Source organism: Lynx canadensis, chromosome B2, assembly GCF_007474595.2.
Source record: "Lynx canadensis isolate LIC74 chromosome B2, mLynCan4.pri.v2, whole genome shotgun sequence".
Classification (NCBI taxonomy): Eukaryota; Metazoa; Chordata; class Mammalia; order Carnivora; family Felidae; genus Lynx; species Lynx canadensis.
Window position 1 is genome coordinate 151089353 of NC_044307.1, and position 277519 is coordinate 151366871.

General features: G+C 55.9%; 1 protein-coding gene and 1 long non-coding RNA gene across 4 annotated transcripts; both read left to right on the plus strand.

The window, feature by feature from the left end:
• The first annotated feature begins 15594 nt into the window (after positions 1-15594).
• LOC115513464 lies at positions 15595-18475 on the plus strand. The gene is made up of 3 exons (XR_003968703.1): positions 15595-15764; positions 17930-18046; positions 18358-18475. It is a non-coding gene; the product is annotated as an uncharacterized LOC115513464 (long non-coding RNA).
• Positions 18476-53132: 34657 nt separating this feature from the next.
• On the plus strand, positions 53133-221779 carry SMOC2 (SPARC related modular calcium binding 2). 3 transcript variants are annotated; one of them, XM_030316795.1, is made up of 13 exons: positions 53133-53216; positions 103111-103282; positions 113825-113931; positions 114992-115091; positions 129685-129732; positions 132906-132989; positions 134231-134305; positions 172564-172750; positions 178512-178594; positions 209235-209331; positions 211011-211285; positions 218670-218707; positions 221422-221779. In XM_030316795.1, the coding sequence occupies exons 1-13, from the start codon at positions 53133-53135 to the stop codon at positions 221437-221439; spliced, it is 1368 nt and encodes a 455-aa protein (XP_030172655.1). In that variant the 3' UTR covers positions 221440-221779. The 3 variants fall into 3 exon arrangements, with proteins under 3 accessions (XP_030172655.1, XP_030172656.1, XP_030172658.1); XM_030316796.1 differs by having other exon boundaries at positions 132939-132989; XM_030316798.1 differs by having other exon boundaries at positions 132939-132989; positions 211011-211258.
• The last annotated feature ends 55740 nt before the right edge of the window (positions 221780-277519 follow it).

A 277519-nucleotide genomic window follows, 5' to 3' on the forward strand; every position in this document is an offset into this window, starting at 1 on the left:
ACACGCCAGAACCAGCAAAGAGATGCCCTTCTTTCTTCTTCCGGGACAAGAGAGTTGACTGGCTTTTTTCCAGAACAGAAGGCAGATGCATTCAGGAATCCCAGCTTTTTGGAGAAAGAACAAAGTGGTTTTTTTAAAATGACATTTAATTTTAGGGGCACCTGGGTGGCTCGGTCGGCTAAGCGTCTGACTTCAGCTCAGGTCATGATCTCACAGCTCATAAGTTCGAGCCCCACATCCGGCTCTGGGCTAACAGCTCAGAGTCTGGAACCTGCTTGGGATTCTGTGTCTCCCTCTTTCTCTCTGCCCCTCCCCTGCTCACGCACTGTCTCTCTCAAAAATAAATAAACATTAAAAAACCCGAAATTCTTTATTTTTCAAATAATGACACAGTTACAGGAACGTTTTACCATGCAAAGAACCGTTCATTCCTGAAAACAAAGTTGCCAGCCTGAGCCCCTCCTCTCACCCCCCATACGCTCATCAAATGTTCACGTGTTTCCCACCAGCCTGGATGAGCCCCCGAGTAGCCATGATCCCCGTAGCACCAGTCAGGAGACGGGCACCCACCCGCCCCTGAGCCACGGACCCAAATGGAGCTCTGTCTGCTGCTCGACTGCGTGTTTTCCAGCAGGGGATCCAGGCTGAACAACCTCGGGGTGGCTCGTCATTTTCCCGGAGCCTCTCCTTCGGTCCAGAGAAGTTCTGAATCTGTCTTCGGTTTGTGACTTGGGCACCTGTGAGGATCTGAACGCCGTCACCTTGGGGGACGCCCCGCGGTGCAGGTTGGGCTCAGGCCCCAGGTCACAGGCAGTGACGCTGTGCTCCTGCCACACCTCAGGGACACACCATTTCCCTGTCTCACTGCTCGTGCTGCTCATTTCACACTTGCTGAAGGTGCTGGCGGCCGGGCTTCCCCTCCGTGAGGTTTTTTCTTTCCTATTTGTAACTAATTAGTAAATCAGATCTTAATGAAGTAAAAATCTTCATTGCTTTGTACATTTGTATTCTTGTGCAGAACATACTGGTTTCTGCACAACATGGTCATGTACCATGGTCAGCACACGCCAGAACCAGCAAAGAGATGCCCTTTGTTAATAGGATTACGTTTTGTTTTATCTTACAATGTATCTATATTTGTTTCAAAATTATATTACCAATAATTTTCTAACAATACGATGACTGAGTGAGTTTAAACAAAACCCTTAGGGATACGTGTGACAAGCCATGTGAAAAACCTGTACAACTAAAACTGTAACACGTTGCTGAGGGAAAGCAAAGATGATGTGAATGGACGGAGAGATAGATCTTGTTCCTGGGTCGGAAGACTCACTATCGGTAAGATGCCAACTCTCTCCAAGTTGAGCTACGTCTTTAACGCAATTCCAGTCAAAAATCTCTGGATTTTTTCGGGAGAAACGGACAAGCTGGAAATACAAAGGATCTAGAACAACAAAACAGATTGGAGAGAGGAGAACAAAACGCAGAAACTCACACGCCCTCATTTCCGCACTTACTACAAAGCTACAGTCATGGACGCAACGTGCTGTCGCTAGAGAGGCGGGCAGACGGGTCGATGGGACACAGTCAAGACTCTAGATGTGGACCCACGGATATGTGGACATTTGCTTTTTGAAAAGCGTTTAAAGACCGTTCAGTGAAGTAAGGAAAATCTTCTCAATCAACAGCGCTGGAAAAATTGTACATCACGTGCCCCAAACAAGAAAACTTTGACCCATGCCTTTGCACCGTATACAAAAACTAACTCAAAATGGATCAGAGACTTCGATGTAAACACTGAGACTACAAAACTCCCAGATGAGAACAAGAAAATCTGTACGACCTTCGGGGAAGCAAAGATTTCTCAGATGTGGTACAAAAGTGTGATCTCAAACAGAACAAAGTAAAATCTACCCACACGTGCACACACACACACACACACGCACAGGTTGATAGACTGCGGGAGGAAGGAGGTCGCTTCCGGCCCCGGCCGCCTGGACGCCAGGGGCCGCGGAAGCTGTGTTGGAGGAAAGCAAAGGCCCAGGGTTTCTCTGTTCAGACGGAGCCGTGGGCACGAGCCTGGCAGGGCTGACCCTTCCCAGGGTCTATCCAGGGCTCCCGTGGGGGGCAGGGGAGGGGGCAGAGGGGCTCCCTGGAGGTTGCTCGGAGACACAGACTATAACCGACTCCCTTTTTGTGCACCCACTTGGATTTCTGGGTCAGAGTCCAAACCCAGGGCAAAGGTACGAGCAGCGACGAGAGACAGGAATAAGGCCGCCGGGCAGACGCGGTCCTGCTTCCAGGTCTATTCTGTGTCATGGTCTTCGTCCCCGGAGAGCCGACTGGCACAAGGCCAACGCAGTCGCACTGCGCCGCCTGCCTGGAGAGACCGCCGTCTTCTGCCCCCACTTCTGTCCCCACGGGGGCTGTGGGGGGAGGGACCCGGGGACTGTCGGTCTCCCTGCGGCCAGAGCTGGCTTCCGTGGCTGCCTTCCCTGGCCACACACTGAAGCCCACCCTGGCTAACCCTGCACCTCACTCCTGCCCCCGGCTGGGCACCACGTCCTGCCGCTTGTGACGCCGGCCCCTTCTGGCCCGCGGGTCCCTCCGCCCCAGCGGGGCGCTTCTCCTGCCCGTCCACCGCAGGCCGCCTGCCCGCCCTGCCCGGACCCGCACACTGTCCCTTGCAGCCTTCCTGCTCTGCCCGGACCCCAGAAGCATCCCCTGCAGACTGCCGGCCATACCCGGACCCCCGCAGCGTCCCCTGCAGCCTGCCCGCGGCCGCACTCCCGCCCCACACTGTGCAGGAGACGCCCTGCTGTCTGCCTCTCACTGTCCCCCTGTGTCTGGAGCAGCTAGGCCGTGGGGGCCTTGGGCTCTTCCCTAGGTGGCCACAGGAGCCACAGCCTCCTTCAGTGCCGTGCCCTGGAGCTCCTCCGAGGCCCCGTGGGACTTAGGTTAGGACACGTGTTCACTGTGCTACTTGCTTGCACTTTCCAGGGCCCGGAAAAAGCACCCATGCTTCCGTGGCTATTGACTCCCGGGCTCCTCGGCTGAAAGGAGGAAGGGGTTTGCAGGACGGATAAGCCCCCCGTCTGCTGAGACACTGAAAGCTGGTGGGTGGGCCCCAGGTTCCTCTAGTGAGCTCGGTGCGCACTAAACACAGACTGTGTGTTTCCTTATCACATCACGTGCATCAGAGTTGGTACAAAGACGTTTACACTCTGTGTTGCGGCCGAGTCTGTCCCCACAATATGAAATTAGACACAGCATAGGCTCTAAATCATTTATGTAAGTGAACCATCAGTACGATGCTGTATCTGATTGCTGGCAATTTACGTGTTTCTAGGGTAAATATATTTTCAGTGCAACGGGAAATGAACAGAAGCATGAGCAATACCTATAAACCTGTTTAATGCTTGGCATTATTTTAACTTCTTGATAATATGAAATACCTCTTTTTTTTAAATGTCTCAGGGAAGGGTACGTGAGAATTTTCTGCTGCAGGCCTCGTGAATTGACATCAGCCCCTGAGGAGCTGCGGTCGCTTCGTTAGAAATTCATCAAATTGTTTGCGTGCGGGTGGTGGGATCCAGAAACCTCCGTCAGATGCATGATCACACGGGATCGTTACTTTTAACTTTCTGAGGACCCTCCACGCTGTTCTCCAGAGCGGCCGCAGCAGTTTGCATTCCCACCAGCAGCGCACGGGGGTCCCCCTCTCTCCGCATCCCCGCCAACACCTGTTTCTTGTGCTGTTGACGTTGGCCAGTCTGACGGGCGTGAGGCGCTAGCTCAGTGTGGTTTTGGTCTGTATCTCCCCGATGGGGAGTGACGGTGAGCGTCTTTTCACGTGTCTGTTGGCCATTTGTGGGTCTTCTCTGAACAAGCGTCTTTTCAGGTCCTCTGCCCACTTTTTCATGGGATTTTCTTGCTGTGGAATTGTTTCTGAAAAGATACAAGCACCCCCATGTTTATCGCAGCATTCTACACGACAGCCGAACTGTGGCAACAACCTAAGTGTCCCCTGATGGACGGACAAGGTGTGGCACAGATACAGTGGAATATGAAGCACCACAAAAAGGGAGGCGACTGTGCCATTTATAACCACATGGAGAGACCAGAGCGTATCACATAAGTCAGACAGAGAAAGACAAACACCGTGTCACTCACGGGTGGAACCTTTAAAACAAAACAGATGAACAGACGAACAAAAAGCAGAATCAGACCTGCAAACACGGAGAGCAAACGGATGGCTGCCAGGGGCTGGGGGAGGGGGAGGGGCAGGGGGGGACACAGGCCTCCAGTTACGGGGTGGGTGGGTCACGGGATGAAAGGCACAGCACGGGGAATAGAGTGAGTGACACTGTGACAGCGTGTGCAGTGACAGGGGGCGGCTCCCCTTGGTGAGCACGGCGTAACCCATACAGTTGCCCAGTCACGACCTGTGCACCTGAAACCAATGTCACGTGTCTGGAGGCTTGATTAAAAAGTTCAAAAACAGCAGGAGTCCCCGCCCCGGACGGTGCAGTGCCGCCGCCTGCCACCAGGGGGCAGCCCCGGACCGAGGGCCTGACCCGTGGGCAGCGGCCCAAGACGCCCCTACTCCGCAGCGTATTCGGGTTGCCATTTCTTCCTGGCACGGAAGCGCGGCACTGGTTCGTTCCTCAATTCACGTGGGGCCGCTGGCGGGCGGGGGGAAGCCAGTCCTCCTGATTCTGGGTCCACGCAGCCCGCCCCCGTGTCGCTCATCACGGAGTTGCGCCTTCGTCCTGAGTCCTCGACGCGCCGTGCCGAATGTCCCTTGTCCCGACGGCTGTCTTCTGGGCCCCGCGCTCCTCAGCCCGGTCCCTGCCCCGCGTGGGGCTGTGTGGCCCCACAGCCGGTTCCTGCTTTGGCAGGACGGAGGGGAGCACAGCGGCGGCGTCCCCTGGCAGCCGCCTTCCGAGGCCAGGAAACACCCGCAGAGAGAGCGGACTTGCCCGAGACGTTGGAAAGCTCTGTGCCGACGGCGGCGCTGCTCCGTCCGTGGCTGTGGGTCGGTCACGCTCCGTGTCAGGGGTGCTGCCTGGGTCCTTCCCCGCCTGGTGCGCCCACGCGGTCCCCGGCGGTGTTCCTTGTCCCTGCGCACCCCGGCCGGCCCTCCCTTCTCCGCACACCGGCTCCCCGCCGCCGCCCCGTCTCCCCCAGGGGCCCGCGCCCACCGTGCGGGTCAAGCTCCCTGCCCGGGAGGGCAGACACGCAGGCTCCGGGGCCCAGCTCGCAGGTGGGCAGGGCCGTGCTCCCTCCGAGGCTCCAGGGAGGGTCCGCCCCGCTGCCTCCGGCCCCGCGGGGCCCCGGGTCCCGGCTTGTCGCTCACGGTGCCTCTCCCAGGTGCGCCTGTCTCTGCCCTTCCCGGAGGGACGCCGGGCGCTGGATTCGGGCCCACCTCCTCCAGGGTGGCCCCGTCTTCACCCGGCAGCGTCTGCGCACATAGAGTCGCACTCACAGGCACCGTGCTGGGACCTGGGCACCCCTCTCTGGGGACACCGTTCGCGCCATGACAAGAGAGAGGCTGCGTGCACCCGGGGCGTGTGTGTCCCTCCCTCGGACTTGGTTTCAGGGTCAGAACCTGGGGAGGCCCTGCAGGAGGAGTCGCCACCTGATGGCGCTGTTGTCCAGGGCTGTGTGGCCGCTCTGGGCCCGTTCCTGCCCCGCGGTCCCTGGGACACTGGTCCGGGGGAGGAACGGCCCCGCCCACCTCCGGCTGTGCTCAGCTTCCAGCCGCTGGCCTTGGCCGAAAGGCCCGCTTTCCTCCATCTGCTCGGAGCGGCCGGTGCTGCAGACCGTGGCCTCGGTGGGGGCCTGGTGCCCACGTGTCTCCGTGCCGTGGGTGCTGGAGGAGTGACCCGGGGCGGCCCCTCTGCCAGCTCACTGGACACGTGGGCCGGCCAGGGTGCAGGGAGGCTTCAGGTCCCCAGGAACAGCCTGGGTCAGCAGCCTGGGTCACGGACGGGGCTGCAGAAGATGACCGTGTCTGAGGGCACAGCAGCGAGCCGGTCAGAGGCACGCAGGTGCGACCGTGCACACACCTGTGCTCACACACCTGTATCCACGTGCGTGCACCCATTTACAACGTCCACGCACGTGCACACACGTGCGCGTGCGTCAGGAGCAGACCCCCGCCTGGGGCACACTACAGTGTGGACTATCTTGGTGGCCTGAGGCACACCACAGTGCAGCTGTTTCCCCGGGCCATGGTCTTTAGGCGATGGAGGGAGAGGAGGCCGGGCCCTGGTTCCTGTCCCCATGGCCTGACATGTGTGTCTGGGGTCCTGAGTCCATGGCAAGCATTCTGGAACTCTCCACCGGCCCCCTGGGGCATCCTGAGTCCATGGTGAGGGTTCTGGAACGTTCCCCCGGCCCCCTGGCACACTTGCGCCCCTTTCTCGGAGCAGCTGGGTGAACGTCCACGGCCGACGCAGGGCTGCCTGTCGAGGTAACAAAGCCTCATTCACCCCTCGCATTCACTTTTATGGCCGTCGTCGGGTTTCCTGGAGGACGCCGCGGCTTTGATGTGAACGTTTGCTCCCTGAGAGCAGACGCCGTTGATCTGGAGCCACGGCCCGGCGGCTGAGCTCCCGGGGCGTGTGCGGTGGCCGTCCCAGCAGCCTTTATTGCTTTACAGGTGCCTGCAGCTGGATACGCCGGGCACAGCAGGCAGTTACTGATAAGGAGGTTTAATGCCTCCCGAGCTTCCTTCCCGATCCGGGCGGGCCGGGCCCAGATGTGCGCCAAGCGGCGGGAGGCCTGGCTCGAAGGGAAGCACCCCCAGCTGCCTCCCGCCCTGAGGGAGCGCCTGTGTGGACTTGTTCCCCGGGAGTGCCCATCTCTCCAGCGGCGGGACGTTGTATTTACCCAGAAAGACCAGTATCTGCGGCTCCCCTTTTCATCAGAAAACTAACAGCGTCAGAGAAGATGACTGTTTTCATTCCCAAGTTAGGCCCGTGGTTGAAGGTGTCCCTTCAAGGGAGGCGACTTTCGTTGTGGCTTTAGCTCAGCCCTCGTCACTCAGGCTGAGACGGACACTGAGGGCTCCCGATGGGGCCCCGAGCCGAGCTCTGGGTCGCTCGTCCCCGGGAGAAAGGGGTGGGGGCAGCAGGTGCTTTCCTGTCCGCCTCCGTCTGGAGACCCGCTCTGGGGGCAGCGGCTCCCGAGGGCCACTTCCGGGGGGCCCCGTCCCCTGCGGCTCCAGCCGCCTCTTTCTTCGCCTCCGTGTGCCCGAGCGTTTCCCGCCTGTGACGACCCAGGACTAGTTTGCGAAGCAACTATTTCCCCTTATTTTTGTCATACACTCTGGGACTAGATTAAACACATGTTAGAATGGCAACGACAGAAATCCTATGCTTCGAAACCCACTCTGACAGTAAATTAGGGGAATTTTTTCATGTGAGAAGTGGTTTAAGTTGTTCCTTCTCGCACAGTTGTTCAAGTCTAGGACGCGGCACGGATTTCCAGGGGGCGATGCGGGCGGTCTGCGGGGGGAGGACTGAGCCACCGTGCCGAGTCACAGACGCGGACGTGGGCTGGGAGCCGGGCTGTGGGCCAGCTGTGGGAGGCACCGGGAGCCAGGAAGGCCCACCTGCTCTGGGCCTGTGTCCCCACCTGTGTCCCCACCTGTCCCGGATTGGTGGGCACCGGATGTGGACGGTTATGGGCTCTTTCTCTCTCCTGTGGCTCCAGCCCCGGGACACACGCTCCGTGTTTCCGGAGGTAGCTTCGTGGCCGCTTCCCCCAGAAACTGCTCAGCCTGACGGGAAGGCATAAAGCGACCAGCGGCCTGACGGGGAGGGGAACCAAACGCAGACCTTCCTAGCAGGGCGCGCTCCAGAGAAGTGGAATTCGGAAGAAACTCGACTCCTTCCCACGACTGCCCGTCCTTCCAGCTGCATGGGCTGCCGGCATCCCACTTCCTGTGGCCTCTGGGACAGCGGCTCAGTCCAGCACAGCTGGGCGGACACGTGATGAGCTGGGTGTGGCACGCGGAGCCGGGGACAGAGCCGCCAAGGGGGACTCCAGGCCCTGGAACGCCCCAGGGAGTGGGCGTCTCCTCCCTCTTCTCCCAGAGGCCGAAGTGGAGAGGGATTTTGTTGCAAGGGGATCCCTGCTGTCTGCGGAAGGTCCCCCCTGCCCCCAGCGCCTCCGCGCCGGCTGGAGAACCACCCCCACACTGGGGCGGCTTCGCTCTGATTCGGGGGACTTGGGGCGCGTCTTTCCTCAGGCCGTTTGTGAGGACAGAAGCCTGGGCATGTCACTCCTATGTCCTCGGTACGACGTGCCAAACCCGTGCCCTCCCAGGCGGCTGCCGAGATCCCAGAGCATGCGGGGCTCCGAGGTCCTCTGAACTCCCGCACTTCCCCAAGTGTCTCAGGTGGGGCCCTCGGAAGAGGTCCGCCCATGCCCCCAGCCGGAGCGGCTCGCCCCAACTAGATCTCTCTGCCCCTGCATGTTTATTTTTGGGGTTTCAAAGAATAATGTTTGCACAAAAGACTCTGATGCCAGGACCCTGTGAGTCACTGGCCGAAGGGCTCTTGCATCAGAGGAAAGCCTGGGTTGCCCATTCACAGAACCACAGGGCAGGAAGGAACCCCAGACTGACCCTCCGGCCAGCCAAGCAAAGCCACCAGCTTCCCTGGGAGAGCAGACAGGGCCGCACACTCTCCCCTGGCCCAGGCTACCGGTCAAAGCCGCGGTCCCGCCCGGGGGCTGGCTCAGGCCGTGGCGCTCAGGGGCGGGGTCAAGCCAGGTGGATCCGAACGTCGTCGGTGCTGTTGCTTTGTAGTTTTGGGAACTTGGACAATCACCTGACCTCTGGCGGGTTCAGTCTCCTTATCTGGGGAACGAACGTCATAGCCGGTCCTTCACAGCACCGTGCCTCGCAGGTGCGGGGGTGGTAAGGGTGACACCTGCCAGCTGGTAGCAACCCCGGGAGGCCCCGAGCAGGAGACCGCAAGCCTGCTTCCTTTCTCCGGTCTCCTGACGCAGACAGCCCCCGGGGGGAGCCACTTTCCGGAGGCTTCCCCCCCGCCCCCCAGGCTCATGCTGCCTTCTCCTGCGTCGTGGGCTCAGGGCACCTGTGCTTACCCCGAGGCCCATGTGCACCGGGGAGTCTGGGGGACAGGGGTCTCCAGCCTCTGTCTTTCTGTAAGGGAAGTATGTTTTAAGACGGCATTATTATCTGACGTCTATGTGAGCTTGTGTGCAGAGCAGCAATACAGAAGCCGTGGGGAATTCTCCGCCGAGACTTTCTGCCTCAGGGTCAGAACGAGGGTGACGTTCTGTGGGTGGTTCGAGATAAGATTCAGTTGTGAATCCGGTGTTGCCTTCAGAGCCAGGCTAAACACGGTTCATTTTGAGCTGCCTTTTAAATTTGTAAAGGATGAGCTGTCCTGGGGTGACGTGACTCAGGCGAGCCCCCCGCGTGACCTGCCTGCCTCACCCGGCCTCCGTCCGTGGCTGGCTCCCTCTACCAGGTGGCATCACTCCCAACAAAGCGACTCTGTGCGAGAGCTTATCACCCTGACGATGAAGAACCAGAATAAGTGATCTTCCCTGCTTTTCAAACCCTGCTGTCCGTGTGTCCATCTGTAAAGTCTTTTTAAAACTGTTTTCATGTTTACTTCTTTTTGAGAGACTGAGAGAAACAGAGCATGTGGAGGGGAGGGGCAGAGGGAAAGGGAGACACAGAATCGGGAAGCAGGCTCCAGGCTCCGAGCCCGACACGGGGCTCGAACTCACGAACCGTGAGATCGTGACCTGAGCCGAAGTCGGGCGCTCCGCCGACTGAGCCGCCCAGGCGCCCCATCCCCGTGTGTCTATTTGTAAACATACGTTCGTCAAGTAATGGTGCGCTCACACCGATGATTTACGATATCTAAGCTAATACAGCTTTTTCCTAGGGCCTCATAAAGCCTGACATTTATAATCTCTCTGCAGTTACAATTTCAAAATGAAAGGCTGGTGCCATCACGGTGGTCCTAGCACATGTGCACATGGTTAAATGCATTATTTATGTTTTTTAATAAAGGCATCTCTCGGGGTTTTTTGTTGTTGTTGGTTTTGTGTTTTCATACCGCAAGATGCTAAGTACTCTGTTGAATTTAGTAAAGTACCCATTTAATCCCCAAAGAAAACTCTAAAAGCGTTTGTGTAAAAAGCGGCAAAGGCGTGGGACTGAATGGAGGAACAACTGCCCCGGGCCCCCTGCCTTTCCCTTAGAAGTGTGGAGAGTGCGGAGTCCCTGGTGCGTTTCCTGGAGACCTAGAGACGATGTGTGGCTTCACGCAGGTGGCTTTCCCCACCGGCTTCCTCAATCCTGGACGGCCGGGAGGCCCCGTGTTCCAGGAGGGCCGGGGGCAGACCAGTCAAGGTCCCTCAGAACACGTGGGGTTTATGACTCTATGTTCCTGGTGTTCTCTGTTCTTCCCGCCAAACTTCCGTGCAAACTTTAGAGGAAGAAATCACTGAATTCTTAAATACGATGGGCGCTTAACAACGCCTTGTTGTGCCCCGGGATCCCACCACGGAGATACTCACGTGCCCGCCCCGGGCTGCCGTCCAGACACTTCTGACCTCCGGGCCGTCTCACCCGCACGCGCTCGCGGAAACTCAGCATCTGCCTGGCTTTGCCCCTGACGACGCCTCCCCCAGGCTGGGACGATGTCGCGTTGGGGGATGGGGTCCCTGCAGCACTCGGGGGCCGTCCCCTACAGGCCAGGTAGCGGGCTTGCCCTTCCTGGATGGAGGCGTGAGCCCCTCTGTCCCGAAGTCCAGTCTGACGCGCAGGTCGTTGAAACTTCCTCCTGCCCTCGAAGTGACACTTCCTCCTGGTGCAACCGGCCAGATCCTGCCAGGACTCGGGGGTCGAGCACCTCCACTCCATCTCTGACCCCTGGCCATCTGTGGACCCCGGTGCCTCCGTCCCCCTGAGGGCGAGGGCCCCTCCAGAGCCACGAGAGCTCGCGGTGCACGTCCTCTCAGGCAAGCCCATCGCCCTGTCACCGTCCCCCCGCCAGGCGGACCGGCGGCGGAACCGGAGGCAACCGTGAGGTGCTCTGCCGCCGCACACCCTCCACGTCTCCGTCCCGACAGGATGTGATTTGCTCCGACGCCCCTGGAGTGCGGGCGTGTCGCTCAGAAGAGGCGGACGCGGCTCAGCACAGCCCAGGCGGCCCCGGCGTGTGCGCAGGAACCCTCGGCGTAAGGCGGCCGCCGGTCTGTAGCTCGTCCGGCAGCACCGTGGCCCCTCCGCCCTCTGGTGCCAGGACCAGCCCGCCCCCCACCTGCACCCCCTGCAGAGCCGCTGGGGACAGAACTGAGCCCTGCTGAGAGCCCCGGTCCCCGCCGACCGTGACAAGCCAAGCCTCCTTTCAGAGATCTTTCTGAATGTGCCCGTGACCCACGCCGGGCGATGATAGGCAAAGACAGCTTGCTGGGGGTGATGTACCAGAAGAGGTCCCCACTGTCCCCTGAATGTTGTCTAATTCTGTGCGATGCGGTGCCCAGGAGAGCCGTCTTGCTGCTGGCCCGATAGACACGGGAACGGGGGCAAAGCCAGTGAATCGAGGGGAGCGGAGTCTGAGTGGCCAGGGCCCCTCCTACCCGTGGGCGTCCTGGTACCTGGGCCACCGGAGTCTCTGGCTTCTGCTGGAACAGACCCGAGGGCTGAGAACAGCACAGGCGAGCTCCGTACAGTCCTGGGGGCCGGACCTCTGGGACCCGCCTCGCCGGGTGGCCGGCAGTTCCCCCTGGAGGGCCCAGGGGACAGCGTGCGCCCTCCCACCTTTGGAAAGGGGCCGTGGCCCTTCCCCGTCGGCAAAGCCCAACCCTTCCTTCACCGCCTGGCCAGCACCTTGCCGGCTGTCTCCCGTGATCACGTCTTGTACGGACTCCTGACGTCACAGTCACAGACTGCAGGGCCGTCCAAGATGAAGTCCCCGCCTCGGGACCCCTAGCCCGGTCGCAGCTGCAAAGCCCCACACCTTCACGGTTTCAGGGATCGGGGTGTGGGCACCCTTGGGGTCCTGACTCAGCCTACCGCCCGGGGTCAACTCCTTCCTCAGTGTCTACACGGAGGCTGTGCGTGGCTGATGATGGGTCACCGCAGACCTTCCGTGTTGATGCTGTGCGCCCGGAAAATTCCAGCGGCGCCTTCCCAGCCATTCGCCCAGGATGCGCAAGGCAGGCTCTCCGAACCTGGCCTCGTGCCGCTGGCGCCTCGAGTCCAGGCTGAGCGTGCCCATTTCGCGTTAATTTTTATTTTCACTTGAGTGTAGTCGACACATGATGTTACCTTCGTTACAGGGGCACAGACTGTGACCCGGCAAGTCATATGTCACGCTGCGCTCACCACACTGCGGCTGCCCCCGTCACCGCACGACACTGTCACAGTACCATAGCTCCGTTCCCCGTGCTGTGCCTTTCATCCCGTGACCCACCCACCCCATAACCGGAGGCCTGTGTCTGTCTCTGCCCTTCCCCCATTTTGCCCTCCCCCACCCCTCCCCTCTGGCAGCCATCCGTTTGTTCTCCGAATTTACTGGTCTGATTCTGCTTTTTGTTCATTTATTTATTTGTTTTTAAAACTTTTTTTAATTTTTGTTTATTATTTTGAGAGAGAGAGAGAGAGACAGAGCACGAGTGGGGGGAGGGGCAGAGAGAGGGAGACACAGAGTCCGAAGCAGGCTCCAGGCTCTGAGCTGTCAGCACAGAGCCCGACTCGGGACTCGAACCCACGAACTGCGAGACCATGACCTGAGCCGAAGTCGGACGCTTAACCGACTGAGCCACCCAGGTGCCCCAAGTTTATTTAAATTTAAAGAGAGAGAGAGAGAGAGAGAGAGAGCACAAGTTGGGCAGGGGCAGAGAGAGAAGGAGACACAGAATCCAAAGCAGGCTCCGGGCTCCGAGCTGTCAGCACAGAGCCTGTCGTGGGGCTTGAGCTCACAAACCGCAAGATCACGCCCTGAGCCAAGGTTGGACGCTTAACCAACGGAGCCACCCAGGCGCCCCTATTCATTTGTTTTATTGCAGCATTATCTACAACAGCCAACATATGGAAGCGATCTAAGTGTGCACAGACAGACGAATGGACAAGGAACATATGCTACACACACACACACACACACACACGCGCGCGCGCGTGCGCGTGCACACACTGGAATATTACTCAGCCATAGAAAGAATGAGGCCTGCCATCTGTGACGGCAGGGATGGTCCTGGAGCGTATTATGCTCGGCGAAATAAGCCAGATCAAGGATTCTCACCTAGAAAGTTACCTGCCTCCGGGGTGTAGACTGGGGGCACTTACGTGACACTGAGTGATATTCACTGGAGGGAGTTTAAAGGGTCAAATAAAGGGGCCACGAATCACTTGCTGTTGTCACACGTGCACCGGACATCCTTGGGTGAACAGGCGGCCTACTGAGCAGGAACTGTGCTCGTAAGTAACAACGCCAGTAAGCGCCCCGACTGGTTTCTTCTGGAGTCTCCACGGGCACCCAGCCTGATGACCACCGAGGGTGATTGTGTGGACTGATCATGCCTACGTGGATTGTGCCTTCACGGGACACTGATGGGTCTTCAGATTTTTCTTATTAAGTTTGGAGACGGACCAAGAACCACCTTTGCCGCAAGGCTGGGTTGAGGCCCCAGGGAAGAAGACAAAGTGAGGACGCCCCCCGTCTCTTCCCCCTCTTTGTGTCTGTCCTCCAGGCTGCGTGCGCTTGCTCTGTGTCGTTACTGATTTCCGACACTTTGTCAGGTAACGTCTCCGGGTTGTGGACGTTTGCAAGTACCGTCCGGAGATCTGACTCAAACCCGCGGGCCCGTGCCGGGACCTGGCCGTGTCCGGCCACCGAGCTCTCCGCGGAGAGTCTGCTGCCCAGTTATTTTTGATGTCGCCGTTCCCTCCTCCCAGAATTGTGACTGGGTCTGTCCGTTCTCCGAGGAGCCTCCGCTCCTCCACCAAAGGCTCTTGACGGCTCCCTCCCGTCAGCAGGAAGGCACCGGCAGCGCCACTCAGGGCTGTCAGTGGTCGACCAGCACTCCGGTCCTCGGGGCGGTTCTCGGGTCCATGTCTCCACCTTCGCCTGGACGATGTCTGACCGTGCCCCAGGCTCCAGGAAAGTCTCACCTCCTTCTTCTCGTGTCTCTGAGCCCCGCGACCACTCACCATGTCCCTCCACGGACGGTGAGCTCCGTGAGTACGGGTGTCTTTCACCTTTGCTGCCCCGGGGCCGGTGCCCAGCTCCCAAGGGGGCGTTCGGTGATGGTGCGAGATCGAACAAATGGGTAAGTGAGGGGAGACGGCCCACGTGCAGCCTTCTCCCTGGGCCGTTTTCTCCTCTCCTTGCCCGGCACTCATCCCCCTGACGTGACCGCTCCCTCCCGTGAGAACTCAGGACGCTTCACCTGTTTCTCACCCCTCAGGCAGCACATTCTCGGGTACATGTCCTCGGGCACCTGGGCCCCACTGGGAGCCCTTTGAAGGGGAGCTATGTCTTAGCTGTCTTGTAACCGCTGGAGCCACAGCAGTTCTTGGCCACGGTGGACATTTGGTTAGTGGTTCCGGAACAGACGGGCAAGAGATGAATGCAAAAGTACCAGGTGCTTTGATCAGAGGCTAAGTGAAGTTCACCTGACGCTCAGCCCACATTCTCCACGTGCGTGTGCACTGGGCACGTGTGTGCATACACTCGTGGATGCCGTGAGCTCTCGGAGTAAGATTCCTGTTAACCCGCTAAATGTGACGGAAGAGAGATCTGGCATTATTGTAGAATGGCACAACTTTCTGTCCTAAGTTCTTGGCTCCTGGGGACGTGTGGGAGGAGGGAGGCAGGCTGACTGTGGCTCACCACCCACCTTTTGGGTTCCACAGTCCTCTGCCTCCAAGATTAAACCCGCAAACGTCATCCTCGAAGCCGTGTATGAAAGTCAAAGCCCTCAAGCCTGGTGAGTGGATGCGTGATGTAAACTGTGGGACAAAATTCTAGAAGGGACTTCACCTGAGGTCCGTGAACTCACCCATCTGGGAATTAAATCTGTCAGATGGACCATGACGGCCCCAAGTCATATGCTGTGTGCGGGTGACTGTGGGAGGCCACGCTGCAGGTGCCACAGGTCTGGACAGGCCCGACCTCTCCTTGAGTGTGCCCCGTGGGGATTCTGTTAGCCAGGCATGCAGGGCACTGAAGGCAGGCGGAGGCAGATTTTAGGAGACAGAGGCCATGACCGACATAGAGTGGGCCCACCCCTTGGAAAACGCCAGAGAGGCCTACCCTGAACAATGTATTTTGCAGCATCCCTGCCCATCCCCCTCACTGCCAACCCGTGATGATGGCCGTCACCTGGCAGTTACGTAAGGTGACCTTCCCCTCAAGGGACACACCCCTCAAGTGTGTTAGAGGACAGAGGGTCCCAGCCCCGAGCACCAGAGCCGAGCTCTCCGGGAAAGGCATCTGGTGGGTTTCCCAGGGATCGAGCCAAATATTTGCTTTCACGCCCGGGAAGTAACCCAGCAGGTGGAGTTTGGACACCGAAATACTGGCACCCGTGGGGCATTCAGGTGATTTTTGCATGGGCGCGATAGCACAGGATGGTGAAAATATCAAACGCACGACCAACAGGAAACATGGCCGTCAGTTTTGGCAACGTGCACAAGTTCAAGTAACCGGCAACCTCTGGTTCTACGGAAGAACGGGTGGACGACACCCACTGAAAGTCTGGTCAGTGTTGAGGTGGCCCCGGGGGAAGGCTGTCTGAGCACCAGGCCCCGCAGGATGAGGCTGCCTCGAGTGTGGACGTGGGGGGGGGGCATTGGCACGGGGCCCCTTGGACGGCCTGGACGCCGACTCAGCCCCTTCACTCTGTGTGGATTCCCTGGCCCCGAACCTCCCCTCGAAGGAGAGCCAGCCGCAAGGGACAGGGTGAGGAGGACCCATCGCTGGGGACGCCCCCAGCCCCCCTGCGGCGGCCACAGCCCTTCCCCGGCCTTGCCTGGCCTCAAGGGAGAGGACTCGCGTCTCCCTTGTCTGCTCTCCCTCCCGCAGCACAAGACCCTAACCCTCACCTGCAGCAGGAGGAGGGGGCCGGCGCGTGGGGTGCGGGGCACACACGTCCCTCCCAGCCTCTGTCCGACCTGAGCTTTCTGTCCGTCAGGGAGGGGAAAATGTGCTTTTCCAAGTCAGAAACCGCTCGAAAATCATGGGTTCTAAGTTACAACAACAACAGTTCAATGCCGCTCAGATCTGGGAGGCATGTTCACCCTGAACATATTATGGATGTTACAGACTCTCTGCAGGGTCAGTATGTCCCTGGGCAGGACTGCTTCCCGCGTGTCCCCACCAGGGCCCCGGGGCGGGGCGGCGGGGTCACTCTGGAGGAGCCGGGGCCAGCCCTGGGCACCCGAAGAAACCCCCCAGCCCCCGGCAGCCAGTGTGGACGAACAATGAGTGAATCAGAAATGCATGGCTTAGATTTCCCTTAAAATAAATATATGCTAAAAAATTAGAGGGAAATGCAGTTGGCCAAATGCATTTGGGGTTTTAATCAAACCGAAGTTATGTGAAAAACATGCCGAAACGCTCGAGTAACAGGGGCCACAGAGGAGCCACGGACGGTCTGCATCGACGTGGGTGCCTGTGTGCGCAGAGGACGCCCGGCTCGGGTCTGAGCTGCCCCCCCCCCCCGACCCCGGCGCCTCGCCCGGAAGCACGGGAGACAAGTTCACAATTCTACACCGGAAATAAACACACCCACGATAAATGTGGTTGTGTTTTCCCCCAGCTTTCCCTTTCGGGGAGGCCCAGACGATCCCTTGGCAACACGGCGATGGTGGGCACGGCTGGCCGTCAGGAGGAGGTGGGAGCCGAGTGGCCCACAGACCCGTCGCCGTGGACCTGGGTGAGCGTGGACCCGGCACCACAGATGGGCCAGCCGTAGAATGGGCAGACGTGGCCCCGCAGAACGGACGCCTCGGAGAACATCTCGGGGCCCGCCCCGCGTTTGCCCTCGGATGTGCGGCCGGGCTGTGGGGAACTCCGAGGCCGCGGCCGGCCCCCGGCGCTGCGGGGAGGGCTGGGATTCGGTGCCCCGGCGGCTCTTGGAGCACAGCCCACGCCAGCCCCAGCCGGGCCTCCGCTGGCCACTTCGGGGGTCCGGGTGTCTGCAGGCCAGGCTCAAGCGGGGAAGCCAGGCCAGTCTCTGGATTCAGGTTTGGGGAGACGAGGACCGTTCTTGTGGGGAAGTTGTCTAAACCCACCCTCCCGGCAAGCAGGAAACAGCTGGCCACAGCTTCAGACCTGAGAGGCGGGCGGGGAGGGCACCGTCCAAGCTGCTGGCGAGGCCCCGAGGCCCGGCCGAGGCGGCGAGGTGGGTGGGCCGGCCCGGCGCGCGGCGCGTCTGGCACGGCCCTCGGGCTTGCTCTCCCCCGTCCTGCCCCCTCTGGAAACCCACAGGGACAAAGGGCCCTGGACCTGGGGGCTCGCCCGTCTGTGAGCGGAGCGCCGCGGTTCTGGGGAGACACCGAGCCCGCGCCCGTGTGCCGGGCAGGGACAGCAGCCCTCTCAGAAGCCAGCAGTGTCCTTAGTCCCGGGTCATAAAAGACCCCAAACCCGGCTGCGGCTCGCGGGGCTGCCTGCCAGCCGTTGGCCCGGGTTTCCCGGCGGATTCCTGAGCCTGGATCCTGCGTCCTCGGAGGCTGGCCCGCTGTGGCCTGGCAGCGCCGGGGAGGCTGGTGGGGCCGGGAGCGCACCTGGGCTGATTTACAGCCCCGACTGGGAGCCACGCCGGAGCCACGGCTTTCCTCTCTCTCTCAGGGAGGGTGAGGCCGGGAGAAAAGACGGCTTTGGTTTAAAACCAGGTGAACTTTCCGCATTTCTTGTGTCCCCAGGATCCAGAGGTGGTTCCACGGAGGCGGACACATGGTTAAGCCAAACCCAGAGAACGGGGGGCACAGACACGGGCCCTGCGCCTTCCCGCCCCGTGGAGAACGGCTTCATGATTGAGCGTTTTCTGTCTGACTTCTCAGGCTTCCCGGAGCAGCACGGCCTCCGGCATTCTTCTGTCTAGTTTTAACTTGTCGTATGTACTTTCCTAAACGACACAACCGCGGGCACATTTCGGCCTCCCACTGACTGTAACGCTGTGCACGTCCGAGGTCAGGGCTGGGCATGAGCCGTGCGGATGCCCGGGGCCCGGGGCCCCGTCCCCCCACACCGTCCCGTCTCCGGCACCAGCACATTCCGGGAAGGTGCCCGTGCACCGCAGCCTGAATGCCAACGCGGCCAGGTCCCTGAGCGTTCCTTGTCTAATGCACAGGTTGCTGGTGAGTGCCCCCTGCGTGGCCCCCTGCGTGATGCGGCCTGGCCGCCAGCTGTTGACCGAAGCCTGGGAAGGACATCGGCACCACCCTGCCCTCCCAGAGCTGCCGGGGACAGCGAGGCGAGCAGGCCAGGATCGGGCACCTTCCCGTCGCTCTTGTCTGCTGCTCACAGGGCAGTGGGACCGACAGACCGCCCCCTGACGGGCCCGGTGGGCAGGACGCCCCGGGAGGAGGCGGCCTGGCCACTCGGTCCCGCGGGCTTCTGGTCTGGTTGGTGCCGGCCGTGCGGCTGTCTCCGCAGAGGCTCTCAGAGCCTGTGTCCACATCCCTGCGTCCCCTCAGAGCCTTGAGGTCCCCGGCGAAGGCATACGGCGGCCAGGCTCCTATGCCATCACGGGGGACAGTCCTACACTCTCTGCTCCTTGTGTCTGCCTTTCTGGGCGAGATTTCTTTTGAAGAAAGGAATCTGAATCTGAGGCTAAAGAGATGTCTGGAAACCCCTACTTTAGTTTCAGATGGCTGCTGTATACTTACTGGGCTAAAATAAACGCTGTTTGCTCCATTGTGTTTCGGCTGCACATACATCAACTGACCGCTCGGTCCCCCTGACAGTTGCTGGCCTCGCGGGAGGCTGGGTTTGTGCAGCGGCCGCCAGGCCTGGCCACCCCAGGGGCCTGTGTGGCCTCGGGACACTGCCCAGGAAGTGAGTTGTGAGTGGAGAAACCCAAGCCTGAAAGCCAATCTAAAATATTACAGACAGAACATGCTGGAACCATGTCCAGGGATAAATAAAAACCTGGGCACATCCGACTAACCTACTTTTTAGAACACATCCATCACATTCAACCCTTGCTGGCAACACAAATCGAAAACAGGTTTGGTCCCTGCCCTCAAAGTAAGACAGATGGAGATACTATTCTGTTCTTGCCAGTATTTTAATCCCCGATCCTGGTGCGTCTGAAAAGGAAGTTATTGCCGACAGTTGCTACACAGTGACATTCTCTCTGGGGAGGCCTCTTCCCTGCTGGCCTGTGCGCACTGACGGACGTAGCCGGCTTCCCGGGCTACCCCACAGATGCCGTGTCTGCCTGGGGCCGCCCGTCTGCGGGGGCCGCTGTCCCGGCTGGAGCCCCAGGCCCTGGCCCGGGAGCGCCAGAGAGGCGGGTGGCGGTCCGTGACCCACCCCCCCCAGTCCGCTTGCCCGGGGCTGGGAGCTCGTGGGACACCTTGCGTCCTGCTCCCGGAGGCCCCGGCGGCACGGGGCTGGCGACCGGAGACACCCCTTCCTTCCTCCCGCTTGCGCTCACCCCACACCCTGCGCGTGTCTCCTGGCGTCACCTCCCAAGGTAACCACTCGCCCCCCCCCCTTGTTTCTGGGTCACCCCCGGCAAAGCCAACTAAGACACACGGGCTCAGCCAGCCAGGCGAACGTGCGCAGTCCGCGGCTCGTGCGGGTGAGCCAGCAGCGTTCCTCGCGGAAGTGCAGGCACCAGGCCCAGCCCCTGCCCGTGGGTGGCGGGCGCGCAGCTCCCCGCGGAGGCCGTCGCCAGCACCGCTCATGGGGCTGGACGCCGTGTCCCGCCTCAGAGCGGACTCCGGAGCGACACGGAGTGGCAGAGGGCAGCGGCCCCGGGCGCCCCCTCCAGCACTGCTCGGTGGAGTCACATGCTGGCCACTGTCCAGCCTGGAGGGTTTCAGGGCGTGCCGCAGCCCCTCGCCTGGCCTGGGGGGGCGTCCCGCTCCTGCTCCCGGAAGCCTTCCTCCCCTGCGTCTAGGGAGAGCGCTCCCAGCATCAGCTAGAGGGCCCAGGTCTCTGTGCCATCACGCCCACGGAGGTCTCCAGGACAAGATCTGGGCTGATACCCCCGATGCAGGAAACCGACCAGAGACCACCCCGTCCCGGCCCAACCAGGCCCCTCACTGTGGGGCCAGAAATTAAAGATGATCGTCACCTTCCCTTTGACGAGCAACCTGCTGTCTGATGACAAAACAATGCAGTCCTTTCCTGTAAGAAAAGGAGAAGTTAATACAGGGCGGGAAGGATAGAAGGAAGAAAAGGAGGAGGGGGTAGAAGAGGGAGGAGGGAGGAGAGGGAGGAGGGAGAAGAGGGAGGAGAAGAAGGGGCAGGGAGGAGGGAGAAGATGAAGGAGGGAAAAGAAAGGGGGAGAAGAGGGAGGAGGGAGAAGAGGGAGGAGGGAGGAGGGAGGAGGGAGAAGAGGGAGGAAGGGGGGAGAAGAGGGAGGACGGAGAAGAGGGAGGAGGGAGGAGGGAGAAGAGGGAGGACGGAGAAGAGGGAGGAGGGAGGAGGGAGAAGAGGGAGGAGGGAGAAGAAGGGGCAGGGAGAAGAGGGGGCAGGGAGGAGGGAGAAGATGGAGGAGGGAAAAGAAAGGGGGAGAAGAGGGAGGAGGGAGAAGAGGGAGGAGGGAGAAGAGGGAGGAAGGAGAAGAAGCGGCAGGGAGGAGGGAGAAGATGGAGGAGGGAAAAGAAAGGGGGAGAAGAGGGAGGAGGGAGAAGAGGGAGGAGGGAGGAAGGAGAAGAGGAAGGAGGGAGAAGAGGGGGAAGGGAGGAGGGAGGCCCTTCCATAATATGATACATGAGACTTGAAGTTTATCCCTTTTGCTACAACTCACACGTGCACACATGCACACACTTGCACACACATGCAAACACACACTCCCACATGCATGCACACAACACACACAAGAACACAGGTGCATGCACACACTAACACATGCACACACGCAGCACACATGCACACACATGCTCACACAGCACAAATGCACACATGCATACGCGCATGTGCACACGTGTTCACATGCACGCGTGCAGAACAAGGCACACACATTCACACGTGCACGTGCAGGCTCACACGTGCACACACATACACACACACACGTGCAGGTGCAGCACGCTGGAGAGGCACTGCACTCACGTGTCATGGTCCCCTGGGCTGAACTGAGGGGTCAGAGTAAAGAGCACTTTGGGCTCCGGGGCTCGTTCTGAAGCTGGGCTGGAATTAAGTGAATAGTGAGAACCTGAAGTGTCGAGAGATGAGAAACGTGAGGAAAGCACGCAGGGTTGCACGGGGCCCGTGCTCGCGGTGAGCTGTGGGCGCGGACACGTGGGTGTGCAGTGTAAACACGCCTAACACAATGGCACGGAGAACACCCTTTTTCTCATCGCGGTTTGAACATTTCTCTGCGCTGCGTGCGGGGGGATTTGTGGAGCCAGTCCCCTGTCGCCCAGGGCAGCAGCAGTTTTCTCTGGTAAGCAGAGCTCTGAGCTTCCGTGAGGGCCTTCCCAGTGAACCACTGTGCATTCTCTGGCTGTGTCCTCGGCCGCTCGTTCACAGCCTTCCTGTGTGGCGGCGTCGTGGCACGGGCCCGGGAGGTGCATTTCAGGCCCGCGTGGTCCGGAGACGCATTGGGAAGCGGCGATGTCCCGGCATCTCCTGCCGACCGCACACCTTCTCCGCTGCCGTCCTGTCCCCCTGCCGGCGGTCCCCTGGGCTCCTGCGATGACGGGGACCAGCGTGCACAGGGGCTTCAGAACGGAGCAGGGTGTCCCTTGGTCCAGGGAGCACCACGCGGAACTGAAGGCAAAGGGCTCGATGAGGCAGCTTCCCCGAGCTGAGCTTCTGGACGGGCGGGGGCAGAACCGAGAGAGCAGCAACCCAGCATAGCTTCTAGACGGACCTTAGTGTGTTTTTCTGTGTGCGTGTGCCTGTGTGTGCATGTGTGTGAGTGTGTACACGTGCACACGTGTGAGGGTGTGCACGAGTATGATTGAGTGTGGCCGTATGCCTGGGTATGGGAGCATTGTGTGCATGAGTGTGTGCATGTGTGTGCACCTGTGTGAAGATGTGAGTGTGTGTGAGCCTGTGTGTGCATGTGTGTGTGCATGTGTGAGGATATGCATGAGTGTGAGTATGTGCATGAGTATGTGTGAGTGTGCACGTGTGCCTAGTGCATGTGTGTGCACGAGTGTGAGCATGTGTGTGCACCTGTGTGAAGATGTGAGTGTGTGAGCCTGTGTGTGCGTGTGTGCGTGTGTGCATGTGTGAGGATATGCATGAACATATTGCATGTGTGTGTGTGTGTACACATGTACATTTGTGAGGGTGTGCACGAGCATGAGTGAGGGTGCACGTGTGCTTGGGGCATGGGAGCATGTGCGTGCACGAGTGTGAAGATGTGAGTGTGTGCACGAGTGTGAGCATGTGTGTGCACGAGTGTGAAGATGTGAGTGTCCGTGTGTGTGTGTGGGGGGGTGAGCTCTGCACCTCGGGAACGTCCAGGCGGCTCTCGGCAAGGTGCGTAGTCAAGACTTCCGTGGGGAAGTTGGAACCGGGAACACATTTGCCACATTTATAATCTCCCTCGCTCATTGCAGACTTCTGGTTTAGGGCCAAAAATGGACTTTTTTGATGTTTTGTGTTTGTTCACACTGGGCAAATCACAAGCTCCTGCTTTCAAGAGAAAAGGATTAAAAGGCCATGAAAGGGCTCCTTGACATTAAAGAGCTTTCGTATTTCGAGGAGGTAAATGCAGATAAATCGGAATCAGACGCGAGGCTTCGGTCAGATCCGCCACACTAGACGCGCAAGGGCCGAGCGCCCGGAGGGGGCAAGATGCCTGCTGAGGCCTCAAGCCCCCCAGTGAGATCAGAATTCAGAGCTCGGGACGTGCTTGTTCTCTGAGCGTCCACGCGGCGCTCTCACGCGGCTCCGGGACAGACGCGGTCACCGCGCCTGCCAGCGGCCCTCCCGGGGCCCCAGTGCGGCCACGTGGAGCCGGGCCCGTGCCAACGGCTCTTCGCCCCGCGGTGTGAGGCCACGTCTGTCCCCACGGAAGTTAGGAGCAGATGAGCTTTCTCTGTGAGTGTTCCTCGTTCATAAAAACATTGCGAAGTTTAGGCAGAAAGGAGCCAACCTCAGACAGGAAGGCAGGCGGCTATCGGATCCGGGCTCCTTGGCCGTGCGGTCCCCGTCCCGGCTCCTCAGACGGTGGCCCACGCGCCACCGCCCTGATCTCGGCCGCCCTGATGGTGTCCACAGGAGTCTGAATGAATGAAGGAGAGAATCAGTGATCATTCTCATGTTCCTGGTGGCCCACTGAGCCCCCGCCCCTCACCTGCCCCTGGCTCACTCTCACCTTCTCCTCACCCTGCCCGGACTCACCCCTGCTCAGGTCCCGTCATCTAAGCTGAGCTGTTCAGATGCTTTAGCAACTGGGATGGCGGGGCCACACCCCATCTAACCCCTGGCAGTCGCCTGTGCCCAGGGTCAGCGGTGGGGACCACCCGGTCCTGCAGGCGGTTCTGTGCGGTTGCTGGGGGTGGACGGCAGCGCTGGCTCGTCCGGAGCCTCTGCTCCCCCCCTCCAGAGGGGCCACACGCCCCCGACCCCCTTGCTCCCCACTGGTGCCCGTGCTCCTGTCTTTTCCCCATGAACCCAGGGTGCCTCCCTCTTCACCATGGCGAAGCTCCAGGCTGGCAGTCTGTGGGACCCGGGAAAGACCACAGAGACCCTGGGCGACCACGGGGACCCAGGACAGACCAGGGAGACCCCAGGCAGACCACAGAGACCTGGGGAAGACCATGGAGACCCCGGGCAGACCAGGGAGACCCTGGAGACCTGGGTGACCACAGAGACCCAGGACAGACCACAGAGACCCTGGGCAGACCATGGAGACCCTGGGTGACCACGGGGACCCAGGACAGACCAGGGATACCTCGGGCAGACCGCAGAGACCCGGGGCAGACCATGGAGGCCCTGGGCGACCATGGGGACCCAGGACAGACCAGGGAGACCCCGGGCAGACAAGCCAGTGGTGTTGGGCCTGTGTTAAGAGCACCCAGCTATGGCTTTGTCCAAACTCTCCACTGTCCCCATTACCAGAAGTATCTAGGGGGCCACTGCTGGACATACTGTTGTGGGATACTGTGGGCGGGTCCTACTTAAGCAGCAGGGACACTAGGCAGGTTCTGAGATCCTTTTAAGTCTAAGACCCTACAGTTATAGGAACCCAACCTAGAAAGGCTCTTTTACATCTTTGGTTAGGCTTATTCCTAGGTATTTTATGATTTGTGGTGCAATTGTGAATGGGATCCGTTTCTTTATTTGTCTTTCTGTTGCTTCATTGTTAGTGTATAAGAACGCAACTGATTTCTGTACATTGATTTTGTATCCTGCAACTTGCTGAATTCATGTATCAGTTCTAGCAGACTTTTGGTGGAGTCTATCGGATTTTCCATGTGTAGTATCATGTCATTTGCAAAAAGCGAAAGCTTGACTTCATCTTTGCCAATTTGGATGCCTTTGATTTCCCTTTGTTGTCTGATTGCTGATGCTAGAACTTCCAGCACTATGTTAAACAACAGCGGTGAGAGTGGGCATCCCTGTCGTGTTCCTGATCTCAGGGAAAAAGCTCTCAGTTTTTCCCCATTGAGGATGATGTTAGCTGTGGGCTTTTCATAAATGGCTTTGATGATGTTTAAGTATGTTCCTTCTATCCCGACTTTCTCAAGGGTTTTTATTAAGAAAGGATGCTGAATTTTGTCAAATGCTTTTTCTGCATTGATTTACAGGATCATATGGTTCTTATCTTTTCTTTTATTAATGTGATGTATCACGTTGATTGATTTGCGAATGTTGAGCCAGCCCTGCAGCCCAGGAATGAATCCCACTTGATCGTGGTGAATAATTCTTTTCATATGGTGCTGAATTCGATTTGCTAGTATCTTCTTGAGAATTTTTGCAGGAGTGCTGATGCATAGGGGCGCTTGTACCCCAATGTTTATAGCGGCCAAGTTATGGAAAGAGCCTAAATGTCCATCAACTGATGAATGGATAAAGAAGATGTGGTTTATATATACAATGGAATACTACTTGGCAATGAGAGAGAAAGAATGAAATCTTTCCTTTTGCAGCAACGTGGATGGAAGTGGAGGGTATTAGGCTCAGTGAAATAAGTGAGGCAGAGAAGGACAGATACCACATGTTTTCACTCCTATGTGGATCCTGAGAAACTTAACAGAAGACCGTGGGGGAGGGGAAGGGGAAAAATAGATACAAACAGAGAGGGAGGGAGGCAAACCATAGGAGACTCTTAAGCAACTGAGGGTGGATGGGGGGGAGGGGCAAATGGGGGATGGGCAGGGAGGAGGGCACCTCTTGGGATGAGCACTGGGTGCTGTGTGGAAGCCAATTGGACAGTAAATTATATTTAATAAAAAAAAAAAAGAACGGCCCTGTTGCTCTGACCCACGGCGCCGGTGGCTCATCCCCTCGCCCCTGCCTCGTCTTCTGCAGGAACAGAGCTTCTGGAAGTACGTCCACGTCCATCATAGCCTTGCTCCGTGCCCCCTGCCGCCAGTCCAGTCGCGTGACTGCGCTCCAGTGAGTCAGGTGTGAGCAAGGTGCTGTGTGGGCTGTCGGGGTGCTTTCCTAAAAGGCAAGGGTAGGGTCCCTTGTCCTTGGCTTCAAACCTCAAGCCTTCCAGGGTGCCGCGTAGCCGCCCCACTGAGCACAAAATCCAACCGCTTCGGCCAGAAGTAGCCGCCCCCCAAAATTCGTGTGTTGCAGTCGCAGCCCCCAGCCCCGCAGATCCTGGCCTGACTTGGAAAAAGGGTCAGTTCAGATGCAATTCAACGAGAAGAGGTCACGATCGGGTGGAGTGTCCTTACGGGATGAAGACTCAGCTGCCGGGAAGGCACCGTGTGAACATGGAGGCAGAAGGGCGACGCCCCACCCGCCGAGGAAGCCAGGAAGCCAGCAGACCCGCGCACAGAAGGGACCGCGTCTGCCGCACCCCCGTCCCGCACCTCGGCCTCCAGACTAGGAGGGAGGGGAGTCCTGCTGTTCAAGGAGCTTTGTCACACGGCCCTGGGTGCCCCACCTGCTGTTTCCCCACCAGCTCCGTGAGCACACGTTGAATTTCCCACGACCTTCCGGACGCAGTCGGAGATTTGCCCTCTTGCTGAGCTCTAGATTTTCCTCTTCTATTTCTCCACCCGTCAGCCTCCGGTATCCTCAGATACCGTATCCGCTTATCTGCGAAGTCGGACCCAAAGTCTCCGGGCAGGTGTGGTCCGTGGGTTCCTGCCACGACTTTTCATCACATGCGGGCTGAAGCCTCATTTTGTCAACCCCTTCCCCCTGCCTCCTCATCACGCGGTTCAACAGACACGCTCTGGCCACAAGGACAATGGGGGTGGCCCTGTCCTGCGGCGTAGACAGAAGGAGACCATCCAGGCAGCTTCAGACCAGGATGACCGAGCCAGGCTCAGGAGGCGACCCCTCCAGCTCCCTGTCCACAGACCCTGAGGGTCCTCTCCTCGCCCCCAGCTGGACGGCCCCCTCTGGTCCCGCTCTGGAGAAGCAGACGTACTAGCACGTGTGCTGGGGACCTCCGGAGCCAGGCTGAAGCCCGGGAGCGTCTAGACCGCCAGCCAGACGGCCGGGTGTGGGCCTGGACGGCGAGACCCCCTGGACCCGCAGTGTCCCGGTCGGGGGACTTCACCCCGAGCGGTGCCGGTGACCATGTCGCACGAGGCGTGGGCATGGGGACGAGGCAGAAAGCCAGCTGCCCAACGTCATCATCTCAGGAAGGTGGCCTGGCGGAGTGATCACGCTCAGACCACTGTGTCTAATCCCACACTGCCTCTGGACCGTGTGGTCTTGGGCAGGCGACCTCGTGTACGAGTTTCCTCTGGCTGACGTAACAAAATACTTCAGAGTGAAGAGCAAATCGGACCACATAAGCGTATCCCCTCACTGTTCTGGAGGCTCTGAGCGCGAGATGTAGCTGTGGGCAGGGCCGCACTCCCCGCAGGCTCAGGGAGGGGTGCTCCGGGCCCACGGCCTTGGTCCGGATTCGGCATAGGGGAGCACTCCTCTCCCTCCCCGTGTGGCTGTCCCCAGTTCCCCTTCACACGAGGCCACCAGCCCTGTAGGGCCCCGAGTAGCCTCATTTTGACTTGATCGCCTTTTTCAAGGCCCTATTTCCAAATAAGGTCGCCTTCAGAGGAATGTACGAGGGTCAGGGCTCCAATGAGCCTTATTTGGGGGGGTCACATTCAGCTCACAGCACCCTCTAATATCCAGCGACTCCCCCCCAGAAAGTGTAAGTGACGATCTGTAACTCACACGATTCTTAGAAACATTTAATTAGATAATGGGTATAAGGTACTTAATTCTGTTCTGAACACAAGGAATCTTAGCCGTTTTCTTAGAGACGCTCACATGGGGCGTGGGCTTGTCAGCACAGGCCACTCAGGCTCTAGCACCCACTTTCTACCACGAAGACCCAAACTCTGAGCCCCGATGCCTGACCAAGCTGAGGGGAGAGATGAACGCCAAGAAGCTCCTATAATTTAATGTCCAGAAGCTGGACCCTGGGCGTCCTCCTCGGGGGATTTCTGCTCAAGAAGTTCTTGACGATGTAACTATTTGCAGGCGGGACAGTCATGGACGTGAAAATCTGATCGTGGCTAGGACTCCCGGATAAAGGTAGACAGATTGGGGGGAACGTGTGTCGTTACACCAAAGCGGGGGGACTGAACAATAGAGACGTGCGACGAGCCAGACAAGGCAAACAGACGTTCTTCTGTAAACGGCGCATCTAAAGGTCTTGCAGATAGAGCCTGTGGAGTGTCGGCGTGGGAAAACTTCCAAGTGATTTTTTTATCCAGTGCTGTTGAGGTCAGGCACTGGCTATTTCCTGTTAAATAAAAACCCTGAGATGTGCAACCGATTTAGAGCAAACCAAAGAAGTTATTGAAGCTGATAGCTAATTCTCTGAAGGCCAGGTGTCTGCGTAGATGGGATTCCGGCCTCAGTAAGGTCAAGGGCAGCCAGGCGGCCAGGGCGCTCGGCTTTGGTGCCAGAGGCGCGTAGACACCACTGGGGACGATGCTGTCCTTGTATTTCTCCACACGCACCTCCCGGCAGAGCCTTTGGAGGGCGTTTGTCTGATGTCAGCTGCCTGGACAACAGGATATATTTTGGCACAAAAATACCCTAACTTTACCTGCCGACACAGGCGACCAAGCCGCAAACAAATGTGCCCTCGATACGCTGACGCAGATTCATCTTCAAGCTGGCATGGGCGTCACGGGTCTTTCCAACAGCAGAAATGCATAAATCAATCTCTCTTCATTTTCTCAACTTATGATCAGTAACGTGCACTTTGCAGGTGACTGCCTGGGGTCAGGAGAGTCAGCTGGGAGCAGAGGGAATCCATCCACCCTCCTACAATGCATTCAAGATGTTGCAGGAAATGAGCAAACGCGGATTCGCCTACTCAAAACGACGAGTACTCAGTTCTATACTTTAACCAAGGAACAGACTGACAATCCTTCTGTGGAATGCCGTCATACGCATTTCCAGAAAGAAGGGAAAACACTCGCGCCTCCAGGCTTTGAATCCCTTTCTCTAGATTAAACCAAGGTGAAGCATCTCTAATTCGCTCGCTCTGGGCCACCTTTCGGCATGTTTTAGCCAACTAGCCAATCAAACTGTTAGAGTCCTTTCCAACTCCCCGAGCCATAGCATTAATCTCTGCTCCGTGAGCTCACGTCCGTGAATTGGACCTGATCCAACTTTATGTTCTTTCCACCCTATCCCACGTGTTCCCTGGATTCCTGTCTGTGTAATTAGAAGACTCAAGGAGGGAGGAAGGAAGGGGGAGAAAGACACACACACACACACACACACACACACACACAGAACGATAGAGACCGGGAGAAAGACAGAGACTGAGACGACAGAGAGTACACAGAATCAGCTCCTGTGATGGAGGCTGAGAAGTCCCATGGCCTGCAGCCCGAGGAGAGCTGATGTTTCCATCTGAGTCTGCAGGGAAAATATTGCTGTCCCAGCTCAAGGCAGTCAGGCGGGGGGGGGGGGGCGGGGAGGGGAAGGGGTCTCCCTTACTTGAAGGAGTATCCACCTTTTTGTTTTATTCAGTCCTTCAACTGATTAGCTGCAGCCCACCCACAGTAGGAGGGCAGTCTGTGTTTCTCAGTGTACCGATTTAGAGGTTGCTGTCACCCCAGAACGTCCTCATAGACACGCTCAGCGTATCTAGGCTTCCTGTGACCCGGTCAAGTTTATTCATAAAATCAACCGTCATAGTGACCTTATTTGGCCTCTTGGCTTTAAATACCACTGGATGTGACAACTTCCAAATTCATAGTTCTAGCCCAGACCTCACTCAGCTCTGAATTACGAATTCATGTATTCAACTGATGGCTCAACATCTCTCCTCACGTGTCTAATAGGCCCAACCCACGATCTCCGTCACCCCACATGCTGCTGCCCCCAGGGCTAACCTACATCATCAGTGGACAGTCCCATCATGCATCGGCAGCTCCATCGACCACGGACAGATACGTCATCCATGGACGGCGCCACTCTTTGAGTTCTATAGGTCGAAGATCTCTCATCCGTGACTCCTTGTTTGTCTTGTGTTCCACATTCCATCAGTTTCGATGTGCACTTGGCTCTTTCTTTAAAATGTATCCAGGCTCCAACCGACCTTCATGCCTTCACCGCCACATGGGCTGGAGTCACCATCAACTTTTCTGGAACACCGTGGCTCCTCTTACTTCTACCCTCACTTGCTCCATGCCCAGGCCACTTGTCTTCCATTCACCCGGCTTTGTTATCTACACAAAAAACAGGATGATATTTTGAAAACAGAAGTCGCATGATGTCAGTGCCCCGGTCGAAGCACTTCAGTGAGTCTCAGTACTGTAAGAATTAAACGCGAAAACCTTAACGTGGCCTCTAGAAGCCTGAGTGGGCTGTGTTCTGGCCACCGGTCACCACCTGTCCCGTCACTGCCCCTCTGCAGGGTCCATTCCAGCCACAGTGGCCACCTTGCGCTGTTAGCAGGCAGGAAGACTCCTGCCTCAGCACCTTTGCCATTAAAAAAAATTTTTTTTGATGTTTTTATTTATTTTTGAGACAGAGAGAGACAGAGCATGAGCAGGGGAGGGGCAGAGAGAGAGGGAGACACAGAATCCGAAGCAGCTCCAGGGTCCGAGCCGTCAGCACAGAGCCCAACACGGGGCTCGAACTCACAGACTATGAGATCATGACCTGTGCCGAAGTCGGTCGCCCAACCGACCGAGCCACCCAGGTGCCCCAACGCCTTTGCCCTTTCTGACCCAGGGGCTGGAAAGCCCTCTGCCTGACGTCCGAATGGCTCTTTCCTTCGCCGTCATCGTCGGGTCTTGGCTCAGATGCCACCTTCCAGGTGAGACCTTCTTGGCTGCCTACTCAACAAGCAATACTCTTGCCTGTGGCGCTTTCTTACTCCTTTGCCAGCTTTCCCCCCGCCTGACTGCTCTGTGTGGTCTGTGTACCCCGTCCGAAGTCAAGTCCCAAGGTGGTGAAGCTGTGGCCTCCAGCACGTCCAGCTCTGGCTCATCAAAAACGCACCATTAATATTTGTTGAACATATAAGTGAATGCGTGTCAAGCCAGCTACCGTTCAACGTGGTCTGTGCAGCAGTAAGAGAACACGGAGCAATGTCTGTCTCGCCTCGACGGTGGACCCGTGTACCTGTGATCAGCCTCGCTGCTTCCCTCAAGCTGCCCGGCCCAGCAGCGAATATGTTGTATAAAATGGCAAAATACGGAGGACCTACATTTTCTAAAATTCAGAATCACGATGGCAGGGAAAGGGGTGTAATGGGTACAATGCGACCACACGGAAGGGGCGAGAGTAGTGCCAGGTGCCGGCAGGCGGGAGAGGAGGAAAGGCGGGGCGTCCGGATGGGCTCGTTCCCTCAGGTTTAAAGGGGGGGACGCGACAGGCTCTACATTCGCGGCACCAAACACAGAAATTATCGAACGTTGGTAAGTGACGGCTGAGAGGGAGTGGGGGACATGTGTTAAACTCCTTCGCCTCTGTAAGCCGTTAGACCGCTGGGTAAAGTTGGTATGTGGATAAGTAGGTGCGCTCACTCCCTTTAGCGGCCTTTAGAGCCCCGTCTGTCACAGCACAGAGGCGTGCCGACAGCCTCGACCCGATAATTCCGATAATCCGTGGAACTTACCCTGGGTCCTTCCACACGTGCTACGATGCGTGATCGGCGGGCTCTCCGTGGGGCTCGGGACGGGGGGCCGTGCCAGTGCACGCGGGCCCCAGGGGGGCAGCCCAGGATCCCGGATGCCAAGGCCTTCCCCGAGCTGCCGTGGGTCCTTCAGAGGGCGACGCGCCCTCACTCACTCCCTCAGAGGCGAGGCCGGCGCGGGGAGGTAGGTCTGCTCACACAGTGACTCAGACTCGAATTAAGGGGTGGACTTTCAGATTTATACAAGAGAGAAATTGTCTCTTATTTTCTTCCAAGAACCCCAGTTGGTGGCTGACCGCTTAGCAGAACCCGCCCCACATCACCCCGGAGTGAGGCCGCGTCCGTGCGGGGGAAGGGGGTGGCCTTGCTTTCCCGCCCCACAGGTGTCTGTGCGAGCCACACGGCCACGCACGTGTTTCCTCGGACATGGGGCTCAGACCCCTCGGGAGCGAGTGTTTATGGAGCCCGGACAGGCATGTGGACGCTCGGCGAAAGCGGGGGCTCCTTCAGGCCCTAGAGGACAGCCAGCCTGGCGCCCACGCCTCTGCGGCCAGGCCATTAGCTCCTCACCGAAGTGTCCCCTCTGCGCGCGGCGACCGTTCCGGCTTCAGGCGGTTCGCGCTGGAGTGCTCCTCCCGGCATCGGGCTCCTCCCTCCCTCCACGCTGTCCAGTCCTCCCTTACGGAAGCGGCTCCGACGGCCAGCGTGGCCCTTGCTCTCGTCGCGGTGACCCCAGGCAGGGCGTTGCTGAGGTGGCCCAGCCTGGGACGCGTGGGGCCGGAGGGCCCGGGCTCAAACCCCTCTGTGAGTCGGGCAAGCACGCTGTCCTCCGCGGAATGATAACCAGGCCCTTCGCTTCCCGTACTTTCTTTCCTGACGGTGAGATGGCTCACCTGAAGGGCTCAGGACAGCTGCCGGCGAGGCTCGCGCTCAGCGACGACAGCGACACAGCCGTGGTGGGTGCCGGAGGCCACGCACGTGGGGCGTGGGGTCCGGGCGTGTGCGCCCACCTGCTGCCCACCTCACACGGGGGCGCGAAGAGAGGCCCGGCCGCAGAACGCACACAGGGGGAGACGGCTGTGGGTCAGCAGGCCACGGGGCCGCCTTCCTGGCCCGGGAGCAGGGGAAGGGGTGGCCGTGGGCAGAGAGCGGCACCAGCTTCTGCCCCCTCAGGGGACAGTGGGTTCCTTGCATTGAGGACCGAGGCCATGCCTGCTCTCACTGAAGTGTGTACCCTCCCAAGGCCCGTGTGCCCCGAGTCGGCTCGTCTGAAATGAGGTGTCTGGGGACCAAACTTAGAAACTGGAGAAATGCACACGATGCCCCTAACTTTTTTTTTTTAGTTTTTGTAGTAAAAGGTGGTATCCAGGGGAGGACAGCAGAGGGGGGGACAGTGGTAACCAGGGGAGGACAGCAGAAGGGGGACAGTGGTAACTGGGGGAGGACAACAGAGGGGGGACAGTGGTAACCGGGGGAGGACAGCAGAAGGGGGACAGTGGTAACCGGGGGAGGACAGCAGAGGGAGGACACTTGTACCCATGGGAAGACAGCAGAGGGGGACAGTGGTACCTGTGGGAGGACAGCAGAGGGGGACAGTGGTAACCGGGGGAGGGCAGCAGAAGGAGGACAGTGGTAACTGGGGGAGGGCAGCAGGGGGGGGACAGTGGTAACTGGGGGAGGATGGCAGAGAGAGGACGGTGGTACATGAGGGAGGACAGCAGAGGGAGGATAATTGTTCACTATGGAGGACAGCAGAGGGAGGACAGTGGTAACCGGGGGAGGACAGCAGAGGGGGACAGTGGTAACCGGGGGAGGACGGCAGAGGGAGGACAGTGATACCCGTGGGAAGACAGCAGAGGGGGACAGTGGTACCTGTGGGAGGACAGCAGAGGGAGGACAGTGGTACCCCAGGGAGCACAGTGGACAGGGGTGGAGGGCATGCTCTGGGTGGGGCCCTTTCCCCCAGGAGGCCTTCCCTTGTGCTTCCTTGCCTTCCCTTCCCTGCCCTGCCCTTCCCTCCCCTCCCTGCCCCCCTTCCCTCTCCTCCCCTCACCCATCGCTGCCCTCCCCTGCCTTCGCCTCCTCTCCTTGTCCCCTCTCCTCCCTTCCCCTCCCTTCCTTTCCCCACCCTGCCCTCCCCACTCCCTCCCTGCCCTTCCCTGCCCTCCCCTGCCCTTCTCTATTCCTCCCCGCCCTCACCTCCCCTCTCTGCTCCCCTCCCCTCCCCTCCACTCCCCCGCCCTCCCCTCCCTAGTCTGGGTAGAGGGTCACCTGAGACATCGCACACGAAAAGTCAGTACCCTCACACTGGACGCACACTTGTCTGCGACAGCGTCCAGGCGGGAAGTTGCTGTCCGCCAGATATCCGAAGCATTTCCCCGTTTCCTTTCCCTGACTGTAGGGACGCTGTGACTCTTCTGAGTCCCGTGTTTCCTAGGGGGCTGCTTCCTTTCTCCGCTCTAAGGTCGGGCCTCTTATTTCTAACCCGAGTGCACGTAAGCCTCACGTGGAGTGTCCTGACGCACTGCCCCCCCCCCCCAACTCTGGAGGTGTCTGTAGCTGCGCCGAGTGCTCTGTCCCTGTTGGTTCCCGGGGGACCCAGCGCCGGGGTCTTGGGGTCTCTGCCCGGCCGGCCAGTGTCCAGGGAAGTGTCGGCCGCCAGACTCCGCAAGCCAGACGGGGGGAGACGCGGGGGCGGTGTGAGGCATGCCGTGTCGTCGAGCCTCCCGTCCGCGGCATGACCCCAGCCCAGGGACCTCTGATGCCCCAGCCGCGCCCGGGGCCCGGGGCGGGCCCCAGACGGCCTCTGATGGGCGCTGTGCCGTCCAGCCTTCCTCTGCCCCCAGGTCCAGAGGTGCCCGGCGCCCCCCGATATCCACCTGCCCGGGACTCCACCGTGAGAGCCGGGGCGGCCTCCGGCCTCCGCCTCAGCTTGCGGACGGTGTCCGCCTGCTGTCTGGGAAATTGCTGCGGCTGTTTCCCCCTTTGTGGACAAACACGGTTCGGAGGTCCTGCTGGCCGAGCGGGGCGTTTGCACCGAGGCTCAATCCATGATCTCCGTGCCCAGGTTCCTAGGACATCTTCACGTTCACGTCAGGGTCACGTTACCAAGGAGCAGATTATTAGGGCAACGCAGCGACTTGCCGAACGTCTCAGTAAGAGCTGAACGTATCTTCAGGTAAAGGCTGTGGGTCCGTGTGGAACTCACGGCCCCTCACTGATGACGACGGAGCTCTCGGGCCCCGGCTTCCCCCGCATGGCGCTCGGTGCCGGGGCGCCCCTCCCATGTGCGCAGGGGTGGGGCCGTGCGGGAGAGGAGAGGCAGGCGTCTGCCTGAGGGAGCCCCGCTTCGTGGGGAAGACGGCCTGGACCTGCAAGAGGACCCCCGCCCCCGCCCCAGGGACGTCGCACCAGACACGCCTGTAACGCGGCCTGTCGCGGGGAGGCGGGTTCCCGGGGGAGGGGGCTCCCGAGGCCCAGCGGGGCGAGCCTTGTGTGGGCCTGGGCACCTTTCCTCTCCCGGTTTCCCCCCGTTTTTCCTTTTTTATTTTTAGTTATGGTAAAAAAAAAACCCAAAAAACACAAAACCACCACGACATAAAACTCACCGGCCCAAGCATTTTTAAGAGTGCACTTCAGCGGTGCTAAGTACAGGCACCTTGTTATGCGACATGTCCCTTTTCGAAACGCCCCCAGAGGGGCGTCAGGAGGGGCCGCTGCGGCAACCGTGCTCTGCGCTCCCGTCCGGGCCCCGGGGTGAGGAGCCGGGACCTGGGTTCTGCAGTCCAACAGCCGCAGCGGCCCCTCTCCTCGCGGCGTCCTCGTCCAGGGGGTCCCGCCTCCGCTCGCCTCCTCTGCGGACCCCGGGGGTGCAGGTGTCTCTCAGGTACGTGCTCGGGACTCTGTCCGGGCTGCTGTCTCTTCACGGTGTCGCACTCACCTGGCTCCCACCATGCTTGCGGGGACGTGGGTGGGGGGTGCCAGGTCACACCAGCCTGTTCCCAGGACGCCTTCATTCGTGGGCACGGCCCCAGAGACAGGTGCCATCGGGGGGGGGGGATTTGCAAACCAGACCCTTCGACGTCCAGCTCATCTCGGACCTTCCCCATCACAAGGCATCTTCCCCTTGTTCCCCTTGGAAACTAAAGAGGTGTGGACGCTTGAACATCCGTGCTTGGGGGCCCAGCACGCCGAGCCTCCCCCCTCCCCCCTGCTCAGAAATCACACTGGAGAGCAAAGAAGACGTCGCTAAAATTCTCTCATGACTCAAAAATAAAACAATTTTGTTCTGCCTTAAACATCCATACAAAATCGCCTCTTTGGGGGAAAAAGAAACCGAGACTAAATAGTTTCAGCCGGAAAGCTTTCAGAGAGTTACAGGTCACTGGGTGTCGGATTATAAGGAGGGTCTGTGGGCACCCCGAGTAAAGCCCAGTGTTGCGTGGGGTGTGGGGTGTGGGGGACTCACACACGAGCAGGGAGGGGGTACCGTGCACCCGCCGGACGGGGTTATGCTGATCTTGGCGCGTCCCGCGTTCTACTCCTGGCTTTGCCGGCTCGTGTCTGTTACTGGAAGACCCAGCTCGAAACCCAGCTCCTTCAGAAGCCTCCCCAGACCGGCCAGCCCCCCGATCTCTTCACGCCCCCCACACCCCAAGCAGCACGTTGGGGTTTTTGCCGTGACATTTTGCAGCTGCCGACACACGGTCACGAGAGCACTTTCTCCCGTGGCCACAGGGGCTTTGTGCCTCATCACCTTATCGCTCAGATTTATCTTTGCTGTCTTTGTGTCCCTGCCCCCCACCACAGTGCCGGGTTCACTGTCCCGCTGGGTAGGCACTTGGGGCAGGCCGGCTGCAGGTGGCATTCTCAGCGGGCACAGAGCGCCCTCTCTCTTGCCCTGGGCCCTCTGGCACATGCTGGAGCTGCCGCACCGCGCAGGGGGGCGGGTACCCGCAGCTCCCGGCCACCCGAGAGCCACAGCGTCTGCGACCAAAGAGGGAAAACGTGTGTCCCCGCGCTGTTCCCCTGGGGAGCTCGGAGGACCGCATGCCGGACCCCGGCTTGCTCCTCCCCGGACCGCGGGCGACCCCTGGGCTGGGTCAGGGCTCCAAGGGTGACGCCCAGGGAGGGGACTCGTGCTCCAGGCAAAGACGGGAATTCCTAGCCCTGGGCAGCGCTCTGTTTGCGTGAGGCGGGGGGGTCCACAGGCCCACTGGAGAGCTGTGACCAGAAGCAGCTTCCCGCCTCGGCCGCGCTCCCTGTCCCCTCCTGGGGTTCACCCATCAGCGTGGGGGGCAGAGACCGCGTGTCGTCCGGTTCTCTCGCTGGTGGCCCCGGCTGTTCCCGGAGGACAGGGCTGCAAGGGGGCAGCAGAGAAGAGGGTGTGGAGCCTGAGGCGGACTCCCCACGGGCCCACTGCTCCAACCTGACCCTCGGAGCCGAGGTGCGTCCCGGGTGCAGAGGTGGAGGCCGGGGGACGGCCCTCTGGCAGGCGGCTCCTTGCACATGCTGCCCGCCCCGCCTCCCCCCTCCGCCCCTTCCTTCCTCCCCGCGCTGGCTGAGCATCTGTCCCCCACCCCCTGGCTGCACTTGGACCGGTCCCGGCCCCGGAGCTGCCCACGTCAGAAGCGTTGGTTCGGAATCGGGCTGCAAGGTCCTAGCGAAGCAGAAATGCGTCTATGTGATGAAGCCACTGATGTTTCTTGGGCACCTGACGTCTTCATTAGGTATTTATCAGATACTTTCAAAACCGGCTTGGAGCGATGCCTGATTTCCCAGGAGGTGTCCTCAGTGCCTCTGAGAAAGGACCGTAGAGGCCGTCTGAGGTTCCCCACACGCGGCCTCCCCGGAGGCCGCCTCCTCGGCTTCTGACAGACGCCGGGCTCCGCAGGAGGCCTTGGGGACACGGGCGTCCCAGGGCCACCTCGGGTGCATGGGGAAGCACGCCGGGCTGTGTCCCCACGTGTGTGGGGGGCCCTCCCTAGCAGCAAGGACCCCTCCAGGGTCATCATGCCGAGAAACTCAGCAAAGATAACGATGAAGTGTGGACGTGAATGGGACATATTAAAACACAGTTCTACCATTTGAATGGATTTCCCCATTTCGTCTTTCTCTCTCTTTCACACACGGGCAGACACAGCTGATCTGTCTTTACAGGAAGAGAGGTGTTACCCAACGCTGAGGGATAATTCAGCGTTTATTTTTGAAAGGCACTCTAAAAACAGGGAGACTGGGGGTTGCCAAAGACGCTGAACAAAGTTCCCTGAGGCGTCCCTTAGAGGCTCAGGCCACCAGGGGCACCGTGGATGTGTCTTCACATGCTGCAGAATCAAACGGTGGTGTTGGAACGTTGTGGAACCCGGGTGCCCACGTAGAGGCTGCTACGGTGTGGACGGCAGGCCCGGCGTGGCGGAGGGCCCGTGCTCTGTGGCTCCAGCCTTCTGCGTTCAGCTGTTTGGACGGACACGGGAGCTCCGGGCGTACAACAAACCGTCCTGAATCCCGTGTTTCTCCTCCTCAGTTCCCATCAGTTTTGCAAAGCAAACTTCCCCTAAGACATGTCAAAAGCTGTAGGTAGGCATCCCAGGTGGGCCAGAGAAGAGGCAGAATTGGTGTGAAACGAGCCAAGAATTTTCATTTGTTGATGAAAGGTAAAATCAGGCACCTGGTGCTCGCGGCACGGCCGAGCCGGCAGGGAGGCGGCTTTCTCTGGCCTTTCTCTAACCGTGTCGGTTTTGCTGGGCTGAAACAGAAATGCTATTCACATCTGGCGGTGCAGACCTTATTTCCACTTTCCCTGGACGGGCTCCAAGCCTGGGCTGAAGGCGCTTGTCCCGCGGGCCCGTGCTCCGATTCCGAGGAGATCGCTAATATTTTAGGAGGGAGTAAACATCTTCTGAAGTCTTTTGTGGTCTATGGCCAAGAAGTGCACTTGAGTGTCCTGAGAGCACAGGCCGCGGGCAAGGGAGGCCCCGACTGACACCAAAGTCCGGGGTCGGCGGGGCGGGGAGGCTGCGGAAACAGCCTGGCTCTCCCAGGAGCCCCGTCCGGGGTGAGAGTTGCCTCCCTGAGTTACTGTGGGCTCTGCCGTGGCCGTGTTAGAGGTGACGGTTCCTTGGGGCCCGAGGGCTAGTGGAAGCGTCCCTGATTTGCCTTTAACGAGGAGCTCCGGAAAATTCCTGAAAGTGTGGCCCTCGGCTGTGTGAGCCAGCAGCTCCTCCGGCATCCGAGCCACCGAACGGCCGCGCTCGAGGACGAGGACGCAGTGGACGCGGACGTCGGCGCTGGCCGGTAGTTGGGGTGTTTGCTCTGCCTCGAGTACGAGATGGGCGGTTAGGGAGAGAAGAGAAGGAGAGCAGGCCAGGCTGCTAACAGCCCCTGCGTTTGTCCCTCAACAGCAAATCCCCAGGGTCCAGGGACAGCACAGGGGTGGAACCAGCAACGGGAAGAGGCCAGCGTCCCGCCGTGTGACTAGGCAGGACTCTTACTGGGCAGAAAACGGGGCTGCCTCCATCCGTCCTGGCCGCTAACGTGGAAACACCTCGGATCAGGTGGCTTCAACAACAGACATGCGTTTCTCCCGCGTTTCCCATGGTTCTGAGGCCAAGGCACCCACACAGTCCGTGTCTGGTGAGAACGTGCTTCTGGGTTCAGAGACACGGTCTTCTCCTTGCCCTCACGTGGCGGAAGGGGCCCAGGGGCTCTCCGGGTTCTCCCAAGGGGGCTCCACCCCACGACCTCATCACCCCCCAGGCCCCACCTCCTAACATCCTCACATCACATTGGGGGTCAGGGCTTCAGTATAGGGATTTTAGGGACGTGTGTCCTTAACAGGGGACAGTGTGGTAACAAAAGCAGCAGGTGGCTTTTGGGGAAATGACAGTCCTCTATTTCAAAATTTACAATGAAGCTGCCAGCAGACTGGGGACCTGTCGCCTTCCCGCAGCCCGCAGCGCCCCGCCCACACCGTGGGTCCACCTGAACCTGAGGCTTTCTAAACACGGACACGGACAGGACTGGGTCTCGGTGGTTGTCTGGGCAGCTGGGGCTTTTGCCTTTGGGGTTGTAATTGCACAGGGCTGGGGGGAGAAGGGGGCACGCAGGCTCCTCGGAGGGCCCGGTGACACAAGTGTGACCCCTGGCCCCAGGCCCTGCCTCCCATGCAATTGGAAGCTCGTTCCTCCGGGGCTGACCCCCGAGCTCCCTTCCTCCGCACCCTGGCCCCCAACGCGGCCTTGTGCCAACCCTGTGAACACCTTTGTCGGGACAAGGCCTCGAGGGGCCTGGCGAGTCAGCGTGTGCTCTGCCCAGAGGGGCCTGACGTGGGCATCCCACACCAGGCTCTCCCCGTGGCCGCGGGCACGTGGGGGCCCTGGATCTGGGCCTCGGCGACGGGACTCAGAAGACGGGGAACTGGCAGAGGGCACAGCGTGGACGCTGGTGCGGGCCGAGACACTGACGTGTGGGACGATGTGGGGCACAGCAGGTGACCTGGGGCCGCCGAGCGGGCTACGAGTAGCGACCCCAGACAGGAGAGGTCAGAGGGCACGGGAAGGGGGAAGGGAGCGTGGTTTTCACGTGCTGGCCCGTGGGAGCCACAGACGTGGCGATGACTCGAACCCGATGAAGAGAACATTCAAGATGCTCAGGAGAGAGTCCGGGGGGAGATGAGCAGGCCACGGCTGCACTGGCCAAACGTGGGCCCGGGGACCTGCCTGCACTGTTCCCGCCTGGGCCGAGAGGGCCTTCTTCCTCCAGCCTTGCTGCTGGCCGCCGTGGGCTCCTCACCCACTCCGACGGTGCCTGCTGGTGGTCCTGGGGGCTGATGATGCGGGACGTCTTCCCGTGTGCTTATTCGCATAGGCGTATCTTCTTTGCTGAAATATCTACTCACGTATTTTGCCCATTGTTAGTTGGAATTTTGTTTTCACTGCTGGGTTTTGCAAGTTCTTTGTGTATTCTGGTTACAGCCCTTTCCTTTGTCAGATATGGGGTTCGTAGGTATTTGGGGGGCAACTTAATTGTACTACGCTCCATGATGAATCGTCACCAGCGCAACATCCCCGAAGAAAAACGTTCAGATACTAGACAAAATTTCAGTTGGTAAATGGAGACGAATGATTGAGAGGCTCCACGATTGTCATACGATGCGGGGCTCTCCGGAACGGCCGACCCCATAGCGCTCACGTGTAAACAGCCTCGTGCCAGCCGTGAATGGCCCCCGTATGTACTCGAGGCCTCCAGACAACGCTGGGTACTGACTGGGACAGGAGCCCCACGCCTGCAGGGACGTTTCAGTGTGAGGCCGTGCTCCGTGGCGAGCAGGTACGTGCGGCTGGAAGTATGATGAAAGGAGCGTGTACGTAAGCGGTTTCCGGATGAAGAAACGCAGCATCCCGGTCCTGAGAGCCACTCCCGTCCTGCTCCGTCCTCTCGCTGGGAGCGGACGTGGCTCTGACGTCTCTGGTTAACATCGCCTTGTTTTGCTCTGGGCGGGTCCTTCCACGACGCTGCCTCTTTGCGCGCTGAAAACAGCGTGCTGGATTCACTGCTTCTGCTACCGCGGCCAAACTTGCCTACGTGTCCCAAAGAGGCGCGGGCGTGACGGAGCGCAGGTGCTGAAAGTTACAGTGACCTAGTCTAGGCTCTGTCTGTCTCATCGTGTCAGGCTCATCACTGGACGTCAGGAGAGGCCCCGCAGGGCTGCTGCCCTCCTGAAGCCCTTTGACTGTCCGTCCTCCCTCCTCCAAGCTCGTGAGGAGCAGGGAACGTCAGAACAGCACAAGGCAAAGGGCGCAGAACGTTCTCGAAGCGAGCTGTCCTCTGCAACACCGACCGTATCTTCTCTGCTTTGTCGTGCCTTGGAAGGCAGGGTCCCCGTGCAGCAAGGACCTCGTGCGGCTCCAGAGGCCTCCCGCTGAAGAGCCCCCGCTGCCGTGCTCCGTGTGCTGGGACGTCCTTTCCACCCCAGGAGCACGCACTGACTGACGTGGCTGGCCGTAGCAGCCGCGCGCCTGGGTGTTCCGTCAACCCCCCATCTAGATGCCGCCGTGAAGCTATTTCTAGATGAGATTGAAGTTAGTCAAGTCTGAAGAGAGCTGCTGACCTTCCACACGGTGGTGGGCCTCGTCTGATTGTCTGAAGGCCTGAAGAGAAGAGCGTGAGGTTCCCCGAGAAGGAAGGGGCTCTCCCGCAGACGGCCTAGCTCCCACGGCAGCATCTACGGATCTTGGACGTGTGGGGCCCGCGGGAGCCCAGCCCCTACCATCGGCCTCTCTAGACGGAGGGATCGACCTGTCCTCTGGGGAACCCTGACAAGCATAGCCGCTCTCTACCGCTTGCCACAAAACCAGAATTTTTCTGACCCGACGCTCGACTACATCAACCGCCACCTCTGCACGAGCGTGTCCGTTCGGGCTGCGCGCGTCTTCTCAGGGCTCGGCTCGCGCCTCCGGGAGCCGCCTTCCTGCAGATGGAGGGCTTCTGGTTCACTTTTCCTTTCTAAACTCCCCGGTCCTCCAAGAGTCATCTGAAGCCCCACGTCCTCTGCGATTGCATCTGAGTCAGTCCACGGACACATTGACCCCCCCCCCCCCCCAGTGCCCCAGTCACGCCTCAGTTGCCCCTCGCAGAGAGCGTGCGCGCCGGGCACCGGGGACGCGGGGACCCAGCGCGTGCCGCGGGGCTCAGGGCACGGGAGGAGGCCGGGAGGCAGAGTCGTGCTGGTTCACGAGGCCTGGCGTGGCAGCAGGCAGGGGTGGGTGAGACGTGCACCCCGGAGGGCCGGGGCTCCCTAGATTCACGGGCCCAGCTCAAGGAGCCAGATAGCAGACGTGTTAGTCAGAGGTGTTTGGGAGCCAAACTCTGGGGAAACCCAGCCAGGTCTCGAGTTCGATGAGTGCCCAGACAACTCAACAGCAGACAGTGTGGTCTTTGGCCTGGGGGGGCAAGAGACCCTTTCCCCAGAGACAGAGTCTCTGTCTCTGCGGAGACTGCGGGGTGGAGGCGGGGCCGGCAGCCAGAACAGGGAAGACGGGCAAGAAGGCCCGTCCTTGCAGTTGGGGTGCGGACGAGAAACCGAGGGCCAGAGGCCCGAACCCTGGAGGGAAATGTCAATTCTAGACGCGCGCCCAGCTGCCAGGGAGATTTTTCGGGGCCTTATCTCGGCCGCACATCTCTCGCCCCTGCAGCTGCTCATGCTGGGCGGGTATTTGAGTTCCAGACGCCTGTGTGCTGAGCGCGGCAAGCAGGGACCCGGCGTGGCTCCAGCACTGCATGGCGACATCACAGGGCAGACTTCTGGGGTGCTCCCCTCTGTGGCCCTCGAGGGGGGGCCGGGAGAGCTACGCGTGCAGGCAGGAGGGAGTACTCGCACAAACGAGCAGTCCCTTGAGGACGCCAGCGGTGCCAACGGGCGACAGGCGTAGGAAGGGAGAGACGGGCGTCCCTGCGGGGAATGCGGGCCACGGAAGGAGGAAGCGCCCGCGGTGTGGCTTCCCGAGGGCCCCGGAGCCGGGCCCCAGCTGGATGCGCGGCACACGGTCTCACGTCAACCCTGCCCGGCCGCCCCCAGTGTCGGGACCCCTGTTTTCCTCTCCTCCCCTCTCCCTGGCAGGGGCCCTGCTGACTGGAAGTGTCATTCTGGGCGAGGGCTCAGCCCGTCTCTATTTTTACGCAGGTGGTCTCTACTGGGTCCCTGATTCTGTGGGAAATTATTTAAAATGCTGTTTTCTTCCCTGAAACTCACAGCCCGCAAGACGGATCCCTCTTCGGTGTCCTTTCCTTGGCATCTGTGACAGGGGAGCCCCCGGTGGGGGCAGCCTCTGGCCGACGCAGAGGGACCGCTCCAGGATGGGGCCTGGCTTGCCGGCCACGGGGCTTTCTCAGGTGATTGAGCTGAAAGGAATTGGGAGGGTATGTGAGTGTTTGTGTGCACGTGCGTATGTGTATATTTGTGCATGTGTTTGTGCACACGTGTGCAATGCATTGTGCACACACGTGTTTGCGTGCACGTGCACTCGTGTGCACACGTGTGTAATGAGTGTGCACATGCGTGCTGTGAATGTGTACACACGTGTGCTATGGATGTGCACACATGTACTATGTGTGTGCATGTGTGTGCACGTGTGCATGGTTTTGTGTACACGTGTGTGCTGTGAATGTGCATGTGCGTGTTTGTGTGTGCATGTGTACTCATGTGTACGTGTGTGCTGTGAATGTGTACACATATGTGTTGTGAATGTGCATGCGTGTACCATGTGTGCATGTGTTTGTGTGCATGTGTGCACACGTGGATGGTACGTGTACGTGTGTATGCTACGTGTTCGCATGCATGTTTGTGTGTGCATGTGTGCTCATATGTGTGCACGCATGTGTGCTGTGAATGTGCATGTGTGTACTCTGTGTCCCTGTGCATTCATGTGTGTACATGTGTGTACTGTGTGTGCACTCGTGCTGTGAATGTGTGCTCGTGCGCTGCATGTGTACATGTGTGTGCTGTGGATGTGCACGTGTGTTTGTGCGTGCACACTCGTATGTGTGCACACGTGTGCTGTGTGTGCACGGGTGACTCCCCTGTCCCCACCTGCACTGCACTGCTGACGAGGCTGAGGCATCCCTGACTCGGGCTGCTGTGAAAATATGTCTCCTTCCCTGTGGGCGTTTGATTTGTGGCCCCTGAGGACGTGCCTGGATTCAGACTATTTTCCTTCATTTTTCTGAGCACTGGAGGCCCCTTCAATCTGGAAAAATGTTGTCCCTGTTTGGGAACGTCCTGGAGCTGTTTCTTTGGGGGCGTTCTCTGTGCTGGGTGGGTGGCCTCCACGAGAATCGCCCGCGATGCCCGTGTTTCAGGGTCGTGGCTGGGAGCCCCCTCCCTTTCAGGGCGGCTGGACCTACGGACCGGCTCAGGACGGGTGGGGCGCCCCGGAAAGGACAGCTTTCACCGTGAGATCAAGCTGCGCGAGGGCCCCCTTGCCCTCTGGAGGTCGCGAGGGGCCCTGGCGGCTGCCAGCTGCGCGTCCTGGGCAAAGCTGGAGGCCCCCAGGCAGTGCCTCCTGGACAGGGGACTTTGAGCGGCTGGCCGCAGGCGGTGGCCGGCCCGCGGGGAGGCCAGCAGAGTGTGCTACAGCTGCAGAGCAGGGCCTGGCGGGGAGTGGTGGATGGCACCCACCGTGTTAATGGTCTGGAGCGCGTTTCCTTCCTGGAGCCTCTGTGTCCCGGGAACAGGGTGTTCAGCCCGTGCACTGGGAAAGGGGAGCAGGCACGTGGCTCTCTGGCTCGGGTGTCTGGATTGGCTTCCGTTTGCTCAGAAGCCCGGGACAGAGAGCCGCTGCTCTCCCTGGGCCCTGCTGCTGCGGGTGCTTACCCCGGAGGGGTCCTCAGAGCCCCCAAGCCCCCAGCCCCACCCCTCTATGCCCGTCACAGTGCTGCCCTGGGACAGCGCCCTCCCCTCTGTGCCCCGAGCGCCCCTGCACGGGTCTGGGGACAGTGAGGCTGCAGGAGGGGCAGACCCCCTTCAGTTACTTCACAAAAGCGTGTTTAATGGTGACGGCCTGCTTGTCCCCATCAGTGTCAGGGGCCTGATTTTGTGTCTATAAATACATCAGCAAGCAAGCCAGACTCGGGGGTGTGAGTTCTCGTTGAAGGTCTCAATACCAGTAAGTCCCCTAGGTGTGCAGAAGGGGCTTGTGGGAGAGGATGGGCACTCGGGGGGGGGGTCCCCGATTCTTTGCCTTGGTTTAGGGGTTGAGGGAACAGGAGTCTCCCTCAGCTCTTGGCCTCGGAGCTCCCGTCTTTCTCCCAGTCTTGGTGGGGGGGGGGTGTCCCAGGAAGCCTCCTTCCCAGAGGCTGGCCTGTCCTTGGGAGCCGTCCCTCAGAAAGGCTGTGACAGAAGACAAAGCTCGCTCTCCACCGCGGTCACACCGCCTCCCCTCCCAGCCGCAGACGGGGAGCAGGCTTCCCAGCACCTGGCCCACCGGTTGGACCTCAGGATGGAGGGACAGACGGACCGGTCAGGGAGTCTGGGCCAGACCCGCGGGCCTGTCCCAAGTGGTTCTGGCCACGGTTTCTTTGGGCCACGTTCCTCAAGACCAGGCTGGGCTTCTGCACGGATTTGGGGGGGGGGGCAGTTGGACTCCCCTCCCAGCCCCGGAGGGGTCAGCGAGGCGGGGGTGGTCTCCCCAGACCTGCTTCCTCTCCCCTTCTCAAAGGCCTGTTCCCAGGGGAGCAGGTGACGGGGGCTGGAGGAGGCTGTGTTCTCTCGGCCCGGGGCCTCCGATCACCCCCGGTTTTCTCTCCCGTTTTCCAAGTCGGTGCATTTTCGCCTGGCTTTCTTCAACCACTGTACTACATTTTCCATTTCTGCTAAGAGAGTACGTATTGCCTTTTCCTATTTGAAGTTGCTTTGAGAAAAACCCCAAGCATCTAGTTCCTGCCTGTTGGATGTGTAGACTGCTCGGAGGCGTGTGTCAGAATACGGCCTGGGGCCCTGCTCTGCTCTCTCTCCTGCAGGGGCGCCTCCTTCGGTCGGCTGTGGGCTCGGCCTCTCGGAGGAGAGGCTCCCCGCCACTGCCCCGCGGTTCTTGTTGACTGTCCCCTCGTACTGCGGACGAGACATTCGTAGCGGTCTGTGGCTCTGAATGTGTGTGTGAGGCCCGCCGGCCGTGGTTCTGAGGGTGGGCTCCCTGTTTCCACCACTGTCGGTATCTTCACGCTTCCCTTTGTGCCACAGGCCACCCTGGAGAACGTTCTTCCAGACCCCTCACCGGAGGGCACAGGCCTGCCTGTGATCCCTCAGGGAGTGAGTCGGGGACAAACAGCTTTTCCAGCATCTGTTACACAGACTTGCGCTCCATTGCACGCGCATCCTGGGGCCCTGCCCCGGACAGTCCCAGGTGTCCAGCGATCCGGGCGCCCGACACTCGCTGCCCCCTCTGCTCGGTGGGACAGGGACAGGGGCTGTCTCTGGGCTCCTCCGTCCTTTCTCAGCCGCCTGACGATTCCGTGATGGGGCCGGGCTTCCTCTTTGAGTCGTTTTCCACTTGTGTGTCTGCTTTCCAGCTTCCGCGATTTTCCTGCACCTCCCCACCTCTTCTGCTCTCCTTCTCCTTGTAGATTTATGGCTTTAAAAGCTCCGCCAGCCTCGCTTTGGAGGTGTTTCTGTAGAAAGAGGGAGAAAATGTATGCATCCCAACCACAGTCACTAATTGGAGAACTCTGGGTGTTGTTTGAATTCTTCTTTTCTTTCTTTCTTTCTTTCTTTCTTTCTTTCTTTCTTTCTTTCTGCTCTAGTGGATATGCATTTATCTTACTTTGAACAAAAATAATAAACCTAAGTACAAACCAAGCCCATTGTCAGCAATCACCATTGTTCCTACAGCAGAGAGTGGACTCTGAGTCCGCTGAGTACACTGAGTGTATACATGAACGTGTGCCCTTTCTCCACATTGTGGCGTCTCCCAGCAGCACAGACACGTAAGACCGGGTCATGACTTTCTCAGAAGGTTGTTTCCTTTCATGGCGGCTGATAAAATAGTGGCATGTTTCCAATGATGGCCTTTTCTGTGTTCCGATATGTTACAGGTGGAAATAAATTACAAATGTAAAGAAATGCCAAAGAGTCATAAAATAATCTGACAAATTCTTAAAATGGCACCGAAATCCTAAAAATAAAAGGCTGGCAAATACCTCTGATGATCCTGGTCACTAAATAATAAACAAATAATGAAATTCAAGGCCTTTTTTTGGCTAAAAATTTCAAGTACACTTTCATGCTGACCAGCGTTTCAAATTACTGTATATTGATTTTGTGTCCTGCAACTTTCCTGAGTTCATTTATTAAACACTTGTTTGATAGAATTTTTAGGGTTTCCTATAGATAATACCATGTAATCTGCAAACAGTGACACTTTATTTCTACCTTTCCAATTTGGATGCCTCTTATTTTTTTTCTTGCCTAATTGCTCTGTCTAGTACTTCCAATACTATGTTAAATTAAAGTGGTGAGAGTGGGCATCCTTGTCTCGTTCCCGATCTTAGAGGACAAGCTTTCAGCTCTTCACCATCACTGAGTGTGCTGTTAGCTGTGGTCATGTCAGGTATGGCCTTTATTATGTACCTCCCCTCTATACCCATGTCGTTGGGAGGTTTTATCACAAATGGATGTTACATTTTGTCAACTGCTTTTTCTGCATCTGTTGAGCTGGTCATATGATTTTATCCTTTATTTTGTTACTATGGTATATCACATTGGCTGATTTACAGGCATTAAACCGTCCTTGCATCCCTGGAATAAATCCCACTTGATCATGGTGTGTGCCCCTTTTAATATACTGTTGAGTTCAGTTTGCTAGCATTCTTCTGAGGATTTTTGCATCTGTGTTCATCAGGGATGTTGGCCTGTAATTTTCTTTTCTTGTAGTGTCCTTATCTGGTATCCGGATAATGCTGGTCTTGTGAAATAAGTTTGGAAAAGGTCCCTCCTCTTCTATTTTTTGGAAAAGTTTGTGAAGGATTGGCACGAATTCCTCTTTAGATATTTGGTGGAAATCACCAGGAAAGCCATCTGGTCCTGGACTTTTGTTTGGAAGGGTTCTGATTAATGATTCAATCTCCTTACTAGTAATTGGTCTGCTCAGAGTTTCTTTTTCATCATGATTCAGTCTTGGTAGTTTGTATGTTTCTAGCAACTCATCCATTTCTTTGAGGTTGTCCAATTTGTTGGCGTATAATTGTTCACAGTAACCTCTTAAGGTCCTTTGTATGTCTGTGGCAGAGATGTAGTATCTCCTCTTTCATGATGCTATTAATTTGAGCTCTCTTTCTGTTTTCTCAGTGAGTCTGGCCAAAGATGTGCCCATTTTGTTTATCTTTTTAAAGAGCCAGCTCTTACTTCATTGACCATTTCTGTTCTTTTTAGTACCCAGTTCGTTTATTTCCGCTCCGATCTTTGTTATTTCCGTCCTTCTACTAAGTTTGGGCAGATACATCTCAATATTATGCTTAGAGCTGGGCGATGCACAGGGTTTGGTAGAGTGTTGTGCTGGTGTGTGTGCTGGGCCAGGGAAGGGGGGGGCTGCTGAAGGCAATCGGAAGCTTTCTTTATTGGGGTGTCTTTTTACACTGCTTTCTGCTGGTGTTAACTCCCATCCGCGTGGGCCACAAACGGCAGAGTATTCCTGGCAAGCCGTGTTCCTGTTGCCATTTAAAACCTTTTCCCCTCCTCAAGGCAGTTCTCATGTGAAGAGAGGAGGAAGGGCCCCCTGGACTGTGGTTAATAGGAAGGAGAATCCAAAGGCAGTTTTGAGCTGAGTTAGGAGCCATTGACTGGCTCGAGGCCTCTCCACGCTCGCACCTTACGCCTCCATCGGTCTTGGCAGTGACGGGCTTTCCAAACGATCATTGTTTTCAGCTCTATAACTGATACATTCTGTTAAGTTTTGTATAGTAATAAACGCAGTTTCCCAGATGGCAAAAACAGCTTCTGGATATTATGGAAACAGATTTCAGTAAGCCTGTGCTATGTCTGTGGTGGTAGCGGGGTAATGGCATGTTGGGACCTGAAGTTAGATGAGTTGTTGGATTGAGTGGATCTCTGGCAGCAGAAACACATCCTTGTGGAGTGGCCCAGGCATCTCCTGTCTTACAGGGAATGTTCTCACTGGAAAAGTAGCAATTTTGCATTTGGCTTTATAGCAAGCTTGTATTTCTTTGGAAACATTACATCTTACCGTTGGAAAGCGCTCTAGTTGGGTTGAAGTATTACTGATAAATCAAGGACAACTATAAAGTGCTTTTTTTACTTGTTAGGTAATGGATCTTAATGTGCAAACCAGTGCACGCCAGGGGCGCCCAGGTGGCTCAGTCGGTTAAGCGGCCGACTTCAGCTCAGGTCATGATCTCACGGTTTGTGGGTTCGAGCCCCGCATCGGGCTCTCTGCTGTCAGCGCAGAGGCTGCTTTGGATCCTTTGCTTCCCTTTCTCTCTGCCCCCCCCCAACTCACGTTCTCTCTCCCTCTCTCAAAAAAACAAAACAAAACAGTGCCAGCCATGGACGGTTCACCTGTGCACGCGCTCAGCAATGTCGGCTGATGTGGAAGAGAGGTGTGGGGGAGGCTGGGTTCTGCTCCTACCTGTCGTCTCCCAGGTCCTTATTATTACCATCTGGAAAATAATCACATTGCAGAATTTCTGCAAGAACTAATTAGATAATATGTATAAAACACTCAGTGTATTTCAATTTATTCAGAATTTCCATAATGTGCCCTTAAAGTGTTGTCATAAAACTTGTTATAAGGCATCTTGGGAAGGAAGGACAAACTTGTCTACATGATTTTATTGAGAACAAAGACAAGTTCAAATGATCTGTTACTTTCATGTGTAAAAATAAGGAGACAACCTCCGAGTTGGGCAAAGGGTTCACGCAGTTGGACCCTGACCGCTCTCCAGCGCGACCTGGCTGTGCTCACCTCGTCTCACGGTCATGGCAAAGGCCAGCTTCCCCAGCGCTGTCCATCTGCCTGACCGCTCAGCTCAGTCTCTCTGTGACTCTTTTTTGGCACACAGGTCTCTGGAGTCGAGGCTTGGGCGAAAAGCCCAGAACTGAGGTGAGAGCACATCACCCACAGTCTCCCGAAGGGAGGGAAACAGTGCGCTGGGGAGACCTTCTTGCCAGGATTAAGTAGAAGCTGGGAGAAGCATCGGTAAAGTCAGTGAGCGGAGGGGGCCGGCGACGTGGGGTCTGCGCCCGACCAGCACTTGCCCAGTCCGGAGCAGCTGACCGTCAGCGCGGGGACTCTGCGGTGAGCTTGGGAAGACACGATCGCAGACCTTTGGTCAATCGCCCTACATTGGCACGTCGAGGTGGAAAAGAGGGCTGACAAGAGCGTTTGGCCAAACACAAATTAGCCAGACATAATAATTAAATTCTATCGTGTCTCCAGCAAGAATAAAATCCCGTCGCAGTGTTAGCATAGCAAAAGAAAGAAACAAAGAAAGCCGGTGCGCCTGATAAGGCGTTTTGCTAATGGTCTAAGTGGGTTGGAAATCCGAGCATGGCTGGCATCCTGGGCCCTGACTTTCTCCTGCTCTTCCGCATTGTGACTTCCGTAATGTTTTAGAATGACCTCTTAACACTTACTACTTTAAAAATCCCCACATTTCCAAGAGAAAGGAACTTCTGCGGACTGCTCTGTCCTCCAGGAACTGTTTGGAAAATATTGAGTTATTTCCTGTCTTAATTGTGAAACACTTACATGTATACGTGTCTTTCCTAATGGGATGTTTACCTGGTATTCATGCCAGTAATAACTTTCTGGAGATTTGAGAGTGACAGACAGACATAACCATGACCTAGTGCTTTAAATAAATGTGTTGTTTTTTGCCCCCCTCCCGCCCCCGCCACCAAAGAAAAGTGGAGACTTACTGTGTCTCCAGACTCTATCACCAGCGTCTGTAAGAAAGCGACACTTGGGTCTTGGGTCCCGTGCTCTCTTCCCGTTGTTAGGGGGGCTTTGAAGGGCCCAGCCCTGCCTCACCCGTCAGAAACGTAGACAAACCCACTGCACGTGTCTTTCTGGGATCCCCAGAGGGTCTGCAGGTGATGTGTGACAGACATGTTGACACATCTTTCTTGAGTAAAAGGCTTTGAGAGTCACGTTGTCTTCTGTTCCCCGTCGCGCCCGGTGCCTCCAAAGGAAGGGAGGGAGAATTCCCAGGACCACAGGTGTGGGCACCTCGGGTCCGGTCCCGATTTTGTTGCTTGTGAGATTGGGCTCGGGCATTTGACCTCCTTGCCTTTACCTCTCCTCCGTAAAATGGGAATAATTCAGGTTTCTCCCCGTAGGCAGCGAGGGTGACAGCACGGGCATGTTTTCAGTCTTCCGAGTTCGGTAGAAAAGTGCACGCGTCAAACAGTCCAGCTATTAGCTCGCGGTCCCCGAAATCGAGTAGGAAGTAAAAACAGAATTTTTAGTAGGAAGTGCTTTTCAAAGGATTTATGTCACATCCGAATGCAAATTTTCTCTGGATGATCTCACAGGTAGTGGTATATGCAGTGTTTCCTTCTTTATTTCTGCCCTAATTTCCATTAATGTTTCCTAATTGCATTCCTTATTTACGTAATCATTTGCAGCTGCTTTGCTCACCTGTTTCTCAGGCCCCAAGAGTTTTATTATAATTTCCTCCGAGCCCTCCAGCCAGGAGGAATGCATCTCAGTACTCAGCAGATTCTCAGGGCTCTGGAATCTGAAGGGGACTTCCTAGTGGATTTCAGGAAGACCCATTTCTTCCCCATCTTCCCCGGCCTTGTGTCCATCACTCCCCGGACAGAAATGAGACGCCCTCTCCCCCCGCAGTGTGGGACCCTGTGCTTGGAATACCAAGCTTTTGTCTCAGTAACCCGTCGCAGAATTTGCTGAGACAGCCCCTCTTCTGGCCAAAGCTTCAGATTAAACATCCGATTAAAAATCAGATTTGGATTTTCTGTTTTGTTCTTTTTCCCCGTGCCCCTGACAAGTCAATTGAGGCATTGTTCTTGAAAATCCTCACTCTGGTTTTCTGTGCGCGCCAGAATTAGCTTTTTTTTTTTTTTTTCCCTCCTGTAAAGTTGTAAGCCAAGGCTAAACTATTTCAGCAATGTCGTCTGCAATGGATACTATGCAGAGTCTGGGTGTGCACAGTTCGCTGCGTTTCCAACCGGTCCTCGCTGCGGACCCTGCAACTTGTGCCACCCCCGTGCTCGCTGCGTAAACACCTGAGCCGCCTTCACAGAGCCGCTTTACAAGCAGCCGCATTCCTGCCACACTTGCCTCGCTGTCAGCCCCCCAAGTTCGACTCCGAAATTCGCCCCCAAGTGCATTAATCTGCTAAAAATGCCAAAGGCGCACCGCCCTCCGTGAATTTTCTGGACCCTGTGGTGTTGATGGTGCCTCTTGCCCGAGAGCCAGCTAATCCATCAGCAGATTTGAGAGGCGACCTTCAGGACTGGATGCGGTAGCATCAGAATCCACAGGTCTAGGACAACCGCGGGGGCTGGGGACTGCCCTGGGCTCCTCAAGTGGTGGGCATCGCGGGGCCCGTAGTGAGTGGAGCGGGTCGCTGCTCCCGGACACGGGGAGGGGAGGAGGCACAGCGCGTCTCGCGGTTGTGCCGGGCACTCTCCTAGGGCGCGCGCGCGCGTGTGCACGTGTGTGCGCGCCTGTGCGTGTGTGTGCGCGTATGTGCCCGTGTGTACGCGCGTATGCATGTATGCGCACGTGTGTACGCGCGCGCGCATGTGTGCACGCGTGTGCCTGTGTGTGCACGTGTGTGCCTGTGCGTGCACGCACGTGCGCGCGCAGGGAAGCCGGCACGCTCGCGGCACTGACCGGCGGCGCAGCCCCGGGGGCCCGTCTCCACCTCCCGCTCCCGCAGACCCGCGCCCGGGGCGGCCCCCGGCCCGAGCGCGCAGCCGAGCGGAGCCGAGCGGGGCGCGGCGGCGGCGGCGCGGGGGTGGGGCTGGAGGAGGGAGGGAGGGAGGGAGGGACGGAGCGAGCGAGCGGGAGGAGGATCCGGGAAGTTCGGGAGTTATTTGACAGCCGCCGGCGGAGCCGCTCGGGACGCGGAGGGCCGCCGGGTGCGGAGGGCGGCGGGTGGAGTCGGGCGCCCGCAGCGCGGGGACAGGACCGCGTGCCGCGCGCGTCACCATGCTGCTCCCGCAGCTCTGCTGGCTGCCCCTGCTCGCCGGGCTGCTCCCGCCCGCGCCCGCGCAGAAGTTCTCGGCGCTCACGGTGAGTCGTCCCGCGGGGACGCGGCCCCCCGCCTCCCCTTCCCGCGCGAGCGCCCGGGGCGCGGGAAGCAGGTGACCCCCGGGAGCGTGGCGCCGCCTCCCGCCGGCGGGGTGCGAGCAGGTGGGGCCCGGGCGGGTGCCGGTGCCCGGGCGGCGGCGTGGGGCTTCTGGGCTCTTCCCGCCGCGTGGGGGTGCCCTCGGGGTCCCGCGCTTCCGGCTGGCGGGTGGGCAGGGCCCCGCGCGGACCCCGGATTGCCCCGAGGGCCGCTCACCCCCCCCCCCCCCCACCGGCATTTGGCGGGTCGCGCACTCGCCGGCCCGCCGGCCCCGGAGCGCGCTCGGCCCCGCGCCCCTCCATCACCGGGGCTCCCCTGCGGGGGGTGGGGGGGGCGAGCTGCTGTCCTGGGCTCAACTCCTGAGCCCCCCGTGCTTCGCCCGCCGGCCGCAGAGACCCTCCCTGAGGGAGACTAGGAGGAGGCACGTGACATTAAAAAGAAACCCTATTTTCGCCCGTCTCCGCGGGCACGAGTCGCGTCCCGCGGCCCCTCCTTCCGGGCCCTCTCCGGGTCCGGGTGCTGCGCGCAGGCAGGCGCGCTCCCGAGCGCGTGGGTCACCGCGGTTGACCGCCGTGTGTTTTTCTTTCTTAGCCGAGACTTCTCTGCAGCGGTCTTGGCCGGCGGCGCGCGGGGCCGAGCCCGGAGCTATGTGCGGGGCCCGAGCCAAGCCACCGGCCGCCGGCCCAGGCCGGGTGTCTGCAGCCCCCAGCTCGGGCGGACCTCGTGGGCTCCGCAGTGTTTGCAAACCCGTAATTAATGCAATCTGCAGAAACGAAAACATTCCACTTAAATGTGTTTTTGAACAAGTGCTTGAGAAAACACGAAGGTGGAGAGAACACCTCTGGTGGAGAGATGCCTTTTAAGTGGCGGGACTTGTCCTCAAGGCGTTTATTGTATCGAAAATACCGGAGGTTTGAAAGGAGCTGTGCTCCGGTTCTGCTTTTCAGCAAAAATTTGAAGCAGTCCTATGAGCCCTTTTTCCCCCCTCAGAGTAGTGTGAGGGGGAAAAGACGTTACTGAGTTAGTTCACTGTTCATACCTAAAATTCTTCTGGAACCGTCCTTGGGTCCCTGCCTTGTGTCTTGCAAATGACTTGTAGATTAGAAACTGCTCCCTGGAAGCTGTAAGGAGGTTTTCGCAGGCTCAGCCTTCCTGCACAACGTTTATCTCCGGGAGAGGCCATCAGACACTGTTTCCTGTGCTTATCCCGGTGTCTACCTCCGTGGCCCGAACACGCTTAGGGCACAAGCTCCTCACAGCCGACTCCTCCCCGCCCCCCCCCCCCCCCAGGAGCTCGCTGAAGGCCACAGAGAAACAGACCGGTTCTCAAAAGAAGACACTGGCATTTCCTTCTAGAGCTGTGGCCGCGGCTTACCTACCCTTGCCGCGATTTTCTGAGAGTGTAAAGGGTGGAGTCCCATGTGCCCGCTCCCCGGGGGGCACCGTGGTCCGTTGGTACCTCCCGGGAAGAGCAGAAGAGGGCGGTTAGCTGTTGGAACCGTTGACATCCCTGTAAGTTCTCTTCTCTCCCTGCCGCCCTTCTGTGTGACATTTACTCAGGGTTTTCTGGCGGCAGGAAAAGCTGCCTGGGGACTCCAGGGCGGGCGATGGCCCTTCACTGCACTCTCCTCCCAGGAGACCTTCTGCCTGAAAGCTACGTGTGCAAACACAGTGCCCTGGCGGGAGAAGATTTTAAAGCCCTCAAATATTTTGGCATATTCCTCCCCATCCCGCCCCACCATCTGGGAATTCAAGAGGTTGGCCGAAGGGTCACGGGGAAGTGTCGGGAGCCCTGGATCTGGTGTAGGGACCATCTCTTTTCACATCCCTGCCTAGTATTCGGGGAGCTTTTGGTTCCTCTGCAAGATTTACATCTGATCTTCACTAAATCCGAGAGACCGTCCGGGAGCCCGGGAGTGGCGTCTTCTGGATGGGTGACGACCCTAGACACGTTACCGAGGCTTCTTAATCCCCAGGTTGCTTATCGGTGTCGTGTGGACAAAGTGCTGTCTGATTAGCTTGCCGTGAGGATTAAAGATAAGGCTTTTCACATGCGGGGGGATCTCTTCTCCCATTCACCTTGCTTTGGATGGCGCCCATGCCTTTGGTCCACAGGAGGTAGTTTGAGAGACCTTAACTATCGGCTGTGGTGCTGTGTCCTTCGGGTGTGAGGGCACTGGCCTTTCGTGGTTTCCCCGCCCGTCACAGGGTGCTTAGGACGCACCGCTTTGCTCCTGGCAGCTACCTGCGTTTAGTTGAGGTAAATTGTGCAGTTGTGCAGGGCTGGACAATGTACCGTCTCTCCCACCTTCTCTTCTCACCTAGAGACAGGGATACTCCCCCACCTCTGTGGGTCAGAAGCCCGTCGCGCTTGGCTTCCCAGGACCGTGCACCTGCCTGCCTTCCTCCCGACACCGCCTGGTCTGTGTCTGGGTGCCGTGCGGTCAGAGTGTCCCTGGGTTCGATCACCTCCACTGCTCTGTGTCCAAGGCGAAGGGAATCTGCTTTGCTTGACCATTAACTTTTTTTTTTTTTTCCTTCAAAGTTGTTCTTTAGAAATGGCACCATAAAGCCCTTTCTGATGGCTTTTATGATCTCCTGGTCCTCAGTGAGACTTTCCAGTATTATTGCCGATCAGCAGGTGGTGTTAAGTGATTAATCTGCCCTAATTGGGGCCACTTGTCTGCCTTCCTTTAAAAGGTGGGTGCATTCTAAGGCCAGACGGTGTCCCTTTCTCGTGGGAATGGTTGACTTGTCTCGAGCTATTTCTGTGAAGGGCTGAGACTGTGGCACAGCGTGGGCATGTGCGATCCCTCTTCTTTCACTTTGTCACAAGTGTCGTCGTGTGGGTTTGGACAGACGGACGGCCAGCCCGTCCCTGCAGGTTTCCTTCGGGGCGGCGAGGAGGCGCGTTACGCGACCCCCTTCCCACGGAATTTGAGCTGGGCCAGCGGGCTCGCTGTGGAGCAGACCAAGTGCCCACGCTTAGGGGGCAGGCGTCTTGCCACGTCTTGTTGCCAGCGGGTGCCATCTCCTGGGCTCTGTCCGGAGGCACTGGTGGTGGCACTGAGCGCCTCTGTGCACCACACACCCCGTCAAGGGCATCTTGTGTGTGCGCCTCCTGTGTGCCCTCAACAACCTGCCCACAAAGGTTCTGCCGCGCCCACGCTGGAGAGTCAGGGAAGCTGCCCCTGCCACTAAGCTGATCTAGCTGTTTCCAGAGTCAACCCGGAATTATTTTCCTTCCCTTGGGGGACGGGCATTCCCTGCTCTAATTTCGGTGACACCTTCAGGGACTTTATAACTCCGCACTCTTTTCCCTCCCACCTTCCCCCTGGGGAGGGGACGTGCTCCGGACTCATTGGTCTGGGGGACGTGGAAGGACAGGGTCGAGATGGCTGTTTTGTGCCCCATGTGTATTTCTTTGCTTTGAAAGAGAAGAGGGGGGAAAGGAATGACAGTGTTTGCTCATATATAAATTTTAAAAAGTTTCGTCATTAGCATGTCCCCGAGAGGGTCTGACAGCAGCGTTTCTGAGCCATGGCGGCGGGGGTGTGTGTGTGGGATGTGCATCGTCCCAGCATGAGATGTGCCCAGCAGGCAGTGATTCTGCGTGTTTTCTCCCACTGCACATGCTCTGAGTGCACGGTGCTCCGGGAAGGCCGGGTTTCATTCATCAGCAGAGCGGCCACGGAGGCGGCGAGGGAGGAGAGAAGTCACCACAAGCGACAGTCTCCAACCTAGAAGCCCCAACATCAAGACCATAAATAAACACATAAGCAGCCTCAGGCCCTATGAGGATCGGGTGGTAAATGGGCATCGATGTAACGATGACTCAGAACAGATTTCCAGGCAATTCTATATCAAAAGAAGCCTTCCCGACCCCCTAGGATGTTAGGACAGAGGCTGTTATTAAGATGGGCAGAACAGTGGGACAGAGCGAGGTAACACCTCTATTTCTGAATGACAATTGCACTTTTCTCCACATACCAGACAAAGGCTGAGGATGATGAATCTCCAGTGGGATTTGGCATTAGGGAAGAAAAATTACGACTTAGAATTAGAAAATTAGAATTGCCCCCTCTCTGTGTCCCCGCTTGATGGGGTTGGTAACGGGGTAGGATCCCGCTATTAACATCCGTACGTGCTTGGGGTCTGAGTAACGCTCGATACGTTAAGTATTTAACCAAAGCCCACAAGAGGAAAGAATTCAGAGAATAAAATCCTAAGTTCACATGGGCTGAGAAGAAATTATTCTCAAAGTATTACTAACAGACATTTTTATGTGGTTTCGCAGTCCCAGGCTGAAAATCAAAGAGCAAAGATTCCTAATAAAACGCAAAAACTTGGAGCCAAGTAAAACGTTAACGCATTTATATCGTCAGAATTAAAAAAAAAAAAAAGAAATAATAAGTGGAAACTTGTGGACTATCTGGCTAAATTTAACGAGAACTTTTGACAGGAGGGCAGTCTTAGAGTGACGACTAAAACCACGATTCTGCCCAAACTTCGCCGCGTATGACATACTGTGGCAGGTGACGGACGGGGCTGGTGCAGAGGAGGTGAAGTGTCCCTACGGTGAGTGCTTCCTTCCTCCGGGAGGGACCTTCCCTCATCTACTCGCTTTTCCCTGGTGGTCTTTCTCGTCCTCCTTCTGCCCGAATCACTGCGGGCCCTCTTGGCGTCTGTCACCAGGACGCCCGCCATCCGTTCGGCCGTGGCTGCGGTAGCTGGCCCTGAAATCCAGAAGAACCTTCTGATTGCTGTCCCCCACAGTCCCTCCTTGCCAGCGCTGGTGCGTCCCCTCCTCCCGGCTCTGCCCCGGTGGTCAGCTTGCTGGGGGGGGGGGCCCGGCTGCCATCCTGTCCCCCCGCATCATGTTACGACCCGTCCGTTAGCAAGCCCCACGCCTTTGGGGGGGGGGGTGGTAAGCCAGCGCTTAAGGGTTGAGGTTGCTGGCACGGTCTCTCCCGATAATAATGAAGTTTCAGAAAGCATGAAGAGTTTGAGGTCAACACAATAACGTGCGGTGTGTTTGATCACCGCTTGAGAACACTTCAGTGCGGCCTGGGCCGTCAGCCCCGCTGCATTCTGGATGTTCGCAAACTTGTTGGATTCTGGTCACTTCTTAGAGAGCAAGTTCGTCGGCTTGTTGGTGAAACTGTGCCCAGCCCAGCCCACGACAGGCAGACGGGATGATGGACGTGTCCCGGGCCAGGCAGAGGTGCTCTGCGCCGTGGGCGAGGGTTGGCGCTCGGGAGGCCATGCTGAGGCCTCGCCGTGAGGGAGGCCGTCTTGGGCCCTGTCCCGTGAGGACTGCGTTGGGGAGCCCTCGCGGCGGGGTCCCCACCTCCCTCAGGGCGGCAGGGGAGGGCACAGGTCACCCGGAGCCTCGGGGAGACTTTCTGGCCGTCCCATCTGCCCCCACGGCGAGGGTCCTCTGACCAGCGAGCAGATCTGCCTCTTTGCAAGGGCGCCACACTTTTGTGTCTGGGCGGGAGGTGGGCGAGAAGTGTTCGCATGCGCTCCGAGGCAGGACGGACGGTGCGTCGCTGAGCGGGCCGAGTGATGATCTTAATTTCTGAGGGAACCTGGTGTTCGTGAAGGACCCGATTTGCCTCTGGGGTTTGGCAGGCGCCCTTCCCCAAGACTTTCCAGCCGCCTGGGAGCTCTGGGCGCTGGGGTCCGGCGGCCCCCCTGTGGCCCAGAACCTGACCCCAGCACGGGGGCTTTCTCATTGTCCTCCCCTTCTTCGCTCGTCGAAGGACTGGACGTCGACGTGCCCTTTCTCCACGCAGCTGGTCTGTTTCCGGTTGACTCTGCACGGGGCAGCTTCCCTCTGCGACCCTGCCCTAAGGACTCCTAGAGCCCTGAGAAGTATTACGGGTGAACACAACTATCACAGAGCCACCCTCACGGCTCCCCGGCCGCAGGGACCCTTCCTTGCATTCCAACTCAAAGTGACATAAAGGCTTCATGACATGCAGTCGCCCCGTGGAGGAGAGCCAATCACGCTGAACTACGAAAGGGAAATTACAAGATAATAAATTCCACAAACACTGGTAATTTTGAAGACAATGCTCCAGATTCGAAGGAAGGTTTTAGAGCAGAATTTAGTGCATTGTTCTCAGCTGTGTACTGATTCATTCCACATGGGGCTGGGGAGTGTGTGACCGAGATTTTAAATATATGTAAAATTAATGGAGAAAACAGATCTTTGGGAGAGAGAAGCGAGTGTCCCGCCAGTCTGTGGCGGGCAGGCTCGAGGCCGCCTCGCGCATGGGAGCGTGGGGGTTCCTGGCGGGTTGGGGGTCGGTGATGCTGACGGTGTGTCACCTGTGTGGGGCACAGGTGTCCCTGACACGCTTTGGTGGTGTGCAGTCCCCTTCGGCGCAGTGAAAAATGACGTTGTGCTTTCCCATCACGCTTTCTTCCCCAGAGATCAGGCATGTTAGGTGCGTTATTAAACTGTAGCGTCTTCATTGGAAACGGAGCCGAGACGGGCCCGCGGGCCCGCGGCCCAGTGTGGGCTCTGCACGGGGCTCGGCTCCCCCCGCCTCTGCCCTGCCCACGGGCCAGGCGTGGGAGGAAGGGGGAAGGGACGGGGAGGCCCCCGTCTCCCGTGGAACTGGCCGAGTGCCGGGGCGTCACGGCCCAGAGTCCCTCATCTTTGGGAAACAGACACATGCAAAGTTTTACACGTTGAAAAGAGAGAATAGAAACGTCTTGTGTCCTGCTCCGATGGCGTCCACTACGGAACACGATTTGTCATCAGCAGGATTCCCTCTGGAAGGGCTTTGGTTTTAACATGGGCTGAGGATCACGCAGTCTTTAACAATTCGTCTGGGGACGCCTGGGCGGCTCAGTCGGTTGGGCGTCCGACTTCAGCCCAGGTCGCGATCTCGCGGTCCGTGGGTTCGAGCCCCGCGTCGGGCTCTGTGCCGACGGCTCGGAGCCTGGAGCCTGCTTCCGATTCTGTGTCTCCCTCTCTCTCTCTCTCTGCCCCTCCCCTGCCCGTGCTGTGTCTCCCTCTGTCTCAAAAATAGATAAAAACATTAAAAAAATTGAAATTCATCTGTATCCAGATTCACAAGAATTTACGTCATCGGTTCGCATGGGCCATTCGTGGAGGTGGTTAGAGAAGATCACTGGGTCTTCTGGAGGCCAGACCCCTTGCTTCTCAGGCCTGGGCTGTCTCTCCAGGGTTTAGAGAGCTCTGAAGACAAAGGAACTTGTCCACGTGCCCGGGGCGCTGGCTGAGCACTGCCCCGAGTCTGCTGTCGGCCCTTCTACGGGGATCCGCGGGCCTGAGGCTCCCGGCTTCCTTTCTGGACGGGCTCCATTCTGGGCTCCGGCTGACCCATATCCTGTTAGGAATGTGGCCCTCAGTCTAGATGCAAGATCTCAAAAGCAGTCGGCCACTAAGCCGCCAAGCACGACCTTGTCTGAGGCGGTAGTGGGGTGCATCTGGGCTCTCCATGTGGTGACTCTCCCTGTCGTTGTTGTAAGTGGTCTTTTCTGTGTTTTTCCCGTTACACCTAGATTTGCATCCTGGTCCCATCATCTCAGATGGGGACTGTCCCCTCTGGCTTATGCAGATTTGTTGAGCACTCGCTCCTCTGTCTTCCTGTAAGAGGGTTGGCCTCCATGCACCCGAGGGACAGGCTAGGATTTAGTCCCGGGGGATGAGACACGGGCACATGTCCATTTGCCGCGTGGGTTCGCTGTGCCAAGGAAGAAGTCCCAGGAGCTCTGGCTATGTCTGTCCCCTCCTCCCCCCGCCCTGAGAATCAGTGCCTCAGAAATCAGCGAAGCCCTACATCAGACGCCCAAGTACACGTTCCTGTGAACCTTGCTCCAAAAAACCCCGATAACTGACAGTTTGTGAATAAGGTCATTCAACCAGCTACGGATACTCCTAAGTGTTCTGCTTCTGGCTCCTTGTACACAGGATATCTCCCGGAGACGTGGACGTGGTCTTCTAAGCGTCAGGATGATTGTATCTGGTTCGTGGGACTGGGAGTTCCGTGCGATATAATAACTTGTTTTCACACTCTCTTTCTCTCTTCCAATAGACAGCCAGCTTCCTGTGCTCCTGCGATGTTATCTCGCGTGTCCTCATACTGGCCCTGCCAAGACGCTATATATATTTCGTGGGCGTGTATATTTTAGATTTTTGTAAGCGCCTCAGGATAAGGAAAGTGAGTAACAGCTCTGACCTGAACATACACGTTTGCTAAGGTGTAGCTTTGCCGAATCTGCAGATATGTGTTCCTGATAATCAGGTCTTCATTCTCCGAAGATTGGTCTTTTGGAGGGAGTGGTCGCAGACGGATCATTCTTTGCATTCGGAGCCGCAATCCAGGTGGCGTCCCGGAGCCCTTCCTAGGCACTCTGGCCACCGGGGCCACCTTGACACCTCGACACCCGGCTCAGAGAGCACAGGTGTGGTCGCTCCGCTGGGTTTTATGCTCAGGTGCTAACGTTCCGGCATCGGCCACGGGGGGGAGCCCGAGAGCAGCCGGGCTGTGGCTCCAGGAGGGGCTCCTGGGTGGGCTTTGGGGTTTGACCGCCAGCCGAGCCCCCGCCACCTTGACATCGAGAAGACCCCATGGGCCGCTGCCACTTAGTGTGAGTGCAGGCCCCACATTCAACTCCCCAGTTTTAAAGATTTGACTCAACCTGAGGAGATGCTAAATCAGGGAAGGGAGAAACAGGGACACTTTTAGCTGATGTTTCTGGAAGCTGTGTTTGGAAGTCTGGGATCAGCCTGTTGAATTCGGGCTGTTGCTCAGCTGTGGGACAGGCGCGCCGTGTTACTGGGGTAGAACGGTGGCTCTGAGCAGCCAGTCGGGGGCGGCCCCCGCCGCCCCTGGGACGCTGCGAGATGGGCTCACTCAGCGCGTCCGATTGTTATTGGAAGCAGTGGCTTCGCTTACTTTGTCCTAAATTGTTATTTGCTGTCCTCGTGCTCCAAGGACAGAAGCTCTCAAACAGACTACTCTATGATGGATCTTCCCCGGAAAACGATCGTGCCCCTTCCCCAGCTCCGCGGGCTCTTTGCACACGCTCCTGTGGACCGCTCACCTGCACGGGCTTGGGGGCCGTTTACATTTCTTTGTGGCCCAAAATCGGAAGGACATTTAGAAAAGTCCTTGTTGGCCCCATTCTCATTCGTTTCTCCGTCCCTCCCCTTCCTTCGTGTCCAGACCTCTTCTCTCTGCGCCTTCTGCCGTCGCTGGGTGGCCCGCAGACTGGGCTCTGGAGGCTGTCAGGAGGCCATGCCCACTGTTCTGGGGTTTTCCAGACCTCCCCAGCGCCCGGTGTTTATTCCCAGCTTCCTGGAGGCTGTCAGGGTCCCTGTGTGGTGCGGGGTAGCCCTGCGGGTTGCTGCTGGGACGCGGGGGGTCTGTCCCCGGGCTCTGGCAGTCCTGGAGTGCGGCCTGGGCCGCGAGGGGCCCTGGCCTCTGGTCTGCGTCCCTCACAGGGCTGTGCACCCACGCCCCGGGCTCGAGCAGGCCCTGGACGCTCAGGTGGGGCAGCCTGTGTCCTGTAGAATCCGGGCTGAGCAGCTCTGAATCCAGCGCTTCCCTGGGGGCGGGCACGTCCGGGCCGATGCTTCCGGGGTGCGATCGGACAGGAGGCCGGCCAGCAGCCTCCCAGAGCTCGGGCCCAGCCCCGGGTCAGTGCTCCCTGAGCACCCTTCCTTCCCCGGCGGCTTGGCACCTCAGCCCTTTCCCCCCATCCTTGTTCTTCGTACCTAGACCCCAAATTAAGCAAAACATGACGAAATAATTGGCAAAGCAGAGTTAGGGGTTAATCTCTCTCTCTCTCTCTCCCTCTCTCCCTCCCTCCCTCCCTCCCTCGGTCTCTTTCTTTATAGCTGTCTCTCTGTGTCTCTTATGCATTTCTATCTCTGTCTCTGCCCTTGGGTCTCTTGACGTCTGCAGTGTGCGTGGGGTCACTGCCCGCCAGCCTCACCCTTGCAGCGCCCCCCCCCCCAACCCCGTCCTGGCCTCGGGCCTCGGCTGCCTCTTTGCATCAGCAGGGAGGCCCCACAGGGAGGATGGAGAGGCCCCTAGGTCGTCGGGCTCCGTCAGCTGAAATGTCTGAGAACACATGAACGAACCCAGAACTCGACTCGGCCAAATCCTAACCGGGTTTTGTTTTAAAACATCGCAACTTTTTAAATTACCTCTCTCTCCCGTACTTTCTGGGCTTCCCACTTTCTTTGAGGGCTCAGGATAGCCCTGCGTGCGTCTGCGGCTGTGAGGTCCAGCTCCGGGGGCTCCCAGGGGCGAGCGCGGCAGGGCGGGTGGGGGAGCGGCCCCCAGCTGTGCTCGAGGTGCCCGTGACCCACGTGCCTGCAGCCCAGCGCCCCGTCCACGTGGCGGGGGGCCTCTCGGCGCGCGTCCCTTGGAGCAGAGGACGCCCCGGGGGACTGGCCCGCGCAGTGTGTAACTAAAGTTGCGACACAGCGGTTCCGGCGTCGGACGTGCTTGAGGGCCGGGGGGCGCGTGACAGACGTGCAGCCTCCCCGGGGCGCCTGGTGCTGCTCCCAGGTCACCGTCCAGCCGCGGGGCGCTCCGTCGTCCCGCAGACGAGACAGCTGTGCGCCACGCAACCCGTGTCCGGCTGGAGGCGTGGCGGGGGGCAGGGGCCACGGGAGGGGGGTCACCGCTTTCAGAAATGCTGCGGGAGGGAGGCGGGGGTGGGGGCGGAAACTACGAAGACAGGCTCCTGGACGCGGGAGAGGGTCTCATGAGCCCCCCACCCCTGCCTCGGGCTGCAGGGGTAGGGGAGGGTGGGGAAGAGCAGGAAGCTCCCCGAGAGGGCAGGCTGGGCAGCTCCGGGAGCCTCCAGGGGTGTCAGCAGGGGTGCAGCTGTGGTGCCGGGGCGGGGTTCCCTGGTGCCGGCTCCTCAGCTGTCTCTCGGTTAGGGTTAGGGCGGGAGCTCTCCGCTGCCGGAGCCTGGAAGGGCCATCTGGGGGGGGGGGGGGTGTCCGCTTTGGTCTGACTCTCATGTAGGAGTTTTCTTGAAAATAGGCCAACGTTGTAACGGTAACAATTTCCCGGTGCTGCCTTTCATCCCAAGAGTTGCTGTCTCTGTGCAGAGGCGGAAATGAGAGCAGGAGGGAGGCAGGAGGAGGGGGGCAGGAGGAGGGGGGGGCAGGAGGAGGGGGGCAGGAGGAGGGGGGCAGGAGGAGGAGGGGGGGCAGGAGGAGGGGGGCAGGAGGAGGGGGGCAGGAGGAGGAGGGCAGGAGGAGGGGGCAGGAGGGAGGCAGGAGGAGGGGGGCAGGAGGAGGGGGGGCAGGAGGAGGAGGGGGGCAGGAGGAGGGGGGCAGGAGGAGGGAGGCAGGAGGGAGGCAGGAGGAGGAGGGGGGCAGGAGGAGGGAGGCAGCAGGAGGGAGGCAGCAGGAGGGAGGCAGGAGGAGGAGGGGGGCAGGAGGAGGGAGGCAGCAGGAGGGAGGCAGCAGGAGGGAGGCAGGAGGAGGGGGGGCAGGAGGAGGGAGGCAGGAGGAGGAGGGGGGGCAGGAGGAGGGGGGCAGGAGGAGGGAGGCAGCAGGAGGAGGGGGGCAGGAGGAGGGGGGCAGGAGGAGGGGGGCAGCAGGAGGGAGGCAGGAGGAGGAGGGGGGAGGAGGAGGGGGGCAGGAGGAGGGGGGCAGGAGGAGGGGGGGCAGGAGGAGGAGGGGGGCAGGAGGAGGGGGGCAGGAGGAGGGGGGCAGGAGGGAGGGGGGCAGGAGGAGGAGGGGGGGCAGGAGGAGGGAGGCGGGAGGAGGAGGGGGGCAGGAGGAGGGGGGGCAGGAGGAGGGGGGCAGGAGGAGGAGGAGGGCAGGAGGAGGGGGGCCGGAGGAGGGGGGCAGCAGGAGGGAGGCAGCAGGAGGGAGGCAGGAGGAGGAGGGGGGCCGGAGGAGGGAGGCAGCAGGAGGGAGGCAGCAGGAGGGAGGCAGGAGGAGGGGGGGCAGGAGGAGGGGGGCAGGAGGAGGGGGGCAGCAGGAGGGGGGGAGGAGGAGGGGGGCAGGAGGAGGGGGGGGCAGGAGGAGGGGGCAGGAGGAGGGGGGCAGCAGGAGGGGGGCAGCAGGAGGGAGGCAGGAGGAGGGGGGGGGAGGAGGAGGGGGGCCGGAGGAGGGAGGCAGGAGGAGGGGGGGGCAGGAGGAGGGGGGGGGCAGGGGGAGGGGGGCAGGAGGAGGGAGGCAGCAGGAGGGAGGCAGGAGGAGGAGGGGGGCAGGAGGAGGGAGGCAGCAGGAGGGAGGCAGGAGGAGGAGGGGGGGGCAGGAGGAGGGGGGCAGGAGGAGGGAGGCAGCAGGAGGGAGGCAGCAGGAGGGAGGCAGGAGGAGGAGGGGGGCAGGAGGAGGGAGGCAGGAGGAGGAGGGGGGGCAGGAGGAGGGGGGGCAGGAGGAGGGGGGCAGGAGGAGGGAGGCAGCAGGAGGGGGGCAGGAGGAGGGAGGCAGCAGGAGGGAGGCAGGAGGAGGGGGGGGCAGGAGGAGGGGGGCAGGATGAGGGGGGCAGCAGGGCGGGCTCAGCCCTGCGAGCCCAGGTGTACCCGGAGGCTGCACTGGGTTCCCTGTCGGGAGAGGCTGGCTTCTCTCTCATCGCCTGAACTTGGAAACGTTCATGCTCTCTCTCCTTCCCTCCTTAAAATTCACTTTCTGAAGCATATTTGAGACTGCTTCACTTTATGGAGGTTACCTAACAATCAGGTAGGACAGTGTGGACAGAAGGATGCAGATTTCATCATTGCTCCTGGGGCCTGACTCAACATCACTGGTGTCAGATGTCCCGGCCCAGCCGTTGGGTTGGTAGTTAAGCTGTGGAGACAGGAACCCCACAGTGAAGGAAGAGTGAAAAAGCCCGAAGGCCATCCTGATGTCACCCAAACGGAGGGAGGACCCTGGGGAAGCAATTGCTCTAGACTCCCCAGTGCACATTCCGAGTGTGGTGCCTGGAGGGCACGTAGGGGTGCAGGGGCGGTGCAGGGTGGTGTCGGGGCACGTGGGGGAGGTAGGGGCGCCCGGGTGGCGCAGGGGCACGTGGGTAATGAGCTCGGTGTCCCCGCCAAGTGCCTGTAGGGGCCGCACGTGGCTTTCCAATTGTGAAGGGCGGCAGTGCCCTGGCCGGCCCCTGAGTGTGCGGATACCCGCGGAGGACCAGGGGACAGACGTTCATGGGGGCAGGTGGGCCTGGGCCTCCCGTTTGCGGGCGGCTGGACCCATCCCGCTCTGTCCTGTAACTTGGACAGACCTGCGGGTCTGGACTCTGACGTGAGGGCCCAGGTGGGGGACACGTGTAAACACGGAACAGAAACGTGTGTGACGCATTCCACCCTTTACACGATGTGAGGGCTGGTTTGTGAGTGCTCCTAAGCCGGGGGCCATTTGAAAGCTTGTCACACACGTCACTCTTGAATGACACACTTGTGAAGGGTCACAGCTTGTGAGCAGGGAGATGGCTGGGTCTGTGGGCCCAGTGAGCCCTGGGCGGGGTGGGGGTACGCATAGGGCTGGAGGGAGGCAGGTGGGTGGAGGGAGGTGGGGCTTGAGGAGGTGGGACGTGGGCGGAGGGGGGGTGGTCGGGGTGTGGAGGGGGGAGGGGCGTGGAGGGAGTCAGGGTGGGCGGGACATGGGCGGGGGGGGGAGGCGGGATGGGTGGGGCGGGTGGGGCATGGGGGGGAGGCGGGATGGGTGGGGCATGGGGGGGAGGCGGGGCGTGTGGAAGGTGGGGGGGTGGGTGGGACGTGGAGGGAGGCAGGGTGGGCAGGACATGGGCGGGGTGTGGGAGGTGGGGTGTGGGGGAGGCGGGGTGGGTGGGGGTGGGTGGGGCATGGGGGGGAGGCGGGGTGGGTGGGGCGGGTGGGGCATGGGGGGTGGGCGGGGCGTGTGGAAGGTGGGGGGGTGGGTGGGGCATGGAGGGAGGCAGGGTGGGCGGGACATGGGCGGGGGGGGGGAGGCGGGGGTGTGTGGGGGGTGGGGCATGGGGGGGAGGGCGGGGGATGGGGGGGGAGGGGTGGGCGGGGCGTGTGGAAGGTGGGGGCGTGGGTGGGGCGTGGAGGGAGGTAGGGTGGGCAGGACATGGGCGGGGTGTGGGAGGTGGGGTGTGGGGGAGGCGGGGTGGGTGGGGCCTGGGGAAGTGGGATGGGCGGGGCATGGAGGAAGGCGGGGTGTGGGCGGGTTGTGGGAGGTGCAGTGGTGGTCGGGTGGGGAGAGGGGTGGAGGGCCCTGGCATGCGTGGGGCGTGAAGGGGATGGCACTCTGGGTGGTGGGCATTCCCAAGGGACGGTCCTTCCCTGGTGTTAACCTGCATCCCGTGGCCCGGTTTGGATGCACAACAAAGCCAAGCTGCGCGGAGGGTCCCTCCCACACCCGCGCTCTTTCTGTGGATCGGGACCCCCGGGCTGCTCCTGGACACGTTTCTCGCTGCTACTGGGTGGAGACAGTGACTTTTGGGTGTGGGCTTCGTGTTTTGGCGATGGTGGAGACAAAGCGTCTACTCTGCAGGGTCGCAGTGTCCTTTACTTACGGGTTCTCTGCGCGGAGCTAGATCGACCAGTGCTCTCAGGACGGAGGCGGGGAGAGCAGGCTGGTTTTAGTTTCAGCAGGGTGCCGGGGCCTCTGGGGACAGGTACTGTTAGCAGGAGCGTCTTGGTGCGCAGCACAGGACCAGGGACTATGTAGGAAGTGTCACCAGAGAGCAGAGGGAGGGAGCAGCGGGGAGTCGGGCGGACGAGGAGGGAGGTGAGTGGCCCATGTGGGAGGAAAGTCTGTGAGCTCAGCCTTCCTCCTTCTGCCCCAGCCACGTGAGCTTAGGTGGGAGTCAGGCGGTAGGAGTTTGAAGGGTCTGACCGGGAACAGGTGCACACGCGTGAGAGCGAGGTGGCCGTTTCCTGGTCACGCTGAGGTTTTTCATCGTGGCGGATGGTACACAGTGTGGAATGAGCCAGGCCCCGCCTGGCGTCCTCAGTCTCCCGGAGACCCGTTGCGGGCGGCTGGACCCATCCCGCTCTGTCCTGTAACTTGGACAGACCTGCGGGTCTGGACTCTGACGTGAGGGCCCAGGTGGGGGACACATGTAAACACGGAACAGAAACGTGTGTGACGCATTCCACCCTTTACAGAGTATAAACTGGGACGGGTGCCTGGGTGGCTCAGTCAGTTGAGCACCCGACGTCGGCCCCAGTCATGGTCTCTCGCTTTGTGGGTTCGAGCCCCACGTCGGGCTCTGTGCGGACAGCTCGGAGCCGGGAGCCTCCTTGGGATTCGGTGACGACGACTCCTCTCTCTGGCCCTCCCCTTCTCATGCTCTCTCTTTCTCTCTCAACAATAAATAAACATTACAAAAATTAAAACACAAAACAGAGACAAAGTATAGATCAGAGCAAAGCTCAGGGCAGCGCGCGGGTCCCGGTGTGGCCACTGCCCCTCTCACCCGGGAGTGACTCCTCATTGGGGGAGGGCCAGGGGACTGACGGGCACAGTCACAGGGGGCCCCTGTGCAGGACTCACTGACGGCCCGTACCGACCCGTGGGTGGCTTGTGGTTGTAAAGTGACCGGGAGACGTCACGTGTAAATGCGCAGCGCAGATTCTAACGTTACCTGTGTGGGTGTGATAGGGGTTCCCGGACCCTGAGTAGCCAGCCTCCTCTGTGAGCACTGCCAGGGTCACAGACCCGCCGGGCGCTGGCCACGCGCTGCTCCGGCTGTCGTCTGGGGCCCGGGGACCCCCTGCCTGTCTCCCTGGACGAGCGCACTGGAGATCAGTCTGGCCCAGGTGACGGGGGCAGCGGGCCCAGCAGAGGGAGAGTGCTGGTCTCTCCAGAAGCTTTTGTTCTCTCTCTCTTGCCTGCTGTTCGGGAACTTCCTAACTGGTCTGATAGTGACATCCTGCTCCCGTTCTTCTTGGTCTCAGTGCCTTCACGGCCGCGTCACCTCACGTGTGCCGTCCTTCCCTGCTGGCCCTCGGGGTACGACACGTGGCCCACCCTGTTCACCCGCCGGAGAAATGGACACTGGGGCCCGTCTCGAGACAGACTCTGGCGTGGGATTTAGCGCCACACGGGCCTCCCGGACTTGTTCTGGAGGGACCCCTGGGGACGAAATCCTGCAGGAGGGCCCCTCGCTGGGCCCCTGTGGTCAGTGGGCAGGAGGACTCAGTCTGGTCACGAGGTGGGGGGGCGGGGCCGGCCGCGGAGTCTCAGTCTTTGGTGCTGCGGAATGGGAGGACGTCCCCCTCCGTCACCGTGCTTGTGATCGCTGTCCCTGTCAACACACGCTTCCTCCGCCGCTGTGGCTTAGCGTCCAGCTCTTTGAAGAGAGACCAGGCGTCTTGGGCTCGGCCGCGACCCTCCACGTGTCCACCCTGCGCTGGGCTATTTGCAGCGTGGCCTGCTACGCCCTTGCTGTGCCGAGCCCCACCTGCACACCTGCCGGGCGCCCTGTGTCGGGGTGCTTGCTTGCTCTGCCTCCCTCACTTGCCAGAAACGCCGCTCTTCCTCCAGGAAGCCTTCCGGACCCTCAGGTTGGTCTGGGGCCAGCTCCGCGAGGAGCCGCACAAAAGCCGGGGCGGCGAGTCAGGCATAGGCTTATTACTCTCACTTTGTAATGATTAAAAGCGAACTTATTAAGTACACCTTGGAAACCAGTGGACTAATTTTTTTTTTTTAATTAAAAAAAAAAATTTTTTTAATGTTTATTTATTTTTGAGACAGAGAGACACAGAGCATGAACAGGGGAGGGGCAGAGAGAGAGGGAGACACAGAATCTGAAATGGGCTCCAGGCTCTGAGCTGTCAGCACAGAGCCCGTGGCGGGGCTCGAACTCGCGGACCGCGAGATCATGACCTGAGCCGAAGTCGGCCGCTTAACCGACTGAGCCACCCAGGCGCCCCACCAGCGGACTAATTTAAAAGGAATCGCAGAGTGCCCCTCTTGCTGGGACCACTGCGCTAGAAACACTACTTACTGGGACACCGATGCCCCCTTCCCCACAAGCGGTGCCCCGAGGGGGCTGCTGACACTGCACTTTGTGGGGAGGAACTGGGGGCCCGGATGGATTAAGCGTCAGTGGCTGCATCGTCGGGGGGGGGGGCGCTGTTGCCGTCTGGGGGCCCAGGCTGTCGTTGGGGGGACCGTCCAGGGTCTCCGTGGGGCTGCGGGCCAGACCTTTCTCCCCGCGCCCCATGGTCTCGTGTGCGAGTCACGTGAGTCCCCCAAGTGGAGGTGTTGGCCTCCGAAGGCTTCGCGGTGCCTGTGTCTCGGGCTGCCAGTGTGAGCTCTGCAGGTCCCCTCGGGAGGCACCTTCAGACGTGATGCGCATGGAGTGTAGGTGGGTGGAGGTCGCGTTGCCGGACTGATGTGCCAACAAGTTTTTCTCGGGGGCCCTGCCGTTGCCTCCGACTTAAGTGTTCACGCCCCCACGACCATTAAGCACACGTTTAAGGGGCCAGAGGCCGCCTCCAAAGAAGAACGTACCCCAAGCCCGGCCCCGTGAGCAGCTCTTTACGGAGACGGGACGGGGTGTCCTTCCTAGGAGAGTAGAAGACGTTCTAGAAACGACATAACCACATAACAGACATTTTGAGAGATAACCCTCCGACCCACACGGTGCCTCCGGACACGTCTGCTTGATTTTGCTGCGTCGTCTTCAAGACTTTCCCACCTGGTTTTGGGAAACTCTTTTGCGATGAGAGTGTTTAATCTCTTTATTCGGTAGCGTCGAGGCGTTGGGGAGGCGAGAGAGAGCGAGTCCTGTCCCCGGCCTGGGAGTTAGAAGGGGTCGGGGGTCTGCTCACCCTCTTCGCTCCCTTGATGTTTAAGGTGAAATCTAAGGCTGATTTTTACCGAAAATGATTTCAGCACTCAAACCTCCGCAGTGTAATCGCATCCATTATTGTGAAGGACTTATTTCGGTGGAAATGTGTTAATAGACAATAGAATCCATTTTTGACATTACGGGTGCAAAACAATATGAATGCCCCTGGGGCTTTTCTTCTCTTTAAATGCTTGTTACGTGAGGGGGAGGAACAATCTGGCCCCGGGAGAGCACAGGAAGGTCTGTGGTTGACCCTTGGCCTTGGCCGCAGACCCTGGGAGCCCTGACATACGTCTGTCTGTAGGATGTCCGTGCTTACGTGGTAATTTGGTTGGAGAGGGAAAGTCTGAGCTCATCCCCTTGGTGCTGGGCACACTATGAACTTAAAAGGAATCACTTGGCAATCTTTTGGGGTGTTTTTTAGAGACTACCTAGAACGGTAACGTGCAGGGTAACCTTTTAGGGGTTTACCCCTTCTCTTGCAGCATACTGAGTAAGGTTTACTCTCCTAGTGGCTTTTCATTTGACCATCGTGTTGGCTGCTTTTCTTTTAACATTTACTGAGAAGCTGGGGTTGACTTGCAGTGTTTAAAGCCTTCGGGATGTTACCTGGTCTTCTCTCCTAGCATAGCTAACAAAGTAGGATCTGTGCGGACGTGCGGTTCTGGTGACCGAACCTGGCATCTGGCACCCAGCGGGAAGTGAGGCGCACGCCGGGCGTCCCCAGTGCCCTTGACTCTCCGTGGGGCTCGTGCTGTCCTAAGTTTTTTCAGGACACTACCATCTGACGTGTGACATTCCAGGTCGGGGCTTCGATGCGGATAAATGGAGGCCCTTGGCGAGGAGATGGTGTGTCAGCTTTGCAGGAGCGTGAGCCTGGTTGCTCATTTCACAGGAATCCTTGATGGTGCCTCTTGTCTAGACCAGCCAAGAGGCCTGGGCTGTGCCCTTCCCCCGCCCGACCATCCCTCCCCCTCCCCACTTAGCTTTCGAGGATTCTGGGTCAGCAGGTCCATTGCTTGAGCCCGCTTTGTGGGTAACTTTGGGTTCTTGTTCCGTCAAGTGTAATGAAGGCTGTTCCCATATTCTGAAGTTCGTGCCAATCTTTGACAGATTGGGGAAAATTTGACACTTGCAATGGAGTCGTCAGTGCGCCTGGGTTAGAACTGCCCGGTGTCTGTGGATCAGGTGGTCCCTTCTGCGCTGGGGTGCATCCTCCTTCTCCCAGCGCCCCTTCTGGGCGGCCTCTGCCCTGAGGATTTCAGGCTCCTCTGAGCTCTCTGCTTGCAGAACCCCGAACTCTTGGTGTTGGACACGCATGAGGCTCTCATCTCATGCTTTCCCATACCTCTGCAGAGATGTTTAGGGAGGGGGAGTGGAAGGGGAGCTTAGAGTCCGTAGGGAGACAGGAGGCTCCAGAGATGGGGTGCATCAGCCTTGGAAATGACCTGACCTCAGGGGCTCCCAGTGTATGCTGTATGCCCGCCCCCTGCCCGCCCCCCCTGCCCGCCACCCTAAGTGCTGTGTGACCTGGTGAGACTGAATTATGGGGGCGTTCCTGGGAAGAGGGCCAAGTGGGTGACCAGGTAATGGGAGAAACTTTTCTCCCCACAGTTTTGAAGATTCAAATGACTTTTGGCCATGTTGGTCGTGATCTGTGAGACACTAAGCGGTGTGTTATTTGGAGGTCCTACGTTTATCTGCGGATGCTGTTGGGGTCCGGCCCTGCCGGACAGTGGGGGTGGCTCTGGTAGGCTTGCTCTGTGTCACTGCATCACCAGGGACATTACCGCCCCTCTCTCACACATCCAGCTCTCAGGTGCTCTGTCTCTAAGACACCCTACTGACCCAAACTTGAAAAACAGAAAGTCATAAAATGCTACCTTGCCCACCGACCTGGAAAATTACCGCTGTCCTAATGGTCCTTCTCAGGTGACCACAGGGGACGTCGGTGTGGGCCGGCGGGGCCCCAGGGCGTTGCCAAGGTCAGAGGGGCAGGTACACCTGCAGGGAAGGGGTTTCTGTGGAGGGAGGCCGGCCGGAACGGACGGAGCTGGGGTCGGGTTCCACATCACGACCCTGGGTCCACGCGGGCGATAGCTGTGGCCGCTGGCCTCGCGGCGACTCCTTCCAGGATGACCTACTGGCAACCCGTTCGTCCAGCTGGAGGGGCGGCTTGTCCAGAGCTGTTTCTGGACGTGTTCTGTTCCCTGGGGAAGCGCTAGACAAGTCCTCCCACGAGGATTGTCCCAGTCGCCACCAGTCCCACGCGTGTTCAGTCCTTTTTGCCATTGTTTTCTTCCCACACCCGCGCACCCGAGGTTCAGAGGTCCACGTTACGTCCCGTTGATGATGACGTTCCCACAAACCGCGGGTGGGCAGACTTGGAGATATCACGTGCCACAGACTTTCTACATATTTGTTATTGAACTCATAAGCAATAGTATTTTCAGAGTTCCCAGGTTTCCCTCAGGATTGTACTAGTCAGCTCTACTCTGCCGTCGCAGAAACAGGAAACTCTGGGACAATATCGTGTTAAGAAAGCCAGTGGGCAGAGGAGTAGAAAGCGTGAGCCACCAGGGAAGGGAATTCGAATCAGGTAGTGTCTACGCAAGTGCCCGTGAGCCTGCCCAGGTTCCGACTGTCTGCAGCCCTGCACGCGTGTGCCCCCCACGGCGGTCACAGAGGGGGCCCAGCGACCCAGGCGAGGCCCCAGGGACCCCAGCAAAGCCCTGCCTGGGGTGGGGGCTACCTATTCCTGGGATAGATCCCCCCGGGCCAGACTGTGTTTATCAGAGCTGGGTGCCGTCCAGCGCGGGGAGAGCCCAGCCCGCCTGTGTGGGCGGCAGGCACTGCTGCTTTACTTAACTGCTACGTCTTGCCAAATCTTCAACACATTCCTTCTGGGTTATTTTTTTAATAAAAAATGAATTTCCATGTTGGTTTATATGGTCTCGACTCAGCAAAAAACAGTCGTCAATCCTGCAGCTGTCATTTTCGATAGTTTCCTCGACTTCAGTTTTTTATTTTTATTATTTATTTCTTTATTAAGAAAAATTTTTTAACATTTTTTCATTTTTTGAGAGAGACAGAGACAGAGGGTGAGCAGGGGAGGGGCAGAGAGAGAGAGGGAGACACAGAATCGGAAGCGGGCTCCAGGCTCCGAGCTGTCAGCACAGAGCCCCACGCGGGGCTCGACCTCACGGACCGTGAGATTGTGACCTGAGCCGAAGTCGGGTGCTCAACCGACTGAGCCACCCAGGCGCCCCTCAGATTTAGTTTTTATAGTTTGGATTCTGGGTTGCAGATAGAAGGCCAGCCTTCACTCTTGTCGGCGGTGAGAGAGCGGCTCCCAGCCCTTTGCTCAGCCCAGAACTTCCGAGTGCCCTCCAGCGGGCGGGGCAGCGCCGGGTCGGGAGGGTGGCCGTGGCCGAGGGTCCGCTGGCTGCAGTCTGGGTCCGTAGGCGAGGAAGGAACGTCCGCTGGAGGCAGCTTCCAGAAGTCTTCGGAAGAAAGCATACTTTTCATAGCATGTGTGCACACGCAGCTGTCCCAGAGGACGAACTCTCCAGGCCCGGGCTGGAAGCAGGGGACACCCGCAGTGTGTTTATGTCCCCGTGAGGCAGGACGGCGTGGGAAGGAGGCTGGAGGGGGAGGAGGGAGGCCGGACACAAGGTCCCGCCCCTGGCCCGGCCTCCCCACAGGTGCCGGGGAGGTGTGGGGGGACGGGAGCTGCGCCGGGCCTGGGCCCGGGGCTGCCCCCCGACCCTCTGAGGAAGGGGGCTCCGGCTGGGGTTTGTCTCAGTGGCCGCTGGAGCCTCTGGAGTGACGGGTGGGTCACCGAGCGCTCGGGCCGTGTCTCCGGGGTCCTGCGGCTCCTGGCCGTGCAGCCTGAACTCGTCGGCCCCCGAGCCCACACCGTCTGGCTGAAATGCGGATTGTTTCTTGTGCACGTGAACTTCATAGTACGTGGGCTACACGTCCACGAAGCTGTGAAAATTGCATTTCACTTTCAGTGTCTTACTGAGTTTATCCAGACACTTTCCTGTCGATGAGAGATATTTTCCTTTTGACGGCCCTGCCGTGGGTGACTCCTTTTCAGACTTTTCTTAAATCCCGTGTAATACCTGTTACATGAGAAGATTTACTGTACGTGTGACGGAACTATAGGAAAAGTTGCAGGCTCCTGTGTATTCTGAGAAGGCAGCGATTACGTTTTCTGCTTAATTAACAAATGCATTTGAACAGATGCTTCAGAGCACCTCCAGGGAGCTCTCCGTGTGCGCTTCTGTTCCGTGGGCTCAGCTAGCACATGCTCGTTTGCTCAGTGCCGACACTGAACAAAATCGGAGGCCGGAGGCGACGGCCGGGACCCTGACCCGGGCTTGTGCCCAGGCCGACGAATGGAAGCCTCCGGGCCGTCCTGTCCCACCGTGGTTAGAGCAGGTGAGGAGTGTGTGAGGTCCGCCTGTCTGCAGCCCTGCTGTGCTTTGAGACGCCCGTGGTCGCAAGTGCGTGTGGGCTGCTGGGGTTAGTGACCTTCAAGGCCCTGCTCTCAGCTCGTGGAGACGCTCCGTGGAGACCTAGACCCGCCCCGGCGTCTCCCCGGCACACGGATGGCCCGCCGCCCCGCAGTGACTCCGAGCGTCGGTGTTGACTCTGGAGTTCTTTAGCGCAGCTCTCACTTCTGCGCACGCGGCAAACGTTTCTGAAGTGCTGCGTTAGTCTTACTGATAATCCTGCTTTCCCGTGGTCTCAGAGAAAACGAGCCGTGGTGTAACCAGCCGTGACAGCTAGGTCCTGTCAGCTCACATTCTGGACATCTGTGTAGGGCAGGTCTGTGCCCCCCCCCCCCGCCCCCCGGCCCCACTGACTATTAAAGGAATCTTGACCCTGAGCTAAGGATCTTCCAGGGTGTCATGTCTGGCTTTTGTAGCAACATCAGGGAAAAGTGGTTTCAGTAGTGCCTTTGGAAGCCTTCTGGAAATTTCTAAGCGAGCAGTGCGTTCCCCAGTGAGGAAAGTGGAGCAGGGCCCACAGTGGGTGGGCCTTGCTGGGGGTGACCGAGTGTGTTTTGTAAACAGATGCGGGCCCACCGGTTTACACAAATGTGAAGGTTTGGCTGGTTGAGGGCAGGAGGGCTTTAGAATTCACAGGGTCAGGGTTTGGATTCGGAAGCGATTTTCTAAATCTTTCTGTTTGTACGTGGTGTCCTGAAATCAATACACGTTAGCCGCTCCGAGCACCGTGCAAATTCAGGCCCTGCACCAAAACCCACATCACAGGCCTTTGTGGTAAAAATCAGCAGGGCATCAGCCTCCCTCCCAGCGTAGCTGGTTCTCGAGATGACATTTAGGAAGACAGAGAGCGTCTCCCACATCGCGCACGCTGCCAAGATTCCTGATCTGCAGTCTCACTGGAAAGGCTTTCTCATCCCTTCGAGAAAGTTGAATGGAAATTTCCAGGCCGTTCAAGGAAATCGTGCCTGTGTCTTTTTCCTGGTCTCGGGGCTGGAGGGCTATGCTAGACAGTAACGTTCTCTAAGCTCGACGTGCTCGCGGAAGATACGTACATGACTTGGGGATGTCCGTTTCTTCAAAGCTGGCCCGAGTGAGCACGCGCTAGGCTTGCGATAAGAGCTGCTCACAGAGTGAGCGGGGGCTGGTACCCACCGGCCACCCGGCCACCCGCCGTGTGGAGGCGACGCGGGCCTGCGCCCACGCTGAGTGCCCCGAATCGGGGTCTGTGGGCTGGAGCCGGGACACCCTTCACGTGGGGTCTTCTGGGGACCCTCGCGACTTGACAGAAACAAGGCTCTCGCCCTTCCCTTTGTACGACACCTTTTCCGTTTCGTGAAGACCCGCCCGCGAAGCCACTTTGCCACACGGGTGGTTTGTTGTTTTAAAAACCCAGTTTCTAAACTTGGCCCCCGTGACGCTGCTTTGTTCTGTGTTGAACAAGTATCACCAAAGTTTTGAGAAATGTTTCTATTCCAGGATCCCACAAAGTGTCTCTCTGACATTTTATTTTTCAATGAAGTCATACTGAATGCATCTAAGGCCGCAAATCCCAAGACACTGAAGATTAGCAAGAAAGTTGGATTCTCTCCACGGCCGTCTGGGGCAATTCCAGAATAATTTTTACCAAAACATAAAAAAGGGCAAGAAATAGCAAATGTGAGGTTCTAAGGGCTCCTTATATGTGCACCTTGTTGTCTCCGTTTGGTTTTATGGAAGCGCTGACGTGTCTGTGCAAATAATTTGTTAAAGGGCTCCCTCCAGGAGCGCAAAGGCACCGACGTGAGTGGTGGCCTGGGCCGCCGTGGCCTCCGGGCGTGGCTGCTGCAGGCAACCGCCTCTCACACGGACTTCCGTGAAACTTTCCGCTTTGTCGTGACAGCAGACTGCTGTGGCCTGTGGCGCCTCGATCTGCCGGTGACGGTATGATAGGGCTTCTGCCGAATGAGATCTTAGACGTGATTCGCCACGCGAACGGCTGGAAACGCAGGCCCTTCCCCTCCAAGGCGTGAATGGGGCCACGCTGCAGAGAGAGGCTGGTTTCTCGGGAACAAGATCATTTTTTGCGTGTGTTTCACGTTTTAAGCTAACACCGGAGGGCAGACCGGGGAATCGCCACCTCTTACTGGAAAGGACCCGACGGGAACACGTGTGCCCAGAGAGCCGTCTGGTCCCGGCCCCCTCCGCCCCTGCTGCGGGCCCCCACGCTGTCCTCTCTCTGCTTCGCGGGTCACCAAGGGCGAGCTGCTGACTTTGGGCACGGGCCGAGTCTGTGCCGGCTGTTGCCCCGGGACCGCGACTCCCCCGTGCTCTCGCGGACGCGAGTTTGGCGTGTGAGGTCTCAGGTCTGGTCCCCACGCCCCGGGGTGACTGACGCTCGGGTGCCACCCCGGCCCTGACGGGGGAGGGTGGAGGGACCCAGGTCGCGGCGGCCCCCCTGGGAGGGTGGACCGGGCCCCTGGTGACCGGGGGGGGGGGGGGGGGGGGACGTGTGAGCTGCCGCTGGCTGGCGCCTGGGGGCCTCCCCTGCTGCAGCCGCCGCCCGTGTTTGTGCCCATCCACGGGTCCGCGCGCCCTCACTGCCGCCTTTTCTCCCTCCTCTCCAGGTGTGCGTGAGCGTGTGTCCAGGTGTGGGTGTGAGCGCGTGTGTAAGGGAGTCTCTCTGCACCCTGCGACCAGCACACACACCGCGTGGGGCCGGGTGCTGGGTCACGGGCACGTCCCCTCGTGCGCCGGTGGCGCGCCGGCCGACCGGCCCCTTCCTCCCACGACATTAGCACCTCCCAGTGTCAGGAAGGCCGGCGCTGGGAGGAAGGCGGCCCCAGCCCCTCCTTCACGCGTGGGTCGCGGGGGGACGGCCGCCTCCCGAGTGTCACAAGGGGAGGGCGCGGCTCACCGCCCCGCTGGACCCCAGTCGTGTGCGAGGCTGAGGCTCTGGGGCGACTTCAGCGAGCCCACGGCTTCCTCGTTCTGAGGTTTCCCCGGGGCCCCGTGGCCACTGCCCCCTCCCGGTGTTTGTCCCAGCGCCGACGGGTCCTGTTCAGCCTCATGCCCGGGCCCCCGTCCTGCGCTGAGCCCTCTCCGCCCTGTCTGGCGCTTGGCCCTGGCCCCTGTGCCCTCTGCACACCCTACCCCGTCTCGTGTTTAGGCCACAACGTCCAAGTCTTCAAACAGCACCTGCCGTCTGATGATTTCCAAGCTTGTCCACGTAGCCCAACTCCGGATACGCATCCAACCTCCTCTTTGACAGCTCCGCGGCCAAGACCGCTGTTCACAGCTGCACGGGCTGCACACTGGACGAGTCCGGGGCCTGTCGCTGACCTACGCAGTGCAGCACAGCAGCGAGTTCAGGGTTGCGGCTTAGAAGGTGGCGGCTGTCGTGACTGCTGTCGTTCAACTTAGAAAACCTGGAGCAGAGGACCGAGTTAGCCGTGAGCATCCCCTCAGCCTCCCGAGCCCTGGACACCTGCCACCGCTGGGACGTGGCCGCGCGCAGAGCGGTTCACACGCTGTGGCCTCACGGCTGGGACGTGCTACTCCTTCTTCGTTCCCCTTGCAGATGGCACCGCGCTGCTAACTGCACGGAAAGCCAGCATCTTGGCCCAGGACTCAAGGTTCAGACACGCTGGTAAACAGAGAAAAGGAAGAACGTGAGCCCGATTCGGCCGTAATTTCAGATCAGACCGCATTGTACGGAGGGGCCGCTCACGATGTGGACTTAGGTCGGATCACGTCCCGTTTCAGAGACCCGTGGAGACCGGAGACGTTGGGGTCGGAAAGGCTGAGGTCCCGTGTGGCTCTGCCCCGGGGGACGTCGGACTAGACAGCTTCTCACGTCCTTGGTCTCCTCGCGCGAAGAACCCCCGTGGCCTCTCTGGTTCTGGAGACGTCGTACGCGGAGGGCAGCTGGCATCCTGTGCAAACATCACATTTTAGTGCCTTCTTCCTCTTCCCCGTGGAAGCCGATTGAGCTCGCCCGTGTACTTGTTTGTGAGACATTCGTGGCTGTGCACGTGCACGCAGCAATACCCGATGAATACCACATCCCACATCCCGCTCCGCTCCCTGGTGCACGGGGGGGAGCGAGTCAGATGTGCACGCGGAGCTCGGTTCCATAAAAACCCGTGGAAGCCTTGGGAGGCGAGGCGTTGAGGTCCTGCCTGGGAAGGCGGGGTGCGTCCTGGGGGTGACGGACGGGAGGCCAAGGTTAGCGTGGGGATGTGGGGGCCCAGCATCCCAGCTGGTGGGGGGGTGGGTGCCCTAGACCCGGTAGGACAGGCAGGAGGGCAGGAGGAGGAGGTGTTTGGGACCAGGCTTTGGGGGTCTCGGGTGTGATGGCCAGTGTCTGTGGTGTGATGCCGGATGCCAGGCTTCTCGCACGTTCCGTGTCCCTTGACCCCTCAGCGGAGCGGCGGGGAGTTCACGGACGCAGAGGAGCTCGCCTGCGTAACGGGAGAGAAGGGGGGCTTTAACCCACATGCTTGCGTTTGTTCTCGGCCGTCCCAAGCTGTAGAGGGCAGCTGCAAAAACACGGAAGAGTCGGCTGTGTGTTAGATTTGGGGGGGGGGTCCATCCGGATCTGGTGGTGACAGGGCTGACACCAGTGTGTCTTTGGCACGTTTTACCGTGCGTGGTTAATGACGCGTTTGCTGAGATGGTGACTCGAAACGTATTCGAGGGGCGCACGACGTGAGCCTGCCCTGTTTCACCGGGCGTTTGGGGTGTTTGTTCTTTGCTGTTGCTTTTAGTAACTCACACTTTTTTCCTACTTTGCTATCGACACACGTCCACTGGGTGATGGGCAGGCACATCCTTACCTATTTGCCATAGGTTCGAGGTGTCTTATGAGTTAAAAATAAAGTGTATAAAGAATGGTGTTTTAAAAGAGAGGGAGCCCAGATCCACTGTGGGTATTTGGAAAAGAGAGCACGTCGATCTCCTGTGTTATCGTTACCCAGAGACTAAACACGGATAGAACTTCGCAGGGCTGACGTGTTGCGGTCTTGTCTAGTGTGCGTGTGTGGGGTGCGTATAAAATTGGGATCCATTCTTCACTTGCAGTTTAAATATTCTCGTTAGAAACTATTTTCTACGCCTTTATGTGATTGTAATGGATTACCATATTTTTGATGCACGCACTTAGAGCCGTTTGTTTATCCGGGCCTCTCTTGTTGGGTATTTAAGTCTTTCAGGTTTATTTGGCTCTTCGAAAGAATACTGCAGCGAGCAAAACTTGCATGAACGTGTGCCTTTCTGATTTTTTCTTCACATATATTGCAGTATGGAATTGCTGTGATCAACGTTTTGAAAGCTTCTAATACACGTTACAGAATTAGTCACGGTTTCCGTGTCTGTGAAGCATTTGGCACCGTTGGCTCTGCTTGGAACAAGTCACCGCTTAAAGCTCAGAATCAGCAAATCTGCTTTCCTTGGTTTTTGATCTGAGAATCTATGTTTATTGTAGACTTCTGTGTGCCGTGCCGCTGAGGACTTCACACCTTAAAAAAATTTTTTTTTTTAATGTGTTATTTCGTTTTGAGACAGAGACAGAGCATGAGCAGGGGAGGGGCAGAAAGAGAGGGAGACACAGAATCTGAAGCAGGCTCCGGGCTCTGAGCTGTCCGCACAGAGCCCGACGCGGGGCTCGAACTCATGCACCACGAGATCGTGACCTGAGGGGCGGTCGGGCGCTTAACCGACTGAGCCCCCCAGGCGCCCCAAAAGGACCTCACACCTTTAACCAAGGTTGAACCGAGTCTAGTTATTTCTGGGTCTTAGTTCAGGTCAGTGAGCTTTAGAAGCTCGGCCCCCGCAGTTCGTTTCCACGCACTTTTCCAATCCCAGGGTCACTTCGGAGCAGGGGGGCTCAGACCCCATCAGGGCAGTCTTTCCTGTGGACACCCCAGGCCACTCAAGGACCAGACTGGGAATTGCACAGATCGACATCCAGATCCGTACGTGAGGCCACTGACCACACGCCCGCTCAGTCCTGGCCTCGTACCTCGGACCCCGATCACCGCTGTGCACCTGTTCGATCTGCACGTGCAGATGTGTAGTTTGGGCCCGTCGTGGGTGCTTTGTCATGTGCTGCATATTTAGATGGGCTTCCAATCATTTCTTTCTCATTTATAAGTGTTTTTATAACTTGTTTCCTCCACCAAGAGAGTTGACAAGTACAGTTGGAAGTTTTGGACACATAACTGAGCGCTTTCTCGTTCTTTTGCGGACGTCTCCGGGCCTGGTCAGCAAAGAGGTGAGGGAGCAAAGCACACGTGGTGAACAGAGGTTATAGCTCTTTGCCGCGTGCCTTGCTGTCTGCTGTGGGGATGGCGGCCTGGAGGAAGAGTGCGTGTGTGCACGCAAGGGAGGGTGGGGAATGTTCTAGACGTGATGTCCTAAAAGCGCTCTTCCCGGGGGGGCACCCGGGTGGCTCAGTCGTTTGAGGGTCTGACTCTTGATATCAGCTCAGGTCGTGATCCTAGGGACTGAGCCTCATGTCTGGCTCTGTGCTCAGCACGGCACCTGCTTGGGATTCTATCTCTTTCTCTGTCCCTCTGCCCCACTCGTGTGTGTACTTTCTTTCTCTAAAAAAGGAGAAGGACCCAGTAATTCATTTTGCTTTTAATTCCCTTGCCTTCGGGGATGTGTCGAGTAAGAGATTGCTACGGCCGAGGTCAGAGAGGTCTTTTCCTGCTTTCTCCTCTAGGGTTTTGATGGTTTCCTGTCTCACATTCAGGTCCTTTATCCATTTTGAGTTTATTTTTGTGAATGGTGTGAGAAAGTGGTCTAGTTTCAACCTTCTGCATGTTGCTGTCCAGTTCTCCCAGCACCATTTGTTAAAGAGACTGTCTTTTTTCCATTGGATGTTCTTTCTTGCTTTGTTGAAGATGAGTTGGCCATACATTTGTGGGTCTAGTTCTGGGGTTTCTATTCTATTCCATTGGTCTATGTGTCTGTTTTTGTGCCAATACCATGCTGTCTTGATGATTACAGCTTTGTAGTGGAGGCTAAAGTCTGGGTTGTGATGCCTCCCGCTTTGGTCTTCTTCTTCAAAATTACTTTGGCTATTCGGGGCCTTTTGTGGTTCCATATGAATTTTAGGATTGCTTGTTCTAGTTTCGAGAAGAATGCTGGTGCAATTTTGATTGGGATTGCATTGAATGTGTAGATCGCTTTGGGTAGTATTGACATTTTGACAATATTTATTCTTCCAATCCATGAGCAGGGAATGTCTTTCCATTTCTTTATATCTTCTTCAATTACCTTCATAAGCTTTCTATAGTTATCAGCATACAGATCTTTTACATCTTTGGTTAGGTTTATTCCTAGGTATTTTATGCTTCTTGGTGCAATTGTGAATGGGATCAGTTGGAGAGTGTGATGCTAAGTAAATAAGCCATACAGAGAAAGACAGGTACCATATGTTTTCACTCTCATGTGGATCCTGAGAAACTTAACAGAAACCCATGGGGGAGGGGAAAGAAAAAAAAAAGAGGTTAGAGTGGGAGAGGGCCAAAGCATAAGAGACTCTTAAAAACTGAGAACAAACTGAGGGTTGATGGGGGGTGGGAGGGAGGGAAGGGTGGGTGATGGGTAGTGAGGAGGGCACCTTTTGGGATGAGCACTGGGTGTTGTATGGAAACCAATTTGACAATAAATTTCATATGTTGAAAAAAAAAGGAGAAGGAGAAGAAAAGGGAAGGGAAGGGAGGAAAGAAAGTGCCTTCCCCGAATACGCTTGCTGTTTTGAGATGAGACAAAAGGCCTCTGAGCAGAAGTAGCACGGCCACCTCACCCCCTCCCGCAGCCCGTGCTCCGCAGACTTGTCCCACGCCTCTTGGCCCAGCTTCTCCGCGAGAAAGACATCTCCCCCGACCCCACCGCTCTCATTTCTCCCCCAGCACGAGGGACATTCGTCATTCTTCATTCTGTGGATGTACGGCAGCCATGCTCTTCCTGGCCTCCAGTGAGGTAAAGTGGGGCCGTGTCACCTGTGTGCCTTAGACCTGCCGTGTGCCTGTTGCTGGACGTTAGGAGGGATGCGTCGAGTCTTAAGCTACCTCTCCTGGACTTGGAGACCTTCCGTCCAGTGGGGAGAAAAGGCATCAAGGCACGGAATGAGCAGAGAACGGTCTGGAGTATCTCTACGTCCTGTGTGCTTCGCACCGTGACCGTCGAAGGAATTCGGATAAAGACAGGGTGACTGTGGTTGGGCTGCTCTGCCATGGCATTGGTTGGGGGGAGGCAGAGGGTTAGTGGAGCCGTCAAAGCTGTGTGACTTCTGCCCGTGCGGAAGGTCAGCGTGGATAGGTAGCTTCATGAGGCAGGCAGGAGAGTGGCCTGAAGGTAGGTGTTTCTAGAACGGGATGGAGATGATATGCTGGAGTCCAGTGTCCGTGTGTGTGGTGTGGCCACAGGCTGACGAGAACGGGGTTCGTCTGGGGCGACAGTCCGGCTGTCCCTCGAGCACCACGAGCCGTCTGCGGGACAGAGAGTAGCCGTGGGGGGTCGGCTCGCCCTCTGTCTGAGCTCAGAGAGAGAGCTGGGGCTCCAGTGCCCGACGACGTCTGGTTTTGAACCGCTCGGGTTTACGGAGGATGGTCCCACCGTTGACCAGCAGGTAAAGATCTGTGCTTCATTTATATTAGTGAGAACTGGAAGACTGTCATGCGTAGTTGATCATTTACATCAAAATGTATTTATAAGCTACATTTATGAGGCGTCTCTGCTCCACAGAGTAAAGGGAATCAAGAGGCGGAGAACGTTAGCAGGTTCTGTGTGTCAATAATACCATTCAGGAGTTTTCCTACAGGTTCCTCTGACTCTTGGTCAAATCCGGAGGCACCGCACGTAAGAGATGAATTCTGTGATGTTCTGAATAGTGCCGAGCCACGGAACGTCTCGGAATGAAGGCAAGACTCAGGACGGTGCTCCCCTCCTCAGTGGATCGTGCTGGGCCGTGAAATCTCTGTCTTCCCGGAGTCCCGCTGTGTGTTCCCTTGTCTCGGCGGAGCCCTGGGGCCAGCCCAGTGTTCACCAGAGGGACGCGAGTAAGGGAATGGCTTGCGTGACCAAAGTGGCTGAAAAGTCTAACGGCGCATCAGGAAAATAAAGTCGACAGCTAGTCGGCTCTGAAAGCCACACTTCACCCTTTGCCTGCGACCCTCGCGTCCCCTCCTCTGTTCCTGCGTGTCCCTTGTCACTTGCGAAGACAGGGAGCCCAGGTGGCGAGCAGGGCCGCGGGGGCTGGAGGTCTGGGCTGGAGCGGCCTTGGTCTGAAAGAGTATCAGTCTTGGAGTCGCCCCTGTGGCCTCCTGCCCCAGAGCCACGACTACACGTCCAAACCCGTGGTGAGTCACCGGTGAATCGGTGACAGTGCTTGGGCCCACCCGTAAAAACCTGGCTCCCTGTTTGGTTTGCTCAGATTCTGTTGTGGCTGACAAGAAAAATAGCCCAGGTTCCAGCTCTCTGCCGGCCAGTCCACGTCGTGACTTTTCGTGGCAGAGTAGAAGTCCAGGGCAGGACCTGTGCCTCCGCGGAGCTGCCTTTCCCGGGAGGGGGGGGGTCGTGACACCAGCCCGTGGGGGGCAGCTGGCACACGGTGCACTTCCTAGCACATCACCCCCCCCCCCCCGCCGCCCCAGTAGACTTCTGACATAGCAGTGTCCGGGCCAGGGCACGGCAGGACTCGGGGACAAGCGGTCGGCCGAAAGAGGTCTCGGATTTTGAAACCTTGTGAGACCTGAGAAATCGCCTGATGCCCCAGTTTTATAAATGATGAAGTCCGCCTGGAGTCGGGATAGACCCATCCCAGGGGCAAGTCAGGTGTAGCGAGGGCAGGTGGGTACACACGGGTGCCGAGCTGCCGGCTTGTCAAGGGAGGCAGCCGGGGGTGGGCACACGCTTCTCACAGGGCATGTCCCCCCTGCTCAGTGCCCTTTGCCTCGGCCACACACTCACAGCAGCCAGGGCCGAGGGGCTCTGGGGTTCGCATTCCCCTCTCACGCTGGGGTGGGACGTGGAGGGGAGCCTCCCGCACCTGCCTGAGTGTGTTCATGTATCACCCGAAGAGGGCAGGGAACATTCTTTCCTCGTGAAGGGTGACCCCGCGTAACTCTGGGTGGGTCACGCCTGAGACGGGAAATATTTCTGGATCATCTTGTGGAATCCAAAGCGGGTCAGGCCAGGTCACTGCAACTATTTCTCATACCAGGCCTTCCCTATCGTGTATTTGAGCTGCGCGGTGTTCTTGATCTGGGTCCACGTGACGCCGGATGAACTAGACTAATGAAGAAGCCAGAGATCAACGACGCTGAACGGAAAATGGACTTTATCTTATTAAAATCACAGCGTAACTTGTGTATGTGAAGTAATGGATTAACGGATGCTAAGGTAGTCTCCCAAGCACACGGAGACCGGCATGAGAGTCAAGGGCAAGAAGGATGTGTCTTTCGGCACCGGCGTTTGGGGTCAGGGAGCCCTGAAATCCTCCGGCGTGACTCCCACCGAGTCAGGCCGAGCTCGTGCGTGTTCGAAGATCAGAAATGTCATGACTTGTGATAAAGTGTTCAATGAAAACTTAAAGCAAGGCATTGATTGGATGCTCGAGTTACAATACGTGCGCACGTGGGCTGCAGGGACGTTTCAGTCTTACCAGACACGGATGCAGAAAAGCCGTTTGAGTGTACGGAATTGTGGTTTTACTTTGCTATTTTCCAAGAGCAACTGTCCTGTTGGCCGTATTAGAAATACTGAAGCCAGGTGGGAACTCACCGCGGAAGATTATAAACCCGGGGAGAGCGCTCTGCGCCCGGTGGCGTGTGTCTTTCCTGGAGCAAATCTGGACGCTGCTAAGTAATCAGCGGTACCTTCCGTGACGGCCGGAGCACCAGGCACATATCCCTCAGCCCTTCTTCAGTGAACCGCTGTCCTCACTCGAGAAGCGAGTGTCCTAGTGTATGAAATCCCTTTGATTAACTAATCTCTTTGTATTTTAGTTCCTTCTGGTGTTGAATTGGCTTCTGGAGTTACGGATGAATTTACTTAAACACAATAACGTTTTCTTTTGCTCGCGCATGAAACACCGCAGGTTGTGTTTGAAGGGAACATTCCTCGTGGAGGCAAAAATAAGGCCCCTTCCATCTCAAGCGGAAATGCCCCCCGTCATTAGAGATGCGGGTTTCAGCTTGCCCTTCCCGCGAGAACGCTCGGGGCCCCGACGCTGTCCCCCTTCAGTCAGAACGCGCACAGGCGCGGAGTCGGCTGGGTTCACGGACTCTCATCTCTTCCCACGCTGGCGTCCCTTCCAGCTCCCCTTACGTGTAGATCCAGAACTCTCCAGAGGCCGGAAGGCAGGGCCGCCCGGGCCCAGCCGGTGTCTGCACTCACACCCCCTTCACGGCTCCCGGCTGATCAGATCTGATTAGTCGGACGCCGGCCAGGTCCGTCCTCAGGGTTGAAATCAGTGACCGTCCAGCACTGGAGGGGCCATGCCGGCATCCACTGCCCCACGAGATTAACTGAAAATGATTATGGAGCGAGGTCGGTTTAGCTAAACGGGCTTCTCTGTTGGTTCTGGGAGGACAGCGGCCGCGGCTCAGCGACACGGAGACACCACGTGCAGACGGCGGGGTGAGGTGCTCCCCCGCGGAGCAGCGTCTCCAGGCCGCCGACCGCACCGCGAGGGGCGTCTCTTGTGTCCCCGTGTGCCGCCGGGCCTTGCTATGGTCCAGCAGGACCACCCAGGGGAGAATGCGCCTGGGACATCGTCCTGAGCCGTTCGTACGTTGTTGGGAAGGTAGTTCCAAGGAGACATCACAAGTTGGAACAAAGACGATGTGAATGGAGTATTTAGATGCTCAGAAGTGATCTCGGGGAGGGACACGCGCTGAAACACTGATCCTTGCTGGCAGGGATTTGTTAAAAACCCAGTTCCCATTACTTTGTGTCAGATACTGCGTAGCTTTGCACAGTGGTGGTGACGGTTGGTGTTTTATGAATGGTCTACAACTCCGGGTGACAGGTTTCCAGGACCAAAGGAAAACTTCAGAAAATGACCAAGTATAAAGATATCTTCAGAACGGACACTGCTGTGAAAAGATTTGGCCCTTTCATCGGATCATAACTTAAAATTACATTAGTTTGAGATCTTGATATCGAAGTTCTAGGTATATTACCCCTTGGTTACTTAAAATCAGTGTTAGACAAGCAAGTTGCTAACGTGGGGATGAGAGTATGTAAATCCTGGTTTTCTTTCCCCAGTGAGGTGACAGCTAAGAACACCTATCTGATTGGACCCGTGTTCTAGTCTTGAAGTGCCTTTGTTGCTGCTGCTGTCCTCACTGGGTTTGCCGACTGGGGTTGTGTGACAAGAGCTCCTCACGGAATCACCCTTCCGAAAATGCAGCCGGACCCCGTGCAGCGGCCACGTCTGTGGGTTTTGTGCGTCAACAACCGCGGACCAGTAACTGTGGCGTGTTACGAGTGTGGATCCATTCTAATGCTATCGGAGCAGTCCTAAATTGAAGTTGTGTCTCTGTTTCCGTTATAAATCTCACTGTCTGCTCGGTCTGACACGACTCCAGGCATGTTGGTCCAAATCTTGGCGAGTCTGTTAAATAGTCCTACCAGATGCTGTTCAGAGTGGCTTTCCCCCTGAGACGTTCCCAGTGGGTGTATTTTCGGTGTGATGGCAGAATGCAGCGTCTGGGGCCAGGAGGCTGACCCGTGGGGCGGGCACCGTGGCAATCCCGGTTCCACCCTCATTAGGAGACCTTCAGGGACACGAGTCTTCTCTTCCTCCCTCCCCTACTTTTCCGAATTTTAATATTTTTCTTCAACGTTTGTTTATTTTTGGGACAGAGAGAGACAGAGCATGAACGGGGGAGGGGCAGAGAGAGAAGGAGACACAGAATCGGAAACAGGCTCCAGGCTCCGAGCCATCAGCCCAGAGCCCGACGTGGGGCTCGAACTCACGGACCGCGAGATCGTGACCTGGCTGAAGTCGGACGCTTAACCGACTGCGCCACCCAGGCGCCCCCTACTTTTCCGAATTTAACACCTAGCATTTCTCTGGACTTGCAGTGAAATGCTTTACTATGGAGAAGGAACCTGTCAAAATCTTTTTGAATAAATGAACCCACGCTAGAAATATTTCCTGGACACATCGTCACGGCCAAGAAGATGGGAGAAACTTGATGAGGATGTTGGAACTTAGCAGTGCCTCTGACTTAGGGTGGAACTGATTTTCTGGGGCCGGGAGCCCCAGGACGCGGAGCAGACGTAATCTGGGGGCGTCTGTCTCCTTATGCTGCCGTTCTGTGCTGCTTTCTCCCAAAGCCGGTGCAGCCGCAGGCCGGAGCAGTCCAGTCCCCGAGCCAGGCCACCAAGGGTACAGCCGCTGATCGGCCCCGACCCCCCGGGGCCTGTCTGGGAGCCGGAGGTCCCTTGGCCTTGCCAATTCGGGGCATTGGTTCCTGGCCCCTAATCAGCCAGGTGTGTCCAAGGATGTGTAGAGCCCGTGTGGATGTGGACTTGCCTCCCGGCAGGAATTTCAGTCTCTAAGTGAGCCACGGAATTAGGGACTCTGTACACCGGGGACACCCCCACCCCTCCCCCGCTCTCGAGACTGTGCATGTCTGGGAGCACCCCCACCCCCGCCCTCGGGACTCTGCATGTCCGGGGAGCACCCCCACCCCCCACTGTCAAGACTCTGCACTTTTGGGGAGCACTCCCACCCCCCTACCCTCAGGACTCTGCACGTCTGGGGAGCACCTCCACCGCCCATCTTCGGGACTCTGCACATCTGGGGAGCACTCCCACCCCCGTCCTTGGGACTCTGCATATCCCCCAGCCCTTGGGACTCTGCACGTCCAGGGAACACCCCCACCCCCTCTCTCAGGACTCTGCAAGTTTGGGAAGCACCCCCACCCCTCCCCCACCCTTGGGACTCTGCACATCTGGGGAGTACTCCCACCCCCCTACCCTCAGGACTCTGCACGTCCGGGGAGCACCCCCACCCCTCCCCCACCCTCGGGACTCTGCACGTCCGGGGAGCACCCCCACCCCTCCCCCACCCTCGGGACTCTGCACGTCCGGGGAGCACCCCCACCCCTCCCCCACCCTTGGGACTCTGCACATCTGGGGAGTACTCCCACCCCCCCACCGTCAGGACTCTGCACGTCCGGGGAGCACCCCCACCCCTCCCCCACCCTCGGGACTCTGCACGTCCGGGGAGCACCCCCACCCCTCCCCCACCCTCGGGACTCTGCACGTCCGGGGAGCACCCCCACCCCTCCCCCACCCTTGGGACTCTGCACATCTGGGGAGTACTCCCACCCCCCCACCGTCAGGACTCTGCACGTCCGGGGAGCACCCCACCACCTCCCCAACCATCGGGACTTGCAAGTCCGGGGAGACCCCACCACTCCCCACCCTCGGGACTCTGCACGTCGGGGAGCACCCCACCACCCCCACAACCTTGGGACTCTTGCACATCGTAGGGAGTACCCACCCCCCCCACTTTGGGACTCTGCACGTCCGGGGGAGCACCCCCACCCTCCCCCACCCTCGGGACTCTGCACGTCCGGGGAGCCCCCACCCCTCCCACCCTTGGGAACTCTGCACTGTCGGGGAGCACCACACTCCCCCACCCTCGGGACTCTGCCGTCCGGGGAGCCCCCACCCTCCCCCACCCTCGGACTCTGCACGTCCGGGCACCCCCACCCCTCCCCCACCCTCGGGACTCTGCACGTCCGGGGAGCACCCCCACCCCTCCCCACCCTTGGGACTCTGCACATCTGGGAGTCTCCCACCCCCCCCACCGTCAGGACTCTGCACGTCCGGGAGCACCCCCACCCCTCCCCACCCTCGGGACTCTGCACGTCCGGGGAGCACCCCCACCCCTCCCCCACCCTTGGGACTCTGCACGTCCGGGGAGCACCCCCCCCCCCCACCCTCGGGACTCTGCACGTCCGGGGAGCACCCCCACCCCACCCCCCACCCTCGGGACTCTGCACGTCCGGGGAGCACCCCCACCCCTCCCCCACCCTCGGGACTCTGCACGTCCGGGGAGCACCCCCACCCCCTCCCCCCACCCTACGGGACTCTGCACATCCTAGGGAGTCTCCCCACCCCCTCCCCCACCCTCGGGAACTCTGCACGTCCGGGGAGCACCCCCCACCCTCCCCCACCCTCGGGGACTCTGCCCGTCCAGGGAGCACCCCACCCCTCCCCCACCCTTGGGGACTCTTCGGCACGTCCAGGGGGAGCCACCCCACCCCTCCCCACCATCGGGACTCTGCACGTCCGGGGGAGCACCCCCACCCCTCCCCCACCCTCGGGACTCTGCACTGTCCGGGGAGCACCCCCACCCCTCCCCCACCCCTCGGGACTTGCTGCACGTCCGGGGGAGCCCCCCCCCCCCCCCCACCCTTGGGACTCAGCACATCTGGGGAGTACTCCCACCCCCCCACCGTCAGGACTCTGCACTCCTGGAGCACCCCCACCCTCCCCCACCCTCGGACTCTGCACGTCCTGGAGCACCCCCACCCCTCCCCCACCCTCGGGACTCTGCACGTCCGGGGAGCACCCCCCCCCCCCCCCACCCTGGGACTCTGCACGTCCGGGAGCACCCCCCCCCCCACCCTCGTTACTCTGCACGTCCGAGCACCCCCACCCCTCCCCCACCCTCGGGACTCTGCACGTCCGGGAGCACCCCACCCTCCCCCACCCTCGGGACTCTGCACGTCCGGGGAGCACCCCCACCCCTCCCCCACCCTTGGGACTCTGCACATCTGGGATACTCCCACCCCCCACCGTCAGGACTCTGCACGTTCCGGGGACCCCCCACCCCTCCCCCACCCTCGGGACTCTGCACGTCCGGGAGCACCCCCCCCACCCCCCACCCTCGGACTCTGCACGTCCGGGAGCACCCCCACCCCTCCCCCACCCTCGGACTCTGCACGTCCGGGAGCACCCCCACCCCCCCCCACTTGGACTCTGCACATCTGGGAGTACTCCCACCCCTCCCCCACCCTTGGACTCTGCACGTCCGGAGCACCCCCCCCCTCCCCCACCCTTGGGACTCTGCACGTCCAGGGAGCACCCCCACCCCCCCCCACCCTCGGGACTCTGCACGTCCGGGGAGCACCCCCACCCCCCACCCTCGGCCTCTGCTCTGCACGTCCGGGAGCACCCCCCCCCTCCCCCCTCGGGACTCTGCACGTCCGGGAGCACCCCCACCCTCCCCCACCCTCGGACTCTGCACGTCCCAGGGAGCACCCCCACCCCTCCCCCACCCTCGTGACTCTGCACGTCCGGGAGCACCCCCACCCCCCACCTCGGGACTCTGCACGTCCGGGCACCCCCACCCCTCCCCCCACCCTCGGACTCTGCACGTCCGGGAGCCCCCCACCCCTCCCCCACCCTCGGACTCTGCACGTCCGGGAGCACCCCCCCCCTCCCCCACCCTTGGGACTCTGCCATCTGGGGAGTACTCCCACCCCCCCACCTCAGGACTCTGCACGTCCGGAGCACCCCCACCCCTCCCCCACCCTCGGACTCTGCACGTCCGGGAGCACCCCCACCCCTCCCCCACCCTTGGGACTCTGCACGTCCGGGGAGCACCCCCCCCCCACCCTCGGGACTCTGCACGTCCGGGGAGCACCCCCCCCCCCCCCCCCACCCTCGGGACTCTGCACGTCCGGGGAGCACCCCCACCCCTCCCCCACCCTTGGGACTCTGCACGTCCGGGGAGCACCCCCACCCCCCCCCACCCTTGGGACTCTGCACCTCTGGGGAGTACTCCCACCCCCCCACCGTCAGGACTCTGCACGTCCGGAGCACCCCCACCCCTCCCCCACCCTCGGGACTCTGCACGTCGGGGAGCACCCCCACCCTCCCCCACCCTCGGGACCTGCACGTCCGGGAGCACCCCCACCCCTCCCCCACCCTCGGGACTCTGCATGTCCGGGGAGCACCCCCACCCCTGCCTTTGGGACTCTGCACATCCGGGGAACACCCCCACCCTCGGGACTCGTGCAGTCCCGGGGAGCACCCCCCCCCCACCCTCGGCACTCTGCACGTCCGGGGAGCACCCCCACCCCTCCCCCACCCTCGGGACTCTGCACGTCCGGGGAGCACCCCCACCCTCCACCCTCGGGACTCTGCACGTCCGGGGAGCACCCCCACCCCTCCCCACCCTTGGGACTCACTCCGGGGCACCCCCACCCCCCACCCTCGGGACTCTGCACATCCGGGGAACCCCCACCCCACCCCCTCGGGACTCTGCACGTCCGGGAGCACCCCCACCCCTCCCCACCCTCGGACTCTGCACGTCCTGGGAGCACCCCCACCCCTCCCACACCTCGGGACTCGCCGTCCTGGAGCACCCCCACCCCACCCTCGGGACTGCACGTCCTGGGCACCCCCACCCCTCCCCCACCCTCGGGACTCTGCACGTCCGGGGAGCACCCCCACCCCCCCCCCACCCTCGGGACTCTGCACGTCCGGGGAGCACCCCCACCCCCCACCCTCGGGACCTGCACGTCCGGGGAGCACCCCCACCCCTCCCCCACCCTTGGGACTCTGCACGTCCGGGGAGCACCCCCACCCCTCCCCCACCCTCGGGACTCTGCACGTCCGGGGAGCACCCCGACCCCCACCCTGGGACTCCACATCCGGGAGCTCGACCCGTGGTGGTGGGTTTTATTCATGACCTTGCCTGTCTGGCACTGTCTGATGTTAACCCAGGGCCACGGCGGCTGATCCCAGTCAACACTGTGGGGCTGGCTTCCAGACTTCTGACATTTTCCTCCTTGGAGAAAGCCGAGGTTTTCTTTGTGTCTCTTCGGGACATTTAAGTTCTCTGTAAAAAGTGGACGATGCGCGTGTTGCTTCGAGCGCCTCGTGGGGAAGACCACTGGTCGGCAGTGACCACGGGGACTTCTGGGTGTGCGTCCTGAGTGTCCCCACGCTCACCCAGGCCACGTGAGGCCCCCAGCCCCCCGGGGCAGAGTTTCCTCTCATCCCGGCGGGCCCCCGGCCGCCCCTCGCCTCGCTCGCTGCTCCTGAGCTCGAGCTTAGCCCTGAAACGCCCTCGCGTCCTGCGGAAACGACTGTGGTCCCCTGCAGACACCTCCCCCTTCCCTTTCCTCTTCCCTTCTCCTCCCCCGCCCCTCCCCCTCCCTTCCCCTTCCCTTGTACTTAAGGCACTCCTCTCTGCTCTGTAATTAAAGGTGTTAATTTCAACATAATTTTTTCCAAAAGAAGATTCTTTTCTCGGCGTTCTGGATTTGCGTCATTACCAATAGAGCCACGAACTGATTCTCGTTTGTGTTTTTGCGACTGTTCTAAAAATTGGGCTTTAGGGAGCAAGGGGAGGGACGAATTCTGCTTTACGCCTCGCTCCTGGATGGCACCGTGGGGAAGCTGTCCTCAGCGATGGAAACGCCCTGTCCCCTGCCTTCAGCTCCACACACAGGTGCTCTGGGGGACTCAAAGCGGCTGTGCAAGGGAGCCCCTGGATTTCAAATCCCGTCTAATTTTGGTTCATCTCCATATAAATGGCTGCCCGTGGCTCACGGTTTCTGGCCTGGGCTGTGCCGCTCCAGAGGGCCGCGGGCTGCGTGATCCAAAGGTTCTGGGCGAATTGCAGGCTCGTGCCTCCCGGCTTTCCAGATCTGCTGAAACACGGTTTGCCTGTGGGGTGTAGGAAGCCCGCAGGCGAGGACAGGGAGCCGATTCTCCTGCGTTCGCCCCTCCGGGAGCGGGATGCCGACGCCCCGGGCCGAGGTGTCGGGTGATGGACTCCAGAAGCAGCCGCAGCTGGCGAGTGTGGGGCTTCCAGAACCGTTCCCACCTATCTCAGAGATTGTACTGGTGCATTTCAGCGATGATGATAGTTTTCGATGGTGGCATAACTGCTTTGCAGGTTTCAGATGCTGCATTTCAAACGACTGCGAAGAGAATTCCCGTGGAAGGATCCCATGCCTTGGCTATCTCATAACATAAACCAAGACTGTTAAAAAATGTGAGGAATCTGTTCTAATGTGTAAACCAAGGTGAGAGGGCAAAAGCCATCTCCCTCTTCTGATGATGCCCGACATGAGCCAGCGCCCGTCAGGCCAGAGGATGAAAACCCAGGAGGGAGGCGGACGGAAGGGCCACTCTGTCACCGGCCCTCCAGCCCCTCCTCCACGCTGCCTTCTGAGGTTTCTTCCAGAAAACCGGTCCGTGTGTGGGGTGAATATCGTAGCCCCGGGGTCAATGCCTGGAGAGAGACGACCCAGCCCCGGAGCCTGCGGGTCAAGGACCCTGCTGTGCGTGCTCATGGTGTGACCTCTTCTGGGACCCTCTGTCTCTTCATCGGTCACATGAAGATCTGAGCGTGGTGTCCTCTGAGAGCCTTGGTCTCTTCACCGGTGCTCCCGAGGGCTTTCCCCCTGACCTCCAGGCCCTGGCAGTGTTCCTTCTGAAGGGGACGCCTCTGCACTTGCCCCTTGGGCATGTGAGCAAAGGGCACTTGGCTCTTTGCGTCACGGGGAAGGGCTCTGGCTTTTTTGCACCGGTTTCTTTCGCCTGGGGGTGTGGGAGTCGTGTTGGTGGAGCCGAGTACGGGAGAGACGAAGGTGTCCTTGTCCACTCTTTTCCTCCACAGAGTGCTCCCCGCTTGTGCCCCGGGAGTACACGCCGCCTCCGTGGCGGGTGGATCAGGACTTTTGCCTCCCGGGACCCGAGCGGGCCGCCACGGGAGCGCGCGACGTCCGGCTCACTCACGTGGCACGTCCTTGTTAGAACCTACTTTGTGCGCGGGAACCAGGCCCATGACCTTGTTAGCAGCTGAGCGTCCCTGCTGGCCGAGTCCGTGTGGGGCGCACGTCTCGTCCCAGAACGGGCGAGATGGCGAGCGCGGGGCAAATGGAGGGCTCGCTGCAGCAGGGACCGTAGGCGGTATTTCGGACACCGCGTGGGTCTCGCTGGAGTTCGGGAACCGGACCCTGCTCGGTCTTCATCCGGAGATCGGGGGTCCCTGCCCCTAAGGCGAGGTACTCACCCTCCGCGCTTGAAGAACGCAAACGCGGGAAGCGTGTGCGAGGCTTCCTGGCTCGTCCCGTCCCGCACAGCTGCCCGGGCGGGCTTCCTGGGGCCGCGTGGGCAGGTTGTGTCCCGCGGGCCCGCTCTTCCTGTCCCCCGTCCCCCTCTGGCCGCGTCTGCAGCGGGAGCGGGTTCGCTGCGGAGCGCGTGGTCCCCGCGGAGGTCTGGCTGGGGAACGAGTGATCTGGTGTCTCAGCTTTGGGATGCGCTCCCCCTGCCTTGCAGGCTACTTGGTGTCCTCTAACATGCACTTTAGTGTAATTTGCTCTAAATGCTTTGAAATGAGCAGAAGCCTGGAGAAAGGAACTGGCCGAACGCCTCGGAAAATGTCGTTTTGTCATCGGAGTGGATTCGATAGCCCTAGGGAAGCGGGGGCCCGAAGCACCACAGCCGCGGCCCGTGGCCCCGGTTAGCTGCCTCCCAAAACGCTGGGGCTCGTGGGGGCTCCGGATCGTCCGGAGCCCGTCTCCGAACACCGAGGCTTGGCCGTCAGGGTCGCACGGCAGCACCGCGGACACCCGCCCACCGGCTTCCCACCACCTGGCCGGGGAGCGCCGCCGAGAAGCAGGGTCGGGGCCCCGCACACGGGCGATTCCCGGCACCGCCCCGGGCCTGCAAAGCAGGGTCTAGCTGCTGGGGCGGAGGCCAGGCATCCGCTCGGTCGGCCAGCTGCCCAGCTGACCGCGGTGCCGCCGAACTGCGGGGACCCCGGCGTGCAGACGGCCAAGGTCAGGACACCGGCTCTGACATGGGCCCCGTCCGATTCCCAGGTTGATATTTTTTTCTTTTTTTGAGCTCCAGGAACACATATTTTATGTATGTATGTATTTGTTTTTATTGTATTGTATTTTATTTTTTACTTATTTTATTTTATTTCATGTTAGTTAACATGTACCGGGGTGTTGGCTTCAGGGGTGAAATTCAGTGATTCATCACTCACATACAACACCCAGTGCTCATCCCAACGAGTGCCCCCCTCCCACCCCCCACTCTCCCCTGCCCCTCACCCACCTCCCCTCCGTCAACCCTCAGTTTGTTCTCCATAGTTAAGAGTCTCTTGTGGTTTGCCTCCCTCTCTGTTTTTATCTTAGTTTATTTTTCCTTCCCTTCCCCTATGTTCATCTGTTGTGTTTTCTGAATTCCACATAGGAGTGGAATCGTAGGATACTTGTCTTTCTCTGGCTGGCTTATTTCACTTAGCACAATACCCTCTAGTTCCATCCATGTAGTTGCAAATGGCTAGACTTCATTCCTTTTCATCGCTGAGTAGTATTCCATCGTGTGTGTGTGTGTGTGTGTATACATATATGTATATATATATATATATGTATATACACACCACATCTTCTTTATCCATTCATCCATCAATGGACACTTGGGCTCTTTCTGTAGTTTGACTGTTGTTGATAGTGCTGCCCTTTTATGTTTACACACTTCTCACTTAAACTATTTTAACCTCTCACTGGGAATTGCTCTCCAGGTAGAATACTTGTAGAATGCCACTACAGGGCAGATCTGATGTCTGGGCTTCTCTGTGCCTCAGTCCGGAGATGTAGGAAGTGCCCACGAGATAAGGAGTGTGCCTCAGAGGGTGGCAGAGAGACTGTGAAGGTGTCGGGGTGGAACCCAGCCCTGCTCGTTCTGATGCAGTCACAGCAGACAGTGCCCAGTGTGAGTCTCCCCTCCTGAAGTTCGAGTGTCTGTCTGTGGCCTTGGCTCTCCATCATCCCTGCGCCCTTACGTCAGTTTGCTCGAATACCTTCTCTTTCCTCTGCAGTGTGTCCTAGTAATTCCGTAATGGGTTTCCCAGAGGTATATCAATACAAGCATTTATTGAGCACCAACTGTAGACCAACTGTGTGGCTGGGTTGCCAAGGCCACACAGACGAACATACATCGTCTTTACCCCGTCCCAGGGGCTCTGAGCCGTTGATCGGATGTCCACTGTCAGGGTTTCCTATGTCCCAGCCTTGGCCTGTTTCACAAGGCGGGAGCCCAAGAAAAACATGTAAATCGTTGCATATTCATTTCGCATGGTCCTCGATGCTTCCTGGGATTCTGGATAAAGAACTGGGACTTGGTTGTAGCTTAAACTAATGAAGATTGAGCCCAAAGTCCAATGGACCTTCTGTAAACACTTTGAAGTGATCCAGATACGGTGAGACCGTTTGGTGAGAGGGTGTGATGTCTAAGACTGGGAGTTCGGCTGCATGGAATCTTTATGGGGTATTTGTAGAATCCAAATCTGCCGTGGGCAGACAAGTCAAATCCGGTACTTGGAAATAATGACAGATGTTGACTAAGGTGATTTTTTTGTTGTTCCCAAAGTCTCGCATTAAGGTTACACCATCTGCACGATATTTTTTTAAGAAGAATTTTATAATAACCACGTTCTCATGGAATCTCACACAAACATAAATCTGGAACAACGAATAACCCAAGAGACTTCTTGACTTACCTCCGAGAAGTGCTAAAAAGAAGCAAAAATACATGAATGTTGCAATTGCTTTTGATGTGGAAGCAGGCGAGGAAAACAAAGAAAACGGAGGTGTTTGGGGAAAGGGAAGAGATTTGCAGAGCAAACAGTTCACAACACGTGGCCGCCCTGAGTCGGGGGCTGGAGCCTTAAGTCTCACCGTACGGCAGGTGGGGTCCATGAAGGGGCCGGAAGAGCTCCAGGAAACAACAGGTCTGGGGACCAAAGCCAGCACAGAGTCTCTAAAAACACAGAGAAAGTCTTCTGTCAGGGCGCCTGGGCGGCTCAGTCCGTTGAGTGTCTGACTCTTGATTTTGGCTCAGGTCATGATCCCAGGGTCGTGCGATCAAGCCTTGGGTTGGGTTCTGCACTGAGCGTGGAGCCTGCTTGGGATTCTCTGTCTCGATCTCGATCTCTCTCTCTCTCTCTCTCTCTCTCTCTCTCTCTCCCCCTCCCTCCCTCCCTCCCTTCCTCCCTTCCCCCTCTGCCCCTACCCCTCTCGTATTCTGTCTCTCCCCACCATCCCCCCAAATCTATGTTCACTCAAACAGTGAAGGCAGCGTGGTAAAAAACAAGAAAGATAACGGTTTCTAGGCCTCCTGATTCCATCACGGTGTGTTTCCACATCACTCCCAGCCATAAGAAGCGTCTAGAACCTGCGTGCCCCAGCGTCTCAGCGAGGCCGTGGGGACTGCGTTTCCCCTGGCTGCTTTCAAGTCCTGAGAGGTCTGTGGTGGTCCCACACAGGGTGGAGAGTTTTCCTGGGGTTTGCTGCTCACACACGTGGCCTCAGCCTCTGTATCACCCCATCCCACATCTGTCACCCCATCTTGGGTCCTCCTGTCACAGCACCCCTCTGCGTTGACCCTGAGAGAAGGACTGACCCTTCATTTTCTTCCTGACTCTTCCTTCAGAAACCTGCTACTTTCTCTTGACCTGGTGATCACGGGTGGCCCTGGATGGTGTGGTGATTACGGGTGGTCCCAGAGGACCTAGTGATCATGTGTGGTCCCAGATGACACGGTGACTGTCTGTGGTCCCGGGTTTGCTGCCCTCTAAATTGTAAATTCTACAGGGGCAGCCCCTCCATTGAGCCCCACCTTCCTGGAGATGAGAGGAGGTAGGCAGCAGTGACTGAATAATTATTAGGTAAGTTCACTTAAAGCTGCATCTGAATTGGCTTATATTACTTCTAGGGAACGAATGAATGAACGAATGAATGAACGGGTGAGTGAACGCAACGGCAGCGTCTCCGGGAGAAACACCTACAGCGGGCTGTGCTTCCCCTCCCCCTTGAGCGCAAGTCGTAGACTTTATGAGATCTCCACGTCGGCATCGTGGGTTTCCATTCTCTCATTTGCTGACGGCAGGGAAGGCTCAGGGCTGAAAACGGAGACGTTGCTCCTTAGAACGGGCTTGCGTTTGTGACCTCTCACACCTGTCCTTCAGTTGCTCTCAGAATTACTTCCTCTGACGCGCCAGCCAGCGGTGTGCAGGCATCCCCACCCCCTGACCGTGCTTCTGTCCCGCCCGATCCCCAGGGTCAACCTCGTCTGCAGAGGAAGCAAACACACTTAGGAGCTAAACTCACTGCCTAGTGGCCTCCGGGTTAGAAAGTTGATGCTTTTGCGAATCTTACAGCTGGAGACCTACGTATTTCTTGATGTTATGCCATAGCGTAAACAGTAGAAAGAAGTCTTGAATCAATCTCACGGTGGGAGGATCCATCCATATGCAGGCTTAAGGGATGCTTTAACCCATTCCTTTAATGGTTGGATCTTGTTCTAACTTTCCCTCCGGCTTACACCCTTGCTTTAATCAAAATATAGACCGCGTTTTTGACCCATTTGCATCTGACTTGTCTGGCGTCCATGCAGGATCTCTCCCTCGGTGTCTGGACAGACACGGCGCGGGCACCCCCTGCCGCTGTCCTTGCCGTCGGGCACACGGCACTGCTTTGTAAAGATAAATGACAGGGGGACCCCTGCAACTCTGAGGTTTTCCTTAAAATAGTGTCGCTCAAGGTCCTATTGATTCCTTTCTAAACTTGGCAGATTACCTTTTATCTGAACTAGTTTGAAGACCCTCAACCAAGTTCTTTTAGTAGAGTGAGTTCTTGGGGTGCCTGGGTGGCTCAGTGGGCTGAGCACCCGACTCTCGGTGTTGGCTCAGGTCGTGATCTCGTGGGTCCTGGTCCTGAGACCTGGCCTCCTGTTGGGCTCTGCACTGACATCGCGGAGCCTGCTTGGTCGGGATTCTCTCTCCCTCTCTCCCTGCTCCGCCCCGCTCTCTCTCTCTTTCTCTAAATAAAGAGATGAACTGAAAAAAGTGAACAGTGAATTCTTTAAACTAGGACCGTTCTATTTCCCCTTAAGTGGCCTTGTTGAAGAACACAGCCCCGGTAAATGCACTGTCTCCTTGGGACATGATTGCTGTTAAAAATGGGAAGGGGGAGACACGTGCGTGAAGTGTGTGTTCTCTTATTTCTGACAGAGAATGGCTCCGTTGTTAGTTCTGCACCATTAAATTATCAAGAATTATGGTCAAATTCCAAATGCCCGAATACTAGGCTTTTTTTTATTATTGTGCCTGGGGGCGGGGCTGGTCCTGAGATCTCACAGGCTCACCTGTGCTCCTTGTTTTCTACATCGTCTCTGTCTCTCTTTCTGTCTTGTGCCTGCCTCTCTCTCTCTCTCTGTCCCTCTCTGTCTCTCTATCTGTGTGTCTCTCTCTGTCTCTGTCTCTGTGTCTTTTCTCTGTCTCTGTCTTGTCTTTGTCTATGTCTCTCTCTGATTCTCTCTCTGTCTTGTCTCTGTCTTTCTGTCTTTTCTCTGTCTCTGTCTCTCTGTATCTCTGTCTTGTCTCTCTGTGTCTCTATCTTTGTCTCTTTGTCTCTGTCTCTGTCTCTCTCTCTGTCTAATCTGTGTCTCTCTGTCTCTGTCTTGTTTCTGTCTGTCTTGTCTCTGTCTCTCTCTGACTCTCTGTCTTGTCTCTGTCTTGTCTCTGTCTCTGTCTCTCTGTGTCTCTGTCTCTCTGTGTTGTCTCTCTCTGTCTCTTTCTCTGTCTCTGTGTCTATCTCTGTCTCTCTGTCTTGTCTCTGTCTCTCTGTGTCTCTGTCTCTGTCTCTTTGACTTGTCTCTGTGTCTCTATCTTTGTCTCTGTCTCTGTCTCTCTCTGTCTCTGTCTTATCTGTGTCTCTCTGTCTCTGTCTTGTTTCTGTCTGTCTTGTCTCTGTCTCTCTGTCTCTCTGTGTCTCTGTCTCTGTGTCTATCTCTGTGTCTCTGTCTTGTCTCTGTGTCTCTCTCTTTGTCTCTTTGTCTCTGTCTCTGTCTTTCTGTCTTATCTGTGTCTGTCTCTGTGTCTGTCTTGTCTCTGTCTCTCTGTCTTGACTCTGTCTCTCTGTGTCTCTGTCTTGTCTCTGTCTCTCTGCATCTCTGTGTCTCTCTGTATCTGTGTCTCTGTCTGTCTGTCTGTCTCTCCCACACGACACTGTCAGGGCCCAGCTGTGTGGTGTGAGAGGAGGTCTGTCTTTGCGGAAGGATGAGGCAGGGACAGAGCCCCGAGAAGCTGGGGGTGACATTTCCGGGGGGCCGTTCTCCCTCCGGGACAGCAGGCCGACGCGTCGGCACCTCCCAGGAGCTGGGTGGCCCCCGGGGGCGGGCGCGCCTCTGGGGGCCACAAAGTTAAAACACATTTTGGGCAAAGTGGAATGACCGGGCCCGGAAACTCTGTGGCCAGAATTCAGTCAGACGTTCTTCCGCGCTCGCTTCGCCCGGGTTTGAGCACAGGAGCACGATTTGCACACCCTCAGGAAAGCGGCGACGCCTTTCCGCTTGCTTTTCTCTTCCCGGTGAGGCTCCCTGGGCTTCTGGACCCATTCCCGCGTGTCCCCCATTGCGGACTCTGAAGGGGACAGGCCCTGAGCACGGCGCTCTCTGGCTCCGCAGGTGTTTCCGGGACAGACGACACCACGTCCACCTGCTCACACGGACGCGGTGCCCGCGGGAGGCGGTGATGACTGCGGCTCTGCCCCCGGCGTTTTCCTTCAGCGCGGGGCTCGTGCTCACAAACCAGAGAAAACCCCACGCGGGGCGGGGGATGCGCCAGTGGCCACGGGCGCCCGGAGGTGCCGTTTATGCCGTGGTACAAAGCCGCCCCACGCTGGACAGGCGTGAGGTGGGCCGCCTGCAGTGGGACCGTCCATGCAGGGCCGGCGTGGGGGCAGCCGGACCACTGGAGGGCACCGTGGGCTCCGTGATGCCGCGTCGGGGTGTCAGCAGAGGCCGACGCGGGATGGGGAACCCCTGCGAGCGCGGGCGCTGGGGGGCCGCCGGGCCCTCTGCACTGGCTCCTTCGTGTGGTCCCAGGCTCGCAGCCCCTGTGGCCCCGGGCGGGCAGACCCCTGACTGCTGGGCGTGCCCCGTGTCCCGGGAGCGAGCAGCCCCCCCCCCCCCCCCCCAGGGCCCGGGCGTTTATTCAGGAAACCATAATCTGAGCAAGTACGCGGGAGGGGGTCGCTGGGACAGGGAGGTGGTGAGGCACCACCGCCTCCTGGCTCCTCCGGTGCCCTCCTTACGGTCCTGACTTCCAGGGTGACCATGAGACGTGGCGCACGCGGGAGGGAACTAGCGAGTGAATTTACAGATTAAAATCCCGGTCGCTTGGACGATGGAGGTGACGCGGGTTTCCCGCACATCCCACTGCGGGATGGACCGTGTCATGCACCATTGGGTCCGGAGCTCCGGGATCCAGCCGCAGACGCTGGCTTGGGGACCGCGGGCCGTCGACCTCCCTGCTGGCCCGTGGCTCAGAGTCCTCGGGCCCCCGCGACGTCTCTGACCGCCGTCGGTTGCGATCGGCGGTGGCCTCAGGCCAACGTCCGTCTCCCGCTGCTCTGCAGAAACGCCTCTTTACGTGTGTCTGGCTTCTTTTTCTTTCCTCCCCCAAGTTTCTGCGAGTGGATCAAGACAAGGACAAGGACTGCCAGCTGGCGTGTGCGGGTTCCTCACAGAAGCCACTGTGCGCGTCTGACGGCCGGACCTTCCTGTCCCGCTGCGAGTTCCAGCGTGCCAAGTGCAAGGACCCTCAGCTGGAGATCGCTTACCGGGGCAACTGCAGAGGTGAGCCGTGTCTGATCGTTCGCTCAGAGGCCGGCCGATCGACCGCTAAGCGTAAGGCCGAGTAGTTTGTTCTCATCTTCGCTACGTTTTTATGCGTAAAAACTCAGGGATCCCAGGTTTGTGTCAGGAAGGAGGGAAATTTCGGGGGCTCAAGGGCAGAGGCACCTTTTACCTTGTTTTCGTGCTCTTTTCTTAGGCTGTTTGGTGCCATCTCGACACACGCATATCGGCGTTTCACAGAACACTTTCTGAGTGTTTTGTTCTCACCAAAGTTAATCCTGCTTCCATCGGCCCTGTCTTGTCCCCCCTTCCAGCCAGGGGGACGTCACACAGCACCTGTGGGGTCCATGGCGGTTTCTTTTGTGTTGATTTTACACGTGAAATTTTCGATTATCCTGACTTAGGAAGCAGATTTAGATTTAACTAGCACGCTCCGAGCGAAACACTGAAATACTTCCTATGTTAATGAAGGGTTTGACTCCACAGAGTATGCTGGTGCTTTGTGCCCCAACAGAGTTGCATTCAGAAAGAGACAGGGCGCAGGCAGGGGAGGGGCCGAGAGAGAGGGAGACCCAGAATCCGAAGCGGGCTCCGGGCTCCGAGCCGTCGGCACAGAGCCCGACGCGGGGCTCGAACCCACGGACCGCGAGATCGTGACCTGAGCCGAAGTCGGACGCCCAACCGACTGAGCCACCCAGGCGTCCCTCATACGCTTTTTACTAGGAAAGACGGTGTCTGGACAGTTGTGCGGGGATTCAGATGATTTTCATTTTTCGAGATACGTCTCTGGAGGCAAGGGAAACGAAAGCAAAAATAAACTATTGGCACTTTATCAAGATAAAAGGCTTCTGCATGGCAAGGGAAACAATCAGCAAAACTAAAAGGCAGCCTACGGAATGGGAGAAGATATTGGCAAACGACATATCCGATAAAGGGTCAGCATCCGAAATCTGTAAAGAACTTATGCAACTCAATACCCTAAGAACAAATAATCCAATTAAAAAATGGGCAGAAGGCACGAACGGACACTTCTCCAAAGAAGACATCCGGATGGCCAACCGGCACATGAAAAGATGCTCACTGTCGCTCATGATCAGGGAAATACAGCTCAAAGCCACACTGAGATACCACCTCACGCCTGTCAGAATGGCTAACGTTGACAACTCAGGAACCAGTAGATATTGGGGTGTCGAGAAAGGGGAACCCTCGTGCGCTGCTGGGGGGAATGCAAACTGGTGGAGCCACCCTGGAAAACAGTATGGAGGTTCCTCAGAGGTTCCGGAACTACCCTAAGATCCAGCAGTCGCACTATTAGGTATTTACCCAGAGAATACAAGGACACCAGTTCGAAGGCATTCGGGCACCTTAATGTTTCTAGCGACATCATCTACAACAGCCGGATTATGGAAGCAGCCCAGATGTCCGTTGATAAGCGAATGGATGAAGCTAATGCGGCATGTAGGCAGTGGAATATTACTGAGCCATCAAAAAGAATGAAATCTTGCCATTTGCAGCGACATGGGTGCGGCCAGAGTGTATCATACTGAGCGAAATAAGCCAGGCAGAGAGAGACACACGCCATAGGGTTTGACTCGTATGTGGAATGCAAGAAAGAAAACAAATGAACAAAGGAAAAAGAAAGAGACGAGCCCGAAATGGACTCTGAACTACAGAGAACACAGTTGAGTCACCGGAGGGGAGGTGGTGGTGGGGGGGGAGGGGAAGCAGGAAGTGGGTAAAGAGGACGTGGGTCACGATGAGCACCGAGGGTATGTGTAACTGCAGAATCACTATATTGTGCACCTGAGATATAACACTGCATGTTTACTGTGCTGGAACGTAAAAGAGTGATTTGCAGTGGGCCTGGCCAGAAACGGCATGACCACGTCTCACGGAAAAGTGGCCTCAAAGAAAAGCACCCGCGTGAGGAGTTCTGTTCCTCTCTGTTCTGTGTCTAATTTCTGCACTCTCGTTCTGAACTCGTCAAACTGAGAAAAATTTGGACGCCTCGATTATAGTTTTACACGTCAGTTATCTGTGCTGAGAAAGGAGAGGCGATTTAAGAATAGATTCAAGTATCAGGCGACTTGGTCTTCAGGGAAGCTTCTAGAGGCAGTCGCCTGTGCTGGCCTCACCCGCGGAAGCATGCTGTGGGGGCGGTGGTAAAGTTTGAGTCAATGCTGCTTTCTCGTGCCACGTTCCTGTAGAGGACCCCGATCAGCTGTTCCGCCGGAAGGCCACGGGGGAGCTGCCGGGGTTAGTCTCTGTCTTTGTGATCACCAGTGGGCACCTGGGGGGGTTAGTTAGACCAGGGCCCGGGCCCCTGTCCTCCCTGGGTGGAAACCTGACGCGAAGGCCCGCGAGTCCACACCTCCCGAGGTCGCTCTCCAGAGCCCTTGACTCGGGGCTCCGCTCTGCCCACCGTGGCGTCCGTGCTGGGCTGCTTTTGGACGCGTGTGTCCTTTTTGATAATGTCATCGTTCCCCTCTTTGTATTTGGCGAATATGAAGGTTATTGACAGCGACATTATTAGTCACACGTCTGTTTAAAATAACCGGGCGTCACGCACCCCTGATACGCGTGATGCATGATTTGGGAACAGCCCTCATCTTGTAGGGGACAGGAGCCTGTGCCGCGCTGGGGGCTGCCCTGGAAAGGGGCTTCCGGGCTGCGACGGGACCGTCCCTGCGGAAGCAGCCTTCCGCCTGGATCCCGGCTCACGGTGGCGATCGGCCCCCGTCCAGGGGATGGGCTCCTTCGTATAGACTGGCGAACTGTGCCATCGCTTACCAACGCCGTTCCCCTGCCCAGGGCTCCAACAGGGAGGGAACGGTTCACGGGGAGTGGGAAGAGGTAAAAGGGAGCCCCGGTGCGGATGGGGGCCAGAGACAGGAATCCTGCCGGACTGGGGAAGTCATGGTACCGCCTTCGTCCCTCTCAGGGCACGAGTACGACAGATTCGACAGCACAGCCGGGTCAGAAGCTCGCGTCTCCGAACGGGAAGGAGGGGGCACGAGACCGAAGGTCCCCTTGCACCACTTCACGTGCTACAAACAACCGTCTGGGTTTTTCTCACATTGTCCCTGGGGTTGAAATAGTGCCAGTCTGGCAGATGGGCAACCGCATATTCTGAGGACGTTGGGTGGGTGGCAGTCCCACTGGCCTGTTTGGAATGTACTGGTTTGAAAACAATTAAAATGCTTTAGTCCACGTTTCATTAAGCTGGATTAAAATATTTTATGCGTTTGATGTCATGATCTAAGTGTTGCCCTTGAATAGAAATGCAGTGGTTGGCAATGATGGATTTTTCTCATATTTTCTTAGAAATTTTGTGGAGTTTGGGTTTTCAGAGCTTAGCAAACACATTCATATTTTCCCTTTGATCTGAGTCCATTGGAGCTGTCTTGCTTTTCGACAACATTTCTGGCATCCAATGAAAAAGCCAGAAAACAAGGAGGAGGAACGGTCCAACGTCAGGAGGCGTTGGAGCGACTTTGGGATTTCCGGAAGCAAAGTCATAGCGGGAACGTGACAGAAACAGCCGTCTCGGGGATTCCGGGCCCCAGGAGTTTCTAAGAAAAGGAACGTGCTTGCAAAATGCTCCCGATCTCTCCCCATTCCTGTTTGCTGCCAGTGTCTCGTGGTCCTCGTCGTGGCTGGCTGAGCGAGGCCACGGTCTCCCCGCGCCACGGTGAGCACACGGCACGCGGGCCGGACGTGCGGGGCCTTGGCAAGGTCCTTGTGGAGGCAGAACTGCGTGCCCACATCGGGGACGGACGGATGAGTGGTTGTTGTTCTTCGTGACGATCGTGTTGCGTGAACCCCGAGTGACACACACCCACAGGGTTTTCTTGGGCAAGCGGCGACTGTAAGTAGAAGCCAGAACATGTGCTTGTGGGGCCTCCGTCCGTGGTCAGTCCCTGCCGGGACAGATCCCGGGTCATAGTGCTGTCTGGGGAAACCTGCTGGCCCGTCCACAGAGGCCTCCCGCCGCGGCTGCCTGCTCGGAACCTTCTCCACAGCCCTGCGGAGCCCCGTGGTCCCTCTGGGCCTGTTGGTGGCGGTGGGAAAAGCCACTTGGGGTGGCGCCTTGGGGAGTGTTACCTCGTAGCTGGCGAGCTGCACCGGGGACCCTCCCACGTTGGGGAACACACAGCAGAGCCCGCGGCCTCGATGGGGACAGACCCTGGCGGCCCCAGCGCCTCCCTCTGTGGACGTGCGGTCCACGGGCTGCCCACGGAGGGACTTCTCGCTGACACTGGGCTCTGAGCGGCCAGACCCCCAGGAGGGCAGCCCAAGCGCTGGGCACCTGTGTCCCGGAAACCCAGCGGGAAGCAGCGACCTGCAGGGCAGCGTGAGCGGGGCGTGTCGTCCCCGAGGATTTCTGCGGAGCCCGGAGGCGTCGCTCACCCCCGCTGGGCTTGGTGTTGGCGTCTCTGAACGCCCTCTACCTTTCCGTCAGTTTTGCTAAAAATGTGATGTAACCGCCCCGCAGCCCGAGACTCCTCCACAGTCGCTGGCCTCTCCTCTCTGCCTGTTGGCCCACGTGGGTGCTCGGAACGCGGACATCGGGGCCCCCGAGGGGTGGGGCGGTGCCGGGAGGTCCCAGCGCCTGCCCTGCACACTTCCCAGCACTCTGAAGCCCGCTCAGGTGTGAGAACTGCAGACTCAGCCTCGGTTTCTCTCACCGGCTGGCTGGGGCCGCATGTCCACACCAGCCTTCTCGTCTCTAAAACAGGGCGGTGGGGCCAGGTGAACACTAAGAATTCTTTCTGTTCAACCATTTTCCTAATCATGAGAAGGCCCCTAACGAGCCTTGATTTACACGCGGAGTGTAAAGAAACAGGCTCCTTTCACTTCAGGGGCGTCGCCTTTGGGAGGCCAGAGCCGTCTGGATGTTTCCTGTAGCTTCACCAGGAGGCTTTGTGAACCCACGGCAAGCGTCCGGTCCCAGAGTGTGGTTCGGCTCCGCTAAGTCAGCTCTTAGCCTGCTATTATTTTCTTCAACAAAATAGAGATTTCTGTAAAAGAAATCTGCGCGGGATGTGTGGAATGTGTGTGTGTGTGCACGACTGTGTGCATGTATGTGTGTGCATGTGTGTCTAGTGTGCACATGTGCATGTATATCTTTGTGTGTTGTGTGTATCTGTGTGTATGTGTGCATGTGTGTATCTGTGCATGCACATGTGTGCATATATATGTGTATCTGTACATATGCTTGTGTGCTTGTGTGTATGTATAGGTAGCTGTGTGTATTGTGTGTGCATATATGTGTATATGTGCATGTCTGTGTGCATGTGCATGTGGGTGTGTATTGTGTGTGTGCATATCTGTGTGTGTGTGTGCATGTGGGTGTGTATTGTGTTGTACGTGTGCATGTGGGTGTATATTGTGTGTGTATATCTGTGTGTGCGTGTGCATGTGGGTGTGTATTGTGTGTGTGCATATCTGTGTGTGCATGTGGGTGTGTATTGTGTGTGCGTGTGCATGTCGGTGTATATTGTGTGTGTATATCTGTGTGCGTATGCATGTGGGTATGTATTGTGTGTGTTTGCATATCTGTGTGTGCGTGTGCATGTAGGTATGTATTGTGTGTGCATATCTGTGTGCGTGTGCATGTGGGTGTATATTGTGTGTGTGCATATCTGTGTGCATGTGGGTGTGTATTGTGTGTGTGCATATCTGCATGTGCATGTGGGTGTGTATTGTGTGTTTGCATATCTGCATGTGCATGTGGGTGTGTATTGTGTGTTTGCATATCTGTGTGTGCGTGTGCATGTGGGTGTGTATAGTGTGTTTATATCTGTGTGTGCATGTGGGTGTGTATTGTGTGTGTGCATATCTGTGTGTGTGTCTGTGCATGTGGGTGTGTATTGTGTTGTACGTGTGCATGTGGTTGTATATTGTGTGTGTATATCTGTGTGTGCGTGTGCATGTGGGTGTGTATTGTGTGTGTGCATATCTGTGTGTGCATGTGGGTGTGTACTGTGTGTGTGCATGTGGGTGTGTATTGTGTGTTTGCATATCTGTGTGTGCGTGTGCATGTGGGTATGTATTGTGTGTGTGCATATCTGTGTGTGTGTGTGTGTGCATGTGGGTGTGTACTGTGTGTCTGCATACCTGCGTGTGCATGTGGGTGTGTATAGTGTGTGTATCTGTGTGTGCATGTGCACTTGTGTATCTGTGCATATATGTACGTTGTACCCATGTATGCATGTGTATGTGTACATATGTGTGTGCATGTGTGCATCTGTGTGCACAGATGGTATGTGGGTGTGTCGTGTGTGTGCATATCTGTGCGTGTGTGTGCGTGTGGGTGTGTATTGTGTGTGTGCATATCTGTGTGTGCATGTGGGTGTGTATTGTGTGTGTGCGTGTGCACGTGGGTGTATACTGTGTGTGTACATCTGTGTGTGAGTATGCATGTGGGTATGTATTGTGTGTGTTTGCATATCTGTGTGTGCGTGTGCATGTGGGTGTGTGTTGTGTGTATACCTGCGTGTGGGTATCGGGTGTGTATTGTGTGTGTATCTGTGTGTGCACGTGCACTTGTGTGTCTGTGCATATATGCACGTGTACCCGTGTACGCATGTGTATGTGTACAGATGTGTGTGCGTGTGTGCATCTGTGTGCACAGATGGTGAGTAAAAACCTCTGGGCCACCAGACAAGAGGAGAGATCAATCGTGCACTGTTCTAAGAGGAACTTGACAGCAAGGGAGTTGTCTGTGTGTGTGTGTGCAGGTGTCTCTGTGCGTGCACATGTGTGTGTACACGTGACTCTCTCCCGCATCCAGTCTTCAGGCGGGGTCCTTGTTCGTGCTACGTGCCGTGTCGAAGCTGCACTTCCTTCCCACAGGCAGGCCACCTGAAGTAGCCGTTGCAGAAAGCAGTGTCCTAGGACTTTCGTCACATCTGTGCGTCTCTCTTGCAGAAACCCTACGCCAGTCACGTTCACCTTCACTCTTTTACGGCGTTCTAACAGGTCTGAGGTTAGAAATGTCCTTCCTTGCGGACTAAAGTAGACACGACGGGAAGCAGCATCATTGCTCTCACGTTCCAGCCGCGATCAGAAGCACAAGACTCTTTGGAATGTTGCGTGAAGAACGGTTTTCCCTGTGCTCCACCCACACGCGTGTTCCCGCAGCGCTGGTTCACCAGCAGAGCCACGAGCGTCAGCGCAGCGCCGGGCCGGGCCCGGGAGCGTTGCACTCAGACTCCGTAAAGGGGACGTGGTGACGGTTGCTCCGTGGTCTCGTTTGATGCCCTGATGCTCGCGGTTATCAGTTACCCGGCAGATGGTTGTGACCGGTCGTCTCCTGTACAAATGTTGCACAGACTCCGAATACTTCGATACATTCTTGCAACAGCTTGCAGCGCATGTAGGTTTTTTCCTGTATGGCTTGGCAGCCCCAAGCATGTACTCGAGGTTTTCCTATTATAATTTGTTGCTGTCTTTCTGCATTTGAAACGATAACACTTATGTAAAAGGGAAACTCTGTTCCTTCCCCCTCCCGCTCCAGAGCGCTGCGGTCACGGAGTGGTGCCGGAGGACGTAGGGCACCCCTGCCCTCGCCGACCGGCAGTGGCTCGGTGGACGGGGCGCCTTGCTCGCCCTTCTGGTCTTGCTTGCATCACCGCACACCCACCGGCGTTAAGGAGGCACAGAATGTTCTATTTATGCGAAGAGCGTGTTGGTGCCGAGTCCTCCATTTTCCTCGGAGTCTGGCCTTTGAAATTATGGGTGGATAAAATATTACAACCTTTGAAATCCCGCGTCTGCCTTCACTGGATGCCAGCAAAAATAAAAGTGTCTCATAGGGCCATCATTTCTGAGGCCACCGCCCAAGGAGAGTGTGCCTCCTTTGTCTGGTGGCCTCTGCTCATCCGGCTCCCCTGCCCTGAGGCCAACCTCACCCGGGCCGGGCCTGTGCCGGGCATGGGCACACAGCCGTGAGGGCGTCTGGACCTCAGAGAGCACACGGCACCAGGCTGAAAGTCAAAACCACTCGGTAGCCATTCCAGACCGAGTCACCGGCCAGAAAAACATCCAGCCTCGCCCCGCATCTTGCTGGGCTGAACACTTGGATTTCTGTAAAGGGGGGCGTTCGATTTATCCCGAGCATGTACACGTTAACAAGGTAGGGGCTTAAAGTGACCTTACGGCCGCGGCGGAGAGTGTCAGCGATGCGGGATCACCTGTAGTGCTCTGTGGCGCATAGAACCCAGAAGCGCTTGCTGAGGAGGTGGGTCTTGTGTGAAATGTTCCGACCACGATGAAGGAAGTAACACGCTGAAGAGAGCGCAAGGGAGGCGTGGCTAATTTTGAGCGAAATCCCTGGCATTTTGCATATTTCAGGAGCACTGATCTGGTGGGTGCCGTCCAGACCCTGCTCAGTCGTGAAGACCGTCATTCAGAAGATCTAGGAAAGGGACACCAGGCCGGCGGTGGGAGACGGACGGCACGTTCGTTCAGTAGGTGGTCACGGACTTAACTTCGGGGGACATCTGATGCCGACTCTGCCGTTCCGGGCCTCAGAGTCCTGTTTCCTGTGACTACACAGCCTGCCATGTGCCAGACGAAAACTTGGAATTTAGTCTCCGTCAGACGTGAGCGCTGCCTGTCGGAGGACGTCCGATCAGCGCTAAGCGCAGAGTCTTTGAAGGAAGTGCACCCAGGCCAGGAACGAGGCCCACACGTTGTTTGGAAAATGTGTGCTCTTTTGGAACGTTCCACGATAGTTCAAGTATTAGAAACGATTTGCGATTCCGTCGGGACCCTGGTGGAGACCGTGCAAGCTGGAACTCCTGTCACTTTTCCTTTTAGACGGTCAAACCGCAGGTTGTGCTAAAAACACGAGGACACAAGTCCAGCAAAGCGGTGATTTGTCCTCAGCTAAAACACAGGCTGCATTAAAACCACATGTTGCCGAGTGCCGGCTGGCCAGGCCAAAGCGGAGATCAACACACGAGCCCCGGCCTGGAGGGAAGAGCGTCTTCTGCAGCGCGCATGCCCGTGACACACGGCGCGGCCGGCGGCCCGGGGTCCGCAGAAGCCGGGGACGGGGATGTTCAGCAGCAGAGTCTGTATTCAGCAGGCCGATGGCGCTGGGGCCGTGGCTGCGGCCCCGAGCCCCGCAGCGGGCGCCCAGAGGGCACGCAGTCAGGGCCAGCAGGATTTGCTACCAGACCGTGAGAAGTCGCCATCTAAAGCTGTTGGCCAGGGCACACATTTGAAGAAGCAGCTCTCGGAGTCCAGAGGCCCTTTCAGATCGAGACAGCCTGTTATTTAAATCTGGAAACACTTGGGGCGCCTGGGTGGCTCAGTCGGTTGGGCGTCCGACTTCGGCTCAGGTCATGATCTCGCAGTCTGTGAGTTCGAGCCCCGCGTCGGGCTCTGTGCTGAATAGCTCGGAGCCCGGAGCCTGCTTCGGATTCTGTGTCTCCCTCTCTCTCTGCCCCTTCCCTGTTCGTGCTCTGTCTCTCTCTGTCTCAAAAATAAATAAACGTTAAAAAAAATAAATAAATCTGGAAACACTTTAGAAACACGGGGAAAGCCTGTCTTTTCAAGCTCTGAAACTCACATGAGCTACGTCGCACGGCGACCCAAAGAAGGGAGCGTGAACTTGTGGTGGCGTGTCGGGGGGCGAGAGGCCCGTGGGCGACGCACGTGGGTGCTTGGCCACGCACGCCGTGCTGCGGTGTCCAAGGGGCTCGCGCCCCGGAGCCCATGCCGGGAGGCCTGGGGCCCGCAGGGGGAGGCGCTGCCCGCCGGGCCCCCGTGTCGCACGCAGGCCGGTGCGGGCTGGGGGGGTGGTGGAGGGGACGGCGGCCTCGCTCACGAGCCGCCACGTCCCTCGTGCACACCCGCGTGCCCGTGATTGGTTTGAGGGTGTCCGTGTCCGGAAGGAGACGAGACGCACTCGGTGTTTTTAGCCGCTTCCGCTCTCACCGACTTACTGGGTCGCAGGAGACGGCTTCCTGAGGAGCAGTAGGAACTCGGTGCTTTTTATCAGGTTCTGCCGCAGTGTCGCTAATGCCAACACCTGAAAGTCTGGGACAGAGCGGAGGGCGGGCTGAGGGTGTTTGGCTTTTCACCTGACGTGCTGTCAGATTTTCCTCCTGGAGGTGGGGGGGGGGGGGGCCGGACCTGAGTATCGCTTTGAGACCCCGGGACACCGTGACACACGCGAGGGCCGTTGCGCAGGTCCCGCCGAGGCGGTCTTCAGGTGGGGCGGGTGTCCCGGGCCGGCGCGGTGTCCGAGGGCCCCCACGTGCGGCCTGGACCCGCAGAGAGCCCGCCTGCGGCCGGCCGCGGCCGGAGCTTCTTCGTTTCCCAGGAGGCAGCACCTGCCTTTTAGCAGGACGGGCAGAGCGGCTTCTCTGAGCCTCGGCTCCCTCGCTCATCGAGTGCAGAGAAAACCTGCTCCCGTCACCCTCCCGCCAGGGGCGCTGTGGCCTCACGCCCCCACGTGGCCCGGTGGCTCACGCGCTCACGGGTCCCGGTTGTGTAACTGGTGCGCGTGCTGTGCTCTCCCCGCAGACGTGTCCAGGTGTGTGGCCGAGAGGAAGTACACCCAGGAGCAGGCCCGGAAGGAGCTGCAGCAGGTGTTTATTCCGGAATGCAACGACGACGGCACCTACAGCCAGGTGAGGCCCTTGCCCCGTCCGGTCCCTGCAGCGTCTGCTCCCAGCTGCGGGGTGGGGGGGGAGGGGGTGTCCCTGGGGGCCCCCGTGCACAGCTGGGAAGGGAGTTCCCGGCGGGGCTGACTGTCACCGCTGGCGGTGGTCCTGGTGAGCTCACTCACTCGCGCCCGTCCCGGCGCAAGTGTCCACGTCGGGGCCGTGCCGCCGGCCGCTGTCCCCGGGCGCTGGCCTGGCCCAGCCCTTCCGGGAGGCGAGCGGGCCCCACTGACCCCGGGCCTTCCGCGGGAAGCAGTCCTAGTTTACCACGCCCGGGGCGGGTGCAGGAAGGCGCAGGCCGCCGGGGACCCTGGCGCGAGGCGGGTTTGTGACTTTCTTCCCACCTTGTTGGTCAGAGTCAGTCAGGAAAATAACCCAGTTCTCTGTCTTATGTGTGGCCGAGTCTTTGCTGTCAACACCACTGTTCCCCATTAAGGCAAAAATCCCTGAAGTGCGGTGCTAACGAACACAGCCCTTCGCAGAGAAACAAACAGTCTGCTGTCCGATAGGGACACGAACGCTGTGCTTTTTATCACTGGGCCTCCGGGGGCCTGGCAGGGGGCTGGAGCGGGGGAGAAGTGGGCAGAGGCACCGACAGCAGGGGATGCCCTCTCTGGCGTGTGTCCGTGTGGATGGAGGAGCGGGGGTGGCGGGGGGAGGAGCTGGGGCTGGGAGGGGTGCTGGGGAGACCCGGGGGGCAGGTGGGGTGCTGGGGAGACCCCGGGGCCAGGAGGTGGGCAGGATGCTGGGGAGACCTCGGGGGTGGGATGGACGCCATCCCTCCCTCCTCATCGTGGTCTGGGCGCAGTGGGGAGACACCGAGCCTGTCTCGGGACTGCTGGGGCCCGTCTCAGAGGCGGCGAGCCAGCGTGAGCGGCAGAAGCGCCTGGGTCGCCTACAAACCCCTGGGTCCCGGGGCCGCCCGTCTGCCGCTGTGTCCAGATGCAGCCAGGTAAGAGGCACGCGGCCTCCTAGTGGGGCCGCCTCGAGCACGGCAGCGAGCTGACCCCGTCCTGCCGTCCCGCAGGTGCAGTGTCACAGCTACACGGGATACTGCTGGTGCGTCACGCCCAACGGGAGGCCCGTCAGTGGCACGGCCGTGGCCCACAAGACGCCCCGGTGCCCCGGTAGGTGCCCTCGCGCGCCGCGTCCTGACCCTCCTCGCCTGTGTGCTCGCGGTTCGGAAGAAATGCAGTGTAGGTGGTGGTGAGGGCTAGCGGGCGCTGGGCTCGTGTCGCCGACAGAGCCTAAAACAGGATGAAAACGGTTTCGAGAGGCTTTCCCAGCCGAAGCCCTGGTCTGAAGGTTGGTAGGTTCTTCGACTCAGGGTTCTTCGTCTTTTAGGAACGACCACAAGGGCTGTAGTCAGCAGTGCAAATCCCCACGTGTTTTCTTTGGAAAGTTCTGGTTTTATGTGTATACGTTTGCAAAGAGAAGGAGGACCGTTCTTCACAGGTCCGTCCCCAGATGGTTTATTTGTGTTGCTTTATTACTCATAAGAGAGCTAACGCACCGAAGGTAATCTTACCGGCAGGAGAGTAACTTACGGAATGGTCCGTTTTCCACTAATATTTTACCGAAAATGATATAAATGATTCACGTCATTTTTATTTGAGAATGTTTTTCAGCTTGAGTTGTGATTTAAAAAGAATTTTTTTTAATGTTTATTTATCTTTGAGAGAGACAGAGTGCAAGCAGGGGAGGGACAGAGAGAGAGGGAGACACAGAATCCGAAGCGGGCTCCGGGCTCCGAGCCGTCGGCACAGAGCCCGACGCGGGGCTCGAACTGTGAGACCATAAGTCTGAGGCTTAACCGACTGAGCCACCCAGTCGCCCCTCGAGTTGTGATTAATTGGCCGAGAGGACCTATCGGCGCATCTGTGAAGGGGCCCTATGACCTTCGCATCACGGTCCCTAGATTGGACTGTAGTAGAACGTAGCCGCGGTGATAATAAAGGACAGAGCCTAGTCCTGATTTTTCACGTGAAATATTGAAACGTTTGCGTTCAGGATTTGCTTCTAGACTCATTTTTTTATTTAAAGGTCAGGCATCTTCTAATTAGGAATTCTGCTCATGATTCAGACGCTTACACCAGCAGCCAAGGCACAGGCCAGAACTCATAACCGCTGCAGCCTGATGACGTCTGTAATTAACAGCGACGCGAAACCTAATATTTCCAGTGACTGGTCATCGCTTAAAAGCCACGGGTGTGCATAACGCGGAATTAAAATATATTTATCTCAAATAACTATTTTGTTATCCAAGAGCTAAAGGTTGCGGACAAATATTTTTAGCGAGCTAGCATTTGCACCTAATAATTCTTGTGCAGACTCGTGGAGTAAGGGGGGGATGAGCACACACGGTCGGCCTGCGTGTGTGTCCCTCGCTCTGGGACGTACTGTCACAGACTTACTTCACCTCCGGCATGTGGCACCGGCTTGCACGGAGCCTTATCGTACAAAGGAGAAAGCCAGGGGATGCCCGTTCTCTGTGATTTTAGTGGTACCGTTTGAAAAATTAAGCTGCATCTGAAAGATCTTTATTGGGAAGGTCTTTATGTACAGAATCGGCTGAATTTCTTACATTCTCCAAACAGTCCTTTGTTTTTGGAATCAAACCACCGTACTGGGCGCTGACGTATTTTTCCAGGCAGGCATCGGTAATTATAATTTGACTCTATAGATAGGCTCCGTTTTCTCAGTGCCCGTGTGGGTTTTCTGGTCCACGGGATGGATGATGGAGAACAGTCTGCTCAGAAGTCCGGTGTGTGTTGTGTGGGAACCGCAGGAAAAGCCCCGTGTTTCAGGGCAGAGTTGGGGTGAGGACGGGGCCGGCTGTCCTCTCAGACCCTCTCTCTGCAGGTGAGCGTCCCTTTCCACTTCCCCGGGGTTGGGGCTGCGACCTCAGGGGGCCTGGCCAGTGGCCAGTGAGGCCAGTGGCCTCACGCCTGCTGCTGCCGCTGGTGCGTTGAGTAACTTCCAGGCAGCTGCGGAAAAGGCCCGTCAGCCCCCCGCCGTAGCCGTGCTCTTATTCTGCACAAACGTGAACGTGGAGAGCAGGTGTTGTGCTCAGAAGCTCCGCAGGTCGTGGGGATTGTTGAGAAAGTCAGACCAGGGAGCTTCCGGATGCGGGAGCCGACGCCCACACGCATGATGCCCGGTCACGCTCAGTCTCTCTCACACACACACACACACACACACACACACGGACAGTTTATTACGGACTCTTCCACAGCGTGGCTTAACTTCTTCCCAGATGCTGACAGAGCCTCCCAGGTCGTGCAGCACGGCAGGGCGATAGGGCGGCACTCTGCACGGGGCCGTGACACTGACACGCACCACGGACGGCCGAGCTTTCATCTGCAGACAGCCAGGGACTCCCTCTCCGCGTGTATCCCCCTCTCTCCACTGGTCTCGTAGCTGGTGTGCCTCATGGCTAGGGTCCCTTAGCCACGGCTGTGAACGATGGCCGTGGCTCCCGCCCGGTTTACTAAAACTGGGTTAGCCTCAGTGTTCAACAATTATCTTTGGCCCTGGAGTTCACACCAGGCTTATCCTGTAAGTTCATGCTATAAAAATGTAAACACTGGGAGAAGAGATTTAAAACGTAGCCACAAAGAGTGACTGTCACTTAGAACGCGCACGTGTGTGTTTGTCGTGAACACGCGCAACCACGGAGGCAGGCCGCAGCGGAGGGAGGCAGACATCCGCGTGTTGGCGAGGTTTCAGCGGCACACGAGAGCCCCTGCCCCCGATCCTCCTCCTCCCTTCTCCCAGGAGGACCTTCGAAAGAAACATATTCCATAAACATGTATTTTTAAGCCATTAATACAGAATACCCAGGCTCCTCTTTTTTTTTTTTTTTTTAATTTTTTTTTTTCAACGTTTATTTATTTTTGGGACAGAGAGAGACAGAGCATGAACGGGGGAGGGGCAGAGAGAGAGGGAGACACAGAATCGGAAACAGGCTCCAGGCTCTGAGCCATCAGCCCAGAGCCCAGGCTCCTCTTAATGGATAAGAAAAATGAGACGACTCTAGCCAAAAGTGGTCCAAAGCCTTAAGCAGGCAGCACGTTATAAAGGAGGGAAGCTAATGGCCAGCGAACGGGAGACGGGGTTGAGACTCACACAGCAGGGAAACGCACGTGAACATTACAGTCGGGTCCCCACACACCACCCCGTTAGCCGCAAAGAAAAAGCGATCCGTGACGTGCCGGCGAGGCCGTGGAACCACAGAACCTCCCACGGCTGCCGGAGCCACCGGTGCAGAACCCACGCGCCCTTCCCGTGCGGGCAGCAGGACGCAGAGCGGCTATGGAGAAAAGCACTCACGTCTGCGGCAGGACAGAGACTGGCACCAGGACGTCCGAGCAGCATTTGCTGTAACCACCAAATCCGGGCAGTGGCTGGATGTCCGTGGTTCCCGTCGTGGTTCGCTCGGTTCGTGCTGACATGGGGCTCCAGCGTGGTCCCCAGTGGACGCACCGAAACACAGGACACACGGGTCCATTTAAAATGCGACACCAGACAAAACTCACCCCTGGCACTTCGAGAAGCCTCTTCGGGTGGGAAGCCGCAGAGGCAGACGAGGGAGGGGTGATCACACCGCCAGGACGGCGACTACAGGTGCAGAGAGGGGTGTTGACTGGAAAGGGGGTTGGACGTGGGGACTCTCTCTCCTGCCCCGGAAGCGGTTTCTCTGCGTCTTTGACAACAGTCCATCATGCTCTGCCGGTGTGTTTATGTTCTTTCAGGCACGAGTGCGGGATTTCACGGATTTAAAAAGGTGTGGAAAGTTACGAGTGCGTTAAATTCCTCGTGAGGTCACACATCTCCCGGAGGATCTTCCCGGGGGGAGAGGGCGGGGGTTTAGATGCCTCGGGAGCCCTGTTAGGACGGCCGCACCGAGGCGGGAAGGGAGGCTGGGACAGGTGTGGATGAGGATTTGGGGCCGAATGGCCTCAGCGTCTGCCCTCCGCGATGTTCTGGGACAGCGGGGGGTGGCAGGCCTGGTGGCCGCCGCTCGTGGGGCCCCGCCGTGTGTTGGGCGTCGCAGCAGCCTGGGTGGGAGGTGGGCTTACCTTCTATGTTACAGGTGAGGACTGTGCCCAAGGCCTCCGTGCTTTAAGGGACAGAGCTAGGACTTAAATCTGTCTTTCTGCCTCCATAGCCCACATTTTCGGCCACGTGCAATAACCCTTGAACGCCTTACTGAGAATGTGTGTAAGTCCCTGTTGGAAATCCACGGCCACGTGGAGGTTCTGTCGAAGGTTCTCGGAGGGCAGGAGGCTACTTGCGGCCCCCCAACCGCATTAACACCTCGGTGTTACTTCTGCAGACCTGCCGTCTATAACCAGCTCTGGTCAAGGATGGTCCCTTGGGGTGAGGACGCCGCTCAGATTGTCACAGCTAGTGGGTGGTCTGCTTGGTGTTTCCAGCCACGGCCGCCGGGTGAGCGGCGCTCAGGCTGTGAGAGGCAGAGGCTTCAGGGGATGCGGTGGCCCCGGCCCTCTGCCCAGTTGGCACCCCTTCCCGATGACTGGATTATTGAACCTGGCGAACCCCTAACGCAGTACTAAGATTCCGCTTTAGTGAATCGTAGTGTGCGTGACCTGTAGCCTAGGGCTCACGGGGCACGTCCTTTCTCCCGAGGAATCCGTTCGTTGTTATCGCTGACTGATTTATCTGTTGTTGAGGATTTGCCAGGTAAGGTGCGTGTGGCCTTGAGGTCTCTGCAGACACGCGGTCTCGGGCCAGGAGCTGCAGGCACACGGCAGGGGTGGACAGGTGAGGGAGAGATCGTTCTGGGAAAGTCTGGCATAAAAAGGGAGCGGAACGGTCTTGTTCCCACCGTTTATTCTAGATGGTTCCTGCTTCTTGCTTTCCTCTTCGCGGATCTTGTGCCGGAGGCAGGCCTGGAGGATGGTGGGAGGTCTCTCCCTTCGTGCGGAGAGCGTGAATGTCCCTGGCAGGCAGCATATGGCCTTGAGAAGTATTGAGGACCGAAAAGCTGCTCTTTGAGCTGCACCCAGGTGCACTCCAGGCCTTGCTTGCCGGAAGGCGGGTGTTCCTTACTCATGGCTTGGGGATTTATAGCTCGCCTTGGCCTGTTGATCGAGGCTCCTGGGTCTGCAGACGGCTTTCTGCACAGGGTCTTTCCCTGCACGGGGACGCTCCGGAGGTGAAGGAAATGACAGGGAACGCGCTGAGCGTGGCCCCCGTCGTCTGTGCTGGTGAGCGGCCAGGTCAACGTGTCTCCGTCTGAACACCGCTGGTTTGTATTTATTCTGTAAGGATGTGTTCTCCTCCTCCTTCTAACGATTTGAAGAGTAACGTTGCTGGGGGCCGGGTAGGGGTCAGAGACAAAGGACTTTTCTCCGAGGGAGGATTTTTGTAGCTCGCCTATTCGCTATTATTTGCAAATAGCTTCAGGGTTTTTTATCTCACGTCCCTTCCGTAACTGTGCCCCGTGGCCAAGAGCTTATTCCTGGCAAGAGTGCAAAGCGGTTTGAGACCCTGTAAGCTGAACCTGTGTGCACGATTTCTTCATGTTTCAGTACCCCCAGAATCTTCGTATGTAGCTCAGCTTGAGGTATGTGTTTGAAGTCAGCTGCACAGAGTTGGGGACACAGGGGCGTGGAGGGGAGACGTCCCGCAACCGTGACTGAGGCCCTCCTGGGATCAGCCCGCCCCACCCCGTCTTGCACCAGGGTGGGCTATGGGGAGAGTTCTGGAGTGCAGGACGGAGATCCTGTTCAACCTGACGTCGCCACACCCCGTGTTCCAGCGCCTTCTTGTGGCGCGGGACAGAAAGCCACCTCTCCGGCCCTGATTATTTCCTGGCAAGTTTTGTGACAAGTGTCGTCTCTCCCTCCGTGTCAATTATCGGAGGCTTTGCTTTTCCCCGGACGGGAAGGAGTAAGTTCATGGTCCTTTCCTGGGGCCGACGGCACTCACACATTCCGATTACTTACCTGGGCAGCTTACACGTTTGGGTTTGCGAAGGCCCAGGCGCGAAGGCCAGAGGACGTGGGGTTCCGTGGAGCCCTTCGGTGTGTCTACGTGATACGTGGCAGGCGGGGCTGCGGTCCTCCCGTTTGCCCACAACGCCTGCCGTTCCGGCCTCTGCCTGGAGTGGAGGAAATTCACATTTCTGTGACTGTGCTGATCACTTCTGAAAGTTTGCACTACGTTCATAGAAGCTGATTGTTCGTTTCTCACTCATGAATTTCCCTGGCACTAAGTTAAGGACCCTGCGCAGCTGCGGAATTTGAAGGAAATATCAGCACGACCGAGTTTCCAAATGTTGAAATCAACGGCTGCAGCTGGCTGCTAACGTCTCTGAAGCGTTTCTTCATGAAAAGTACGGAAACGCAAGTTCAGAGCTGCTTTGTGTGAATTGGAAAGGTCACCGATCAGAAGGAGCCCCCTTTCCCCCCTCAAAATGGCCTTTTCTTAAGGCCTAACCATCCTCCTCCCCCAAAATGATAGCAAAACAGAATGTTTCGGTGCACACTGGCAAGGGACCGTATGCACAGACGGCTTTAACGGAGGGGAAGGTACACCCGGAGGGAGCGCGCCCTGCCGTGGCGCGAAAACCAGCCGGCCCCCCTGGGCTGCCGGGCTGCTGTGTAGACGCCACTCACCAAGATGTGTTTCGGAGAAAAACATAAATCGTCGGGGACCCCTGTGACCGGTTTTGAAGCGTTGAGGAAATTTGTTTTACATCCCTGGTGAGGTGCAAGTGGTCATGGGATACAGCCGACACAAGGTACGTGAACGTTCTGATAAACTTTCTGAAGGTACTGGATTGATGCTGAAATTCTCTTTAAGAAACGAAGCCAACTATTCAAGGAGAGGGTCCCGTGGTGTGGTTTTTACACCAAACAGGACTCCGCAGGCTGCCTGAGACCCGGTCTGAGGACCTGTGGGTCGGTGGGCTCTGGGCAGCAGCGGCTGCAGCCCGGCCCCTCGTGTGGAGTCCCGGTGGCCGCGGGGGCCTGGCCGGCTGCTGCCCGTCCCCGCTGGGGGCCTCTCAGGGCCCTGCCTTGGGTCTGCTCACCCGTTCCTTGTGAATTTGGACTTGGTATTGAATCATTCAACTACGTGCTGATGGTATTTTATTGTGGTTACTTTTCCTTCTTGGAAAAATACTTCATGCTTTTGCTGTTAATTTTCCTTTTGGGAAAAAAGAGTGCTTTCAGGTATCTGATACTTGCATTTTTAATTTATTTTTTAAAACATGTTTATTTACTTATTTTGAGAGAGAAAGAGAGAGGGAGAACACAGTGGGGGAGGGACAGAGAGAGAGGGAGAGAGAATCCCAAGCAGGCTCCGCACTGTCAGCATGGAGCCCGAGGTGGGGCGGGAACTCACGAACCGTGAGATCGTGACCTGAGCCAAAATCAAGAGTCGGATGGACGCTCAGCCGACTGAGCCCCCCAGGTGCCCCATTGCGATTTTATTTTTGTGTTACAGTCTGCTCGATTATTGTACTTGACTGTACATTTGATACGGTGGCTAGTTTGTAATTGAGGCTTTCACGACTTTGGCGCTTTACGGTGTCCTTTTCCACACCTGTGCCTCAATGGCTGTTCTGTCGTGTTTTCTAATATTTACTAAAACTGTAAAAGAAATCAAGAGATCCTGTCAGAGTGGTGGTCCCGAGGTCTGCGTCCCACCCCCAGTGGCTGTGTCCTTCCAGAGACATTCTATGCAAAAACAAACAAGGGTGTGTGTTTTCTTTTGAATTTTTTTGAACAAGTAGAACTTATTTTTATGGCACTTATTTGTGTGTGCGGCGGCCGAGCTCCCGTGCCGGGAAGCCGTCCACGATGCCGCTGGGCTCTGTGCCAGCGACGTACCCGCTGATGTGCGTGAAACTGAGACTCCAAAGCATACACGGAAGCATAGGAAACAGACATCACAGGCATTACATGGACGCCAACGGAAGATAAATCCAGAAGGATTCTCTCGGGCTGTGTGAAGAAAGACTTACATACCCCTCCTCTGCCGTCGCAGAGAAGGAAGCTCTCAGCTGCGGGACCGTCGGCGCTCAGCCCGGCAGACGGCACGTTCAGAGCGTTCCTGGTCTCTGACGCTCCTGCACGCGGGAGTCCGGACCGGCCTCGCCGCACAGGAGACGAGGCCCAGGAAGGCCACCCCAGCGCCACCTGCACTCCGTCCCGCGGGGCGAGCCTGGGCCTGGCCGCAGGCTCGCTCAGAGGAGACGGGTCGATTGGCTTCGTTTCTTGGCCACAGAAACGCAAACGAGCAACGGGAGGTGGCCGTGGCCCGGCCGGGCCTGGACGCAGACACGTGGATGTGACGAGGACAGTGGCACGTAATAACCAGGCCTGCAGAAGGCACGGGCCGGGCCTCCCTGTGCGGAGCGCGGTCCTCAAGTTTCTGTCCGCGGAGCGGCCCGGAGGAGAGAGGCTGGGGTGTCTGGTTTCCGAGGAGCTTCCAGGTGACACGTTCCTGGCGGTGACACTCGCCCGGCCAGCCGCCTCTCGCTGTCTCTGGGCGAGGGACACGGTGTCTGCCTCGGCGTCTCCTCCAAGCGGCCTGAACGTCCTGCTGGGGTCCTGTCTCTGTCACCGGCTCTGTGCCACCTGAGACGGAAAGAGCATGTGGCCGGACCCCGGGGTGTCTGAGGCGGGGATGATAGCATCTGGTGGCGAGCGTTCAACTGTGGCTGCTGGGACCGACCTGGGCCCCACACTCTTGGGTGGGGCCCAAGTCTGGGCAGGAGGCCCCAGGACCTCCCTGGGGCGGGGTTATGGGTGATGAGGGGAGCCGCCCCGCGAGTCCCGGGGAGGCTCGGAGCTGTCACCTGGCCCTCTGGCCACCAGTGACCACCGACTGGCATGACTGTGGCTCAGAGGGGCCCTTGTAGCCCAGGGTGACCGATGCTGCTCTCCTGGGCCATCGGGTTTGTGTTGTGCCGGGGGACAGGGCTCAGGGGTTCGTGTTGTGCCAGGGGACAGGGCGCAGGGCCCCAAATGCAGCTCATTTCTGCTTTCTGTCTGCCCAGCACTGGCCCCGGGCCACCCCCACCTGCTGGGCATGGCCCAACCTTAAAGGATGGCTGGTGGGGGTGGGGGCTGGTCAGGGGCCGCTCGACCTGTCCTTGCCCAAGGTTGTGGGGACGAGGAGTGTGGTGGACCAGGCCCTTTCCGCATCTGAGGTGCTCAGAAAAGACTCGTGGTTCCGTCAGCCTGGAGGGGACAGGGCTCACTGTCGTCACGGCTCCCGCACAGCAACCCCCCCCCCCCCGCTGTCCACCGGGACCGAGGCCCGCAGGCGTCTCCGTCCTGGGCCCGGGGGCGGCTGCTGCAGACAGAGGGGCTCCCTTGCTGGCCTCCCCAGGGGCCTAGCCTCACGAAAACCTGCGTTAGGTTAGCGCTCGCCGCCCTCTCGGGGGCCGGTGGGGTTCAGGGCCGCGTCCTACTCCAGGTGGTGCGGTATCACCTGCAAGGAAACCCGGGAAGATCCGGGGGGAGCGAGTCACCTTCGCCTGTTGGAAGCGAGCCCTGATTGTGAACATTGTACTCCCGGTCACCCATGGGACCTGCAAGTCCATAGGAAGGGCAAACTGAGGCAGGGGTTAAAAATGCAGAAAGCAAAAAAAAAAAAAGCAAAAAAAAAAAAAATGAAAAAAAAAATGCAGAAAGCTCTGCGTTTCTCTCTGCTGCGATTACTCTAAAGCCTGGTTCCTCAGGCACGTACCAAAAGTCTGTGGTCGTTGAAGTCGTGTATGGAAGACCATCGCCGTCTCGTGTCAGGTGATCCTTCCCGCTGTTTCGTTCTGTGCGCAGTGGGTATATAACTTCTAGTCTTACATCCAGGAAAGACGAGGGATTCGCTAAGCGGCTCCCGCACCATCTGCCAACACCCAGGAAGCGTCGTAGTGGGGCTGGTTTTAAAGCGGGTCAGCCACTACCGTGAGGACGAGCAGCCACGCTCCCCGAAGCAGGTCTCGTGGGGCGGGAGCCAGGAACACACTGATCGGCACGGGGTCCTGCCTGGGAGGGCAGCACGCGGGCCTGGGGGCTGCCTGCCAGTGCTCTGCAAACTCGTGGAACGATCGCGAAGGTCATGTTGTCTCTGGACCGTCCAGTGTCTCAGCCCTGACGCTGGCGTTAATGGGGTCGGGTGTCCCAGCGACCCGAGGAGGGAACGCGGGCAGGGGCCCTGCTCTACGGGTTTACTAACAGTTGGGGGCAGGCGGCCCCCCCCCCCCGCCCCTGCCCCTTGGCTCAGCCACGTGTCTACGCCTGGCGCCCTCTGTAGGGCGGACCTTTGACGGAAGCGCGATGTGGGGCTGGCGGGTTTCTGAGCTCTGATGCCAGTGTGGGTTTCCGTCCTGGGCCTCGGCTCCCCCTGCATCTGACGCACGGCCTCCCTGCCCCCGCTCTCCACCCCCGGCTCGTTCAGCACCAGGTCAGCGGGTCTGAGGGCAGGAGGTCTGGAGCCGGCAGGGTTTCGTCTGCCCTCACAGGTCCCATGCAGGCTGCCTCTTAACCCAGGCTCTTCCACTAGGCTCTGTGGAGGCCGAGGTGACAGGAGAGTCCCTGCCTGGGGGACGTGCACAGAGTGATGGGGACCAGGAGCCTGCGGGGTGCACTCGAGGACCCAGGCGTCCCCTTGAACACGCCGTGTCCCCACTCACCGCCAGCCCGTCTCTCACCCCCCCTCCGCCTCCTCTGCCAGGGCCTGTTCACCCCTTCCTGCCTCCACTCAGCCCCCCCGGGGCTCACGGCGCACACACGGGTGCTGCTACGTGACTCGGGCCCGTGAGACACCCCCCCAGATCTCAGTCTCCTCATCTGTACAATGGCATCACGATGAGACCTACTTTATGGGGCTCTTGTCAGCGTTAAGTGACTTTGCGTGTCGCGTACTTAGAGCAACGAGCAGCACACGGCAGGAACTGTGTTGATTAGCCGCGCACACAACTACCGTGTACTTTATTCCAGTAATTTCCAGTTAGCCCTCGTCTCCCCAAAGTAGACGAAACCTTTCAGGGCTGCGTCTCTCCTGTTGTTTGTCTAGCAACACACGAGAGCGTGCCCGGCCTGACCACCCGCTCTGAGTGGAGGCCACGGGGCCCGCTGGGGCGCACGGGCCGTGTCACCCTCCGCAGATGAAAGCCTCCTGTGTGAAGACAGAGGCCCCAGTGGCGTGAGCACCAGGCACCAGGCGGGCGACGGAGCGAGCGTTCCCCGTGTGCCTGTCTCCTGTTGGTGTCCCGTCTTCGCTCAACCGGGAGGGGGCGGGGGGGGGGGGCCCGACGCTGCCCATGTTGCGGATGAGGGAGCCGAGGTCGGGACGGGGAAGCCGCCTGAGCAGGTGGCGGGGCCGGCAGCTGGCAGGGTTGTTCTCGGGTCCCGGTTCCGCCTCCTCCCTGCACCGCGTGGTGTCCCTTCGGGGCGGGAGGGCAGAAGCAGCCGGGCAGCCCCCGAGCAAAGCCCGCTGGTTTTCGCCGGACGGAGGAGGGCTGGCGGGACGCAGGGGCCCGTCTCTGGGCGCAGGGCCTCTGGGCCTCTGCCTCGAGAGAGCTCGGCATCGACTGGATTCTCAGACTCGCGGCAGAGATGGGTGAGCGGGTGTCCGAGCCGAGATGCGTGTCCGCAAAGTACAGGAGGCGCGGAGCCTGCCCTTCCTCTGCTCCTTTTCTCTCTTTCTTTTTCCCATTCCCTCTCGCTCTCTGTTTCTGATGCTGTAAATCTGTCCCTGGACGTGCAATTTCCAGAGAGGGATAAGCCAGCGCGGCTTGTTCACCTGGGCCCTGAAGGAGCCCCGCGCCCTGCCTGCTGGACACGAGCTGGCCCGCCGCGGGCTGACCTCGGGAACCTCTCCCTTCCGCCGGAGCCGTGCGCCCAGACCCCGCCTCCTTCGCGGTTTCTAAGGAGCGGTTGGCGCTGGGGAAGGAGTTTGCTGAGGGCACCCGCTCTCAGCAGAACACGGCACCCTCCATCAGGGCCGCTCTGGCAACGGGTCGGTACTCCCGAGGGCAGCTGCATTGGAACCGGGCGCCCAGAATGACGGGCCTCACATTGTTCCCCTTACGCCATAGATATCGTGCTCCCTGCGTCGTTTTTGTGGTTTCCTCCACCAGTGACGTGTGCCCTGATTGCGGAAAAAGCCACCTCTTTTAAAATATCTTTTTAAGTGTATCTATTTATTTTGAGGGGGGGGGGCACAGGGAGGAGAGAGAGAGAGCCACCTCTTTTCAAATAGCATCAAATGATTGTATCTGTAGGAAACGACGATGTCAAACTGCCCTTGCTGTTCAGTCCACAGTGCAGGTAAGCCCCGTCCTTGTGATGTGTGCCTTGGATCGATATGGCGCCGTATGCCAGTGATCTCCCAACAAAACCGAACAGTAAGAGAAAAAGCAAAATAGCATTGAAAGGGGCTGAGATCGCACAAACGGAGGGAATTCAACTGTGTCCTCTGGAACGTGAATGTGAGGGCAGTCTTTGTGACCGTGAGCAGTGATCAGGCCTCGAAGGTTCAGCCGAGAAGCTCGTGGTTTAGGAAGCTGTTCGCTCTCTCCGAGCCCCCGGTTTCAAAACCCCTTTCTGCGCCCACGTCCTAGAGTCTCGTGGGTCCCACGCCCTCGGGAATTCTCCAGCAAGTCCTTATCTCTGGAGAGCTGTAATGACAGATAAGAGCTGCTTTCTGGTTCTGGCTTCATGGATTGGACTCAGCATAGCGTTGTTGCTGCCTGGAGAGCGGTGCTTGGCCGTTTTCCACACCCTTGGGGACGGGATGTCAGGGAAGGAGGTGAAGCTTGGGGAGATTTTTGTCCAGAGGCATTCGGAAGGTGCGGTGATTGGGACCTCTTCAGATTCTGTTGCAGAATCCTTGAACCACGGAGCAGGCTAGCAGCGACACTGGACCGTGCTTTAAAATCATTTCTTACGTACTGAGAACGGGACGGAATTATCTTTGCGGGGGCTGGTGGGCAAGCCTGGCAGAGGTTGGTCTGGGAGAAAGCAGGCCTGCGGGCGGAGGGAGACCTTTCCCGAGGCCTCTCAGCCGACTGTGAATCCACAGCTTATGGTCCTCGATGGTCGCGTTACAAAATACTGTCCTCAATGCTGTGGAGAAGCCCTCTCGTGCGGGATGTCGGATTATTACGGAGGATATTTACGTGTAGCTCAAGATGTTAATGCCTAAATATTCGGAAATATTACTGGAATACTACCATTTTCAGGCAAAAGTAGAAAACGTTTTTTGACTCATTGCAGAAACACATGATAACAGTAAGCTGAGGAGGAAAGACAGTTAAGCTCCTTGAGAAATCTAAGAAAGGCAGGCCCCAAAGGCTTGAGGATGAGGCCACGCCGTGGGCCCCTTTGATATCCCGGGGAGTCTTGCCAAAATCAGAATCCTGTGTTTTGAAGCCTGGAAACCATGTGCCTTTTCCCCAAATGGCGGGAGGGCGGTAGCCCGGCGTGGTCGTCCGTAAGCAGTTCTGACGTCCTACGGAGAACGAGGTCCTTTCTGTCGCCCGGAGAGCAAAGCTTCCAAATGCACATGACTCAGTTATTTCACAGAATCAGGGCTGGAGGAAGAAGCGTGTCTCCTCCGGAGCTGGGGGCCGACGGGGCGCACTTGCGGCAGACCCAGTGGGCTTCCCCGAGGTTGGCGGTGCTCGAGAAGTGCTTATCGTGACCGCCCGTTGCCCCTTGCGGTAAACCTGCTGACTTCCGTCCGGCTTCCAGGGAACCAACGGTATCTGCGAGGTTGTGTTAACGCCTGTCCCGTGAGATCCTTTCCTACGATGACCTGCTTGGACGTCTCCTACTATGTTACCGTTATGGCCCAAGAGACAGGGTAAATAGTCTCAAGATACCATATGGTTTACATCTTTAGTATAAGTGATGGTTTGTACGTCAATGTCGCATTCAAGATCGTAAGACAAGCGATGGGTCTCGCCTCTGTGTCTGTGATGTCCGCGCTAGGTACAGAGCCCAGCATGTGACCCTGGCAGTCCTCGGTGAGTCCTGCACCGACTGTCCTCACCCCATCAGCAGGTAGACTCCAAATTCGTCCTGAGCAGTTTTTTGTTTTATTCCTTTGGGGGAGGGCATTGTAATGGTGTGGGAGGAAGTCAGTGCTTGTGCTGTTTCAAGCTGCCAGGAAGAGAGCACAGGGCCGCCCATCTATCTCACGGATCTCTCGGTGTATCAGAGACATCACAAACACTCCGAGAATTACTTGGTCAGCTCTGAATTTTCCTGCATTCTTCTACAATCTAAGATGGCTCCTCAACTTTCTTTCCTATGGAGCGAAATCCAGCCGAAACCAGGGTTTCAAGTATCTTCGGTTGCATAACTTTTTTTGCTTTAAAAATGTTTCCTTTTTAATTCTAATTCATTCTGCTGCCCCAACGTGGTGATGTATGTGAAGGGGATGATGACGTCTTTCAAGTGAAGAGACTGACGTGTTGTATATTAAAGAGTGCGGGTCTCAGGTACGTGGCCGACTAGTTAGCAACAGAAGTAGGAACTAATCTTTGGTTTACTGGCTTAGGGCTTGTGACGGAAGATGACGTGGTCACCTCTGGGTACTAGGTGGCTTGTGCAGCCTAATGAGAAAGTGACAAGCACGGTGAACCATTGGAAGTGGAAGGAAGCATTGTGTAACAACTGTGGATGGGCACTTGGGAGCCAACGATAATTTCTTCCTTCTTTCCCCCCTTAGGTTCCATAAATGAAAAGTTACCCCAACGGGAAGGCACAGGAAAAACAGGTAACTATCTTAAAATAAATTTTCTTTTTTTTTTTTTTTTTTTTTTTTTTTTTTTTTTAAATTTTTTTTTTTTTCAACGTTTATTTATTTTTCGGACAGAGAGAGACAGAGCATGAACGGGGGAGGGGCAGAGAGAGAGGGAGACACAGAATCGGAAACAGGCTCCAGGCTCTGAGCCGTCAGCCCAGAGCCTGACGCGGGGCTCGAACTCCCGGACCGCGAGATCGTGACCTGGCTGAAGTCGGACGCTTAACCGACTGCGCCACCCAGGCGCCCCTTAAAATAAATTTTCATGATGATAGTGTATTAAAGCTAATTCAGTCTATGCCCTAAAATAGCTCCTCGGGTTAAAATTTAAATATGGACTAAACGATACGAGAGCTGACACAGTTCATTACATATTCACTCAACGCACTGTGTTATTCCTGCCTTTGGACCTCCAGGGTCCTGTAGGTGCGGGGCACGTAACCCACATATGCCCCCGGGAGGACCCTTCCGATGTGGCTTGTGTTGGGGCCACCTGTCCATGCTGCTCGGTGCCACAGTCTCTCCCTGGGGAGAGGCTCATGCGTGGTGTTTGGGTTTCCACGTGTAATTCGGGAGTGTAATACTGAGGGCCACCAAGAAAGAGGTCTCAACTCTTCCTCATGATAAAGAGGAATGCTTCTCCCCATTGTGACAGTCGCCTCCCCTGGGACCGGTAGTGACAAGAGCCAGGTAGAGCAGCGAGCCATTTCCGTAGCAGCCGGGTTCGTCTTGTGCAAACTACAGCATGCCCACCGTGACCTTGCAGGAGCCCCACCTTCGCCCTTCCCACAGCCATCATCCTTTAGACCCAGTGACACTTTTTTTTTCTCTTTATGTTACATCGACCTTTAAAGTCAGAAGTCATTTTCAAGACAGAATTGAAAAAAAGAAAAGGTTTAAGTACCAACATTGTAGGCAACTCTTTTTTTCTGATGTAGGTTATAGTATAGGAACCGGTGATAAAGAAAGGGGCATAAAGCTGGATAGAGCTGAGTTTCAGTCAAGTACGTTGCCTTCAGTGTGTCCTGAGACTACGGTGGGCACCGTGGCTGCCCTGGCGGGTGGTAGAGCTGGGGGCACCTCGGGTGCACGCTTGGGACAGGCACCGATTGGCACACGAGTGGTCTCATGAAAGGGGAGGTGCTGGTGGCCACAGAGGGGGTGGGAGAGGGGACAGGCATAACGTAGAACAGAAGAACCTCGTAGTTGAGGGAAATAGGGGAGAGACGTGATGGGCAGGCATAGAACACTGGCTGGAGCGAGAGTTTACGTTTGGAAAAGGGGATAAAGTCGCCTAGAATGTTAGATGAATGGCTGGGATTTGAGTCTGTAAGATCCTGAGGTGGGCGTATCAGGTTTTTTTTAGAGAACAGGAAGGGGCAGTATTTATGATTGCAAAAATCAATCCGGTGCTCAGGAGAGGAGGAAAGGAAAGGAAGCGCTATTTCAGAAGGCGTTTCCTAAACCTGTTCCTTGCAACACACGTTGAATCCCCTGTAAAAGTGAAACAAAAATCCCTAGGGAATTGGTACGTGGGCACAGAAGTTCATGTAGGGGAGGAATACATTCCTTCTACTGAAGCCTCTTGATCTCTGGACATGCACATGACAAGAGAAAATACCTGAGATTAAGCAACAGAACTGGTTTATGGATAAAAACGAGACGTTACAAACTCTAGTGGGAAAAATAAAAAGCCCACAGCTGCCCATGGTTTTGTTCCATTTTCTCAAGGCCGAGTTCAGTAGGTGCCCACGTGTTTGTTATGTTGGGACAGAAGTCTACAAGGGACCAGAGCATGGCCAGTGATGTGAGCAGGGTCACGCTGACAGGAAGGGCCCCTGGCGTTGGTGGGGGGTGAGGGAAGGCCTACGGGTGGTCACTGGGTCGCCGTGAGTGGCTCACCGTGAGTTTTCAGGCTGCCAGTGATTTGGGGAATGGGCCGGTGGCCCCACAGAGGTGATGTGTCCAGGCCTCGGTGAAAATGTACAGCACTCATAACGTGTGTGGTTGCTGTAGATATGCTCCCCGTTTCATCGTAGTTTCTGGAAGGGATTACACGATCTTCAACGGTTCACAGTTGCTGTTCCAGTGTTAGAACTTGAGTTTCTCGAACAGGCGACATTACATTTTGTGAGCGTTCTGACAGAGAGCAAGCCTTTTTTCAAAAGATTGTTCAGTGTTGAAGTTTTGTGAAAAAGCCTTTTGGTTTGCCCCCGAAAAGAACTTATGAGAAACTTCATTTTTATTCCCCAGACATCTGGGAAAGTCATGAATCACAGATAAGCCTCGTGGCTGGCCCTTATCTCCCACACTGTTTATTGTATTTTAATTCTCAAATTATTATATAACGAGCTCACATGAGCAAGCTCGAGCGAGAAACAGCCCCACAAAGTGCCTTGTGATTGTGTCCCTGACGGGGGCCCCGCTTACTGGGGGCAGACTTCCCGTAGCTCATCCTCCATGCCATCCCGCCATGGCTCGGAACTCTCTAGAACCTGACGCCGTTCCAGGGAACCACAGTCTTTCTGCTAATTCAAGATTATCCACTGCAGCCTCAGCCTCTAGAGAAATGGCGTTAGAGCAGCTCCGTCACCCACACCCGTGTCCTGCTCTGTGATGTTGACTCTTGCTCCCCAGCTCCTGCAGGGGTGACAGAGGGGCTGGTAGTGCAGGGGTGCACAGGGCAGCAAGTCAGGGCCTGATCCTTAGATACCTGCCCTGGCAAAACGGGGTGGGGGGCAGAGCAGGGATATCGGGCTCCCCCAGCCACCCCAGTCCGCCCCCCAGCTCTCTTCTGTCTCCGGTCACCCCAACCCACCGATTTTGTTGACGTGAGCCCCCATTCCCACTGCCGTGGCCCCTTGCTTAGGTCATTTGTCTCTCCCTCACGGGCCCTGAGTCACTCTGGCTCCGAGGGACGGGAATCCCAGCACTTCCCCCCGGGGCCCGGTTTGCAGCCTGCAGCAGCCGTCAGGTGGCTGCTCGCCCAGGCGCCCTGTGCCGTCTCGGTCGGGCTCCTGCCGGGCCCCGCGTCCCTGTGTGCCCCGGGGTGGGGGGGGGGTGGTTTGGCTGGTGTGTGGGGTGCATGCGAGCCCTCGGCTTCCATCCCGTATACACACTTACTGAACTTACTCTCATAATTGTAGTCTCCTTGCAAATCTTTTCCGTTCTGAATTCAGATGATGCCTCGGCCCCAGCGCTGGAGACTCAGCCTCAAGGAGACGAAGAAGGTGAGCCCGGCCTAAAACAGGGTCCTGCTGGGGGAGGTGAGCCCAGCCCGAAACAGGGTCCTATGGGGGAGGACCGCGGACGTGCTGGGGCAGCCACGGACGGGTCTGGGACGTGCAGGCAGGTTACCTGCCGGGAGTCCTCTCAGAGTGGACTGGATTTGGCCGCTTCCAAGTTTATGACACCTGCTGTCTTTCCCGGTGGCTTCGGGGCACGGCTTGTGGATGTGGCCATGGCATACATACAGCATGATGCAAAAGTCTCTCTTTTTCCCCCCCAAATCAAAATCGAGGAGTTGAAATTTTATAATTTGGATAATATAAAATGTATATCTCAGAAGCATACAATAGCACGTGTCTTGTTCCCTGCTCGGACTTCGTGTCTTTCGCATCTCGTGCTGGCCACGATGCGGCACGGGAGGCAAGCTGTGTAAGGTCACGCGCGTGAGGATGTTTCTAAGGCGTTTTGAATTTTGTAGTCACGACGAAGACGGATTTTCCCCTTCTTAGCCTTTAACAGATCGTCTGAGGGACTTGCCAAAGTGTCACAAAGTGTCAGGCCAAAAGGAGTGAGGGTGCGCAGGTAACAGCGACAGCGGTAACGATGTCTTCACGGCACGGGCTACACGGTGTCATTAGCCCACCGAGTCCTCAGATGCCGTTTCGTAGACGAGAACTCGTCTGAGGTTCCGGGCTGATCGTGGCCAAGGGCGGCCGGGACCGAGGCAGCCTCTCCCGTGTGTTCTCGGGCCCGCGGTGTGACTGACCCGCACGGCGAATACTCGGTGGCTTGTGACACAGTACTGCTGAAAACGAAGTGTTCCTGAAGTGTTTTACGCACAGTTGCATTTTGCATAGCGTAGTCTGTGATGAATCTTTCCTGAGCGAAACCTCGTGTGTTACTGTGAGTCTTTAGGGTGCGAGGACATGTTTCCGTACGTCGGGGCTTTTCCCTGAACCCCACTCCTCTCAAGCAGAGCCATTCTGGATCCACAGAAATTTTACTTCTGCTTTTGGAAGAAGAAAGAAAAAAAAAACATATACTAACATGTTATAAACGTATATTATTCTTTCCTCTTGTCTCAAATATGTAATCAGTTTAACAGTATCTTTAAAAGTGTGGAATATGTATTTATTTAGCCCACTGACTTTGCAGCTTTTAGGCTCCCCACTGAGGTCTTTAATTGAGAGACTGTGTTTTCATGATGATTAAAAATAATCATCATTTTGTTTTGTTTTATTAGATATTGCGTCCCGTTACCCCACGCTTTGGACTGAGCAAGTTAAAAGTCGGCAGAACAAAACCAATAAGAATTCAGGTAAAAAGGGGCCCGACGTTGCTTTGTGAGGAGGGATTTAATAGGCGTAGGAAGTGGTTTCTCTTTCTGGAAGTTCAGTGTGTAGAGTCCATCCTTTCCCTCAGTTTCCAGTGAGTCATGCAAATAATTCTTGTGACCTGACCGCCAAAATGTAGTTCAGATTTTGGTGGTTTTATTAAATTTCCTAAGTTCTTTAAACGGTTTCTCTGAATATGCCAAACAAACTATAGCTTCTGGTATAAATATAGCAATAATTGATAACAAGTATTTGTTTTTGACCAAATTTCAGAGATGACCAAACCCTTGGCTAATTTAGTTCCAAATCCTGAAAGCTGTGTGGATTGCATTTGCTACAAAGGAGTGTTTGACCGACTTTTACGTGTTAAAACCGACTGTTCTGACATTTGTGGGGAGGAGGCGGGTTGCCTGGCATCTGGTTAGTGGCGTTTACAGGTTTCGTGAAATCAGATTCTGTCTGTAATCTTCGTTCGTGCTTAGTTGGTTGTGTGTGTGCTTCCTCGGGCCTTTTCAGATGTTGCTTTTTTTTTAAAAAAAAAATACTTACCGAAAGAAAGTGTCCTTCTGGGTTTAAAGTATTCATCTGCTGAGGGTCCACAGACTCAGTAACAACGCGAATATTCTGTGATCGGCCTCCAGTGAAAAAATCGTAAACGTTCACAAAGGCAGCCTGAGATCACAGCTCTGTGGCCTGTGCTTGGAAGTGTTTTTTTTTTTTTTTCCGAGTGCGTTTTAATGTCCATTTATGAAAAGACCAAAACAAACCCCTCAGATTTCTTTAAGTTCAGTTCAGGATACCAAGAGTACTTTGATTCTCTCCCGCGACCTCTGTCCTTACCCACCCCTTCTGGAAGGACTCTTGAGGGGAGGCCCTGAGTCTTGGTACGTTCCCACCACCTGGAGGCCCCAAGACACGCTCTCTGTGACAGGAACGGTCACCGATTTACAGCCCGAGAGGCAACAAGCGGGATGAGCCGTGAAGGCTCCAGAGGAGGGTTAGGGGTGGAGTCGGTCTGATGTGTTCTTGTTCCCATCGCTGTCCCCAGCCCCACGTGTTACTGCCCGGGACGGGGCCCTCATCCCTCCTGGCGGTGGCTTCCCTGGGGCTGAGGTGAGAAAGGGAAGAATCCAAAGGTTTGACCATCAGATACGTGTGCACAAATGGCAGGGAAATCTAAAACATGTTTACCAAATTTGAAAATTATTGCCTCAGAAACGATTGGGAAACGTTTTACCTTGTGTATAAAGAAGCGTACTTCTCTTAGGAACTTCCGAAATGGGGGAGTTAGTTTTGTTCAATCTTGTCACTGTATTTCCAGAGGTTAGCTCATTAGATTTTCTTCGGAAGCACACGATGAGTGCGTGGGAACTGGACCAAACACGGCATGTTTCGGTTTGACTGCTGGATCTTGGAAGCTTCCCATGCAAGGGCGGTGTGGCTGTGCCCACGCTTTCCCTGAGGAACACGTATCCAATTATTCTGAACGATGTCCCTGGACGTGTGCATTTTTCTGTAAAAGCAGTCTGAATTGTCAGAGGTTTCAGGTTTTGACAGTAAGTACATAAGCTCATGGGAGAAGCACATTTTTGTGTCTCGCTCCTCACGGGCTGTTACCAGATTTTCAGGCCTTAAGTGACCCGTCGATTATAATTAACCAACAGTAACCATGCAGGCTTCCACCGTTTCGTGGGACTGAAAACGATGTTTCAGGAAATGCCAGTTTACATAAGTTACCCCATGCTATAATTTGATTTAAATCAGCCTAAATGGGCAGGACACAAAAAGACGACGTTCAGTTGATTTATGGACGTGGGGCATGAAATTACTGGATTCTGTTTGTTTCATGTCAGTTGTCTAGATGTATGTTCTTTCTGAGGGTCTGAGGAAAGTCAGATCAAATCGGTATTTCGCAGTATTAAACATAGTATTTAATTACTTGTAACAAGGAAACGGCAGACGGCCGTGGGGTTTGCAGACAGCCGCTGCTGTTGAGATCTCGAATGTAAGACGAGCTTCACTTGCATTTAGCTTTTATTTAAAAAAATTTTTTAATGTTTGTTTTATTTATTTATTTATTCTTGTGAGAGAGAGAGAGTGAGCAGGGGAGGGGCAGAGAGAGAGGGAGACACAGAATCCGAAGCAGGCTCCAGGCTCCCAGCTGTCAGCACAGAGCCCAACGCGGGGCGCGAACCCGTGAACCGCGAGATCATGACCTGAGCCGAAGTCAGACGCTTTACCGACTGAGCCACCCAGGCGCCCCTAGCTTTTGTTTTTAGCAGATACTTTTACTAATGACCTTCTCCGATAGAAGTAGGCACATTTAGCTAACAAAGCACAAGTGGTGATTTGTGTATTATTCCCAGATTTTTAGAAAATTAGCTGTTTGTCTTTAACTCTTGTGTCTTTTCCTGTAAGAGGCCAGACTGGGCACGGATTTCTCTTTTGCTCAGATGTTTCTTTATTAGTTACAATTCCCTCTATTTTTTTTTTTTTTTCATGAGTTTGTGCTGAGGTAACATAATATTTATTACTCGTGCTGTTGGGTACGTAGAATACGATTGCCGTGCTAATGAGTGTGTTCCCTGTGCTGTGGTCAGTACACTTTGGGGCATTCAGTGGTAGGAGTCATTAGAAGGGACCATTCCTGCAAAGGAAAATACAGCACCCTAGTCTGAAAATGTACACGTGCTGGGTACTCCATGAGTATTTATTAAATCCGTAAAGAGTTTTGCCCTCGTATGTTCATTGGTATTCTGACGGTATCATTACTTATTTTCCTAAAACAAACTACAGGAAGCAAACAACAACAACAAAAAAACCAAATAGATAAATAACCAGAAAGCAATTAATTTAGGTACCGTTTGACGGCTGAAGTTTTATTAATTGAAATGCAATATAAATATAAATGACACAGTCTCCTGGTGGTTCATCCAGCAGGAAGAACATCACTCTTGCTATGTGAGTCATTACACATTAGTGAGTAGAATCTAAAACTGTATTTTAGTTAAGAAAGCATTACTCAGGGGGCGCCTGGGTGGCTCGGTCGGTTGAGCGTCCGACTTCGGGTCAGGTCGTGATCTCACAGTCCGTGAGTTCGAGCCCCGCGTCGGGCTCTGTGCTGACCGCTCAGAGCCTGGAGCCTGTTTCCGATTCTGTGTCTCCCTCTCTCTGCCCCTCCCCTGCTCACGCTCTGTCTCTGTCTCTCAAAAATATATAAATGTAAAAAAAATAAAAATAAAAAAGCATTACTCAGTTTCCCTCTCAATATAAAATTGATTGTCAACTACTTTCTCGAATCATTTTACTTACTGTTTTATTTCTATCTAGTAAGATATCAAAGTCGATCACCAACTTTTACCAGATAAGAGGTTTTGTAACTTACCGTCTTTGAATTATACAAAATTAGTCTATAGAATGTAAACGAAGTAGGAGATGGTTTCTGAACACGAATTTTCTCTAAGAATGCTTTCGTTTTACAAAACAGGAAACCAGTATTCTTTGAGCTATGGGCCACTAGTTAGAACAGAGAAGGAGTTCAGGGAACAGAGGGGAAAACGGATAGATTTAGATGAGGCTGGAAGGGACCCTAAGTGTCCTGTAGCCCAGCCCCCTCATTTTATAAATTAAAGGAAAAGGGAAAACGAAATACTGAATCTCAGGGAAATGAAGAAACCTGTTCATCAACGCAGCTCAGGGGGGTGACTTAGTGCCATTTCTGTGATTTCTTCAACTTAATGAGTAAGTTTCACGAAGAAGCCACGTTTTTGGAAATGCTTTGCATATTAGATAAGAGTTTCTTTTTAAGTTTACTTACTGATTTTGAGAGGAGGAGCAAGCAGGGGAGGGGCAGAGAGAGAAGGAGAGAGAGAATCCCGAGCAGGCTCCACGCTGTCAGCACAGAGCCCGACTTGGGGCTCGGATCCGTGAACCGTGAGATCGCGACCTCACGAAATCAAGAGCCGAGATCAAGAGTCAGAAGCTTAACTGACCGAGCCACCTGGGTGCCCCGTAATGGATAAGAGTTACTGGGATTATGGAATCTTAAAACTAAAAACAAAGCCACGGAGGCCGCCTGACTCACCCCATTTAAGTGAACAGTGGAAGAAATGGACGTCAGGAGGGACCAAGTCGTTTGCTCAAGGGCAGCACAGGTGTACGTGAATGTTTGTCAGATGTTCTGTTCGGTCAGAAGCCAAGTTGCATGGAGATAACCGTCCTCACTCGGAATGTTCTAGCAATCTGCGAGCCTCGTTGAGCGGGTGAGCCCCACAGGGTTGGGGTGGGCCCAGTGGATACTGACCCTGGACCAGGCCGTGAGGGTGTGTGGTGTTGTTGGTCAGTCCTGGTCCTCACCGCGCCTCTGCTCCGGGTCCCCCTCAGTCCGCGTTCCTCTGGGAACACGTGGTGCTGCCCGCCCTGGGTGCTACCACCACCCCCCACTCACCCGCTCCGGGACGCTGGCGTGTCCCGTGCCCCGGCCGAGGGTCGCCCTCGCTGCGCCAGCCCTCCTCGCGGCCCCCATAACTGACACCTTACGACTCCTGTACCTGGTGGGGCACAGGCTGGGCTCCTCATAACTTTTGACCACAGTTTGGTACTTTCTCGGTTTATGAGCAGATGCACGGACCTACTCATTCCCGAAATGGCATCGTGGCACGGCAGCTGAGGTGACACGGCCTAGACACCGCCAGCAGCCTCGTACTCTGCTCCCGTAATAGCGTGTGCACGTGCAGGGCGTCCCCCAAACACAGACGTGGTCTGCGATGGGGGTGACTCTGCCCCACCTTTGAACTTGCAGAGACTTTTCTGACTTTCCCGTCGATGTTAATTTCGCGTGTTTCCCTCAGATCTTTTTCTGGAAGTATTTTTACCAAAGTAAGTAAAAATGCCGTGCTGTGAAGAAATGGCCTGCCATCAGAGGTTTCTCTTTATCTCTTTATTAGCTCAGGAAACGACCAGTTAAGTTAACAATCAGTAACCATGACTGTCTGCTCGATGTCGTATTAGGCTCCATGACATCTGAGTGACCTCCTTTTTTGTTTAATGTTTATTTATTTTGAGAGAGAGAGAGAGAGAGTAGGGGAGGGGCAGAGAGAGAGGGAGAGAGAGGATCCCAAGCAGGCTCCAGCTGTCAGCACAGAGAACGACGTGGGGCTCGATCCTAGAACCATGACCTGAGCTGAAATCAAGAGTCAGACACTCAACTGACCGCACCATCCAGGCGCCCCAGAACGATCCGCTTTTGACACGCAAGTGGAGTCACCGTGCCCACGAGAGGGCTCTGCTGGGAAGCGTGATGAACGGGAAGTTTGGGGACAGCGAGCAATTATCTGCTGACCGCCTCCCGAGGCTTCTTCCCCCCCGTGAGCGGTAATGACAGTGGCAGGGGAGCCTGGTCCCTGCACGCGGCTGCCTGCGAAGTCCCTCACGTCCACTCGGTCCTCGCAACAGGCCGGTGGGGCTGGGCGTGTCCTGTGTCCATGTCACAGGCTTAGATGACACATCCCAGGCTCTCGACGGCGGGCACCGAAATGACACCTGACCGGCCCCAGTCATGCTCCTCACGCCGGGGCTTCTCACGGAGTGAAGATACCCGTCTGCCCCCGTAGATGCCCGTGGGGGATCCTCTTATCGCTGGCAAGTCGCCGAGGCTCCTGCGGACACGCAAACGTCACACACAAAGCCGTGGGCACGCACGCCCGCACGGACCATACACCGTCTTGCAGCTCTGTCCCCTTGCTGCTCCCATGTCCTCCAGGAGACTCTTGTCCCTGACCCCTTGTCCCCAGATGGCCCAGAGCAGCCCTGCTACGTCTTGCCTACGCGTCTGCTTCACGTGATGGGTCGTCCCCCAGACCCCGTTCCTCGTGTGCAGAGACCCCTGCGTCCGCCAGCCCCTGACCGCTCGCTCTCCGTACCCGCTCCTCCTCTCCAGGATGCGCCTCTGTCTTCAGAGGTACGTGTGTTTCTTGGCGTGTCTCTCCCTGCTCGGAGTGAGGTCTCGTCGAGGGTAGAGATAAAACCTTGTTCAGCCCCGGGGCGAACCCAGCGTCTCCAGACCCATCTGGGGTCCCCTGGTGGCCCCGACGTGTCAGCTCCCGCGCGTGCGGAATACGACGAGGACAGCGCTGGCCTTCACAGCCCAGCCGTGGGCCGGGGCCGTGAGCGTGCATGAGGTCACACGTGGGGGCCGGGGGCCCGTGGACTCCTCATGTGAAAGGGGTCGTAGGGGCTTCTCTGGGTGCAGCGGGTCCTGATGAGGCTCCCCAGACCCTCAGGCCCCAGCTCTCCACTTCCGGAAGGTGCAGGGCTGGCTTCTCAGGCTTCACTGGGGGCCTGACGACGCCTGGGGCTGGGCCCGGGTTTGCCTCGCACCGCACACGACTCCCGGCCCCCCCACGCGGCCGCACCCCCACCCCCCAGCCCCCCAGCCCCCGGGGCGGGGCAGCGTCTGCAGACAACGCAGGTGAGCCCGTCCGGCCGGGGTCGCTTCTGGTGGGGCAGAGTCCTGGACGGCCCGTGTCCCCCGCGGTCTGCAGGAGCCCGGCTAGCGCTGTGGCCCTGGTGGCGGCCGCTCCGCACGCCCATGTGTTTCTGAGGAGGTGCCTTGTAGATGCACATTTAAATCGGCCAACCTTGAGGGAAGCGGGTTCCCCCCGGAAGTTCGGTCGGCTCGTCCCAGCAGGATGGGGGAGCCCGGGTGCCAGGTGCGGGCCTGGGCGTGGGGGGTGGCGGGCGAGCTCTGCAAGGCCGGGCAGGTGACCCGTCTGCCCTCTGGGTCGGGGAGGACCAGCGAACCCGGCCACCGCCTCCTCGGGGCCTCGTGTTTCGGTCAAGTCCTTCTCCCCCGTGGACCCCGATGACGTGTCCCCAGTGTGACATGCCACACCCAGTGGGGCCGAGTGGGGCTCGGGCCATGGTGGGTCACGCTCGGGGCCTCTGTCGGAGGGTGTGGGTCCGGCATCAGGGGCACGCCCGCTGCCCTGCTCTGGGGCAAGGTGAGGGCTCAATACCTTTCTCTGTGTTGAGGCCACAAGCTGACCCAGGGCGCCGTCCCCGCCGGGCCTGTCTGTGTGGCCCGGGCAGCCGCCCTGGGGGCAGCGGGCAGCCTCCCCCAGTGGCCCAGCCAGAGGGTCATCTCCCATCCCAAGCTGCAGGCGCTCTGTGTCGTTCTCTCTGCCCGTGGCCCTTCCGACAGCCAAGGTCAGGCCGCAGCGCTGGCCCTTCGGAGACCCCAGGGGAGAGCCCCACTGGGGCCACGCGGCCCACCCTGGAGGCCTCGGGTCCCACCGACCTTTCCACGGTCGGGATTTTCCAGTTGTGTGTGTGAGCTGAGGGCACACGGGGCCTGTTTTGTCGTCTCTGACATCCCCTCCCGCTTGGGAGAAAAATGTTCCTTCCTCCCCGAACTCTCCCAGACAGACAGCTCTGTTTTATATCCAGGAGACGTCCCCGATGCCAGGATGCGCCTTGGTTTTATGGGACCCCCGCAGTGGGAACGTTCTTCTGCTTTCTTCAGAGCTGATAATTTTTGTTTTATTGCACATATTAAAATTAGTGCCAAAAGATAATTATCTTTTGATTCTGCTTTAAATCATGGTAAATTGCATTCCCTCCCGGGGAAAAGTAATACCCGTTATTTTTTCTTTCTTCGTCCCTGAGCTTTAAAGTATTAGTTTTACTTTTTATTCCAGTTTTCAAACATCAAGATACCAAGGAGATTCTTAAGTGATAAAGTTGCAGTCATTTGAAGAGATTGGAGCGTTAAACCAAAGCCAATGACTTCTTTTAAACATGGACTGTGAGATTGTATTATTTAAAAAATGTTAATTAATCTACCTAAGAGTGTGCATACCTGGATTTATTCAGTTTTCCTCATTGTAAAGGGGAGTTTTCATTTCAGTCACGTTCAGTTCTTCAATTTCTGTGTCCAAGGTGGGGTTGAATAATCGGGATGCAGCATTTCAGTGTAAGCACAGAACACAGGTAACGGAAGCAAGCACATTACGTCCCAGCCGGTTGCAAACACACACCGGCCGGGTGTACGTCCGGACTTGGGGCCCTCAGCATGTGAAGACGTGCATCTAATTCGCCGTTGAATTGATGAGGTCTCATATTAAATAGGACCGTAGCTACGATTTGTAGAAAGCTCGTGACGCGTCAGGCAGAGTGCCTTTTGCTCCGGTGACCAGCCCCGGTGAGCACTGGTTTTCCGGGCGGCCTCGCCGTGACCCTGGTACCTTTTGTCCTCTAGGCCTCGATTCCGTGGGGGCAGTTTTGGGAGAGGAGGAGCCTACAGAGGCGGCTAGCGTTCCCTGCTGAAGCCCCAGCCTGGGCCGCGGCCGCCACCTTCCCTGGGGTCCTACCGCAGGGACCTTAGTCCCAGGGCCTCCTGCCCGAGAAGGAGTTGGGCCTGTAGACTCGCGGCCCGCCGCGACTTTCCACTGAGCTTTGCCGTGGCAGGTGCTCGCGGAGCCCGGGATGTAGTCTTTGGGAGAAAAGGAAATACGATTATAACCTCACCACATGGATTAGGTCCTGGTCATGGATTAGGTGGTGCTGATCGTTTCTCAGCGTTCACGTGGTCGTACACACAGATGTATGTATATACACATGGCTATGTGGGGATATGTGCGAGGCTGTATTCGTATCATATACGTGCGTAATCGTTCGCTTCCGCTAAAAATTTCTGTGCACTCGTGCCCCGTCTCCCCAGCCCAGGGCGTACCCCTCAGCGAGGCCAGCGTGCTGCTCACCCCCCTTCTTCATCGGTCCTCTGTCCTCCTGGGGCAGTGCCTGTGTCTTCCAACCTAGAATCCTTAGCACACTTGTGTCTCGTTTGTCCTTCCCGGAGTAGAATACTGGAGTCTCGGGTGTGAGGTTTCCAAAGCTGCGTTCTGAGCAGCTTCTCGGGGGATTTTTCTTTTGAGGGCTTGAGCATTTTTCATCAAGTGTTTAATTTTAATGACCGTATAATCAACATACAGCGTTGTGTTAGTTTCAGGTGCGCAGTATAGCGATTCAGCAATTCCATACGCCACTCAGTGCTCATCAAGATAAGTTTGCTCTCTTTTAAAATGTTTATTTTTGAGGGAGAGAGAGAGAGAGAGACAGTGAGCAAGCAGGGGAGGGGCAGAGAGAGAGGGAGACACAGAATCCGACGCAGGCTGAAGGCTCTGAGCTGTCAGCACAGAGTCCAAAATGGGGCTCGAACTCATGAACCACGAGATCATGACCTGAGCCGAAGTCGGACGCTTAACCGACTGAGCCACCCAGGCGCCCCATTACCATCTTTTAAAACACCAATCTCAGCAGTGAGTTTTGAGAGAATTTTCGATGCTTCTACACTTCCATTTGGATTGGGACGCCAGAAATTGATACTTTGGTTTCAATAATAAGATTTTTTTTCAAGGAAGAACTTTTAACTATTTGTTTCCCACACTTATTTTTTTTAAGTCTTAAAAAAAATTTTTTTTCAACGTTTATTTATTTTTGAGACAGAGAGAGACAAAGCATGAACGGGGGAGGGTCAGAGAGAGAGGGAGACACAGAATCCGAAACAGGCTCCAGGCTCCGAGCCGTCAGCACAGAGCCCGACGCGGGGCTCGAACTCACGGACCGCGAGATCGTGACCTGAGCCGAAGTCGGACGCCCAACCGACCGAGCCACCCAGGCGCCCCAACATAAGTTTGCTCTTTAATATCTGGTGACTTTTTTAACATTAAAATTTAAGTACCACAACAAACACGTTAACTACTATCAACAAGGTCTTGGACATTTGACTTTTGTTTCTTACACATTTATGCAAAACAAAACACTAAATTTCACAAAGGCATCTGAATCTCGGGGTAAGGTCGAACAACACGAGTCGTCCTTGACGCAGTTTCCCCGACCCCTTGTGCTCAGTCCTGCAGGCCAGCCTGAGCGTCCTGCACTTGAACTGTGTGTGCCACGTCGGTGGCTGCCCCTCTCCCTGAATCGCGTGCTCGTGGCACCTGGGTCACCGCGGCGGACCCCGGGTCTCTGTGCCTCCTCGCACACCTGTCAGCTGGAGTCTTGTCCACATGCAGCATTCTCAATGCTGACCTTTAAGAACACGAGCCCTTCCTCTGTTCAGGCGAGATGGTGCCCCGTCGCCTCACACGGCCCGAGGCCCGTCCGCGGCCTCCCGCCACCCTCCTGCTGCCTCCTCGTTCATCCACACGCCTCCACGCTCCACGCCGCGAGCTTTCTTTAAGCAGCTGTGTGAGGTCTGCTAAAACTCCCACGTGTGAAGGGTACGACTCAGAAGTTTTCAGTGTCGTCCCTGTGTTGTGCAGCATCACAATGCTTCTAATTCTAGAACACTTTCATCCTTCCCACGAAACCCCAAGCCCCGTGTCCATTGACAGTTCCCCACGGCCACCCCCAGCCCCAGGTGGCCGCCAGTCTACCTCTGTCCCCGTGGACTTCCTCATTCCGGGCCCTTCACACGGGGGGAGCCTCCTGTGTTTGCTCTCTCGTGACTGGCTTCTCTCACTCAGCGCCGTGGTCACGAGGACCGGCCACGCTGTGGCGGATGTTGGCGTTTCATCCCCGTTGGTGCCGGAATCCTGTTCCACGTTTTATGTGTCCGTTCCTCAGCTGACGGACGTTGTCTCGTTTCCACGGTTCTGTGAACATTTGTGTAGAGGTGTTGTGTACACGTCCTTTTCTCTTTCCTGACTGTCTACCTGACAGCAGAATTGCCAGGCCGTATGGTGACTCTGTTTAGCGTCTTTGAGAACCGCCAAAGTGCGTGCATTGGGTCCTCACCGGCATCGGGTGTCTAATTTCTCCTCCCATCCTTTCCAACGCTCGTTACTTTCCATCTTTTAAAAAAACTGCAGCCACCCTATGCGCGTGGGGCCTTGCACCGTTGCGGTTTGATTTAATGACCGATCGCGCGCACTCTCACGTGGTCACTTGCGTGTCTTGTTGGGAGAAACGTGTGTTCAGTCCTGTGGACGTTGTGATACTGGTTACTTGCCATTTTATCATTGAGTTCTTAGACTTCTTTGGGTGTTCTAGATGCAAGTTCCTTATCAGATACGTGGCTGGCCAATATTTTATCCCGTTCCGTGACTCGTCTGCTCACGTTCCTGATGGTGCCCTCGGAATCACCAGGGCTTTTATGTTCGATGAAACCCACTTTATCTATTTTCGTTTTATTGGTTGTGCTTTGGTCTTACATGTGAGGAACTGTAAGGCTGGAGCCCCTTCCAGGGAAGAGAGTGACGTTCACCCTCCGTGGGGTGGGGGTGCACAGTCAGAGGAGAGCGAGGTACATCCTCCATGGGGGGGGGTGCACACAGTCGCCCCCAGCAGCAGGTCTCACGCTGACCCCCGACATGCCCGCCCTTCACACCTTCCTCTTCCGTGAGATCAATCTGAACCTTGAGGTTAATTCTGCTGGACAATTTCCTCTCTTCACCTTGAACTTCTTTTTTAAAGCAAGTGTATCCAGTTAAAAGTTACATCAATAGGAACTCTGGATGGGGGAGGATTAAGAGGAAATGGGATAAGAGAAAAAAATACAAATTTTGCGTGGTATGGACTCACCGTAAATTCACATCTAACCTGGCATTCCACGTTTTCCCTGTCAATCTGCCCATGGGTGAATATTCCCGGCGCTCAGCCTTTGTTTAGCTCACCTGAACAGAGAACGTTTCCTCGGACTCTCTTCAGCAATCAAATGTTGACACAGGGTGCTCGCCTGCTAGGCCTGTCCTCACAAAACGCCACGGACCAGGCGGCTCGAACAACGGGAACTTATCCCTCACGGTCCTGGCGGCTGGGAGGCCAGGACACGGGTGCAGCAGTGGGCCCCATGGGAGGCTCTCCTGGGCTTGCAGATGCCGCCCTCTCCCCGAGTCCGCTCCTGCCTCCTCCCCTGCAGGTGCACCTCTCCAGCGTCCCCTCCTCTTCCGGTAAGAATGCCGGTCAGCTCAGAGCAGGGCCACCCTCCTGACCTCCAACCTCAGCCCAACTCCTTAAAAGGTGATTATATTCAAAACCCTGTCTCTAAAAGCAGTTACATTGGGGAGCAGTAGGGGCTCTCACGTATGAATTGGTGGGGGCACAATTCAGGCCGTAACGTACAGAACAGAATTATTTTAACGTGTCTTGAATTTGGAGGCATCGCACTAAAAGCAAAACCTGTTGGTAAAAAGGCTCCACCTGGAGGTGATACTCACCGTGGGAAGGTCTCCCTGTCGGTGGGCGTCTTCGACCACACACCTTCCTCCTCTACTCTTTCTGTGGTCACCCTCGAGTCTTAAGTTGCCTATTAAAAAGTTCCTTTCCAACAGGAATGGTTTTGTAGGCAGTAAGGAAAGCCATTCTGGTAATTTCTCATGCACCTTTGATACAAGTTTCATTTTGACCCACGAGGACCCTTGATTGCAGCGAATCAGATTTTGGATGAAGGCGATTGAAACTTTCACACAATTTTAGCTATTGCTTTTGCTACCACAGATATCTTGTATACAACAGCTATTTTCGGTTGGTAATTCCCCCGTCCCCCACATTTGTGAAAATGAGCCAGGTACGGTTCACGTAAACTAAGAAAAAATTCACCTGTTTTATTAAGCTACCAAAATGTTTTTGCCGCTTCTGCCCGTGGGGACTTTTCCCCGATGCTTCCTGTGTCCCCAAGCCTGCCCTTGACGTGTGCGGTTGTTGATGGTGTACAGAATTCCCGTGCGCTTCTCGGTGACATCCACTGTGAACAAAGTCATCGTCTGAGGTTTTATCGCCAATCCTTGTACTAGATGATTGGCCTTTACTTTGTACATTTGCGGGTTTAATAACTTAATAGTTACGGATTTAATTTCGGTTTCAGGCTAAAGAGTTGCCTGCCTTTACCGACGGTACTGGGCACGGCCAGCACGGGTGGGACCATGCGGGGCGTGGTGTGACACACGTGGCCCTCTGGAAGGCATACCTGCTGGACACGTGTGGGGGAGACAGTGGGGAGAAGGCCTGGGGGGACTCCCGCAAGCAGGAGGGGTCAGAGTGTTCCTTCACTGGGAGGACTGGATGAACAGCATAGAGGGAGCGCTCTCCAGCCCGCATTTGTGCTGCTCGCAACTGTGTGAACTTGACTCGGGAAGGAAGGTCCAAGACTCGTCCTGGCTAGCTGGCATGTTTTCTCTCTCGTCTGGAAACTTGGAAATAAGTTTGTTTTCATGTTTTGTGTGACTTTGCCACAAGAGAAAGGGGGATATTTTCTTCATTTTAGAAGTCAGTTTTTAAAACTTTAAAAAAAAAAAAAAGAAAAGAAAAAAATCTCTAAAATGTTTGGTTGGGAAGACAGTTAAAATTTTTTTTTTTTTAATCTTTATTTATTTTTGAGAGAGAGACAGCGTGTGAGCAGGGGAGGGGCAGAGAGACAGAGAGACACAGGATCCGAAGCAGGCTCCGGGCTCCGAGCTGTCAGCACAGAGCCCGACGTGGGGCTCGACCTCAGGGACCGCGAGATCATGACCTGAGCCGAAGTCGGACGCTCAACCGACTGAGCCACCCAGGCGCCCTGGGAAGAGGGTTTTTATTAGCTCAAGATTTTTTCTAAATTTTCAGCATTTTTCAATCATGATGTGTTCTCATGATTCCTGAAATACTGTGTCTAAAGCCGTTGCTTTGCCTTTCGCAATCACTGCCGGTTACGGTGAGGCTGCATAGACGGTGGGAGCAGGTCAGTAAATTGCTTTGAATAGATTCTTTCCACGTGCGCATTCCACTGGGTGACTCCTCCCGTGGGGTGTCTGTTCAGGTCTTTCGCCCATTTTTTCATCAAGTTGTTTTCTTTGCTTATTTTAGACACAGTCTTTTATGGGATATGTGTTTCGCAGGCACTTTCTCTGCGCCCTGTCCTTCTGGGGACGGTGTCGCTCACGGAGCACACGATGGCGGTGTTGATACAACCCGGAGTCATCGGCCGTCTCCTCCCTGGCTCACACCTCTGGTGTCTTGTCCAAAGAGTCTGCACCAAACCCAAGGGCCCCTAGACTTTCTCTGCGCGCTCTCCAGAGATGTTAAATTTTTACAGTTTACGTTCGGGTCTGCGATGTGTTTTGAGTTATTTCGTGAACGGTAAAGGTCTGTGTCTAGATTTGGTTTTTGCACGTGGATGTCCAGCTGTTCCAGAACTCTTGTTGGAAAAACTGTCCTCATTCCTTTGTGTGTCTCAGCTTCTCTTTCACACGTCCCTCAGGTGTATGTGTGGGCATCTACTCCTGGGATCCGGAACAGTGCTGAGACTTAAAAACGTTCCGAACCCAGTGACGGGCCGAGTAGCTGGCTGGGGACGGGGTTAGTGGGGAGCAGAGGTGAGAACGCGGACGCGTGTTGAACAGGAAGGTGCCGCGGAGATGTGCCCTCCTGGCCACGTTTGCTTCTGAGCAACCCGAGGAACTTGACCTAGGAGTCCGAGTGGGTCCCAGGGCGCTCCCCGCTCCCCACGACTCGCAGCCGTCCCTCCGGCGTCCTCCGTGGTCTGGGGCTCCGCTTCTGCTCCTGTGCAGGGAGAGCGGGCAGCCTGCAGCAGGAGGTCCGAGGGGCGAGGGGGGGCAGCTCCTGACAGCTCCCCGTCAGGATGGGGGGAGGGGGGAGGGAGGGCATCTGCAAACCTGGGAGAGAGGCTCCACGTGACTCGAGAAGGAATTTGGAAGGAAAATTTGAGGAGAGGAGACAATTGACGATAACATAATTTTAGTTACTGTTTTAAACACTGTCATAGTTGGGAAATTTAACACTGCTATTTCTGGTAAGAACATTTCTCATGCTTCCTTGCATTTAAAAAAAAAAAATTTTTTAACGTTTATTAATTTTTGAGACAGAGAGAGACAGAGCATGAACCGGGAGGGTCAGAGAGAGGGAGACACAGAATCGGAAACAGGCTCCAGGCTCCGAGCTGTCAGCACAGAGCCCGACGCGGGGCTCGAACTCACGGACCGCGAGATCGTGACCTGAGCCGAAGTCGGCCGCTCAACCGACTGAGCCACCCAGGCGCCCCAATGCTTCCTTGCATTTATTTCTGCTTTATTTACTTATTTTCGGCAGGGAGTTTTTGGGAAGTCTTTCTTCTTCCTTTCCTCTTCACGGCTTCGTCTTCCCCAAGAGCATCTTGCTCGAGGGATATTCATCCGCCACTGAGGTGCCCGGGGAGGGGGTGCGGGTATTCAGGGGCAGGAAGCAGAACCCTCATGTTTTTTGTTAGACCCACACAGCTGCCCTTCATCCACCTGCAAGGGAGCTCTGCCCAGGAGCACGCAGGCCTGGGTTTACACTAGCAGTCGGAAACGTTTTATTCTTTAAAAAAAAATTTTTTTTAATGTTCGTCTATTTTCGAGAGAGACAGAGAGACAGAGCATGAGCGGGGGAGGGGAGGGAGAGAAGGAGACCCAGAATCGGAAGCGGGCTCCAGGCTCCGAGCTGTCAGCCCAGGGCCCGAGGCGGGGCTCGAACTCACGGACCGCGAGATCACGACCTGAGCCGAAGTGGGACGCTCAAGCGACGGAGCCACCCGGGCGCCCCAGTCCAAAGTTTTCAAATATTTATTGTGGGAAATATTCGCAAACAAGGAAAATAAAACAAAGTAACTAGCGGACTCACAGTCCGGAGGTAAGTGGAGGGGACAGCATCTGAATGTGCGTGTGCCTTGCACATATGACCTCCTCCTGTGCTTCGCGGATGGCAGGGAGCATTTTCAGTGTCTCCAAACACCGTCCTGCCGCGGTATTTCTTACGGCACCGCCCACAGCCCATCCCAGGTGACTGGAAAAATGCAGGTCCCTGGGCTGGTCTGCTGTGTCACCGGATCTGCATCTGGTGGGCCCCGGGATTTGAAGCCTTGTGCAGTTGTCCAGATGAGGGGCGCCCGGGGGGCTCAGTCAGTTAAGCATCTGATTCTTGGTTTCGGCTCGGGTCGTGATCTCACGGCTCGTGAGTTTGAGCCCCACGTTGGGCTCTGCGCTGACAGCACCGAGCCTGCGTGGGATTCTCTCTCTCCCTCTGTCTCTGTCCTTCCCCTGCTTGTGTCCCCCCCCCCAAATAAATAAATATTAAAAAAATAAAGTTCTCCGGATGATGGTTTTCCACAGTAATATCTGTGAAATGCTTTCTACGGTATTCTTTTTATTGTACCATGTGTGGTGGGGCATAGTTTACGGAATCAATTTCTTGAGAGCAGATTCTTGTAGGAATGTTAGCATTTTGCCACTATTAACAATTCTTTAAGGAACAAATTTCTTAATTTTCTGCACTTTTGTGATTATGTCCTTGGGATAGGCTTCCTGGGGATCCTGGTTCCTCTGGCTGACGGAGACGTGTGTCTTCCAAGCCCCGGATGCCCGTCAGCCCAGCCTGTGGACGTTTGTCCCTTCACTCAGCATGTCGGCCTGTGGCTGTCGCTCGGGGGTTCCGGGGATCTGGGTGAGCTGCCTGAGCGAGGCCGTGCGTGAACGGCACCCGGAGTCACGTCGGAGCTCGGGTTCCGGTTCGCCGAGCGGGGGGACCTGCGTGTCTGACGGGCTCCCAGGGGACGCCCGGGCCGCCGGCCCTGGGACCGCAGATGGCCTGGCCGGGCTGGGGAGACAGCAAGGAGTGTGGCTCTCGTCCCCACGGCTGCAGCAGCCAGTGCCCGTGGCACAATTGGAGTGTCTGACCGTTGGCCGTGGTCCCGGTTTGCAGCTCGGGGGGCTTCAGGACCCAGCCCACGTTGTCGTGACCTTGCCCCCCTCCCGTCCGTTACCAGCTCTGTTACCAGGTTAGCCCTCCTCCACCTGTGGGCACTGGCGGCTTCAGTGGTTTTTCCGCCATGCCCCGCACAGGCCGGTGGAGTTTTAAAAAATAAAAGTCCCAGATGCCGTGTTCAGCAGACTGTGTGGGACCAGTCGCCCAGCCCTGACCCAGTCACGGGCCAGAGGGATGGGGCGTCTCACTGGCCGTGCCGGTGGCCGTCGCTGCAGGCAGGGGGAGGGGGGCTGTGGGCCTCGAACCCGCTGCACGGGCTGACTGTGGGGCGATGGTTCCCTCATCCTCCAAGGCGAGGAAGGGGTGCCCGCAAGGAAACAGGCGTTATGGGGGTCGCCGTGGCCCTTCTCACAGGCAGGCTCTTTGTGCAGCTGGAAAACCTAGTTTGGGGTGACCAGGGCTCCCGCACACGGTGCAGGTGAGGGCCGGCCCGGGCCAGGGCGGCCGTGCTGGGGGGGTCACGTGGCTCATGGTGGGGTGGGTAAGGGACCTGCAGGCCTGCGTCTCGGCAGGACGGTCTGGGTGCAAGGAGGGGCACGAGACAGGAGCCCGCAGGACTGCGTCGTGAGGAGGTGACACGTGCCCCGGGCGCCCAGATCCCCTCAAACTGCAAGACTAAAGTGGAAACGCCCAGGAGGGAGCAAGCCACCGAGGTGCAGCCCCGGGCACAGGTGGAGGAAGGGGAGACCTGTTTTCTGGAAAGTTCCAGCTGAGCGTCCAGAGCTCAGGTTTGCTCCTGAGGGTCTCGGACCGTGCACCCCATTCAGGGAAGTAGCCCGTGTGGTGGCCCGATGGCTCGGTGCCGGGTGACCAGGGGCCGATTCGGCCTCTGACTGCCGTACCCGGGGTCCTGGCCTCCCCGGCCTCCAAGAAGCCACGCTCCGTGGTCTGTCGCCGGAGATGCCGGGAGCGCGCTCCGCGTTGCAAATCACACCAGGCGCCCCGAGTGTGATGCGTGTGCAAACGCGGTCGGCAGGCCGGCCGCCGCCCTTTGCATGAACTACAGCAGACGCTGCCTTATTAGGTGACTCCGTGCCAGACCCGCCGTTTCCTGTGCGCACTGTGATCTGCAAAATGTTAAATATTTAGACTCGGTTCTGTTTGAACACTTCTGCCAAAACGTGTTTTTGGGTTCTCTCCCCTCGGCAGGGAGGGCGGCCAGCGCGCAGGCGTCCGGCCTCGGGGGACGGGGCCTCTGGGGGAGGTGAGCGGAGGCGGCCGGGGCGCGGGCCCGGCCGCGGTCCCCCAGGGGCCAGCCCGGCCACGCTCGGTTGTCACCAGGGCGGGAGGGGGTGGTCCACGGCCCCACGCCTTCAAACAGTGGTTCTGTGAAAATTACAGTGGGCGTCAGGTCGCGAAACGAGCCGCAGATGTGTGTCCGATTCGCCTTCAGGAGAGTCTTTCCCTCCCCGGTTCTAAGGCCTGCACGCCTGTTCACGCCCGGCGGGGCGCACACACTCAGAGCGTCCCTTGGCCAGAGGCGCCTCTGCGCGGGGACGCCCCCGACGGCGACAGGAGGGCGGGATGCGGGAGGAGGATGGAGAAGCCCGTCAGAGGCTGAGTGTCTGTGATGGAATCAGTGCCAAGCGGGGGGAGGAAAGCAAAACACAGCAGAACCGCTCGAAACGGCTGTAAACACTGAAACATAAACTCGGCTGAACGCGGGCCATCCCCCGGCCGAGGGAAGCCTGCCGGGTGCCGGGCCGCCCCCCTGCCTGGTGCCGGTTTGGGGACACGGCTCGCCGATGCAGCCCCGCCCCCGTAAGCGGCCTCTCCCGTCGGGACCGCTGCCGTCCTGGGTCCCTGCCCCCTTGGCCACGTCGTGGGCCTGTCTCGGGGCCGCACTGGCCACTTGGACTTTACTGACTTCAGCTCTCCGTGCCGCGTACAGCCGCTCATCCACCCCTGCGGGCGAAGCATCCGCGCCCCGCACAGCCCCCACGTTCACCCCTGCCCGCAGCAGGTGCGGGAGCCGCGGGCGCGGTGGCCGGCGCTCCCCGGCTTGGCCTGCGTGTACGTGAGGCTGAAGCTGTCAGACGGTCCAGTGGGGCGATGATGGTGGCTCGCACACGGCTGCGGTGAGGACCCAGACGGGCGGGTGGAACAGGGCCGACTGCGCATCGCCCGCATCCGCCGTTATCGGGAGAGTCCAGAAACGCACGCCCGGCCCGAGGCCCTGCTCAAATAACCGAAGTGTGTGGTCTAATTCAGCAGTTCCCAAGCTTTTTGGTGTAAGAATCCTTTTTACTCTTAAAGCTTATTGAGGACCCGAACAGCTCTTCTTAGGATGGGTTCTATCTGTGAACATTTACGGGCAGTATTCAAGCTGAAAAGTGTTTAATCCACGGGGCACATTCCGTCTGGCATCATCATCACACGTCACTCGTGAGAATCAGAAAGCAGAGGACACGGTAATATTTTCTGGAAGCAGTTCTGACCTCCTTGGCTGTCCTGGTGGTCCTGGGGCCCCACTGTGAGAACCGCTGCTCTGGGGTAGGGACACGATGTAGACATAGCACGAGCAGGCAGAGAAGCCGTCGCGATGGTTGAGAAAAAGTGGAGTAGCTCGTGGGAATTCAGACGATGGGAATCCCTTGCTGGTGGGGAGTCTTGGGGGGATCCCCTGAGAATGTGGGACAGAGTGAAAGAAGGGGTTTTGTGGCCAGGCCTCGTGAGCCCGGGACCCGCACACACACAGCCTACATCCCCAGGGAGACCACTTGGTTCCTCAGCCCCAAACATCCACAGGCAGGGCCTTTAGATTTCTTCTCCGAAAGCAAGTACGGGGATACGCTTTGTGTGCGGAGCGTGAAGGGCCCTTCCTGAAGGGTTTCCTAGAAAAACAGCCCTGGACAGGGGATTCAAGCCACCGTAGCCTTGGAGATACTTGTTCTGAAACGGCCATTTACCCATTGAAATCTGTCCATGTTTAAAACAATATCTTGGGGCCCGAGTTCAGGTACGATGTCCTCTTCTGTCTAAACACTTCAGCGTCCGTCCCCTCAGAGCCTGCCGGCGCTCACTTCATGACATTTGGCTTTTCCTCTCTTGCCCTGGTTACAGATACTGGTTCTGTTTTCAGTCGTGATGGCTGTTTGGGGTCCAGGGATTAGAAATCTTTGGAGAATGTCAGAATTTCTCAGGGGGGCCAGTCTAAGAGAACACGTTGTAAATGTGTCCCGGCCGCCCTGAGGCTGGCTGCCAGCACTTTCTGGTGAGCGGGAGGCGTCGCTGTCCCGCATCTGGCCCTGGCAGGACCCTCAGTGACCCGGAAGCCATCGGCTGCATTGTCACGGCATGACTGGCGCTCAGGTCTAGGCTAGGGTCAGGCACGTCCCAGCAGACAGGGCCCCAGACGGAGGGCTGGATGAGGCCGTGGACGGGACGGTACAGAGGTGCTTCGTGTATCACTGCCTGTCCCCTGAGCTGAGCCCGGGGCTGGGAGACCAGCTGCTGGGAGACCGCAGTGGACCCCACTGGCTCCCGAGAGGAGTGGAAGCTCCTCAGGAGAGGAGTTTGAGGCTCCTGAGAAAGTGGAAGCGGCATTGACTAGGGATTTAACAACCTGGCTTGTGTCCTGCTTCTGAAACCATTATTGTTGCGCAGTCTCGGGACGCCGCTAAGCTTCCCTGCACCCGTGCCCACCCGAGGAACCCGTGGGTGATACAGCGCTCGCCGTCCGGGTGCTTACGACGGATGGAAACTACCGGGTGCTTCTGGTGGCAGCGTCCTGGGTGGGACGGCCTGGTCTGTGTGCCTGCTGTGCCTGTGCAGAGCTGAGGGAGCCGGGGCAAGGGGTGGAGTCACTCTGTGTCTCATGTCCTCACCTGTAAAATGGAACGAGAGCAGCTTCTAAGCTGAGTATCTGTGAGTATCTGTGAGTATCCATGACTGACTGTGAGTATCCATCACCATTTGTGAGTATCCATGAGTATCTGTGTATCCATGACTATCCGTGAGTATCCGTATCTATGAGTATTCATGACCATCTATGAGTTTCCATGACCATCTATGAGTATCCATAACTTTCTATGAGTATCCATCACCATCTGTGAGTATGCATGAGTATCTGTGTGTATCCATGACTGTCTGTGAGTATCCGTGAGTGTCCGTATCTATGAGTATTCATGACCATCTATGAGTTTCCATGACTGTCTATGAGTATCCATAACGATCTATGAGTATCTATGAGTATCCATAACGATCTATGAGTATCCATCACCGTCTGTGAGTATCCATAACTATCTATGAGTATCCATAACTTTCTATGAGTATCCATCACCGTCTGTGAGTATGCATGAGTATCTGTGTGTATCCATGACTGTCCGTGAGTATCCGTGAGTGTCTGTATCTATGAGTATTCATGACCATCTATGAGTTTCCATGACCGTCTATGAGTATCCATAACTATCTATGAGTATCTATGAGTATCCATAACGATCCATGAGTATCTATGAGTATCCATAACTTTCTATGAGTATCTATGAGTATCCATAACTTTCTATGAGTATCTATGAGTATCCATAACGATCCATGAGTATCTATGAGTATCCATAACTTTCTATGAGTATCCATCACCGTCTGTGAGTATCCATAACGATCCATGAGTATCTATGAGTATCCATAACTTTCTATGAGTATCTATGAGTATCCATAACTTTCTATGAGTATCTATGAGTATCCATAACTTTCTATGAGTATCCATCACCGTCTGTGAGTATCCATAACTATCTATGAGTATCTATGAGTATCCATAACTTTCTATGAGTACCCATCACCGTCTGTGAGTATGCATGAGTATCTGTGTGTATCCATGACTGTCTGTGAGTATCCGTGAGTGTCCGTATCTATGAGTATTCATGACCATCTATGAGTTTCCATGACCGTCTATGAGTATCCATAACTTTCTATGAGTATCTATGAGTATCCATAACTTTCTATGAGTATCTATGAGTATCCATAACTTTCTATGAGTATCTATGAGTATCCATAACTTTCTATGAGTATCCATCACCGTCTGTGAGTATCCATAACTATCTATGAGTATCTATGAGTATCCATAACTTTCTATGAGTATCCATCACTGTCTGTGAGTATCCATAACTATCTATGAGTATCTATGAGTATCCATAACTTTCTATGAGTATCTATCACCGTCTGTGAGTATGCATGAGTATCTGTGTGTATCCATGACTGTCTGAGTATCCGTGAGTGTCCGTATCTATGAGTATTCATGACCATCTATGAGTTTCCATGACCGTCTATGAGTATCCATAACGATCTATGAGTATCCATCACCGTCTGTGAGTATCCATGACTATTCATGAGCTCCCCCGAAGTGGTTAGGATAGTGCCCAGTGTTTGTTGACCCCTCTGCAGTCCTCAGCAATTAGAACTGAATAAAATACATGAATGGGAGGTGCTTCTATGATGAAAAGGGCTGTAGAAATGTGACTTTATTTTCTTTAAATCCTGTAGAACCCCTCAGAAGACCTAAACGGTTCTCGGGTCCTGTCTGCTCTAATTGTATATAGGTTGTTCGTCTCTGAATAATCTCCTTGCAGGCACAGCGCACACCCTCCCCGATCAGCCAGGCTCCGGACAGACACCCACGGGGTTGCCTTCAGGTGACAGTTTCCCCAAGAACAAAAAAGGCTCCACGTGGTGTTTTCGAAGAAGGGAGAAGAATTCTACTAGGATTGAGTTATTTCTGGTGACACCATATCGCTGTTCCTAAAAGAGCTACTTCTAACATCATTTTATATGTTAGTCTCGGCAAAAACACCTGTTACAGTGAACTGGCTGTAGATAGTGGTGTTTGGGGGCATGATTTTCAGGCGTCGGAATACCACTTCTCCCTGGTTCTAAGGGTGAAAAACCATTAAGTAGCAGTCTCGTCGACCTGCAGGAAAATGCAGTTCTGCTGGCCTAGTTCTGTGGCCTCATGTGCTTTCTTCTGTACCCGTTAGAGAAAGGGATAGGTGAGCATAGGACACTCTGTGTGACAGGATTTGTGTCTATCAGGTTTTATCTCTCTGTCACAATGATGAGGTACGGGCTGTTGTTCTCGTTTTGCAATTGAGGGGCAGACTGGAAAGTCAGCTCAAGAATGCACAGTTCGAGGGTTTGCACTGTTCCCACACGGGACACGTCTGGTACGCCAGGTTGCATCGTGTGGCACAGGGACGTGGTTCTCAAACATCTGTCGTTTGTGTCAAAATGCCGCTTCGGGTTTTTCGTTTTCTCATCTCTTCTTTCCCTCACCGAAATGCAAAGAAAACTAGTTTGAAGAAAGTTGGCCAACTCTGGACATTGGCTTGAGTGGACCCAGTGTGTTTTAAATAAGATGGCGGGATCAGTTTTGTTTGTAATCAGCTGTGTTAGATAAAACCACCCGTCTCGATGGGGGACTTTTCTGGAAAATGGAAAATATCCTAATTCTGTGTATGAGGAATCCAAATATAAAATCTGACTACTTTTATTGCCTCCCTTTTAAGAAAATCAGTGTCGTACTCTGCATAACAGACGTTGTTCAGGAGACAGCGGGCGAGGGGTGCCGTACTCACCGTTGAGGAAGGCTTCAAGGGGTTCGTTAGCAGTGGCTGGGAGGGTGGGTGCTGGGCAGGGCTGCTTGGTGATGGCTGTGGAGTTCTGTCCCATGAATGTGGGAGGGACAGTGTGGTCCTGTGGGGGCTCTTGGTGCAGAAACCCTGGGGAGGGCACTGGAGAACAGGGACAGGATCTGGGGAGCACCTCAGAGAGTTAGGCTCAGGGTGGAAGAAAAGCAGAGAAGTGGGTAAGGGGTCACTGTGGAGTGATGTTGGTGTGATTGTGACTGATAGAAAGCTTGGGTGAGGTTGACTTCCACGTGGATGAACCCTCCGGAAACACTGGGGCACAGATGGGAAGGGGTGTGATTGGGGGTCATTCAGCATCACGGGGCCCCGAGATCCCGCTGAGGTGGCTTTTCCTTGTCTTGGCTGTGTTCTCCTCCTCTCCCGGGGGCTTTGCTCATGTTTCAGAACGGGAACGACTTCTAGGTCTCCAGTTACTCAAGTCTGGGTCTGTTGCTATGGGAAATAAATATGGGAAAAAATCATCAGAATGGACACCCGTGGTCACTATTTTCTTTGCAGAGAAACTGGATCCATGAATCGCATCCAGATCTGTTTTTTCGAGACTCGAGTTTGGCTGTGGTTTCCCATATTGTGTGTCTCTCGAGAGGGCGGCGAGGGGCGGGGCACCGTGGCTGGAGTGTGGGTTTTGCGCCACCGCGTGGGTGTGGGTTCCCACTCCGCTTTCCCTAGCTTTGCCGTCTCGAGTAAGCCGTAGGCCTTTCCGGAGTCTCCATTTCTTCACTGGAAAAACTCACGGTGGGAATACACGTCCCTCGTTCTGTGCTTACCGGGATCGCAGGACAATATGCGGAAGCCGAGCTCCGTGCCTGTGATGCCTGTAAATATTAAGGCAATGACTCTGGATTAAAAAGTTAACCTTAAAAACCTTCCTTTGGAATTAAGTTGCGTGGCCGGTGACACATACGTGCTGCTTGTGGGCAGAGCCTTAGCACCGAGAACCCTGATTGGTGGCTTCCTGAACGTGGACACGCGGGTAATTGTATTCCATTTATATTATGAGTTTCAAGGTTGCCCTCTGCCCAATCCACCATTTCTAGAAAATCAAACTGTAAGGGTGCATTTATCATTTTTTTTTTCTTTTTTGCCTTCTTTGATCATCTGTTGTGTAATTAAAAAGAAAGCCACAGGCATTCCATGACTGATGAAGACAATATGAGTACAAATCAGGGAATCGATGCTAAGAACACATGGAAACCTCTCTGTTGACATGTGCGACAGATGAAAATATATGCCTGCTTTAGCATTATCTGGCAACTTGTCAGAAGTGCTCATCCCCGCCCAGCACTTTGGTTCCCGGCTGTCTCTGTCGCTCATTACCCAGACTGGGAAAATAATTTACCTTCTCTGATTCCGTCACTGAATTTGTAAAACGATGACGGTAATCCCCCTTCACAGAATTAACATGCAACCAAGTAAATGAATACGTGAAAAACCTATAGTCAATCTCCAGTCTCTGCTTATCTGCAAAATTCATATGGTTTTATAAGTGGGATTCTACCGAACAAACTTATTGTTTTTTTTTCTAAATTTTTAAAATATTTTATTTACTTTTGATAGAGACAGAGCACAAGTGGGGGAGGGGGAGAGAGAGAAGGAGACACAGAATCCGAAGCAGGCTCCAGGCTCTGAGCTATCGGCACAGAGCCTGACGCGGGGCTCCAACTCACAAATTGCGAGATCACGACCTGAGCCGAAGTCGGACGCTCAACCGACTGAGCCACCCAGGTGCCCCAGCAAACTGTTCATTATTTTATCTCTGAAATACTTGTGTGTGTGAGGTGTCCTTTTTAAACCTTGAGATACTTTACTGACCTCCCTTCAGGTAGCAGTGAAACTCAATGTCCACAGGTTAGATGGTAGGTGATCACACAGAGTGGTGGTGTGGCCAGTATGACGGAAAGTAGCTTACATTTGGTGAGCCCCGTGGCTTACATGCCCTTTAAAACAGCAGAACAAAGGTGCTAGGCTCACTGTTGATTCAGTGTGTGGACCGGGTCGGTGTGCACCTACAGCTGAGTGCTTCAGGAGGTAAATTGGGAGATCTTTGGCCTTCCAAGGGACAGCGGTCTATACGTCTAATTGGGCACTTAGTCATTGCTTGCATTTGCGCTGAATTATCTATGTACTTTTATCCGGGCTTCCTCATGCTTGCAGTGTTTGTCACTTAATCTCCCGTGCGTCTCATATTTTAAGGCCTGGGTACCCTAGTAGGTAAGGTAATGTAAGATAGCCTCAAGTCGGTCCTCTAGAAGCCTGCCACCAGGGTTCCTAAAGTACAGCTACGATCGTAGCAGTCTTGAAAATCTTACGAGGCTTCCCGTGCTGTGGGAACCCCTGAACCTGGCTCAGGGGTTCCTCAGTCTGGCCCCTGCTGCCCTGCATGTCCACCTTTTGTTGGGGACCCTCCCTCTACAGCCATTTGCATCCTCGTGTGTGGCCCAGTGCCCCACACACCACGTTTGCTGAGCACAGGTCTGTTCAGTGAACCTGTGGTTAATTGTATGCACATTAAAAGCAGGGGTCATAAGCTAATGAGGGAATGTGACCAAATGCTTGGAGAGGTAAGATATTTGGTATCTTAATTAGGAGTATTTGGGGGGTGACTTTTGAAAATACTGTAAGGGGAGGCAAAAAAAAAGTAGAAGATACTGGTTTTGGAAGCTTACGCTGGAATGACTGTCGTGTCGGAGAGCTACTGCTTCGCAAGAAATAACTCCAGAATGTTCGTGGGAATCAGCGATCAGTGTTTGTTTCTCACGCACCTGCTGATCTTGGCTGGGCTCTGCCCCACGTGTCTCCTCCTCCTTGTGCGAGTGAGAAGGGGAGAATGTTCTTCTCGGAGCAAGAGTAGGGGTGAGGGAAGCGGTTCCATGCACCTGTCCAGCCCCAGCTTGTCTGATGCCTGCAGACGTCCTCTGAGCCAGGGAGCTCACGTGTTTGGACCCAACGTGACGCCCTGCCCGTGTGGAAGTGCTGGCGACGGGGAGGGAGCAAGGACGGGCCAGCAAGGTCATCTGTTGAGTCCCGAGGTTAGTGTGTAATTCTCCTAAGTGGGAGGCCCTGGAGGATGTGAGGCACAGTCGGGGACGAGGGTGGGAATCGGCTGAGGAGACAGGCATTTCTAGCCTTCCGGGCTGCGGTTGCGGTGGTAACTGGGACTTGGCAGAGGCCATCAGGAGTAAACAAACTCTAGTCCACGCACGTCAGAGCCGTGTGGCAGGCCCACGGGATCTTGGGAGTCGGGCCAGCCAATAGTAGCGAGATTTCAGGCCAGCAGAGGACCCTGAAGCAGGACAGTGAGGACGGTACCAGGAAGCAAAGAGGAGGGGTGGACGCAGGGGTTGTTCATGTGATACATCCGATCAGACGGGAAAACCGCTTGTAACTTGGAGGCTCTTACAGATTAATCAGGACCCTTTGGACACGGGGCCAGACTTTCTGCGGGTCTTACGCACAGCTTTTAAGGGAAACTTTCTTCAGCCGGTTAAGTCAGTCCTTGGAGGCCCAAGAGCCATTATGGACAAAGCTACCGCTGCACATGTAGAGTCACTCGGCCTGTAGGTGCTTCTGTCCTTTCTTTATGCCGCATTTCATGGTCAGAGTTCTTTGTTTCGTAGACAGCGTGCACACCAAGTCCTCTTGGAAAAAAGGAGGAGGAGACGAAGCTTTCGTTAAGTGCCACTTGCTGGGGACTGACTGTGGGCTTTCACACGTGGTTTGCACATCATTGAATTGAGGTACCACCCTTCATAAGACACGCTAAAAAAACAATGTGTTGCCAATAAAACTGTGACCAATATTTTCTCGTCTCTTAGAGTTCCTATTTTATTCTTTTTTTTAATTTAAAAAAAATCTTTTTACATTTATTTATTTATTTATTTATTTATTTATTTAATTTTTTTTTAATGTTTGTTTATTTTTGACAGAGAGAGAGAGAGAGAGAACATGAGCAGGGGAGGGGCAAAGAGAGAGATAGACACTGAATCCGAAGCAGGCTCCAGGCTCTGAGCTGTCAGCACAGAGCCCGACGCAGGGTTCAAACCCACAGACCGTGAGATCATGACCTGAACCGAAGTCGGACGCTCAACCGACTGAGCCACCCAGGCGCCCCTACATTTATTTATTGTTGAGAGACAGAGAGAGACAGCATGAGCAGGGGAGGGGCAGAGAGAGAGAAAGACACAGAATCCGAAGCAGCCTCCAGGCTCCGAGCTGTCAGCACAGAGCCCGACGTGGGACTCGAACCCACGAACCGTGAGATCATGACCTGAGCTGAAGTCGGACGCCCAACCGACTGAGCCACCCAGGCACCCCCTATTTTATTCTTATTTTGAAAACTTTTGAAGATTCGTTTAGGTATCAGTTTGTTTATTGAGGATATTTTTATACGGTGAGATACACAGACCGTGGTGCTCAGTGAGATGAGCTTAGCTCTGGCAAGCAGGAATGCCCATGGAAGTCACATCCTTCAAGACAGAGAAGGTCTCCATCACCGGGCGAGCTCCCTCAGGCCCTTCTGGGTCAGCACCTTCTTAGAGGCAACTACTGTTCTGATTTCCATTATCTCATGGTTCTGTGTTACTCTTACCTGGGCCAGAATTTCATATAAATGGAATAATGCACTGTATGCCCCCTTGTTTCTGTTTTGCTCATTATAATAGTTTTGAGATTCATCCTTATTGATTATCTATATTACCCATTTATTCTCTATACTTTCTATGCATAATTGCATATTGTATGCATACTCCACAATTTGTGCACTTTCCACTTAATGGATATTTTAATTGCTTCCAGGTCGGGGTTCTTACAAATAAGGTGCCATATATGTTCTTATACGTTATCTTATGGATGTTTTATCCATTACTCTTGGGTATTTACCCAAGAGTAGATTTCTAAAGCGTTCCTATCATTTGATTTGTGTGAGAGTCCCAGCCCTTGGCTTTGGATTTTTACTTTGAGCCAGTCTAGTGACACATAGTCCTAGACCATTTTTCAAGTGTGTATTGTTCAGTCACATATCTTTGAAGTTTCTATTCAAATATTTGCCCAATTTAATTCTTCATCTTTCTTTATTAATCTGTAGGAGTCCTTTACATAGCCTGAATCTTTGTCGGATGTATGCCTTAGGGACATTTTCTCACAGTCCGTGGCCTGGCCTTTTACTTTTTTCTTGGTGTGTTTTGGTGAGTATATATTTTCAGTTTTAGTAGAGTCTAATTTACTACATATTTCTTCTGTACTTAAGGCTTTCTATATCAGACCTAAAAAGTGTCTAACCCAGTGTCACAAACACAGGCTCACGTATTTTCTTTAGATGCTTTATAGTGTTTAGCTTTTATGTTGAGATTTCGAAGTCTTTTCAAATAAGTTGTTGTGTGTGGTGTACTTTAGACTTTTTTTTTTTTGGAGCGTAGATAGCCTGTTGTTCTAGAATCATTTGTTGAAAAGACTTTCCCTCTTTGAATTGCTTTGGTGCCTTGTTAAATATCAATTGAACATGTATCCTGGGGTCTGTTTATGAAGTCTTTATTTTTTCCCATTATCTATTTAGCTATCTTGGTTCCAGTCACATACTGTTGGAGAGGCAGCTTTATAATGACCTTTAAAATGCAGCAATATTAGTCCTCCAACTTTGTTCTTTCAAAAGAGTGCTTTGGATATTTCCGGTCTTTTGATTTTCCAAATACATTTTAGAATGAAAATGCCAATTTCCACAAGAGAGCATCTTAGGGATTTGTTGGACATTATGTTGAAACCACAGACAGTCTGGGAAGAATGAACATTATAACATCACTGAGTCTTCTGGTCCATGAACATGGTACACCTCTCTCCACTTGTATTGTTTCCTTTCATTTCCCTCAGCAGTGCTTTTTCAATGTCTTGCACATCTTTTCATAAACTTATTTCATGTTTTTGATGTTATTGGAAATGCCTTTTAAAAATGGTCTTTTCTAGTTATTCCTTGCATATTGACATTGTATCTTGAGGGTTTGCTATATTCACTTATTAATTCTAGCAGTTTTTTCTTTGTAGATGTTTTAGATTCTTTTTACGTACATAATTCTGTCATGTGTGATTAGAGAAAGTTCTACTACATTCCCCCCCCCCAATCTTTCTGTGTTTCTATTTCTTATCTTTAATACGTTGCCCAGGACACCCAGTATAACGACAAGTAGGAGTGTTGACACAATTTCCAATCTTAGAGTGAATGCATTAAGTCTTTTATCATTAAATCTGATGTTAGCTGTGTGTTTTTAAAATATATGCTTTTCCGGTGGCTCAGTTGGTTAAGTGTCCAACTTTTGGTTTCCGCTCAGGCCATGATCTCCCGGTTCATGAGTTCAAGCCCTGCATCAGGCTCTGCGCTGACAGGGCGGAGCCTGCTTGTTATTCTCTTGCTCCCTCTCTCTCTGCTCCTCCCCTGCTCACTCTCTCTGTGTCTCAAAATCAATAAGTAAACTTTAAAAAATTAAGAAAATAAAACATATATACTTTTTATCAGATAGAGAAAGTTTTCTTCTAATATCAGTTTTCTGCGCGTTTTGCCATTTAGTGAATGAAGTAATGCACCTTAAGAAGAATAACACCTAAGTTTTCTTTGCATAAAAATGGATAGTTTTACTGTAACTGAAAACATTTGCATTTAGGGTATAATGTTACTAAAACATCTAAAGGAGTTACTGAGTATTATTTCTAGTATTTTCTTAAAAATTTTTTTTAATGTTTATTTTTGACAGAGAGAGAGAGATAGAGCATGAGTGGGGGAGGGAAAGAGAAGGAGACACAGAATCCGCGGCAGGCTCCAGGCTCCGAGCTGTCAGCCCAGAGCCTGACGCGGGGCTCGAACTCACAGACCGCGAGATCATGACCTGAGCCGAAGTCGGACGCTCAACCGACCGAGCCACCCAGGCGCCCCTCTAGTATTTTAAATAGTCCCTCAATTTTGAAAGACGCCTTATCCTTCTTTCTACATACACTCATATATTATTCCGTTAGCTCCTCTGACCATCTCAGGAGGCAGTTAGACTGGTGTGATACTACGTGGCAAGCGATCCCATCATTTACATGACTTCCCTAAAGCCAGGTCGGATAAAGCAGTCTTGACTCTGTGTTTCTTCATATCTTATTCAGTCTTCTCTACTTCACATCATGCAACCTGCCATATTTTGGGGAGGATTGCCAGAGATTTAAGTAACGATGCTGACTTTGAAAATTAAATTTTCCTCATTGTCTCTTCCTTTATAGAACTAAATGAGAGTAAATGGAAAATAGAATCTGTCAGTATAAACTGAATACGAATTAATGCAAATACAATAAGCAAGAGCCATTAGGGTAATGTATGGGCACACTTTCAATACTTGCAAATCGTTTCTGAAGAACCCTTACGGCGTTGGCTGCTGTTGAATAGCAAATTTATGTGATTCTTTAATATGAGGTGTGTCTGGGAAAACAGAATGTTCCAAGAGCAGATTATCATGTGGATAAAGGGACACAGGGTCCCTTTACAAAGAACAATCATAACCATCCAACGACCCACCATCTGGGCATCACTCGCCCCCACGACACAAACAACGGAAACCCTGTTGTGGAGAATTTGGGACCTGGAGTGGCGTCCTTGCAAACTGTGCTGACAGCTAAGGGCAGAACAGAGGAAACTCAGAATCAAGAAGAGGACTGGAACCGCCTGTTGACCTGCTGGTGTTACAATTCTGCATCTGTGGTGGTGGGCACCCAATGGGCAACAGCTTCAAATATTTTGCTTTTGAGAAAGCTTCCCAGGATTCTGTGCCTGTCGAAAAGTAAGCAGCGAAACCCTAAATATTAACGTGAAACTCTTGGAAGGTGAGCTAGCCAAAACTTACTGCTGCAGCCTGCATACCCATGAAATATGGCCGAACCCAAAGGTCTCTTGTCTGTCTGTTTTTTGGAATGGATGTAATTTCTTTAAATGCATTTGGGGCATCATCATACTAAAATCAAGTGGGGCGTACTTGATGAGATCATTAATTAAGTGCTTTTTTTTTTTCTTTAAGTTCAAAAATGTCCTGCAGCCATTTGTTATAATCTGACTTCCCTCTGGTCATCAGATTATTTGAACACACTTTCAGACACATTATAAGTCACTGAAATCTATTGATGGTTTGGGAGATAAAATAATTTTAAAAGCTAACTAATTTTTTTTAATCCAGCCAAATCTGCAGAGGTAGTTTTCTAAAAACACAGAGTGGTTATACGACTGTAGAAATGAAAATTTACAGAGACAAGTTGGCGTTGCACTCATGTTTCTACTTTAATATTTTCATGAAAAAGGACTGAGGCAGATTACCTCCAAAGTGCTAATTACTTCTGAGGAATCTGCTCGGCACGGGGTGCGTGGCCCAGGAGGCCACACATTGAGCCACACACATTGATTGGCAAGCACGTGGAGTCGGGCACAAATGCACCTGCCTGGAACCGCACAAGCGTAGATGGAATGGATTGTGGAAGAGAGAGCGATGCAGTCACCACAGTTATGTTGGGTCAAGTGGCTCACGGTATCAGCATGGTGTGCCACGAAGCCATGGCGAGAGGAGAGCCATCTAGAGTACCGAGAGCCCGTGGCCTGGATGAGAACGGACTCGACAAACTGAACGGAAGGCTGCTCGTTTGTGGAGGATGTTGAGCTTTGCCGGCATGACGGGTTGTATACGCCAGGTTGGAGGGTCGAGAGGCGTCTCCGTGGCCAGACACAGAAAGTGCTGGATGGACGCATGGCAGAAATAGCGCTCTCGGATTTCCCCTTTCTGATGCTTGAAAATGTGATTGAAAAACTCTACGTGGATGGTATTGAAAGTATCTAAATTCTCTTTGCAGCTGCGAGTCTAGTTCTTTATAGGACCTCTTATCTCTGTGTCTCTCTGCCCGATGGGTTCTGTAAACCTTGTGCTCAACATTAATAATATTCCCAAGTTTGTGTAGAAACTATGACTTTGTAGGTGTTGTGCCATTCGGTCACACAGTCCTCCTAGGAGGCAGGATGGGCTTAAATGAGGATTAGATTTTTGCTAAAGTTGGTCAGACAAGAGGTTGAGGGGCCGAGGAAAGCTGGGGGCCTGACTCCTACTCCTGAACCTGACCTTTTCCCTAATGACATCATCCTGGCTCAGAACAGCCATCCCATCCTGTCCCATCGCCCCCACAGCTGCACTGGGAGTTTACTATCCCTTTCTTTCTTTCTTTCTTTCTTTCTTTCTTTCTTTCTTTCTTTCTTTCTTTCCTTTATTTATTTATTTTGAGAGGAAGAGAGAGAGAGCAGTGGAGAGGCAGAGAGGGAGAGAGAACTCCAAGCAGGCTCTGTGCTGACAGGATCGTCGGCACAGAGCCCGACCCAGGGCTCCAACTCATGGACCATGAGGTCATGACCTGAGCCAAAGTCGAGCCGACATTGGATGCTTAACCCACTGTGCCACCCGGGCGCCCCTCCCTGGGCACCTCCTTTCCTAATGCTTTATGGGGCCTCCCTCCACGTGTTTCCGGGCCTTCCTTGAAACCTATTTCTGTGGGGCCCTTTTAAAGCCCTGCTTCTGTGTCTCAGTGTTTGAAAGTTTCTGGATTTGTGGTAAAATAAGCTTCGTTCCGTGTTTATCTCCACTTATAAGTGCTTCATGCCCTTTATGAACAAAGGGTGTCTGTGTCATCTCCCTGTGGCCCCAGCGTGAGCCGAGGTCAGGTCCCCTGGGGCTGGTGCTGCCTTAGGGAGGGAGAGCCACTTTCCAAAGTAGAAAGCAAGTTTCTGTTGAGCCTCTGTTCCCAGGGGTTGTCATCGCTTTGTCTAAAGGCCTTCTTCCTTCATCATGGCCCTTAGCAATGGAACGCAGAACTGCATTTCTCCAACAAGTTTGAATTCCCCACATGGAGCCAGGTTTACCAAATAAAATTGCTTAATTTAACATTTCTAACTGGCCAGGATGTTTATGCAACAAACACGAAATTTCTTCTGACTCAGCTATAATATCTTCTATATTTTACAACGTTCTTGGCAAATTATAAGAGATTGTTGACTTGATCTTACTTTGCTTGTGATGAACCTTCAAATATGAAATAAAATACTCCACAGGGACATTTCGAGAATTTCCCAGAACCATTTCTATAGATACAGAATGTCCTTGGATGGAGCTTGAGAAGTATTTTGTGCCCAAATAATCACACCATAAATTCTGTTCACTAATAAAACTTCTGAAAAGGAACCAAGTGGATGCTCACAGTGAGCAGTGTGTTTTCCAGGGGTGCGTGCTGGGAATCAGCTCTTCCCCCAAGTGTGTGAGTCCTTGTAGTCACGGGCTAACTGCTCTGAGGGTTTCCTCTGAGAAGGTGTGGCTCTGCTGCACCTTCCCTAGTGACTTCTCATGGTCTCAAGTGACTCACGGGGCAATGCGGGCCACAAGTGCCAATCACTGCCCTTTTCTTCTTGCCAGTTTCCAAGTTGTGGTTGGAGCGAAAGCTTCCTTATGATGACCATGTGAGCGTGGATGGATTTTACTTATGGAGCTGTGTATTTGCTGAGCGAACTCTAGCGTATGCAGAAGAGGACAGAACTTACAGGGAACAGACTGAAATTTTACAGAACTGCGTGGTGGTGTTCTAAGAGATGCAGTGGCCGTGAGTCGTTGTTGTGGATTAGAGATGAATTACATCTTTAGAAATCACCCGCACCGCGTGGGTCGCCTCGCCGGCACCTGGAACAGTGCCTGATGGGATCTTCAGCTAGGTGCATCGGGTACCCCGATCGTTGGAGTGTTATTGTTGAAATGAAAACCAGATGCCCGATCCTCATGTTGGGCTATTTTAGGATCAGAACATTGTTGCTTAAAGGACTTAATTTACAGCCAAAAAACTCTGATTCTGGGTAACTGGAGCCACAGGGGATTTATTGGAAATACTTGGAGGCCTCGAAGAGTGGGAGTTGCACAGCCAAGTGTTCCCCAGGGTCCCGGAGTGGGTTCCTGTGGTCCGGACAGTCCCGCGGAGACCTTCTTCCGGCCTCCTCTGTGTTCACGTGCCAGGGACACGGCACCCGAGTAGGCACGGCTGTGCCCGGGGCAGGAGTCTGCACCCTGGACTCGGGGCTGATCGGGCCGCTTCTGTGCTTGGCGCTAGGACCTTCTGGGTGCCAGGGTTTCTGTACCGGGACCAGAGCACTGGCTGTTGGGAACAGGAAGTGTGCTGTGCACCCAGAGACCAAGGTTTTCCTTCTCCCTCTTGGTCGTGACCGTGATTTTGGCATCTACTGTGACGTTGGAATGATCTATGGCCTCTCTGATTATCCTCCAAAACGTCCACCTGGACAGATACTGATTGATGAAGCCGCAGTCGTGCTCATCCGGTTTCAGGGGTCTGCGTCCGGCCCAGGAGGCCACGGCAGGGAAAGCACTTTCTAGTGGGAACACAGAGGAGGGTCCGAAATGCAACACGTTAATGTTTTTTTCGAGGGGGTACACGGAAATTCGTATGGTTTTTAACAAGTCCCCTAGCATTTGGCAATACAGTCGGTAAGGGACAAGTCACGAAATTCCACACGAGGGTCCTCATGTTGTAAATGGAGTGGCCAGAGGAGCTGCAACCTGGGTCCTTCTCCCACTGTCGACACCAGAACCGCGTAGCATCTAAAGAGTGGTTCCTGGGGCCGCCCGGGTGGCGCAGTCGGTTGAGCGGCCGACCTCGGCTCAGGGCACGACCTCGCGGCCCGCGGGTTTGAGCCCCGCGTCGGGCTCTGGGCTGACGGCTCGGAGCCCGGAGCCCGCTTCGGATTCTGCGTCTCCCTCTCTCTCGGCCCCTCCCCCGCTCGTGCTCTGTCTCTCTCTGTCCCAAAAATAAATAAACGTTGAAAAAAAATTAAAAAGAAAAAGAGCAGTTCCTCGAGGGCCTGTTAGGTGCCAGGCCATCCCAGCTGACACTTGGGAAGCACGGTCCTCGTGCTCCGCTCGTGCACCTAACCTCTTTCATCCTCGTGGGGCCCCCTGAGTTGGGTGCTGGCCCCCCCCGGCACGTTCTTTCTCAGCTTCTCGGCGGTCCCACCTGCTCGATGTTACGTCGACAGTCGCGAAGTCCCTGTGAACTGCAGTCAGGTGGTTCCGAACGGACTAAAGCGTGGTTTATGGAAAATCGCTTCGTAAGCAGGAAAGTGCTATAAAGATTTTACATCCACTCAAGGCATTGTTCTCTCCGTTTCCTTCCTTTGGAGAAATGCGAAGGCAAAAGAATGCCATTGCTCGATTCCACAGAGAGCTCAGGCGGAGGACAGGTGTGCTCCCGGGGCTGTGGGCCTGGGGTCCCTCAGGGCAGCTCAGGGGGAGAGGGCCCCCAGCCCTGGGGGGCCCGGAGCCGCCCTACCGTTCGTTAGCCACGTATGTGACCGGTGACACAGGGCTCTGTTCTCTGCAGTGATTCCGTGAGTGAGAGCCTGACCGGTCCCACCTCCGACACTTCTGTGATCGGCCTTGACCTCGAGCCTCCTGGGGTCAGGGGGTGAGTGGCCGGGTCTCCGCATGTCCGCTCGAGGGGCCTCGGCTGAGTGAGTGGTCAGAGGCCCTCCCGGAGAAAGCCCACTGCGAAGACAAAGTGCAGACAGGCGCACGCATTTGGAATTCTTTAAAATGGGGGAGGAGGGAGATTTAATTTGCCGGTGTTAATTTTTACCCTTTTGTGTTTAGGCCGGAATTATCCAGAACAGGAGTGTTTGGAATACGCTGACTATTTCTAGATTGTATTTCAAACCGTGTGTGGGGCGCCTGGGTGGCGCAGTCGGTTAAGCGTCCGACTTCAGCCAGGTCACGATCTCGCGGTCCGTGAGTTCGAGCCCCGCGTCGGGCTCTGGGCTGATGGCCCGGAGCCTGGAGCCTGCTTCCGATTCTGTGTCTCCCTCTCTCTCTGCCCCTCCCCCGTTCATGCTCTGTCTCTCTCTGTCTCAAAAATAAATAAAACGTTAAAAAAAAAAGATTTAAAAAACAAAACAAAACAAAACAAAACAAAAAAAAACCGTGTGTGACTTTACAGCGAAGGATAAAGTGCTCCCCAGGCTTTACTTTGCTGGGCTCGAGTTCCTTACCCTCTGAGGATTATGGAGTAGACCGCACTCACCTTGTGGGGGTGCTGGAGTGCGGATAGCCCCGTGCAGTCGGCTTGCTCGCAGAGCTGTTTGTCCTCCGCATCTTCATTTAAGTTCGGGTTAGTTAACCCCCGGTGTACGATATAGTGATTCAGCACCCGGGTCGCACCTGCTGCCCACCTCCCTCTGGTGGCCGTCAGTATGTTCTCCGTAGTTGAGAGTCTGGTTCTTGGTTCTCCTGTCTCTCTCTCACCCCGTGTTCATTCTCTCTGTGTCTTAAATTCTACATGTGAGGGAAATCATCTGATATTTGTCTTTCTCTGACTGACGTATTTTACGGAGCATAATACATCCTAACTCCATCCACGTTGTTACAAACGGAACGGAAAGATTCCATTCTTTTTCATGGCCGAGTAGTATTCCATTGTGTATATGTACCACATATTCCTTATCCGTTCATCCATCGATCGACACCTTGGGCTCTTTCCATCATTCGACGATTGTCGATAACGCTGCTATAAACATCCAAGGGCATGTATCCCTTTGAACTCGTGTTTTGGTATTCTTTGCATAAATACCTAGTAGTGTGGTTGCTGGATTGTAGGGTAGTTCTGTTTTTAACTTTTTTGAGGAACCTCCATACTGTTTTCCAGATGGCTTATTTATTTATTTGTAAATATGTAATTATTTTGAGAGAGAGAGAGAGTGTGTGTGCATGAACAGGGGAGGGGCAGAGAGAGAGAGAGGGAGAGAGAGGGAATCCCAAGCAGGCTCCATACTTTGAGCCCAACGTGGGGCTCAAACTCACGAACTGTGAGATCATGAGCTGAAATCCAGAGTCGAACGGTTTACCTACCGAGCCCCCCTGGTGCCCCCAGGAGGGATATTGAAGCCAGTGTCACACAGGGGGCGCGAGAACCGCATCTGCCCGGAGGCCGGAGGGGTGCAGGCTGTCAAACCGGTCAGACCTTGTGCTTCTGAGTGTGACGGGTCTGGATCTGAGCTCTGGGTCCGCCCCTTCCTAGCCGCGTGGCCTTCCCCAAGTGGCTTATCCGTGCCTCTGTTTTCTCATCTGCCAAATGGCTGCCTAAGCCCACGAAATGAATTAGGGCAGGTCTAGCCCTTGGAAAACCCTACGAGCAGCTGCTTGTTACGTGAGCGGTGGATGCCGTGAGATTGTGCCTCTGTCACCGTTAACAGCAAGCATTTTCCACAGTCACCGGTGCCATCGTGTGCCGTGGACACGCCCTGTGGCTGTCGCAGCCGCGTGGCCCCGGGCCCGCCGTCTGCCGAGACTGGGTTCCTCCGTGCTCGGACATAGGCTGGGCTTGTGTGCTTTCACGTCCTTTAAATAAAAGTTGGTGACAAAATTGAAAGAAGTAGCAACTAATTGATAATTATAGGTCCAGCACTGATTTGCCAAAAAAAAAAAAAACAACAACAAAGTAAGTTTGCAAATACTGACAAACGGCCTCAGTTTTTGCAACCTGGACTGAAACCTGGGTGGGGACCACAGGCCGACGCTGCCGTCCGGATTGCCATGCACCCGGAGCCGCCCCTCCTTTACCAGGTGGCTGCCGGTCACCTGGGCCCGCCGTGCCTCCCTGAGCCCTGCTGACCCGGCGGCGCCCCTCCGACTGGCCAGCCTCTGCCCCCGCCTCCCCGGCTTCCTGCAGCCTTGCGGTCGCACCCGCGGGCCCCGCGAGGGACCCGCTGCGCTCACGCCTCTGTCCTTTGTCCCCAGTGTCCTCCTGCGACCAAGAGCAGCAGTCGGCCCTGGAAGAGGCCAGGCAGCCCAAGAACGACAACGTGGTGATTCCGGAGTGCGCCCATGGCGGGCTCTACAAGCCGGTGCAGTGCCACCCGTCCACCGGCTACTGCTGGTGCGTCCTCGTGGACACCGGACGCCCCATCCCCGGCACGTCCACCAGGTAGCGCTGCGCCCGCGGGCCGGGAGGCGCGGGCGGGAGGCCAGGGAAGGCGCGCCTGCTGTGGGTGCCGCCGTCGCGGGTGCCCGGCCCCAGACCTCGCTTTGCTGTCCGGACAGCGCCGTGGGGCCGCCGCGGACACGGACGGCTCCGGCCGTCGGCACCTGGAGCACGCTGCCCCCCCCCGACGGCCCCCGGGAGCCTGCCAGCGCGCAGCGGGGAGCGGAGACGCCTGAGGCCTCCGGGCCCCGCTTCCGGCCGGCCGCAGCCGGGGAAGCGGGCTCGGTATCCAGCAGGGTGGGCGGCAGAATGCGCCGCGTGTCCACGGCGGCTTCCCCTGCTCTGCCCGTGGCACGGGGAGCCCCGCGTTTTCTAAGCCGAAAGAACCGATCGCCCCAAATGGCTTTCTTTTTTCCGTGCGTTCTTTCCAAGTGGCTTTCTTTAGCATGAAATCAAGACAGTGTGCTAAAGGCGAGCTCAGCAAGAGCTGTTCAAGGGTCTGAGACGCAGAAACATTTACTCCCTCGTGTTGTGTGTGAGTTTGGGCCAGGCGGTTTCGTCATCGCGCCCGAAGCGGACGAACTGCTCGTGGGACTGGGATAGACATGAGCGAAGACGTGTTTGCAGTCCTTTGTTACGTGAACTGAGTTTGAATTTTCGTAGATTGATAAGATAATTCACCAATGTACAAAAATATTTCAAAAGTCATCCAGTTCGGCCGCTGGCTTCATATCTAGCACCTAGGCATGAGCGTTTTGATGCTTCCGGAATGATTTCCCCCAGTCTTTCAAGGGTGACCACGAGACATTTAGGGGAGGAAGGCGGCCGAAGGACAGGTGACCAGCTCGCAAACGTCTGGTCGACGTGCAGTGCGCCCACACCCGGTCCCCGTCTGGGACAAGCAGGGGTCAAGTTGGAAGAACACAGTAGCATTCAAGCCGGTTCTTGGTGGCCAGCGAGTCACCCGTTCTGGCCACACGCCTTCTGTGCCCGCCCAGAGCAGACCCCCGCCCAGGCCTGCAGGCCGGCGAGTGGGGTTCGGCGACTACACGGCTGCCGCAGGAGAGCGTCCACACAAGTGTGCCCTGCCCGGCTTGAGAAGAACGTAAATCTGTTTAGGGTGTTGGCGTGAGTGCTTTGTCTTGGTTCCCGTGCCCGTGTGTGTAGGGACTGTCTCCTAAGAAACCTTTCTCAGGAAGCAGTATTTCTGCCTTTAGAACTCAGGCTTGTTCACTGTGCATTTAGGTTAGGGCCTTTGCTCCCCAGGCCAGGGCTTGTGCTGCTGCCCTGATGGCCCCTCGGCCACACCTCCAGAATCGGGGGCCAGGTTCGCCGGGAGAGGCTTTGTTCACACTGGCCAATGGAAATCCTTATGCTGTCGAAACCAGAACTGCTCGTATTGGCCCTGAGACGACCGGACCAGGGTTTACGGTGTCGTCCCTAGGGGACCTGTATGCATTTTTGTCATAATCGGACAAGCAATGTAGGAACCCCTCTTCCCTCCCATCTGTCCTGATTTCTTTCTGCCCAGACTTTATCGTGGCTTCAAAAACTGCAGGGAGGAGAGCATCAAGTTCTCATTTTCTCAGAATTTGCCTCCAGAAGGGAGTACCTCCCTCTTAGAACTTTGACTTTCAAGAAACAGCATTAAATTAAACCCGGTGAGGAAGACCCTTTGGATGCCTGCATTTCTGTCTCATCCCTCCACCCGCCCGTACATCCGTGCATCTGTCCATCCGTCTATCCTCCATCCGTGGACATAAACAGTGAGGGGCTGCGTTTACCTCAGGTGAGAATCACAGAGATGAAGAAAGCTGCATTTCAGTTGACGCTATGATTTGGTGATGTCCCTGATGACACAGGATCTCCCAGGTCTTTACTTTGACATCCTCGCTGTGTTGTCTTTACCCTTGAATGGACTCTTCTCGTGGTCATAAGATGGCTGCAGGCATCCGGGCATCTCATCCAGACACCACAGTGCTCAGAGGATACACAGCCCATTTCTTTACCGGGAGTCCAAACAACCTTCCCTAAACGTTACCTAGCAAATTTAATTCATGGATTGTTGGCCAGAACTGGATCGCACGACCACGGGCAAACCCGTGACTGGCCTGAAAAATGGACCTGGTTTAGACTGATCTCTAGAGAGGCATGGATGTTGGGAAATCAAAATTATCCACCTTAAGGGATATCTGATAAGCTGCAGGCCAGCCTCACCCACATCTACGACTGGCTGTACTGTGACTGGGCAGGAAGCCTGCAGAAAGAAAGTCCTCTTTCTGTCGCATCGATGCTATTTTCTTACGATTTTCTGAAACAAGCAGTTCCAGAGAGATACTTTGTAGTTTCGCTGTATATTTGTGTAGATGGTGCACGTTTTTTCCCTCAGTTATCCTCTATATTTGCCGACAGGAAGAGTAATTTAAAGCTCCAAGACAGAGAGAAGGCATAGAAATAAAATGCACCGTCATTATAGGCCAGGTAGCTCCCTTTTCCTCGTCTCACCAGGCAAGGTAATGAAAACTCCCGGATGTTGGGGCCGGGGACAGTAGAAGTACGTGTTTGCCTGCCAGCGTGGAGAGTGGCTTCCGTCCAGCACAGAATTTCTGGTTCGGATGATCATCGGGGCGGAAACGGGCTGGGCCACGCGCCGACGTGCCTCTTGGTTCTCCTGCCTTTCGGTGTCAGAACTGGCATCTTGGCTGTAGAGTGGTGATTCCCTGTGGGCCGGGGCCCGGGCACCCGCGTGAGCCCACGCCCTGTGTGGTCCAGTGGGATCTGGGAGGAGAGGGGCGGGTTCCAGCCGGCCCCTGCTTCATAGTGGGGAGAGCGGAGTGGGCCATCCGATTCTCCCACTAAGCGTGGATCGGGCTGGTGGCCAGCTTCTACGTTAGCTCCCAGAGCAGAGCCAGCTCTCTTTCACTTTCGTGATGGCCGGTGAAGCATTCACCCATCTGCCATTAGACTTCAGGCTGTTATTTTCTTTTCTTTTTTTTTAATATTTATGTATTTTGGGGAGACAGAGTGCAAGCAGGGGAGGGGCAGAGAGAGGGAGACACAGAATCCGAAGCAGGCTCCGGGCTCCGGGCTGTCAGCACAGAGCCCGACGCGGGGCTCGAACTCACGAAGCGTAGGATCGTGACCTGAGCCAACGTCGGACGCTTACCTGACTGAGCCACCCAGGGGCCCCAGACTTCAGGCTGTCCTTACCTCGCAGTAGGGCAGCCCCCCCATTCCCAACCCCAGAGCCCGACTCTGTCCCTGGCCAAGTGCATGCGAAATCACCCTTCTCCCCAGCGGAGAGCCTGGTATCTGACGGGCAAGCAGACAGTCCAGAGATGCTCATTTTTACTTCGCACAAGTGAGCGAAACGCTATTGAGAAGAATGTGAGGGGCGTAAACACTGAATTGGAGATTTGTTTTTACTTGAGACTTCAAAGGCGTTAATTCTGTTCCTTGAGATCGCCATTTCCGCAAGTTACGGCGTGTCACCATCCTCTTAAAAGAGGCAGAATGCTGTCATTTAAGTATACATTTTTGAATCCACACGTGTAGGATTCTTAAGAGCTCTCCAGTGAAACCTGGAACCAAGCTGGAAGGACGAGCGTGGCTGGCTTCCAGGCCGCTTCAAAGAAAGGCTCGGAGCGGGGGACTGCCACGCGGAGGCTCCGCACAGAGTCCACGTCATGGGTTAGCCTCTGACCCCACAGAGCGGCCCGTGGCTGTCCCCGAGGGGCACCCCCTGATACTCCTGCAAACAGGACGTGCCCTCAGTGGCCGGGCACTTGACTGTCCACCGGGAGTTCCGTCCCCAGCTCCCACCTGTCCCGTCAGCGGCGGGGGCACTTGCTCGGCTCCTCCCACGGCCGTCAGCTGTGATGGTGTCAGTTCTCACACGGGCACCGGCTCCAACCTGTTCCAGCCCGCGGACACGGACCGGAGCCTGCGATAGAGACCGCGAGTTCTGCAAACGTCACCCGTGAGAACGGGAGCTTAGCAGCAGTCCCTCCGACCGCTGGCTTCTTCCGCTCGCTCTCTCTGGGTGCATTTTGGCTCCCCTGTGCCCGCTGCGGTTCCAGTGTGGGGGCCACCCTGCTTGAGGCGGGTCCCCTCGCCTGTGCTCGGGGTCTCGTGACTGTGGGCCCGCTGCCGTCGACGCCGAACCCCACTGCGTTCCAGGCGAGTGTGAATGTGACAGCTTAACTGCGCCTGAGTGCGTGGGGGACGCTTCAGGTTCAAAATCAACGTTTTGAAAAGTCTGTTTCGTTTGTGTGGGTGAGTGTTGACTTCTGTGGCATCAAAGAGACTTTTCGGGGTGGGGGGTGGGGGGCGCGGGTTCCCCCTGGCGCTCGCTTCCGGCCGCAGCGGGTCGTCCCCCCGCCCCGGACTGGGCACCGGGGAGACGCTTGAGTTTTTTTTGTTCCCTGTGGCGGGAAAACAAAACAGCGAAGAGAAAGAGGAACCTGAAGTGAGTGACCTGTAAGAAGGAAACGTGGTGCCCCGCCCCTTCCTCCCGGAGCGAGGAAGGAGGCCACGGCAGAATGGACGGTGGGGCCGCGATCACTTCCCTGAAAGTCAGCAGGGTTCAGTCCGGAACATTCCTCCTACGTCCCCTCCCCCGGCTCACAGTGTCCAAGACCCTTTCCAGACCCGGAGGACCGCATGGGCGCTCAGGGAGGCAGGTCCCGCAGGTAGAGGCCCCGCTGCACGGGGGCCGTCCTCCCTGCGGCCTGGGCCTCCACTGCCGGTGCTCCCACACACGTTCCTGAGGAGCCGTCGGGAGGCCCTCGGGGGGCCAGTGCCGGCTGCCGGCCTGGCATCAGAGCCCTCAGCAGAGGTGCCCGGGGGCCCGTCAGTGCTAGAGCTACCCCTGCACCTGCTCTCCTGAGGGGGGCGTCAGCGGCAGCCTCAGCGCCTGCTCCGCGCGGCCCCCACCCACCTGTCCGTTCTCCGCGCTTTTCTGTCCACTTGATGGGGGCCGGGCATAGTGTTTTCTTTCTCCTTCCCTTCCTTCCTCCCTCCCCCCTCCCTCCCTTCCTTCCTTCCTCCCTCCCTTACTTCCCTCCCTCTTTTCCTCCCTCCCTCCCTCCCTTCCTTCCTCTCTCCCTCCCCTCCTTCCTTCCTCCCTCCCTCCCTCCTTTCTTCCTTCCTTCCTCCCTCCCTCCCTCCCTTCCTCCTTCCCTTCCTTCCTCCCTCCCTGCCTCCCTCCTTCCTCCCTCCGTCTCTCCTTCCTTCCTTCCTTCCTTCCTTCCTTCCTTCCTTCCTTCCATCCCTTTCCTTCTCTTCTTTCCTTCCTTTTCCCTTCCTTTCTTAACACAGGGACAACCTGTAGTAGCTTCATAAATTGGATTAAGATTTAGTTGGTCTCTCAGATATAAATAAAAAATTCGGAGGTTCTTTCCGAGAGTCTGCATTCTCTCCTGGGGCCATGGCCACTGCCCTCACCTGCCCCCTCCCCCTCCCCCTCTGAACTGTAACAAATCCTGGAAGAGATGGGGTTGGTGTTTGGCAGCCGCCGTGTAAGATATGTCCCAGAAACTGGACGGAGAGGTGGAGTCTTGTGCAATGTGCTCCTTCCTCCCGACTGTGAAAACTGAACTTCAGTAAATTGTCACAGAGGTCACGGAAAGTCCTCAGTCCTGAGGAGTGGACGCCACAGATGCGCTGCGGTCCAAGGGCGGGGGCCGTCGCACGACTGCCTGGGAAACAGAGGAGAGCACCGCCTTCTGAGTCTGAACCCGCTTTCCCTTCCGTTCCCTCACAGGTACGAGCAGCCAAAATGTGACAACACAGCCCGGGCTCACCCGACCCGAACAAGGGACTTGTACAAGGACCGTCCGCTGCAAGGTAAGCGCCACAGAGGCGTGGTGGGCACGCCTCCCCCAGCACCTGAGCTTTCTCGAAACTTCAGGATGAGAAGGAATCTCTCCTGCTCTGTCCCAAGTGGGCACCTGCGGGGCGGGGCTCACACGGGCACCTGCCCAAGTCAGCACCTGTGGCCGGCAAGGCCGGAAGTGCCGAGCCTAAGACCCGGCCTTTCCGAGAAGCGAACGGCGTCTCTAAAATCAGAACTTCTAAACCAAAAGGATCCTTTGTTCTACCTAAAAGAAAGTATTAAGTCAAATGTCATGTTCTGACATTCCTTTAGAATGGAATCAACTGTTCAAGGAGCTGAAGTTTAGGTTTTAGTAAAGCATGAGCTCGATCTCTGTATCGAGTATGTTTAGTCGCAAAGAACCGTTTCGAATTAAACAGAGGCGGTGAGTTAAACGTTATAATTATTGAAAATACATTCATGAAAAGGCGGTGTCTTTCAGCAAAGAGCACGTAAGTGTCGGTGATACGGCAAAAATGATTCCTTCGACAGGTACACCTGAAGGCTTTCGTGGGGGCCGCGTCTCCCCCGGAGTTTGTGTGGGATTAGGGGAGAGGGCCGCGTGCCAGCCGGCGGGGTCTCGGCGGCCGGGCGCATGTCATGAGATCAAGGAGTTCAGAGACGAAGCTCTGACATCGTGTGGCGCTTCAAAGCCAGTTCTGTTTTATTTCATTGGGGTCTTCTTTTCTTCTTCTAAGTATCTCCAGATTGTGTTTCACCAATGCCTCAGAGACCGTGAAAATCCTTCTCTAATGTCCTTTAGCTCAGAGCACGTTTGATCTTGGCCTTACACAAAGTCCGTAAAAATTCCGCTTAGAAGATGCGGTTCTTGCGTTGCTTGTCCTAGTATCAGGGAAGAGGGCTTTAAACTCTGACCCGCAAAGATGTTTTCCTGTTTATGAATAAAGAGAGAAAAAAAGACTGGCGCATCACCGAGACGCGTCTGTTACCCAGCCAGCACCGGGAACCGAAGTTTCTAAGACCGAGGGAGGAGAGGAGCAGCTTCCTCCGTGAGAACAGCTCTGCCCGTCGCCCTCGCTTCTCCTGAGACGTCCGCGTGGGGGGCTGTCCCCCCGCTCCCACCACTGTCTTTTGACACAGGTCCAAGAGCCTGTGGGAGACACGGTTTTTATCGCACGGTGTCTGTCTCTGGGAGTGGTCTGCCTGCTTTGTGTCTCTGGGATCAGGCTCCCGCGTCTTGGGAGGGGGAGGGAGGGAGGGCACGGAGGTGCAGCTGCAAACACCCACGCAGATTCCCAGTTAAGCGCCTTGTGCGTACATGATGTCTTACCCTTACAAGGAGCTCAGTGAATCGCCCAGTCGCACGCGCCCTCGTGTTCTCGGACCGGAGGGCCTTCTCTCCGTCGTCGGGTGCGATCTTTTGCCCTCCGTGGTGGACGAGACTGTTCCTCACAGGAAACAGTGAATCTAGCAAGTGCTTGGTGCACGGAGAGCCCTCGCTGTGTTCAGCTGGTCTCAATGCTGCCTCATAAACGTCAAGCAGATCGTTTGACTTTGGCTCTGAGGGTCCAAGACGCTTACCTTTTCCTTATTTGATAATACGGAACTGCACTACCTCTAACTAGGGCGTGTGTGGTTTCCACCGGGTTCGTGATTCAAGACGGGGATGGTCGTTTGTCTCGTGCAAGCAGCCGAGGGTGCAGTTGAGAAGCACGGGGGTGTCTCACTGGCTGGTGCGGCCGTCACGGCACCTTCGGGAGTGTCAGGGAACACGTTGCGAGGAGGCGTCCTCGCAGCTGGACAGCCTGGCCCCTCGGCTGGGTTATCGGGCTGTCACGCAGAGATCCCCCCCCTCGCTCATACCTTAAATAAAAACCAGCCTCCAGACACACAGGCCACTGTATGCAAACCGTGTAACATTCTGCTTAGTACTGCTCATGACCACTTAATCATTTTGATTTTTTGGAGACAGTTTTCCTTATTAGGGAAAAACAAGTAGGTCTTGAAATGACTCCAGGTTAGAGGCTATTCTTGTCGAGAGGAGAAACGTTTCCAGAACAGCACAGTGGCAGGCCCGTGGGCAGGCGCTTCAGGCCACACTGAGGCTGTTGCATTTTCTTCTTAAAAGGTACAGTTTTCGTTTCAACTGGCTTTCTAAGCCCCGGCCAGTAAGGGCCCTTTATTTTCTAAGACGCGCTGTAATTTTCTCACTCACGGTCCACGTTTTTAGAGGGTCTCTTGACTCTCAGGCAATTATTCCCACGGTTCGTGGGGCGGTGAGCACGTGCCCGGCTCTCACGAGCTGCCGCTCAGTGATGATTTCATCTTTGGAGGCTGGCGCTTTACCGTGTGGAGGGAGGTCAAGATCCCGCTAACGGGTCCCCTATTGAGGACTGGGTCATTACTGGGGCTCTTTTATTCCATGAGTTTCCTTACAGGACGTGTCATAGCATCCTGAGAGGGGTAAACGCCGAGGGTGGCGGCAGTTTTAAACAAAGGCATTGAACTGCCCCTTTTCCATCTGCGAATTGGTCTGAGTTCCTCCTGTCCTGGTATCTGGCTGTCACGTCTCTCTACGCATCCACCCGGTGACCTCCACCCGCCGCGTCCCCTGCAGAGCTCTGCTCCCGGGGCTGCTGGCACGGAGCCTTTCCCCGGGGGCAGCTCTGTGCCGTCTGTGCAGCTCCTTAGGGAGCCTGTCCTGGACACCTGTCTGCGGGACACGGCCACCGCATGTGTTCACGTGGGCTGTGTGCAGATGGCGCATGCCCTCGTGTCTTCCGGGGGGCGGGGACTGAGCCTCCCGGGGCCCCGCCGGCTGGCACAGCGCTCAGCACAGAGGAGGCACTCCTATGTGGCACAGAGTTTGTAAATTAAGGACACGAGGCCGCGTTTCTCCTCCTCTAAGCCTGTTGGCTGTTCCGGGCCGAGTGACGTTGTGGACTTCCATGTAGCGAGCGGTTTGCAGACTGTGAGGTGTGCAGTGCGAGTCCTAGACGCCTGGGCTCCTGACGTGGGGGGAGGATGGCCTGGTGGATGGAGCTCGCTGCTCCTGCCAGACCCCCCGAGGGCTTGCCGCCGGCTGAGGGGAGGAAGGCCTGTCTCCTCCTCCTCCTCCTCCGTTCTGGGCAGAGCCTGCGGCATCGCGACGAGACTGACAGACCCACCCCACGGCCCTGTGCCCCCTCCCCCCGCCCCCGCCGACGTGGCGCACACGCTTACTGCAGGGACAAGATGCGGCAGCCGCCAGCAGCCGGGGGCCCCTGTCCCCAGAGACCCGAGAAGGGGGTAGAACCACAACACACAGTCTTTTCAAGTCCACGGAGACAAAAAGCCCTTCGAGTCCCTGGTGACTGCAGGTGCACTGGGATCTTTGACTCAGCTAGGAACCCTAAAAGCACCCCTGCATCTCTCAAGTACTATGCTCGCAGTACTCTAATTTTTTGCAAAATTAATTATGATTTTCTAAGGTAAGATAAAATGATCCTCACTTTGTCCTGAGAATAGCAAGTATATGTGTGTGTATGTATGTGCATTTGTGTATACATGTGTGTGCACGTGTATGTGTGTTCACGTGTGTGTATGTTTGTGTGTATGTGTATATGTTTGCATATGTGTGTATGTATATATGTATGTGTGTGTAATTATGTGTGTTCATGTATGTATAAGTTTGTGCATGTGTGTATGTTTGTATATATTTGTATATGTGTATTTGTGTATGTGTGTGCATATATGTGTGTAATTATGTGTATGTATGCGTGTACATGTGTACAGTGTGTATGTTCATATATGTATGTTGTGCATATATGTATGTGTATATATGTGTATATTTGTATCTGTGTATATGTGTGTATCTCTGTGTATATGTGTGTATGCATGTGTATGTGTGTATGCATGTGTATGTGTGTATTTTTGTGTAGTTATGTGTGTATGTGTGTATGTATGTGTACGCATGTATATATGTATATATGTGTGTATATGTGTATGTGTGTCTGAGTGTATACGTGTGTGTATGTGTGTGTATGTATATATATTTGTGAGTGTATATGTGTGTGTATCTGTGTGTGTATATGTACATGTGTCTGAGTATATACGTGTGTATATGTGTGTGTCGTGTGTCTGAGTATATACGTGTGTGTATGTGTGTGTGTATGTATATATATGTGTGAGTGTATATGTGTATGTATGTATATGTGTGTATGTGTGTCCGTGTGTGTATATATGTTTGTATATGTGTGTATGTATGTGTACGTGTGTCTGAGTGTACATGTGTGTGTATGTGTATGTATATATATGTGTGAGTGTATATGTGTGTATGTGTGCATGTGTGTGTATGTATGTGTACATGTGTCTGAGTGTCTACATGTATGTATGTGTATGTGTGTGTACGTATGTACGTGTTAGTGTATACATGTGTATATGTGTGTGTATGTATATATATATATGTGTGAGTATATGTGTGAGTGTATATGTGTGTATGTGTGTCTATATTGTGTATATGTGTGTATGTGTACGTGTGTCTGAGTGTATATGTGTGTGTATGTGTATGTATGTGTATATATATATATATATGTGAGTGTATATGTGTATGTATGTATATGTGTGTGTGTCCGTGTGTGTATATATGTGTGTATATCTATGTGTACGTGTGTCTGAGTGTATATGTGTGTGTATGTGCATGTATATATATGTGTGAGTGTATATGTGTGTGTATGTATATATATGTGTGAGTGTGTATGTGTATGTATGTATATGTGTGTATATGTGTGTACGTGTGTCTGAGTGTCTACGTGTGTGTACGTGTGTCTGAATATATACGTGTGTGTATATATATGTGTGAGTGTATATGTGTGTGTATGTATATGTGTGTATGTGTATGTGTGTCTGTGTGTGCATATATGTGTGTATGTATGTGTACGTGTGTATGTGTGTCTGAGTGTATACATGTGTGTATGTGTGTGTATGTATATATATGTGTGAGTGTATATGCGTGTGTATGTGTGTGTACATGTGTCTGAGTGCCTACGTGTGTATATGTGTGTGTATGTATATGTGTGTATGTGTGTATATGTATGTGTACATGTGTCTGAGTATCTATGTGTATGTGTCTGTATGTATATATATGTGCAAGTGTATATGTGTATGCACGTATATGTGTGTATGTGTGTCCGTGTGTGTATATATGTGTGTATGTGTGTGTATGTATGTGTATGTGTGTCTGAGTGTATATGTGTGTATGTGTATATATGTGTGAGTGTATGTGTGTGTGTATGTATATATGTGTATGTGTGTGTACGTGTGTCTGAGTGTATATGTGTGTGTATGTGTGTGTATGTACATATATGTGTGAGTGTATATGTGTGTGTATGTATATGTGTGTATGTGTGTATATGTATGTGTACATGTGTCTGAGTATCTATGTGTATGTGTGTATGTATATATATGTGCAAGTGTGTATGTGTATGCATGTATATGTGTGTATGTGTGTCCGTGTGTGTATATATGTGTGTATGTGTGTGTATGTGTGTGTACGTGTGTCTGAGTGTATATGTGTGTGTATGTGTATATATGTGTGAGTGTATATGTGTGTGTATGTATATGTGTGTATGTGTGTGTATGTGTGTGTATGTGTGTCTGAGTGTATATGTGTGTGTATGTGTGTGTATGTACATATATGTGTGAGTGTATATGTGTGTGTGTGTACATGTGTCTGAGTGCCTACGTGTGTATGTGTGTGTGCATGTGTGTGTCCGTGTGTGTGTGCGTGCGCACACACCACATCCTCTCCGCTCCTGTCTGGACGAACACGTGGGCTGCTTCCACGTCTTGCCTGTTGTAAATAATGTGGTAATAACCCTAAGGGCACATCTTTTCAAATTAGCGTTTTAGTGTTTTCATTTTCTTTGGGTAAACACCTACTGGTGCGGCTGCCGGGTCGCACGGTGGCCCTGTTTGTACCTCTCTGAGGAGCCTCTGTACTGTTTCCCACGGGGCTGCGCCAGTCTGCGTTCCCACCAACAGTGCACGCGGGTCCCTTTTCTCCTCGTCCTCACCAGCACTCGAGATTCTTTTCATGCGTCTGTCGGCCGTTTGCCTTCTTTGGAAAAATGTCTGTTCAGGTTCTTTGCCTGTTTTTAATCAGATTATTTGTTTTTCTGGTGTTGATTCATAGAAGTTCTTTATATATTTATGATGTTAAGTGAAGTAAGTCAGACAGAGAATGACGATTACCATATGATTTCACTCATATGTGGAATTTAAGACGTGAAACAAAGAAAAGAAGAGACAAACAAAAACCCAGCCTCTTGAGCACAGAGAACAATCTGGTGGTGGCCGGAGCGGACGTGGGTGGGGGGATGGGTGAAGCAGACGACGGGATTAAGAGGGTGGAAACAGTTGCAAAAGCGGTAAGTCACCGGGCACAGCACAGGGGTAGGTCGTAAGACGGTAGCGTCGGTGACCTTCCGTGGCGAGCACGGAACCATGGGGTCCGACGCGAACACGGCGCCGTGTGGCAGTTGAACTCCCACTGAACAAAAGGGTCACTGGACCCTAAATGCAGCACCTGGAAAACTCCAGAATTTACCTTTCTTCCAAAGGGGGCTCTGTGTGTGGCCTTCAAGGCCCTTTCGAAGAGAATACCCGATGTCAATATCTCACCCACTGGAAATGTCAACATCTCTGACTTTCGTGTCAGATCACATACCCAATTCATAGCCACGAGTCTGCTAAACCGCAGCTGGGCTCGGAACAAAGCGTTTCATTTGAGATGGGCGGCCCCGTGTCCCTGCAGACGCGGCCAGCTCGGGGCCGCGACACGCGTGCTCTGTGCCCTCGGCGGCTCAGTCTTCCCGGCGCCGTCCCCGGTCAGCCGCGGCGCCGAGAGGCTTCCTGCCAGCTGCCTGCTAACAGGGGCTGGGGCAGAGGGGGTGGAGGTGAGAGCGGGTGCGCTGAGTGGGGAGAGGATTTCGAGGACGCAGTGCGTCCTGTGCCGCTCTGATGGCATCACGGTAACCGTGGGTGCTTGTGAACTCGGGGTCGGGGTTTGGGTCTGGGTTTCTGGATGTGACAGGAGACTGAGTAGCAGTGCTTGGGAGAAAGACCTGAGTTACTTTATTTTATGTTTTGACTAATGATCTTGACGGTTTAAATACCAACTTAAACTTGCAAGTGAGTAAGATTACCGAGCCTTTAGACGCAAATTGCATTTTGTAGGATGCGTGACAGAGAGATGGGCCATTAAGTCCAGGTTTACTGGGGAAAGATGCGGAGTAAAAACCCAGCTAAAATCACACACGTATTTCCCGTCCTAAAGACTTGGGGGGACAGCAATCCCAGGACAAGGGGGGCCAAGGGCATCGGGGTCCCCTGGTTGAGAACGTCTGATAGTCAAGACACGGCGTCTGCGGGGACATCCTGAGACGCCAGCTCCTCCTTGGGGAGGGGTTTCGGGGACTCAACGCAAGGCCCCGGGAGCCCCGCAGGACACAAGGAATGCACGGTGAGTGGGACTTGTATCCAGCGCAGGGCCCGTGCTCCGCGAGAGCAGAGCGTTCTGGTGAAACCTTCTGTAAGTCGAAATGGGTAAAGTGAAGAGGCCATTACTGTAAATTTATACAGAAGAGTTCTTGAGCGTTCCCAGAGCCTAAAACCTACCTGTCTCAGGGCTTTCTGGGACCTCGGGACACAGCTTGCTAACAGACGCACAACATACACGGAGACGATGCCCCGATGCGCCCAGACACGGTCCTGGGCTCTGGGGGCTGGAGGTGGCGATGCTGATGTGGTTCCGGGAAAGGGGGTGCCCGGTGCCCGCCGCCCGTGTGCCGGCTCGCTGCGGACCGACGCGGGGCTATGGGCACTTTTCGCCTTGTTTTCATCCCACCGTCTTCAGACCGCCTTTGGTCAGTGAACACGGCTTCTAAGGTAGGCCTTTCCTAAAGGCGAGGTGGCGTGTGACAAACTTGAAAAAGCGGGGTGCCTGCACCCCGTTTCCTAGGAGACAAGCCGGTGGGGTCCTGGAGGTGCAGAAGACATACACGGAGCCAGGACTGAAAAGTCGTAACTGTGCTGCACTTGGTGGGGTTCCTGGTGAGATTTTTTATTTTGTATTTTTTATTTTTTTAATGTTTATTTATTTTTGAGAGAGACGGAGACAGAATGCGAGTGGGTGAGGGGCAGAGAGAGAGGGAGACACAGAATCCGAAGCAGGCTCCAGGGTCTGAGCCGTCAGCACAGAGCCCGACGCGGGGCCCGAACTCACGAGCCGCGAGATCATGACCTGAGCTGAAGTCAGACGCTCCACCGACTGAGCCACCAGGCGCCTCATTCCTGGTGAGATTTTTATTAGAATATGTATTTAGTTCAGTTGATATTTTTCTCCATTTTTAAGAGAATGAAGATCAACTGGAGGAGGTTTGCTGGAAAATTGTGGGAATTACTCATTCACAGTAAAATAAGAACAAATTAAGGCCAAGTTAAAGAAGCAAAGGTTTTTTTTGTTTTGTTTTGTTTTTTGGTCTTAACACGCAGAGGAAGGAATCCTAAAGGTCGACTGGAAACTTTCAGTTACTTACAAGAAAGTCGGACGCTGTTTCCGAGTGTTAATGCTTCGGTACTGAACCAACTGAGAAAGAGTGTTAAGGCGGTTCCTTGCCTGAGTCACCGAATATAAAGAGGAGCTTCTTGTGCCTGAAAGAGAGTTGAGAAATCTAGTTTGCGATAATATTTGGATGAAAATGTAGTTTAAAAATGCAGGCGCGCCTGGGTGGCTTGGTCGGTTAAGCGTCTAAGTCATGATCTCACGGTTCGTGCGTTCGAGCCCCGCGTCGGGCTCTGTGCTGACGGCTCGGAGCCCGGAGCCTGCTTCGGATTCTGTGTCTCCCTCTCTCTCTGTCCCTCCGCAGCTCACCCTCCGTCTCTCTCAAAAATAAATAAAACATTTTAAAAAAGAGCTACTAAAAATGCAGGAAAGCGGAGAGCCCATTTCTTTCGTATCCTCTCAGATAGATATTTGTGACTAATTGGTTAGAAGCGATGTTCACTCTTGCCCGGAGCCTCACAGCTACTTGGACACCTCCCCAATTTCAGCCTCGGATCCTGTCACCTGTCACCAGCTGACCTCAGCTCTTCCCTGGCCAGGTCCCCAGGTGGCCCCCTCCCTCGTCGGCACCTGCAGCTGCGGGGTCTAGGAAAGCACAGGCCCGCCCTGTGTTGCCACTGGTTGTAGGGTCCCCTGCTTCCAGACGGATTCAAAGCCGCATGTGTGTCACGGAGGTGAGGCCCATCGAAGCCAACACCTCACCTTCCCGAGAACCCTGGACCCCAGGATTCAGTCGTTGGCTCCAGAAAAGAAGGCGCCTGTGTCTCAAAGTCTACAAGTGATGCAGCCACCCCGTCCTGGCTGCCCGGTGAATGCGGTCCAGCAGAGATACGATGATCTGAGATCTGGGTACCGTTAACCCCCCGTCTATTTCTTGTCCAAGAGAGCGGACAGGTTTCACTACCCTGTCTGCCTCGGACGTAAGTATCTGGGCAGGGATTTTAGCAGCAGCAGGGCCGGCTTCCTGGGGGCGGCCCGGGTAACCATCTGCCGGCACCATCGTGAGCTTCCTCGCGCGTTTTGAATACGAGGCCCCACGGTTTTCGGGTTAGCCGGGTGTGATGTGTGGGAACACGTCGGTTCGTCTGGCGTCCGGTCACGAGGAGCCGGAGCTGGGCCGCGAGTGGTAGCAGTGGACGAGCCAGTGGGACGTGGACGCGGGAACGCAGGCTGGGGCCGGGGCACGCGCACCGGGCAGCGGAAGGGACTGGGGACAGTCCGCGCCCCGCACCCCGGACGTGGGGCTGTCACCGCGGGCACACGAGGGTCGTGCGTGGCCGAGAAGGCGGTAGGAACCCCGAAGCGTCACATGACCCACAGCCCCCCCCCCCCCCCCGACACTGGTAAACAGGGTTCCTGAACTGGAATCACAGTGACCCATGGTTAAAAAGGTCGGCTCCTTTTTTTTTTTTTTTGAAGTTTTTAATTTCTAAAATTCACAGCTTCTAAGCCGGTCTCTTGTTTCCCGGTGTAACAGCACGGTAGGTATCTTCATCAATATCCAGGCATTGGCGGAAACAGCGGAGAACCCGGTGTTGGTGAGCACCTCGCCTGAGGCCGCAGGAGTCCTCAGGGCACGGCTCAGGCCAACACGGGCAGCTCGGGCGTCAGGCACCCGGAGTCATTCGCGAAGTCTCGGTTTTCATCGAAAGGGCCGATTAAACAGACTCTGGGACGGTAGGGAGTGTTGTCCGTGGCGTTAGTGTGCTAGCTCCTCCTTGGCTTGGCCTCCGTTGCTTTGGAAGTCACGGTTCTGCGGGGGAGAGAGGGAATGGGGGTTAGAGCCGCACTGACCGTGAAGAAGCACGTGCCAGACCGACGGGGGGGGGGGGTAAAGCGATGCTTCAGAGACAGTTTAGAGAACTCAAGAGGACAGACTGTTCTCAAACACCATTCAGTAAGTTAAAGTCGTCATTAAACAACTGTTATTCCGTGATAAGCAGTTTTGTCCAAAATAACCGCTCGGAACACCTTCCAAGTATGGCGTATGCTCGAAAATAACAAATTTGCTTTTAACTGGCCTGCAACTCGCTTTCCTTAACTTCGGCTTCCCTCAGAGCTGAGTGCGTTTGGTGACGTTCTGCCAGAGTCCGATGGAAGTGCTGCTGTAATGCAGACTCATTTAAACAACTTGCTGCAGTAAACGGCACGGGCGTGGCGCCCCGGAGCGAAGGGTCTGAGGGGTCCGTGCGCCTCCCGGCCAGCGTCTGGACTCACGCTTCTTCCCTCGTGGAACTTGGCATCTGCCCCAGAGGGAGGGCTCTTTATTGCAGTCCTGAGTGTTCTGTGTCCCTAGGCCTTCTGTGGTAAATGCCAGCCCCCGGCACCGGCCCCTGCGCCCCCTCCGAGACGCCCCGACCTCTGCACCTGCCGGCCTCGTGTCCCGAGGGGCTGCAGGCGGGCCCGGGGTCGAGGGATGCTGGGACCTCCCGCCCTTGCTCCCAGCCCTTTCCTGAGTCTTTCTCGTCTGTCTCACTTCCCCTCCTGGCCCTCTTGTTTCTGAACCCAGAATGGGTCAGAACGCTGAAACTGTTGTGCCCTCTCGTTACCCCTGAGAAGTCCTTTCTTGGCCAGTTTGTGAGCCAATATCTGTGCGTGGCTCTCGTGCCGATGGCGTGGTGCCGGAGGCTGGGGGATGCCCAGGCACTTAAGACCCGCTTCTGTCCTCAGGGGGGGCGCGGGGGGGAGCGAAGGTTGCAGTTTATGACCCCGGCAAGGATGCTCTTAAACAAGAGAGCAACGCAATGAAAAGAAAAGCTAAGGAAGTGGAGGTTGACGCAGGATAAAATCCCACCTTTATGTCTGAAAATGTCACGGTATCATTAAAAGCTCTTCTCCAGGGGCGCCTGGGTGACTCCATCGGTTAAGCGTCCAGCTTCGGCTCAGGTCATAATCTCACGGTTCGTGAGTCCGAGCCCCGAACCGGGTTCTGCGCGGAGAGCCCGATTCGGACCCTCTCCCTCTCTCTCTGCCCCTCCCCCGCTCACGCGTGCCCTCTCTCAAAAGCCAATAAGCGTTTTAGAAAAGCTCTTCTCCAGGGTTTGTGCCAGTGTCAGGAGCATCTCTCCCATGCCCCAGGTGGCGCTGCTGGAGTGAGGACTCCCCGGCCACCGCGTGGTGCTGGGGAGTCGCGGTGAAACGTCACTGCTCCCCCCGAAATTCCCAAGGGAGTGCACGCAGGCAAAATCCAATGATCACAGCTGGACATTGGCGAGAGCACTGGGCTTTACTTCGAGCACGCAGGCCCGACTCATGGAAACAGCACAGCTAGCTGACAGTAGAAATGGACTTCGGTTCTTCCCTATAACTTAATTCTTCAGGAATTTCAGTGGACAAAGCGAGAGCGCAGCGCCCAGATTCATAAGCTCCTTGTCAGGCTGCTGGGACGCTCCCAGATGGCCAACGAGGGGAGGAAACGTTCAGAACCTGCTTTATAATGAAGAACAGCAGGCCATGGAAACTTCTAGAATATTCTGCCTGACAGGATGATTTAATTTTATTCTTCGCTCTCTCCTGACTTGTCAGATCAAGAACAGTTTTTCAGAAAAGTCAGTGGTTTCTGCCTCTGACAGAAAAGGATAAATGGGCCGTTCCTTGGTTTTCAGGTAACTTTTGGACGTGCCTGGGATAGATTTTTCGCGCGTGATTTCCTGCAGACTACTTTAGAGCTTTGTGCTCTCATTCCATCTTTTCTCTGTGCTTTTGCTTATTAAATTAGGTACCTTATTGGAAGTGCGTAATGTCCTGTTTCCAGAGGGGAATCTGAGGCATCTGTGTGTTCAGAGTCCGACTTCTTGGGATCTGACCGATCGATGTAGTGTCCTTAAATTCAAGAAGTTCTAGATGTCTGATTTTTTTTTAATCTCCTGAGAAACATGCATCATCTGCTATGAAATAGCACTTTTGGTAGCATCATTTAATATGCTCTGAAAAGTCCAGTCGAAGTCAATAGTTTATTTAACACTTTACACACCACTTTTTATTTATATGGGGTGAATTTGTCTATTCAAATGCAAAGGAATAGGAGTCATGTCTTTGTAATTTCTGTAATGAAGAAATTATTTTTGAAGCAAAGGAAGGAATCCAGCAGGTGTCAGAAAGACAAATGGACACCTACGCACGTCTCAATTCCTTGTGACCCTCCCTTTTTCTGCGTGTCACAGCGTGTCATTTGTTGACATCACTCTTTGTTGTGAAATGAACCAACTCACATACTATCTTCCCAGAATGCACCAGTCCTAGAGTCTACTTCTGCATGATTTCTGATTGACCACTTCACATCTAAACTCAACAGAAGTGAAGCGATTGCCTTGTGTCAAGGGAGCCGACAAAGAGTCGAACGGTCCTTCTTTTCCCACCATTAATTCAAAGTCCTTTCTACTTTGCGGCATTGTTTCTGATGTCAACACGTCTACACAGAGTTTCCTTCACAAAGGAGCAGCTGAGGGGCACCTGGGTGGCTCAGTCAGTTAAGTGTCTGTCTCTTGATTTCGGCTCAGGTCTGATCTTACAGTTCATGGGATCGAGCCCCTTGTTGGGCTCTTCACTGACAGCATGGAGCCTGCTTGGGATTCTCTCTCTCTCTCTCTCTCTCTCTCCCTCTCCTCCTCCCCTGCTCATGTGTGCTCTCTTTCCCGCTCTCTGTCAAAATAAGTAAATTTAAGAAGAGAGAGAGAGAAGTCGGGGAGGGTTGTTGTGCCAGGACTCGTGAGAGTGCTTCCCTCACCTCTGAGCACAGGACAGTTCCAGAAAGCAGGAACCGCTCAGGGCGAGTGCGAGAATGACCGTCCCGACAGCCGGCCTCATGGACACGGGGAAGAGTGATCCTTTCAGGAGCCCTCTCGACAGACGAGGGTTTAATTTTCATAGCTCCTGTGTCTGCCCAGTGACTTAGCTCAAGTTTTACATGAAGGACTGTGGATCCAGTGATCCCTTTCGTTATCTGCTGGTGGTGCCGCCTGAGGCATTCCTATAGAAATTAATTCCTCAAATACGTGAAGCCAAGCCAGAGAAGCTGGGTTTGTGAAGCAAACTGAGGTTGCCATGTGATCCTCTAAAAGGAGAAAACAAGCCTGAGGTTTGGCAGGATTCAAATCAGGTCCCATTGAGCAATTTGGACGGTCTCCTGGACGGGTTTTGTCCAGTGAATTTTTTATTAAAAGGCATCACTGACAGGGCTGTGGATGGTGAGTCAGGCGCCCAAGACTAAAAAGCGCGATAGCACCAAGAACCACGCTGGCGTTCGTGCTGGTGAGCGTCGACTGGGGACGCGGAAGGTGTGAGTGCAGACGCTTTGCGTGTGTCCGCTCGGCCAGTCTTTAGCGCCGTCCATGAGGACAGGTCGCTTTGCGCTGTGGATGCGTATGTTGACCTGAAACGTCCCAAGTCGGTATAGTTCAGGCCTCACCACGGTGGTGCAGCGAGCTGCCTCTCCGGGCTCGTGCGGAAGCCATCAGGGATCCACGCGTGCGTGCCCGCACACACGGGCACGCGCGCTCACGGGGATTTTACTAGAACAGAATTCTTTGTAACATGACCCTGGTTGTAAGGTGGGTCCTGTTGGACGCCTTCTGTGGTTTATGACTAAAGGAAGCAAAATAAATGGTAATGTAACTATCGCTCCGTGCCGTGGAACACACACACGCCACCATCGCCCCCCCGACTGCTGTCACCGCCACCACGGCCAACACCACCCGTGCCCCGTTGGGACGAGGCTCCGCTTACCAAAGTTAACACAGGTGTCTCTGCGTGTTCCCCCACCTCTCTTGCATAGGGTTTGCTTCTAGAGGTAGCGAGACACCCGGGCCTCGCAGCCCCTGAGGATGCCAAGCATCTCCAAGTGAGCCGGGATCCCGCCCTAGCTCTGGCTCGTGACGCACACATCCTCGGGAGGCTGGTCATGGCCAGCGATGGGCCCAGAGACCCAGCTTCCCTTCTGCCTGTTCAGGTTTCCAGCCAACGGAGATTACAGGATGCTAGAGAGGACGTTGGCCTGGACAGCAGCCCGTCCGGGCACTGCTCTGAGGCGAGGACCTTAAGGTCCAGAGCGGTCGTGTGGCCTGCACGAGGTCCCACGGCCAGTGTGGGGTGCCTCTTGGACTGAAAGTCCGGCTTTTGTCCGTGTTATCAGGCTCTTAGTTTCCTTTCATGATGGCATTGGCTTCTGTGGCTATAATTTTCACGTTCTTTCTTCTTTGCTGAATGACGATATGGAGCGCAGGCTCAAACACAGGAAGCGACTGGCTGGCCGTAAGTTTGCCACCTGGTTTCACGTACCACCTCCCGGAAAGCTTCCTTTTCCTTTGTGAGTGTGAGAGGGTGGACACAGCAAAGGTGGGCTGAGATCTGGGTCCCCCGTGGCCCCCGGCCCTGAGGCAGATGGGTGTGGCCCGCCCGCCAAGCCCCCCTGACGTCTCCGAGGGGCAGGGTGCCCGGGGCTCCTCGTCAATCTGTCAGGGGAGGCAGCTTGTGGGCTCAGAGAGCGCAGACACATGAGCCCTGGGTTTTGTCAGCACGGAAGGCAAGGAGCCCTTGCAGGAGGAAGTGAATTCTTTGTTTACACTTTTAACAGCTTGTCACACACCTTCTTGGGCGCTGCAGTGAAGACATGATCTGGCTTTCATGTCCTGCAGGCGTTGTTAAGACAAGAGCTGCCTCGCTAAGAACGCTAAAAATTGAGGCTGTGACTTTGGTAATTGGAGAAATCGCTCCGACGGGACTACCAGAGGCGAGGTGTGTGTACGTGTCGCATTAAAGAGCTGCGTCCCTGACGCTGGTTAGGAGAAGAAGTCCAAGTTCCAGAGGGAAGACTCCCCTCCAGCATCGGGGAGGCCAGCCGTCGTCCGCCTGGCACAGCCCACCCAGCCCCGCCGCGGCCCGGCCACGTCGGCAACCGGCCGTGCTCAGGGGCTGGTGCTGGGCTTGCCGTGTGTGCCCCGGGTGTGAGGCCGCTGCGGCTCGGGCTCCAGCGAAGGACTCAGAACCTCTGAGCTCTTACGTAGCCGTTGCTTTTCCCCTCTTTAGAAATAATTGGCCATGTGTGAGAGGTTTCTGCAGGCACGGCTCGGATTACCCGACATGGTGTTCAGGGACGTCTGGGACACAGCTGCATTTTTATGTACATTCTATTAAAGAATGAGAATAGACACAGTTAATAGGACTTGGCCATAACATTTCCACAAACGTGCCTGTGGCCACTTGGGCTCCGTCTTTGCTGGCTACGGCATTCTACGGCAGTCTGCACCGTTCGGGGCCATAAAAGGCAATGGTCCCTACTCTCTAATTACCGCCCACAAAGAAGGGCTGTAGGTTAGTCATTCTGAAAGTAAGCGTTACCACTTGCTTGTGTATAGTCAGCAAACTTAGGTGACAGCCACACTCATCGTGTTACCTAAACGTGTTTCACGACCTACCTGTCTGAGGGGGTCCCCAGAATCAGCACCTGTACTGGGACTCACAGTGGTGGCTATGCCAGCTCCCAGCCTCTTGCAGGCTCGGAATCTGGCTCCGGAAACTCGGGACCTTGATCACCGAGGTCCGTGGTCTTGAGTGGCCCCAGACTGCTTTGTGAGGAGAATCTTGACTTGCGACCTCTGTAGGTAAAGAACGTTCTTCTAGCCAGCGTGCGTTATGGCCAGACTCCTAGCTGATGTGATTCTCAAAGCAAACAGTTCCTCATTTAACCAACTTCAGAGAGGAGATGGAATCCAGGCCCCCAGCATCTGGAGGAGCTCAGTTTCTCAGACCCTGAGAAAACAGAAAATGTGCACGGAAGAAATCCACACTATTTTGATCTTCTCGTGCGGGGACTTCGGGCGAGTGGTGAGGTGATCGTCCGTGCAGACCACCCGATTCTCCTGCCTGCCGTGAGAAGAGCTTCTCAGCTTCCGGCCCTGCTGCGGCCCGCAGCGGGCGTGTCTCGTAAAAGTAGTCCTTGGAAGCCGTGTTCTTCGTCAGGACATCGGCGAGTATCCGGCCGCCGTCACCACGGGGCCCTTACGTGAGGCACAGGAAGCATTTCTCTCGTTTCAGACTCAGCAAGTGGCCTTGTATCTCCCTATGGTCTGGTTTATGCTGTTTCCTTTCGGGGGGACCTTCCTTCAAACGCGTGGCTCCATCCACCCAAATGTGCCTTCTTGTATCGGCCTAAGTCTGCTTTCTGCCATCCTTCTTTACCATGACTCTTTGTCTCTGTGTTGACTTCTTTCATTCATTTACACTTGAATCTTACCGCGATGCGGTGCGTGTAGTCTGGCAAGCTGTAGCATCCTGGGGAGTTCGGTAGTAAATCCGTGCTTACGTAAACACACAGATCCCAAACCACTTCTCATCTGTGCTGTCCTGTAAAATCTGTAGCCTTCATCTCCTGATTTTATTACATTTTACAAGAGGAGAGATGCAAAGGGTGCAGACTGACATGGCCCGGAGTCCTAAGAAAGACAGCTTTCGCCCAACGTGCTTGGTGTTACTACAATCGTGGGCGTAACGTTGATGAGGGAAACGTGTTTCTTAATGCAAAGCGTAGGATCGGGCGATTCTGCTCGTTGTGCAGTGGCGTCCCATCTAAGCAAGGAGTCACGTGAGGATTTCCCAGGCCGATGGGTTGCTGTGTCGCCGTGAGGCCTCGCGGGAGGCTCTGGCTCTCGGGCCGTGGTCCTGGCCCGAGGGGAGGGCAGCCGTGGGTGTCCAGCGGGCGCCACCGTGGTGGACGTGTGGCTGTGATTAACTGCCACGCGAGGGGCGTCCCGCGTGGCCATGAGGTGAGTGTGCACACGGCCCGTTCAAGCTCTGTCACCATCATATCGAGGAAACAAAGCGCCTGCAACCGTTCTTGGAAACAGAGCGATAAAATCCAGTTACCCTCCGGGGAGAACCGTTAGCCATCCGTGGCTACCTCTCAAATAAAAATATTGGATTGTGGGCAATATTTCTGCCTTAAATTAACATAACCCGGCAAAAAATACGCATTGAAACATCGAGTGAAAGCATTTCATTCCAAAATGAAACGATTTGTTTCTCCGTGTGGCCGCCTACGGGCCCAGCCTCCGGAAGATCTGTAGGAGATAATAAACATGAAGCTGCTTTCAGTGTTAAGAAAGGAGCAGAGCGTGTGATTGAGAGAAACGGCCTCCGTCTGAAAACGTGACACTAGAGGCGCGGTCCAGTAATGAATGATGCTGTCCCGCATTCCCGTCCGTCAGTCCTCACCCCCTCGCCTGTGCTTGTGAAGTTGGTAGGGTTTCCAGAGGGTTCGTGGTCAGCTCCCCAAGCCACAGGTCGGGTCCTCAGCGGGGTCACCCCGGCCTCGTCCTGTCCTTCGTAACTGCCTTCCGAGCTCTGCACGCGGCTCCCTGGAGCCGCCCTCGTGCACACGCGGAGTGCCCGGTGGGGAGGGCATTCATCCAGGGCGCTCATCCCGTCCCGCAGAGACCGCTCGGAGGGGCAGCGCCAGCTTCCCGACCCGGGGCGGCTGGGGTGCGGGTGGGAAGCAGGCCCATCAGCGAGGTGTGTGCGGGTCACGAGGGCACTGCCCTCAGCCTCGGGGGGCGGCGGTGTCTGCACCTGCTGGGAGCAGGTGCCCCCGTCCTACGTGCCTGGTGCTGCATGCCCCGGATGTCAGGTGGGGTGCACCCTGTTCTCTGACATGCTCCCTCTGCTCTTCATTTTCCCGTGTAAAAACCGAGGGGGGAGGGGGCCTGGAGAAGCCCTCAGGTCCCTTCTGACACAGGGCTCTCAGGGCCTCTGCTCGCCAGAAGGCTCTGGGTTCTGGGCCCGGGGTCGTCACGGGTGTCAACGGGCTCCCTGAGTACGCGTTTCCCAGGCGTTAACTAAATCGCTGTTTGTCATCTGGGAAATTCCGATCCATCTGAGTTTACGATACACAAGTCATTCAGCCCGAGTTTCCGCAAGAGGGACCCTGCAGGGCATGTCGCTGTCTGTGCGGCAGCCCTGGGGACCCCGAGAGTCTTCAGGAGGTGGAAATGATTGCTCAGACCTTTTATTAAACAGACGCTCTGCTCGGTGGGCAGCTGGACGGGCTGGTGGGTGCAGGGAGGAGCTGTTCCCGTGTATTTAACGTGCCGCGTTTAATGCCTGTCATCATTCCATGGCTCCATATGGTCGTTTTCTTTTTAATATGAAATTTATTGTCAAATTGGTTTCCATACAACACCCAGTGCTCCTCCTAAGAGGTGCCCTCCTCAGTGCCCATCACCCACCGTCCCCTCCCTCCCACCCCCCATCAACCCTCAGTTTATTCTCAGTTTTTAAGAGTCTCTTATGGTTTGGCTCCCTCCCTCTCCAACTTTTTTTTCCCCTTCCCCTCCCCCATGGTCTTCTGTTAAGTTTCTCGGGATCCACGTAAGAGTGAAAACATATGGTATCTGTCTTTCTCTGTATGACTTATTTCACTTAGCATCACACTCTCCGGTTCCATCCACATGGCTACAAAAGGCCAGATTTCATTCTTTCTCATTGCCAAGTAGTATTCCATTGTGTATATAAGCCACAATTTTTTTATCCATTCATCGGTTAGGGGACATTTAGGCTCTTTCCATAGGAGGATGCTGGGCTCACCTCGTCCATATGGCCGTTTTTAAAGCCCTGCTGAAGTGTAGGTGTTTCCAGTGGTCATGAAGCTAACCCACGCAGCTCGTCAAAGCTCAGTCATTCGCTTGAAAGTGGCAGGTGACCTGGTGTGGTCAACTTTTGGGAAGCATGTGAGACCAGGCCACGCCTGTGGTTGGTCTGCCCTGAAACCTCACTGCTCAGGACCTCCGGATCAGGCATCTGGATAAACGACTTGTTGGGGGAGCATCTTTCTCGTCTCCAGCTCGGGTGTTTCCTTCAAGAGCCCTGCCTTGTCACAGGTTGTACATTAGAAAGAATCCAAACACACATGGCTTGATTTCCTAAACTCAACACAGAGCTGTCACAGCAAAACCCACTCGTGAAGCCCCGGGGATGAGCTGCACGAAGGGTCTGGTTTCCAGTGGGCGTGGTCCCGGCGGGCGTGGTCTCGGCATGGTCCCAGTGGGCACGGTCCCAGTGGGCATATGGCTGCTACGGGCATTGGGAATACAGAGGAGAAGGCGGTTCATGCTTGCTGAACTAGGCAGTAAGTGTTCCTGAAGAAGGTGAGCTTTGAGCTACTTTCTTTTAAAGTTCATTTATTTATTTTGAGAGAGAGGTGGGGAGAGAGGGAGAGAGAATCCTAACGAGGCTCCGTACTGTCAGCACAGAGCCTGACGCGGGGCTGGATCCCAGGAGATCTCTCATGAGATCTTGACCTGAGCCAAGATCAGGAGTTGGATGCTTAACCTACTGAGCCACCCAGGCGCCCGTGAGCTACTTTACTGAAAAGGGGCAGCACTGAGTAGGCAGAGAATGGACCCTGCTCAGGGGTGGGGGTGAGCTCCGGGAGCAGCCAGGCACAAGTACAAATTATGGGTTCACAATTAATACACCTAAGGCGTGTGTTTGGGAAGAGCTTATATTCAAGGAAGACAGAAAGTGATGTGGTTTCTTTGTTTTTGTTTTCCTAGCCCATCGTACTGTTAGGCTGTTTTCTAAGGAAGATAGGATTTCCAGTTACAGTCATTGATTGTGGCTCCAAGAGAGAAGCGTGTGTGTAATCTTTTCTTCAAAGATTCTGCCATTTACCAGAAATCCTGTGCTGGAGCCACAGCCTCGCGAGCCGGGCTCATAACTGCTGGCAGGGTCGGTGGGACGGCAGACCAGGAGAAGGACAGAGCCTCTCTCCAGCTACCAAAATAGACCTTGGCTCGCAAACACAGTCTTAGGAGATCAATGTGAATCATAAAAATCATTCACGAACACCGTGCCCCTCTTAGCATCTCCAGACTTGACGCTTCCTAAATATGAACTAAAACAGACCCTCCAGAATCTTCAAACACCTTCATGTGAGTTCTTGAAATGACGGGAGGCTTTGTGACACCTAGCTGATTAACGGTTGGGTGAGTTGGTTAATAGTTAATGACTTAACTCAGGCATACGAGAAGTAATATCCCGTATTGATAGTTCATTCCGACAGCCAGTAGCTCCTTAATTAGGTCAGTTTCTGCAAACTTTTAGCCATACAAACCGGAACAGATTTTTCACAGTGTAAGTGCCAGACGTCAGTAACTTTTCTCTCCTTGTCAATTTATTTGTGAAATACTGTTTTTAAAAGTCCAAAACCAGGGGCGCCTGGGTGGCTCAGTCGGTTGAGCGTCTGACTCTCGGTTTTGGCTCAGGTCACGATCCCAGAGTCATGGGACGGAGCCCCGCATCGGGCTCTGTGCTGACGGTGTGGAGCCTGCATGGGATTCTCTCCCTCTCTCTCTGTCCCTCCCCAGCTCGTGCACACACTCTCACTCTCTTTCTAAAAAGAAAAAAAAAAAAAACTTAAGTACAAAACCAAAAGCCAAGTATACATGTGACATCTCGTGTCTTGTCCCCTTCCTCTGTGCCCTGCCAGACTGAAGGCTTTTCTGTGCCAGCTGGTGGATAAGATTGGGTAGCCGTGGGTCTTTAGCTCAGCGTTTAGAGTCCGTGATCCCTGGCTGTATACGGTGCCGTCCAGCCTGTACCTGCACAGACGCACCGCGAGCCTTCCACCTTACTTGGGGTTGGCTCAGTGTCCGGACCCCATGATAACTTTGAGTCATGATTTTTAAAAGTCTCCTATGTAGCCTGTTACAACCCATCCGCACTTTTGTGCTATTTCCAAGTTTCACTCAGCATGAGCGTCCTCTGTTCGTGCCATCGCAAGGGTGTTTTTGAAAATGAGAGAGCTGAAAGCAGGTCTCGTGGCCCCTGCAGAACTCACTTGACCTTGACCCTAGTCCTTTGACTTAACACCTTGACCCCAAAGCTGCAAGTCGCTGACCTCTGTCACCTGAGGAGAGGTCATCTTGTCTTTGCTCAAAGTGAGAAAAAGTGGCTCCAGGTGAATCCTGGCGGGGTGGGGGGGGACAAGCATTGAGTGCCATCTTCCCCTTGGAACGGAGGCCGCTCCGAACCGTGAGGCGTTCGCACGGTCTTCTGAGCATTCTCGTGAGCAACGAGGCTGATCCCGTCGGGGCTCTTCAGAGAACATAAATCACAGTGATGCCATTTGTCTCCTTTGGATAGTTTTTCCTTGTGTGTCGGTTCTCCTGGGGGAATAAGAGGGAGAAGGTGACGTGGGAAATGGACTTTGGGGCCCTTGCTGTGTTCTGTCCGTCACGTGGACGTGGAGGAGAGAACGTGTACGGAATCTGTTGACATTTGAAAACTTCAGAAACCACGTTAGACATGCGCCAGAGAGTTTGGTCCCCCCGTGTCTTCGTTCCTGGGGACAAAGCCTACATCTCAGAAATGGCAGGAAAGTGAAGCCAGAGAAGGAGGTGTCCGGCTGAGTGGCCAGCGCACAGCCGCTCTGAGGTGTAGACTGGGCTGCGAGAACGTAGACACGTGGCCCTCGTCTGCATGGACTCGACCTCCGTTAATGAAAGTGAACAACCGGATGGGATCCATTCAACAGTAATTCGAGAATCAGCTGGACGGGAGAAAGTGCCGAGGCTGTCACAACACGGGACACGGTGCACGGCACTTGCCGTGGAGGTGAGCGGGAAGCCGGGCTCCGTGCGGGAGGCGCAGGGAGGGCGGGGACCGTGCGGGGAAGCGGCAACGGCCGAGGCGAGGAGCCCGTCCCAGAGCAGAGGCCCCGTCGTGGCGGCCCCGTGGGGGCGCCTTTTCCGTGGTCGCAGCCGTGGGCTCTGAGGTCGGGCCCGGGACTCAGGAGCCCGGCGCTGCCCCTGCCCAGCAGTGTGGTGCACCGTGCTCATTGGCGCAGGGGGAAGGTGGCCGCGGTTCTTGTGGGACGGGCTGACGCCGTGTCGGTAAGTCGGCTCAGCCCCGGGCTCCGCGCACGGAGTGGAGACCCGCGGCCCGAGTGCGCCGTGATGACGTCGGCTCGCCGACGGCCGCGGCTACGAGGACGTTCTCCCGAGGGTGTCGGGGACCTCGGGGCGGGCAGGGGCTCGGCGCGCTCCCACCCTTGCCCACCCCTCGGCTGTCTGTCGGGGGATACCCCGTTCTGGGAGAGAGGGCAGCTGCTGACCCAGCGTCGACGCTCTGGCCGCTGCGGCCGCTTCCCCGAGGGCTCGGCTTCTGGGGCAGCGCCGGGCAGGGGTGTGGGCGCCCCGGGTGCTTTGGAGAGTGTCCTGCACAGCGTGTCAGAGCCGGGCCGGCCGGGGCTGGGCTGTTTGGAGCCTCTGCTTGAGTTCCAGGCACGCGGTCGGCCTCACTTCTGGTTTCCCTCGCCTCTTTAAAGAATGCGTGTGGCTTTTAGCCGGTTTACGAGCATGATTTCAGCATGACTTTATTGTGGTTTTACAGAACGGGCTCTGCGATACTTGACTGCGGGGAGCCGTGGCTTCCCGCGTCTCGGACGTCCCCTGGCAGCACGGGCCCTGCTTCAGGGACTTGTGGTGAAGGCCCGATGCCACCAAGTGCAGGGTGAATGCCTGCGGCTGCAGAGCAGACAGCCTGGCCCCTGGAGAGTGGGGGCTGCCCCTCCGGCCCTCAGCGACAGCTCGCTGAGCCCCCTCTATGTCCGTGGTGAGAGCTGCGTCCCTCAGGTGCCATGGGGCTGGTCAGAGACCTCTGGGGTTTTACAAGGCTCCCTCTGCAGTCCGTGGTCCAGGTGATGCAGAGCTTAAAGGGCAGGACGAGTATTCAGCGACGTAGAGTGTCTCGCTGGGAGACGTCACGTGCAGGAAGCACGGCGCCCGTGCCCGATCCTGCAAGGCACGAAGCGGATATTTGTGTCTGTGTGCACGACGGGGACAACGGGACGGGGGGACCTCCGTCGGCCGTGTGTCCTGCTGTCCGGGTTAGCTGTTCTCGGCCAAGCACAGATTCAGTGGCTGTGTTTTGGAGAGGCTTCCAAACTCCAGGCCGTTCCAGACAGCAGCTCAAGGTCGGGAGAGCAGCGTGGGTGTTTCAAGCAGAGTGGGATGCAGGGATTACGCGCTCCCAACGTGTCAGAAGGGCTCGGGACAGAGGGCGAAGGCTGCCACCTGGGCACATCTGTGTTGCTCGTTTCCGAGTCAGGAAGCCCCTGACCCTGCCGCTGCTATCTCACAGGACTGCGTCCCGTGCCAGGAAGCCGCGAGAAGGGCCGAGGCGGGTGGTCGCACCCGCCGCGAGCCTGCCCCACGGCGGCCCCCCTCCTGCCTGCACCGGCTCCCCTCACGGCACCCGCTCCACATGGCTGCCACGTGTGGTTAGCGATGAGGAAGGTGACAGAAGTTGTCTTCACCCAACCTTACGGTGCCAGGAAACACTTCCCCGCTCTTTTCCGGTGAGGAGTTTAGTGATGGCTCTTTGCAATCACATCAAGGTCGTTGGTGCTATAAAATGCGATTTACAAGCACTTCATAGATTGGAAGCTTAGTTTTTGTGACAGTCAAGGACGGGCTTGCACAGGCTCACAGTTTTTACACATATGGGCGGTCTGTCTCGTGCTTAAGGCTTGTGTTCTTTTTTTTTTTTTTTTTTTTTTTTTTCAACGTTTATTTATTTTTGGGACAGAGCGAGACAGAGCATGAACGGGGGAGGGGCAGAGAGAGAGGGAGACACAGAACCGGAAACAGGCTCCAGGCTCCGAGCCATCAGCCCAGAGCCCGACGCGGGGCTCGAACTCACGGACCGCGAGATCGTGACCTGGCTGAAGTCGGACGCTTAACCGACTGCGCCACCCAGGCGCCCAAGGCTTGTGTTCTTTCTTCACTTCCTCACACAGGATATGAAAGAGGCAATAACGAGGAGCAAACTATTGGAAGTAGAAATAAATGAGCTAGTGGTTTAAGAAAGTTTTCTCTAGGGGCGCTGCGGGGCTCAGTGGGCTAAGCCTCTGACTTCGGCTCAGGTCACGATCTCACGGTTCGTGGGTTCGAGCCCCGTGTCGGGCTCTGTGCTGACAGCTCGGAGCCGGGAACCTTCTTCGGATCCTCTGTCTCCTTCTCTCTCTGCCTCTGCCCTGCTTGGGCTCAGAGACTCTGATCCTCGAGTCCCACAGGCGCTGGCCCAGTGCCGATTTCCAGCACACGTCATGGCAACTACTCAGAGCACAGTCGCCAGCCTGTGAAACTCTTTGTTTAGAATAATGAGAAAATGTTGGAAATACGGAAATATGAAAATAAATATATGAAATAAGTACGGAGAAGATAGGAAAACTAGAGTCAGTACGTAAGAGTCGAGATTTTGTTTTCATCTTAAGATTGGAAAGCTTCGTGGGTGGCTGGGTGGCCAGTCCGTTAAGCATCTGACTTCGGCTCAGGTCACAATCTCATGGTTTGTGAGTTCGAGCCCCGCGTCGGGCTCTGTGCTGACAGCCCGGAGCCTGGAGCCTGTTTCGGATTCCGTGTCTCCCTCTCTCTCTGCTCCTCCCCTACTCACGCTCTGTCTCTCCCTCTCTCTCTCTGTCTTTAAATTTAAATAAACTTGGGGTGCCTGGGTGGCTCAGTCGGTTGATCATCCGACTTCAGCTTAGGTCATGATCTCGCAATTCGTGAACTCAAGCCCCACGTTGGGCTCTGTGCTGACGGCTCAGAGCCCGGAGCCTGCTTTTGATTCTCTCTGCCCCTCTCCAACTTGCTCTCTGTCTCTCAAAAAATAAGTAAATGTAAAAAAAATTATAAATTAAAAAAATTTATAAGATTGGAAAGCTTCGTGCTCTCCCCCAAAGGCTGTGTTTGCGGGTAGGCCCTTGCTCGTGGCCACCAGTGTGGACTGAACAATGGCGAGTAGGCCTGGGCCTCGCAAAAGTCTTAAGGAGGAGGTGCTTCTCGGTGGCAGGGGACTTGTGCCTCACGCCTTGTCTTGGCACAGTGCTCAGACCCAGGGCCGGGTTGTACCCTCACTTCCTGCTGTAGCCACAGGACAGAGCCTTGAGTCCCTCTGGAGGACAGATGGGCTTTCAGGACTGAACCTAAGCCCGTGTCCTGCAAAGGACATTCTCTGCATACTTGCTGTGTAGACTGAGGCCCATTTAACCCAGGCCGGGCCCCCCAGAGTACCGCGTCCTCCCTGATGCCCCCTGAGCTCCTCCCTGGACCACAGGCAAAGCCCGGCCCCCTGGGCCCCCACAGTGCACGTGGAACACTTGAAGACCATAAGTCGGATTGTGTCATCCTACAAACCCCCCCGAAGGCTGGTTTCCCTGCAGGTAAAGTCCAAGCTTCTTCCAGTGGCCCCCGGGACCCCGCAAGCCTTGGGGGGGGGTCCTCCCCTGTCCTGCTGCCCTCCTTCCCTCACAGCAGCCCAGGGCCACAGTTTTCCTAGCGTCTCTGCTCCGTACGACCATCAGCGTGTGCGACGTTTCCTTCTTTGCTTTGCCAGAGTCTGTGTTTTAAACGATATCAAAGCAACTTTATTTCTTGTTTTTATTTTTTATTTATTTTAATGTTTTTATTTATTTTTGAGACAGAGACAGAGCATGAGCAGAGAAGGGGCAGAAAGAGAGGGAGACACAGAATCTGAAACAGGCTCCAGGCTCCGAGCTGTCAGCACAGAGCCTGACGCGGGGCTTGGACACACCCACTGCAAGAACATGACCTGAGCCGAAGTCGGACTCTCAACCGACTGAGCCACCCAGGCGCCCCTGTTTCTTGTGTTTATAAATGGCCGCCTACATCAGTTTCCTATACATTTGAAATAATGAACATAAAAGCAGGCCGCCAAAACTTCCTGCCAGTCACTGTTAGATGCTCGAAAGCCGATTCGTGTCGGCACCCCTGACATTTCCCACCCTGCGAGGCCACTTAGAAACGCAGGACCTGTCAGTAAGCTTGGCCCCTTCCACTTCCCTGGCCCAGAAGCCCATGCAGTCACCTGTTGGTCAGTGCCCAGCCCACACCCGGGTGTCAGTGTTGGCTGACACGGGTCCAAAAATATGGATGTCGTCATGTGATGCTTTCTCTTGATGATGTCCGAGGAAACCTCCATCATCCTGCTTCCTTTTGGTGGCAGTCCCGAGCGAGCCAGGTGGCAGGACGGACGTGAATGCTACTTAATGCACAGGGCGGTTTTTGCATGTGACTGAGGCAGCATCCTGAAGATGCATGTTTGTATTTGAAAGGAAAAGGGAAAAGAAGAAATTCTAATTTCTATATGAAAAGCTATTTTTTATTTATTTTTCTTTATGTGTTTATTTATTTATTTAAATTTTATTTTTTTAAATTTACATCCAAATTAGTTAGCATCTAGTGCAACAACGATTCCAGGAGTAGATTCCTTAGTGCCCCTCCCCCATGTAGCCCATCCCCCCTCCCACCACCCCTCCAGCAACCCTCAGTTTGTTCTCCGTATTTAGGAGTCTCTTCTGTTTTGTCCCCCTCCCTGTGTTTATATTATTTTTGTTTCCCTTCCCTTATGTTCATCTGTTTTGTCTCTTAAAGTCCTGATATGAGTGAAGTCATATGATTTTTGTCTTTCTCTGACTAATTTCACTTAGCAGAATACCCTCCAGTTCCATCCACGTAGTTGCAGATGGCAAGATTTCATTCTTTTGATTGTCGAGTAATACTCCATTGTGTGTGTGTGTGTGTGTGTGTATGTATATAAGTATATATGTATGTGTGTGTGTGTATATATATACACACACCACATTTTCTTTATCCACTCATCCATCCATGGACCTTTGGGCTCTTTCCATACTTTGGCTATTGTCGATAGTGCTGCTATAAACTTGGGGGTGCGTGTCAGAATGGCTAACACGAACAACTCAGGAAACAGCAGGTGCTGACGAGGATGCGGAGGAACGGGAACCCTCGTGCACTGTTGGTGGGAATGCACACGGGTGCAGCCGCTCTGGAAAACAGTGTGGAGGTTCCTCAAAAAACTAAAAATAGAGCTACCCTGCGACCCAGCCACGGCACGACTAGGCACGTATCCAAGGGATACAGGTGTGCTGTTTCGAAGGGACACACGCACCCCCATGCTTATAGCAGCACTATCTATACGAAAAGCTCCTATTTTTTAAAAGAAGGACATTTCATAGAAAGCGAAGAATGCGTTCACCTTAAGAGTCAGCAAATGAAATGGTTTTTCAAGTGTCCCAGTGTAAACCAGGCTCCGAGACCCCCAGTGCGTGCGGCAGACGGGGCGGCTGGCTGGGCCCGTCCGCGGCTGCACTGGAGCCCGGGGCACGGCCCTGTGGCCCCAAACCAGGATTAGTGCTCAAGCGTCTTCACGGAAATCGCACTGAGCCCCGAGGGTTTTACTTGGATTCTGCAGATAGACACAGGATCAACAGCATCGTCAGGCTAAGCTGTAGGCTTTGTTTGGCCACAGATTCATAAACAGATTGCTGCAGTCATTCTCTTCCAGCTTTGAAAAGGGCAGTCTGGTTTCCTCTCCCTGCGATGTTTCTCTAAGTGGCTGTTAGCTGTGTGCCTGCGGACAGCAGGACGCTCGCCCTGCCTGCTCCCTGCGGGGCCGCCCCTGCGCTCCGCGGGAGAGCTCACTCGTGCGGACAGCTGTCCCCGTGTGACTTTGTGTCACGTCGCGGAGCCTGCGGGCTGTGGTTTAAACAACACAAGATCTAGGGCGGCCGTCTAGCCGCCCCAGGGGCCACCGTGCAGGGTGAGCAGGAGGCGAGCCGAGGAGCAAGGGCCCGGCCAGGAGTGGCCGTCCTGTCGGCACGTGGCCCCCCGGGGCTCCCCGCCGCCCTGGCCCCGCCAGCAGTCTGCAGGCCCCTGAGGAGGTCTCGGCCCTCACTGCCACCCTGGCCTGTCTGCTTCCGACCAGCGGCTCTGTCCCCGAGGAGTGTGCGTGTCTGTCCGGGTCACGGCGCCCTGTCCCCGGAGAGACCCCCCGTCTTCCCAGCAGAAGCCCCCGAGGTCTGGGGGCGCTTTGCTTCTGTGTCAGGCCTGTTGCTGCTTTCGTGTATTTCCAAGATCTGGTCCACTCCATGGTGACATTTCCGTTCTGTACCCCTGTCACTTCCACGCAAGGAAAATCTGCTCAGTGGGTTCTGAATTTTTTCCGATTTCTTCTCATTTTGCGTTTTCATTTGCTTTGTCTCAGGACTGGCTTTGAGCAGCAGCCCCCATCACCCAGTGGCAACCCTCATCCCAGGGTGACTGGGGGGGGGGGTCTCCGCTCTGCTCCCGGGGGGAGTCCTCTCAGAAGCAGCCCCCGAACACCGCGATAGACGCCGCGCAGATACCGCAAACCCAGGCCGGCTGCTTTCTCCGGGGCCTCCCCACCTCCACCCCTCAGTCTAAGTGACCTGCGGTCCTGCCCGTGCCCCGACTCGCGGGGATCGTGGGACCGTGCTCCCCGAGCCCTCGTCGCGGTGAAACCCACTTCCCCACTGATGGGGAGTGGCACCCCCATTCCTGTCTCATTAGCTGTTACCCTCGGAGTGGTGGCCACGTGCTCCCAGAGTCTGGGGTAAATCAGGACTCTGTGGTCCTGTCGGCTGAGGCGGGGACTCGGGACGCTCGCTCCGTGTAGGTGATTGCGGCCACCAGGCCCAGCGCCTTCACGGGGGCTCAACAGTGTCTGTGGAGGAAGGGCAGCAGCGTGAGCAGGACCTCCTATCTGCAGGCGGACTGTGTGTGTGTGTGTGTGTGTGTGTGTGTGTGTGTGAGGTCCAGCTAACCTCACCCAGAGCGCGTGTGCACGGCGTGGGACCCAGTGTGCCTGAGGACAGTCTTGCAGGTCTGGTGGCTTTGTCTTTGTGAGACGAATGCGTTTCTTATTTTCTTTATTTAAAATGAAGTTTACAAAGGGGCGCCTGGATGGCTGGGTCGGTTGAGCATCCGACTTCGGCTCAGGTCGTGACCTCACGGTTTATGGGTTCGAGCCCCGCGTCGGGCTCTGTGCTGACAGCTCAGGGCCTGGAGCCCGCTTCGGATTCTGTGTCTCCCTCTCTCTCTGTTCCTCCTCCACTCATGCTCTGTCTCTCTCTCTTCCTAACCGCCCCCATCGAGGCCCCTGTCCTCCCAGCTGGAGTGCGGGGGCTGCGGGAGGCTCCCTGGGTTTCCGAACCACGTGCGACTCACCGGCAGCCCCCAGAGGGAAGAGCTAAGCAGATCATGATGTTTTCTTGAGAAGGAACATTCTCTCAATGGTGTGTGTTTTCCCTATGGAGTGGGATCTAGTTTTTTGGTTCTATCAAAGGGGAATAACGCCACTTTTTTTCACTGTTAACCTCCCCTCCCCCCGGTGAGGACTCACATCTTTTCTCTGATACGTGTACTTAATGAAGCGCAGACAGGCCTGGATGGATACCTGCTGTAGGCAGCCAACACATACTTGCATAATAATAACCACAACTCAAGTGTCAAAAGGAAAACCAGAGTGTGTTAAACCGCATAACACGTTGGTCTTTGAATGACTCACCGGCCGTCTCACTGAATCACCGTCCGACCCAGGCCGAGTCTTCTGACCTCTCCAGAGCCCGGAAAGGACGCACCTGGCCCGGCTCTTGTCCTTGTCCCGGAACAGGATGGGGCGGAGTGCGGCAGGTGCGGGGGCCGGGGAGCTGCAAGTGGCGTGAGGGTGGAGAAGGGGGCTGCCGCTAGGCGGTGCCTTGCGGGTTAATAGATTGAGGGAAGCCGAGCTGCCCGTAAGCCAGCCACTCTGCGCCTGTGGGGTCCCCCAGGCCCACCGGGACAGGCGTCCGGCCACGTCCGTCTCCAGCAGGGACCTCACGCGTTTCCCGGTGCCCGCAGGCACCAGGAATCCGTACGTAGTGTTGGCCAGTAGGGGTGCCGCCCGGGACTGCCGCTGTGGATATCAGTGCCTGCGATCTCTGAGTCCCGTGTGGCGACTCGGTAAGTGTCAGATGCCATCATTCACGAAAATCAGGACCCCACATCAATATATGTATTGCCATGTGTCCACATGAGCTCACTGATACTAAGGTACCCCGACATTCTGATTTCCAAGACATAAACATTTCTTTTCATCACAGGGAAAGATCTCTTCTATTCTGTGGGTTCTGTGAAATACGAGCAAAAAAAAAAAAGATGCTGACTTTCTTTTTTTAGGTTGTCCGGGTGCCAAAAAGAATGAGTTTCTGACGAGCATTCTGGACGCGCTGTCCACAGACATGGTGCACGCCGTGTCCGACCCCTCCTCCGGCAGGTATGTGGCAGGGTCCGAGGAGGGTCAGTGAGGGTCCGAGGAGCCTTGGTGATCGCCGGCTAGAAGCTGGTGCAGCCGTGAGGCATCGGAGGCATGGTCAGCATAGGAGGACCCTGCGGGGCTCATGGTGACGGAGGGGGGACCCTGTGGGGCTCATGGTGACGGAGGGGGGACCCTGCGGGGCCCACGGGGACAGAGAGGGGACCTGCGGGCTCATGGTGATGGAGGGGGGACCCTGTGGGGCTCATAGTGACGGAGGGGGGACCCTGCGGGGCCCACGGGGACAGAGAGGGGACCTGCGGGGCTCATGGTGACGGAGAGGGGACCCTGCGGGGCCCACGGGGACAGAGAGGGGACCTGCGGGGCTCATGGTGACGGAGGGGGGACCCTGCGGGGCCCACGGGGACAGAGAGGGGAACTGCGGGGCTCATGGTGACGGAGGGGGGACCCCACAGGGCTCACGGGGACAGAGAGGGGACCTGCGGGCTCATGGTGACGGAGGGGGGACCCCACAGGGCTCACGGGGACAGAGGGGGAACCCCGTGGGGCTCACGGAGCTCACATATCACAGCGGGTCGAGGCAGAGCCTGGGATTTCCAGTGGCTGCACCAGGCTGTGGCGGGTGGGAGGCGGGAGAGGAACGGAAAGCGGGGCCCCGGTTCTGACGGCTTTCCGCCTTGGAGTTGCATTTCAGAGCCATCGAGTCGATTTTCATAGTTTGAATTAAGATGTTTGGTTTCACGTTTACAAAATACCGTGTGTCTGTTGTAGAAAAACCCAAATACGTAAGATTTACCGTCTCAAGTGTACAATTCGGTGGCATTATTCACAGTGACACTGCTCACGGTGACTTGCGAAACTCTGGACGCGGGTGGTCTGATGCCGCGCAGGGGGTCGGGGTTCCGGGGCTCCGGGCCGTGCTCCCCGCGCCCTCCTGGGAGCGTCCTGACGCCGTGTGCTCCCCACAACTAACCGCAGGCGCCAGGGGACCTCCCAGCGCTGCCTGGACGTCTCATGGCAAGCCCTGCGTCCCCCTGGGAATTAGCAGTAACTTATTTCTTTTTTCGAAGAGCTTTTTCTGAGGGAGAATCTTCCCGTGGTTACTTCCTTAGAGTGCTGGCCTCCCTCCTGAGTATCTCGTCTCCTAGATCTTAAAATACCAAACTTTTCTTGAAATCCAAGGGTAAATGTCTGGTTACCACTTCAAGATGTATTTTTATTTGCATCCGGCAGTGTCCCTGTGGTATAAAGTGCTATGTATGCCTGTGCGTCACATTTAAAGGAGTCGGGAGCCTCGGGGTCCCAGTGTCTGTAGGGCCATGGATGTGCGAGCTGACCCGCCAACCCCACGGAGCACCGAACCTGGGACCCGGGGCTTCTGTCTTCAAACGCTTGGCCGACACCAACTGTGTAATTCACACGCATAAATTCATTGTGTCGTTTGCCGTTTTGAAACCAACTTGAAATATTTTTTAAAGCCCTTTCTCTAAATTGTTTTTAAACCTCGTTATATGGAACGGTGAATCTTTGCTGGCTTAGGCGCCGGCACCGTGGGAATGACGGGCAGGGCGCCCCTCTGGGGGGGCTGGTGCGCACGGCGTGCCTTCCGTAGACGGGCAGGGGCAGGGCGGTGACGGCGGTGTGGCCGCGGCTCCTGACGCCCTTGTGTGTTCTTGCAGGCTTTCCGAACCCGACCCCAGCCACACGCTAGAGGAGAGAGTGGTCCACTGGTATTTCAAACTACTTGATAAGAACTCCAGTGGGGACATTGGCAAAAAGGAGATCAAGCCCTTCAAGAGGTTCCTTCGGAAAAAGTCAAAACCCAAAAAATGCGTGAAGAAGTTTGTCGAGTACTGCGACGTGAATAATGACAAGTCCATCTCGGTGCCGGAGCTGATGGGCTGCCTGGGGGTGACGAAAGAAGAAGGTAAAGCCAGTGCCAGGAAGCGCCCCAGTAAGAGCCTTTCTCGTTGTTCTGTGCTTTGCCACGCATCGGGTCCCGACGCCCGCTCCCGCGACTTCTTACGAGGGTAGATTGTCCTTTGGTCTGAGGGTGAAAGAAAAGCACCGTGTGCCTCTTACGTGGAGCTCATTTGTCCGTAGAAATGACAGCAAATCGTCCACAAGCGTCCGAGGGAAGCCAGTTGGAAGGGGAGGAGCTGGGTGGTGCGTGAAGACAAGTGTTTTACTGTTCCGACCGCGGTGGCCGGCTTTCCAAACCTGTCCTGTCGTCCTGTGTTTGAGGTGCAAATCCGGGGACCGCATCTCGACTCCCACCGGACGTTCAGGCCGGCTTGTAAGCAGTTCGGTAGTTCCTGTTATGCAGACCCAGTATTGTGATGGCTGGAAACGTTATTTTAGCTGTTTTGCCAGTCGAGTGTATGTTTTCGTCGGAGGCTGGCCTGACCAACCAGCTGTTGTGGAGAAAGAGGATTCCCCGCGGTGGGTAGATCCCAGCACCCTCGGCGGGCAGGATGCACGGACCTCCTGCCTGCTGGCTGCGAGTGGGACTTAATGGCCTCGTTTGTACAGTGTGGGTGCCGGGGAGGGTCACCAATTTCAGTAACACCTCTGAGCAGGAAACCAAGTTGGATGGAGCTAGAGAATATCATGCTGAGTGAAGTAAGTCAGTCAAAGAAAGACAGATAGCATATGATTTCAGTCCTGTGTGGAATTTAAAAAAACACAACAGACGAACATAAGGGAAAGGAAGGAAAATACGATCAAAACAGAGAGGGAGGCAAACCATAAGAGACTCTTAAAAACAGAGAGCAGACTGAGGGTTGCTGGAGGGGAGGTGGGTGGGAGGATGGGCTAGATGGGTGACGGGCATGAAGGAGGGCACTTGCTGGGATGCGCGCTGGGTGTCGTGCGTAAGCGATGAACCACTGGGTTCTGCCCCTGTGACCATTATTACACTCTATATTAACTAACTTGGATTTACGTGGAAACAAGAAAGAAAGGGGCGCCCGGGTGGCTCGGTCGGTTGAGTGTCTGACTTTGGCTCAGGTCATGATCTCACAGTCCGAGAGTTTGAGCCCCGCGTCGGGCTCTGTGTTGATGGCTCAGAGCCTGGGGCCTACTTCGATTCTGTGTCTCCCTCTCTCTCTGCCCCTCCCCCACTCATGCTCGCTCTCTCTCTCTCTCTCTCTCTCTCTCTCTATCAAAAATAAATAGGGGCGCCTGGGTGGCGCAGTCGGTTAAGCGTCCGACTTCAGCCAGGTCACGATCTCGCGGTCCGTGAGTTCGAGCCCCGCGTCAGGCTCCGGGCTGATGGCTCAGAGCCTGGAGCCTGTTTCCGATTCTGTGTCTCCCTCTCTCTCTGCCCCTCCCCCGTTCATGCTCTGTCTCTCTCTGTCCCCAAAATAAATAAACGTTGAAAAAAAAAAAATTAAAAAAAAAATAAATAAATAAACATTAAAAAAAAATCTGAAAATTTAACAAAAAAAGGAAAGAAAGGAGAAGTGAAGGCAGGGAGTAGACGAGCGTGAGTTCATCATGCCGGGCTCGGCCGTCCTGTGTCTGCAGCCCGGCTGTGGAACACGGAGCCCCGAGCAGCTGGCCACGTGCGGGTTTCCAGAAGCAGCGGTTCCCTTCTGTCTTATTGTCCCTGTGTCCTTAGCCCTTGTCACGAGGGTCCCCCAACACTACTCAGCTACCAGGCTCCAGGCCAGGTCCATGTGTTTGTGTCCGCGTGTCTGAGGGCACAGTGGGAGGAGTGCGGTCTCCACGCGAGTGGGACAGTGACCCCGCCACCCCGGTCGCGACCCGCGCCAGGCCAGCAGTGGCCCCGAGCCAGCTGCACGAGAGCCCACAGGACTCATGACCCGTCACAACCAGCCCAGCCGCTCTTCTTCTCCCGGCTGTGCCGACTGGTGGCATGCAGTCCACAGAGTCCCGACTGTCACTGTCACCGCCGCCGGAGCCGTTGTCGGGGGTCTCCCGGGGCTCCGCAGTCGGCACCGGCTTCCACCCCGTCCTCCCTGCGCAGCGGCCCCAGCACCGAGCGTTAGACCCTCACGGCCGCCCCTGCCCGGGCTGCGCTTTCTGTCGGGCCCCCTGGCCCACCGCAGGCCGGCCCGCAACCTCCGGACGGCACTGGTGTGAAAACCAAAACTGCCGCCTCCGGGCCTTTGCACCAGCACAGCCCCCACCCCCGCTCCTTTGTTTGCGGCCTCGGGGTCCTTTCTGGTGCTTCTCCGCCGCTGCTTGTGACTTCCTGGACCGGGACAGCCGCCCTCGCCGCGTCCCTCACCTTGTCTTCGACTTCGGTTCCCCGAGGGCCCCCGGAAACTAGGGACCCTGTGCGGTTCTAGCCAGAAATGCCAGAGCCGGGGCCACTCGGAGGCCTTCGGGGGTCGTCACGGGAGCCGGTGGGCAGCAGGGGCCACCCGACCCCGCGGCTGCGGCACCAGGGCGCCGTCGGCCTCCGCTCCGAGGCGCTCCCGCGGGGAGAGACCAGGGCACCCACCCCGTGACCTGTGTGCCGTGGCCGGATGGGCGTGGTGCCGCCTCCCTTTGGAACCCGTGTCCAGGCCCTGTGGCTGCCACGAGTGGCCTAAGTGCGGGGTCAGCCGCGTGTGCAGCCTGCTCTTTCTAGGATCTTCCGCGTCGCCCGTTTCCGGATCGCACAGACCGGCCCACTGTTCGCAGGGAGCCCTCCCCTCGGCATCTGTCTGGTGGCCGGATACGTGCCCCGGATCTGGAGCTGAGGGTCCGGTGGCGGCACGTCTGTCAAGGCGCACCGTGCGGGCCACAGATTCCGGGCACCCCCGTGAAGGGGGGATGAGCGCGGTGAGAGCGCCCAGACTCTGAGACGGAGCGGGGTCTCCTCCGGTCAGGCGGTGACCCTCCCACCCTCACAACTCTGCCTTCCCGCGGAGAAGCCCGTGCGCTCCCCGACCCGCGCGGCTCAGTGCACGGCGTGACCGGCCGTCTGCGGAGGCGCTGGGCCCCGGGCGTGCGCGCTTCGTGTCCAGCCGTGACCCGGTGCGGGCTGCCTCCAGGTGATCCCCGCCGGGCCCCGCGTCTCTGCGCTCTCTGCCCGGCTTCCGAAGCGGCGTGAGCTCCCGCGCCGGGAAGGTGAAAGCATCACCTGCAGCCAGCCAGGGGGCCGCGACCTCACGGTGACGTTGTCCCCGTCGCCTTCTGGAGCTGCTTTCTCTGGGGGTGACGCCCTTCATTCGCGCGTTCGTTCGCTCAGCAAATGGCCGAGCGTCTGCCGTCAGCTAAGGGGCGGACAGAGAAGCTGAGCCTCAGAAGTTCCAGTTGACAGGAAAGGAGCGAAAGCACCCAGCCGGGGAGCCACAGGAATGGCGGCGCGTGCAAAGTGTGGCCGGCGGACCGGGGACACGGCACCGGGCTCTGGCTGAGGAGCTCGGCGGGCGTCTCGGTGGGAGTGATGTTGAGCGCAGCCCTCGGGGTGTCGGGATGGAGCCCTGGGGAGCTGCCGTCGTGCCTCAGGGCTCTGGGGCATCTGAGCGTCCAGCAGTCTCAGCCTGACTCGGCCAGAGGAGGGCGGCCTGGCAGGAACGGTAGCTGTGCGCGTCCCAGAGAACAGCCTCGTCTGGGCAAACCCGTGAGAAACCGCGGCTTCTAGAGGATTCCACCGAGTGGTTCAGCCAAGGCTGCCGTCTGTGGAAGAGACAGGATGGGAAGGTGGTCTTCCTGCAAACGCTGGCCCTTGCTTTGCTCCGAGGAGGGACCGCCGTCGTCGTCCTCCCCAGAGACCCTCACCTGGAGGGGTCAGGCCCTTGCTTTGCTCCGAGGTGGGACCGCCGTCGTCGTCCTCCCCAGAGACCCTCACCTGGAGGGGTCAGGCCCTTGCTTTGCTCCGAGGAGGGACCGCCGTCGTCGTCCTCCCCAGAGACCCTCACCTGGAGGGGTCAGGGCGCTGAGGAAGCTGGCGCTTCAGGGTCACACGCCTGGTTGGTGATGACCAGCAATTGTCTCAAAATCCCACCTCCCTGTGAACACTAGTGCTGGCCTTTGGAGTTGGGTTTGAGTGCCTTAATCGATTAAATATCCTGTGGTTTCAAAACATAGTATATTGATAGAGGATTTGAGGTATATTAGGGCCAACAGGGCAGGAGACCGCTGCCATGGGGAAGACAGTCTGTGACACGCGGTCCCAAGAGAAGGGGGCACAGCACGACACGCAGGGCCACACGGGGACCACGGTCAGTCGGGGCAGAGGGAACGGGGGAGACGTGGACAACTTCCCTGAGGTTTCCATGGGGAGGGGCACATGAGGCTGGTCAGCAGGTTCAGGACAGACTGGTTTGAGTGATTGCAGGGGGCTCTGGGGTGTCAGGACTGCCCCAGGTTGTCCAGGACCTCCCCTGGGGTGACAGGGTGGGGGGCTAGCTGTCAGGACGTACCCTGGGGTGACAGGGTGGGGGGCTAGCTGTCAGGACGTACCCTGGGGTGACAGGGTGGGGGGCTAGCTGTCAGGATGTGCCCTGGGGTGACAGGGTGGGGGGCTAGCTGTCAGGACCTGCCCTGGGGTGACAGGTGGGGGGCTAGTTGTCAGGACCTCCCCTGGGGTGACAGGGCGGGGGGCTAGCTGTCAGGATCTGCCCTGGGGTGACCGGGTGGGGGGCTAGCTGACAGGACCTGCCCTGGGGTGACAGGGTGGGGGGCTAGCTGTCAGGACCTCCCCTGGGGTGACAGGGTGGGGGGCTAGCTGTCAGGACGTGCCCTGGGGTGACAGGGTGGGGGGCTAGCTGTCAGGATCTGCCCTGGGGTGACAGGGTGTGGGACTAGCTGTCAGGATGTACCCTGGGGTGACAGGTGGGGGGCTAGTTGTCAGGATGCGCCCTGGGGTGACAGGGTGGGGGGCTAGCTGTCAGGACCTGCCCTGGGGTGACCGGGTGGGGGGCTAGCTGACAGGACCTGCCCTGGGGTGACCGGGTGGGGGGCTAGCTGTCAGGACCTGCCCTGGGGTGACAGGGTGGGGGGCTAGTTGCCAGGACCTGACCTGGGGTGACCGGGTGGGGGGCTAGTTGTCAGGACCTCCCCTGGGGTGACAGGGTGGGGGGCTAGCTGTCAGGACCTGCCCTGGGGTGACAGGGTGGGGGGCTAGTTGTCAGGACCTGCCCTGGGGGTACCGGGTGGGGGCCTAGCTGTCAGGACCTGCCCTGGGGTGACCGGGTGGGGGGCTAGCTGTCAGTACCTGCCCTGGGGTGACAGGGTGGGGGGCTAGTTGCCAGGACCTGACCTGGGGTGACCGGGTGGGGGGCTAGTTGTCAGGACCTCCCCTGGGGTGACAGGGTGGGGGGCTAGCTGTCAGGACCTGCCCTGGGGTGACAGGGTGGGGGGCTAGTTGTCAGGACCTGCCCTGGGGGTACCGGGTGGGGGCCTAGCTGTCAGGACCTGCCCTGGGGTGACCGGGTGGGGGGCTAGCTGTCAGGACCTGCTTTGGGGTGACAGGGTGGGGGGCTAGTTGCCAGGACCTGCCCTGGGGTGACAGGGTGGGGGGCTAGCTGTCAGGACCTGCCCTGGGGTGATCAGGGGCGGGGCATTTGACACCCTCATCCTTAATAGAAAGCCCTGTCACCGTGGAAGCTGGAGTGTTCTGTTCGTCAGGTGGCTGCAGGTGAGCCGATGTCCTGAGTTGAGGGCCGTGTTAGCCACCAAGAAGAGGGCTGATGAATCCCCTGGAAATAAACTAAAATGTGGTCAAAGTGGCCGTTTGGTCAAAAGTGAGCATTGGGGATTTAGATTCATATCTGATTCTACAACCCTTATCTTCCTTGAAGAATTTCTTTTTTTTCCTACTGTGATTTTCATTTTCAGCTTTATTATCAGCTCCTTCTTCCTGCCACGTGTGATTTGCAGTAGGTTTTGAAAAGCCGGAAAAACCTGCACATTCGGGAGAGGGTTAGATTGGACGTTCTGGTTAGGCCAACTGTTACCGCTATCTTTTGTTTCCTTCATCTCTGCTCACAACTGAACAATGCATGTCTTATCCTAACAAATATCAAAAATTAAATAAAAAACAGATAACGTGGCTTTTTCCCTCAGACGTAATGAGACCCCTACATTCCCCCGGAATGTCTGTATGTGTGCGCACGCACACGCGTGCCAGCTGTGACGTTTCACTACAGGATGGGGTCGTGACACATCTCCTTCCTGATCACACTTAGTTTAGGAAATTACACAACAGTTTACCTTTGAATTATTTAACTGAAACGTATTAGCGGAAGCTGTGATCTAGATTTTCACTATTACCAAAAGAAAACAGAAAAAAAAATAACTGAAACTGTCGTTAAACGATAAAAACAAGAAAGGAAATCTTCCTGAAGGTTTCAGGAAAAACATTCACGAAACGTTGCCTCATTCCCTCACGAGTCTCCAAAATGGCCGTTGCACAGTCACTCAGCAATGAAGAAATACTCATTTTTGACCAAATTAGCTCTTTCCACCAAATTGCCATGCTAGCCGCGTCCCTTCTAGGCGTACTGCCTGACCACAAACCACCGTCCGCCGGGTCACCTGGAGCCCTCCGCATCACTTGTCACCAGTGACGTAAACCGGTTGCCAGTGGTTCCTGAACGCTGTGCCCGTTGGGCACCTGGGCACCAGTCCCCTCTCTGTGTAGCCCCCTGGGTTTAGTGAGGTAGGGCTGCCGTGCTCCCTGTTGCTGGGGACAGCGCTGTGCTGTCCAGGGGCAGGGGAGGGAGGGAGGAGGGAACCCAGGAAGGTGGAGGGCCATCTTGGAAACAGGGGAGGAAGGCAGGTGCCCGGGAACTGGACCCAGGAGTGCCCGCAGGATGGGGGACGTGACCTTGGGGGCCGGGTCTGAGCCTCCCGCCTGCTCTCCCACCACGGGCCACGTGGCGAGGCCACAGGACAAACACTGTGCGTCTTATATGTGTCTCCCTCCACCTTCCATTTCCCTCGAGGATTTGGAAAAATTGTTTTGAGCCAAATATGTTAGTTTCTTATGAGTTAAATATAAAACCAAAACGTGTCAGGGAACCATGTTGCACCCTGCCTGGGGCTTCCTTTCCCCGGGGAGAGTTTAAGAAACACGGGTCAGAAAGGTCTCGGGTTAGTAGATGTTGCTTTGGAAGTTTTGGTAAAATGAAACCTTCTTCTCCAGGTGGACTGGAGCGTTTATTGTTAGAAAATTGTACGTCATCACTTTTCGAAGCCACTGCTTATAATCTGTGCTGTCTCCCTCTAGACATATTTTCTCATGTGAAAAGTGTGTCAGTTGACGACACTGTCCTAAAGTGATTTTGTTCCCTTCCTGAAAAGTGTTATTGAAATTTTCACTGAATGAAGAGTATTTGGTTTTTAATAGTGTCTTTTTTTTTTTCTTTCCTTGTTAGCCCCCAGAGTTAATGCTGAAAGCACTTCTAATAGACAGGTAAGTATTGTTCTCTCTATTTTAGCGTTAATAACTTGTTTAATTATAGGCAATGAAAACTCGGGGTTCTGGAGATTTGGAAAGTAAAGTACCTTCCCAAAACAGGAGAAGCCGCGTTTCATATACATACCCCAGGGTGGCCAAAAGAACCTTGCAAAATTCCGTCAGAATCATCAACTTGTTAAATCATCAACTTAAAGATTTGTCTTAATTTTTTTTTTTTTTTACTCTTTGAAATTTCATTTTGTTATTTTTAGAAAAAAATGGAGTCCTATTGTTTTGTGGAAAATTTTTAAAAAAATAATTGTCTGGGATTTGCAACTTATATCTTAACAATTTGTTAAGGAGATCACAGGGACAGGAGACCCTCTGGGCATTCAGGTGAATATTTTCTTTTCATCTGGGGATCTTAATGAGACAACTCTTCTGCTCCAAAAGGGATTTTCAGCCTCCCCCAGTGTGTGTTTAGACACATATTTCTGTGTTTCTGAATCCTGTTATCTTCACACGTGCGGGTAAAGTAGGTAATTGTGTGGACTCTCCCCAGCATCCCAAGCCACACCCATCAAAGTCTAGAATATTTTCCAGAGGGCAAACGTGAGTGGATACGTTTCTCCCTCCCTCAAAGCCACGACAAAAAGCCTCCCTCCTTAGGACCGCTGGCCCATTCATAAAATCACCGGTTGGACGTCAGTGGACATTTCCCAAGTCATGCCCTTCATCTGGTGTGGGTTTTAAGCGGAGCCGTCGAAGGCACACCCTAGATGTAATTGAAAACCATTTTGTTAGGAAAGACGTGTGATACGGTTTCCTTTGTTTAGCGAATGTTTACGGCTTTAACTTTTTAAATCCTGCCACAAGTCACCTCCGCTTTAGAGCCGGGCTGGTCTGAAAGCAGTCACCCCAGCCGAAACGCCCGCGGGGTGTTGTCATTACCCAGCGGTGACGATGGCCACGCGCGCGGTAAACTCGGTTCAAGACACGAGCCTCCCTCTTCAGCTATTTCCCAGAAAAAGAAGCCGGAACAGCCGCTCCTGCTGTTTCTATGGTGTCGGGATGGCTATACTGACTTCCATGCCCTGGTTACAAGGGCTGTTACTGTAAACCGTGATTCTGGGATTAAGTCCCTTGCATAAACCAGCTGTGGCTTGCACGTGATGAAATCATGGAGGGCCGTAGATCTTTCTTTGAGGAATAAAATATTTCTGAGCGCCAAGATCTTTCACCGTCCGAGTAACCGCAGACAAGAAGCGTTAAACGAAGGGGAGCTAGGAGGATTCAGGGGCCCGTAGTTATCCAAGAGCGAGGCATCTTTCTTGATCTCTTCTGCATTTCCCGGCAGGATTCAGACACGATCAGAGCAGTGCCCCCACGCCGACGTGGACGTGGGCCAGCCTCGTCTGCTCCAACGGTTGTGACGCGTTTCCGTAACTGTGAAAATACTGATGGTTTATCTTCGCCCACAACTAATTAAAACAAAACTTCCCATTAGCTCAGACGCGGGAGAGACACTCTTTTTGTTCTGACCACCTACTAGTGTGTTTATCAGGAGAGGAGAGGCAGCCTGGAAGCCTCCTAAGTGTTTACGTGGATTATTTTAGATAACCAAACAGGAGCATGGATTGATTTACACTGGTAGGAATTGATACACTTGGGAAAGCAAATCTCGAAGACTGTATCTCGCTTCTCCTTTTCGTTCCAAATGGCTTTTAACTGGCAGTCGGGGTGCAGAATGGCAGTAGTTTAGGAGACAGACTTTTCAAGTTGCATTTCTTCTCGAGAGGTAAGTTAGTACATGGAAAGGATGAAAAGGAAATTTCAAAAATCAGTGATGCCTTTATCAAATTTGAAGCATGAATTAGATTCTTAAAAATATTGGGGCGCCCGGGTGGCTCAGTAGGTTAAGCGTCCGACTTTGGCTCGGGTCATGATCTCACGGTTCATGAGTTCGAGCCCCGTGTCGGGCTCTGTGCTGACAGCTCGGAACCTGGAGCCTGCTTCCGAGCCTGTGTCTCCTCCCTCTCTCTGCCCCCTCTGCCGCTCGCGCGTGCACGCTCTCTTAAAGCGTGCACGCTCTCTCTCTTTCTCAAAAAATAAATAAACGTTAAGTAAAAAACTAAAAATAGTTATCTTGTATAATAATCAAATGACGGGAGGCTGCAGAACATTGAATATATTGAATCTACTTAAAATACTTAAAGCAAACGCTAATTTTTCTCAGCCAGTGTGTTTCTCCTGACAGTCCTGATCACTGAAAGGGAGAGGAGGGTCGGAAGTTAACGTTGGCACCGTGTCTTTGTTAATCCTTATGCCCAAAGTGCTGGAACCAACAGTGGTTCCTGTTGCACACATTTAAAAATACAGTGCAGTGCAACACAATAAAACAGAATACCAAAACCTGTTATTAATAAAGAACGGTTAGTGCTAGGAAGAAAACTAAACTAAACTAACATAAAAGTAAATAAATAAACAGAATACCAAAACCTATTATTAATAAAGAACGGTTAGTTCTAGGAAGAAGACTAAACTAAACTAAACTAAAAGTAAATAAATAAACTGAGCCTAACCCGTAAAAAAAAAAAAACCAAATCCTGCTTTTCCCCTGTTGCCGACAGGTAGATTAACGCCAGCCCTAGGAGGCAGGCTTTACTCCTCACAGACGAGGGATGGAAACTTCCTCACCGTGTCTCCATTTCTGTCTTTTTTTTTTTCAGCCAAGAAAGCAAGGGTAGCGGCTCACACATCCAAGGCGGTTCCTGGACACGTGGGAGACTCCCTCACCAAAAAGCAATTAAAAAAACCCAAAAACACATAGTATTTGCACTTTGTACTTTAAATGTAAATTCACTTTGTAGAAATGAGATATTTAAACAGACGGCTTCAATCTGTGAAATGGAAGGGCTGGCTTCAGAAAACTAATCACATACAATGTATGTGCCCTCTTTTGGCCTTGGAAATCTGCACTTCGTAGAGATGTATTCTGAGTGGCTTCAGGCTTACTTTCTTTATCCCGCACATGCTGACGTAGTAGAGCTGTGAGCCGCGGCCCCGACCCCCTGCCCTCCCCCCACCCCTCCCCGCCCTGGGCAGCCGCCCCCCCACGGGCCACGCTGGCGTCCTCGGAGGTCCGCCGTGCCTGCGGCGTCTTCGAATCTGCGTCGGCAGCTTCCGCAGTCCTCTGCCGTCCCGTCCTCATCATGCCCTTAACGAGCGCATGGGTTTATTTGCTTCTTGGGACTTTGTGCTGGTTTGTTTTGTTGTGCCCTCCAGAGATGGCGTCCTCCCGATGAGCCAAGCGGGCACCGCGGCGATGCGCTGAGTCTGGGCAGTGCCCGTAGGAAAGGCCGCTTCCAGCCTGGCTTTGGGGGCTGCTTTTCCTTCTCGAGCGTCGGTTTGCGCGTTGCCTTGGGCTCAGAGTAACCACGCGGTAAGATACTAGGGATCGCCCCTGCCGTCCCAGGGCAGCCGGGAGAGGCCCGGCGTCCAGAGAGGCGGGTTTAGTCCCGCGCCCCGGCCAGCGCTGAGTGCCCCGCTTCTGTCCTGGCACGTGGCCGCTGCCCACCGTGCCCCGGCCGGCTCTGGGCGTCCTGGGAGGTGACCGGTCACCTGAACGGCTCGGGAGCACCCTCCATAGAGACGGCTCAGCCGGCGTCCGCCGTAGCCGGGATGTTGGTCCCGGCCGGTCCCCTGCTCCCGCCTCGTCCTTCTCTGTGGCCTCAAGGGCACAAGGACGTGCCCATAGGGGATCCACCCGAGCGGCCCTTGTGAGAGCAGGTCAGGAGCTGAATGCCCACGCTGTGAGCAGCGGGGCCGGCCTGCGGTGCGACCGCGGGCACCCAGAGCTGGGCCCCGGCACCGCACGCGTCCGCTGGCTCGACCGAGCCGTTTGGAGGCCGGGCCGACAGCTGTGGGAGCCGGGTTGTGATCCTGTTTCGGCTCCAGCTTTCGGTTGAAAAATAATCTTCGTGGCCCCAAGTCCCCCCGACGCACGTCATGTAAGACGATCTCTGTGCATGTGCGTGAAGATATTTTATGAGGCTTCTTACTTATTTAAACTGTACGAAAGTAAAAACCGAAACTTTGGAGCCACGAAACCAGCTTCGGTGTCTGTCACGTTGTTTAAGAAACAGTTAGGATCCTAAATTTATTGGATAATCTTTTATATTTCTGAACTCTGGATTTAATCATTTTTCGTAGATTCAAATAAAATATGCTTTCAGAACTCTGCTTGTGGTGTCTTCTTACCAGCAAAGCACAGCCCTTTAGCACTGCTTAGTCCCAGAGCTGCCTTCGGTCAAGAGGCAGAGGCAACGGTTCTTGGCCCGAGTGAGTGACCCCGGCCCTGCCCCTCTGGCTGTGTGACTCGGGACGCGTGACTCCAACTTTCTGTGCTTCCGTCTCCTCCGTAAGCCGGGGCCGGTGGCCGTGCGCGCCTCCGGGTGTGGCTTGTGTGAAGGGCGCAGGGCCTGGCACAAAGGATGTGGGGTTTGACCCTGTCGTGTGAGGCAGTCACTCGCACTCAGTACTGACTGAGCGCTGAGGACCCCGCATGCCGCGCGGCCAGGGCAGACCACGGGAGGAACAAGGAAAGATCCGACGTTGATCGAAGCGATCGGTCAAGTCCCACAACTCTCCTTTCCTCTCCAGTCCCCTGTTCCGTCCCAGGCCAGCCCCTCGTATTTCACTGGGACCGTTGCAGGGGCTTCTGACGCAGTCATGCTTCTCCCACAGTCCTCTCCTCCCTTCTGGTAGATCCCGTCTTGCACGCTTTTTTCTCTACTAAGAAAAGAATGAAAACTAGTAGTGGCAAGTCAATTGTGCAGAAATGGAGCTAGGAGACGCACAGCCAGCCATCCGGAAGCTGGGGTAGATGGGGTGGGGCCTGGGCGGGCTTCTGGAGCAGGGAGGAGGGGCTGGAAAAGCTCGAATAAAGGCCAGCGGCGAGAGGAGAGTCCAGGTGGGTCCGGAAGGGAGTGAGCCGGTGTGCGTGGCCTGAAGCGGATGGTTCTCATCGCCAGGCACGGAGACTCCAAATCTAAGACAGAGCTCTCCTTCCTTTACATACCTCAGGCAGCTGTTTTTAGTGACAGCTGCCTCCCTCCCCAACCCTGCTCGTGTTTGAAAACGGTCTCCTGCATCCTTGTCAAAAACTCCCGAGTTCGAGACTTTTCAGAAGTGTGCTGACCAACTCGGAAACCATGCCCATGAGTGTCCCACCTGGAACTTTTTTTCAGTTATCGAGGTGAAAGCTTTTTTTGAATCAGTGAAATGACTGATAGAATCACGAACCGCCAAGCGGACGGAGACCTCGTGCAAACCGCGGAGCTCCCCCAGAAAGTGAGAATGCACTTGGCTCTAAGGTCAGGGCCTTGTGGTGATGGTGGCGATGGCGGTTTTCTTCTGAAACACTACATAGACCAAAACTATCAAAAGCATTTTTGACTAGCTACTTAGCCATTGTTGGTATTTCCTCACTTAAAAAGTGACGTTTGCCATCTTTTACTAAAATGCTGGGACCAAGCAGCCCCGGAACGCCGTGGCTTAAAACAGCCCTTGTGCGTCCTTTTTCATACTCTTGCGCTGGCCGGGGCAGGGCAGTCTAGTCTGGGCCGGGCCCGACCTGCCTCTGGGCCTCTCACACTGGGTTGCAGGTCTGCCCCATCCCCTCGGCGTGGGGACCACGTCAGGGGCGTGTCCTCGCAAGGCTGTGCGTGAGACAGAGCGGGCCTGGCGGCGTGAACCCGTTCCAGCCTTAGTTTGTGACCCGTTGGGCCTGTGTCTGCTCCCGGAGCCCATCGCGGGGTCGGAACGAGTCGCGGGGCGGGGAAAGGCACGGCTCCCAGGAAAGGCACGGTTCCCACGCGGGGCGGGGAAAGGTCACGGCAGCGTGTGGGGGTGGGTCCCTACTGGGGAAAGGGAGCCCAGCACCTGGTCTGCACTCTAGCACACACGTGTGCCCTGAATCTCCCATGGGCAACGCTCAGTGTTCAGAGGCGTAGCAGAACGTGTGCACAGGGGATGCGTGTCGGGGTGCGACGTCAGACGTGGCGAGAGCTCAGACCATGCTGTCGAACAACCACACAGAGCTGAAGGCTTCCCCGGTTATTGACGGTGTGACCCGTTTGGTCTAAAATGGGCATCAATCGAAGGCATCTTGAACTCAAACTTACGGGTCAGGCTGGTTTGTATCAAGTGGTTCTGAGCGTCCCCCTGAAAGAAGCATCAAGGACAGGGAGGCCCGGATCCGAAGCCCAAGGGGGAGGCCCGGATCCGAAGCCCAAGGGGGAGGCCCGGATCCGAAGCCCAACGGGGAGGCCCGGATCCGAAGCCCAAGGGGGAGGCCCGGATCCGAAGCCCAACGGGGAGGCCCGGATCCAAAGCCCAATAGCACACACCAGGGTACAGATGGCAGGTGGTCCCTACAGAAGGAAACTCCCTAGAGGTGGAAACGTGGGGATCTTCTCGTTGGGAATTGACTTCATTGGTAAGAAACAGAGGCTAGGAAGCCAGGTCGCGGTGACGTAAGGGCCGTTTTCCTGCCGTACGAGCAGGCAGGCCGCAGGCAGGCCTGGCCGACGCAGCCAGACCCCTTGGGGTCTGGGAGCGAGGCTTTCCTGGAGGCCCCCGGCGTCTCCCTGTGTGCCAGCGGACACGGCGGAGGGCAGAGGGTGGAGGGCGCCGGCAGCAGGCCTGTGGCCGCTGAGCGTGGCACGTCAGCTGCCTCGCGCCTTCCCGGAGCCCATCCAGGGGCTTCTTGCCCCCGGTGTCCCTCCCTTGCGTCCCTGGCTTCGGATTTTATCACCACGTTTGCCGCCAGGGACCAAACGGGAGCTGGGCCGGCAAGGCCGAGGGAAGGCGTTCCTGGCAGGCGGCTGGCAGGTGTTTGCCACAGCCGCCCTCCGACAGTTCCTGGAACACTCGCAACGATTTTCCTCCCGGCTTATATACGTTATGTGACGCAAATACCTTCTTTCGTGCCCACTTTCTCTGGAAGCCTGGAGGTTAACTACTGGTCAGGTGGACAACTTAATTCCATTCGTGGGTGTTTCCCAGCAGCGGGGTTTTATACATCTTGTTATTAATTTTTTTACCTTCAGAACAAATATTTTGTTTCCTTACCTTCCAGTTGAAATTATGCTGAGTCGATGTGTTGTTTCTTTGCTGAAAAAAATGGAATTTTTTATATTCCCTACCAACCTGTGCTTACATGGCCTTTTCAATTAACTGCGGCTACGGTAGTTAAGAGACATGCCTTTTTATTGCTTCTGAGATCTTGTAAGTGTGCCTCGGGGTGAGACTCCGAATGCTTTAGTTTCGAGGTTCATATTCATGATTCTCTGAGCATTAGAACAGAAGGACTGAGTTTTATGGCTTAAAACAGGGCGAGTCTGTTACTTTTTCATCAACGAAAATGGTCTTTCTAATTTGGTTAGTGATTTTATTAACTGGCTCCTGTTATGATAAAAGACACATATTTCTAAAAGCGAGATAAAATAATTTCAATGTGTTTTAAGATGGGGTTGGGATTGGGTCTGGCAGTCCATTTATTTCTGATGTCGAAAGAAATAGCTCAGGGACGCGGGGGACACGTAGGGCGATGAGCGCTGAGGAATGTACAGAATTCGGGAGCCCCTGTATTGTACACCTGGAACTAATGTGCCACTGAGTGTCCATTACACCCAAACGAGAATTTAAAAGGAAACGGCCTTTCTGACCTGTTAGTCCCGCTGTCCCTGGGGCCGGGCCGGTGTGAGCCGGGGTGGCATCTCAACAGCGGACTGACTTCCCTCCGACCTTGACCTAAGCGGTCTCCGCAGCCGGCAGCTTCCGGACGCTCTGACCCCGGACTCCGCGCCCTCTGCGCCTCACGGGAAGCTCCTTCTCCGGCTGGGAAAGAGGAACGAAGTAGACGCAGAACTTCTGTTCCGGTTCTGACATTCAGACCGGCGCTGGAAGGCGGTTCCTTCTGGGGCCCCCGCTCACATACCAGAAACGCCGCGGCCCGGTGAGGGAGCCCTTCCTGAACTTCCCTTCTGCCAGGTCCTCGAGGCAGAGCCTGTCACTCAGACATCCCCTTCCCCGAGGCACGGGGAAGTCGCATGGACAGGCGCTCAAAAGCTGCTGTCTGGCTGGACGAAGACGGTCCCTTTGCTCCATGAACACTGTAGGGAATAAATGTGAGATCACGTCCTCCACTGTATCCCTGGCTCTCTAGAGTTTTCCGACTATATTTGCCTGGAAAAAATGTCTATTGAATGAAATATTTAGAAATGAGTTACATCCTTGGCGCACCCGGGTGGCTCAGTTGGCTGAGCGTCCGTCTCTTGACTTTGGCTCAGGTCACGATCCCAGGGTTCCAGGGTTCAAGCCCCACATCTGGCTCTGCGCTGACAGCACGGAGCCTGCTTGGGATTCTCTCTCTCCCTCGCTCTCTGCCCCCCCCCCCGCACTCACGTGTGTGCACGTGCTCTCTCTCTCCCTCTCTCTCAAAATAAGTAAGCTTTTAAAAAAAGAAATAAATGATAGCCTGCCATTAATTACAAGTCTCAAGACGTGTTCCTGAGAAAGGAAAATAAAAACAGAGGGTTGAAAACGCTGCCCAGGAGGCGACCAGCTGATGTCGAAGTCCAGTGGGAGGGGCGTGGGAGCTTCCTGCTGCAGCCACAGCCCCCACTCGTGGGTCAGCCCACACCGCGCCGTCACACTGTCCCAGACTCCCGTCCGGTAATGCCATTCTGGCCTCACATCGGCTCTCCACAGTGTCGGTCACTATAATTATTCTTTGGCCAAATTTGAGCAATCTCACCCTTTTCTCATTTCCAGAACTTGCTGTTTCTGTGTTTGTTTTCCCGAGTGCTTGCAACGTGTTGGTGGGGCTCACTGTCATTCACTAGACACCCGTGGGGGCCGCTGAGAATTCCTTACGTGTAAGTTATGGCATGAATCCACCCGTCCGTGATTTCTTCCTTGAAGTCTGAGAATCCACATGCCAAGAGTGTCTCTAAAGGACATACGTCCAAAACCGTAGATCGTATTTGCTGCAAACACCACTCGTGTCGTGAAATTCGCTCACGGTTTGCTCACCAATTAAGAAAAACTTCGCTTTCCCGAAGAATTGTCTGTATTTTAGCACTCACATCAAGTCATTACCTCCTCCGTGATTAAATCCACGTATTTCCTTCTCAAGTTTATTTCCACTCTCTTCGGGTATGTCTCTTAGTGATCAGAAACTTTTCCTTCTGATTTTTCTATTTTTTGTACGTTTACTGTGACACAGAAATGTCATCTGATGAATTTGCAGCCCGCACGCTATTTTTCACGCTCTTTGGTCTTTCAAATGCTTGAAAAAACTGGGGGAGAACTTATCTTGCGATTCAATGCTAAACACGCCTATGTTTTGCAGAGCCTGCTTCTTCGGAGAATGGGGCACAGGGCTGTGTCCCATCTTGCCGATGAAATGCACATTGAGTGTTAAAAGCAAAACCATTCATGTAAATAAAACTTGGAAAGGAGGCGCGTTTAACCGTGCCAGATGGCTACCTTTAGGGTGCTGAAAAGCCCCATAGATTGATATGCTCTGGCAGCGAGCCCAAAGTATTCTTATTTGATTATAAACTGCACGCATTCAATCAATTAAAGCAGGTTTTCTCTTCTGAGACAGACTCACAGGGGCTGACCGGGAGGTGGGCACCAATCATACGACCTCTGCGCACCTCTTCCAGTGCCAATCCAAGGGCTCCCCGCCAGCATTCCCGGGGCGGTACTGAGGACACCGGGTGCTCTCCTAGTACCGTTCTAGCACGGCACGTGCGCAGCCCAGGGCTCCGTTCACGTTCGCGGAGTGCTAATGAACCATCGACGCCATTTTCAGAGAGAAGGTGGTGGAAGATGTGTGCGGTCTTTCCTGCAGGGCGACGGGGATTTGGGGAGGGCAAGCGTGACCCTGCCGGATGCTCTATTAGTCCGTGACCCTGGGCAGGATCTTTAGTCCGGCCTTCAGGGCCCCCCTGGAACATGAGAACATTAACGTCTGTCTCATGGGATTGCCGATAACCAGGTCTCAGCGGGAAGGTCAAGGTTTTCCCGACTTCGTGCAGCCTCCGGCACCCCAGGCCTTCCTCCTTGCAGGGACACTCCTGAGGGTCTCCTGGCTGGTCCCACACTGTCTTCCACAGCACGGTGCCTGTGTCATCCTGGGCTCCCGCGCACTTCCCTTGACTATTTAGCGCCTGGCTCACAGTTTCGATCTCCACCCAACGCCAGATCCCTGGTTGTTTCTGCAGTGAGCCCTCCCTCCCCCACGGTACCCGTCCCCCCCGAGACACCGTGGAGACTCCATCCGGACAGCGCTCCCGCCGCGCCTACACGCATGCACCCGATGCCCACATTTCCTGGAAATGCCCCTTCAGTCCCCGGAACCTACCCCCCACCCCGGATCCATTCCAGTCATCAGCCACTTGCTACCTTAACTTCCCGCCCTGCACGGGTGACCGTCCATGGCTTGTCCTTAGAATTACCCTCTTGCAAAAGTCCTCAACTCTTGGACCGCGTTCTCTGGGACCTCCGTGGGGAAAACTCCAGCACTGAGTCAACCTAGTGACCGGACCTCTGCTTTCACGCCCACGCAGCGGAGCATTGCTGCAGGGAAAATACAAAATTATGCCGACTCCTGTCACCGTTTGAAAATCCTGGGCTGCTCTGTCTCGACTCTGTCTCCCATCCACTCCAAGATGATGCCACATCCTTCGCCACATCCCCCGCCACTCCCTCACTGTCCCTGCCCCTCCCCTGGCTCCCCACCTCCGCCCTGCACCCCTTCTCACCCTGTCACCTCGGGACCGCAGGCAGAGTCCCCCCCATCCCCATCACACAAATATGTGGGACCCGGTCCATCCCCCCCCTTCCCGTGGTTCAGTGGAGAGGACGTGCCTCTTCCTTTACCTTTAGCGGATGATGCCCTCTGTGCGTGCAAGGTCCCTTCCCTCCACTGACACTGGTGACTCTCAGTTTCCTTTCTCCTCTGTGCCTGGCGTCCTCTGTCACTTGCGTTAAGCACTTGGGGCTTCCACTTATGGATTTTGAGGGGACACAGTTCGGTCCATAACTTCTCCATATGGACCATTTGGAGTAAGCTCATTAGGAAGTGAGGAGTTAGAAGTAAACTTGGGAGGGTCGGGTGAGACCTTGGGTAAACACTATAGACAAGTGACGACAGCTGAAGGAGGAGGTGACGCGCTTGGCGGTACCGATGGACAGTAGGGACAGGCGGGAATGCTGGAGGGGGGCAGGCAAGTAAAGAGGCTCGCGCACGGACAACGCGGGGTTGAATGTGTGGAGGGAGCCCCTCAGGCATTCCTGGAAACTTACCCTCCCCTCCACTTGTGCGTCTGACTCTAACTTGCCTGTGTATGGACATGCCATTTATATTAAAGCCCAGCTCCTAGTTCCCATGCGATGCACATGTGGGCTAGGTAACATTTAATGAAAATTTAAAGGAGAAACCAATATACATTTCCAAATTAGCAGCAGGTTTCAGCAGAATGAGGAAATCTGAACCACAATAGACATGAAGTTCTCTTTGTAAATTTCAATATTAAGACTTTAAACAAAACTTCATTCCATAACATTTTTAAAAATTTTATTTCCTCCAACAATAGACCCTTTGAAGGTTTGGCTGACAGAGTACATCTTGTTTGTTTACTTATCTATTTAGCAAACACATTGACAGTGAAGGAAATGGCAAGTGTTCGATTGTGTGTGGGGGGGGTGCTGAGATTTTTGGATGTGTAGTAGCTAAAAAATACAAATAAGTATTTCTTAAAAGCAGAAGTTTCTCGGGGCGCCTGGGTGGCGCAGTCGGTTGAGCGTCCGACTTCAGCCAGGTCGCGATCTCGCGGTCCGTGAGTTCGAGCCCCGCGTCGGGCTCTGGGCTGACGGCTCAGAGCCTGGAGCCTGCTTCGGATTCTGTCTCCCTCTCTGCCCTTCCCTGGCTTACACCCTGTGTGTCTCTTGCTCTCAAAAATAAAAAAAAGTTAGGGGCGCCTGGGTGGCGCAGTCGGTTAAGCGTCCGACTTCGGCTCAGGTCACGATCTCACGGTCCGTGAGTTCGAGCCCCGCGTCGGGCTCTGTGCTGACAGCTCAGAGCCTGGAGCCTGCTTCCGATTCTGTGTCTCCCTCTCTCTGCCCCTCCCCCGTTCATGCTCTGTCTCTCTCTGTCCCAAAAACAAATAAACGTTATGGGGCGCCTGGGTGGCGCAGTCGGTTGAGCGTCCGACTTCAGCCAGGTCGCGATCTCGCGGTCCGTGAGTTCGAGCCCCGCATCGGGCTCTGGGCTGATGGCTCAGAGCCTGGAGCCTGTTTCCGGTTCTGTGTCTCCCTCGCTCTCTGCCCCTCCCCCGTTCATGCTCTGTCTCTCTCTGTCTCAAAAATAAATAAACATTGGGGCGCCTGGGTGGCTCGGTCGGTTAAGCGTCCGACTTCGGCTCGGGTCACGATCTCACGGTCCGTGAGTTCGAGCCCCGCGTCGGGCTCTGGGCTGACGGCTCAGAGCCTGGAGCCTGCTTCCGATTCTGTGCCTCCCTCTCTCTCTGCCCCTCCCCCGTTCATGCTCTGTCTCTCTCTGTCCCAAAAATAAATAAACCTTGAAAAAAAAAATTAAAAAAAAAAAAAAAGCAGAAGTTTCTGCAGAAGTCCCTTGTATCACAGAGGTGCCATTGGCGGACTTGACTGAACCCTTCTGGCAGCTGAAGGCCCCCCCGTGACGGCCTTGCTCCGCTGGAAACTCTCAGCACCGAGGCTCAGAGCCTCCGTGAGCAAGACGTGATCCGTGTGATCGGTTTTCCCCGAATCACGTTGCCTCTGCCGACACCAACCCCACAGGCACCTTCAGCTCCCGAGAAGCCCCGTCCCTTTCTGGAGCCCGTTTGCTCCAAGAGTCTGAACTTTCTGCGTCTGTAAACTGCGCCCAGACCAGTGTCCCACCACCCCCCGGGGGGCCTCGATGGGACATGATACAGACAGCGCTTGGAAAGATAAACGGCACCTCGTAACTACGAACCGAAAAACAGCCGTGAATGTTGACGCCCGCCGGCCCTGACCGTTGTTCAGATACTCTCAGATCACTCACTGAAACGCTTACACGGACGTGTGTCGCAAGCACGAGATCGCCGAGCACATCCGTGTGTGCTTCCGTGGCCCACACGCTCGGCCGAGGGGCAGAACTTGAATTCCGATCCAGTCTGTCCGGCAGAAAAGTCGTGACGTGTACGTGGCACCAGCTGCGTCGGGGGAAAGCCTTGCCATCGGGGAAGAGCCCGTCTCTGGGGACCCTCTCCTAGCTGTGCGCAGGGCAGGGGTAACTGGCTCCCCAGCACCCCGCCGCGGGCCCGAGGCCACGCTAGCTGCAAGGCCGTGTGGAGGAGATGTGCCCGCTTCCCGGGCCCCCGGGCTCACAGCTCCTGGCCCTGCACGGAGAGGGACGGACCCCGGGCGGTGGCGCCCAGCCTGCATCCGTGAAAATCTCAGCTTCCAAGTAAGAAATCAGGCAGGGAAGGAAAAGGCGCAAAGATGAGGAGGAGGCAGCCGGCAGGGGGAGGGGAGCAGGGGAGAAGTCTGGGGAAACACGGAGAGGTAGGGGAAGTGACTGGGAAAAGAGGCAACGAGTTCTCACCAATTCTGTTTCTCTTTCGAGAGTTGTCACCTTTTAGCTGTTCGGTCCCCCGTCCTGCCCTCTGTGTTTGACTTCCCGCAAATGCAGGGGTCATGTGTGAACACATCCTCACGCCTGACTTCTCTGAGGACCTTCCTGCCCAGGGGCCCCGGGGCGCCCGGCCGCACTGCCTCCTCTCTGCAGTTCTCAGGAGCTGTCCCTGCACATCCCTGCGGGACGCTCCCCGTCTCCGGGCGCTTCGCCTCACCCTGCCACCTGCCGAGGACGTGCACCGCTGCGTCTCGGGGGACCCCGCGCCTCGCACGTGGTCCAGCCACGGCCCGAGCGGCTGGCGAAGGTCCCCCGGCCGTGCCCCCTGCCCGCGCTCCCTGCGCTCTGGGAACATGACGGCCCGGGTGACTCATCTGATTCTGTTCCGCTCAAGCACACGTCTTATGACGACAGTAGGAACAGTTAAGCTAGTGTTTCTGTAGGAAACTATCCTGAAAGAAAGGATCTTCGCTGCGTGGGTCGCTAACTCAGCATCGCCTCATCCGTCCGGCTCCTTGTCAGGGCGCTGGAACCCGACGGGTCCCTGCCGGCGGTTCCAGTCTCTGGGCCACGTTTGAACGGGTCAGTCGTTCACATTTTGTAATCACACGACACGTGCTTCCTGCCGAACTCCTGGTACTTCTCCGTCTTCACTCTCGTCCTGAACTTGAGGAATACTACCGGTCGGCCTGTTTCTGTCTCCCTCAAGTGTTTACACCCGCGAGGCCCCACCACGTGGGAGAAGTTTGGATGGAGAAGCAGAGACCGGCAACGTGGTTCCCAGGGAGAACGTCCTCCCAGTATGCGAGGACACAGGAGCGCCTCTCCCCACAGTGCACCCACGAGCCACGAGGCCCCTGTGCACGCCCTCTCTGGTGCCCTCGGTGCCCGGGCCCCACGGCCACTCAGCCTCCAAGCACAGCTCGAGCTCCACCATTGGAGAAGCTCTCAGCTTAGTGGGCTGCGTGTAGCCCTGCATTTAGCACGGCGACGTCCAGCACTGCCCGGCTGAATTCCGTGGCTCCATCTGACCCTGATAAAACGGGAAGGCCGTCAGGAGGCCACGTCACTGTGGATGTCTAACTGTGTTCCTGCGCTCCCTCTGGACACAGTGATCAGGCTCAGCCTCTCCCATTCTTATTGCTCTAAGAAGGCTCCCTCAGCCTCATTCTGGTGGGTTTCAGTCCGATCTCTAACTAGACACAACCAGTGAGCGCGGCTGACGGCACAAGGCACTCCAAAGCGCGATACTCTGGACGGTTGTACCAAAGGCTGCCCGCTGTTACGGACCACAAGAGAACATGGTTAAAAGACGATGGGTTCCATATTTCTCGGCCCTGGAATTCTCTAAAACATGCAAATGCGGAGCGAGTGTTCATTGACAGCCGTAATTGTTTTCAGTGTAACTTTGTTTTCGGTTAACATCAATCATGCGTGTACAACGTGAGGCATACGGCCTGAATTATCACATGAGCGTTCATGCGGATTTTTCCTGGGTCTGCTTTTATGTTTAAATGCTCTCCTGAAGCCTCATGTCCTGCTGAAGACCGAGAGGTGAAATAACAGCGGCCTCCCTACCGCCTTGAGATTCTTGTCAAAACGTTGCAGCGGGAGGGACCGCACAGGACTGTAAAAGCATCGGGCAGCACCGGCCAGGCTGACGGTAAGCGGAGCTAAGCTAAAACTTGCAGATTTCCACCGGCTTCCTTCTAGGACGCTGCACACTCGGGCCGTGGGACTCCATCAGACGGCCAGAGTCAAGGTTACAATTAGCTTCTTTTCCGAAGATGAAAGGAGTCAGCGATGGGAAGGGTTTATTACAATTTTGTCATTCTGTTGTGCTGGCATCGCCCATATGGAATGTCCTGGGTCGGCCACATCTTTAAGCCAGGCTTGCGATGTGCGTGCCTGAGCGCACTGTGTCGTGATTACGTATCCATCGCAAGCGTGTGTTGAGAACTGCGGGGACAGGACAACCCGGAGGGTCCGCGTGTGTGTAGGAGGGGGATGGGTGTCCTCCCCGGACGCTGTCGGCTGGTGCTTCTGGGCCTCACACCCCTCCAAGGGTGCAGAACGGCTGCCCACTGGCCAGGGTCTCCCGCCACTTGACCTTCACGTACACGGCAGGGAAAGTCCGTGTCTGGCCCCAAACCTCTGGTCCCGTCCCTGTGCTGCTGCCTGGGGCTCCTATGTTTTCATGTGACGTTATTCTGTGTTTCAAAGAAGGGAGTCTCTGTCGACACAGCTGTGGGGACGGGCTCTCACGGAGCCACGGGGCAGCGGCCGCGGAAGGACGCCAGGGGCCCGGGACCCCCCGGCCCCCCGCTGAGGCCGCCGAGCTGATCTGGTTCCCACAGACACGCACGGCTCCACATGGCAAGTGCGGGCCTCTGTGCTCTGCCAGGGGAGGGTCCCCGACTAGAGGCAGGGCTTGGGGGCCGGGGTGACCCCAAAGCCAGGAAGGACGGGGGTGGGGTGAACACACACCCAGTTTCCTCAACACAAAGTGGGCTGATTCTGAGAAGCGTTTCACAGGATTCTCTGAGGCCTCCCTCCCTTGCCTGTGCTACGTCCCCCATGTTGTCACTGGGTCACTGGGGCCGCTCCTCGGGCCGACCGCGTGCACCTGTGTCCTCGTTCCTCCTTCCGCGTCGGATGAGGGCGGCCGGGACGTGCCGCCTGCGTTGATCCCTCCAGCAGCGTCGCTTAGGGCCTCCGCTATGGCATCAGGACACATCAGGACGCTCAGAGCGGGCGGCGGAGACGAACAGAGCGGGGGCTGTCTAGTTACGGGCACGCCCCTGTCCCCGGGCAGCTGAGCCGAATGGGCTCGGACACCAGCACCTCCCAGACCTGCGGGCGGCAGTCAGCATGATGGCAAGGCCACCTCCAGGGCGAGAGCCCCAGCAATCGTCCCTTTAGGGAAGGCTTTCACCCGGGTCCTGCTCGTTGTGTTAGTCGGAGGGACACCCGGGGACACAGAACCCAGAGGGGGTGTGTGCACATCATACAGGTGCAGACCCGGGGGCCACTGAGAGGCTGGCACACTTCCCTCCTCCTCCAGGCAGCTCAGGCTTGTCTCCTACAGCCTTCACCTGATTGGATGAGGCCCATCCACCTTACGGAGGACCATCCACTTATCACAGTCTACTGATTCAGATGCGACTTTATCTAAAACATAAACGTCCCGTCGACATCACTGACATCCTACGTAAAGGCTCCATAAAGAAGCAGAAAGACTGGAATTGTCTTGTTTTCTATATTTCACTCATTCAGCTTCTCCCAGTTAAACACGCCCACCATGCTGGTTATCAGTACTCGTGACTGGACCACGGGGATCACAGAGCTGCAGAAGAAAACGAGTTCGTGTGGATCCCATGAGGGACCCGAGCCCCAGCGGCACTGCCCGAGTGGCACTGCCCGCAGCCTGCGGGTCCATTCCCGAAACCCATACGCCCGGGGGTCTGAAGCAGACCACTTTCAGGCTTTGACACTTGCACAATGTTTTGGGCCTCTGATACGGGAGTCGTCCTGGGGGCTGTGGCACGGGAGCCCTGGCAGGGGCTGCCGGGAGGGGCTGGCGCGTGGCCGTGTCCCCGAACACCGCATGGATGCGGTCTTGAGACGGGCTCCCCGTGTCCTGGGGGCTCCGGGCACCCGGTCCTGGTTGTGCCACTCAAGCCGGCCATCTCCTGACCCGTCAGACCCAAAATGGCTCAGAATAACCAGGTGCGGCCCTCGGAGCCGGAGCGTGCCTGCGGCCTTCTCCACCGGAATGTGGGGTCGGTGCCTGTCGGCCGACGCACAGGACACTCAGAGCCCAGGGGTGAGTGTCTGGACCACTCCGGGCTGATTACTTCCAGCATTTTCACTCCACTGCCTTCTCTGGCTCCGACGAGCCCGTCGTCCACACGGGGGTCGGGGGTGGGGCGTCTCAGCAACCGTGATGCACAGACGTACAGGAGCAAAATAGGAAGGGAACGTGCTCCTGAAGGAGACGGGTCTGAACTGGGCGGGCGGCGGTGGGGGGTTCTTCCTCCAGACTCCGTTTAAGGCTGCTAAAAGAGATTCCCTTTTTTTTTTGTTTGTTTATTTATTTTGAGAGAGGAGAGAGAGAGTGCAAGCAGGGGAGGAGCAGAGAGAGGAGAGAGAGAGAATCCCAAGCAGCCAACATGCTGTCAGCACCGAGCCCGATGTGGGGCTCGAACTCGGGAGCCGTGAGATCATGACGTGAGCTGAAGCTGGCTGGTTAACGACTGAGCCCCCCAGCGCCCCGGAGAATTGCTCTGAGGGCAACAGCAGTTTAACAGGTCGCAGAATCACACACGGCCGCTGTGGGCACGGTGTCCACACGGGAGGAATGGTGCCCCAACCGTGTCCTTCCAGCAGAACACAGAAGCTCAGGAAGATAAGGCTCACGACCCGGACGTGCCCCGTCTGTCCCGAATGCGTCCCGGGACCGCCATGGGAGCTTCACGGGTGGAAACACGCAGACCCACGGCCAGCATGTTCCAGATGATTGTTTTAGTTGGGACCGTCGCGTGGTTCCAAAACACGGACAGACCTACCGCCCGGTGTGCCGTCGCGCCCCCAGCACAGGACAGCTTAGCGAGCGCTCACGAGGGCCGGTGACACAGAGGCCCCTCACCCACTCGCTCCGACCTTCCCATCATTCACTCAGTGCCTCTGCAGAGGTTCTTTAAAAGCAGGGAATGAATATCGAACCTGCCCTGCAGTCCAGGAATGAACCCCACTTGATCACGGTGAATAATTCTTCTTATATGCTGTTAAGTTCGATTTGCTCGTTATCTTGTTGAGAATTTTTGCATCCATATTCATCACGCATATTGGCCTGTAGTTCTCTTGTTTTTGCTGGGTCTCTGGTTTGGGAATCAAAGTAATGCCGGCTTCATAGAATGAGTCTGGAACGTTTCCCTCCCTTTCTATTTTTTGGAACAGTTGAGAAGGATAGGTATTGTCTCTGCTTTAAATGTCTGGTAGAATTCCCCTGGGAAGCCATCTGGTCCTGGACTCTTATGTGTTGGGAGATTTTTGATAACTGATTCAATTTCTTCGCTGGTTATGGGTCTGTTCAAGTTTTCTATTTCTTCCTGTTTGAGTTTTGGAAGTGGGTGGGTGATTAGGAATTTCTCCATTTCTTCCAGGTTGTCCAGTTTGTTGGCATATGATTTTTCATAGCATTCCCTGATAATTGCTTGTATTTCTGAGGGATTGGTTGTAATAATGCCATGTTCATTCACGATTTTATCTATTTGGGCCATCTCCCTTTTTTTTTTTGAGAAGCCTGGGCTAGAGGTGTATCAACTGTGTTTATTTTTTCAAAAAACCAACTCTTGGTTTCATTGATCTGCTCTACAATTTTTTTAGATTCCATATTGTTTATTTCTGCTCTGATCTTTCTTATTTCTCTTCTTCTCCTGGAAAACAGTGTGGAGGTTCCTCAAAAAATTAAAAATAGACCTACCCTATGACCCAGCGATAGCACTGCTAGGAATTTATCCAAGGGATACAGGAGTACTGATGCATAGGGGCACTTGTACCCCAATGTTTGTAGCAACACTCTCAACAATAGCTAAATTATGGAAAGAGCCTAAATGACCATCAACTGAGGAATGGATAAAGAAATTGTGGTTTATATACACAGTGGGGTACTACGTGGCAATGAGAAAGAACGAAATCTGGCCTTTTGTAGCCACGTGGATGGAACTGGAGAGTGTGACGCTAAGTGGAATAAGTCATACAGGGAAAGACAGATACCATATGTTTTCACTCTTACGTGGAGCCTGAGTCACTTAACAGAAGACCATGGGGGAGGGAAAGAAAAAAAAAGTTTGAGAGGGAGGGAGGCACACCACGAGAGACTCTTAAAAACTGAGAGTAAACTGAGGGTTGATGGGGGGGAGGGTGGGTGATGGGCAGGGAGAAGGGCACCTGTTGGGATGAGCACTGGGTGTTGTGTGCAAACCAATATGACAATACACTTCATATTAAAAAATAATAAAAAAATAAAAGCAGGGAACGGTGTCCTGAAGCTGTGTCTGGGGTGGGGCCTTGGGAGAAGGGAAGCAAACCCTCACAAATACTTTATGAACACCAGCGTCTCTATCCAGCCCACAACAGGTGTCGTGTTGCATGAGGAGAAACCTCCCTGCTGCCTCTGCCCTGGTCCCTCCCGCGCCAAGTGAGACCCGGCCTCCCTGTGCTGGTCATGTTAGAAGAATTTTAATGGTCACTTGGAAGTTCAACCAAATTCCACTGTTTTATTGAAGTTTGGGTTACTTCTCAGAGACCGTGGCTGGGCCGGGATGCTGTCTGGCTGGAAACTTCGGGGTGACCTCCCTGACCCGGGTCCTGTGTGGTCGCAGCTTCCCAGTGAAGTGCAGAGTGCGTCCCGTGTCCTGCTAGGGGAGGGGCACCCAGCCGTCCTCCGTCGCGGAGTCGAGGGAAGCCTCCGGGAAAGCGCCCGCTCTGCGGACCCGGCAGGGTGAGTGGCAGCTGGCTCGGCCACGGCGGCGGGCAGGGGACCTCTCGCCCACAGGGTCTCGGGCCACAGCTGCGCCGACTCAGGGGCCACCCTGCGGCTGTTCCACATTCTTTCAGGGCAAGAGCCAGCACAGTGACTGTGCAGAGATCACTGGAGGCGCGTCTGTCGAGCACAGACACCGTGCCGTCTGCTTCACCGACAGCTCTGATCGGGGCACGAGGGGACCCCAGGCGACCTGAGACAAACTCCCACCTCCAGGCCGGCGGGATGCCTGGCGGACAGGTGGGCGAGGGCAGGGAAGAGGCGGGAAGGCCACGTGCAGACGACAAAAACAACCCATGGCTTGGCACGTGCAGAGCACTGGGGTCCATTACTTCCTTTTCCAGACACTGTTACCAAATTCAACGGGGAAGCAGGCTAAGTATTATTTGCGGTTTTCAAATGGGGACACACACGGCTTGTGAGTTTGATCCATCTGTCCAAGGTCTTGGAGTTGAAAGTTGGGGCCTCCGGGACTCAACCCCCCGTCTTCTTTCTTAACATCCTCTGCCTCGGGGCATCCAGGTTAACGTGGGGACAGCAGCCTGGGGTCCCCTGGGTGCCCCGTGTCCGCAGATGCTTCTGGAGCTCCCCGGCGGCTCCGATGTGTGCCTCAACAAGGACACAGTTTGCAGTGGAGAGCAACACGGGCCTCTAACGGGACCGCCCCTCTCTGCCTGTGGGGATCAGAGAAATAAACTCACCAGGTTCTTTGTTTGGAGTGAGAATCTCCTTTTTGCGAAAGAGATAAAGAGGAAGAGAAAAAGCACTTTTGTCTGCGTGAGGCACCTTCATCCAAGTGATTTATTACGTTAATTTCTGCTTCTGAGCCCAGTTATCCCGAGGGAGTTCTAATTTCAGGGTGACTGAGAAGGAAGCCTTTCAAGTACTTTCAGTTTCTGTGCGTTTCTCTCCCTTGCACTTGGGAGGAGAAGGGTGACCTGCCCCGCCCAGGGAGGACAGAGAGAGGAGCCCCTCCCCCCCCAGGGAGGACAGAGAGAAGAGCCCCCCCAGGGAGGACAGAGGACCCCCCCAGTGAGGACAGAGAGAGGAGCCCCCCCAGGGAGGACAGAGGACCCCCCCAGTGAGGACAGAGAGAGGTGCCCCCCGCAGTGAGGACAGAGGATCTCCCCCAGTGAGGACAGAGAGAGGAGCCCCCACCCAGTGAGGACAGAGAGAGGAGCCCCCCCCAGGGAGGACAGAGAGAGGAGCCCCCCCCAGTGAGGACAAAGGACCCCTCCCTGCAAGGACAGAGAGAGGAGCCCCCACCCAGTGAGGACAGAGAGAGGAGCCCCCCCAGGGAGGACAGAGGACCCTTCCCAGTGAGGACAGAGAGAGGAGCTCCCCCCCCAGTGAGGACAGAGAGAGGAGCCCCCCCAGGGAGGACAGAGGACCCCCCCAGTGAGGACAGAGAGAGGAGCCCCCCCCAGGGAGGACAGAGAGAGGAGCCCCCCCCCCCGGAGGACAGAGGACCCCCCCCAGTGAGGACAGAGAGAGGCGCCCCCCGCAGTGAGGACAGAGGATCTCCCCCAGTGAGGACAGAGAGAGGAGCCCCCACCCAGTGAGGACAGAGAGAGGCGCCCCCCGCAGTGAGGACAGAGGATCTCCCCCAGTGAGGACAGAGAGAGGAGCCCCCACCCAGTGAGGACAGAGAGAGGAGCCCCCCCCCAGGGAGGATAGAGAGAGGAGCCCCCCCCAGTGAGGACAAAGGACCCCTCCCTGCAAGGACAGAGAGAGGAGCCCCCACCCAGTGAGGACAGAGAGAGGAGCCCCCCCAGGGAGGACAGAGGACCCTTCCCAGTGAGGACAGAGAGAGGAGCCCCAGTGAGGACAGAGAGAGGAGCCCCCCCAGGGAGGACAGAGGACCCCCCCAGTGAGGACAGAGAGAGGAGCCCCCCCCCAGGGAGGACAGAGAGAGGAGCCCCCCCCCAGGGAGGACAGAGGACCCCCCCAGTGAGGACAGAGAGAGGCGCCTCCCGCAGTGAGGACAGAGGATCTCCCCCAGTGAGGACAGAGAGAGGAGCCCCCACCCAGTGAGGACAGAGAGAGGAGCCCCCCCAGGGAGGACAGAGGACCCTTCCCAGTGAGGACAGAGAGAGGAGCCCCCCCCCAGGGAGGACAGAGGACCCTTCCCAGTGAGGACAGAGAGAGGCGCCCCCCACAGTGAGGACAGAGGATCTCCCCCAGGGAGGACAGAGAGAGGAGCCCCCCCCAGTGAGGACAGAGGACCCCTCCCTGCAAGGACAGAGAGAGGAGCCCCCACCCAATGAGGACAGAGAGAGGAGCCCCCCCCAGGGAGGACAGAGGACCCCTCCCTGCAAGGACAGAGAGAGGAGCCCCCACCCAGTGAAGACAGAGAGAGGAGCCCCCCCAGGGAGGACAGAGAGAGGAGCCCCCCCAGTGAGGACAGAGGACCCCTCCCTGCAAGGACAGAGAGAGGGGCCCCCCCCCGTGAGGACAGAGAGAGGAGCCCCCCCCAGGGAGGACAGAGGACCCCTCCCTGCAAGGACAGAGAGAGGAGCCCCCACCCAGTGAGGACAGAGAGAGGAGCCCCCACCCAGGGAGGACAGAGAGAGGAGCCCCCCCCAGTGAGGACAGAGGACCCCTCCCTGCAAGGACAGAGAGAGGAGCCCCCACCCAATGAGGACAGAGAGAGGAGCCCCCCCCAGGGAGGACAGAGGACCCCTCCCTGCAAGGACAGAGAGAGGAGCCCCCACCCAGTGAAGACAGAGAGAGGAGCCCCCCCAGGGAGGACAGAGAGAGGAGCCCCCCCCAGTGAGGACAGAGGACCCCTCCCTGCAAGGACAGAGAGAGGAGCCCCCCCCAGTGAGGACAGAGAGAGGAGCCCCCCCCAGGGAGGACAGAGGACCCCTCCCTGCAAGGACAGAGAGAGGAGCCCCCACCCAGTGAGGACAGAGAGAGGAGCCCCCACCCAGGGAGGACAGAGAGAGGAGCCCCCCCCAGTGAGGACAGAGAGAGGAGCCCCCCCCAGGGAGGACAGAGGACCCCTCCCTGCAAGGACAGAGAGAGGAGCCCCCACCCAGTGAGGACAGAGAGAGGAGCCCCCACCCAGGGAGGACAGAGAGAGGAGCCCCCCCCCAGTGAGGACAGAGAGAGGAGCCCCCCCCAGGGAGGACAGAGGACCCCTCCCTGCAAGGACAGAGAGAGGAGCCCCCACCCAGTGAGGACAGAGAGAGGAGCCCCCACCCAGGGAGGACAGAGAGAGGAGCCCCCCCCCAGTGAGGATAGAGGACCCCTCCCTGCAAGGACAGAGAGAGGAGCCCCCACCCAGTGAAGACAGAGAGAGGAGCCCCCACCCAGGGAGGACAGAGAGAGGAGCCCCCCCCCAGTGAGGACAGAGGACCCCTCCCTTCAAGGACAGAGAGAGGAGCCCCCCCCAGGGAGGACAGAGAGAGGAGCCCCCCCCAGGGAGGACAGAGGACCCCTCCCTGCAAGGACAGAGAGAGGAGCCCCCACCCAGTGAGGACAGAGAGAGGAGCCCCCACCCAGGGAGGACAGAGAGAGGAGCCCCCCCCAGTGAGGACAGAGAGAGGACCCCCCCAGGGAGGACAGAGAGAGGAGCCCCCCCCAGGGAGGACAGAGGACCCCTCCCAGTGAAGACAGATAGGGGAGCCCCCTCCCTGTCTCTACCCCCGCCTCTCACTTTGGGAGAAACAGTGCCTCTCCTCAAACACAACGTGGACATCTGTGGGGACCGAATCCTGTAGAGGGCAGGGCCCCGACCCCCGTCCCAGCGCCTGGACCTTGCCCGTCACCGTCCCCAGCCAGAGGGGGCGCTGCTCACGCGGATGCACAGCCCCCATGCAAAGCTGAAGGCCGGTCTCCTTGTTCCCCACCTACGGTGCCACATGGAAAACGGGAATTCGATGATTTAATCCTCAGCTATTTGTAGAGAATAACATTTGCTCACGTATAAAAGTCATTGCAAACCTCATGAGTTCAGAGTTGAAAAATGTAGGGTTTTGAGCTAATTGTTTTTCTGAACATAAGGTCCTGACTTTGGGAAAACAGTTAAAAGTTCAAAAACTTTCAGACATCAGATAACTATTACAAAGCAACGTTAGATAAGTTTCAGCAAGAATAAGAGAATTAGAAACATATGAGTCATAATTTCCTTTAAAACCCACTTGCATTTAAAGACCAAGGGGCAGGGAGACACTGATTAACCAAATGTGTTCAAGGACTCACTGAATCCAACCTATTTAAAGCTTGGTGATGACATTTAGGCAGAAAAATGGTGAATTCTTCCTCAGCTCCGTTCAGGCCGTGCAAATAAAGCCGTGTTTGGGGAGCTCCTCCCGCGTGTCCCTGAGCCGACGTGATCTAACTCAGGCCATGAAAACGTGGCTGGTGCATAGTCACTGCTTTCACGCGACTTTCCGCATCTCCGGTTAGAAAAGTCACCTGAGGGGCGCCTGGGTGGCTCAGTCGGTTGGGTGTCTGACTTCGGGCTCAGGTCACGATCTCGCGGTTTGTGAGTTTGGGCCCCGCGTCGGGCTCTGTGCTGACAGCTCGGGGCCTGGGGCCTGCTTCGGATGCTGTGTGTGTCTCTCTCTCTGCCCTTCCCCCACTCGTGCTCTGTCTCTCTCTCTGTCTCAAAAATCAGTAAACATTCAAAAAAATGGTTTTTTTTTAAAGAAAAAAAGAAGTCACCTGAAGGTTCTCAGAAGCAGCGAACAGAGGTGCCCGTGGCCAAAAAACAATATGGCAGCTTCTTCACCATTCCGGACAAGCCAGCGCCGCTCACCGAGATCGAGGGCCTGTTGGGGCTTCCTTCTGTCAAAGGCAGGGATGTGTTTTTCCGCAGTCGGTGGCCACCCGTATAAAACTGCTTCTCCGCTTACAAGACAAAATAGAGGGATCGGGATGAACAAGTCACAAAAGGGCGCAAATAGAACACAGATTTAAGAGCAACAGAAGCTCAAGGTGAAGCTGGGGGAACAACGCGGCCAGGAAAACGGGCTGCAAGCTATTTCCAGCGACCGAGGTGGACAGATGCGGACGGACGCGACGCAGGGGAACCGCCAAGCCCAGCAAAGCACGGCAGGCGGGAGGGGACGCTCCGCCCCCAGGCCCCGCCCCAGGCCCTGCCCCAGGCCCCGCCCACAGGCCGAGGTCGGGAGCAGCGAGCACCCAGATCTGGCCGCTCGCTCACTTGGGTCCCGCCCAACCCGTGTCTGGCTCCGGGCCGAGAACGAGACACTGTGGGGAGTAGGGCGGACGGTCCATGCCGCCGTCTGACGTTCGGATCATCCCCTTCCAACTGCCCTCTTGTCCGGTGCGGGCCCCGAAGGCCACTGGTCGCCCTGGAGGGACCTCGTGCCCGCCTCGCGCCAATCGTGAGAACTCGTGTTTCCTCGACCCCTCGGGGCAAGTCCCGTGTGATGCTGGGTGTACTCTCTTTAGCCCACGACTGACACAGCGGAGCGTCTTCTAGCTTCCGAGCACGTGACGGGCTTATGCCAACTTTCGCTTCTAACATTCCACCAATGCCACCCACCTAACACGCTTCTAAAACCAGGTGGCTCCCCCACGGCCGAATGTGCCCATCAACCGACACCAGTCAGACCACCATCCAAGCCACGGCCCGGCGCACGTTCTGCCACAGTTCCAGGGGGTCCCACCAGCCTCAGCCCTTCCGGAGCCCCCTCCCAGCTCTCTGGCCTCGCTGGACCCCCGGCTCAGAGGAGGGGCCCGGCCGGTGGGGGAGTGAGGCCGTGACTGAGGCCGTGTCCTGGAGTATATTTGTTCACGCTTTAAAATTACTGCATAAGGGATGTGTGTCCGGCGGGTTCTCTGAAAGTCACAGCCCGGGGCCTAGAGCCCCTGTAACCTCCCCGTCTGTCCGTGGGGCACACGGCTCGTGGCCTTCCCTCCGCGGGATGCATTTATCACTTCACCCCGGGTAATGCAGGGTTGGGGTTTGCTTCTGGTTTTTTAATAAAAACAATTTCTGGAACCCAGAAGTCGATTTGAGGGGAGAAAAGGGGAATTTTTTTTTTTTTTTTTTTAATTTTTAGAAGAATGAACACACCTTTGCAACCGGAAGAAAAAAAAGGTAGATAGTGATTTGAAAGTAACATGGACTCTTTTTCTCCTCTGGGTTTAGAAATGTTCTTTGAAACTCTTTCATGAAGGAAGGAGAGAAGGAAAAAATGTCAACTATCTGCACCATTAAATAATAATTAATATTACATATTTTTAAATGTTTATTTTTGAGAGAGAGAGAAACAGAACTCGAGCAGGGGACGGGCAGAGAGAGAGGGAGACACAGAATCCGAAGCAGGCTCCGGGCTCTGAGCTGTCAGCACAGAGCCCGACATGAGGCTCGAACTCACAAACTGTGGGATCGTGACTGAGCTGCTTAACCGACTGAGCCACCCAGGCGCCCGAAGATATTTTATTTTTTAATTTAATTTAATTTAATTTAATTTTTTATTTTATTTTTTTTTAACGTTTATTTTTGAGACAGGGAGAGACAGCATGAACGGGGGAGGGTCAGAGAGAGAGGGAGACACAGAATCAGAAACAGGCTCCAGGCTCTGAGCTGTCAGCACAGAGCCTGATGCGGGGCTCGAACTCATGGACCGCGAGATCATGACCTGAGTCGAAGTCGGATGCTTAACCGACTGAGCCACCCAGCCGCCCCTAATTTTATTTTAAAGATATGTATTTTAAAATTACTTCAAAACGTAAGTGATTGAATAGACAGTAACACTTATTAACTCATTTATTAGTCATTAGCTCACAGGTCTCAAAAGGCCTTTAATGTATGCAAACATTTCCTTCTTTATTTTGCTTTTTCTTCATTTCTTGAGACCTTCTGTGCCCCACGTAAATTCATAGAATTAGCGAGCAGACGTCTAGAAACTTTGAAATAATGAACAGAAGGGGAAGTTATTGATGGATTGGGTATGAATGAAATAGTGCTAGTTAGATGCAGTTAGCAGACTTCCTAAATTTCTTCTATGCTGACCGTTCAAACGATCAGGGGCATAAGTCCCGGAGATCCCATCCTTCTGGGTGCTCGTCTGTGTCAAACGTGGACACGGTTAATGAGAATCACGGCTGAAATGTGCTCTACGTCAGCACGTTGGATTTGCGCGTCTTGCTAGGAACTTACCTGTCGACAAGAACCTTCCCGGAAGACCCCCATTGTCCTGCGAGGGGCCTGTGGCAGGTGTCATCCTGGAGACCAGGGCTCTGAACTGATGGCCAGGGGAATATCTTCTTTCCCTCCAGATCGCATTTCCGGGTTCTGTGTGCGCCTGGCTCCGCTCAGCGGCATCAGCTGGCTGAATTCTTACCTCCGGAGCGAGGGGCTCTGGCGTTTCCGATTCCCTCTGCGGTCCTGCGGTCCCCGTCCCCGGCCCTCTCCTCCACCTGACGGCATCCCTCACAGGCCGTACACACGCGTGCACACGTATACGGGGAAAGGGGAAAGACACGGAGTTTAATGTTGCAGAGTAAAAGGGAACTAAAAAGACCGATACCAGCGGTGATATTGGCAGCATTTGGGATAGAATTTAAAATGGACTTCATTACCTGCGTATCAAGAGCTACCATGGCGATTCTACTTACTAATACGAAGTTGAATAAACACTTGACTACTTTTTTTTGCCAAACTCTTTATTATTCATAAAATGAGTTTACTCTCTGGGCTGCAAATATTATTCGTTGAACTGCATTGTTCTTCCGTACATGTTTTCACTGACGCTGTGTAGCTGCCTGAATTCCATCCACAGAAAATTCTGCAGAGGAAGAGAAAGTACGGAGAAAGTCGTCCGCCTCATTTCCGCCACTAACGGCTTCACCTCCAACAAGACACACTACTGATCTGGCGTCACTCCGAAAAATACGAATATGCCTCCCGCATGTACTCTGTGCCCCAAATGCCGTAATTACAGACCCGCGTGCCTGTGCGAAGATCGCGTGTGAGACGCTTTCTTCTCTCTCAGGTGAACGCTGGCGTGGGGTCTCTCCAGAGTGTGGTCGGTGAGGTTTCAGAAAGAAAGAGAGTTCTAGGACCTTGGAGACGAGCTCACGAAGAGGAGGGGCCACCAGCCTGGGTGGTGACTGAGCCATCTCATGCCGCATGGGTGCGGGTCACGGGGTCTCGGCAAGGCCCCCAGTGTGCTCGCTGGCGGGGCTCTCGGGGCGTTTCTCTAGCGCCTCAGGGCCTCCCCCACCCTCCAGAAGAGGGACCAGAGCGGCCGGATCGGATCACGGTTGACCCTGTGCTTGCTCAGCAGATGGGCCGATACAAACAAAACAAAGCAAATGTCTTGAAGAAGCCTACACTTCTCTTCTGTTCCCCAAAGGTAGTTAGCTCATAAGAGCAGCAAAGGTGCAAAATATTGAGTTGATGGCCAGTTCATTCTAAGTCCCGGCCACCCCTTAACGTTGGAGGGTGTAGGGTCATTCCTATACCTGCTAGGTGTGATTTTCCACGGCGGTTGGGGTGTGCCCACTAGGAGAGCGCTGGTCCAGGGTTTCCACGGAGGCAGCCTGGGGCATGTTAGACCTGATGAGGGCTTGACGACTTCCCAAGAATTTGAAAGCACTTGACTTTCGCTCAGTGTTTATTTGTCTGACTCCGGAGGCCCTGGGTGACAGTGCGGTCCAGGCGGCACAAGCTGCTGGGAGCAGACGGCCTCCTTGGACATCCTGTCAGAGCTCGGATGAATGCACCTTCTGTGTGGCTCTTGGCTGCCGGAGGCCCCGAGGACACCACCTCGCGCTGGAGCCCTTGGCTTTCAGCAGACGGCTTTCATCTGGAGCTAGCACGAGAACACGGCTGCTTCTCGGCTCCAAACGGGAACCGCAGGCTGGAGCCCGAAGGCCTGGAGAGCAGCGCGGGCTGGGCCTCGCCCTGGCCTGGCGGCCGGCTCCCCCGGGGGAGCTTGGGGAAGGCACGGAGTCAGAGTGGCAGCGTCCGGCCCCAAAGACGACACCAGGAGCTGGTGCGGGAGATGGCCGGGACGCACGCAGAGGGGGCAGGGTCCTGCTTATTCTTTTTCGTTACTATTAAAAAAAATTCAGTATTTTAAAAATTCACATCAAAATTTTTTTAATGTTTATTTATTTTTGAGAGAGAGAGAGAGAGAGACAGAGAGAGAGAGAGAGAGAGAGAGAACCAGTGGGGCAGGGGCAGAGAGAGAGGAGACACAGAATTGAAGCAGGCCCCAGGCTCCGAGCCATCAGCACAGAGCCCGACGCAGGGCTCGAGCTCACAAACCGTGAGATCACGCCCTGAGCTGAAGTCGGACGCTCAACTGACTGAGCCCCCAGGCGCTCCGGGAACCATTCTCAGTGTTGAAACGTCCTGGCGTGGCTGCACCGCACGTCTGGCTCATCAATGTGCTAGAATCGATGGAAAACAGACCTACTGTTCACATGTTCTGGAGGATTCCAACTCCCTGCTTTCCCTCGGCACTTCCTACCGTATTCCAAAATCCTTCTCGTCCATGAGCCCGGTCAGCAGTCAGCAGGCGGCAAGGTGAGGCAGGGGCAGAGTGGGATGACGGAGGGCTCACCTCCCCCGACCCCAAGCCCGGCCCACCTGTGGTCGCTACGTCCACTGCTTCTCTTCCGCTGCTCAGCGCCCTTGCTAAAATGGGGATACAAACCCCTGCTCCATAGCGTTGTTGGGGCCTTTGCCTGAAATTATGCATGCAGTCGGTGCTTAATTAACGTTCTCCACTTCCTGCTCAGCTTCCCCAAACAACAGCCACAGCAACAACAAATCAGTGGCCCAACCAACCTACAAACTTCCTAGAGGCTCATGGGGTCCTGCCCTGCCCTGTGGTCATTATTCTGGAATGTTCCGGCGGCCCCTTTTCTCGGCAGGGTCGCGTGAGCACGTGACCCACGTGTGAAGGGCTAATATCTGCCATTTCAGTTCTCCAATATTAAGATGCTTTGAAGCTCTGTTTCAAAGGAACAAGTCGTTTCCTTTAAATCAGCGAACACCGTGATAGAGTTCTGCTGTGCGGCAAAAGGTGGACCCACATCCAAGCTCGTGTCCGGGGTCGGGTCAGGTGAGCATCGTGGCGCACCGTCGGAGGACCGGTGTGTGGTGCCCGCCTGACCCGGACGGGTCCTTCCAGAGCCCGTGTGGCCCCCGATGGTGCCTAACCCGCCACAGGCTTGGGCCGGGAAGGTCAGTTTGGTTTAACCCTGCGCTCGCACTTGGTGTGTTTTGAATATACACCTTCAGTTATAACTCGTACTTCAACTCGTGTGACTGAATGAAAATGTCTGCTTCATGTTTTGGCTCAAACGACACATTTTCTTCCGCTGTGGGTGTATTCTATCGATACGTGTGGTGAGAAGGAGGACGGGGTGATTTGTTTCCACACGGCGTAAGTGTCTCTACATGTGTATATCTGTCCACTCTCGTCAAGGGCACATTCCCCAGGACGGATGTCGGACTAAAGGGGGCACAGCCCAGGCAGTCTGTTTTCAGCGAAAGGCCACTGAACGTCGAGGCACAGGAAGGTCAGACTGCAGCGGCCACGAGAAGGAAGCGAGGCGCCGGGTACCCCAGACGTGAGCACAGGACGAGGAAGAGGCAGGTGGCATCGAGAGGAGTGTCAACCACAACGGCCTGAGATGCTGGGGTACCAGGTGCGACCTGGCTAGAAAAGGCACAGGCTTCGGGGTTGGGAAGCCGCTCAACACGGCGACTCGCACAGGGAAACGTAGTCCAGGCAGCTTCTCGAAGAAGGAAGAGAGTCAGTGCCGCCAGGGACAGCTTTCCCCTTGACCAGCAAGCAGAGGGTCGCGGGTAGCTAGGGGACGATCTGCTCTGCATCTGAGGTTTTCCTGGCTGGACAAGACAAGTCCTACCAGAGGCTTCCTGTGGCTTCTGTCCTCACACTCGGAGCAGACCGGGCTCAGTCCATCAGGGAGCAGGGGCGTGTTTGGTCCGGAGGTGATCTGGAAACGTACTATTCCCTCAAAAAGGCAGAGGGAATCATTCAAGTTGCCGATGAGACCTGATTGATCTTAATGGAACCTGAAACGTAAATTTTCCCAGCTCTGCTCCATGGTTTTATACATTCCTTCTCTATTTTATGTTAACAGCATCTTTCCATAGGTTTTCTATGCTCTGTGAATCAATAGGCTCCTAAATTCCCAGTCAAAACACGCTTCGTTTTATTTTGGGACATGAAAATTATCTTTCTTTTTTTCACCGTTTCTCTGGCAACCAAAAAGGAATCCTTTTCCTTCAAATTCCAAAGGCATAATTTTGGAGCTCGGCAGACCCATTTGCCCGAAGTCTCGGCTCCTGTTCTAAATTCATTTCTTGATCTTGGCGAGTTTCCTTAGAGGATGCGTAGCTGATTTGCGCCATCAGATTATGGGGAATTGAGCATAGTTGGTCTTCCTGAAAATAGTATGTTTCACTTACTGGTAAACACTGTGTGTTGTAGATTCTCTGTTTTAAAGATACAATTCCATAAATAAGTTTCCAAGCATAAAAGAGATTTCTGAAGGAATATTTGTAGGAATTAATAAACCTCAACAACGTAGCTGGTTTACACTGCCGATTAATTCCGTTACTCGATGTAATTACTTGTTTACAGGACTCATCAAGGGGCTTATCATTGGTTCGGTGAAGAAGACGAACCCGTGGCCCAAGAAGACCCACGAATGCCCAGGTCTGATCCCTGCACGATTTGTTGGAACCCGAGTGTTGACTGTTCCCTGACTGGTTCTGTCCCTGACGATAATTGTGCTGCTGTTGGCCCAATGAAAACAGTGCAGGTTGCCGGTGGTGTTTTCACACAGCCTTCTCGTGTACAGCAGGGCAAGGTCTGGTCCACCATGTGTGACTTGTGTCACCTTTTAAAACCTATTTTGAGAAGCAGTAAAGCTGTCATATTTTTTTAACAGCCTGGTGGATTGATTACTTGGATCGCGGGATGTTCTCTTCATGTGCAAACAGACAGCAGCTCCTGAACCTTCACTAAAATCCACGTCGAGTCACTTACTCTTGTGTTAAATCTTGGCTGCTGCTGATGACAGCCTTACTTGCTTCTACAGGAGTCTGGGGAGTGAAGGCGGAGAGGGTGCCTTCGAAAGTCAAGGTATTTCTTATTGAGAATGATCATACTTCCTTTTTTTAAAATTTTTTAATGTTTATTATTTTTTGAGAGAAAGAGACAGAGTGTGAGCAGGGGAGGGCAGAGAGAGAGACACACACACGGAATCCAAAGCAGGCTGCAGGCTCCGAGCCATCAGCACAGAGCCCGATGCAGGGCTCGAACTCATAAGCGGTGAGATCATGACCTGAGCTGAAGTCGGATGCTTAACCGACTGAGCCCCCCAGGCGTCTGGAGAATGAACAAACTTCTTTACCAGAACTGCTAAAGACACTCACTGGGAGCACCAGGCGTGGCTAACTGTTGTTAAGTCAATGCTGAATGAACGAGCTTCACTGACTTGCAAAAGTATCAGAAACTCCCCAAGTTGTGAGCTACTAAGAAATAGTGAATGTTTACTGCTCTACTTACAAGAATATCGAAATCTACCCAGAGAGACCACCGACATCTGTAGGTGTGTGTGTGCACGCACACGTATCTGAGACCTGGAAGGGGTGTGGCACTGATAACCTAAGCGGGTGTGACCCTGACTCTACCTGGCTTTGTGATCTTTTATTGGGTTTTTGAATGAGTTTTTCTTTCTGAAATATATTTTGCATTGATTAAACTATTCATCACCTACCCAAAGTAAGCATCGGTCAGCAGGAATCATAGCTAACCATTGAGAGAATCCTACATGAGACTTCTTCTAAAGAGAGAAAATTAAAAAAATAAAACTCTCCTTATTTCGTTAGGACCAAGGGGTTTTGATGAAGAGGGGAGGTAGAAAATTAGCATGGGTACTGGTTGGTGCCTACTTTTCAGGCTTTGGCCTCTGCTCTCACATGTAAATAGAGCTTATTGTCCATCCGAAGTCACCAGCCCAGGCTGAAGTTTGGAGCGGGCTGTCGGGCGGCTGGTGGTTTATGAGCGATGCTGGCTTTCTGTCCACACTCGTTTGTAATGTGCGGCGTGGACGGCAGGGAGTCGCTCAGGTGTTTGCAGGGTAGGGACAACCTCGTTCCATCACCCCCCATTCCTCAGGACTGGACACGGGACGCTGTGTGGCCCAGGGTTCAGATGGGAGCGAGGGCTTTTCCAGGCCTTCTTCAGATCTCCTGCTACAATTGCCGTTCGCTGCAAAAGTACACTTTAGTGTGAATGTTGTTTATCTCGCTTGAAGAGGCAGGCTCGGGTGTGGCGTGAGATTTGTTTACTTCTTCTTCCTGAGAATAAAGATCGGAGGGAATGGGTTCAGGTTCTAGTGCTCAACTGAAAGAGAACCAGAGGCTGTCACAGACTTCAGGCAACGAAGCCACGGAGAGTGAGAACTCCCAGGAAGTAGGCAAGGGCACATGAAACAAATAACAGCACTAACCAGCCAACATGGGGGACAAAGGAAAAAGTAAAAAAAAAAAAAGAAAAGAAAAAAAGGAATTTCCATTGAAGTCAACAGGATAAATGTGAGAAAACTTGTGCTACGGAGAGAAGAAAATCAGGTGGGAAGTTGAGCGATCGTTTGAAGATGCCTGTAAAAGAAATGAGAGCATGTGGGAACCCCTGTTCCATGCAGCAATTTAAAAGAAAAGCAGCACTGGGGCACCTGGGTGGCTCAGTCGGGTGGGTGGACGACTTTGGCTCAGGTCATGATCTCACGGTTCGTGGGTTCGAGGGCCACGTCGGGCTCTGTGCTGACAGCTCGGAGCCTGGAGCCTGCTTCGGATTCTGTGTCTCCCTCTCTCTCTGCCCCTCCCCTACTCACACTCTGTCTCTCTCTCCTTCAAAAAAAAAAAAAAAAAAAAAAAAAAAACATTAAAAAACTTTTTTTAAAGGCAGCATTGTCTTTAAAAATGGCCAAGTGCACCAGGGTTTGGTCGGCAGGGAAGAGCCCTGCGGAACCTGCCGCGGGAGTCGTGTATCCCGACGGAAGGCGGGACACCCACCACAACGTGGCGACGTCTGCCGAGGAGAACGTGGCTCACACGATGGGTGGCTCCGTCGGCCTCCGTGGGTGTGCTCACGCATGTCGGCTGCCTGGCTCTGACGAGGAAGGGTGTCCCCTACGATGGCAAGTACAGCAATCTGGCTCTGCTCTGCGTGCCTCACGTTCCGGCGGGATCACACCGCTGCCTTGTCCCCGCCGTGGCAGAAGAGAGCACCCGGGAGTGAGCGCCTTTCACACCCCTGCCTCGTCACGCCTGAGAAGCGCGACCTGCCGTGTCACACGCAGAGCCATGTGCAGAGCCTGGTGCCGGGAACGGCGCGGGAGCTGGTGACATTTTTAGATTACTGTTCTGGGAAGACTCTCCTCCGTGACGAACAGCCCGGACTCTGGCAGCTCTGCGGTGCCGTGGGCCTCTTGACACGTTCTGTGTGCCTTCGATTACGGGGTGGACGGTGTCTGTTCGCCTCCCGTGTCCTGGGGCCTCAGCAGAGATGAACTCCAGTGGCAAGCGGCGAGCTAAGAGCTGAAGCGGTGTCTTGCTGTTTTGCAAATTCTCAGTTGCTTTGGCCGCCAGTGGCCAAGGCCAGTGGAGACCTCACCCCCTGTGACCCAGCAGGACGCTACTTGGGGACGCGGAGTGGCACGCCTGGCAAGGAGAAATTGAACAAACTGGTCCTAGGCCTTCCAGAATGTGCTTCCGGGCCCTTTGAATGACTCGTGTCACCCTTTCATTCTGCCCGGTTCGTGCAGGGTGAAGACGTCCAGGCGGGACGGTTGAGAAAGTTCTTGGTGTTCGTGTGCTTGGAAACTCACGCCTCCGTGGGCGGCGGGCCGGGGACCCACGCTGTCCTCGTCGTGGCACCGAGCTGGCTTGTTAGGAAGCACGCACCCCGCCGTGGCCCTGAGCACCGGGACCGCCCACCCACCCCTGGCGGGATCTGGCCAGACCTCTCTCCGGGCGTCCCCCTCCGAGGGGGCCCTGCCGTCTCCTCGCCTAATCTGACCCCCCCCCCAGACCTTCGAGCCCAAATCTGGAATAACTCTCCGCAGACACGGCCCAAGCGAGCATGTCTAAAGTGATTTATGAGGCTTTTTGAACTTACATTCCTGTGTTCCGCCGTTTGCTGCAGGCGAGAATTTTCTGACAGATTATTATGAAAACAGCGTTTCTATTAGAAGCTGCTGCTTTACTTTTCTGAGCCGCGAAGCAGTGTTTCGTCGAGGCCTTTTATTAGATCTGCGTAACTTTTACATCTGCTTCGTTGCGTGTGCACGTGGAACTTCATAAATATAACGGGAGTTCTGTATTTGTCATTTCAGCGACACCCCGAGCGCAGACCTGAGCGGGTGACGCCGTTTACGTGTGGGTGCTCGCCCTCACGAGGGTGTCTGTTCGCTTCCTTTGGAGGCGTCGGTGATCCTTAGTCACGACGCAGCTGAGCTCCCAGTGGCCTCGCACGGGCACGAATCATCTCCCCAGCGCAGGAGGCGGAGGGCTGAGATGTGCCACGGAGCGCGCCGCTCGCTCTGTCCTTCCCCGGGTGCAGAGAACCCCTCCACCCTGCCGTCCCGGAGCCAGGGTATAGACTTTAACCCCTTCACACCCTCGGGGGGAAGAGTTCAGAAGCAAAATCTGCTCAGCCGCTGCGGTGGAAACGGGCCTCCACTGAGCACTAAGGCCTCCCCCCTCCAGGGGGCTGTTGTCTGCTTCCTCACTGGACGCGGTCCTGTCTGGTCCCCCGCCTGGTCCCCCCAAAACGACTTAAGGTGAAGTAAAGCAGACGGGTACGAGAAGACATTCAGACATTGTCCCTTCCTGTGTGAAATGTTGTTTCTTGTAAGCTCGCCCTTAAATCACTGCAGAACACGATGGAAGGAGCTCCAAGGGACACGGCACAAACTCACGAGCCATTTCGTAGGCCCTGCCTGTTTCCAGGACAGATTTCTGGTTTGGATGAAGTCACGTTGGACACTAATGTGTGTTCTCTGCTTAGCTCTTGGCGATGAATCTGGGGGAGGATATGTCCCTGTATCATTTAAAATCCTTATAGTGGCATGATAATTTTAGCAAAATAAGGAAGTAATTTAAATAAAAAGACGTTATGCTATGCGCTCTTCTGGAAATTTCCTTTTTGTTTGTCACCGCTTTGACTCAGGGACCAATGCTGGCATGGTCTGGGTGATAGTGAGGCAAAGGGGAATGTTTGGCCGGGGAACGCGGGCCGGCAAACTGCAGCAGCTTCAGCCGAAACCGAGCCTGCTCTGTAGGCTGCTGTGAACATTCGGCTGTCGATAAATAAAATTTAAAATCTAATATTCCAAATTTAATCAGTTAAACAGCTGGCAGAACCCAGAAGAGTGCCGGAATAGTTAAGTGTATGAACAAACATAAACCACGGGAGTCGTTATTCCAGAAGGACTTGTCAGTGTTGTCAAATGCCACACAGATGCTCGAGGGGATGCCTGAAAACACACGACAGAGGGTCCAGAACCCGGAGCAGACATGGGTGACGGGAGGAGAAGGGCGTTCTGGGTGGTGCCCGTGAAAGTCACGCGGAAACGCCCTGCTTTCTCAGGTCCTGTCACCAGGCGGGTCCATCAGCAGCCTCCTCGCGGGAGGCTGACCCGTCACACGGCCCGTGTCCATGCACACCCACCCGTGACACCGCTACCCTGCAGAGCGCCACTCACGGCCATCGGTCTGGGTCTCCGTGAGGGGCTTTTCTTTGTGTGTGCCTTTCTGGGGCTCCCTGAGCTCTGGCCTCCTCATCCCCCCAAAGCAGACTAGCTTTGCAGGCTGCCTTCTGGTCGCTGCCGTGCACACACGAGTTACATTTTGCGGTTACTTTGACAGCGACGTCCTGATCGTGCGCTGGAAGCCGGGCCAGCATGTGATGCAAGTTCACGGGGCCCCCAGCTCCCCCGAAAGCTGAAGCGATGGTCTACTCTCCCACCTGCTAAGGAGAACGGCACACCGTGTGACTTCTTTGCTACTCAGTGTCAAGGAAATGCTCCTGCTTTCTCCCCCTCCCTCACTCGCGGATGGACTTCCTGAAGACATGGGATGGAATGGGATGGAAGGACCAGCAGGAGGCTCTCCAGAGAGCCCTGAGAACGGGACTTCCTGGGCGCCAAGAACTCACTTCTGTGCTCAGGGAGAGAGAGTGGAGCTGACAGGCCCACACTCACCGGGGAAAGCTCGAGCTTAGGTCCTGCTGGAGCGCGAGATCTCTGGGACTCTTCCCGGGGGCTCAGGGGCGCAGGGGGGTGGGGATCCTGAAAGAGAAGCCGAACGGAGGGTGGAAATTCGTAATCTAAACAAAAGATTAGCTCAGCTTCTCCTCCCGTGATTGGGCCACATCCCTGCTTCTGTCGCAAGAGCACGTTGTCCTGAGTATTGCCGAGTGTAGACCTCTACTCGCTTACCGACCCGGGTGATCTGAGTCCAAATCCACTGTCTCACTCTGGGATAACAGACCTAAAAGGTGTGAGGCCATTTCCAGGTGTTTACGGGCTCTTGTGTGTCCCGATGATCACGGTTTTCATAACAGCCCCGAGCTGGGTGTTGGAAGGCTATGTGCACAGAAAACCTTTCTGGCTGAAATGTTTGCAGACCAGACTGTGGTCCAAGTTCCATTTGCACACAGCAAAGGGCAGACTCGGTTTTAATAATCGGAGGTGAGAGTTTCAATGAAACCGTTGCATTTGGAAAGCACACACGCAAATATCTTGGGAACGAGGCCGGGGGCTCGTGTCTCCTGTCGTCTGCCCTCCTGCCTGCGGGAGCTGGGCCAGCCGAGCATGGGGCCGAGCCTCCTGGAGAACAGCTTCGGTGCGGCGGGCGCCCTGGCTGCATCTGGAAATTCCGCTGCTGCGTTTTCCTACTTCTCGGAATATTTATTAAAGATAATTTTCCGTAATCTCCAAATGCAGCCTGGGACCCTGCGGTGGGCCCCACGGCAGCCAGGGATGCTCGCCTCTCCAGAAGGGGCATCGGCGACAGTGGCGTGTCAGTCCCCGGCTGCGGGACACGGCGGGACGACCCCCACACACTGGCTGGTGTGGTCTCCAAACCGTTCATTTGGCCTCCAGTTTCTTTTTTGTCTTAATTTGCGTGGTTTTGACTGAAGTCATATGGCAATTCTGAACCTTGAACAAAATCAGCGGATTTCATCCGACATTATTGCATATAGGTTCATGGGGTTTTGTGGTTTCTTCATCAAACATGTAGTTAAATGTTACAAAATGAAACCATAAAAACCTTGTCTAGGAAAAATTCATGTCTCTCCAGAGGCGCCAAATGTGCTTTAAGGCTAAACCGTTGGGGAAAGCTGGAAAAGGTTGCTCTGAAATTGAGTAAACTTGCTCAGATGAGACATTAAATCTAGCAATTAGATTGTTTTTAATAATTTTAAATTTTGAATAAAAATAAACTTGGAAAAGAGGGCTAGCACAAAACAGCAGTGTCCTTCTGAATATTCCAGACGCCCCAGAGGTCAGATCTGAATACAAGCTTTGACCCACGTCCACGGGATCCTTTGACATTCAGGAAATAAATCAGCATTACCCTCAGAGGTGCTGATTCTCAGCTCCGCTGCTGCTGGCTGCCTGCGCCGAGCTCGGGTCCCTCCTTCTCAGACCCCGCGCTCTCACAACGAGAACTTTGTGCTCCTTGCGCACAACGGAACGTGCAGGTCCCGGGAGCTGTGTGTGTCCCGCCTCTTCTGCAGCTAACGTGCAGCAGGGAGAGAAGCTTCTGGACGACCGTGCATCCCAGCAGTGGGAGAGCCCGGTGCGTAGGGACCGCGGCCGCCTTCTCAATCCTCGTGTCCCTGCGACTTGCATTTCTCAGCTCATTTCATTAAAAAGTACACCTTTCACTTTAATTAACGGAAAGTACGCCTTTCCACCTCGAAGGCCATCTGAAGCACTACACGCCTGTCTGTTGCTTCTCTGACGGGAAACGTGTATTTCACCCCTGGAGGATTGTTCTGGGCGACTGCACACTCCATCGCCGTCCTCCCGGAGTGTCCGTGGGGCACCTGCCGCCACACGCGTCCGTCCCGCTGAGCCCTCCTTGCTGCAGAGACCTCGCGGCTGCTTCCTGACAAAGGGACAGAGTGGACATTTGTGGCTGGAAAATGATAAACCCTTGGTACTGAATACCCAAGAAACCAACTGCAAAGCGATCAAATCTCGGAATGAAATACAACCGTAAAAATCATCAGCCCCAATGCTTTTCCGACATCTTCGCCATAACATCCCTTTTCCAAAGTAAATGTGGTGAGGAAGGCAGGCTGCAAAGGCATGTGTCTCCCGGCGGCTCTGCTCGGAGAGGGCGGACACGTGGAAAGTTGTGGGGCCACGTGGAGTCCTACTCGTCACATCGAGGACCGTAGTTTTTCACTGTGAGGTTTCTTTTTACGACGCTGTTGATTTAACGTTTATTTATTTTGGAGACAGAGAGAGACAGAGCATGAACAGGGGAGGGGCAGAGAGAGAGGGAGACACAGAATCTGAAATGGGCTGCAGGCTCTGAGCCGTCAGCACAGAGCCCGACGCAGGGCCCGAACTCAAGGACCGCGAGATCGTGACCTGAGCCGAAGTCGGACGCTTAACCGACTGAGCCACTCAGGCGCCCCACAACGCTGTTGATTTAGAGGTGTTTGCAGATGCTTCTAAATAATAATGGCCAAAGCAGAAATTTTCAAATGACAAATAGATTTTGGTAGAAGAGCATCAGGGCCACGTTTCTCTTGAAGAAAGGGACCCTGCCATCTGACCCCAAGTCTGGGACCCAAAATTTCAGAAGACTACTTTGCTCTTACAAAGTCCTAATAACAAGTCTGAAATTCACAGTGACTGAGATTTATCAGTTCATAGTTTTAAATAACGGGGCTGTGTACTTGTATCCACAGCGCTTTTTAAGGCGATGTGGGACCAGCTCGAAGGGAGCAGAGTGTGAGTGTTTCTGTGTCGCGGGATGATGGGTAAGGGCCATCGTCCTGACCCCACGTCTCCTCCCCGCACCAGTCACGGGTCTGAATAGACCGCCTGTCGGAGGCTCATCAGCCGTCCCAACGAGCACCTGACCTGGTGCCCACAGACGTGCTGCGGCCACAGACCTTTGCAAGCATTGATCCATTTCTCTCCAGACCCCCGAACCGTTCGTTATTCACGCTAACGGGAGGGATGGGTCATGCCCGCAGAGGTGAGGGGACAGGAGCTGGCACTCTTCTGTCATTAAGGGTTTCAATGGGCGGGAAGGCTGAGGGGCGTCCGTCCCTGGGGGAAATCATGACGACACATCACCTGGACGCCTGTGGGCGTGGATAGCGCTTCCTTCCCGGACCGTGCAGATCCGCGCTTTCTGGGCCCAGATTCCCGGAGCGACACCAGGCCGCGGGCGCTCAGGGCCGTTATGGCTTCTCACCGAAGCAGAGGGTCTGCGAAGCGTTTTAATGCCTATGGAATAAAGCCCACGCTTGTAATCATGTAAATTTTCACACAGAATGAACCGCTTCTCAAAACCAAGATAGAAGGAGTCCGTTCTGATTATAAAAGTTCTTCCCTAATAACAGCACTTGAGTTTTCGGACTAGCGCACACAAAGTTCAAATACACGGACGGAGTGGCCTGAGCTGCCTAGAGCAGGACAGCGGCGGGTGCGGCCTTCAGAGCACGTGGGGACAGTGGGTGTGTGGAGGCGGCTAGAAACCCCAGCTTCCAGATTTGCTCCTGCTCTTCCTGTTTAGTAATCCGCAACAGCCCCCCCCCACCCCGCGCCCAGACAAGCGTCTCCCACCCACCGGGGACCAGGCCCTCCTCTCGGCGCTGGAGCCCCGGAAATCTCCGAGCTCGAGGAGTTGACATCACAGAGGAAACGATGGACCAGACTCGCCAGTGAATCAGCGTTGGGAATGTCAGTGCTGTAATGGGAAATAAGGGGACAGTGGGGCCAAGGACAAGGGGTCTGGGGGGCAGATATGTCAGGGGGGTCAGGAAGGGCCTCTGTGAGGAGGTGACTTTCGGGCTGACACCTGAATTCTAGGAAGACACGAACCGTGTGCAGATTGGGGATGCTGCACCAGCAGAGGGGACAGCAGGTGCCCAGCCCCTGTGGAGGCGGGGGTGCGGAAGGGGAGGGGAACAGGGGCAGGAGAGCAAGGGGCCCCCACCAAATTCAGGTTCCTGCAGCTGGAGCTCGCCAGTCACCGCGTGTGGACGAAGCCGCTAGGAGGCTGCTTGGGGATGTGCTCAGCCCGGGGAGGAGCAGGGGACGCGTTCGCTCTGCCTACTGAGCGCGTGGTGGCCGCTCCAGGACGAGTGGGGGTGGAGAGGTCGGAGGGGTTCTGCTGCTGAGCTCCGTGTGGCCGTGGGGCTGCCGGAAATCTCATCGTGGACCGTCAGTCCTTTGCTGTGAGGGGCTGGGTGATGGTGCCAACTTAGGTGGCACTTACTGTATACCAGGCCCCGTCCCGAGAGCCGTCGGCAGACTGACTCAGTGCGTCCTCAGGACAGCCCAGGGGACACCGTCATCCCGACTCAGCATTGGGACATGGAGGCCGGTGGGGGGGGCTCCTCTGTGACCCCGTCCACGCAGCTTGGGGGCGGGGGGTCCAGCGTAAGGTCCACGCCCCGAACGGCACTCCGTGCCTCCAGAGCAATCCTGGCGGCCTGGGAGAGAGGGGTTGGGAGGGGGGTCAGCGCTTGCTGGGGAAACACGCTGTCCACGTGCAGGTAGCCAGACGGCGGCTGGCGGGCAGTCGGGCAGTCGGGGCGTAGTCAGGGCTACGGATGGCGGTGTGAGAGCCGCGAGGGGGGAGGCCGCTGCGGCACGGGACAGCCCCCGGAGGGTCTACACGGCGCACGGTGTGATACTGCCCGGAGCAAACCAGAGTCTGAAAGCGTGGATGCAGGATAATCTCAGTTGCATAAACACATGCACAAACAATGTGCATCCCAATGCTAACAGCGGTTCTCTCTGGGTGGCAAAAATATAAGTGACTGAAATTTCTTCCGTATATCCGCCTACGTTTTCCTAATTCTCTATGGCAAATAGGAATCGTATTTATAGAGAACAAAACGGCAGGAAGCGTATTTCAAAACAAACGCCGGTTACTTTCTGACAGACACAGCAGACGGGGAACCGTCGGCACAGTTCCGGCTCCCGACGGCTCCCAGAACGAGCACCCTGTGCGAGCGCCCAGGGCCCAAGGGGCTCCGAATCCGCGCAGGGGGCCCTTTCCCCTGGTTCAACTGGGAATCATTTATTCTTTTTAAAATTTTTTAACATTTATTTATTTTTGAGAGAGAAACAGAGTGCAAGCAGGGGAGGGGCAGAGAGAGAGAGAGAGAGAGAGGGAGACACAGAATCGGAAGCAGGCTTCAGGCTCTGAGCTGTCAGCACAGAGCCCGACGCGGGCCTTGAACTCACAGACCTCGAGATCATGACCTGAGCCGAAGTCGGACGCTTAACCGACTGAGCCACCCTGACTCCCTGGGAATAATTTATTCTTTCATAAAAGTACAAAGAATGCCGTGGCGAAGTTTCACCTACCTTTACCTGATTGATGGAGACTCCCTTGAACCCTTGCATTTTATGGGGTCAAACTTGACAAATATTAGGTTCTTATGCAAAAGTCTGGGCTCACAATGATACCTCCTAGGAATTGTTGCTAAAATGGACATTTTAGCTGCTTTGTGTGATTCTTTAGTTTATTAAGGTAAAAAGTTATAGAAAAATATGGACTTCCTTCTGGGGTGTTTCTCTTTGCTTTGTTGTGATTTGCAGAGCCTCTGAGGAAGCAGGGACGGGACACCGTGGGAAAGACGTAAGCCTGCTTGCCAGAAATCGTCACCCAAGGCAAGACGGTCAGGGCATCGCTGTGCGTGGGACCGTGTCTTCTGAAAGGCCTCCCGCCCGGGGCCTGTTTGGAAATAGGGTCTTTGCAGATGAACTCTAGTTAATGTGAGGCTGTTGGGGTGGGCCTCGTCCAACAGCACTGTGGTCCCTACAAGCGGGAAGTCTGGACGTGGACTGGCACAGAGGGAGAAGCTGTGTGCGGACCGAGCAGAGGTGACGGGACGCTTCACAGGCCCAGGAACGGAACCGATCGCCGGAGCCTCCGGGAGCTGGAAAGGCAAGGAGGGGATACACTGGGTTTCAGACACCACGGTCTCAGGCTCCTGGCCTCCAGACCCGTGCGAGAACAAATTTCTGTCCTTTTAACCACATGGTTCATGGCCCCCCGGTCCCTGGGAGAGAGCACGCCGGACAGGATTTAGAGCGTCCTGACTCACGCCGATGGTAATGGTGACCCCCAGCCCAGAGTCTTCCTGGAGGGACACACCCCCCAACGTCTGTTTCACAAACCGTGAGACTGCCGACAGGCGCGGTGTGGGAGATACGGTGGTTCTCCGAGAAGGAAACGTCCTTGAGAACCTTCAGAAAAGAAAATGTCCAACCGTTTTTGATTATTCCTTCCAGACACCAGACCTCTGTGCAGCCTGCCCTCGGGGGCTCAGGCCAGGGGAGAAAGGAGCCCGGCAGGACGTCCCGAGGTGGGCGGGCAGCACCACACCCGAGCCGGGTCCCAGGGGCGACGGCACCTGCGGGTGCGGGGGGCCGTGAGGAAGCCCCTCGGCCGGCCGGCCCAAAGCAGCAGCCAGAGCAAGGATGGGAAGGTGTGTCTGTGACCACCACGGGAAAGCCCACGTGCCTGCAATCGCCTGGGCTCTGTTCTGATCGAGTCCGGCTCCGATCGGTGGAGACACGGAGCCTCTGCACCCCCCCCGCCCCCCCACACAGGGTGAGGGAAGCTGTTTCACCCCCGAGAAAAGTCACGGCTGGGGTTGGTCGGCAGATCAAATGGGGTCATCGCATTTCTCTTCCGAGGAGGAGGATGGCAGTGAGCCGCGTGCCGCGATCACGGCGCTGGGCGTTGTACAGATCAGCAGGCCTGCCTGTCTGGGGCCCGAACGCCTCACCCCTGCCCGCCGGCGTCTGCGGTCCCGTGACTGGGAGCCACATGCCTTGTTCCAGGCTGACGGACGACTTAACGCGGGACAACGTGCTGGCCGTCTCAGAGCGACTGGCTCACCTGGTCCATCCGTTCCGTGGGGACCCATCAAAGAGGGGGGCGGCCGCCCGTTAACTTCAGGAGGGAGAGGAGAACGTGTGTCCCGTGACGCCAAGGCGCTGGGCGCTCTTGGAAAGCAGCTGTGACCGCGTCCCTGAGCTGCTGGGGTCCCGACGCCCGCAGGTGCACACGCCCCGTCCGCACAGCTGGCCTCGCGGCCCCGAGGGCTTCCCCAGCGAGGGAGGCCTCCTCCAGCTTCCGCGCCCGAAATTCAGACTCCCTTGATCCTCCTGTGCCGGTTCAACGTCAGCGAAAAGCAAAATGTGACCCAGCCACTGTGTGGGGGGGGTCCCCGGGTTTGTGACCTGTGCCCCCTGGGGGGACAGTAGGGTTTCAGTGAGGCACCTTGCCGGCTGGCTCTTTGCCGTGCGACCGGCTCCTGAAGACAGGAAAACAGCGATCCTGGCGTCTGCTCTCCTCTTTCTCCTCCTCACCCCCCTTGTTGGCAACAGCCCGGCTGCCGGGCGCCCGGGGGTGCGGGTGGGGGCTTCTCCGGCCTCCTACCCCCCCGGGTTCCCCGCCAGGAACGGGTGGCGTTGCCGCCTCCCGACGCTGTGGGTGTCTGCGGCTCGTGGGCATCCGGGCACCCTCAGGAGGGTGGGCACAGGTGGCTCCAGCCCTGGGCTGTGGCCCCAGGGGAGACGGCACCTCTTCTCAGCACCGCCGTGGGGTCTCCTCGCAGCGGCCACAAAGGCCCCCCCCTGCACCGCGGAGACCTGTGCTCAGAGATTCCCTTCTGGCTTGGAGCGTTGAATACCTTCCACCAGCCTCGGCGGGCAACCGTAGCCCTGACCCCCTGCGGGTGGGGGCGAGAGGGGAGCGTGGGCACCCAGGTCGGGTAACTGGGTTCGGAGCCTGGCCGTGTTTGCGCACAGGAAAACCCGCGCAGCTCGCGGCCTCCAGAGGCAGTACGTCCTGTCCCGATGACGACACCGGCGTGATCTCCGAGTTTGTCCGTTGCGTCAACTGTGGGAATTACCTGGACACTCTGAAGCTCAGCGTCTTCGTCGGGAAAGCACAACCTGCTGCTGTTGGGTGCACTGTGCCCCGCCCCCTTCACATGGGGGAGTTGGAGCCCTCAGCCCCAGACCCTCAGAATGCGACCTTGTTGGAGGCGGGGTCTTCGCAGAGGTGGGTCCTCGTAGGAAGGGGACATTTGGACACAGATACAGACCTGCACCGAGGAAGATCCTGGAGGCACACCCGGAGGAGGCGGTCACACACGTGGAGTGACACATCCGCTCGCCGAGGGGTGCACACCGCACAGGGGAAGAGGCGCGCACACGTGGGTGTGGCTGGGTGGCCCTCGGTGGGCAGCCGTCACCCCTGACCCCGCCGTCCCGAAACAACGGGGTACCGAGTAGCGACGAGGAGGACGGGGTTGTGACAATACAACAGACAGCACTTTCAAAAGTCAGGAAACGGACAAGACGTCCAGATGGCCAAGCGACACATGGAAGGATGCTGGACGTCGCTCCTCGTCAGGGAAATAAATACAGATCAAACCACAGGGAGATGCCACCTCATGCCGGTCAGAGTGGCTAAAATGAACAAATCAGGAGACTATAGATGCTGGCGAGGATGCGGAGAAACGGGAACCCTCGTGCACTGTTGGTGGGAATGCAAGCTGGTGCAGCCACTCTGGAAAACAGTGTGGAGGTTCCTCAAAAACCTAAAAATAGAACTACCCTACGACCCAGCAATTGCCCTACTAGGCAATTATCCACGGGATACAGGTGTGCTGTTTCGAAGGGACACAGGCACCTCCACGATTATAGCAGCACTATCGACAATAGCCAAAGTATGGAAAGAGCCCAAAGGTCCACTGACTGACAGATGGACAAAAAAGATGTGGCGTGTATACGACGGGATGTTACTCAGCCACAAAACAGGATGAAATCCTGCCGTCTGCAACAACGTGGATGGAACTGGAGGGAACCGTGCTGAGCGAACCAAGTCAGTCAGAGCAAGACAGATCATCATAGGATTTCACTCCCATGATAATATTTCTAATGGCAAACTTTCACGGTAGAAAAAAGTCTTGTGTTTATACCTGGTAAAAATAATTTGCTTTAGATTAGCACCAACACGAAGTAACAATATTTAAGAATTCTCCAGGGCCGTGACCTGTACGAATGCTATAGCCCAGGCCTGCAACACGCCCAAAGCTAAAGCATTTTCCGGCTTTAGTTGGGCAAAGACGGGGGAAGCCGCAAGCCTCGAAGGACAGCACTCACCAAGTGCTAACAGAACTTCCCGCCCCTCATCTCTGGCTGAAATTGAAAAGTAAGGACAGCACGGGGCCCGGTGGGCTCAGGAGGTGTCCCAGGGGCTCTGTCTCCCGTCCAGGCTCCAGCTCTCTCCCCCGTGGCCCCAGCGGCTCCCACCCAGGACCACCCTTGCTCTCTGACCTCGGCCTGGCTCATCGAGAACGCTCTGAGGTCGGAGGGTCCCGAACCACCTCACCCCACGACGTGGCTCGAGGCTGTGTCTCCCTCGGGGACACGGCCCCACCACGCAGCCCTGCACACCTTTGAGAACCTCCCCCAGTCAACCCCCCTCACAGACCGCTCGGTGTGTGACGGGCCCTCAAAGGTCCGGGGCAGACACACAGGCTGAAAACAACGCGTCCCCTGTGCCCAGCCTCCATCCTGTCAACAGGAGCTCAGGCAGTGAAGGAACAAGGGCCACAGCAGGCGGCCCCACGTTTACACGCTCTTGGCGGGGGACACCCCACACGGATTGACCAAGGCCGGGAGCGCCTCGGGGCCTCGGGAAGCAGGAGTCGGAAGGACCATCGTGCCCCCTGTACCAGTCACCTGCCGTGACTACAGTGCTCTAGCCAGTGAGCTGGTCCGGAGCGCGGACACAACAGTCCCTGGAAGGGAATGTGCGCGTCCCGCGGCGGCTGCGTGAGCACTGAGGTGGGCGCGAGCCCAGCCTGCGTCCTGCCCTCCTCTCTCCCGGCGGCCCCAGAGATAAACTTAATCACCAAGACAGAGGGAGGAAAGAAAAGGATCTGAGAGGTTGGGGTGTTTCTCCATGACCAGTTCTGCCTCTTAACCAAATTCGTGCGTATTTCCAGTATCTTCTCCCAACCCTGTCTTGGAGGGTAAACAACACGGAAGCGGCTTTGAGCACGAGGAGTCTGTCCTGTGCGGGGCGCGGCGGGCGGTCAGCTGTTCAAACACCTCTGCACCCTCGCATTGGGAGGCGCGAGTATCTCTTTAAAGGTGCACAGCAGCCCAAGGGACCGGACCTCGCCCACCTCCTCCCCTGTATCTACCCAGGCGGCACCCCAGCTCACCAGGCGATTTCGAAGTCTGACGTCGCTTTCCCTCCTCTCCGTTGTTTTGTCATTGTCATCCGTTTTACTATATCGTGGCCCGCTCTTCCCGAAAAGTGGGTCAATGCCTGTATTCCAGCAATCAGAGAGTTTTGCAGACGCGATTTTCATCCTAGGAACAACATGAAGATTTCTGGGACTGTGTGTTCCCCACCTCGTGAAACCAGGGGTTCCCTCTCACTCTCTCCCGGGCAGCCCTCCGTCCCGAGGCCACCAGGTCGGCTCCTCTCAGGACACACCAGGGCAGTCTCGCCGGTGACAAAAGGAAAGCAGGTGCCCTGTGCCCGCAACACGGCAACGCCGACCTCCAGGCCACCCCCCCTCCAGCCACCCTGAGTATTGTAAACTCTGCAGCGGCAACCTCGGTAAAGCTCCTGGGAGCAGAGGGAGGAACCCGCGTCGGGTGCACACACACGAGGCGCTTCCTGCGGGTCAGGCCTTGACCGTCACGTTTCCCTGTGAGGATGGAATCCCGGGCGCCTTTCGCCCGCCGCGAATGCGGTTCAGACACCCACTCTCCCGCCTCCCCACGACGCCCCCAGCCAGGCGAGGACGACAGCGCACCCCCGTTTGCATCCGTGCGCCCGCGGAGGGGGTGAGGCACCGCCCGGAGTGGCCCCTGACGGGCTGAGTGGGGGCGGGGGACCCCGCACAGGTGCGGCTCCTCTGGGCAGCGCGGCGGGCGCACGGAGGGACGGTGGCCGCGGCGGACCCGTGTCTGCAGTCGGGGCTCGGGGAGGGGTCCCCAGCCCCCCACAGACAAGCCGGGCTCGTCGGAGCGGGTCCTGGGTGCACACGGCACAGCATTCCTGTTGCCTGATTAAAGGAATTTTCTTTTGTGGATTAAACCGCACTGCATAAACCCCAAATTGTCCTGGCCAGCCACACATGCAGCCACCCCCAGAATGCTGGGGGCCACGGGGCCAGGGCCCAGACCACCCGGCTTCCAGCAGCTTCTGTGCCTCCGTGGGGAGTGCCGGTTCCTGCGTGTGGGGTGGAAGCGATTCAGCGAATCGTGGGAACAGTTACAAGAAAAGCTCATTTCCCTGCTCTTTTCCATAATTGCCCTTTCTCAACCCGATATGATTGAAATGGAAAAAGCAAACGCATCCATGTGGGTTGCCGTGTTCTCCTCCCCCTTAATATTTCTCCTTTTGTTTAGAGTCAATAAAGGCGGCTGTGGCCGGTGACTGTCGTCAGGCCCGCGCACCTGGGGTCCTGGCGGGAGGCTGGGGGGCCGCAGAGGGGCCGCGTGCGTGGTGAACGTGGCGCCCGATTCCCGCCTCGTCTCCCTTCGCGGTGCACTGGGACCGTGTCTGCCTCCTTCCTGGACAACATCGCTCTCCCGAGTCGGGCTTTCCGGGCTCAGCGGAGAAAGAAACACAAGCAGAGACTCCGTGCCCCGCCCCTCCTTCCTCACCAAGCCAGACCCTGACCCCAAGTGGCGCCCGGGGTGACCTTGGGGCGGTCAGGAGGGCTGGCTCCTAAACGGAGAGACACAGAGAGATGAAGGCCTGGGACGAGAACAGTCTTTCCACCCCAGTATCCTCTCGAACAAGGCTGACTTTTCCCAGGATAGCGGTAAATAGTGACAGAGATAGCGCTAAATACACCCAGAGGTTGTATTTCCTCATTTAACACAGACCAGTCATGCTGGGCCGCGGGTCGGGCTCGGGAGCCCACGGCCACGCTGCAACAGGCCACGTGCACAGGGACCGACCCTGGGGTCTGGCGGTGTGGTTTGGAGCACGTGGGGAGGAGGGTCCGCGGACGCCTGGGGACAGGCTGCTGCGGGGGTGACGGCCACAGCGCGGGCAGGGGAGGTGCTGCGTGAGGAAGGGCGCACGAGGTGGTCCTTTCACAGGGAGGGATGAAGTGGGAGGGGACGGGGACCACGTTCGCCTGCCCAGCGGAGACAGGGGAGGAGCCACGTTCCAGAAGAGTCAGCGGGATTCCACAAGAAACGTGGCCACTCTGCACAGGCTTGAGCCCCGTGGTGGCCGACGTGCGTCCACGAGACGGCGGTTGAGCCCGTCCCTGGGACTTCCTCCTTCTGCCCCTCTCTGTGTGTGCCTCTCTGTGTCTCTCTGTGTCTCTGGGTGTCTCTGTCTTTCTGTCTCTGTCTCTCTGTCTCTCTCTGTGTCTCCACGTCTCTCTTTTTCTGTCTTTCTGTCTCTCTCCATCCATCCGTCAGTCTCCCTCTCTGTCTCTGTCTCTCTGTCTCTATTATCTCTGTCTCTCTCTGTCCCTCTGTCTCTGTCCCTCTCTGTGTCTCTCCGTCTCTGTCTCTCTGTCCGCCTCTCTTTCTCTGTCCCTCTGTCTCTCTCTCTCTCTGTCTCTCTATCTGTCTCTCTCTGTGTCTCCACGTCTCTCTTTTTCTGTCTTTCTGTCTCTCTCCATCCATCCGTCAGTCTCCCTCTCTGTCTCTGTCTCTCTGTCTCTATTATCTCTGTCTCTCTCTGTCCCTCTGTCTCTGTCCCTCTCTGTGTCTCTCCGTCTCTGTCTCTCTGTCCGCCTCTCTTTCTCTGTCCCACTGTCTCTGTCCCTCCCTCTGTGTCTCTCTGTCTCTGCCTCTCTGTGTCTCCAGCAAAGCGGTTCTTCCGGGAGGCTCTGGAGGAGGTGTGGGAAGAGAGCAGGGTGACGGTGGCCACACGTCCAGGAGGACAGACGGGCTGAACCACAGCACGAGCTGACCGCTCTCCCCTGAACACAGTTATTTATACCTCAGCTCTGTCTGGTCCTGAACGCTGTAATTACGAATGTCACTTAAAACTTATGGTCACCCGTGGTCACCGCCAAGTCTGCTGCTGGCTGGTGGGGGGCCTCCTGGGCCGCACGTGTCTGTCGGCACCCGGGAGGTACAGGTCCCCCCAGGAGCCCGTGTCGTCGTGGTCACGGCCCGGGGACGGTCCTCGGTGGCACCTACCACGTGTGACGTGGGACCGGGAGGCCAGAGAATCTCACGGCTCTGTCCCTCCTTCGTCACGGTCTCCGGGCAGCCTGGACGGCCCGCCTCTCAGCAGACCCTGCAGGTTCTCAGGTACCTTATGTTTTCAGACTCTGCCTGAAAGATTAGGAGCTAATTTTGAATTCTGCCCCGTGCCCGCTGTCCCCCGACGCCCCTTTATGAACACGGCTTCTAGGACAATGCGCGTTGACTGCGTCGCTTGGAAAACTGTCAGAAAGATGTGCCGAGAAGGCAGAAATGTCGGGGAGGCTAAAACACGCACAGCAGACTGGGGGCCGGAGCTCGGTGGGAGCGGGCGCCTCCTGGGGCCCTGCGGGACCTCGGGTCACAGTGCCGGCCAGACTCGGAAGGGCCGAACTACCCCACCGAGGACACGCTGACGTGGCTCTGGGAGCGGCCAAATCCGCAGGGAAATTTGAGATTATCCCGAAAGGCCACGTGCATATACAAGCATGAAGAGCTAGCTAACAGATCTCTGTTCCCCGAAGACATTAAAGGCGCCCCGGAGAAGACGTGGGGCCCGGGTGCCGGCACTTGGTGCCAGGGAGGGGAAGGCGCACACCCCAGCTCCAGCCGGGCTCTCCTCGCATGCGTCTCGGCAGACAGCCGATTTGGGTCCCCTCTCTCCCTCTCTCTGTCCTCCCCGCCTTGCTCGCTTGCTCTCTCTCCAAAATAAATCCCCCCGGCGGTCTCCACCCCACCTGAACGACCGGCTCGGGTCCCCTCCGCGTCTGTGCTGCGGACACCCGGACTCCTCTCTTACGTTGGAGGGTTTGAGGTGCTTAAGGAAGGTCGCAAACTGGCAGCATCCGTTTTTCCCGTTTGTTGCGTCGCACGAGGCAGATTTCATGGTGACTCTTTTACAGGTTTAAGGAGGAAGCCTGACTCCTCCTTAAGGAGGAAGGTGACTCTTTTACAGGTTTAAGTGAACGCTCTGCCCGCCGACCACCGTCAGAACGGGAGACCGGACAAGCTGCCCACATCACATCCCCGTGACCGTCAACCAAGTGTACAAGCTGAAGAGAGAAATCTACATTTTACAACGTAAAATCAATGCTAAACAATGGGAAATACTTGTTTAGACTTTATCTCACCACTGCCGGGGAAACAGTTCCCTAATAGTCAGGTTCATGTGTGCCCTTGAGGCCGCGGGGTGTCCGTTAAGAAACTCTCTCTCCGCTGGGCAGAGGGTGTGGCGGGGGGCAGGAGGTCGACCCTACCGAAGTGTTATCCCATGGGTGAAAGAAAGTCACGCTACCCGTTCCCTAAACGTGTCTGGGTGTCTGCTCAAAAGAACCCCTCGGTTGAACATTACCCGACATAATACGCACAGTGGTTTTACGAGAAGAATTTCTTTTTACCATCTCGATGCTCTCAGAACATTCTATTCACTCGAGTGAGAAAATGAAACACCTCATTTTGTAATGCACATTTAAAATAAAAAGTGAGGGATTCTGCCGTGGCTCAGTCGGTTAGGCATCCGACTTGATTTCAGCTCAGGTCGTGATCTCGTGGTTCGTGGGTTCAAGCCCCAAGCCGGGCTCGTGGAAACACAGAATCACTCCACACGCCTTTCCGATCTGTGTGGTGTTTATATCTGTTGGGGGTCCTGGGGCTGAGGAAGCAAAGACCCCCAGCCCGGTGGTCCGGAACAACCAAAATCTGTTCTCTTATGTTCGGGAGGCCAGCGGTCGGGAGTCAACCTGTCTCGGGCCATGTCCCCTTCCGTCCGAGCCCCTGGGGAGGCTCCCTCCTGCCCCTGGGGGCTGCAGTCAGCAGCTGGGCCTCGCTCCTGCCCGGTGCCCGGTGCCCGGGTCCCGATCTCCTCTCCCTAGACGGACACGGGTCATGTTGGATTAGGGTCCACATGACCCCATTTTACCTGGCCCGCCACTGCAAAGACTCTATTTTCAGATAAGATCCCGTTCACAGTCCCTGGGGGCTAGCCCTCCAGCCTTCTGGGGACACGACTCCCCAGGACGCGCCCAGGCTCTTGCCGCGCCCAGCCCTCCCACCACCAGTGCGTCAGAGCCCAAGGGCAAGGTGAGGTGTGGCCTGAGGGCCTCCCCTCGAGGGCCGGTCCCACCGCAAGCGGCGAGAGCCAGGCAGAGCTCTTCGCGGCCGGGCTTGTGTGGACACACACCAGGACTGCAGGTCCCCTCCTGCCGTTCACGGGGTCACCAGCATCCCCAAACCCCTCCCCAGCCATACAGAACGGGAGGGAATTTAGCGCCAACAACCAGTTTCACAGAGATTGCCCGGAGCACCCCCCACCGGTCTCCTTCCCGGTCTCTGCCTCCTCTGTCCAGTCCCCCCGGGTCAGGCCGGTCCCCACGCAGAGCTCGACCCCTCCCCTGCTCTGCATCCAGTAATAAACCCCCCTGCCAGGCCTCGCGAGGGTTGCGACTGGGACGTGCAAGTTTTCGAGGGGAGGTAGTGGCTTCCAGAAGCCGCGCGTCCTGCATCTTCCAGGCTCCGCGGGCTCTTCCTCCTCCTCCCCCCCACCCGCTTCCCCTCCCTTCGGCCCCAATGCCAGCCTCCCTCTCCCCTCGCAGAGCAGGTCCACACACAGCGGGCCCTGGCGGCCTCCCCTCTACCAGGGTGTGTGCCCAGGCCCGTGGCCCCCTGGACGCAGCCACGCTGGCCGCCCGCCGTCAGATGCGGGGCTTGCGGTTGTGCGCAGGCCGGGGACACCGTGTGCAGGACACCGATGGAGCGATGCCCCCGAGACAGAAGGCGTCTGTCTAGCTGCGTGACCCACACGGGCAAACTTGGGGGTGGGGGGAGGAAATCGTAACGTGTGGGTGAGGCTGGGCTCTGAACGGAAGGCGGTGAGGACCGGAGAGGGAACCTCCGGGCCGAGCCTGTCGAACATTTACGGCCCCGAGGCGTTCCTGATGGGCCGTTTGTTTGTGATCCCAATAACATCATATGCGCCTTAACCACACAGATTTTCCAGTTCAACCTACATTCCACAGACCAAAAGCAAAATTGATGTGGCTTAATGGACGTGAGTAAGTTTTGGAAAAAAACGAACATTTAAATTCATTTTTCCATTTTTAAACCCAAACGATGCATGAGTGCATCCTTGGAAACCTCAGAGGCTTTGCGAGAGGTGGGAGAGTCCATTTTTGACAAGCAACAAGCACCAGAAGCAAACCCCCGGGCGGAGCAGAACCCCCCAGACTCCTCCCTGCATCCCTCAGGGCCCCCGAGCCTCTGACCCCTGCTGGGGCAACTTCCGGGCCGTGCGGACCCACAGGTGACGGGCCTGGACTCCGTTCTGAAGTGAAAAAGGACTCGTGTAAATCATTCTAGAACTCTCTCTCACCGGAGACTCCCCAGATGTTTCTCCGTGCCCTTACTAGGTGTTCTGCTGGGGTGGCAGACAGATCCATGGCCGCTGTGGGGCTCCCCGGGAATCGTGGCGCCAGCTGCCCCAGGCCACCGCACCTGCGACGCGGGGCCAGGCCGCCGCTGCTGCTGCCACTGACGGAACAGGAGGGGCTCCCTCACTGCCAAGAAACACCACGATTTCCTTACACTTTAAAGGAATCTGGGGAAAGGTCAAGATTACCAAGCGAATACTGTTCTGATTCAAAAACTTATCAAAATTGCCTTTTAGGGAAAAAGATCTGTTTTCCAATGAATCTGTTATCTTGTTAAAAATGGTAAAAAATGGATTTAATATCCTGATCTCCCGACTAGGAATTTCACTGGTTGCCTGAAGTTTTTATAGTCCTACCAAGAAAGTAGAAGAAAGTAGCAATTATTTTTGTAGCTAAAAATATTTTTCTGCAAAATATGATTGTGGTTTGAAGCCAATGCCATGTTTCTGAGCTCTTTCTCTGGAGGCTTTTGAGGATTATTTCATATTCCAAGAGTGTAGGTTTGGGGTGGCATTTTTTAAAATCTCTGACTCATCGTATAAAAGTAGGTATGTATGGTCTTTTTTAACTCATGGAATACAGTGGAAATAATAATTATGACATTTGCATTCTGATAACTAAAAAAGCATATTGTCTACTGAGATAGATCTGAGAAATGGCTTATATCACGAATACAAGGAGTGGTAGAGAAAGTGATTTCTTTTTTTTTAATTTTTTTTTTCAACGTTTATTTATTTTTGGGACAGAGAGAGACAGAGCATGAACGGGGGAGGGGCAGAGAGAGAGGGAGACACAGAATCGGAAACAGGCTCCAGGCTCCGAGCCGTCAGCCCAGAGCCCGACGCGGGGCTCGAACCCACGGACCGCGAGATCGTGACCTGGCTGAAGTCGGACGCTTAACCGACTGCGCCACCCAGGCGCCCCCAAAGTGATTTCTTAAAGATGAGATTTCATGGACTCGGAATCCATTGATCCATGTGGAGGCCAACACATAGTGCCCATTTCATTTTCTTGTTTATTTCCTGATTAAACATGATAAAGAAATGTACTCGACTATCATCATTATTTCATTTGAAGGGGAAAAATAACCCAAGAAGGAGAAAAGGTAGATTCTAGGCAGCAACAATAATTTTTTTACACTGAGTAAATTCAGCATTTCTTTGCCTTACTTTGCCACAGGACAATGAAAGTATTATGCATGCGTTCAAGTCAGTGAATTTGAATTTGGGATCTTGGTTGTGAATCTTGGTCCTTGGTCCCTTTATGAACTAACAAGAAATAGGGCTTGCTACTGAATGTCTCGATGTTTCGTTTTGCCTCAGAGATTGGGTTTGAACATTAACTGTAGAAATGTACGGCAACGTGATCGGCACGTGGCAGGTCTCCAGAAAACGCCAGCTCCCGTGTCCTCCACTCTCGAGGCCCTCCTGCCAGCCGCCTCGAGGCACTCACCGCCGTGAGTCCGCTCTCTGTTCCCAAGACAACCTTTGGACTGGAAAGCTTTCTGAGCAGTAAATACACCCCCATGTTAGTAAATCAAATTAGAATTAGAATTTTTAAGCAGGCTTCGTGCCCAGCGTGGAGCCCGGTGCAGGGGCTTGAACTCATGACCCGGAGATCAAGACCTGAGCTGAGGTCACGAGTCGGACATTTAACCAACTGAGCCACCCAGACGCCTCTATAATTTTATGTTTTTGAATGCTCATCTAGTTAATGCTTCTCTTCTGTTGTAAAATATAATAGTTTTGCTTCCGAGAAATGTTCACATGCTAGTGTAATTTTAATAGATGTTAAACATATTTTTATACGATCTCAAGAGCATTGCCATTTTCTCATCTTCTGTCAGTTTTGAGGCCCTTGATAGTTACCTCCAGCTTCTTCTTCTTCTTCCTTTTTTTTTCAGTTGATTTATTCATTTTGAGAGCGAGAGAGAGAGAGAAGCAGGGAGGGGCAGAGAGACAGGGAGACAGAGAATCCCAAGCAAGTTCACGCTGTGAGCGCAGAGCCCAATGTGGGGCTCAAACTCACAAACTGTGAGATCACGACCTGAGCCAAAATCAAGAGTTGGCTGCTTAAGCGACTGAGCCAGCCAGGCGCCCCTTACCTCTGGCCTCTTATTCTGCCCTGAATCGAATGATACACTTTTCCTCTCAGATTTTTGAGTGGCCGCTTCATAAAAGTGTAGACACTGTTAGCTATAACTCGGAGTCAAATTCAAGTTTCATACTCTTTACGTGGGCTGCTTAGAACACTATTAATTAAATGGAATGGATATTTATTTATTTCCTTATTTAAGATTCATATCAATCTCAAGAGGACTCACAGAATGGTAATCAGTAAAATAATATAAACTATTATTTAACAGCAAATCGGAACAGCCCATTGAAAGGAAGGATTGAGGGGCGCCTGGGTGGCGCAGTCGGTTAAGCGTCCGACTTCAGCCAGGTCACGATCTCGCGGTCCGTGAGTTCGAGCCCCGCGTCGGGCTCTGGGCTGATGGCTCAGAGCCTGGAGCCTGTTTCCGATTCTGTGTCTCCCTCTCTCTCTGCCCCTCCCCCGTTCATGCTCTGTCTCTCTCTGTCCCAAAAATAAATAAAAAATGTTGAAAAAAAAAAAATTTGAAAGGAAGGATTGAACGTGCATTCTGGTAACAGAATTGAACGTGTTTCACCTGGGTTTATTTCACAATCTTCATCTTCTGAGATTGAGAATATTTTAAACTTACGTGCAAAAGATCAAGGGAACCAAAACAGCACTTTTTCCCCCCGGAGACGAAGTTTATGCAGGGCAGATATTTTGTTCTATTATGCAAAGAACATGAATGAGCTAGTAAATATCAGTGCCAGGAGTTGTTTTTTTTTTTTTTTTTTTTTTTTTTAGCACATCTTTTGTAAAAACAGAACTCATCACATAAAATCAAAACCAGCAAAGGTATACCCACCTGGGGTCCGCGGTGATAAGTTAAGTGAACCACACGGAGACATTGCCTCTCATAAAGATGGTAATTAGTCTAAGTGATAGATTCCAAAACCGTCTGTTTTACTTCATGATCGTAGAGTCATTGCTGATGGCACATTTTATTGGGTAAGAGGTTATCTGCCAAACAGTCAGTGCTGTGGGCTCACAGGTGACTCTTCCCTGTGAGTTTCTGACCAACATCCATATGAAGAGCGGTCACGGCCATCGTCCCTCGTCCAGACCAAGACCATGGCCTTGTAAAAGCAGAAGGCAGGCAAATAGAAAGAGGGACGGCTTCAAATGATGAAACAAGGAGGACATTGGCCTGAGGTGGCTCTGACGCCCTGGCGGCCCACGTGCGCACACGGACACATAAGGACAATGCGTCGCAAACAGCCAGCTGGGCTTCGAGCCGCAGCCGATCCCTGACTTCCTGCTTGGTTTTCTCCCGTTCTCTGTAACAGTGTCCCCTGCTCCTGTCCGCCTCCCGTTCTCTGTAACAGTGTCCCCTGGCTCCTGTCCGTGGAACCCCACTCTCCCCTTCTGGTTTGGTGCTGCCCCATGCGAATCGATTTTTGCCAAATAAACTCTTAACTTTTTCACCGTACTCTAGTTCACCTTGTTACGGAGGTTAATTATAAGGAAACCTGACAATTTGTTCTACAAACAGTTTTAATTTGCTTTCACAGAAAGGACCGATGTCATTTCTGTCATGCGGACGTGGCCGTGTGGAACAGACGTGGCGGACCGAGCGAAAACACGACCCTGTTACGTTCAGTAAGCGCCTCGGGAGAGGGATAGTGGTGAAAATTAAATCTACCCTGTCCCTGGGTGGGCGGCCTGCACTCGGAGCGGGCACAGAGGGAGGCAAAGTCTGACTGGTCACGTAAGAAACCCGCTACTCCGTAAGCACCCCCCGGGTAACTTCCTTTCCAACATACACGGAAATAAGAGACAGCAAACGTCCTTGGCCGAGGAGAGAGACAAGGCACACGTGCCGAGGACCCCTGCTGGTGGCTCAGGTGACAAGCTCCGCAGCCCTTTGTCGAATTGACTTCAAGTCAGCGTGGAGTTGTCACAAGGGGAAACTCCGCTCAGGGCCACCCCGGGCCGACTCGGTGGCCCCGCCCAGGCAGAGGGCTCTTTAACAAAGCGGTTTTGTGTCCTTGGTGACGCTCACGGTTGCACACGTATGGTAACGTATGCCGTCTATTCGTACATGTCACGAAAGCACCTCGTCATGCCCCGTGTGGCGGGTCCAGGGCGTCTCACGGATTCTCACAGCCACGCGGGAGGCTCGAGGTTATCAGCGCCTCCCACGGAGGAGCAAACGGAGATTCTGGGGGATGCTGTGCCCCAGGTCCCCGGGTCTCCTCTGCCGGGGCGCAGGCTTGCCGTACGGGGCCACACGTGCGGACCACACGCCATGGAACCCAGCTCATAGGCACGGGCGGCCCTTCTTTTTATCTCCGTCTTTACGGGAGAGGAAGAAACTCAAATTTTGCTTGGTTTTACTTCCTCATCCAGGTGACGGTACTCTGTGCCTTTTTATACCACATGCAGGAGAGGGAACACCCTGTCACGTCTTCTTTTCTCCCCAAAATGCCACAAGCTTTTCTTCCCTCCCTCCTTCTTTCCCCTTCCTCCCTCCTTCCCTCCTTTTCTTTCGTCCTTCTTTCTTCCTTCTTTCCTTCCTTCCTTCTCTTCTCTCT

Bases quoted from the DNA above. Each gene is read 5' to 3' on its own strand.
- SMOC2 (XM_030316795.1), top strand. From the start codon at position 53,133: ATGCTGCTCCCGCAGCTCTGCTGGCTGCCCCTGCTCGCCGGGCTGCTC. The intron at 115,092-129,684 runs GTAGGTGCCCTC...TTCCCCCCTTAG, and splicing joins CAAGACGCCCCGGTGCCCCG to GTTCCATAAATGAAAAGTTA. The intron at 209,332-211,010 runs GTATGTGGCAGG...GTGTTCTTGCAG, and splicing joins TCCGACCCCTCCTCCGGCAG to GCTTTCCGAACCCGACCCCA.